The sequence below is a fragment of the Carettochelys insculpta genome, chromosome 1 (assembly GCF_033958435.1).
Source record: "Carettochelys insculpta isolate YL-2023 chromosome 1, ASM3395843v1, whole genome shotgun sequence".
NCBI lineage: Eukaryota > Metazoa > Chordata > Testudines > Carettochelyidae > Carettochelys > Carettochelys insculpta.
The window spans coordinates 310,224,520-310,512,877 of record NC_134137.1 but is presented as its reverse complement, the minus strand read 5'-3'; the positions used below and the strand labels follow the sequence as shown (position 1 = coordinate 310,512,877).

The window sequence follows — 288,358 nt, the reverse complement described above, 5'->3', positions numbered from 1 at the left end:
GCACATAATAAATAGTTTCCATCCCTACCCCAAACTTCAAAGTAGATGGAAGGATGGGAAATAGAAACTATCAGAAATCTATGGCAAACTCAGACAATGGAAGATGAACAAAGCAATGCAGGAAAAAACAAGACAATTGCCAGTGATCAATCAATATAATCTAATTAGGGCCATAATGTTGTATCTTCTCTGCCTAACAGAGAATCCTTACCCATAATATCATATAAACATCAGTGAGTGGTGGGAAAGAAGGCTCAATGGAAACTTCCATATTGTGTTTCTGCAGCACTGATTTTTACTGGGATATTCAAAAACGAATGACTCACACGTATTTTTGCCACAGATAAGTCCCTAAAGAGAATTACATTTAAATCAAGGATGTCTATGCTAAGTGACCCTGACAGTAAAATTGTTTGGGAAATATTGTCCATGTTAAATATGAAATTATTTGAGTACTTTTGGACACCACCTGATAAACACAGCCAATTTTTGAGCTTTCTGCCTAATATGTAATTCCTATTGTACCTGATGCCAGTGAACCTATTTATTCTGAAGTTAAGTCTTTGTTGTTTCTGTTTTTCATTTAAACTAAGGAGGAAACTTTTTTTCTGGAACTGGTTTCTTGGGTGGAGGGGGCAGGAAAGAGTTACTTCCTTGACCATTCATTACACTGCCAAATGTGAACTGTCTAGATCACTTTATATATTGTACCTCCACATTGTTCTGCTCAATGTCACCACACCCATCTGACCTTGTTGATGGCTATGAAAGTATACCAGAAGAATAGTACATGGTCATTAAAACTTCAATGCACACCATACTGATGGCATTTAACTCATATATATATAACTGATCCTTTCAAAATATTTCTAGTTCCTATAATTATTATTCATTAAGTTCCTATTAGTTGGGGTCAGTACTGCTTGGAGCAGGAGGGTGTGACTAGATTACCTCCTGAGGTCTCTTGTAACCCTAATCTTCTATGATTCTACTGAATATCAAACTTTTTTGAGGTTTACCGCACATAGTACTAGGCAGGTACTAATAAAAAGGGACTTGATTCTGGTTTATAATAATGTTCCTTTATAGCACTGGCCTGAAAGGGACCATAAAGTCAGTGTCTGAGAAGGAGGGCTTCAGTGTTCAGTGCCATGACTCTGATCCAGCCAGTGCTTACACATGACTGATTTCTGTACAGGTGACTAATGCATACTGTTAAATTTTTTAAAATTATCACTATGCAAAATGGAGAGGTTGCTTACTTAACAGTAGCTGGAATGCTTCAAGGTGTTTGGTCTCTGGGGATGGTGGGGGGCTCCACTTTAGCTGTGTGCGCCCATACATTTTTGATTGGAAAACTGTTGTCAGCAATATGAGTGGGTGCCTGCACAACACCCCCTCTCCTGCTCTGCACTGAGGCTGTATGGGGAAATGATGGAACCCATTGCCACTTCAGCTCCATCTCAACCATGAAGCTGAAAGACAAGGAGCGGGGAGCTGACCCTGCAAGTCACAGGGAACTCTCCATAAGGTGCAGCTTCAGTCTATCCTCCCTCAGCTTTCTGGATCTGTTCTTGAAGCCAGAGCAGACCCTGCACTTCAACAGAATGTGGGACTCTTTGAGGTACCTGGAACGAACACTGCTGAGGGAAAGGACTTGTGGAAGGTCCAGCAGGCTTTGAAACCCAAAGATTTGGGCATAAATTTCAGCAGGTTAGGAAAGGCCCAGCATAGACATGATTCTAAACCCAGCGAAGCTTTTGATACAGTCTCCCACAATATTCTTGTCAGCAAGTTAAAGGAATGTGGATTGGATAAATGGACGGTAAGATGGATAGAAAGCTGGCTAGAAGGTTGGGCCCAGCGGGTAGTGATCAACGGCTCCATGTTGGGATGGCAGTCAGTTTCTAGCGGAGTGCCCCAAGGTTCGGTTCTGGGTCCTGTTCTGTTCAACATATTTATCAATGACCTGGATGAGGGGTTGGATTGCACCCTCAGCAAGTTTGTGGATGACACTAAGCTAGGGGAAGAGGTAGATACGCTGGAGGGTAGGGACAGGGTCCAGAGTGACTTAGACAAATTGGAAGACTGGGCTGCAAGAAATCTGATGAGGTTCAATAGGGACAAGTGCAGAGTCCTGCACTTGGGCCGGAAGACTCCCAAGCGTTGTTACAGGCTGGGGTCTGACTGGCTCGGTAGTTGCTTTGCAGAAAAGGACCTGGGAGTTGTAGTGGATGAGAAGCTGGACATGAGTCAACACTGTGCCGTTGTAGCCAAGAAAGCTTAATGGCATATTAGGTTGCATCAAGAGGAGCGTTGCCAGTAGATCCAGAGAAGTGATTATTCCTCTTTATTCGGCTTTGGTAAGGCCGCATCTGGAGTACTGTGTCCAGTTCTGGGCTCCCAATTATAGGAAGGATGTGGATACACTGGAGACGGTCCAGCAGAGGGCGACCAAAATAATTAGGGGGCTGGAGCATATGACTTATGAAGAAAGGTTGAGCGAATTGAGACTGTTTAGTCTGCAGAAGAGAAGACTGTGCGGGTACCTGATAACAGCCTTCAGCTTACTGAAGGGAGGCTGCAAAGAGGCAGGAGAGAGGCTGTTCACAGTGGTTACGGATGGCAGAACACAGAACAATGGTCTCAAGTTGCGGTTGGAAAGGTCCAGGTTGAACATTAGGAAAAACTTTTTCACTAGGAGGGTGGTGAAGCATTGGAATGGTCTACCCAGGTCTCTATCCCTGGAGGTGTTTAAGTCTTGCCTTGACAAAGCCCTGGCTGGGCTGATCTGATGGGTTTGGTCCTGCTTAGAGCAGGGGGCTGGACTCAATGGCTTTTTTAGTTCTCTTTCAGCTCTATTGTTCTATGATTCTATGACCCTCTCAAAAGACAATTTGTACAGAAAGAAAAAGAACAATAAGGATTTTACCATCTAAAGCTCTCACTCAGAAGTGAGCTCATTCTTTGGACCAACGCTTTGGCCTGCAATGATGACCTCTCCTCCACTCTTCACCCACACACCTCATTTAAGAAAAATAAAAAGCACAATTTCTTTCAGTCTGCCACCTGAAAATACTTTTTCTGCCTCCTCCTAACAGTGAGGCAACTCTTCCCAAATGGAATCTAGTCAATTGATCCTGCCTCTGCCAACACTATAAATAATTCCTGTCGCCAGCTAAAGAGGTGGTCAAGAAAATTCATCGTGAACATTTTATCCCTAGTTTTTTAGTCTTAATCAAAAGTCTACCCAGGTATTTATTCTTGGTAGCTTCTTGGAATTATCTGCCTGGGTGAAATCCTGCCCCCTTTGAAGTACGTGACAAAACAATCATTGACTTCAATTGTTCCAGGATTTCCCTGCTGGATTTTACTCTATGGATAACATTTTCAAAGTATATTTTTCAATAGTATACTATTTCCTGGGAGCCCCAAGCCAGCACTACCAGTGCAGCATGCAGCAGGTTATTTTTGTACTCTATTGAGCAATCATGTTACCTCCCTTCCTGTCTGGTTTTTCTTTTTCTCCACATATGTATTTATATTGTAAACTTCTGGCAGAGGTATATAAACAAAATTCCTATCTGTAAAGCACAGACATCACTGCTGATGCAATACAAACATTAATTAAAACCACCAATATTTTCCCTGCTTGTGTTCTTTATATTACTTCTCTATAAAATTTTGGACTGTTTTAAAGTTTTCCCTGCTGCTTTTTAAAGCCCGCAATCTAGTGTGAGCCATCCTTATATTTGATTCCTCCTGAATTGTCAGTGCAACCAGGTTTTCATCGTGGAAAGAAGAGAACTAGCATATGTAAGTTGCTGTTTTCCTATCTTTGTCAGTCTGCAACCTGCAGCTTTGTAGAGCCACATGCAGCTCTTTAAGGATTTTTTTGTGGTTCCCGATGCTATAATTTCAAAGTAAAAAAAAAAAAAAACACACCTTCTGATTATTTTTGATAAATGTGAACATCTAAAAGACCAACAATGAACAACTCATATCTAAATAGCAAATTATATGTGATCTTGAAACTTTGGATAATTCCTCCTTTAATATGTGCAGTGCACTGTGAGATATGACACTGTATCTGTGTTTTGATCATGTTGCTAAAAAAAGTCCTGATTTTGGAAAGGAAAAGGAAGCTTGCAGCATTCCTGCTGTGAAGGGCAACATGCATTTTAAGAAAAAAATGAAATTAAATATGAAGTAAAATTGGCATAATTAAAGTGGGCTCAGGAGTGAAAGTCAGGAAGATAGTACAAACACACATGCAAAGTGTGAGGAAACAGAATATGTAAAAAGTTTCTGAATGTTCTTAAAACAGAGGTTACAAAAAGTATGGTTTGGCAGTATTTATTAAGGACTATCTTGTATTCATATGCATTGTGGCTGTTGATTTATTGAGGTTTTTTTACCAAATTAAAAAAAAATGGCTCTTCTAGCTATTTTGGTTGCTGACCCCAATCTATATTAATGTTAACAGGGTCTTACTTTTGCTTCTTAGGCATGGGATATTGAAAATACAATTTTAATATTATAACCAAAAATAAAATTATCCATCCTTTAAAAAAATATCTGCTACTGTATTTACATCCATGATTTCCATGAATGGGTAGCTCGGATCTTTTCCAAACTAATGTTTTTGTGGATAGCTTTACTGCATGATTTCTGATTACTCAATACCAGAAAAATATAAACCACAGTTGTTTTTACTGGGTGACTGCCCTATACCCCCTTAACCAAGCATAATGAAACACTCACATTCTGTTCTAATAAAACCCTATAACTTGAATATCACTGCAAACATGTACAGTAAATATCTTCTTACTTTAGAGATCTGTTTCCTCTGTATATTCAGAAACATATCTGCTGATCTTATTGACAAAAATAAGTTTTTACTGCAACTTGCTTCCATTAGCCCCGTAGAACCAATACTGCTAAGTGCTTGTGAACTGGTTTCTGTTTCTTCTTCTTGTGCATGAGTGATACGATTGTATACTAGTCTTTACTCAGTTAATCTTTGCAAACCCTTTGAAGAAAATATGTTGCATGGCACTCTGAAGGCCTAACTTGCATTTCTAACTCATCATAAAATATTAGGAAAGAACCTATTTTCATTGCTCATTCTCAAAGAGAGTTTTGCTGAGCTGGCAGTCAGGATACATTTTTCCCTCTTATAAACTTGCTTTTTATTCTTGAATCGTTGAGACACAGCAAATGTGGAAACCCCATTCTCCCATTTTTAGTCACTGTTCAGATTACAGCTACACTGTAAATGTTCTTGAAATGGGTAAACTCTTCCTGTCGCCATTGTTTATGAAGCACAAACCCTCACATTGTGCATGCTGCAGCCTCTTTTACACCTGACCTACTATTGTTTCCAGCCCAACCGTCACAGCTCAAAGAGAAGAACAGAAGATAAGCACAGATACAGTAGAGTGGTTAGGAGCTATTAAAAGCTACATTAACTAAATGAACTATTGTTAGCTATCAGTTGAATCAATGCCAATCAGCTAAATTACTCACTTTGAAAACCTAAACAAAAATGGAGTTTAATTTGACATGACTATTTGACTTTCCACCTTTTTGAACTTTGGCTGGTATGTCTGATTTAAATACCATAGCAGTAATAGTACAAGCACCACCCAACCGTTTGTTGCTAGCCCCTAGCTAAAGCATCAAGCCCTTCCATTTTTCACTTATACTACTTGCTATTAGAAATGTTAAGCATGGTTCCATAAATCTAGAAGAAAGCCCCTTGATAATTCTTGAATAAAAGGTCTCCAACCTCTGAAAACATGTGGCTGTTTTTCCTTGCCCTTTACGCAGTAAAAAGCCCAGAGGGATATTGAATAAAGATAGCTAAATTATTTCAGTTCATTTAGCAATTTATATGTTCCCTACAATCTCCTGGAAAAAGTGAAGAGGCAGGGAAGCAGGGTTGTGGCAGTAAAATATTTTTATAATGAATTTGGCTTCACTGTGGAAGACGTTAATGGACAAGTAAATCATTAGTCTGGAAAGTAAAGTAGGATGGTGGCTGCCTAGCCATTTACAATTTTGCATTTCTCCACTTCAGCAGGTTTTTCTTTCCTTTTGTCAAAAAAAATACATATTATAAACACTATAGGCCATACTCAGATATAGCACGCAGCTATGCTGGTATCAGCATTTGACCAGATATAACTGAGAGGAGGGATTGGCCCTTTACATTTATATTACATATTTCATCTAAGGACCTCAAAGAACTAGAGATTGATTTAAACCAAATATGCAGATCTCCCATACCCAAATTTTGAGAAGCTTCAGATCATAAGAACATAAGAACATAAGAATGGCCATACTGGGTCAGACCAAAGGTCCATCAAGCCCAGCATCCCATCTGCCGACGGTGGCCAATGCCAGGTGCCCCAGAGAAGGAGAACAGAAGACAAGTGATTTATCTCCTGCCATCCATCTCCTGCCCTTGTTATGAAGGCTAGGGCACCATACTTTATCCCTGGCTAATAGCCATTTATGGACCTGACCTGCAAAAATTTATCAAGCTCTTTTTTAAACCCTAATAGAGTCCTGGCCTTCACAGCCTCCTCGGGCAAGGAGTTCCACAGGTTGACTGTGCGCTGTGTGAAGAAAAATTTCCTTTTATTAGTTTTGAACCTACTACCCATCAATTTCATTTGGTGTCCCCTAGTTCTTGTATTATGGGAAAAGGTAAATAATTTTTCTATATTCACTTTCTCCACACCATTCATGATTTTATATACCTCTATCATATCGCCCCTCAATCGCCTTTTTTCCAAACTGAAAAGTCCCAGTCTCTCTAGCCTCTCCCCATATGGGACCCTTTCCAAGCCCCTAATCATCTTAGTCGCCCTTTTCTGAACCTTTTCTAATGCCAATATATCTTTTTTGAGGTGAGGAGACCACATCTGCACGCAGTACTCGAGATGTGGGCGTACCATAGTTTTATATAGGGGAAGTATGATATCTTTTGTCTTATTATCGATCCCTTTTTTAATAATTCCTAACATCCTATTTGCCTTACTAACTGCCGCTGCACACTGCGTGGATGTCTTCAGAGAACTATCCACTATAACTCCAAGATCCCTTTCCTGATCTGTCGTAGCTAAATTTGACCCCATCATGTAGTACGTGTAATTTGGGTTATTTTTTCCAACATGCATTACCTTACACTTACCCACATTAAATTTCATTTGCCATTTTGCTGCCCAATCACTCAGTTTGCTGAGATCCAGCTTTGCCGTTCAGCTCCATCCCTTTGTATTCAGCACCAGGAACCAAAAGGTGCAGATTTTTGAAAGCACATTTTCCTGGTCTGATTATTTGCATAGAAGGGGAACAAAAAGATTTTAAAATATTGAAAATTGTGTTGGGTTTGCTTCAAAACCTAAGTCTGATTCACTGCAGTCATATAATTCTGGCTTTGCAGTCTAAGAACCCAAACAGTTCTGAATATTCAATTAGTTTTCTACTCTACAAAAACTCAATTGCAGCATTAGTTTTTCAAGTGGAAAAAGAGCACTCAAGAACTTAAAAACTCAGTTAAAACTGCAGATCTAGGAAGATTAAAATAAAATATTACTGTGATACTGCTGTTTAGTCCATTTACTCTAATCCCTGCTATTTTTTAATTGATATATCATTCAGTTTATAGAAAGTGAAATATTTCTTGCAATATTTGTGAGAACTAAAATTGGTCATAAATAGGACAATGGGGAATAATTAAAAGTTTAGGAAAAACTTAGCACAGGCTGAATCTCTCTCATCTGGCACTCTCAGGACCTGACTGGTGCCAGACGAGAGAATTTGCCGAATGATGGGAGGTCAGTATTTTCTAGCAGCATTACCAACACTTCCACTGCTTACTGGGTTCTTAGAAGACATTTACAGGTAAATTACAGCTAAATAACAGCACAGAACACTGAGAGCCAGGACTGGTGTCTGTAAACAAACTTTAAGGGACCATGGGAAACTTGGCCACACCCATGATAAGTGGCTGTCTAGCAAGCTAAAATCATGCTGGATTATGGAGTTTGCCAGATAAGTGAGTTCTGAATTAGAGAGGTTCAACCTGTAGTGGTTATTTTCATTTAGAAAAATATCGAAAACAAAGTGCTTTATAGTATAGCTGTTTCCTTACAGAAGATTTTCCTATTATCTCAAATTCACAGTAAATAGGACATAGCAGAAGACACAATCTACTCTCAAACAGCATGGATGCAGCACAGACATTCTGGAAAACTGTTCCAGATGATTTTAAGAGCTGAAACAGCAAGGCTGTGTCTAGACTTGTATTCCTCTTTCAAAAGAAGCAAGCAAATGAGGGAAATAGAAAATGCAAATGAGGTACAGATTTACATATCCAGAGCTTCATTTGCATATATTCCTTTTGAAAGAGCTTCTTTCGAAAGAAAAAAAGCAGTGTAGTTGCAGCTTTTTTGAAAGTAAACCCCATGTTCGAAAGAACCCTTCTTCTCGAAACAAAATAGGAAGAAGTGTTCTTTTGAAGATGGAGTTTACTTTCAAAAGAGCTGCGTCTACACTGCTTTTTTCTTTCAGAAGAAGCTCTTTTGAAAGGAGAATGTGAAAATGAGGTGCCAGCTATGTAAATTAGCGTCTCATTTGCATTTTCGATTTCCTTCATTTGCATTCCTCTTTCAAAAGACGAATGAAAGTGTAGACACAGCCCTACAGTAGCTACTCTCCACAAAGGAGTTAGATTTGTGTCAGTGAAGTTCAGTAAGATTTTGTAGGTGAGCATTTACCTAAAACCACATATATTTCTGTTACTACTAATAGTACCGACTAGAAAAACAGGGAGGAAGGATGATCATAGTGTATGGAATGGTTGGGGAGAAGCAAGTCCAGAAATGATTTATTGCCTTTAGTATTCCTTTCTAGCATTTCAGAAGGACCAAGGGGAAGGGGAAAAAATAGGTTAAGGATTATAAGGTTAAGAATTTGAAATTCTCGCTTCTTACCACAGAGTGTCACACTCACCCTGCAGAGCACTGAGCTGCAAGGCACTTCTACAGGGTAGGAAAAGAGCACTTCTAAAGGAATCAGCCTCTAAGGGCACGTCTATATAGAGATTTGGTGTGCCACAAGCTACAGCACACTAGGCTGACACACACTAACTGGCCATGTTGACCCTACTACTGTGTACTAAAAGTTCCCTAGCATGGTTCTCTCTTTTCAGTGTACTCGGTGCCCACAAATATCGGCCAAACGCTAGTCAGGAATGTGGATATACTGAATTTAGGTAACCCTTCTGCAACCCAATTGCCTATTCTAAAGTAATATATATTAATTTTGACTTACTGGGATTATAAGGACAACAACTAAACATAGACCTCTAAAACTAACCTCATTTAGCTCTGTATAGCTGTGTCTACACGTGCACGCTACTTCGAAGTAGCGGCACCAACTTCGAAATAGCGCCCATCGCGTCTACACGCGTCGGGCGCTATTTCGAAGTTAACTTCGACATTAGGCGGCGAGACGTCGAAGTCGCTAACCTCATGAGGAGATAGGAATAGCGCCCTACTTCGACGTTCAACGTCGAAGTAGGGACCGTGTAGACGATCCGCGTCCCGCAACGTCGAAATTGCTGGGTCCTCCATGGCGGCCATCAGCTGGGGGGTTGAGAGATGCTCTCTCTCCAGCCCCTGCGGGGCTCTATGGTCACCGTGGGCAGCAGCCCTTAGCCCAGGGCTTCTGGCTGCTGCTGCGGCAGCTGGGGATCTATGCTGCAGGCACAGGGTCTGCAACCAGTTGTCAGCTCTGTGTATCTTGTGTTGTTTTAGTGCAACTGTGTCTGGGAGGGGCCCTTTAAGGGAGCGGCTGGCTGTTGAGTCCGCCCTGTGACCCTGTCTGCAGCTGTGCCTGGCACCCTTATTTCGATGTGTGCTACTTTGACGTGTAGACGTTCCCTCGCTGCGCCTATTTCGACGTTGGGCTGAGCAACGTCGAAGTTGAACATCGACGTTGCTGGCCCTGGAGGACGTGTAGACGTTATTCATCGAAATAGACTATTTCGATGTTGGCTGCACGTGTAGACGTAGCCGATGGGTGCTCCAAGAGCTAATCTTTGAGAAGGCAGAAGAGCGTGGTCTATTTCCCATTCAAGGAAGCTCGCCCCATGGCCCCACCCTCCCCTGCCCCTTACACACACAAACCCATCAGAGCACCATCCCACCCCCACCGCAAAGGCTGTGCTCTCCACAACTCCAGGGCACTGAGCACTCCAGACCTGGAGCACCAGGGCTCAAGCACCCTTCCCCACCCCTAGTGTTCCAGAATGCCCAGCCACTCTCCAGCCCCAGAGCATCAGGTGGATGCCCCCAGTACCACAGAGGTGGACGGAGAAGTCCCAGCAGCCACAGCCTGAGGGCCTACAGCTCTGGTATGCTATGCTAGGCAGGTGACCCAACATCAGGTGGCCCAAGGCATTGGCCCCAGCCAACCCAAGTTCTGGGCTTCATGCTGGCCTGCCCAGCCCTGTCACACATGTAGAAGAAGCCTGTTGCATTTGTGACCTCTAGGAGCCATTACTAATGCAAGTCATTTTATTTATTCAAAAGGGGAAAAAAGCTGCACATATCTTAGGGGAGGGCTTGGGAGTCTCTTATTTTTTCCTAGTACAGTCACACAGCAGCAAGTCAGAATCTAGACAGCAGCATTTTCTAGAGCTTCAGGCTTTGACCTGATCAATTGCCCAAATGTGCTATCTGGGCACAGAAGTTTATATCCTCCGATGTTAAAGACTTGACCACACTCCCACCCTTTTGTATGCCCCTGGCACATGCTACTTGTTTTTAAAGTGGAAGTAAGCAAAGGAGGACACCAACAATGCTTCCTGAGGCCTGAGCTGTACAAGACAGCTTTCACCATTTGACCCAAGGTATGATTTAAAATTATGTTTTGTTAAACCATTGCAAAAGAACTTTGTGGGCATACTGATTTAGGCTGAACCTTGACTTATTTCAAGTTCATGGAATACAAGTCTTTTAGGGGAGCCAAATTCAGCTGGACTTAATTTGAAATAAGAATGTTGACACAGGAGGTCTGTGTCAGTTTAGTTTAAATGGATTTAAAAGTTGATTTAAGTTAAACCAATGAAGCTTTCCCATGTAGACAAGGCATGGGCATTCTGTCCAGCTGTTCTATACACACAGGATGACTCAAGCATGAGCACATCTTAGCTTCTTAAACTCCCATTGTTGCACATGTGGCTCCAAAAATCCAGTATTTGGCAGCACATGTTGAGGATGAATTCTTATCAGGAGTTATGCCATAAGCTTTCAACAAATCTAGCATGTTACCCATAGATTTTTACACATATGACAGCTACATAGAAGCAAAAAGTTAAGAGAGGCTTGGGAGGGGGAAGGGAGAGCTCCCTACATCATTTTTCTTTGCAAAATCTTATTGATGTTTCAGATCTGATATTTCAGATAGTGATTACAACATCCTTTGGCTTTCACTGTACTCATTATGGAAAATAAAAAACAACAATGTATGAGTCCGATTGATGGGTATCATCTGAGCAGATATCAGATGAATTATTGAAGCGTGTTTTTAAAGATCAAACAGAAAGCTAGAGGAAAACAGAAGGGATATTTTAAAGTAGTCATTTAAAATAAGGAATTGCCTATTGCTGTTTTTATACTTAGGTTTGGATTTTTTTTACTTCAAATTAACTGAATGAAGCTGATGCAACATTTCAAAACTGTGTTTATAACTGAAGGCCAGATCCACCACCAGTAAAAGAGGACATAATGCCATTGACTTAAATGGAACTGCAATTCTTTCACTAGCAGTGAATTTGGGCTAGGAAATCTAACTGGACTATGGGTTAAATGCTATCAATCCCACTGAAATCAATAGGTTTGCACAGACATAGTATGCCAACATCTCTCTGGATAAGTCTATACTAAAGAAATAATTCTATTTTAGATATGCAATTCTAGCTACGGTATTTGTGTAACTAGAATTGATATCAAATCTACTCACTTCCCTAGTGTAGGCTGAGCCTCTTTAGTCTCTCACTTACATCCCTTACTCTAGACGATAGCATGAAGTACAGGGGTTGACAGCTGAGCTTCACCAGATGTGCAAAACTGAACTCTGAAAGATTGACTGCAGTGCATCGGTCTTCTGGTAAGTACAGACAAGCCCTCTGAAGCCTCTCATTGCCATTCTTATAGAAATATTACACAGTGCTGTATGACCACTAATTAAGATCATGTCTGCAATGGAAACACTAATTATCTTTCTTTCCCCTTATTCTGCAGGAATTTTGATTATTTAAGTGAGCCAAGGAAACAAAGCAATTTCAAGAATTCCAATAACTTTTATGAGATGACATTTAAGTTAACTTTGCACATCTGCAAAACTTTGCTAATCACCCTCAGCCCGCTGCCACACACACACAAAACTACAAAACAGACTCTTGGGCTATGGCTAAACTGCAGGCTTCTTTTGGGAGACCGGAGGTCTCTCACCAGAAGTCTGCCATATCGGGCACGTTCTGCTGACATCCCTGTCTTTCTTGTTCCATGAGGAAGAAGGGATGTCTTGGCAGAGGGGGGTTTCCCAACATTTGGCCCCCTGTGACAGGCCAAACATCAGGAAAGCCTCTCCTGATGGAACTGTTAGCAAGAGAAATGCAAACTGCGCATCACATTTGTGTATCTTTAGCTGACAGTTCTCAGCAATCTAGACACAGCCTTTGTTAGCAAAAAGCAAAATCCTCAGTCAGCACTCCTTGTATCAGAAAAGTCAGTCGGAGTTTCGCCTAGGAAGTATCTGCCCACAGATAAAGATCTAAAACCATATGTCACAGTATTCTAAAAACTGGTTTCCTAAGCATAGTTATAGCCCACAGGGCTAGCTTGTGTTTACTATAGTCACTGCCTTGCTTTCGTAATGTTCAGCAGCTTTCATTATATTCAGCTATAATGCAAAAAAACATACAGGCCTGGATCCTGTAACAAATTAGCTGAACCACAAATTAGCATAAGTGTGATTGAATAGGCTGCATCTCTTGGCATAAATTAATGGTTGCCTTTAGGTTTTGAGTACTCAGAAGAGCTTGTTCAATGGTAGGCAGTAGAATGAAGTAAGTGCTACCGCAAGGAACATGGGAGTAGTAACAACAAATCGTCTGAAACAAGGGGTGGCAGGTACAATCATGAACTGAAATGGTAGTTACACATTAGTTACACTAACGTATAGAAAAAGGACCCTTCAACATTAGTAATTAAGAAAATGCATGTAAGGAAAAAAGGGAAAAGCCCCTGCTGAATGTGCATTTGATATAGGGATGTTAGCATTACTTATTCTAAAAGCTGGGCAGCAGAGAAGAGAGCTGTAGCCCTTGGGAGGTGCTGGAAGGATGCCACTGATGATAAGAGATGGTGGCTAAGATTTCAGATTGTGCTGCAAGGGATGGTGTGAGGAAATGAATGTCCAAATGTACATGCTGTAGTTCCCTCCATCTGCCCTACCGAGTCAGTGAGAAGGAGCTTTAGAAGATAGGGGGGTCCTTTTAAAAGACCCCCAACTACATGAGAGGTGCGCAATTTGAAAGCAGCACTTTCGAATCGCCGCAGCTGCCATTATGCTAATGAGGCATTGCATATTCAAGGTAGTGCCTCATTAATATCTTCCAAACTCCCTCATTAACATGCCCCTTCCAAAAGGAGAAGGCTTGTGTAAACACACCCAATGAGTATAAGGCGCAATGTAAAAACTCCAAGAGACAGAAAGAACATAAAGATATACACAAAACTTGCCTCAAAATTATATACATGACTAAATTTTCCACCTGATACATTGTTCATGCCAACTTAAAATATATAAATGGTCCCACATAAAAGATCCACAAAAGACATGCAAACTTCAAGAGGAGGCGGTATTAGAGAAAATGTGAAACAGTCATTGCAATGCTATTGTACATGTTGAACCCCTCTAGTCCTGCACCCTCAGGACCTGACCAGTGCCGAAGGAGAGAATTTGCTGGACCATGGGGGATCAAGATTGTCTATCAGCATTACCAACACTTCCACTGCTTACTGGGCTCTTACAAGACATTGGCTGTGTCTATACTACAAAAATAACTTGGAAGTTGCTTACTTTAAAGTACAATAACTTCGAAGTTGAGCATCTACACACACCCCTCTTTGAAGTTAAACTTCGAAGTAGGGCACTACTCCATTTCCAGAAATGGAGTAAGGACTTCAAAGTTGGGCTCCCTACTTCCAAGTTAACTGCGAAGTAAGGCAGTGTCTACACGGACACAAATCTTCAAAATAGCCATATTTCGAAGATTACTAATGAAGCGCTGAATTGAATATTCAGCGCCTCATTAGCATTAGGACGTTTCCGGCCGTGACGCTTCGAGAGCCCTGCTTTCGAAAGTGCGTGGGCTGGCGCGGCTACACGGGTGTCCTTTTCTAAAGGAGCCACCCGTTTCAAAATCTCCTTATTCTGATCAGTGATCAGGATAAGGAGATTTCGAAAGGTGCGGGGTCCTTTTGAAAAGGATCCCTGTGTAGCCGCACCGAGCCGTGTGCTTTCAAAAGCGAGGCTTTTGAAGCACTGCGGCCAGAAGCGTCCTAATGCTAATGAGGCGCTGAATATTCAATTCAGCACCTCATTAGTAATCTTCGAAATGGCAATTAGAATGGCTGTTTCGAAGATTTCTGCCCGTGTAGACACACCCTAAGGGAAAAAGGTGTGTAGACTCTCTGCTGGCTACTTCGATGTAGTGCCTAACTTTGAAGTTTGGACGTAAATTACAGCTACATAGCAGCACAGAACACTGAGAGCGAGGACTGGTGGCTATAAATGAACTTTATGGGACCATGGGAAACATGGCCACACCCATGGCAAGTGGTAATCTGGCTAACTAAAATCATGCTCGATTACAGCTGTTCCCAGAAAAGAGAGTGCTGGGCGAGAGAGGTTCAGTCTGTACCATCTCGTGGGATGATACAACCTGCTCCCTTGTTATGGACTCAACCTTCTTCACATACTGGTGTGATTCTGGAGGCAGCTACAAACCCTACTCCTCCTCTTCTCTGCCTCCTTTGGGAAGAGGTGTGCTCCCAGGGGTGCAGAGACAGAGCTGTCCCATAATTGCCCCATGTGTAAAGAGGCTGATTATGACAGACCTGTGGATGTGGCAGGAGAATTTCTGGCATACTACCACACCTACTTGCAAAGGGGCCAGTAACAACATGGACTCTGTTTATCTACATGATACCCACCTATAATTTTGTACACTATTGTAACCTTGCATGCTTAGAGGCTCAACCTCTAAATTCTTATGTACACCAGCAATGCTTTCCCTTGGGAGTAGTCCCTTCCATTGATAACTCAGGTTTGAGGTAGAGCAGTGGACCACTAGTGGTCTGCGACCATCTAGCAGATGGGCCAGGGACTCGGGACATACCTTCTCACCCAGTAAGAAGCGCACCCTGGCTCTCCAGCCATCTACCATATGTTACAGTTGTGCAGCTAGGTTTTTATGTTCCAATAGACTCATATGAGTTTTAGGTATTTCAAGAAAAGGACATACATTTTGTCAACATGAGTGGTTTGCTGGTGGCCCACAAAAAGCTTTGCATGGAGTGGGATGGGGCATGGACTAAAAAGTTTGAGAACCACTAAAGCAGAGAGAATTCTATTTCCCCTATTATGCACAATACTCTATGACACCAATAATGTTCGACACATCAAGAGCTGTATAAAGTCCTTATGTAGAACAATGCTTTATGTCAGTGGTCCCCAAACTTTTGAGGATCACACCCCCTCACCTCTATTTGCACATACACACCAAGAACCAGGGTTGGGAGCAGGGCTGCGACCCAGAGGAGGGAACATGGATGGGATAGAGGGGCTGCGTCTGCAGGTGGGTCTAGGAATGGACTTGTGGCCAGGGGCTAAGGCTGAGGGGCAGGGGTGAGCTGCAAGGGAGCTGTTGTGGGGGCCAGCAAGTCAGGCTCCACTCCCAGTCCTATCCCCCTGCAGCCTCAGCCACAGCTTATAATGGAGGTGGGGGCAAGGCTGGGAGTGGAACCCCTGACTAGTGCAGAGCTGCACTGAGGCTAGGGACTGGGCCAGGTGCACAATTGGGAACCAGGGTGGTGCCTGGCAGTGGGGCAGAAGCAGAGCTGGGGGCTGGCTCCTTCCATGCCCTCATGTGGCTCTCCTGGGTCCACCACAGGCCCCTCTCCCCACTGCCATCAGGGACCTCTGCTATTGGGCTATGAAATACTGTTGATCTGGTGTAGCAATCTATTCCAGTGAACACCTGTCCATATCACAAAACTCAGAATGTTCTGGAGTACTTCAGCAAAATTGATAATTTTTGTTCACTTGCAATCCAGAAAGCAAAACACCAGGGTTACTGCGTGCTAGGAGTGGAACGCATTGACAGAGATATGTTGGAATGAGAGCGTAACAGCTCCCTGCTCCTCACACTCATGCTGTTAGCTATCAGAGCATTGAAATGAAGTCCTGATTTAAAGAAAGACAAATATTTAAGGGTAAAAATCTCATGCCTCTCTGGAGAAAAAAAATGTTAATTTATACTGTGTGTGGAGTTAGGAGACCTTTTTATAAAACCTCTTGTTTGGCCTTCGATGATTCTGAGGTATTTTTGTTGGGCACAAAACTCTATAAACCAGCCACTACTAACAGTTTCCTTCTGTGAAAGGCTCAGTTTCAGACTGCAGCACAGCTCATAGCATAAGTCCAAAATAAATAGTTCCAATAAATGAAAATTGAAAAATAGCTCCCCTATAATCACATCGTTAGTGGTACAACTTGTTAACCACTTCTGTGAAAGCAATTTGAAAATATTCACTGTTCTCATTGTCTAACATATCACTGGGTCAAATGCTCGAAACATAAGTATCAATTAAATTAATTCCGATCGGTACTGCTGTTACTGACATTGTGGGAACTTCTGCTGTTTCTCTGCAGAAATACAAGCCTCCAAAGGTGCCATAGGGAAAGTACACCTCAGCGTGTTGGCTCACTTTGCCATAACAACATTTGGAGGATGGGGCAGTGGTATTACATAGACCCAAGCCACTCTGGGCACAAACAGCAATGAAGGGTCCTGTGGCACCTTATAGACTAACAGAAAAGTTTTGTGCATGAGCTTTTGTGAGCACAGACTCACTTCATCAGATGCTGGTCTTGGAAATCTGCAGGGCCAGGTATAAATAAGCCAGAGCAAGGGTGGGGATAACAAGGTTAGCTCAGTCAGCAAGGGTGAGGCTTACTACCAGCAGTTGATCTGGAGGTGTGAACACCAAGGGAGGGGAAGCTGCTTCTGTATTTAGCCAGCCATTCGCAGTCTTTGTTTAAGCCAGAGCTGAGGGCATCGAATTTGCAGATGAATTGTAGCTCAGAAATTTCTCTTTGGAGTCCGGTCCTGAAATTTCTTTGCTGTAGGATAGCTACTTTTAAGTCTGCTACTGTGTGGCCTGGGAGATTGAAGTGCTCTCCTACAGGTTTTTGTATATTGCCATTTCTGATATCTGATTTGTGTGCATTTATTCTTTTACGTAGAGACTGTCCAGTTTGTCCGATGTATATAGCAGAGGGGCATTGCTGGCACATGATGGCATAAATTATATTGGTAGATGTGCAGCTGAATGAACCCACGATGGTGTGGCTGATCTGGTTAGGTCCTGTGCACAAAGGTCACAAAGTTTGAACTGGGCACAAAGTTATCCAACCAGACCACTTGTGAGCTGATCTGAACCCATCTGAATTGGCGTAACTACCCCTTGAAAGGAAGTCAGGGCTGTTGAGAGGTTCTGGGAAAGGAAGAGTCCTTCCTTAACTCCTAAACAACGCTCATTTACTCAAGAGGCCTGCAGGATTCAAGATGTACCCCATAATTACCTGACTGGACAAGTGGAATTCTGTAAGAAGGTGTAAAGCAGCAGGAAGATCCTGCATACTGTGCTGCACTAATTTGCATCCAGTGAGGATTAAATTCACAGCAGCAAGACTAGATGTCCAGGACACTGTCTGTGGACTGCAAACAGAACTCTGGCCTAGCCCCAGGTTGGACAAGGCAGAGGCAGGCATGTCAGAGGCAGACCAAAGAAAGACACTGGATACACACTTGCATGGACCCAGCTGCCCCAACTCTGTGCATGGCTTGTTGAGGGTCTGGTTGAGGTCCACAGCAGAGTCGTGTTTCAGCCCTGGGACCAAGCTATAATAATTTGGCAAAATGGATTCCATTTCTCCTCCTCCAAAACCAGGGTGATATTTCATACCTAAAAACTATGCATGTAGGATCCCGCTGTTCGAATCTGGGGAAGAATGGTCCCATGGCTGAGGCCCTGGCCTAGGACTCAAAAGATAAAGGGTTTGGTCCTAGCTCTACCGTAGCAGAATCACTCACAGGAGCTACGTCTACATGAGAAGCCTCTGTCAACAGAAGTCACTGTTGGAAATCATTTCCCAGCAAAACTTCTGTTGACAGACCATGTCTACACATAAAAGCAAACTGAAAAGAGTAATCCATTCTGTTGACAGAAAGCAGCCAGACTGCCCAGCCCTCTCTTGACAGACCAGCTGACAGGAAGTTCTGCAAACAGGGCTGCCTGGTGAACCAGAAGCCCCGTCTATCGACAAAAGGGCAACGAAGCATCTACATGGCTGTTTTGTCAGCAGAACACTGTCGAGAGAGGCATTATACTTGACCGGGGAGAGGTATAACACTGCTGATGGATGTGCTGGTTTTGTCAACAAAGCCCAGTTTTGCCAGGAAAAGTCTTGCATGTAGATAGAGACTGTGTGATACTGGGCCTCAGAGGTGTAGCCCTCTTAGCCTGTAGCTCACAAATAACAAGCAGTCCCATGGCACCTTAGAAACTAGCAAATGTATTAGGTCATGAGGTTTTGTGGGGAAAAACCCACTTCCTCATATGAAAAATGGAGAGGAAAAAAAAAAGCCAGGGTTTATATAGCAGTGGGGAAGGGGGAAAACAGGTTACCTGTCACTAGTAGGACTGGTTAATGAAGCAAATTAAGTCAGATGTGTCTCATTCCTGCACATATCAAAGATGGTGTGATACTGAACAAGTCTTAGATTAGCTGCACTGTGCCACAGTTTACACATCTGTAAAATGGGGATAGTAATACATATGTATTTGACAAAGATGTCACATTCATTAACATAGGCTCAGGTATTAAAATACGTAGAATTTAAGTACATCTGCTTCATTTGTGAATCTCCCCATTAAAAAAAAAACATTCACAAAGGCCTTTATAGGAAAGGATTTTTAGCTTTCCTGGGGCTCTATTTTGATTTATTAGGCACCTACTATCATATAATTTCAGCACTGGCCTTTACTCCAGCTGCAAAACCTGCAGTATTTATATAAACATAAAAGGGACCAGCATCAAAATGTATAAACATTGCAGGATGAGAGTCGTTTCCCCTGCTTCAGTGTTACCATAAGATCCTGTTTCCAAATGTGTGGGACATTCTTGCTGGAGTGGGAAGGCATGAAGGTTAGACTTCTCAATAAAATCTTAGCCTTCATTATTAAATACATGGAATCTCTAGACACTATGGATCTAGAGAAAGCATTAGGAACATGAAATAGGCATAATGGCTTGTCTACACTACAAAGCCTTTGTTGATATTCTGATGCCTGCAGGGTCTCCCAGCAGTATAAACCAACAGGAGTTATTTTGCTGCTATTGCAATAACATGTGCCTGAACATTAGGTCAGCCAACAGGAACAAGCTACTGTTGCCATAGTTGTGTCTACATTAGAGGCTTTTGCTGGCATAGTTACATTTGCTAAAGGAGTTGATTTTTTTCACGCTCCTCACCAACACAGCTATGCTGGCAAAACTTTACACTGTAGACTAAGCCCCACTGTGGGAGAGGCACCTATCTGAGTTTGCAAAAAGCCTGAAACTATCATTTGAGGTGTGAGTGAACCCCTTCATTTTAAAAGATGCTAATGATGATTCTTCAGATGGCAACCTGGTTAACTATTTCACTGCTGAAAACATGTAAGAAAGGAGAAGAAGTATGTTATTCAGACTTAAACACTTAAAATGGAGAGTGAGGAGGAAGCATGAAGGACTAGATGGAGGAAGGTGGAGAGTATGTATAAATATAAAATTTAAACAACACATTGAGGGAAAAAGGTGGGGAAAGAGGTCATGTTTGTTGGTTTCTTTTTTCTTTAGGGGACTCAGATTTCAAAAGTTGGGGAAAGACTATATTAAGAAGATACAATAATCAGTGGCCACAGAATATCTGCCTGGACTTCCTGGTAGTAAAGCAGTATGGAACCCACATCCATCAGTGCTAAAACCCAAATCCTCTGTCAGTTGTAGTAGAAAAAGAATACTTACTTGTTATGTTGGTATTGGAGTTCATATAAGAAGTTGTTCCTATGTAGTGCTTTCTTATTCCAGTAAAGCAACATATTTCATAAACATTAACTAATTAGCCTGAAATATCTGAGATGCACCCTTGCAAAAGATTAGACTGAGCACACATATCACCACTTCAGAAGTAAATCCAAAACTAATTTCTTTTGACCTAGCTTTCCCTCTTACGCTCTTTTCACAGACACACTACACAACACTCATACCTACCCTATAAACAAATTAAGCTACTTCTCCGACATTCTGGGAAGAAATAAATAGAAAGATACATGGTTGTTATTGTTTCTGGTTTGAAGCTATTTGGGAAGCTCTCAGATATTTCATAGATAGGGGTCATATAACTTCCTAGATAAATTGTACCAGCAACTTTGCAAAATAACCATATTCAGACAAATGGCTACAGGGATTAAGATCTACACGAAACAGCATTTTGGCTCACATAGCTCTTATGATGGATTTAGAGACAATCAAATCAATTTCCAAGCAAATGGCAAGCCAAACACATTAAATAATAAATGCATCTCACTGAGACCAGTCATTCAGTCTCCATTAGTTCAAATGTTCTTCCATCTTGAAATGGCTTTAGTCTACCTTGGAACCCAAATCAAATTGAACAATATGATTTGGCATCAGTGATTAACATGAAAATAAATATGGCATCTAAAAGAGCTAATGGAAATACATGATGTAGGGTAAGTATTACCATATGTTGTTTGTGGAGGAAGGTAACACATACATGCCTCCCTAGAAATACATTATTCAAGAAAATAGTTTTGAGCAATAGGCATCACAAGGGAGGTCAGAGTTTAGGCTAAAATTCCTCCACTGGAAGAGTTACTTTTAAAACGCTCTTCCTATTAATTCAGAATAGGCCTTTTTCTCCAACTTTCAGCTACCAAGGATAATGACTGTACAGAACCTGATGGCCAGCTGATAGCTTTCCCTTCAGATTTCCAATTACAGACACCATTCTTAGAAGTCCTGTGGCACCTTATAGACTAACAGATAATTTGGAGCATAAGCTTTTGTGGGCAAAGACCCGAAATGTCATCCGATGAAGCGGGTCTTTGCCCACGTCTTATGCTCCAAATTATCTGTCAGTCTATAAGGTGCCACAGGACTTCTTGTTGTTTTTGCAGATACATACTAACATGGCTACCCCCGATGCTCGTCACCATTCTTAGAGCCATGAAAAGTGCTGCTGAGCACAAATCTCAGTCAAAATCCAAGCTGAAACCAATGAATGGGCTCACTGATCACATTTCCAGGTGATGTGTTTGTTTCACACTATTGTGCTCTAGCCTGCAAATACTTGACTTGTAACTGACTTTCCTGCCAGTCTAGTAATTCTTAACTTGTAGCTTCTTTTGGAATCAGAACCCTAGAGATTGCTTCTATTTTACTATTTGTAAGTGAAATTAAAAGTTAAATCCTTCCATGAGAGGTGTCTAGAAGAGAAGAGAACTCAGGGAACAAGGGAGACAAATAGGTTGCCACTGTGTTTTTTACTACCTGTGAACTCCACTTATCACATTCAAGTGATACAAATTTTTAAACTGTACACCAGATTGAATTATGCACAAAAACAAATGTAATTTACCCAAAACTTTACCACAATGTTTTAAATCACTTTATGGTATCTGAATTATTGGGGTTTATCTATATACACAAGCTAAAATATTATTGGAAGTAGGGAAAGATGAACATTGTGCTCTTTTTTGCTCTAATACAAACCTAACTTGCATAAATTAGATGATCTGATTACTTCATATCCTTATTTCTCTGGTGTTATAAGCAAACATTTGACAACAATAAAAGAAATTTATCAGCCATGTAGAAAGTGTTTGGGATGGTCAGGGTAAAAATTTTCAAAAATTGGAGGATGTTCTTCACAAAAGATGATTTTGCATATAAATGAGAACACATATGCAACAAATTCCTATTAACCAATTTGTCCATGGAAACTGGGAGTATGAATGGAACAATGCACCTATCTACTTCTGAGCTTCCACTTGATGAAAATTTGGTTCTGAATGTTCAAAACATTCTAGAATAGAGGAATTAAAACATAGAGTGAGAGCGAAAGAAACAAGATTTGCTCTTCCATTAAAAATCTGCGCTCTGAGAAAATAAAAGCACAAGCATAGCTAAAAGCATGCAAGCATGTGGTTCTATAATTTAATGCTTGAGACTTCCCACCCACGTAGACACAGGTGTCAATGGAAAAGGAGAGCAAAAATACATCTAATACAAAAAAGGTAGATCCATTGCACTTTGGAAATTAATCAGTGGAGATTTAACACATTTTTTTCTTCACTATTTTATCTGATTTGGCAGTGGACCTACATTTTCTTTGAATTGACAGTGAATTTAGGAATGGTTTCCAAGGTGCTTAGTACAACACAATTTCAAAACATTTTTCCTAAACTTTTATAAAATGCGAATTTTGTTAAAACCAAAAAACCTTTCCTGTGAAGTGTTGGTTTATAGAAATCATTGAATTATGTATTTTACTGGAACGTGTTGACAGCTGTATTCATAGGGATTCATCAAGGCCATGGCTACATTAGCCCCCGCCTTTCAAAAGGGGTATGCTAGTGAGCCACTTTGGCAGATGCTAATGAGGCACTCCCATAAATATGCAGTGCCTCATTAGTATAATGGCAGCTGTGTATGTTTCGAAAGTGCCGCCTCAAAATTCACACTGCGTATGTAGACAGGGGCCTTTTGAAAGGATCCCTGGACTTCAAAAGCCCCTTATTTCCAAAACCAAATGGGAAGAAGGAGCTTTTGAAGTCTGGTGGGAGGGCTTTCGAAAGGCCCCTGTCTACATAAGCAGTGTGCATTTCGAAAGCGGCCCTTTTGAAACGCAAGTGGTCACAATTATGCTAATGAAGTGCTCCATATTCATGGCAGCACCTCATTAGCATCTGCCCAAGTGGCTCATTAACATACTCCTTTCGAAAGGCAGGGGCTAGTGTAGCCACAGCTCAGGGATTCATTTTCATTGTTTTCAAATTGATATTTGATAAATGTTCTGCTTTATTCAACTGTATATGTAATAATTTATATAAATTTATAACTGTAGTGATAGAAAGTCTTAAGTTGTTTAAATGTGTAAAAACAAAGGTTTTAGTTATTTAAGATAAGGTCAAAATTAGACCATATGCTCCCATTATTTCATGATATCTAATCTTTTTAGAAATATTATTTTATACTAATATCACATATGTCAATATATAGATAGATATCAATCTTCAGAGTTTAATTTTAGCGACATTTTAAATGCATCTGACCTCTGTCTTTTGAGAATCTTTTCATTTATAAAAGCTCACCAAGAGAATAAAAAAAAGGAATATAAAGAAATAAAACATTCGGTTTGAGGTTTGCAGAGAACATGTCAAGCATTTTATATTTTACAAATACTGTAAAATCCCATCTGGTGCTTGAGAAGTGTTTTACTATCTCCTGCTGGGTGAGGCAGACATTGGTTTGCATGTCTGTTTGTTCCCAAAATATTAGAAAAAATATCTGATGGATGTGGACCAAGCATAGCAAAATGATATAATGCCACATTTCCATTATTCTGTGTTCAGGAATGAAGACAAACTCCACAGCTTCAAAAATGTTGTACTTAATGGGACTTTTTGTGGAACATGTGAGGAGTAATTTTCTCCCAGTAGTACACTGCTCAAAATCTTGAGCAAGACAGATTGTTCTGAGCAATACATGATTTCTGATTGAGCTGTACACTTTGTTTTCTAGATAATTCTTTCAGAAAATGTAAAATAAATCAAGATGTTTTATTTTGCTAAACATACTTTTTCTTCTTCAAGCAGCTCACCTTACCTATTAATCACATATTAATTAATCACCCTTCCTCTATCTCTCCCAATATTCTTCTGGACTTTGGATCCAGCTTTATGTGGATTACATACAAATTACTCACAAGTAAATAAGAAAAAAATCTACTTCTGATCTTATTTACATTCAGTATATACTGGTTAACTCCATTCAAATAATTAGGTTATTACAGACATAAGAAGAGACTCAGACCTGAGTGTGGGATGGTTATATCCGACAGATATCTGAATTAGCTGCTGTGTATCACTGGTTAATAAAAAAGCCTGCTGTTCAACACTATGTGACAGTGATACTGTAGCAATTACACAAAAAGGTACTTGATTAAATTAAGACAAATGTTTAACATTCAACATGTTCAAGCCAAAAAATTCTAGTGCTTTGGTTCAGAATAACTTTGTTTTAAAAAATGACTGCCATCATTTTTTATAAAATGTAAAAGGTCAAAATCAAACTAAATGTTTCCAAGTCACAAACAAAATGTTTTGATTGACCCAAACCATTTTTTTCCAGATTGTTGACTCATAAAATGGGTATTTTTGCTTTTAGACCTGATTTGAGATGAGATCTGAAATCTAAATTTTCTCTGGGATGGAAAAACTTTTTCCTGCCCAGCTATAGTTATGAATTCAATTTAAAAAAATTATTCTCTGGAAGAAAGCCTTGTCTACATAAATAGACAGACAATGTCCTTGCAACAAACTCATTCCTTGAGATCTGAATAGTATTTTGATTTATCTGGATATTTTAAAATATTCAGTATGTTTGGACTTATCATCTCATTTATTCTACCATACCTCTCTACTTTAAGGCAGCAATACATTTCTGAATACTTTATGAAAGACTCCTCAAATTATGTGCAATTTGTTAGTCTATTTTTGTCAGCTCAAAAACATTTTCTTGGAAAATTAAAGACTTAGGGTCAATTCTATTACTAACATTGATTAACTGCAAGAAAAATGTGAACAGAACCAAGCTTTATACATGAGTTTCATTGATCCGATCAAAGCATTCGACTAAATCAACAATAGTGCCATGTGGACCATTCTTTTAAAGATTGGTTGCCCCAAAAATTCATTAGCATTTTGAGGTTGCTTCATGATAACATGACTGCCACTGTATTGAGCAACAACAGATTCCAAACTGACCCCTTTGAGGTCAAAATGAGAATCAATCAAGGCTGTGTGATATGCGTGATATTAGTATAAACTGTTCTGCATCTTCATAGCTATGACCCTTCACTTGATTCATGGCAAGGTTCCAGATGGTATGAAGATTGACTATAGAATGAACAGGAATCTTTTTAATCTCAGAAGACTGAAGGCTAAAAGCAAGACCTCCATGAGCCTGAGCTCTAGTATGTGGATGGTAACATGGTTGCTGCTCTTTGTCCCAAAGCCTTTCAGACCATCTTTAGTACCTTCACCAAAGCATACAAAAATCTTGGCCTCACACTGCACATCAAAAAGATCAACGTGCTCCACCAACTCTCACCAATGGAACAATCTACTGTACCCTCTCACTGCAAGAGACGCGACTCACAGATTTGGGATCTCTAAAGGAAAAGGATTACACCTTTTTCTGGCAGGGTAAAGCCCAAGAAGAATTCAGAGAGCATGGTGTTGGCTTTGCTGTCAGAAACACCCTTCTACAAATAGTGGAATTAGTCATGGGCGGATCAGAAAGACTTCTTCGGATCACGCTTCAAACTTGTGCCGGTCTCATCCGCCTGATCGGCACTTATGCCCCAACCCTGTATGCCACACCAGAAGTAAAAGACAAGTTCTATGATGTGCTTAGTGCTGCTGTAGCGCAAATACCTGCTCGTGAACAACTGTACATCTTGGGTGACTTCAATGCAAGAGTTGGAGCTGATTGGGCCTCATGGCCTTCCTGCTTAGGACACTTCGGTGTGGGAAAAATGAATGACAATGGACAGCGTCTCCTTGAACTGTGCACGTACCACAATCTGTGCATCACAAACACATTCTTCCAAATGAAGCCACAGCACAGAGTGTCGTGGAGACACCCACGCTCGAAGCACTGGCATCAACTAGACGTGGTCATCGCTAGGCATAATAACCTCAAAAACATTCTTCTGACATGCACCTATCATAGTGCTGACTGTGATACACATCACTCGCTAGTTTGCTCCAAGCTCAAGCTGAGACCTAAGAAGCTGTACTGCTCTAAACCTGCTGGAAGGCCCCGTATTGACACCAGAAAGACAGCAAACTCAGAGAAAGCTGAAAAGTTCAGAGAGACCCTCCAGGAAAATCTGTGCAGCGTCCCTGGGGGTGCCGATGTGACATCCAAATGACAACATCTGAGGGATACAATGTACAACACGGCCTTGTCGGTGTTTGGAAGAAGAGCTAGAAACACGAACGACTGGTTCGAAGCGAACTCCGATGAGATGATTCCAGTCATTGAAAAGAAGCGTGCTGCAATCCTGGAGTACAAACGCTCACCGAGCCAGAATACCCAGCAAGCACTTACAGCGGCCAGAAGAACAGTACAGCAGACAGCCAGGCGCTGTGCCAACAACCACTGGCTCCAGCTATGCAGCAGCATCCAGACCTGCGCTGACTTTGGTAATCTCAGAGGAATGTACGAGCCTATGAAGAAGGCATTAGGACCCACCCAAAACAAGATGGCACCTCTGAAATCCAAATCTGGTGAAGTCATCGCTGACAAAGCCAAACAGATGGAGCGCTGGGTTGAGCACTACTCTGAGCTGTACTCACACGAGAACGTTGTGGTTGACTCAGCCCTCGATGCCGTCAAGCTCCTACCCATAATGAATGAACTGGATCAGGAACTGACTGTGGATGAACTGAAGAGAGCCATCGACAGCAATGCAGCAGGAAAGGCCCCTGGCCAGGATGGTATACCACCAGAGGTAATCAAGTGTGCCGCAGACACACTCCTGGAACCCCTACATGAGCTACTGTGCCTGTGCTGGAAAGAGGGTGAGGTTCCACAGGATATGCGCAATGCTAACATTGTAACGTTGTATAAGAACAAAGGAGACAGAAGCGACTGCAACAACTACCATGGAATCTCCCTCCTAAGCGTCACTGGTAAACTGTTCACTCGTGTCATCCTTGGCAGACTCCAGAAGATTGCTGAGAGGGTGTACCCCGAATCACAGTGCAGATTCTGCGCAGAGAGGTCTACCGTTGACATGGTCTTCTCTGTAAGGCAGCTGCAGGAGAAGTGCAGGGAGCAGAGGAAGCCACTCTACATAGCCTTCATCGACCTGACCAAGGCCTTTGACTTGGTCAGCAGGGATGGTCTGTTCAAACTGCTCCACAAGATAGGCTGTCCTCCACGGTTACTCAAGATGATCCAGTCGTTCCACGAAGACATGAGAGGAACCATCCAATATGACGGCGCATTATCAGATGCTTTCAGAATCAAGAGCGGCATCAAACAAGGATGCATGCTTGCTCCAACATTGTTCGGGATCTTCTTCGCACTCCTCCTGAAGCATGCCTTTGGATCTTCAACAGAGGGCATCTTGCTGCACACAAGATCTGATGGGAAACTGTTTAATCTTGCAAGGCTGAAAGTTAAGTCTAAGGTGCGGGAAGTCCTCATCAGAGACATGCTGTTCGCAGACAATGCTGCTGTAGTGTCTCACACAGAAGACCAGCTTCAAAAACTGCTGGATCAGTTCTCCAAAGCATGCAAGGACTTTAGGCTTACCATCAGCCTGAAGAAGACAAACGTAATCGGTCAGGATGTTGCTGAATCCCCATCAATCAGCATTGACAACTGTACGTTAGAGGTCATCCACGAGTTCGTTTACCTCGGGTCCACCATCACTGATACCCTGTCGTTGGACACTGAGCTAAATAGGAGGATCGGAAAAGTGGCCACAACTCTGTCCAGACTCAGCAAGAGAGTGTGGAATAACAACAAGCTGTACACTCACACCAAAATGCAAGTCTACAGAGCCTGCATCCTCAGCACCCTCCTTTATGGCAGCGAGACTTGGACCCTGTATGCCTGCCAGGAAAAGAGGCTCAATGTCTTCCACTTGCGCTGCCTCACGCGCATCCTTGGAATATCATGGAAGGACAGAGTGACCAACACCGCTGTCCTCGAGCAAGCTGGAATCCCAACCATGCACACCCTCCTCAGGCAGCATCGGCTCCGCTGGCTTGGCCACGGTACCACAGGATGAATGATGGAAGGATTCCAAAAGACATTCTGTATGGTGAGCTAGCCTCTGGCAAAAGACCTCCCGGATGCCCCCCGTTGCGCTACAAAGATGTCTGCAAGAGAGACCTCAGAGAGGTAGACATCGAGCTGGACAACTGGGAAGAACTAGCAGATGACCGCAGCAGATGGAGGCAGGGGTTACACAAGGGCCTTCCAAAGGGCGAGATGAGGATCAGACAGCTAGCAGAGGAGAAGCGAGCGCACAGAAAGCACACTAAGGACTTGCCAGACACCCACCACATCTGCAAGAGATGCAGCAAGGACTGTCACTCTCGTGTGGGTCTTCATAGTCACAGTAGACGCTGTAAATGAAGTCCTCAATTGAAACTATAAAGGGCGCGATCCATAGTCTATGCAGACTGAAGGATGGCTACTGTACCCTCTATTAAAGTCAACATAAAATTGCTGGAAAATGTGGATCATGTCCCACACTTCGGAAGTCATTTTTCCACTAAAGTCAACATTGATGCAGAAATCCAGCATTGTCTGTGCTGTGCAAGCTCTGCCTGAGACAAAGGGTCCTAGATAACTGGGACACCTATCCCAAGACAAAGCTCCTTATATACTGCATGGTGGTTGTTCCAACGCTACTGTATGCATGTGAAACCAGGACAATATACAAGCATCATTTCAAAGCACTTCAACAATATCATTAATGCTGCCTCCAAAGAATTATAAATATTGTTTGAAAGGATAGATGCACAAACACTAACGTCCTGGAAGAGTTGAACATGACCAGCATTAGAGCTATTATCATTATCATGGTCTGGATGCCTGATCAGCACCTCCCAAAACAGATTCTGTTTTCTGAGTTGAAGGAAGGATGGAGGAGCACTGGAGACTAGAGGAAGTAATATAAGGACATGCTGAAGATGCACATAAAAAAGGGAGAACCTTGCCCAAGACTGCCCCCAGTGAAGAACAGTAATCTATGAGGGAGTGGCGCAATTCAAGAGGTCCCACTGCAGCACAGACAAAGAGAGGAGGAGAAGGAGAAAAGGGCAGCAAAAACTGTCTTGCACTATTCCAACAGCTACCAACACCTGCCCCTTCTGTGATAAGACCTGTGGCTCCAGAATTGGGCTGGTTAGCTTTCAACAAACTCACAAATAGGAGGTTTGACATGAAGATGTCCCACTCGTTATTGAGTGACCACCAAGATTAATTGGCATATGAGGTAAAATCCTCAGCCACTGGTGTGGGGAGTTTTTCTTCTGAGTTCAGAGGGGGAGCTAGGATTTTTGCATTTACTTCAATAGAGCTACACTTAATTATTTCAGCCAAAAATCTGGCTTAAGCAATACTGTGTGTGCAAAATAAAAGTGTTCATAAAGACTGAATTCAGTTTACAGAAGCATTGTGATCATTAGATTTACCATCTGACGACATTTAGTGGAGAGACAAAGTCTATATAGTTATGTTATATCTTGACCAGAATGTTATGATTTATTTTTTTGATGGAGGCAAATTATGAGTACTGTAGTATGCTTTTTCATTATTACTTTCGGACAACTGTATGATCAAAAATGCATTATGCAGTGAAGTCACAAATGAATTCTGTAGTGTCATCTTTCAATCTTCAAGATAAAAAAAATACCTTTATCACTCCTCTCTTTCTTTGCATTGGTGATCAGAATTACAAAAGAATTACAAAAGGTGAACACCAATATCCACATGCATTTTACCAGCCTAACTTTTACACCAGTAGGTACATCACCAAATAAGGTGTTGCTTAAAAACACACAATACAGAAGATGGGTATGTAGCTGATGATGGGCTTCTTACAATGCCTGCTGATATCAATGGGAGCTTTTCTATTGGCTTCAATGGTCTGTATGCAGTTGTGGAAAAAATTGCAACAGTACAAAGGCAAATGTGTCTGAATCTTTGACTTCATTTTATGAAAATCTGGTCCCATATTTAAGATATAGTAAGGAGGATATAAAGTGGTTTGTTTTATGACTTTATCTATTATTATAGCTGTTGAAATAGGAATTGTTTTATTCCTCTTTTCTATGATGTACTGATAGAGTTCCTGATGTTTTCCTGTCATCTGCAGATTGTGTTTTTGCTTAAATATTTTAAGACAATAATACTGTCAGGATAAAGATAAGTCAAAATGCATTCTACTTGTGAAACTTTTAACTTTGGTTAAGTAAAGTATATGCATCATCTACCCATTTGACTTCATCCATTTATGGACAATATCTGCCTTCACAGAAATTTATGTGCAAAAACAAGGACAAAGGTTAAAGAGCTGGATAACTCTAGTAGAGATCTTTTAATGAGGGTCTTATCATTTGAGTTCATCAGTTCCACATGTGGCACTCCTTTGAACTTAATGGGAAATTTAAAGGCAGCTTGACAGAAGACTCAGTTCTGAAATGTTCTTTAGTGAGAAAAGAGGCTTAACAAGATGCAAGAAGATAGAGCTCTGAGGAAACATGGAGTAAGACCTACTCTAAAGGGCAGTTATATTCAAAACAAAATAACTTTGGTGAGAGAAAAGGTGGGTGTCGTAATATCTTTTATTGGAGAACTTCTGTTGGTGAAGAAGAAGAAGAAACAACCTTTCCAACTTCATAGAGCTCTTTTTCAAGTCTGGAAAAAAGGCAACTAGTGTCAGAGCCAAATACAGGGTAGAAGAGGCTGTTACTATAAAGGGTTGATAAATACTGCTGGAAACCACTTAAAATGAAAACACAGAACAAAGAAGTTTGTCAATTGTTTCTATGAGTCTTAAAACGAACATCCCAGAGTCTGATTTTTTGGCATCTAGCAGAGTTATTAATTTCCCAGGTTTGTCTTTTGAAGGTGTTTTGTAGGTTTCTTTCGAGTATGAGAACTCAAAGGTCATATATGAAGTGATCAGCTTGGAGAAAGTATTCCCCACATGGGTGATAGCCTGTTTTCTTTCACCACATCACCTATTATAAAGAACTCAGAGGAGACCCTCACACCACAAAAGCGGACAGGAATAAAGATATCATCAAATCCTTCCCAAATAAGTCAAAGAAAAACTAAATGCATTCTCCACAGACATTCTACATGCTTCCAAAGATACAGAAACTAGGGAACCCAGACACACCCACGCCACAGAACTCTTACTGAAGTAATTTCAGGATTCAGAAAAATCATTCTCAGACCTTTCCCTGCACAAAGGGTCAATTTCTTCCAGAACAAAATTAGCTCTCTCCAGAAGTTCCACAATATTAACAAGCTCCATCAGCGCCATTTTTGCCACTACAGATGTTATCTCCCTGCACACCAAAATGCCTCACCATGTATGACAGCACCACTGCCTGTCTCAAATAGGTAAACAATGGACATCACCTCAAATATCCATCCCAAACACATCAGACTCATCCATTTCATCCTTGCACAAATTTACATTTTACAAACACTTTGCACAAACAAAGGGAACAGCCATGGCTATTAGGATAGATCTCCCATATGCTGACCTCTTCAGAGACCACCTTAAGAAAAAATTTCCAGAAAAATTTATGGTCAAACCCATTATACATTGATGATATTTTCTCTAGTCAGGTGACTTAAATTCCCTCAGATTTCAACAGCCACCCTTCCATCAAATTCCCTCTAGGACTCTCCCACACAGCATCAGCAACCAACTTCCAGATCAGCTTCAGCAGGAAAACTCTACAACTATATACAAGAAAGCCAAGGATACACACGTTTCCTTCCACAGATCCAGTAAGCAGCCCATATGGCCCAAGAAACCTGTTTACCACAACCAAGCACAGATACCACAGACTTTCTCCTTTCTTTGAGGAGAAAGTCTGGGACACACATCTTAACACACTTTAAACCATCTTCTCCAAACAAAGATACTCCACTAGGGAAGCAGATCACATTATGGAAGGGACTGAGAACCTGCTTCAGTATGAAAAATAAAAAACAAGGTAAACATCAAATGACTGCACCTGCCACCTGCTGGCACCTATATAGTGTATCAAACAATTACAACCCATTCTTGATGGGGACCATGTCCTGAAGCAAGTCTTTCCTGAACCCCATTTTCTGGCCTTCAAACAACCTCCCAATCTCATAAAGGTCAGCAAGCATCAGAAGCAGGCTCCTCACAGACCAAAGCTCACAACTCAAAGCAAAATCAGACCTGCAAAATCCATAGACATATTTCCTGCTTCCACAATAATCAGTACCCCACACAACAGATCTTTCAATATCCATTTGTCACACATGCCTAGCAGAACATGTGGGATACCTCATCCAGGTCAACAAATGCCCCAACAACTGTGGGGATGAAACCAGACAATCATTATGATCTTGAATGAACTCACACAGAAAAATAATTAAAAAAAAAAACTAGCACCCATGGGTGAGCAGCTCTCACAAACTGATTATTCTATATCTGACTGATCAGTCCTTGTACTAAAAAGGAAACCTGCACACTACCATCAAACAAACCAACCAACATGAGAATTTAAATTCTTAACTCTGCTGGAAATTAAAATAATGGACTCAGATACACTGGTTTTATGGCTTCATACAACTAGTAACCTACTAATCTACTTTCTCTTATGACTGCAGAGGTGTTAATTGCCCACTTAATTTTAAGTGGTCTCCTGATATGTGTTGACCATTTAATACTTAATAACCTGTCTATCTTGTATTTAACTATGATACTCTTATTTTTTCCAGACCTGAACAAGAGCTTTGTGAAGATTGAAAGCTTGTCTCTTCCACTTGCAGAGTCTAGTCCAGTAAAATATACTACTTCACCCACTTTGTCTCACTCAAATCCTGGGACCAACAAAACTACAATGAAACTGTGGCTCTTGAAATCAATCAGTTAGGTGCCTACCTGCTTTTGAGGACCGTATCTCTAAGTGACCGCATATACCTCATATCAAAATTACTCATTTTTTTCTAAAATGCCAAAGATGCAAACTCAGGCTGGACCATAAAATTGAAAATCATTCTTTCTGGTTTATACTTAACCCCATCATTAATAATAAAGACTGGGCAACTGACTTAACAAACCTATTGCATGAGCCAGACAAGAATCCAGATTACTAGTCTCCTATAGTGATGCTGGTTTTGTAACACTTGTAGGAGTGAAAAATGTAGTCTAAACTTATTGGGCCCACAGAGCAAGCAGATAGAACTCAGAAAACACAGTAGATGCAGATTTTTGATTAAGATGGTCCACCTTTTGCAATGACACTTTTCTAACAATAACTGCATTTAAGGCTAGAGTCTACACACCAGACCTAATGGAACAAAGTGCCCAACTCCCACTGAGCATCTGTGGGAGCTAGAAACCTCAGAAATGTCCAGGCTAAAGCCAGAGAGACCTCCCTGCAAGGCAGCCGTAGCTTGAAAGTGAGGTTATTTTGTAATTTCATTCTTATCTATAATTGAGATTACAGAATGTGCTCCAGTTGAAGTCAATGGGAGCTAATGGGACCCAGGTTATGCCCATATTTTATGAAGTGCACAAAATAGCTGCCCTGTGTCACATACTTGGTATTTTTTTCAGGAAACATCCATGTTAATCAGACAGTTCAGGTCCAAATACTGTTACTTTCAGGTAACATTTTTGTTAATCCTCCTGATGCTGCATGTCTTGGCACTATATCCATCTGTTATATACTCTGACTCCAACCCTCTGCAGCATTCACCTTATCTTTTTTTCCACATCTAAGCCTGAATAAGTCTTGAATTATCTCCTCATTAACAGTCCCAAATGCTAGCTGCCATTTGTGTTTCAAAACGTACATATGGAAAGAATGACACAGTCAGTTTACCAATAAGTAAATTTATCCGCACTACTACAACATGTGATTTTCTTTGTCTTCCTGTTGAAATAATTTCACCAAGAGGTCTCAGATATTGGCTGACTGTCATTGGTCTTGGCTAAAATGTAAAACTTACCCTTTCAAGCTCCAGAACTGATCCTTTATTTTTTTCTTTCAAAACAACTCTTAGAAGTGACTTAAGAAAGCCAGAGATGCTGGCCCAGCTGCAAGATTCCAGATTAACAAACTGGAATATCTATTCCAGAATACTCAGGTTTCAGTAGTTCATGAGCTAAATTAGCCATCAGTGTTACTCAAAAGTGCCACAGTAATGTAAATTCATTGTTTCATTTATAATACAAATATTCTCATGGCAAAATGTCTGCGCAGTTGTGATGAACATTCTGTATTCTTTATGGGAATGTGCTTATGAATATTGCATAACTGGAATGTGTTTATATGAGATATTATTGGAAAAGTTATGATTTAATGAATGTGCTTATCCTGTTTCTATGCATGTATTATTTCTGTATTTGATGTCAGCAATATTGACTATAGATTTATTATCAATGTATATGTTTGGAAAAGCCTATTACCAGCTTACCAGGTATGAAAACAAATAGCCAGATACAGAAGTAATGGCCATTAGCAAGAGACAATGAACTGTGGGAGAACTTGGTTTTCCTGTAAGTGTCAGGCTCAGTCTGTAACAAATGGCTACTGACTCTACAACATGTGATCATGTCACCTGATGCTGGAATCCATCTTGGATTCTGTACTTTTCTACAAGAAGAGAAGTCAGGTTTGGGAGACAAAGGCTTCCTGTGTTAGGCACATCCTATTTAAAGGTGGGAAGTGAGATAATCCAGGTTGTCAGTACTCCTTGGGACCCCACCCAAGAAGAAACATGTAAGGCAAAACAGGGGGGAAAGGCAACTTACGTGTAACTAGTTCCCTTAATGTATTAAACTTAGTTTCCATGTTCTGTTTTATTTTGCTTGGTAACCTATTTTGTTCCGTGTGTGATCTCTGATGACTGCTTAAATCTTAACTTTCCTACTCAATAAAATATTTTTATTTATTGATAAACCCAGTGTAAGTAACTTACCTGTGAAGGCAAGGATCTGTGCTATCTCTCTTTACATTAATAAAAAGGGTAAATTTTCATGAGCTTACTTTCTGCTATTCCATACAGTGTAAGACAGGTTTATCCACGGTTCAACTCCCAGAAGGGCTGTGTCGCTGTGTGCTGAGGATTTGTCTCTCACTGTAGCATCAGTATTACAAGAAGTAAGATGTATTCCTCCCCTGTGTCTACACAGGCTGGAGATGAGAGCTCAGCAAGACACTGTGCCTGAGTTATTACAGGGCAAGCAAGCCAAGGGGGTTTGGTAAGATGCAGCACAAGTTTAATTATTTTATAAGATACTATTGATTAGTAATCTGATTGGTTAATCCTAATTGATTTTAATTATTAACCATTATAAGTTATTAACTAAATAGGCTATGTTCCAAAAATTCGGAATGTATTCCTTCAAAAACCAGGCTTATTTTCGAAAGAGACACATCTACACTGCTTTTCTTTTTTGGAAAGAAGCTCTTTTGCAAGGAGACTATGCAAATGAGGTGCCCGCTATGCAAATATGTGCCTCATTTGCATTTTCAATTTCCCTCATTTGCATGCCTCTTTCAAAAGAGGAATGCTAGTGTAGACGTAGCTATAGTGTTTTAATTTGTGCTGCAAAGAGTCACATTAAAGAGTATCTTGAGCCTTTCTGAGTATCACTGATCTTCACTATGGCCATTTCGAAGTGGCAAGCTAATACAGGAAGCGAAAGGTGCTAATGAGGTGCAGATGCAAATTCCTGACGCCTCATTAGCACAACATCATGTGATCTGGAGTCCAGAAGACTGTTCTTCTGGACTCCAAAACGCTGTGTAGAAGCATGGCTCCAGGGGAGGGCTTCCAAAAAGACGTGCTTCTTCCGGAGGCCCCTTCTTCCCAAAAATTTTCTGGAAGAAGGAGCCTCTGGAAGAAGGACTTCCTTCCAGAAGCCCCCCCAAGGCCGCGCTTCTACACAGCGTTTTGGAGTGCGGAAGCACAGTCTTCCAGACTCCAAATCACGTGAAATTATGCTAATGAGGTGTGGGGAATTTGCATCCACGCCTTATTAGCATCTTTCGCTCTGTGTATTAGCAAGCCACTTCCAGGCCTGTGTAGAAACGGTCTATGGGTGCGTCTACACTTGCATTCCTCTTTCAAAAGAGGTATGCAAATGAGGTAAATCAAAAATGCAAATGATGTATAAATTTGCATATTTGGCACTGTATTTGCATATTTTGCTTTTGAAAGAGCTTCGTTCGAAAGAAGAATGCCAGTGTAGATGCTGCTCTTTCAAAAGTAAGCCCATCTTCGAAAGAATCCTTCTTCTCATTAAATAAAGGGAAGAAAGATTCTTTTGAAGATGGATTTACTTTCAAAAGAGCAGTGTCTGCACTGGCTTTCTTCTTTTGAAAGAAGCTCTTTTGAAATTAGAATAGGCAAATGAGGTGCTGCATATGCAAATTTATACCTCATTTGCATGCATACATCTTTCGAAAGAAGAATGCAAGTGTAGACGCACCCTATGGCTGTGGCCACACTTGGCCAAAATTTTGAAATGGCCATTTCAAAGATAACTAACGAGGCACTGAATTGAATATTCAGTGTCTCATTAGCATTAGGATGCTTCCAGCCGCGGTGCTTCGAAAGCACCGCTTTTGAACGCTTGCGGCTCAGTGCGGCTACACGGGGGTCCTTTTTGAAAGGATCCTGCACTTTTCAAAATCCCCTTATTCCCCTCTGCTGACAGGAATAAGAGGATTTCGAAATACGTGGGGTCCTTTCGAAGAGGACCCCCGTGTAGCCACACCGAGCCACAAGCGTTTGAAAGTGTTGCTTTCGAAGCGCCACGGCTGGAAGCATCCTAATGCTAATGAGGCACGGAATATTCAATTCAGCGCCTCATTAGTAATCTTTGTAAGGGCCATTTGCATGGCCATTTCGAAGTTTTGGCCCAGTGTGGCCACAGCCAAAGAGTGCAAGTGCACAAGTCACAGACTTCAGATACAGTATCTTTACACAGACTTTCTCCCATAATATTTACTATGAAAAACAGCTCTCCAAAATATTAGAATGTATCTAAAGCAGATATTAATAAAAGACATATGTTAGACATTTTAATTTTAATAAAATGCATAAAGAGGTTTAATAAATAATACCTGGCCCTCACAAGTTTTTCTCAGAAAGTGCACAGACAATTTAAAAGGAAAACAATTCAAATGTGCTAATACTCAGACAGCACTGGAAATCCTGTGCATATTTAAAATTCAAACACTCAGATGAGCGGAATAGTTTTCTCTGCATCGGATGGTATCAGTGCAAAGAAATAAGATGAAGAACCCATTCCTTTGTTCCTTACTAAGGTCCCAATTCTGCAAATCATCCATGTTCAGAAAATCAATTAAGCACATGCTTACATGTTTTGACAGATTAGGGATTCTATCCTTAGTCAATCAATTTTTCAATGGGTAAGGTCAGAGTAAGAACTAGAAGATCAGGCTTTAAAGTAAGTCTTTCCATCCTACGCAGTAAAAAGTCTCAGTGAGCTCCAGCAGGGACTATCCATCTGAACCCAATTCAAGTTAGTATAGTTTTAATAGGAGATAAAATTGCAGTATTTCTAGAGCTGCAGGTTCCTGAGATGTTGCAATTTAAATCTTAATATTACCCATCCTGCCCTTTAAAGGACTGTGAGAGAAGGCAATTCAAAATCTGAGCACAGGAGACAGATTTCTCTCTGTTTGCGCTTTAGATTTGAAGCTGCTCAGAAGTTTAGAAGGTTAAAGGCCATCCCGGTGGGAATGCCTTTAGAGCAGTCGCTACCCAGTTTAGGGGCATAGAAGAAACTTTGGGGTGGGAGGGATATCGCATAAAAGGGCCTGGGCCAGCTCCTCTGGGGTGGACAGGGAGCACCACCCAGCTCTACTCTGCTCCCTGAGCTGTAGTGCCATTTTGCCCTCAATCCAGCTCTAGCCTCAGCCCAACACTGCCTCTAGTCTTAATTCTTCTCCCATCCTTATCTCCACATTTAGCCCAAGCTCCTCTACTGAAGAAATCTTATCTGTGCAGTAATAGAGGGGGACAAAGACAGATTCCATTCCTGGTAAGATGAGGTATGGCAGGAAAAGTTTGCACCCTATCACTAGTGGCAAAGTACAGCAGAGTCGAGCAGAGACACACGATCAATTCATTTTTAGCAGGACTTGTGTCTTTTGCTTTTTACACGACCTATGTAGTAGGAAGGAATCTCGTGGACACAATAATGGACACATAATTATGTTTATTAAACAGGTGTCACATGAACCATCTAGCTACATATACATGTGGCTGCTTTGGCAGGATTCTAGTTTCTTCTGAAATACAGATGACAGTGAAGACCACTTTACTAAGACTTCTTTCCTCAAAAACTGCAGTCAGGAATGAAAATTTGTGGTCATTTGGCAGCAGTGGTTTTTTTTAAAAGTCCCTCTGTGGATTCACAAAAACAAGCAGTCCTGTAGCACCTTAAAGACTAACAACTTTATGTATTAGTTAAAGCTCATTAACTAATAAAAAGTTAGTCTTTAAGGTGCTACAAGACTGCTTGTTCTTGTTTTGTTTTTATGAAGCTACAGATTAACATGGCTACCCCTCTGAGACTATTTATTCTGCAGATTGGGTTTTAACAAGGCCAGATTTGACTTTAAATTACATCCCAGAAATATCTCATATGTTTGTGACACTTTTATCCTTGAATAGCTTAGCTGGATTAATCAATGGAGCCTGGTGAACTTCCTTTCAGGGCTCCTGTGGTTGGTGCCAGGGCTGCGGCTATGTAGTCCTACTAGCTTCTCAGCCCCCTGAGCTTTAGCAGATGCTGAATGGTGACCAGGCTACAGTAGATCTCTGGTGAGCCTCTGGCCTGGGTTCAAAACCCAGGATGTCACAATGAGACTATGTTTGATACCATTTCTCTTCAGTAATCATTGAAACCCTTCAGATGTGAAGTGAGTTTCACTGTTACCTAGACTCCATTCAGGTGAAACATCATTCCCAGTTCTCCCTTCCCAGAGCTGAGGGGGTGGGTGGGAGGAAGAGGTTGAGAAAAAGCCATATCAGCCCTTTGCTTGGTACAGACTACTTCCCCTTTCATGTCTACTTAGCTCTGCTGGAAAATGTCTCTCGGGACAGGGGGATTAAGTCAGGTCTCCACTCATTCCCTGCCTCTGTCCAACCATTCTCCCATCACCTGAATAGGAGGGAGAGTTGTGGCCTGTTGTAACTATGACCCACAATCTGGGAACAATGATAGTGCTTGGCTGTGTCTACACGTGCCCCAAACTTGGAAATGGCCACGCAAATGGGCATTTCGAAGTTTACTAATGAAGCGCTGAAATGCATATTCAGCGCTTCATTAGCATGCGGGCGGCAGCGGCACTTCGAAATTGACGCGCTTTGCCGCCGCGCCGCGCGTCCAGACGGGGCTCCGTTTCGAAAGGACGCCGCCTACTTCGAAGTCCCCTTATTCCCATGGGAATTCCCGAAGTAGGCGGCGTCCTTTCGAAACGGAGCCCCGTCTGGACGCGCTGCGCGGCGGCAAAGCGCGTCAATTTCGAAGTGCCGCTGCCGCCCGCATGCTAATGAAGCGCTGAATATGCATTTCAGTGCTTCATTAGTAAACTTCGAAATGCCCATTTGCGTGGCCATTTCCAAGTTTGGGGCACGTGTAGACGTAGCCCTTTACACACACACACACTTTCCTTCACTCTGTAGAGCTACGTCTACACGTGAAGCCTACATCGAAGTAGCCTATTTCGATGAATAACGTCTACACGTCCTCCAGGGCTGGCAACGTCGATGTTCAACATCGATGTTGCGCAGCACCACATCGAAATAGGCGCAGCGAGGGAACGTCTACACGCCAAAGTAGCACACATCGAAATAGGGGTGCCAGGCACAGCTGCAGACAGGGTCACAGGGTGGGCTAGCGCTTCCAGGGCAACAGCTAGCCGCTCCCTTAAAGGGCCCCTCCCAGACACACTCAGCCTGCACAGCACGCGGTCTGCAGAGCCATAGGCACGCAGACCTCGGGCAACGCAGTCATGGACCCCCAGCAGCAGCAGCAGCAGCCAGAGGTCCACCCAGCCACCCCTGCAGGAGCAGGGCTCGCCCTGCTCCATGCCATGCGGGAGGCAGCTGAGCACCTCCTTGCCACACAGGAGGAGCGGCCCGCAGGGGAGGAGGACTCAACCCCCAACCCTGCAGCACCCTGACCGCCCCCCCCCCCGCCTCACACGCCACCGCCTGTGGAGCTACCCCACCAGCACTGACTGGTGGGAGCGGCTGGTGCTTGGGGAATGGGATGACAACCGCTGGCTCAGGAACTTTAGGATGAGCCGGCAGACATTTATGGAGCTATGCCAGTGGCTCACCCCCGCACTCAGGCACCAGGACACCGCCATGCGGCGTGCCCTCCCAGTGGAGAAACGGGTCAGCATTGCTGTCTGGAAGTTGGCCACTCCAGACAGCTACCGATCCGTGGGCCAGCAGTTTGGCGTCGGCAAGGCCACCGTCGGGGCTGTCCTCATGGAGGTAAGAGGACCCACGGGGGGAGGGGGGAGGCAGCCCTGGCAGGGCAGGGGGGCCCTGGCAGGGGAGGGCCACGCACACCCTGCTGACCCCTCATTGGTGCTCTCCCATGTGCTTCCCCTGCAGGTCGTCCGCGCCATCAACGCCATGCTCCTCCACAGGCTCGTGAGGCTGGGGGACCCAGATGCACCATCACGGGCTTTGCCATCCTGGGCTTCCCCAATTGCTTCGGGGCTCTGGATGGGACTCACATCCCCATCCGCGCCCCGGTGCACAGTGGAGGACTCTACATAAACCGGAAGGGCTACCACTCAGTGGTCCTCCAGGCCTTGGTGGACAGCCGGGGCCGTTTCCAGGACATTTATGTGGGCTGGCCTGGCAGCACCCACGACGCCCGGGTTTTCCGGAACTCGGGCCTGTGCCGCCGGCTGGAGGCGGGGACCTACATCCCCCAGTGGGAGATCCCTGTGGGGGACACCACCATGCCCCTCTGCGTCATCGCAGATGCAGCATACCCCCTCTGGCCCTGGCTCATGCACCCGTACACAGGCCATCCCTCTGCCAGCCAGGAGCGCTTCAACCAGCGCCTAAACCACGCGCGCCAGGTGCTGGAGTGCTCATTTGGCCGCCTCAAAGGGCGCTGGAGATGTCTCCTCACCCGCCTGGATGCAAGCCCCACCAACATCCCCCAGATTGTGGGTGCGTGCAGCGCCCTACACAATCTGGTGGAAAGCAAGGGGGAGGCCTTCTTTCAGGGCTGGGCTGTGGAGGCCGGCAGGGCCGATGTGCAGCCACCCGCTGCCCCCAGTCGCCAGGTGGACCCCGAAGGAAGCCGGGTCCGGGAGGCCCTGCGGGCCCACTTCAATGAGGCCGCGGGGTGAACGCTGGCAGGCCCCCCACTACCTCCCCCCCATCCTCCACAACACTCCCTGCCCCTACGCCCACACCACGGAGCACCCAACAGCACAGCTCCCCCCTACTTTTCCTGGACAAATAAAAGCAGACACTTGTTTGTGAAATCAAACTTGTTTACTTTGAACTCTGTTCTAACTAATACTAACTATATACAGAAACTTCTAACTAACTTAAATATGAAAAGTGTATGTATATATTAACAAAAAAAAACAGGGATAACAAGGAAGGGGAGAACTATTTACATGGGGGGGAAGGATCAGACTGGGCAAACGGGGGGCACAAATAAATAAACACAAACTATATACAACGCAAAGAACAAAACAGTGTGGGGAATATATACAAGGGGGGGGCCACGTCCTGGGCCCCACGCCCCTATAGTCCAGCACTGGGGGTGGGCGGCCGGGAGCCCCGCCTCGGCTGCAGCCCTGTCCGGGGCTGGCTGGGGGCCGGGCGGACCGGCAGATACGGCCGGTGAGTCTCAGCTGGCCCCAGGTCTCCCTCGACGGAACGGCCCTCGGTGGCAGGTGGCGGGGCGACGGTGGACAGCGCAGCGACGACAGGAGCAGCGGGTGGCACGGCGGGTGGAGCAGTCAGGGCGGGCGCAGCGGCGGCCGGCGTGGCATGGGGAACCAGGTAGTCCGCTATGCGGTTAAAGGTCTCCATGTAGGCCCCCCATGCCTCTTGGCGCCAGGCTAGCGCCCGCTCCTGGAGATGGAGGCGGCATTGCTCCACCCACAGCCGCTGCTCCGTGACCTCCACTTGCCAGCGGTGGAGGGCCAGCAGCTGGGGGTCCGTCGCCGTCGGGTGGCGGTGCTGGGTCCGCCGTCTTGCCCGCCGTGGGGCCGGTAGGTCCTCCGCCGAGGGGCTGGCCTGGAGCGATGGCCCCGGAGGGGATTCTGGGACCACTGACGCCTCGCCGGCGCTCTCCGGTCCTTCCGATGGTGCAGCTGCGGAACACGGGTGGGGGAAGAAGAGTGGAGACAGGCGTTAGTGTGGGCCCCGAGCCGTGGCCCTTGTCCCCCCACCCCTGTGCTGCAGGTTCCCCATCCCCGTCCCCGGGAGATGCTGCTGTGATGGGGTTCAAGGGTCCCCCTGCACTGCACCCCGTCCCCCGGCAGGAGTGACTCTCACTTCACTCAGCAGGGTCTGATAGGAGAGGTTTCTTAGGCAACAGATGCCCAGTTTCTCCCAGAAGTGACAGTACAGCAGTCAGAGACAGTCCTTCCAACCCGTCCTGGGGAGAAGACCCCGAGGGGTGCCCCTCTGGGGTGTAGCTTTCCCCCTCCTCAGGCTGGCTGCCTTCCAGCTCTCCCTTCCCCTAGCCTCTAACTGCGGCCCTCAATTCAAACCCAGCTCGGCTCCTCCCTCCTCTTTGTTCAGGGCAGAGGTGTAACCTGCCAGTTGTAGCCCCAGGATCATCCTTAGCCACTGGGAGCTATTCAGCTTGTTGCTCATATCTAGCCTGAGACTCACATTTGCACTCCCCCCACTCCATCACATGCTGCTGCTGCTGCTGCGGCTACTGCTGCTGCTGCGGGGTGTCCCACCCCCTCCTCCCGGGGGACCCTAGAGGTTCCGCTCCCCCCTGCCCCAGGGATGGGGCATGGCACTGTCGTGCTGGGCGGGGGGGCAGGGGCTGATGCACTCCTGTGAGGGACATGGCACTGCTGTCCTTGGGGCCATGGCCATCTGGGCATGTGGAGGGCCCTGGCCACATATCTATTACCCCCACCCCTCAACCACGGGGGTGTACACCAGGGGGGGTACATACCTGTAGGTCCACTCCCACGGTCGGGGGACACCCAGGGGGCAGACGCCCGGCTGCTGCTCCTCGATGGCAGGAGGATGTGAAGGCCGGTGTCGGTGGAGGAGGAGTCCCCCTCCTCCTCCTCCTCCTCCTCCTCCTCCTGCTCCGGTGCCCCGGGGGTGGGTTCCAGGGGGGGACCCCGGGGTGCGGGGCTTACCTCTGGGGCGGACTCCGGCTCCGGGGCCTGCTGGGGCTCCTCAGCCGAGGTATCAAGAATGGCTGGAGGGGAGGAGGTGTGCCGGGGGCCCAGGATGTCCCTGAGCTCCCTGTAAAAGGGGCAAGTGACGGGGGTGGCCCCAGATCAGCCGGCTGCACCCCGGGCCCAGGCATAACCCTGCCGCAGCTCCTTGACTTTACTCTGGACATGGTCCGGAGTGCGGGCAGGGTGACCCCGGGCGGCCAGGCCCTTGGCCAGCCGAGCAAACGCATCCGCGTTCCGCCTCTTGCTCCCCATTACCTGGAGCACCTCCTCCTCACTCCAGAGCCCCAGCAGGTCCCGAAGCTCGGCCTCCGTCCAGGAGGGGCCCTGCTGCCGCTTGCCGCCCTGGCTGCCAGCCTGCGAGCCCTGGCTGCCCTGGCTCCCCTTGGGGGGGGTCCCCTGGGGGTGCTGGGGGTGCTGCCGGGCGGCCATCGCAGCTGGGGTGGCTGTCTGTGCTGGCTGAGGAACATGCAGGCTGGCCCCATGTCTGGGCTGCCGCCTGCACGTTCTCTCAGCTTCCTGCACAGGAAGGGAGGGGGGCGGGGACCTTTAAGGGGCCGCTCCACACGGCCACCATTGAGCTCAGGGGCTGGAGAGGGCGTCTCTCAACCCCTCAGCTGATGGCCGCCATGGAGGACCCTGCAATTTCAATGTTGCGGGACGCGCAATGACAACACGGTCCCTACTTCGACGTTGAACGTTGAAGTAGGGCGCTATTCCCATCCCCTCATGGGGTTAGCGGAGTCGACATCTCACCACCTAACGTCGATATTAACATCGAAATAGCGCCCAATACGTGTAGCTGTGATGGGCGCTATTTCGAAGTTAGTGCCGCTACTTCGAAGTAGCGTGCACATGTAGACACGGCTTAGGTGTGTAAGACATCACCAGTTGATTCTTGAGTGCTGAGGGGGATGTAACACTCTTTGTGATTTTGAAATGAGCAGTCTACAGCCAGATATTAGCCTTTAGCTGTTTCCCATTGGGGACCTGGAGCTAGCTAGTCCACAGCCTCACACTTAGCCTGTCCTATGCTTTTCTCCTTGTAAAGATCTGCTAGGTGGGGAGAAGGAAGAAAAGGATCCATGTGCCCACAGTTTTACCCATAGACATAAACAGTATCTCTGGCTATACAAGGGATGAGATGCTGAATTAAAGTGAAATCTTATTGCTGTGCATAAATTGAAACTGAGCACATTTGGGAGGTCTTGAAGAAAATTTTTCCATGAGCATTGTTCCCAGAATTCTTGGAAGAGGCCAGACTGAGGGACTCGCTTTTCTTTTGAGCTTTAAACACAAGTCATGCATTGGGATCAAGTGGTGGCATCGCTTTCCTTAAAGGTTATGTACATTGGAGGAAACTTGGTCCTGCCTAGAATCTTCCTTCCATGTGTGACCACCTCCCCACTCATGCATCTGATGAAGTGGGTCTTTGCCCACGAAAGCTTATGCTCTAAAATATCTGTTAGTCTATAAGGTGCCACAGGACGTCTTGTCGTTCTCAAAGATACAGACTAGCACGGCTATCTCTCTGATACTTGTCCTTACAATCCTCATGTAAGATGGTGCTACTTCATCTACACTATTCATAAGCAAATCAATACAGAGAAACAATATTTAAAAGTAACACTAAATCTATTTTCAAGATCCACATTACATTTGTCCCATGATATTGCCATTAAAAGCAGGCTGCAGTCCTATTTACTCAATCTTACTTTGTTTGGAGTCCCTGCTAATTCACTTGACAAAAGGGACTAAAAGCAACACCAATGGCCAGCAGAGGGAGCCCAGGCTTTTAGTTTCATCTCTTTTTCTTCCTTATTCCAATCAGTAAGATGAAAATGCAAAATACAAGATAAAAAAAATTAGTACTTAAAAAAAAAACAAACAAAAACCCCAGCAGCTTCAGTATTTACATATGCAGCTAAAAATCCCAAGGTATATTTAACACTTTACACGCATCTCAAGAACTTCTGGCAATAAAATGCATACACACCACTGATAATCAGTCAAAAGCTGGGTCTACATTACCAAGTTTTGTCTACAGAAGTCACTGTTTTGCCAACAGAACCTCTGTTTACAGAACATGTCCAAACCTAGCACAGGCTCCCCCTGTTGACACACTGTGTCAACAGAGAGACTGCCCAGACTTCTGTGGACAGAACAGCCAGCCAAGAAGCTCTGCAAACAGGGCAGCCCAGTGAACCAGAAGCCTGTTCTGTCAACAGAGTCCCCGCCTCTCTCCCCCCCGAGCATCTACACTATTTCTTGTCGACAGAATCTGTCTACAAAGGGGCTATGACTCAAATGTTCCAGGAAGAACTCTGCCAGGAGAAAGGTTGTGTTCTGCTGACAGATTCTCGACAAAACATACTTGTAGTGTGAACGCTCCCTAGTTTTGTCAACAGAAGGCCTCTTCTGTAGACAGCACTTTGTAGTGTAGACCCAGCTAAAGAGATTTGGGAATCAGTTTAACTTCTCTGATAGAGACCATCTTTTAGATACATCTTTTAGACCATCTTTTAAATTAACCTGTTGCCTCATTTTTTCTTTTGTCTGTAACCAATAAAGAATTCATAATAGTTCCTTAAGATAATAGGTGTAACTTTAGGTTCTGGTCCTACACTTACAAATGTGGTTCACTTTGCTCACATGAGCAATCCCAGGTAAGTTTAGTTGGGTAATATAAAAGTAAATATATAGGTTGTATGATTCACTGGAAAAGTCAGTGATCAGTTTTGGCAGCTTTGACCGCATAATCTGTGTGTGTTTCACATCTATTGCAAATGATTTTAATGTTTCTGAAATCACTAAAGCCAGTAGCTCTTCACTGGAAATGAATAATAAAATGTACTGAGTGCTTGACATTTAAAAAGACATAGTTACAGAATTCTCCAGATGTTTACAATTCCAGAATTGCCGGTTACTAGTCTTAGATACCAGAAGCATATATTCATTAAGGATTTGACATTTCACATCTAACAAAAGCACTGCAAAAACCCCGACTCCTTGAGCAGACAGTCCAACTTTCAATGGTGAACTATGCTTCAACAAAATCTGTTTATAGCATAAGTAGTAACAAATCTCTGTTATAACTTGTCAGACACCAATATTAAAGCTGGAAGAGCTTTGAAAACCCCATCAGGTTGAGTAGCTCTTTAAAATAAAAATTTCTCCAAACTTCTGCATCTAAAATAATGTGGTGAAAACTGAATGCACTTGATACTGCCTCACAGATGTACAATCAACATGAATTACTTCACCAGGAGTTCTGTTACCCACAAAATTCTCTCACACTCTCTAGGGGCACATACCTTCACCCAGTTCTTAGGGCTTAAGGGTTAATTTTAATACACACCCTGACCCGATGTCTAGGGCTCATGGTGTAGCTTCCTGCAGGTTTGCAGGACCTTTTATCAGTAAAAGAACCTTACACAGTAATATCCTTGCTCTCTCTTTATTAACAATTACCAAGCAAGCAGAATGGACATTCTGAGCATACAATGCCATGCTCACCAAACCTGATCAAACAGGTGAACTTTCCCTGCTAAGGTGACCATCCACCCCATTTTTGGTGGGACAGTCCCATATTTCAGGCACCAGAGAGGCATCCTGACTTATTTGAACAAAAGGACTAATTGCCCCATATTTGGCCCTCTGCTGGTGTGCAGGTGCAGCTGCTGGCCAGAGAACACATGGAGAGCACGTATTCCTATCCTCTCTGGCCACACCAGAAGGAGATAGCAAGGAGCCCTGTAGATGGAGAGGAATGTTGGGGCACAGGGAGTGGCTGCCTCCTGCTTCCTGGCTCCCCAAGGTGCGGGGAAGCCAAGAGCCAACCCCTCTGGCGGCCACCTGTTTCCCGGCTCCCCCAGGAGTGGGGAAGTCAGGAGAAACATTGGTGCTGCTGCTGCCTCCTTCCCAGCTCCATGAAGCTTAGGGAAGCCAGAAGGAGCATGGGCATGCTTCCTTCCCAGGTCCCTGAGATGTGAAGAGCTGGGAGCCTACCTGCATAGGCTGCCGCCTAGTTCCCAGCTCCCCGCACCTTGGGGGAGCCGGTAGGAGCACCGGCATGCCTGCCACCTCCTTCCCAGAGCCCCAAGGCATGGGGCAGCTGGAGAGGTCAGCTGGGGCAGCAGCCCTCGGCAGCTGCAGCCGGGGAGTACCCCCCATAGCTCCCTGTCCCATGTTTGGGATAGGGGATAAGGTCACCCTATTCCCTGTTGGCCAAGCAAGGTCAGTCTTCTCTGGATTCTGGTTGCTACACATCATGGTCATGCAGAGGATTCTTGACAGCTCTGATACTAGGCTGTGTCTTTGTCTTTCTTCTTCTTCCAGGTTTTTCCCTATTATTATTCTTATTGTTCTTACTATTCTGTTCCTTCTTTCCTGTTGGTCTCCTTCTTGGACCCCAGTTTATACAGTGAAACTTAGCTATACCACAACCTATTATTTTATTAAATGTTCACTAACCAATCCTAACATGTTGTAATATAATTCCCTAACTATTTACATCCCTCTACCTTATACCTAGAAAAATTAGTTATATAGCTGACTGAAACAATTTATAAAAACAGACCAATCATACAGACAAACAATAGGGAAGTGGGCATCATAATGCTGTGGTTTGAGCATGGACCTTGTAAATCTAGGGTTGCGAGTTCAATCCTTGAGTAGGCCATTTAATGGTCTGGGATAAACAGATTAAAAAAAATCTGTCAGGGTGTGTGCTTGGTCCTGCTGTGAGGGCAGGGGACTGGACTCTTGAGGTCCCTTCCAGTTCTATGATATATATATATAGTGTACATATATATATATATATTAAAACAATAAAGGATGGAGGATTTCACAAGCCCAACTACTGATAAGTAGTTGTTTGCGGGAGAGTATGCTAGCAAACAAGCTCTGCCTAAACTACAGTGATCTGTCAACAGAAGTCACCCTCAGACGAGATCTTCTGACAAAACTTCTGTCAACAGAGTGCGTCCACATACAAAAGCAGATCTAAAAAGCAATCCGCTCTATCAACAAAAAGTGGCCACACTGCCCAGTTGCTCTCTCAACAAAATGGTCAACAGAAAGTACAGCAGACAGGGCTGCCCGGTGATCTGGAAGCCCTGTCGGCAGAGGGCCCGCCAGAGCTATGAGATGGCTTTTTTTGTCGATAGATTGTGTCGAGAAAGGCGTTCTGCCTTGAGGAGAAGAGGCAGAGGGCTGTCAACAAAAGTGATGAGTTCTGTCAACACGGTTGAAAGAACACATTTTAGTGTGGACATGTGTTTTGTTGACAAAATGCCTGTTTTGTTGAGAAAACCCTTTAGTGTAGAGGTAGCCTATGGGTATGTCTACGTTACACTGTTTTTAGCCACATGGCTGTGTGGACACAACTGAGTTGCTGAAGGTCAGGCAGCATAAATACCATCAGCACTTTTGCTGACAAAAAAGATGCCATCCCCTATAATCAGCTGTTGGTGTTGCCAGCAGGAGAGTAGACCTGCTGACAAAGCACTGTTTACCCTAACACTTGCCCAACAAAGCTTAAGTACCTGTGAACAAGAAAAGATTTGTCAGTCAATTGTCAGTGTAGACAAAGCCTAAGTTTTCTTTAACCATCTTAATATCTGGTTCTCTGTCTGGTGATAGTGAGCACTACTAGGACAGAGTCTCCTTAACAGCCTGATGTCACATTATTTCAATGTAATTTGGATGAAATGTGAGGAGAGGATGTGACTTCCTGCTTCTCAGATAATGACTGCTCCTTTTTCAGTCTGCATGCAGACAGAGGCTGTAAGCTTTAGGCCTTGCAATATGGTTACAGAAAAAGGCCTTATCCTTACAGGCCTTTCTAAAGAAACTCTACGGACAGAAGTGAATCTCTGCAACATATTGGAGGACAGCGATCGTCACCTTGTCATGGTGAGTGGGCTTGCATGTTCCAATGAACCCAAGAGTGATGCCATAGGGACTCTAGTACTCCCAGCAGGGTCACACATGGCGGCAAGGTCAAGGGAGAGGGCCCAGATGAAGAATGATCCTAAAAGTCCTCAATGGCAGAATAAGCTGAGGATAGTAAAATCAATGCTACAACGGCTGTGAAGGCAGATGAAGAGTGTAGCAGAAAGAAGGCTCCCAATTGTTATGGATCCCATGTCATTGGACTGGGCCTTCTATCCATCAAGGATCATGCGGAGGCTGCAGTGCAACAGTCACCCCATGTTAAAAGATGTGCAGGCATCTTCCTGTCTGTACTAATCTCCAATAGGATGGTGACAGAAAGATGTCCTACTCATTCTCGAGTGACCACCAAGAGTAAAAGAGTAGTAAAATCTGAGTATTAAAGATTAGGTTAAATTAGATGAGGTATATCTTCCTCTTATTTATGCAGCATCCAATCACCACAGTAATATAGTATTACAGCCAGTATTTGCCAAAGTGGTTACTTATTTTAGGTGCACATCTTGAACTATCTTAATTTGTCTAATTAAGGAATCTGGAGTGTCCAGAATCACTTGTCATTTTGAACATTTGCCTGTGAGTGTAAATATCTAATTCTGAGACTTTCTGGGTAAAATTACCTTACAGAGAAACCTTTGATTTAATGTACTGAGTTAAATTCAGCCCTGGGTAGGATTCTCATGACATCAAAGGGTAAGTATATTTCACCACCTTAACACCCAGCATATAATTCGATACTGAGACAACACTATCCAGAGAGGGGCAGACTGTGCTCTGAGTCACAAAAGTGGAGCTCAGGGAGGAGGTAAAACATGATTTCCATATGTTCTATGACAACAGCCAACAGAAATACTCTATGGCTAAAAGAAATCTTAAGTATTGGGCCTTTACCGTCCTATAAGAGGCACATTGATTTGATTTTAATTTTTCTGCTTTGCCTATTAATCTTGTATAGCTTAAGTAAGGAGCCATGTTAGTTTAGTCAACCTAGTGGCCTCACATTTTGCACACTTAGCAGTAATGCAATAATAACTACAGGGACACCCTGCATGTAGAATAAAAGCAAGGCTAACCATTTGGTGCCAATTCTGTCCACATCTTTTACTTATCTTTCAGCTACATGGATAAATGTCTGTACAAACATACTGATGCTTCAGTCACCACCCTATGAATTGGTCAGCGTTACCTAAAGTCCAGTTAGACAGGCCAGACCTGTGGGTAACATTGACATTTCATCAATATTCTGAGAAGTTGGAGGGAAATTCCAGGAGTTAGGAGTGTACTATAGGGAGAGAACAGATAGAGTATATCTCCCTGCTGCAACTGCATGGGTGTGTTCCAGTACCATAGCCTCAGTACTTTCCTTATCTTTATGTATTGGTACCAATTCTTCATTTTCTTAAAGCCTCTTATCTCTCGCTGCTTTGCTGCAGATAGGAGTTCCCCTGGGTCCCTTCACCAAAGGAGTAGTGAGTATGATTTGTTATAAAAGCCTAGGAGATTTTTGACTTACCATAACCATTTAAGCCACTTGTGGAGAGGGGGTTTGGGATAAAGTTGTATTCAAATATCAACTGTACTTAACATCATACAGTTTATACCTGTTATTTAATGATGTCTTTTACCATCATGCTGAAAAAATAAAGAAACTGTAAGTGCTATTAAACAGTGTTGCCTGCACAATCCCTGGAAATCCCAAAATTGCCTTTCAGTTACATGTTGCACTGGGACAGGTAGGTACCTTTAATCTTTAAATTCAATCTTTAAATCCCCCTGCCTCAGCTGCCCTTCCCCCATCAAAGCTCACCCCAGCTGCCCTGGCCTTCACCCAATGGAGCTTATCCTCAGACACCCTCTTCCTCCCAGGCTGTCCCCATTCCCCCAGCCACACCCAACCCCCCTGCCCCAAGGTCCCCACAGCCAAGCCTGACTCTGCCATGGCCCCTCCCTGCCCACACCTCCTGGTGCCACTGGCCCCTACCCAGCCCCCACGGGGACCCTGAACCCGTGCGCAGGAGGAGATTCCATGGCCGGGACCACTAGGGGTCCCGCTCCTGCAGAGTACGGCCCACCACCCACTGCCTAGAGTGAGGCCTGCCCCCATTTCCATGCCCCAACCGCACTGTACATAGTTCATCCCCCACCTGCACTTTGTAAATAGTTTATGTTTCGGGGTTTTTTGCACACATGTTCATCTGTTAAAAGTCAAGGTTTATTTGTTCATAACCCCTGTGTCTCTAGTTATTGGGGAGAGGTCGTGGAGGGCTGGGGGGACAAAGTGAGGGCCCAGGGTGGGGCCAGGGTGGGTCAGCAGGCCTGAGCGCCAGAGGGGTTGGAGGGTTATTGAGGTCCCTGGGAGAATGACTCCCACAGGTCCTCCCAGATGTGCAGCCCATCTCAGTGCCATACCAGGGTTATACCAGGCTCCTCATATGCACGACAGGTGGATGGGCCTCCCAGCAGCAGCAAGACCTCCTCCTTCCCCTCCAGAAGATTGTGGATGGCACAGGAGGCCCCTACAAGTTGGGGTACATTGCCCTCCCCCGCATCCAGGTGCGTCAGTAAACACCAGAAGCGGGCTGTCAGACAGGCAAAGGCATGCTTCCCAAGCAAATGGGCCCAGTTTGGGCACGAATTAGAGAGTTCCTGAGTGGGGTCCAGGTGTCCAGTAAAGGGCTGCATGACCACATCCCCCACCATGCAGAGAGGCACGTCCATGTCCTCGAGGGCCGGCTCCTGGCGGGAGATGAAGGTGTCTCCCTCCATCTTCTGGAAAAGGATGGCGTTCTAGAACACCCTCGCGTCGTGTGCTTGACCAGCCCATCTAATGTACACATGGGTGAAGTGCCTGTGGTGGTCCACCAGGGCCTGCAGCACAATCGAGTGGTATCCCTTCCTATTGATGAACTATGCCGCTCTGTGGTCTGGGGCACAGAAGAGAATGTGAGTCCCGTCAATAACCCCGAAGAAGTTGGGGGTGAGACGGGCTAGTGAGGGGTGAGTGGGACAACCAGTGCTGGCTCCAGAATTTCCAAATGCAGGACATCTTTCTAGAGCTATGCACCTGGCTCACCCCACCCTCTGCTGGGAGGACACCCACCTGTGGCAAACACATTGGGAGTCCTGCAGTTCATGATGTGTTGGCATGGACTTTTCTCCTTGCTTGAAGCATGTGCTGAGGTGGCTCCAAGGGTTGCCATTGCCCTCTGGAAACTGGCTACCCCTGACAGCTACCAATCCATCAGCAACCACTTCGGTATGGAGAAGTACACTATTGGTGCTGTCCTCATGGAGTTAAGGCACTACCCGGCTGCAGGCCCTGCCCGGGTGGGGGACGGATCCCGGCCAAGGGAGACCTTCGGGGAGCAGGTTAAGGGGAGAATGGGAAAGGGGGGAAGCCCCATCCCTAGGGGACTGCGCTATCCCCCCCCCAGCTCTGCTGCATGGGGGATGGCCTTCCAGGAGACAGCCTGAGGGGCTTTGGGAGGCAGGAGGATGAGGAACACCCCAGTCCCTCACCTGTGTGTCCTGCCTTCTCCCCCACACAGACCATGAGGGCCATAAACTCCCTCCTGCTGCACAGGCTCATCCACCTGGATGATGCTGATGCTGCTATGTCTGGATTCAACACCATGGGGTTCCCCAACTGTTTCGAAGCCATTGACAGGACCCACATCCCCATCTGTGCCCCAGATCACAGTGTGGCACTGTTTGTCAACAGAAAGGGATTCAGCTCCAGTGTGATGCAGACCCTGGTCAATCACTGTGGACACTCCATCAATGTCTACATAGGGTGGGCCAGCCAGGCACATGATGACAGGATGTTCTGCAACTCCGGCCTCTTCCAGAGGATGGAAGCAGGCACCTTGTGCCCACTGCGAGCTGGCCATTGAGGACATGGACATGCCTCTGTGCATGGTGGAGGACACCACCTACCCCCTTATGCCCTGGCTCACGAAGCCCTATACTGAACCCCACCCAGGAACTCTTTAACGTGTGCCTGAACTAGGGCTGCATGCACATGACATGCATCTGATGAAGTGGGTCTTTGCCCATGAACACTTATGCTCCAAAATATCCGTTAGTCTATAAGGTGCCACAAGATTTCATGTTGTTCTCGAAACTACAGACTAACACGGCTACCTCTCTGATACTATTATTTTGTAGACCGAATCTGTCGACAAAGGTATTATGCCTCAAAAGGGAGCGACAGAGCTCTGCCGAGGAAACTGCTGCGTTCTCTTGACAGTTTTTCGACAAAACATATTTGTAGTGTGGATGTTCCCTTAGTTTTTTTGGCAGATGCCCCCCCCACTTTTGTCAACAAAACTCTGTAGAGTAGCCATAGCCAAACAGAAATGCAGAGTACCTTACCTGATATCCAGTAATTATTTTCTGTGGTGAGCTACTTCATGGAGCTATAGTAGATACATATATCTTATCAAAGTAACATAGCTAAATTCTCAGAGGACCAAATTGTTAACTGGTATACATTAGTGTAGCTTCATGGGCTTCCATGAAACTATTTGATTTATACCAGTTGAGAATCAGGCCTTTTGATCTGTGAAAGGTAAATATATACTAACCTATTCTGGGTTTACAGCTGTTTAACTAAGATGAGAATCTGGCCTATAAACTAGTAAATCTTCACACATATCTCTGGTTTTGTTTTTAAAAACAGATTCTATGACAGCTACATCTTTGGAAATACTTAAGTACTAATGACTGGTCTTCTCTCATGCAAACAAATGTCATGAGTTATAACAATATTATTATATGTTCAAAGAACTATACTGTGTTTTATAACCACAAAACTTTTAAATGAATTGCTGGCATTTGATGCAGATACTCCCTAGAATAGCTCTGTTGGCTCTCCAGCGCGGGAAGGGAATGAGAAATGTGATGCCACTGAAATGTTTCCTGGAGTTAGAGTAACATAATTAATCTTAGGCACTATTTTAATATCTTGCTTCAGATATCAGATCCAAAGGTGTGTGCTGTTCTATATCTTTCAAAAGTATTTCATACAAATGTTGATTCTTACATATCAGTTTATTGCATATCAGTATCAAGACCAAAGGGTGCAGTGTTTGTGCATGGTGGAGCATGTACCGTATCAGATGGCAGTTTCACCCCAGTGGGCAATCCAAGCCTCAATGAAGTCAATTGGAAAATTCTCAATAGGGACAGGATTGCACCGCCAGGTGTACTTGATTCAGTTAATTATAAATTCAGTTGTCTTACATAACAAGCTGTCGGAGTAGAATAATGTTAATATTGCACAGTGAAGTACATTTGAAAATAAGCCCATAGGTGAACTGAAAGTTCCCATAAGCATGAAGCTTGAGGGAAGAAAGTTGAAGCTGAAGGACCTCATTATCCCCAGTTGCACAAAAAATGCACAACAATGAACAGCACATGGAAAGGACACTGAAGAGGGGAGGAGGGTATTGTGTCCTTTGAAAGCACACAAATTCAGTACAGGTCGATGATGTCATTAAAGCCCATCCCCACACCGGGGGGTTACGTGGATCTTCACTATTCCAGGGAAGCATCAGAAGTAGGGTTACCATATAAAAAAAGAGGACACCCCGAGAGGGAGTGTATCTGTATCAGTATCTTCCAACTGACATTGTATTAACGTACTATGTATACACCATAACACACTAACACAATGTGAGTTGGTAGACACTGATACAGATATACTCCCTCTCCGGGGTATCCTCTTTTTTGAAAGGTCAAATATGACAACCCTAATCAGAAGACAATTCCCCCCCCCAGGAACTCTGCAGCCTGCAGGAGAAATATGTGTGCTTCTGCACCCAATCAGAGGGTCCTGTGCATTCCTCCTGTGCCTCAGGTCAGCTCCAATTACTAGAATGTGTCAGAGCATGTGTTGAAGTCCATTCCTATGTCATCTCCTTCCTGTCCATTTGGGGTGTCCTGCAGAAGTACATATAGATTTGATTCTACAGGCATTCAGATGATAGGTGACAATAGTATAGGGTGTCTACTGAAAGCACAGCACAACACTACACAATGGGGGCAAAGTATGGGTTACCAGTCCTAGTAGATAAGCCACAAAGATAGAAGATGCTACAGCAACTCCTGAGATGATAGTTAAGCAGCTAACTATGAGCTAAATTGATCACACTTACCCCATATGGGAATCCCTAAACCAGTGTTCCCTGTAAGGTGTGTACTTGTGTGGCCACTCAGGAGAGATTCAAATGCCATCCAGCTGATAGCAGAGCACCCATAGCTAGATTTTTTTTCACTGATACTGTAGATTTACACGTCTCGGTGCACATAAAAATTATTCCCCATATGGATGGAAAAGACTAGAGAAAACATTGCCCCCAAGATCCCAAATAACTCCCATACACACTAGATACAGTGTAAAACCATATCTGACACCATAAAGCATCCTCTTCTAGCACCTTGGTCAAAAAGCGCAAAATCTAATAGTAGGAGAATATCCCTCCACTACATTAGAAATGTTGAAAACTTTTAGGGTGCAATTCAACAAAGAAATGCTCTTCAGTTCCACACTTGGTGAGATAACAGAAAACAATTTTTGATGCTAGCACAAAAGAAGTTTTATTATATATAATGGGATTTAAAAGAAACCTTGGAGCCACCTCAGCACACTCTTCAAGCAAGGAGAAAAGGCCATTGCAACACATTATGAACTACAGGACTCCCAATGTGTTCCTCATACAAAGAAATCATGAGAAGGATGGAAGTAATAGATAGAATTCCTACCGGGCTGCTCAAAGTAGTGGCGATTTTTATTCTTATCTGCCCTATGTCCCAAATCCAGTCCCCATCTCATAAAGGGCAAAATTCCTCATAGCACAGAAGGCCCATGCCAGGCCCTCTAGTCTTCACAAGACCTTAACAGAAAGCTTTAAAAGGGCTGTGCAATACAGGAGTCTTGTGTGGGTTCTCTATACTGGTGCCAATTCCATCACAGTAGTGGAAGAAGTCTGCTTTTAGTGGGCCTGTTAGCACGTTTGTAGAGCCTTCTTGGGGGCCATGACCCCTATACACTACAGAGCTATACCTCATGAAGGCTCCAACATACGGTTTTGAGAGCAAGGCTCATTTATCTGCAGCTACACAGAGCTATTGCCCATCAATGCCTGCAAAGGAGAATACACAGAAGCTGCGTCTACACGTGCACGCTACTTCGAAGTAGCGGCAGTAACTTCGAAATAGCGCCCGTCACGTCTACACGTGTTGGGCGCTATTTCGAAGTTGAAATCGACGTTAGGCGGCGAGACGTCGAAGTCGCTAACCCCATGAGGGGATGGGAATAGCGCCCTACTTCGACGTTCAACATCGAAGTAGGGACGTGTAGACGATCCGCGTCCCGCAACATCGAAATAGCGGGGTCCTCCATGGCGGCCATCAGCTGGGGGGTTGAGAGATACTCTCTCTCCAGCCCTTGCGGGGCTCTGTGGTCACCGTGGGCAGCAGCCCTTAGCCCAGGGCTTCTGGCTGCTGCTGCTGCAGCTGGGGGTCCGTGCTGCATATACAGGGTCTGCAACTAGTTGTTGGCTCTGTGTATCTTGCACTGTTTAATGAAAGTGTGTCTGGGAGGGGCCCTTTAAGGGAGCGACTTGCTGTTGAGTCCGCCCCGTGACCCTGTCTGCAGCTGTGCCTGGCTCCCTTATTTCGATGTGTGCTACTTTGGCGTGTAGACGTTCCCTCGCTGTGCCTATTTCGATGTTGGGCTGAGCAACGTCGAAGTTGAACATCGACGTTGCCAGCCCTGGAGGACGTGTAGACGTTATTCATCGAAATAGCCTATTTCGATGTCGCAACATCGAAATAAGCTATTTCGAAGTTGGGTGCACGTGTAGACGTAGCCAGACTGTACAGGTCTCGGCAGCTGGTGACTGGAATGTAGCTCTGCAGAGCCTGGGACAACTGATATTCACTCGTGGCACACAGGGGCACAGCCAGGACGCACTGTGGAGAGAAAGTTACGGAGGCAATATTGACCAAGAGGTCCAGAGTGATGGCACCCTGCGAGCCTCTGATTGGCCACATGCCCTATTAACCCCGAGGTTTGCCTGAGAAAGCTGTCTGGGCAATTGCAACAGACTTGACATGATCTGTGACTCCAGCCTGACTCTGTCCCTGTTCTCTGCTCTCCAACTCCAGCCTGACTCTGACCTTGACTCTTGCTTATAGAACCCAGGTTTTGCAATTCCTCCAACTCCTGTCCAGAAACTACTGTTCTGTGGTGGGCAACTTCAGGCCAGCTGTGACCACTAGGCAGGCAATCCATGCCCTACTTGCTTACAACAGGCCCTGAAATGGCTCAAATACTTCACTCCTGCACAGACCTCCCAAATTCAGACCCTTCTCAGGTCCATTTTTCAGTCACCTCTGTGAAGAATTTGCACCAACAAACAACTGAGTTCAAGAAAAACTATCAAACCAAAAATTGGAGTGGATAATCATCTGCACATGAGTCTCAGTGCAATGCTAGGGCCCAAAACAGCTCATGAAGGTCTGCATTATACAGAAGATAATTTTAGATAATTGTGATGGTTCTTTCTGGCCTTGGAATCTATGACCTCAGGAAGTTTATGTCTATTTAATAACTAGCAAAAATAGCTCACCCACCCCTAACTTTGTCACTGTCATTCTGTGTTGTCAAAATGCAATCAAAAGCACTATGTAAATACCTAGAGAAAGACTTACAGGTAGCACGACAGCAAAGCATTTTCATCTACTCATTGTCCTTTGTAGCCCTTTGCACACTTCTCCCCAATCCATATAGCTGTGCTTGCCTGGGGTCCTTTGTACATTAGACCACATGGTCCTGGTGACAGGTATACAGCTCTAAGACAGCAGTTCCCAACCTTTTCGAAACAGGCACCCATTTTGACAATTTAGTAAGACTTTGTGACCCAAGGCAATTCAAAACCGGGGAGAGGGGAGGTTCTCCCCAGGAAAAAAAAAATTTAAATCTTGATCCTCCCCAGGTTCTCATCCCCTGGCTTAAACCCATCGCAGCCCCAAACCGGCCCCAGGCTTAAGAACCTTGGCAGCCCCATACCACCCCCTTGCAGTCCCAGACTGCCCCCCCCCACCCAGTTTAAATGCCTTGCACACTCAAACTGCCCTCTCTGCCCCCAGGTTTAAACCCCTCACAGCCCCAAACTGCCCCCTACCTAACTCACATGAGCTGACCCCTGCTGCTCCTTTGTCAGACTTCCATCACCTCCTGCACATAGCTCCCCCTCAGCTCTCCTGCTCTCTTCCCCCATTCGCAGGCAGTTCCCTGCTCTGCCACACTGAAATGGGACTCAATTTAATTGGTCTAATAGTCAGATCCCTCCTGCGGCTCATTAAACCAACTAAATTGAGTTTTACTCTTTCAGTGAGGCAGGGCAGGAACTGGAAACTGGAGAAGGTAAAAAAAAGGGAAAGAAGGTGGGGTTTACTTTTGAAAGAGCAGTGTCTACACTGGTTTTCTTCTTTTGAAAGAAGCTATTTCGAAATAAGAATATGCAAATGAAGTGTTGGATATGCAAATTTGTACCTCCTTTGCATTTTTGATTTACCTCATTTGCATACCTCTTTCAAAAGAGGAATGCAAGTGTAGACACAGCCAAAGGGAATAAGTGGCTTTTCAAAACGGGATCATTTCAAAAGACCCCCAGCTACACGGGTGGTGTGCACTTTGAATGCGTCACTTTCAAATCATGCATGGTCACCATTATATAATACTATATGGAGGTACACATCCCAAAGAGCTGGAAGAGACCTTGGGAGATCATCAAGTCCAGTCCCCTGACCTTTTGGCAGGACCAAGCACCATCTAATTTTTTTTTTTATTTTGCCCCAGGTCTCTAAATGGCCCCCTCAAGGATTTAATTTACAACCATGTAGTTTAGCAGCCTAATGCTCAAACCACTGAGCTACCCTTTCCCCAGCAGCTCATTAGCATCTGCCATACTGCTACATTGACATAGCCCCTGCAAAAGGAGGGGCTAGTGTGGCCATAGCCTAAGAGTTAAAGACGGAAAAGACTAATTAAAACACATAGTTGAGCTCTACACTAGCTCAGGGCATATTGAACAGTAGTAGACGTACCAGGCATTGCTCAGGTCCTTACCTGCACATTTTTTTATAAAAATTAAAAGGAAAATATATCTGCTTTATTTGAATAACAGGGCTCAGCGAAGAGAGTGGGGGATGCAGGAGGCAGGGCAGAAGGTTGGTTATGGAGAGCCACAGGACAGGGAGTGGAAGGTGCAGGAGTCAAGAAAGAGGGTGGGGGCCCAGGGAAGGGCATGGAGATGCCGGAATCAGGGCAGGAAGTTGGTTATGAGGGGTACTGGGCAGGGAGTTAAGTGGGTAGGCTGTGGTCGCAGCATGGGGGTGCAGGACTGAGGGTTGGGGTGGGGGCACATGGTAGGGGTGGAGGGTGCAGGGTTGGGTATGTGATGGAGCTTAGCGCAGTGGGGCAGGAGGGAGCACAGGGCTCAGGGCAGGGACCTGGGAGGTATGGGGGGCTTACCAAGGATTCCAGCAGTTGTTTCGGGGGGCAGGTTTGGGCTGCAGCTCCTGCCCCTCCACCTGTCCCTGAGGGGGGAGCAGGTCAGGCCTGAGCTTCAGGGGGGAACAGGAGACAGGGCTGGACCAGGGCTGCCAGCCCTGGCAGCAGGGGGCAGGGTCCCAGGGTGGCAGAGTGCGAGGTAGGGGTCCCACTGTCCAGAGCTGCAGCCCAAGGTCATGGGGAATTTGGGGCAGGAGGGCACTTACTACCTCTGGTGGCCAGCCACATGGACCTCTGTCTGTAGCTGGACACAGTGTTGGTTTTGGGAAGAAGGGGCTTTCATAATCTGGGGGGTCCTTTCATAAGGCCTCCATCTACACAAGCAGTGGGCATTTTGAAAGTGGCACTTCTGAAACATGCGCGGCTGCCATTTACTAATGAGGCACTGCATATTCAGCATCTGCTGAAGTGGCTCATTAGCATCCCCCTTTCAAAAGGTGGGGGCTAGTGTAGCCATGGCCTTACAAAATAATTTATTAGGTGATGAGCTTTGTTGGGGCAAACCCACTTAAACACTGTGGCCGTGTCTACACGTGCCCCAAACTTCGAAATGGCCATGCAAATGGCCATTTCGAAGTTTACTAATGAAGCGCTGAAATGCATATTCAGCGCTTCATTAGCATGCGGGCGGCAGCGGCGCTTCGAAATTGACGCTCCTTGCCGCCGCGCGGCGCGTCCAGACGGGGCTCCTTTTCGAAAGGACGCCGCCTACTTCGAAGTCCCCTTATTCCCCATGGGAATATGCATTTCAGCGCTTCATTAGTAAACTTCGAAATGGCCATTTGCATGGCCATTTCGAAGTTTGGGGCACGTGTAGACGTAGCCTGTAACTGTTATATCTCCAGAGCTGAGGAAATGGTTCTGTCTTTAATGCGCTACATGACTGTTGGTTCATTTTGTTAGTATTTAGACAGAACCCCAAGTTAGTTTTAACAAACATCACACTCTGTTACAATCTAAATTTAATATTAAATATAGGTAAACTTTACTTATAACTAAAATAGTTTTATATTATGCTCTGTACCCACATAAGAATCTAGCTAGATTACTTTTCCCTACATTCAGAAGCCTCCAGATCTCCTCACATATCTGGGATATACTTCACACAGTCTGTGGCAGGAGCCTCACCTCTCCTCATGGAGTTGTGATGTATTTCTATCATTAAACAGACTTCTTAAGATAGTAGTCCTGAGTCGTCCTCCTGACACTGATTGTAATTCAGGCAGCCGCAAGGCCTCAGCCAACTTGGCCTCCAGCTAAGCCTTCCCCTTTCATTTCCCTTGCTATAAGAGAGGATGCATAATTTATGCTACTCTACTTCCCAAACCCAATTGGCAATGAAAGGGGAAAGACTTGAGCACTTTCTGAGGCTTCTAGTCCCAAGCCCTTGAAGAAATAGTAACAGGATCTTCTTCCCAAAACCCTGCTTATTCTTTGGGGTGGATGCCTCTCTTGCACTATATCTTATTTCCTTGCATAAACTAGACCTTCCGGTATTTTAAAGGGCCATGCCACATGCACAGGCTGATCCATCCACTCCCCCTAACTTTATGGGGACAGAATAACCCATCATGTATGGTGAACCAGGATTAGAAGCATTAATTTACAATGCAATATATGAGAAAAGTGAATAGCTATTTAAACAGCATACAGTTTCAATGCGAGTTAAGTGCCTAACTGACTTTGAAGATTTGAATCTGGATCACCTAATCATCCTATACTTACATTTACATATACTGTATGCGTGTAACCCCTCTGCAAAGCGTTGATGACAGCCCAACAGACAGATTCAATTTTCTAAGGGTTTCCTTAATGATATAACTAACATCAGCCCAAAAGTTCACCTAGAAACCTGGGGCCGTGGGTGCCCCTGCTAGAAAATTCTTTTTCACAAGCACAGAGTCTTGGAGTTAAAATGAACAAAATGTCACTATGAGGAAGAGGGGAGGACCACAACAACATGAATTTGGGAAGACCAGCAGTTAATAAATTCTATAATGTCAGACCCTCTTCCCCCAATATTAGCCCCAATCTCTGTCCTCCTTTTGCTGTTGTGAGTGGCTGATGTTGTCTGGTCACTTCCCTCCTCCCCAGTTCCCTACTCACAGGTAACTAGCCCGGCTGGCAAGCTCCAAGGATTCTAGCACCTGGACTACTTTGGGGATTCTACTACTTAGCCCAAACAGAGTGAATTCAGCTTTAACCGCTGGGTAAGAAGGTGTGTATCAGAACACCTTAGTCAGGCTGCCACGTCCTCCACAGCTTCAGCTGAAGCTGCCTGCATCTGCTACCACTCTACACTATCCATTTTCACTATCCACCACTGTGCCATCCATAATCTCAGAGAAGCTGCAGCTGTCCATTCTGTGCCATCCATCACCTTGAAGCTGCTGCTTCTCTGTAGCATCCACCATCACTCTGTGCTGCCCCCTCAGCAATCTCCATTCTGCTTTTGGAAAGAGATGGATCAAATCTAGAACCCTTAAAAGAGTTGTATCACACCCACACCCCAGACAAGAACATTGTCAGCAATAAACAGAAGAGGTTTCCCCCATCTCTATTTTCCACCTAGATCAAAGCTCCAAAGCCAAACTGATCACCATCTCAGATAGGGGAAGCCCAGGTGCACTCAATATTGATGTCTTCTTGTTGTATCTCTCAACAAAGTCAATTGTACTTTATGGATCCCAAACTCAACACTGAATTGTATTTTAACCTGAACATCCGAAACCATCTTGTATCTAAGTGCAAATACCACCTTGCCCATTCAGTTAATGCCAGCCGAAAGCTGCCTCACCAGTGGAACTTCACCCCTGAGCTGTTGTTACCAGCTCTGGGCCACTCCCTTCTCATTTCACCCATAGGAGACAGCACTGAGCTCTCTTCTCTCAGACTTCAGGCCACAGGACTTGAGCGAGTATAATATGAACAGGAATGTTACTTATCTAAGTCATAAGCATGTTGTGTAGTTACATAAATTGATTAGCTGCAAAATAATTTGAGATCCTGGAACGAAAAAGATGTTATATATACCTAGAGAGTGGAAAGAGAGAGAAAGAGAAAGAGAGAGAGAGAGACAGATTTGTCTTTCTCGGGTACAGACAAAACTAAATCAACATAAAAAAAGGCAGGTCAGAGCTGGTTTGTGGGGGGATCAGAGGGACAGCAGCCATGTTGCTGTGCAGCCGCTAGGCAGCCTGAGCAGTAAGTGGAACTGCACAGTCTCATTGATTAAACCATGATGATAAGTTGGAAGAATCAGGCAGAGCTCATCTCCATGGTGGGCAAAGGATGAAGGCCCCCTGCAGTGTAACCACACAGTTTCATTGTATTCAGAGTGCTCAACACATTTGGGTGAGGAGGGAAGAAGTCTGGTTTTCTCTTAAAACACTTCAATTGCACCACAAGCATCTGACATTCCATCTCCTCCTCCATATTTTTTTAGTTTGTCAATGAACTGAAAATTCTTTATATTTAAGCAGTGGCTGGTGCTAGCGAAGGGTCTTTTGACACGTTAGTTTTGAACCATATTTTGGCTGTGGCAACTGTTGTGAAATTGTGGTGTTAGAATTTTATAAGATTAGGAGACATATTCTCATTCTGGGAGCTGTTTTCAGCCATATGTTTTATGATCTTTTCAATCACTCTGAGCTGTAGAAAAGAAATAATATTAGAAGGTTGGTGGTCTCCAATGTTCATTCATACTCCTGTATTTTAAAAAGCAGCTTCTGTGTAAAACTTGTAATTTTGCAAGCTGTTAATCCATGATGTGTCTGAAATATCTGGGTTTAATAAATTACCTCAATGGATAAATTAAGACTTGTTACCTTTTTGTGTGTGCGGGGAGAGCATGTACATCACTTAGTATTTTATACTGTTAATACACAAAATTCCATCAATATGATGTCCTCTAAGCCATAAATACAGGCACATCATTTCACATATCATTTTTAAATGAGCTAAACGTGTTTTTCTATTTGCAGATCATATTAAAGGACTCCTCAGTTAAAATACTTAACAGATAGTGTTGATTAAGCTGTGTTTATCATCTGGCTCTGCTGGTGTCAATAGGAGCTTTGCCTTTGATTTCAAGGGGGCTAAAATTTTCATGACAGAAGAATATGAGCAGATGTTAGAAACATATTTCCTCTGAAGAATCATTCCTAAGGAAACCGTAATCTCCTAACTGTAAGCATACCACTTACATCCTTTTGGACCAATAACAACCACAATTGTATGATCTCAAATGACAAACTTTGTTTTTCTTTCTTTCTTATGGGGAAACATGGGATTTTACATATCAGAAATGTTAAAATAAAATAACTGTAATGCTCTGTCTTAAATGCAGTCATATAGCATGCTCCCATCCTATCACATTCTGCTTTTAAGGTGTTTAAAAAAATCATCTTCTCTTAAAAGCGAATGTTTATATTAGGTAAAATGAAATAAAGGTAGGGTTTATTTTCAATATTTCAAAGTCACATATTAGCTGAACAAAAGTATTTGTGCAAAATAAATAATACCTAAATTAAATATATAGTTGAACCTTTCTCTACCCCACCTAACTAATTAAACTATGTTTATCTGAAGGAAGTAAAGATATCCAGTGCAATACTGATTATGTCCTCAACATAAAATGAGTAGGGTAAGCAACAGACTCTACTTTTTAGAACAAATTAAATTTGTCTATAATAGTCCACCAAGTTGGGTAAATATAATTTCACTGTATTTGTTAACTAAAGTTACTCTGCCATCTTTTGGCAAAGTATATTAAACATTCTAGTGGCATGCAATGCATGTTTTTAAAGTGATAATTGTGACATGGATGAAAATATTCACATATCTGTTTTACAAGTCCCTAAGCATGAACCTCTTCTACTATACTCAGTGAAAGGTTGCTTCAAAATCATCAGAAACAGAAGTATTGATCCTGCACAGGAATAAGCAGTACTCAAAGAAGTCAGATAGGTAAACTGCTCTCTACGGCAGGAGCCAAGGTGTCTCAGTGGCTGCACAGAGTAAACACTGTATCCTGCACAGTTTTTCTTCCCGCCCATTCATGCTTTGCATGTCCCCTGCACTTCCAGACATTGTTATCATGAGCACATGAAAGGATGTTTCCAAAGGAGAGTCTCTCGGAGCCCCAGTGGACATGGATTTACATGACAGGAAAGCAGAAGCTATTTTTAATTTATTTTAAATAAAGCACTTCTGCCCCAGTGTAAGGCTACCTATGCAGCTCATATTACATCAAATGATGGTGCGGAGATTGTACAAACTATAGCTATCCATGTATATGCTATCTTCCTGAACTTTTCATATGGCCATTATTTTGGACTATCCTCTCAGTTTTGTGGAGCTTATGAGGGCCACAACACTTTCATGAATGCTCTCCAATATCCAGATAGTCTGATCAACCAGTTAGTCACATTCAGCACTACCCTATTCCCATTGTAGAATCTGTCCCCAACAGAAACGCAGGGACCGAGTCACAGTTGGTAGAAATTAGTATCACTTCACGAAAGTCAATGGAATGATACTAATTTACACCAGATGTGAATCCAACCCTTGTTAACTTACAGTAAGTCTTCAGAGCAGGGATTTTTTGAAAAAGTCATTATTTCAAAATAACTATCCTAGTGTCTACACAATGCAACCACTATTTCAAAATTATTTCTAAACTGGCTTATTTGAAATTGGTACATCTCATTCTAGGAGAAATAGTGCCTATTTCAAAACAGCTGTTTCAAATGGGTGGTTGTTTAGACAGGAAATAGAGCCTATTTTGCAATAAGCCATAGTACCTCCAATGGCTCTATTTTGAAATAGGCTCTATTGTTTGTAGACACTGTACTGTGAAGTAGCTAAGTGCTATTTCAAAATGCGTTTCATGTGTAGAAGCATTATTTTGAAATAAAGTATTCTGGACTAGCTCTTCCAGAATAGCTTTTTTCAAAATAAGGCTGTTGTACAGATGTACCCTTAAGGATTTCTAAAGGCACAAATAGGAGTTAAGGAGACAGCTCTCTTAGAAAGACAATACAAGTTTGACCCTAATTTCTCTATGGGCTTTTGAAATGTATGTTAAAAGATAATTAAAGCACAGGATGATAACTTTATATGTTGCTCAACCCCTAAATAAAATAAATATAGCTGTCAGAACTATACAGAATCACTATGAATATCATGTCAGAGCTTGTTAATCAAAATATGAAAGCAACGAATGTTACAGGAATTTTGCACCCTTGAAAAGAATGAGCGCCGCTCCTGTATTTTACTGAAGTAAAGGGGATGCTGGTTAACAGGCTGTTGCAAAGAGCTTTTCCACCCCATGGCAACTGGAAAATGCACATCCTTCAAAGCCTGCAGCCACTCACATTAATGAGATATTAAAGTGCTGTAGACAACTGCCTACTCTGTCTCTAAGTATAGTGTTACTTCAGCTGGTCTGATGGGGCCAGACATGCCACTAAACTGTCCCTCAGAATGAAGAATGTCTTTCATTTCAAGCCCACTATGTGCCACTGTTCTACACAATCCAGATGCTGTATCATTTTTGCCTGAAAATTCCTTACCTCTGGAATGCTAACCCATGGCGAGCAAATCGGATGGTCTATATCTGTTCTGAACAACCATACAGACCGCGTGTCTGCTAAGGACACCACCTGTAGGACTGTCTGAATGCTGCCCCGCTGGGTCCCAGGGTGCGCTGCCAGAGCTGGAGGGATGCACTGGCCTTGGACTGGACACGGCTTCCGAGGCCACGCAAACTGCCCTCAGCTGGGCTTTCTGCTGACAGGCCAACTACAGACCACATGCCACCTCCCGGGACGCCTGGCCGGTGTGACCGCAGGTGGGGGCAGGAGAGCCGCGGGTGAAAACCTCCAAGGCGCCCACAGGGCTCTCGGGGAACTGGTCTCCCCTCGGCAGCCAGGGAGCTCGCAGCAGAAGTGACTCTCGGCCCCCGGCGGCGGCGCGGCGCCGCTTCGCACACAGCCCCCTGCACTACCCCCGACTCTGGCCTGAGCCGGCCCCGCACCCCGCAGCGCTCCGAGCTCCAGCCCGCCGCCCGCCTCAGGTAGCGCACGCGTCCGAGAGCGCCTTTCCCCTCCCCGCCCCCCAGCGCGCGCTTCCCCGCCCCCCGCAGGCGCTGGCGGGACGCAGGAGCGCGGCCGCGGGCGAAGCTTGGGCGGCGTCAGTGGGCGCGCGGGGCCGGCGGCGGCTCTTTAAAGCAGCGTGCGAGCTGCCATGAGCCTGCAGAGCGCCGCACGCCGGCCGCCGCTCGGGCTCCAGCAGCGCGCGCTCCGCGGGCGGCCACAGCAGCGGCGGCAGCTCCCCGCGGCGGGGGCGGGCGGCGCCCTTGCAACAGCTGCTTCCCTGGGCTGCGGCGCAGCCGGACGAGCTTGTCCGCCCTCCCTCCGCAGCCGGGCTCCAACCCGGCAGCCGCTGGCACCATGGACACCTCCTGCACGGCCCGCGCGCTGCCCCTGCTCCTGCTCCTGCTCCTGCTCTGCCTGCTCGGGCTGCCCGGGGCCGGCGGCGGGGGATCGGCCAGGCGGCAGCGGGGCTGCCCGGCGCTGTGTCGCTGTGAGCCGGACGGGATGCTGCTCCGGGCCGACTGCTCCGACCGGGGACTCACCGCCGTGCCCGCCAACCTCAGTCTCTTCACCTCCTACCTGTAAGTGGCGCCCCCACCGCCGGCGGGGCTGCTGGACGGGGGTGGGGGGCGGGCAGCCAGGGTCGCCCCGCGCCAGCTGCGGGGGAGGGGGAGCGGGAGCGGGACGAGGCAGGCTCCCGGGGGCGGCAGGCGAGGGGGCTCTCAGCCCCTCGCCCGGCCGATCGTGCACCTGGGCTGGCTCGGGAGCCAGCCGCGCTACACCGAGATGACAGCCGCCTCCCGCGGGAGCGCTCCGGATCCCTAACTTGCACCAGGGCTGGAGGGTTTGAATCCACTTCCATCCTCCGTCCCCGCTTTCGTGAGTCCCTAAGCCCCGCTCAGCGAGGGATCCGGGCTGCGAGGGCTGCTGTCCGCTGGGCCAGTTACAGTGAGACGCCGGCACAGCCTGCGGTAGCGCTACCAGTGCCCTGTTTTCCCTTTGCTGCCCGGGACAAGGCTTTGAACTGCTGCTGCGGATTTAACACTGAGCTGATCTGTCCCAGGGCTTGGGAAGGTAATACAAGGAAGCAGCCAGGGCGGGTAAAATGCAGCGCTCACATTCAAATACAGCGCGGCTGCTTTCTGGCGTTCGGGACAAGGAAATCCGTCACCCAGCACAGCAGGTCACACGTGGGCCTGATTTAACTGGCCCCGGGTGAAACAGGTGGTTGGAACCCTATGGGAGCTGTTCGGAGGTTAGATACTCGTTGCTTTCGTTGGGACCACTCGCCCTGGTCTGTCTCATGACCGAAAGATGCTGGCCTGGTATGACCATTTCAACTGAGTCTCTATTTGCTGTACGCTTCTGCTGATTGCCTTGGGCTGAAGGGGGACACAAGGGAAAACTCAGACTGAAAAATCCGCGGGTTTTGGTTTTGTCATTGGTTTGTCTTTCTTGATTTTTGTGTTTTTTGGGGCACTGACTTTACTGACATTCTAAATTGTCTTCATATCTGACTATGCACAGTTTTGCAGACCTGCCCAAGCTCTTATTAACTTTATCCCTGTTCTCTGTATCATGATATAGTATATCTGGCACTGAATGTGTTTATCCGTGGGATTTTTTTTCCTGTTGATGTACTTATTGCAACACTTACCATGAAGATTCTTTGATGGGATTATAAATCCAAATTTCAAGTGGGGAAAAAAAAAACATTCTGAAATAATTTTCCCCTTCACCTACAGGTGCGAAACTTGGCAAAAAAAACTTGGCAAAAAAACCCATAAACTTGGCAAAAAAAACCAAAAAAACCATGCTGTGTGAATAATAAACTATGACTGTCAGACATATATTAAGAGGGAGCTAAATAACACTGATAAAAGAAAAAAATGTTTACTGTATTTGGATAGAAGAATCTGAATATTAAATGTATGTTGTTCAGAGTAGTGACTAGGACTTAAATGTAGTGATTATATTCTCAGGTAATGGTAAAACGGATTTTGTTCAATTACTGTTTCCTAAATTTAACTTGATAGTACACACATTTTTAAAATTACCCTGACGTTGAAATAATTGAAAAACATGACTGTTACTATTTTCTACCAGCTGAGGTTTCCTAATCTACCAGACTGTTATCAGTTAAGTTGCCTCATAATAAGTTTCTTATTTAGTACATTTCTTACTTATTATGGCAATTTCATTTTTGTTTGTTTTATTACTTAGAGTAAATTTGGACATTTCAGAGTGAATTGCCATGTTTTAAGAAACAAGGATGGTGAATGACAGTTTATACTCTATAAAACAGAACTTTTCACATACACAGTAAAATATTGAATAAGGGTATAGTCTTGAAGCCAAATGGGAATTTTGCCATAGACTTCAAAAGGAACAGGCTGGGGCTCGAACTATGAGAGAAAAACAGCGCTTGATGCTTACTGTGTTCTTTGAAGAGTCATAATTGGAATAACTATTCTGACTGTAGTAAAGACAGAAATAAAATACTTAACTTGATGGGATAAATGCTAAAACTGGAAAGTGGCCCATTTCTTGAGGGCCTGTTTCTTAACTAATTTTTGAAAAATGAAAACATAGCCAAGCATGATGATGATAATCCTGGTACTATGGATTGCTTCTGTTTGAAAAATACATCCTTCTAGTGATCTGTTTCTCAAAGAATGGTGCTCCCGATTATGCAGTTCTAGTCTTCTAAATTCCTGTTGTCTATGAGGGTGGGGGAGTCTCTTGGGGTTTCTTCATGAATTCACGATGATTTAATAGACTATGTCCTGAAAAGTAGAAAATCCACTGCAGGAAAGGAGGAATTTTAAAGAGCCAATACTGTCTATACGTAGTATTTTAGCTGTCCTGTAGAAAGTAGAAAGTCACAGATGAGAGAGTTTTTAAAAAGCGTGATACTGTTCTTTACCATTTGCTCAGGACTATTCTCATTTGACTGATAAAGTATTGCCTAATTATGCTGTAGAGTACCTCCTATCTTGTGTAAACAAAGAACTGTCATGTCTCATTTTCTTCAGATGGATAAGAATGACAAATTTTAAAACATGCATATTTCCTACAAAAGTGTTTTCTGCGTGGTAGCTGCCAGCCAGATTTTATCTTTTATAGATCTTTTGCTGAAAACAGAGATGTTTATTCCCACTCATTACAATACATTTTTCTCCCAAAACATGAGTGTTTTGATTCAAATCCTTACACTAACTCCCCCCTTCTCTGAAACCTATCTTGCTATTAGACATGCTCCCATACACATTTGGCCTGGTAATACACATAATCATGGTATGATCTACTGTAAAATTTTATATTGTCAGACTTCCACCTACTTATATATTATTTGAACGCTTCACCTGATGGAGAAAAAAAGAAAAGAGACACCAGAGATTGTGTTAAAAATGGTGGGGGGAGGGTGGAGAAGGTTGTTCCTTGTTTATTGCGGTACAAGAGATTATTTATAGTATTATAATCTATTGTATTAACTGAAATCTATGCACACTGTGCTATGGTGGTATTGTAGTATAGCTGATAAAGTCCACAGAAGGATCCAGCTACAGAATTCAACATTTCCAACTTACATAGCAATTCTCTCCCTCCTTAGAAAAACGTTTTGGTGTTTATAGTTATCTCTTTGCTATTGCATGCTCTTTGACTTTTTAAGTTCAATTTTATATTTTTCTTAAGAAGAAATAATCTGCTAAATACATGTACTCAATTCCTGTTGATATTCATGTGAATTCCATGTGTTGATAGAGGGCAGCACAGGGACTATACTTGTAAGTAAAGAATATGTTGCTGTTTCATCAATGTACTTCAGCAAACACTAAGAGCCAAGATCTGTGAGTCCTTCACACATGGAACTCCCTTTAAGCCTGATATCAATGCTGTGACCTGGTGAAGTATAATCCTGATTTTTTACAGTGGAAAGGAAAACCTGAGGCAGAAAGCAATTTGCCAAACATCACAAGGAAAGTTTTTGTGAGACAACTAGGAACTGAAGCTAGAATTCCTGATACTCACTTCTGTGTTTTAATCATGCATTTACCATTTGTGTCCAAAATAACTGATAATCCACAGAATAAATATGGCCATATTCAAAGTTTAAGGAAAGATTTAGTAACACACTAAGGCTACAGCAACACAAGAAACATCTGTCGACAGAAGTGGCTGTCAGAAGGGATGTCCTGGCAAAACTTGTGTCAACAGACTGCATCTACACATAAAAGCAGATTGAAAAAGTGATCTGCTCTGCTGACAAACAACAGCCAAACTGCCTGTCCCTCTCTTGACAGAACAGCTGACCAGAAGCTCTGCAAACAGGGCTACCCGGTGAACCGGAAACCCTATCAGTCAACAAAAGGGCCTCAGAGTATCTCCACGGCTGTCTTGTTGGCAGGAAACTGTTGAGAAAGGTGTTATATCTGAACATGGAGAGGTATAATGCTGCCAGCAGAGGTGCCGAGTTTTGTTGACAGACTGTCAACATAGCACATTTTGCATGTAGACAGTCTATGGGTTTTTCCAAAAAAAAAAAAAAAGCCCAGTTCTGCCAGAAAAACCCTCTTGTGTAGATGTAGCGTCTAGGTATATCTATGCAGCAGCCCTATTTCGAACAGGCTACTACAGAATAGATATTTTAAAATAGCTATTTCCAGATAACACTGCTACACACAAAAATGTATTTCAATACGTCGTCAACACACAGGGAGCCTATTTCAAAATAGTGTCATTGGATGCATTACGGCTTATTTCAAAATGGGCTCTGTCCTTTGTTTTACAGCACTATTTTGAAATAACAATTTCAAAATAGGCACTTCTCCTCGTGCAATATGGGTTACCAATTTTGAAATAACTCAACCACTGTTTCAAATTTATTTCAAATTAACAGTTGCGTCATGTAGATGCTAAGATAGTTATTTCAAAATAACAGCTGTTATTTCAAAATAAATATGCTGTGTTGACATACCCCAACTGAAGAGCTTCTTTTACAACTTATCTTACACAATTTTAAATGATAACTGTAAAAAGTTACATGTTCTTGGTTATTTATTTCCACCATGGGAAAGGTGAACTTATTGCAAATGGCAGTTTTACCCCAGTAGAACAAATCTTGCATTTCGTGCACACCCAAATTGTCAGTAATTCAATGGAGACATGTGAGTGAAAGAGAAATGCAGGCATGGGCCTTCTGTTGTTTCCATAATCTTGTATTTTAGTTAGCTGTAGATAGTACGATAATTTGTTTTGTTCCTTTATGGTTTGTTTCATAAATTCTTTGGTTAAGCTTTATTTGCCTCAAATAAGATTTAATTTTGAGTAAATTATAAATTTGTCTAGTATGTCAATTAGGAGTATAAATTATAGGAGCTGGTAAAATATATGAAAAACAGATCCCAAAATGTTTTCAATTCTTACAATGTATTCTTGTTTTCACAAATTCTGATCTCCTTTCATTTTCCACAACAATATAATATATTCAATATGTGCTATTAAGCCCATGGAAAATTTTCAAGGACTGAATTAGAATATTTGAAAGTTAAAGATTTCAGTATTCTGAAAAGAACAGTAAAATTGTGTTCCCAGAAACAAAGTGAACTGCTCAGACATTTCCAAGAAAAGGGCTCAGTTATATTTATTACAAGAATACTCAAAACCTGCAACCCCCGCCCTTCTCCAACTACCATCTTTGAATAAATGGACACATTTTTCTGTTTATCTTTTCCCCGCCCTCTGAAACAAATTCAGTCCTGCATGCCTCACAGTCTGAGATAAACTGAAATCGCTTTCAGGATATCAAGGAGATCAAATAGTAGAGTAGTGTCTCAGGCAAGAGCAAGCCTTTATCAGTCTTATTGCAACCTCCAGATCAATTGTCAGTGTGCAGGTGTGTCATGGCTAGTAAAAATACCTGCCTTATCTTTAGGAAATACTTGTTTACAGATTTCAGACTTTTCAAACAATTCTTGATGTCCTCTAGCTGAAATAAAATAAATGGCTGCCATATGATTTAAACTAATATTTGGAAAATTGGCCCAGAAAAGTGGCTTAATATAATTTCACCGTTTCAACAGACAGATGGCCAAATTCTGAAGTTCCTCTGGACTTACAGTGGTGAAATCAGGATTCAATTCTAACCCTACTCTGAAAAGAAAATTGCTCAAATTCCTTTCCCCTATGTAACTTTTGCTCATGACATTTATGAGTATGTATATAAATCAGAAATATATACAAACTGGTATTTTTCACGATGCATTTTGAACCTCAAATGTTTTGCATGTTTTAATAGGAATTTTATGTAGTGTTAAAATGTAAACAGTAGATCTGAGACTGAGTTTGAAAATCAGTAAAATCCAAATTAAACCCTCTTTTTAAAAATGGCGGACCGTCACTCTTACTGGGAACATACTACTAAAGAATGGGTCTTTACACTGCTTTCTCAAGAGCCTTGTGCTATTCAAAAAAAAAAAAGGCACTCACACACACAACCTCCCTTCTTTGTAGCATAAGGAAATTATACATAAATTGACAGGAAAAAGGAAGCTCTCTTTAGGCTGATAGAATATAAGGAGCTGGCAGGGTGACGGCACCTTCAGTTTGGTTTGGTATCTGAAGTGCAAAGGACAATTGGCCTGGCAGAGGGAGCCCGACTCCAGCTGAGAACGCGTGCACTGGGCTGACCTTCCTAGTCAGAATGCCAGCTGAGATTAGACTTTCTTCAAGTGTTCTCTTGTTAACCCAGTATTTTCTCCAGTGTCATTTGTCTTTCAGATGCTTAAAACTCCTGCCCAATTTTGCAGCCAAAATGCTTTCTTTTTTACTGATCAGTTCACCAAAAAGAATTCTTCATTCACATGCATGGCTTTCTGAATTCTTTGCAGGTCATTTATGCACAATTTAATGTTGTTTCCTTCCAGTTGATCAGATTCTTCTCCATTAACGTTATTGCAAATATGGAGTTGACCCTTTCGCTTTGACTAATGTTAATGCAATCAGAATTTGGTGCAATGTCTTTGGCATATAAAATGGATTAATCATAGTTTTCAGCTATAGAATATATGCTTTAGTATCTTCAAAGTGAAGGGCCAGCTTCAAAACGTTCTTATTCCTCTTTCAGGATTAACAACTCACTGGACAAGTCCTTAGGTTAAATGTTCTGTATTTATAAGGTACGAATAATTTCTGTGTAATTCCACTGGGCGGGTGATAGGAGGATAAGGTCTGTAGGGTTAAGAACAGAAATAAATACACCCATTGCAACGTTCTTTGTTTATAGAGTCATTTTCCAGTGGTGTGCATATACAGTCATCCTTAGAAGTGTTGGTGCCTTATGCAGCCCCCCAAGTGGAGGCCCCTCCATGAAGGAGGTTGTGCTCAGGGCACTTGAAACGGGAACTGTGTAGGGCAGGAGCAGGGCAGCCTGGAAGGAAGGCATCGGAGGTTAGGCCTTCAATCACAAGCAGCAGTGAGTACCATTGCCTCCATTAAAAAAACCGAATCCTCAACCAAAGGAAGACAAAACCAGTCGCAACTTCCACTATATGTCCCAGTAGCTAATTAAGATCTCACAGCAAAGAAAAAAAAATAGAGAAAAATACACCACCATCCCTTCTTACTATCCATAAGCAATATCTCCTTTCCTGAAAGCTCTATAAAAAGAAAGGCAACAAACCTGGACAGTTTGGGTATGTTTGTACTGCAGAATTATTCTGGAATAGTTTATTCTGGAGTTATTATTCCAAAATAAACTATTGTGGAATAACACATCTACATATAGGGAATCCCCAAAAATAAACAAAATTTATTGACCACATTTATACCAGCCCCCACTTCTGGAAGAGACATGGTAATGAGTGGAGTAGAAGATGCAAATGAGGCATGGATTAAAATATCTCTTTTGTGGAAGAAGGGTCTTCTGGAAGTTGGATTTTCTTCAGAAGGACCCCTGTTCCCTTCCAAAGGAGCCCCGACTACACAGCAGCAAGGTCTCATGGAATTATGCAAATGAGGAACAAGATATTTTAACCCACAGCTCATTTGCATCTTCCACCCCATTCATTACCATGCCCCTTCCAGAAGTGGGAGCTGGTGTAGACATGGCCATTCTGAAATATTGTATCCACACACAATAGAGCCTATTTCGGATTGGAGGCCCTGGAAGCACTGGCTACGTATACACTACAGCAATCTGTCAACAGACTTACTGTCGGAAGATGTCTTCCAACAAAACTGCTGTTGACAGAGTGCATCCACACACAAAAGCGGATTGAAAAAGCAATCTGTTTTGTCGACATAGAATGTCCGGATTGCCCATCCCTCTCTTGACAGAACAGCTGACCGAAAGCACAGCAGATGAGCACAGCTGTTCAGTGACCCAGAACTCTGTCTGTTGACAGAGGGTCCCCTAAAGCAACTACACGGCTTTTTTGTTGACAGAAACTGTCAACAAAGGTGTTATTCCTCATCGAGGAGAGGCAGAATGCTGTTGGCAGAAGTGCTGAGTTTTCTTGACAGACTGTCAGCAAAATGCACTTTTTGTGTAAACGCTCTGTGACTTTTGTTGACAAAACCCTCTAGTGTAGACTTAGCCAGTGTGCTTCCAGGGCCTCTAGTATGAAATACTGGGCTCATGTACACTAGCCCCCTCCTTCAAAGGGGGCATGTAAATGAGCCCAATCAGTGAATAGCAATGAGGTGCTTTGCTGCATATGCAGCACCTCATTACCATAATTCTTGCCACATGAACTTCAATGTTGCTAACCTTGAGGCACCAGCTAGCCATCTAGCTGTGGGCTCTTCAAAGTACCCACACAGCTTTGACGTTCCCTTACTCCCAAAAGGTTTTGGAGTAGCTTATTTTGAAATAACCCATAGTCCCTGTCTACGCGGCCCCTATTCTGAAATATCTCTTTCAAAATAGGTACTATTCCTCACTGATTGAGGTTTATCAAATTCAAAATAAGGCATCCGAAATAGCGGTTGCATTATGTAGATGCTCGCAAAGTTATTTTGAATCAGGGCCGTTATTTCAAAATAACTTTGCCGTGTAGACATACCATTTTGGACCAGAGAGCAGGCAATGAGTTGCAAAGCAAGAGAATTCTGCAGGAGAACGCCCATCCAAAACACCATTGCCTTTTTATAACAAGAAAGCTTCAGGTCGAGTACCTCCACTGACTGCAGCGGTGACCACCATAGAGATAGAGGGGCAGACTCAGACAGTCAGGCTCCAAGCCAGCTAGATCTTTGTTGGTCAAAACTAGCGCTTGGAACTCCATCCAGAAATGAACAGATCAGAGTATTGGTATAATATGCACACATTTAGATACTCGTGTGAGAAGTGATTTGGCATCTTCTGCGTCAGCTTCCAAATGAATGTAAGATGCCCCAGTATGGTGGTGAGATATATATGGTGATTTGAGCATGAGACAACAAAGGCCATAATCACAGCACTGTGTTCTATATTGGAAAGAAAAGCTTTCAGTCTCCTGGCTATACATCTAGGGCTGTCCCCACCAACGCTGTGTCTACACTACAAAAACAACTTCAAAGTTGAGCATCTACACATATCCCAGTTCAAAGTTAAACTTCAAAGAAGGGCAGTACTCCATTCCCAGGAATGGAGTAAGGACTTCGAAGACTCTCTGCTGGCTACTTCAATGTAGTGCCTACCTGCGAAGTTAACTTTGAAGTTAGTTCCTAGTGTAAACGCACCCCACTGAAGAAAGTACACAGCTACATAGGACACCATGAAATTTGGGCACCAAGTTGCCCCAAATTCCATGATACCATAGGTAGCAGTGTGCAGTGTATGGTGCCGTGCTGGATCCAGTGACCACCATACACCGCAGCAAGCTCCTGCATGGGCTATGCCCAGCCAGGCCATTCTTAGTGGGCCTGGGGCACCTCCAGCTCCAACCCTACCCTGCCTCTTCCTTCCCCATTCCACCTCTGCCCTGTCCCATTCCACCCCTTCCCCCAGAGATGTGTAGGGCTGGACCTGACCCCTGCTGCCTCCCTGCCCAGATGCCCCGCTCCTGCCTACATCACATCCTGAGATTCTACCTCCATGGCTGTGAGCACAACCCCTCCGCCCACATGGAGGAGCCTCCACTCAGGGGTTGCATAAGGCACCAAAACTTCCAGGGACATTCCTGTGCAGGAAAATGAAAAGCATACTAAAAGCCAGTAAATGTAATCTCACCACTCTTAAATTGCAACTGTGAGTAACAAATGGCAAACAAACACTCTGTATCAGACTACAACAAGAAGTCTCTGACAAAGGCTCACATCCCCCTGTCTGAACTGACTTGTTTTTTCCTCTTTTGATAAGTACTGTTGATACTGGGCCATTTCCACCTTGCTGAATAGACCTTGTCAGCTCTGGCCCTCCCTCTTACTGGGAGCCCACTCTTTAAATACCCCTCTGACACCGCCGCCCAATTCATGCATCTGATGAAGAAGGTCTTTGCCCACAAAAGCTTAAGACTTCTTGTTGTTCTCGAAGCTACAGACTAACATGGCTACCTCTCTGATACTGGTATCAGAGGAGTGGATGTAACTGCCTCCAAATCTCCCAGTTGCTTTCCCCATGTTTAGCCTCCTCTCACATTTGCCTGGGAGGACCACTCTTATTTCTGCTGTAGACTGTTTAACCAAGAGATCCTTTCTTGGCCTGCGTGACTCCTTGGAAATCCCATGCCTGATTGGCAGAGAAACACTGACACTGGACTGGAGGAGAAAGCAGTCAGGGGAAACTGAGTATCTGCAGCACCTCTCTGAATGTCTCCCCTAGGGTCTGGCTTCAGTTTGTACACAATAGAAAGCCACCTCTGAAAGGAATCACCTTTATCAGGATTTGAGTAACTTCTGTAAGCAGGTGGGCTGTGGAACTCCTGATGATGATTCTGCATTTTGAAGGAATCTGGTTCTAGCCTTAGGCCCCTTTTAAGTAAAGCCTTAATGTGCAATGGAGAAGTCTGTGGGACCTGCCCCCCCATCTCTGCTCCTTTTCAGCTCCTGGCAGTGCAAAGGGGCTTAAAACCACCCACACAAAGCCAGTGGATTTAGAATCATTACAGCTAGCTCCTACACCTCCCTCCCTGCAGCCCTTGGCACTGGGAACATTTATGGGAATGGGAAGGGCATGGAGAAGGAAGACTAGCCAGAAGTAACACCAAGCAAGACCTAAGTGGCAACCTCTCTCATCTCCCTGATTTGCCAATGTTAGTAGTTAAACTAGAAAGCCATGAAGGGCACAACTAAGCAACAACCCTGCTCCCTCTGCTTCAAGCCCTCCTTGTGATAGAGCCTAGATTCTGACTTCTGATTCCAGTTTACCCTTAATTTTGCTATTTGAGGTTGTCTGTACCCCGGTGCACAACTCTGTTCTCCTGGTAACTTGGCCCTGCCTGACACATGACTCTTGGTTCACCCTCTGGCCTGCCTTGGGCTCAGCTTGATTCCCAACTCCTGCTTTGACCGCTAGGTCTAACCATCCTTGTCCTGGTTGTGGCACCACACCTCTTGTGCATCATGGAGGAACGTGCTCTGGCCCTGAAACAGTTGCAGCAGAAGGAGGATTTGGGAGAAGGCTCATGTCTTATCTCTGTAAGAGAAACATAACACATAGTAAAACAGTGCATGCCCTCAACATGCTGTTAGCGTAATCTGTTCTGATAAAAGTTTGATAACTGATTAAGAGTCAGTTTAGCTTCCAATGAAATGAAGAACAAAATTCCGTTGACTTTATTCATGAAGATCAGACCCCTGATACACCACTACTAGCTTTATTACTAAACTTGATGCTGGGCCTTTGTGTGTCTATTTTAGGGGAAATTATTAATTCTTTATCCAAACATCACCTACTGAATACACAAACAGATGTAGGAATGAATAATTGCTTAACTACATGATTACAGCAATTATAAATAATATTCATTAGCAGTTTTGCTTATTTCAGAGTATATACCCCCTGCATTAAAATTATTCAGAGTTTTAAAAAGATGACATTAAGATGCCTGTGTGTGTACCAAACATGATATATTAATATAGATTAAATCAATTAAAGTAAACATTCTGTCTGCCTCTACACTACAGTGATCTTTCAAAAGAACACATCCACACACTAAAAAGCAGATCAAAAGAGCAATCTGCTCTTTCGAAAGAGAGCATCCACACAGTATCTGCTCTTTCAAAAGAAGGGGCCAGGGATCAAAAAATCCAGTACCATGAGGACTGCTCTTTCGAACAAAGGGCCCCCTGTAACAGAGTGTTTATACATGTTTTTTTCCGAAAGAATTTTTCAGAAAAAGGCACTCTTCCTCATTTGGGAGAGTAAGAGGGTCTCTGGAAGAAGTACCGCGTTCTTTTGAAAGATTTGCTAATGTAGAGATGACCTCTCTGTGTATTATCGTGAAAATAAGACTAGAGTATCAGCTGTGCCTTTGTGTGGGCTGAGCAGTCCTGGAGAGTAGAAGGCATACTGTTCAAAGGCTATCAGAGAGCTGCTCTTTGAAGGTTTTTGCAAGACATAAAGCTACCAGAAACTCCTTGGAGGGTTTTTTAAAGCTTTAGATCTCCATACACAGTTATTTATCTTTTGGGTTTCCATCACACCCATCCCTGTAATATTAATCAGGTGCAGACAGTACTCATCCTACTGCAGACCTGGAAGAGTACGTTTATTTTCTAACCAGAACCATCTAGCTAAAATGCTTATCCCACAATCCCAAAATCTGTCCAGTGCCTTTCCAACTGATGGAAGTCCCAAATATTTTCTGCCCAGCTGCCAAAACTCAAACTTCCCCTGTTAACTTTCCTGGCACAATTTTATATTGTCAGGACAAAAATGTGATGTATAGAGACAAGTGGATTGTAAAGCATGAGCCTTTCCGTCCTGAGCAAAAAGACCTAGCTCATTCAGCTGCAGCTGTAGCAGGTTTATCAATCTCTATCCAGCCTGCTCACCATCAGAGGGAAATGGAGTGTCACACCATGCTGGCTTGAGTAACACAAAAATTTGGGGGCAGAGTAAAGTAAATTGAATTCCATATGGCAATATTTATTTTCATGTTCAGTAAAAACCTCAGTTGTTAATAATACCTGCCGCTGCCGTGCTGCAGAATTTCTAGTCTGTTGCAGCACCAAAAGGCCTTGACCATAGATGTCATGGTACATCTGATAAACATAGTGTAACGTGGCAAGTCTTCTCCCGCAGCCTGTAGGATCCCCCTTCCATACCCACAAATTCTTCTAGGCACTTTTATTTATCAGCAGAAGTAGAACAATCAACAAACAAACCAGGGGATTTTACACCTTCATTTCTAGGTTCTAACTGCGCCCCGTCCTCCACTTGAGACGACTCCAGATCTCTCCTTTTCTAGGCTCAGCTGCCATCTTTTAAAGCTCACTTGAGAATCGTGATGTGGCACAAGTGCACTGGCTGTGGTCCTTCTTAAAAGGCAGTTACCAGGTAGGATTAAACAAAGGGACTATCAATTTGACTAGATGAAATTTCCTGATGCATGGTGAGATCTCCTCCACATGACTTCCTGAGACATAAAAGACTCTTGAAATCTCCACAGCCAAGGTCTTTCAACATAAGAACAGATAGGAGCTAATTAGTTCTACTGCAGTGATGGTCATGTAAATTATTTATATTGTATTTATTAAAATTATTTCTTAGAAAAAGCAAACAGTCCTGAAGGATTTTTTTTTAGTCTTTGAATTTTTCAATATGGCTTTAAAAAAAAAAGTAAATTTTAAAGTAAGCTTATGGATATATTTTTTTTTTCTTCAGAACCCATTTGAACCAGATTTTTAAATCTATTTATATGGCTACTGTCAAAAGCAGTTAAATGTCTAGGTGCTTTTGAAAAGCTTCTGAAAATCCCAGTAGGCACCAGTCTGCATCTTTGGGCACCTGAATACATCTACGCATTTGCCCCTTCATATTTATTCTGTCCAAACAGTTAAAGCAGCCAGTAGAAACATTATGTTGGGAAACTGAAAAGTTTTCTAGACATGGCAAGTTCTGATTCAAGACTTAGGAAGAAGTTTTTCAAGTTTAAGTAAACCTTTAGAGGTATTGGCAAGATAAGGTGCTGAATTTATTTTGATATGCATCTCTCAAGGATTTTTCACAGTTCAAATCTGAATTACAAGACTCTTCCACTCTTTCTCATTATTTCCCTATTCCAAAATCATTATGTAGTCTGGTTAAATTCAGTACCATTTTAGGAGATAAGGGCTACGTCTACACGTGCCCCAAACTTCGAAATGGCCACGCAAATGGCCATTTCGAAGTTTACTAATGAAGCACTGAAATGCATATTCAGCGCTTCATTAGCATGTGGGCGGCAGCGGCGCTTCGAAATTGACGCTCCTTGCCACCGCGCGGCGCGTCCAGATGGGGCTCCTTTTCGAAAGGACCCTGCCTACTTCGAAGTCCCCTTAAAAAAGGAGCCCCGTCTGGACGCGCCGCGCGGCAGCAAGGAGCATCAATTTCGAAGCGCCGCTGCTGCCCGCATGCTAATGAAGCGCTGAATATGCATTTCAGCGCTTCATTAGTAAACTTCGAAATGGCCATTTGCGTGGCCATTTCGAAGTTTGGGGCACGTGTAGACACGGCCAAGATGAAGAATAACGATCAGAAGACCATTTCTTTTGAAAGTCACAATCTATGTGATACAGAAAATATAATTGCAAGATTGGAAAAAGATTCTGGATTTGCCTGCACCTGTGAACACTTCTTTTCTAAACATACGATATAAAATTATGATTGACAGTTACTTTTGAACTCAGAAAACCTACATTACTGCATATACTGATGACGGGCTTAAGGCCACAGGTGTGCAGTCCCCAGATGATGCAAAGGCATGGTAAGGATATCAAGTTGACTACATTTCTTGACACCTACTTGAAAGCACTGGGTGGCTCTATACTAGTGTTCCTAATTCATCACTATTCCAAAAACTCAGAGAAGGCAGAAGTGAAGATTAGGCCCTCCCATCTACTGTAATTCATAGTCTGAGCTCTGGTCAGCTGTGGTCAAGTCTTTTAAAAGGTCCATTGGGATATAACAACTTGGATATTTAATTGTAGGCTTGTTCACTCGAGCAGAAATTTGTATTGTGTTATATTTAACACAACTGTGGAAATTGTTATTCATATATGTCCAAGCCTTTTTTTTTTTTAAAAAAAAAAAAATCCTGCTGAAGTATTGACCTCAAATAGTGTCTTGTGACATTCCGGTCCACAGCTTAATTAAGCATGGAGTAAAGTGTATTTCCTTTTATCAGTCTTTAAACTGCTGATTTTAATTTCAAGGGATGTCTCCTTGTTCCAGTATTCTGAACAGGAGTAAATATGTCTGATTTAACATTCTCTATACTATTGTTTTATGGTCCTCTGGTACACCTCCACCTATTCATTGTTTTTAAATTTAACAGTCTTGATCCTCAGTCATTTCGTAAATGGTACAAAAGCTTACAATTGCTGTACTTTCAGAACTTTCATTACAACAAGTTTTAGACAGTTCCTGAGATGTCAGTTAATAAATTATGTTGAGATACAGTAGTTGTTGCTCCAATGTCCATCCCATATATATTTCCCATAGATGGTATGGAAAGTTTCTGTTAATGATGCTCCAAAAAGGTGAGTGGGGAGAAGAGTTACTAAGCAGAGAACAAAAGAATATGCAGGCACAATAAAACGATCTTGTCCATTAACTTTGAAAGAAGATGATGATGTCTGGATAAAAGTAAGAAATACTGACCAAGGAAGTAACCGTTATCGGACTCAAATCGTTTGTTTTAGGAGGTAAAAAGCAGCACAGTGGCAGTTGCTAAAAGAGCTTCCCATATAACTGAAAACTCATTTTGTTTTAGGAAATTTACAGAACTTGAGGAGGCCAAATGCTGTTCTCATTTACATAGGCATGAATTCAGAGCAATAGATTTATTACCAGAGTAAGTGAGAGCAGAATTTAACAGAGACTGATAGGACTGAAAATGTTTTTTTTCCTGTTGATACTCTTAAATTACCAGATCTTCTAAATGTTATCGGATCTAAAAAGCTTGGCAATGTTAATGGTCCTCCCAAAAGTCTCAATGAACAGTTGTAAGTTTTACTTAAATAATTACTTGTAAATATATCAGATGGGTTCATGTGTACAATGAAAATGGGAAATATCTGACCTGCTCTGTTTCCAGTAATAATTCCATTGTAATAAGATCATTGTTCAAGAGACTATACAGATTTTAAATATGCTCACTTGTTCTAGGTTAAATATTTATCTTTAACACTTTGTTGAAAAGAACGGTATATTCTGGAATTATACTGAATATTTTACCACTAAGATGATAATCACTTTAGTCTTCTGTAAGTAAACTCATGGATAAGATGTTGACTGCTCTTTGACAGGGAAGAGAGACAGATAGCAAATATCTTAGGCTACAACTACACTGTGGCCCAGTTTTGAAATAAGATATTTTGAAACAGCTACTCTAAAGATCTTATTTCAGAATAACACAACTACAGTACACACAAAATGTATTTCAAAATAGCACCCAGTTGTTTTGAAATAGCGTTTCTGGACACATAGCACTACTTTGAAACAGTGTAATTGTAGCCCATTATGGCTTATTTCGAAATAGCGCTTTTCCGTGTCTTAATATAACCTGTTTCAAAATAGGTGTTATTCCTTCTGCATTGAGGGTTACCAATTACAAAATAACTCACTCACTGTTTTGATTTTATTTTGGAATAGGCCATGTGTAGTCTAGATGCTAGCAAAGTTATTTCAAAATAACCGCTGTTATTTCAAAATAAGTCTGTAGTGTTGCCATAGCTTTGGAGTGTAGCTTCATATGGAAACGAGTTCTGCTAAAGAAATTTGGTAAGTTTAACTGTAAGTTTCTTTGTTGATTGTAGAGTCTCTTTCCTCACTGTTGCAAATATATCTGTTTGTCTTGAATGGAGATGCTTTCTATAACTGTGCAGCAATAATAGTTATCTGTGAAGATTCTGTAAAGAATAAAAGTAAATATAATTATTCATGGTAGCTACAAAAATAGTAGGCTGTGCTATATGTGCCATGCTAACACAGCGTCATATTTTAATATGCAGCTCTACCAAATCTGCTGCCTGTATGCATTTATTTATATTTACAGACTTCAGTGACAAAAAATATTATTTTTACTGCTTTTTTCTTCTGTTACTTTTACAAAAATAATACAGGGCAACTTGAATTGGAGGCAGATTCCACTCCATCAGTGAAACTGTTTATTAAAGTACAGTTGCACCTGAGCACACCTTGTTAAGTCAGTGGAGTTGCATGGGCATCACCTAGGGTATAAGCTTAACACTGTGGAGTAATGGCGATGTTACTGATAGCCCAGTTTGGTCTTGAGAAACTTTATAAAGATGCATGTGCTTGAAGAAGCAACAGAAGGAGGATGACAGGCTCATATTGGGCTCTGGTCTTTGGCACCTTTTTTGTGGATTATATGTGAAAGATAAAAAATGAAATGTGAGGTGTTAACTAGTGAGAAAATCAGTCAAGAGAGAGACTGATTCTATATTTATTTTCTGACTTGAAGAACAGTGCCCAGCACAGTTATCTCTGAATAACATATATCTAACAAAAATGCACAACCTAACATTAAATAAAAATAAAATAGAGACTGCTCTGGAACTAACAGTGTCCTATCTGTACAGGTTCTTGCATGGTCCCCTTCAACATATTACCCAACTCCATATCCACAGACAAAAACCTACAAAACCAAATGGCACTTAGACCATGTCCTGAAAGCAAACAGATTTGGAACCTGCTAGAACAAAGTGGGGGATAAACAGTTCAGAAGCAAGGGCTCACCAGTGAAAGTGCCCTGAGAGAATCCACCGTATGGTTTGGTGCCAGTGCATCCACTGAATTCAACTGCCATGTCAGAGCACAGGGAGAGTAGCAGCAATTCATGTAGCTAAGATAGTTAGCTAAAGTCCATGAGCAGGGGCTATTTGGATTACATTTGCTAGCACGGGTCCCAATTCTGCTGAATTGGAACTACATGGCTCGTTTTAGATTCAGCCAAGTGTTTATGTGGAGCTTTGGGGTTTGTCTACACTCCAATTAAATACTTTTGGCTGGCTTATTTTAGCTAACGTGGGCTTGCAGGAACCAATGCAGAAATAGGCTCAGAATGCATAAAATTATGGCATAGATGGTCACGTTTAAGATGGAGCTCGGGCCAAAGCCCAGATATCAACTCTGCAGTTTAACAACCTGGTAGCCAAACTTCCATGAGCCCAAGTCAGATGATATGGGCCACCGTGGGTGTTTGATTTCAGCATAGTCAGATCTCTGGAGATCCTGAAACCTAGGACTTGGGGTTTTCAAAAACATTCTGCTTTGTCTTAGCTCAGCTTTTGTTCAAGTTAAGGGTAAAACTCCCATTGATGTCTTTGGGAGCACAAGTAGGTCATCTCTGACCATTTTTAAACATTCCACCATTGGGTGCTTACAGCCTATGACAACAGAGTTCATAAATTGTGCCAGCTGTTGCAAGGTCAAGTTTTGATAAAATGTAAATGTAAGATTTCCACCATGGCTATAAAAATAATCCCACTCACTACTGTTTATACATCACACCACTTTTGAACTATGACTAAAGGGTATTTTCCAAAAAAGGAAAAATACTCTACCCTCCCACGTATGAAAAACACTTTGTCCATTGGCGGTCAAACTTGCACAACATTTAATTTAACCTCTGCCTGTATAGAAGAGCATTTTAAAGAGCGCTCCATCAAATTTGCATTTATGCAGCTAGTTATGGAATTATTTACATAACTATGTATATGCAATTCCAAATAAAAGGACAAAAAAATTTCATCTCCAAGAATTAAACTAATTTTATTTTACGAATGTTTTAATTCAGTAATCAATGTAGTTTTTACACATTTTTGCTTTCTTCATAGGTGTATTTTCGTTATTTTGACATTGCAACACCAAAATTATATTCTAACAGAATTAAGACATAAAAATGGCCAGACTGGGTCAGACCAAAGGTGCATCTAGCCCAGTATCCCCCACAGGGAATGAGCAGAACAGGTAATCATCAAGTGATCCACCCCCATCACCATTTTCCCTCCACAGTTCTAGTCTATCCCATGCATTTCAGTATTTCATTTTCTCTCCTTTGACGTGTCTGGTAGAAATATCAGGCTGTGAAGATATCCAACAATGGACTAGCTTGAAAACAAAATATCTAGCATGTAACTACTTCAGCCAATTTAAGACAAATTTGCCGTTTTAATCATATTCCTTGTACTAAAAAGGTTTAATCTACAGAGACAACATCCCTCTAAAGTTGGTTGGGGGGGTGGAGCGTTAAATCAAACCAAAGTCTGATCTTTGACATGCATTCCCAGCTCATAGTGAAGTCACAGGGAAACATGCAAACATATTAGAAGCCAGAGCTTGTTCCTGGTATTTCTCATAAGAGTTCATTTTTAAAAAAAGAAAAAAAAAAAAAAAAAGGAGGAAAAGGTGAAAATATACTTTAGTAGCTTTATAATAATAAAACACTTAAACATCACTACACATTACAGTTATGCATAAACAGGGCTTAAATTCAGCCATAGGTGTCCAAAGTATCATTTTGGTGAATATTTAAACACTTCTGTGGGTCTGAAGTCCTGAGCTGTGCACCCTCCACAGGGCAGAAACCTCAAACCACAGTGTCTGCCATCAGGCTGAAGCCTTGAGTATCAGGGTTTTGGGAAATAATTTATGAGAAATGTTTGATGTGATTTTTAAAGTTTAAGCCTTTCTCCATAATTCTTACTCATTTTTAGTAGTGTATGAATGTATGGTAATAATAAAGCTTTAGGCATTGAGGGAGCAAATACATGTATTACTACATCTATTTTTATGGTGCTGTGAGAGGTATAAATAGAATGCTTTCCTATGAACCATTTTGTTTTGCTTGTAGGTGCTATAAAAGCCAATAATAGATTTCACTCTTCATGAAACATAGTGCTAGCTGTAACATTAATGCTGATTTAAAAATCTAACCTCATCATAAAGGTCTGTGCTTTACATTTTCTGGAATATCAGATCTATTGCACCTAGGGTCCCAAATAACTGAACCCCACTATATCAATATTTTAATAATTTCTTTTTTTAATATAGAATTATTAGGATTTACTTACAAGTATTATGAGGTGACAGGGGTGGTTACCCATATATCTGATAGCTTCATAGGTTAGCACTTTGTTAGAAGATGAATGGAGTTATTTATGTTTCTGGACTTACTTAAAATGACTTTATTTGTTTTACAGTTTAGAAAACTCTGCAGGTAGCCTTAGAAGGCCATTCACTTCATTTACATTAAATCATCAACTAGAGCTTCTTTTTGCCTTTCTGTGGCAGGATTAATGGATTTTGGCATGATTTGTGCATCTAGCAGTAAAAGCTCTTGCTGGGAAACCTAGCAAGCTTGACTAATTCCCAGCAGTGCTAACTTCATAAACTTATTTTAAGCTTTTAACTTTGACTGAAGATTAAAGGTAATGACTTCATGCTGTTACCTTTGAATGTACAGCACTCTAAAACGGTCATGCTTAATAAATATATATAAAAATAGCAACTATACGTAGTATAGTATACATGTAATGATGAATTTATTATTAGTATTATACAACATGAAATAAATTCCTCCATCTTTCTGAATTATTATTTTTACATTCATGCAAAATATGATTCCACACAATAGTGAGCAGCTTTGTAGTTTAAATAATACTTATATTAAAATCCTGCAAATGTTTAAGTACTTAGAATATTAAATCATATAGTAAAGACACATGCAAAGTATTTTAGACTATTTTATATTTTAATGCAAAATATGGACTATAGATATGATTTTAACTAAATTGGTTTCTCAAAAAGAGTATTTTCCACCTGTAAAGCATTTCACTTTCTACCGGGTTTTTCAACTTTTCAGACAGCCTTAGACTCAGTATTCAGAAAAGCCAGCAGAAAGGAAAGGGAGGAAAAAATATTTTCAGCCTGTCTGACAAGACTGCATAAGAAGCTCGTGATCAAAGGGTCTTAAGTACACGTTACTGGTGTGACAAACAACATTTTTGTCCCTTTATTAGATTTATTTTTTTTTCTGAAAACTGCAGTGGCCAGTGTATAGCTTGTGAAAGAAAGCTGGCAGGGTTATATTCTTTGATTCCTAATTAACACCTTCAGTCTCAAAAGAGGACTGACAGAAACAGCATAAAATGTTGCAGCTGCATTGTTATTCCGCTTGGTTGGTTTGTTAAAAGTCGGCTGGGCATTGGCAGCTGCAATAAAGGAAAAGCTCAATGGATGTTTTGTATTGTGCCCACTGAAGTGAAAGAAGGCAACCATTTTATTTTCGAATGGGCAGCTGCATAGTGATGTTTAAATGGGGCTAAATGTAAGATTTACTGTTGTTTTATAGTAATTGCTTGTAAAGTAGTAGTATGATATAGCTTTAATCTGTTATAGCGGTAGGACACAAAATTTAAGGGAAGTGAATTAGGAAGAGCCAGGAGCTACTTTTGCAATGCTTAAATAATACAAAATTTTGATTGTAGAACTTAACGAGGAGCAATTTTCAGCATTAAAATCAACAGTACCTTGGATGCAAATAATCAAGTCATTCTTTAGAAAATAACGTTTATGCTTTGAGAAGTTAAGGTATATGTTCCATCCTTTCACTACGATAATGTCTCTCCTCCCCCACATTAATCAGAACCAATTGTAGTGCTGCGATCAGGATGAATAAAATTCTGTATGCATTTTTTTTTTTTTTTTTTTCAGAGCATGGACTTGTATTTTGCCTTGGGTAGTGGAATAAAGGAGGCATTTAACTCTGGTCAGATAAGTCTCACTCACATTCAAAACATGCAATTAGGAAAATATGTAAATCTAGATGTTTCATCAAATGCTAGCTAAGGGGTTACCAGTTCTTTTCCTGCACAATAGCTGAACTAAAGAACTTTAGTGGCTGTGTAAGAACCATTGTCCCAGCTTCAGTGCCTGTTGGAAACAGAGTCCAGACTGGCCGTGGGAAATACCTACATATTTGACACAGGCCCTATTTTTGAGAGAAAAGGGGTGGAATAGAAAGTATGGAGATTTTACTGTTGCATTCTAATCAGCTATGATCTGCCTAATTTGCTTTGATCAGGAAGATAAACTAATTTTGCTATGGGCTGGGTAAAGGTAATTAACAATCCAGTGCTGTCATGTTTTTGAAAAGGATAAAGAAAAGGAAAGCAGAAATCGTAATGGTGGGAGTAAAGTACTTGTTTTTGGCTCATCTGAGTGCATTGTTAGTTGAAAATAGGGTGGTGACATAGAAGAGAGGCTCTGGCTAAAGATAATTCTGTGTGTTGGGCTGCCATTGTAAGGCACAATCTATGCAACTAAAACAAAGTTTCTGAAAAGTAATTTATACTATGTTTAAGTGTATTCGTGTTCTTTTCCTGTTTATGAAAGAAGGCATACTTCAACCTTACACAGCATAACAGACAGAGGTATTTTTTGTGCTTAATTTTCCTAATGGTAGTTCAGTGTCATTCATCACACTTTCTGTTTGATATTGGTTTGTTAATTGGAATCTGCCAATAAGGCATACATACAAAAGTTGTATGTGTACATAGCCATCATTGATGGACTCTACAGACTTGTTGCACTAAAGAGCTGTGTAATGTACTGTCTGAGTAGACATTTGACTTTAAACACTCTGTTTGCACTGTGGGATGAAGCCTCAGGTATTTCAGGTATTTTTTTAATTTCTTTCTTTAACAACTTCAATTTCTTTTCTCTTTGTCCCCTCCAGTGCCCTATCCAGCTCTGAGCTTAGAGGATTGGGGTGAGGGATTTAAAAGTACAATATTTTATTTCACTGTAAACTCATTAAAATTATAGGTATATAGGAGACACACAACCTTAAGTATGCAAATAAGTCCCACACAAATCATCCAGAAGTTATGTCGCGATTGCTGGGAACCGTCAGCAAAAGATACACAAATTGAGCAATGCATTTGCATATCTTTTTCTGGCAGTTCTGTCGCGAGAGGGTTTTCCGACATCTGGCCTGTCAAAACAGGGCCAAATGTTGGAAAAAACCTTTTGTAAAGAAACCCCTTCTGCCTCTTGGAGTGGGGCGTACAGGGATGCTGACAGAACTCTCTGGACCGTCAGGTCTCTGCTGACAGATCTGCAGTCAAGAGGCCCACTCTGTTTACAACACTTCTGTTGACCAACATAGGCCAGTACGTTTGCTACTCACCACGTATGGTGAACAGGACACCACAGTGTGGCAATTCCCATTCTGGAGCCACATGCAGCTTTTGGAGCCTTTAAATGCAGCTTCTCCTAGAGCCACATGTGGAGAGATCCATCCACCCTCTCCATGCATGCACCCCACTGCTTGGTAGGAGAAGCATGTGGCAGCAGTGGTAGTGGCAGCCCCAGTGTCACCAGGGGCAGCCCCAAAGGCCCCAGCAGTGGCAGTTCTGGCCACTCTGACAGCCCCAGCTGTCAGCCCCAGCTTGGCAGCCTTGGCAGCAGCTGGCCCATAGGCTCCGGCAGCCCCGGCCACTCTGGCGGCCCCAGCAGCAGCTGCCCCAGCTGCTCCATCCACCTCAGTGGCCCCAGCAGCTCCAGCTGCTCTGATGGCCCTGGCAGCTCTGGCTGCTGAAGTAGCCCTAGCCGCTCTGGCAGTCCCAGCAACTCTGGTGGCACCAGTAGCTCCATCTGCTTTGGCTGCCCCAGAGGCTCCAGCAGATACATTGTCAGCCTCCCACAGCATCTCCAGTGGTGATGGCTCCAGTGAGTCACTGGCACTGATTTAGAATGAGGGGCTAGGGATGCTGGGCTGAGGGGGAGGGCATTTATTTGTGAGGTGGGCTGGGAGTGCCTGACTTTGGAGGATCCTGGCTTTAAGGGAGGGTGAAGACATTCATTTAGAGCAGGGGTGGGAGGCTGTGGCTAATATAGAAGAAAGACCACCACAAGTGTGGCAATCTTTGAATTCTTATTGGATGTCTCTGGTCTAGACTTAATCAGAGAGACTAGCATGAGTAAATGATGCAGGATCAGGTCTAATTTTTTAAAACTCTTTCATTTAAAACACAAATGTATTTGCAATTTATTTGACATCCTAAACAGCTTAAAATAAAGTAGCTTTTACGATTTGCTTTTTAATAGATATTTAGTCATGCAATTTTTAATGTTTGATCACAATTGACTCGTACTATGTCAATGATATGTTGACCATATGCTATGTCACTGGTTATACAACTGTTACCAAAGGCAAGCAGTCTGTAAACTGTACTTTTAGTGGAAATGCCTGGATTGGTTGGTATAACTTTTGTCATCATAGCCTTAAATGTGATTTATGAAGTCCCCTAGTAGAGAAAGTATTTCAAAGGTGAGGTACTGAGTTCTCCTGGGTGGTGCACTAGGCAGAGATTTAAAAGACTTCGTTTTTAATCTCAGCTATGCCATTGACTTCCCACGTAACTTTGGAGCGATGATTTCAATTTCCTTTGTGTGTTGATTTACCTAGTAAGATTTTGGGAGCAGGGTCTGTGTTTCACAGCTTGGTATAGCTCCTAGAGCAACGAGGTCTCAATATAATAGTCATATAATATAATATTCAATCAGGATTAGAAATAGAATGGTACCTATTTAGTAAGTGTAGCTCTCAATAGCTTTATTCTCACTATAATTAGTAAATTATTGTGAACATTTGAATCAGGGATTTGTGTTCATTTTAAACTATGCCTTAGATATCACCTTTAGTTCGGAAGAATCCCGAAGCACTTCAAAATTTAAAGTTTAAATTAAATTTTAAAGTTTAAATACTGATTTAATAATGATAAATAAAATGAATGAGATCTCATACAGACACTACACCAACAGTTTAGGACAATTCAGGAAGTCAAGAAGACTATCATAACCAACCACAGAGCATTTTTAGTAGGTATAGTATAATTAACCAAATGGAAGTGTTCCCTGGGACACAGGCTTAACGGCCCTATTTTTTTTTTTATAAATATCATGAAAACATTGAACAAAAGTTACATGACCCCGAAATAGAGTTCCAGTAGTATTTAACTGCCCACCCACTAGATCATCACCACCTTTTCCTACAGCAATAGAAGTTATTTTGGAATTCACAAGGAATTTTTATGGACTTTATTAGGGGTTTCATTAAAATTAGATAATTTTCCTCAGCTACTGAAAATGGAAACACACACTCAGGCCAATAGGTTCTGTTTAATATCAGTGGTAGTTTGGCCAGTGACTTCACCAGGAGCTACCCAAAGTGAGTATGTGTGTGTGCGTACAGATAATAACTACATCTGACCTATATATATTGAATGCAGACTAGTGTGAAACTGGTTATAAAAATATTGGCTGTGATGTATTTTGAACGTTTCTTCTTTGCCTACCTTTCAGAAATAAGACAATTAAGTTATTTAGTTGAATTCTAAACAAGCAGGTAGACATTAGGCAAGTTTTGTAATGGGCAATCAAATAAGTATAAGGGCTATGTGTATTATTTACATTTATAAGGACTGGGGTTTCATTGTGCTAGGAACTGTTAAAATTAAGAAATAGACTAGATAGAGAAGCCCCCACCACCCATGGAAAAAAGCATTCATTATAGATAGGTGAAGAAAACATTTTATGAGGTAGCTATATAGAAAGGGGCACGTGCTCTATGTCACAGACACTGCTTTTCAAAAATAAAATCTTGCGAGCACTGACAGTTTGAAGAATAAGCTCTCCTGCTAACAAGATGTTTTGGATAATATTTTGAGATGGAGAAATATGTTCCAGTGTGATTGCCTCAAACAGGATCATTTCAGTAACTCAGTTAGAGGTGAGTTAGGGGTCTATTTTTTGTGGGGGTGAGAGGGGAGTGAGGTTCTGTGACCTGCGGTGTGCAGGAGATTGGACTAAATAATCATGATGGTCCCATCTGACCTTAAGAAAGCCTAGTTTCCACCTCCTAAAATAGATATGAGTTTTTAACATCCATTTAAACACTGAGGCTGTGTCTACACTAGCTCCCTACTTCGAAGGGAGCGTGGTAAGTAGGGTGTTGGGAGATTATTAATGAAGTGCTGCACTGCATATACAGCACTTCATTCAGCCAATTCTTCCCCATGGCAACTTCAAAGTGTTAAACTTTGAAGTGCTGGTTTGCGTCTAGCCACAGCTAACCTGCCGGTACTTTGAAGTGCCTGGGCACAAAATTTTGAGGAGTAAAGGGACTTCAGAGCTGCCCAGGTCTTTGAAGTATGGGCGGGTTAGCTGCGGCTACACACAAGCTGACACTTCGAAGTTTAACACTTTGAAATTGCTGTGGGGGAGAATTAGTTTAATGAAGTGCTGCATATGCACTGCAGTACTTCATTAATAATCTCCCGACACCTACTTACCATGTTCCCTTCCAAGTAGGGAGCTAGTGTAGACACAGCCTTACACATTTAGGTTGTGGCTACACTAGAACCCACCTTTTGGAAGTGGATGTTAATGAGCCACTTTGGCAGGTGCTAATGAGGCACTTCCATGAGTATGCAGTGCCTCATTAGCATAACGGCATCCATGCGGGTTTCAAAAGTGCCGCTTTCGAAATGCATGCTGCTCCTGGAGACAGGGACCTTTCAAAAGTCCCCCCAGCCAGACTTCAAAAGCCCCTTCTTCCCAAAACCAAATGGTTAGAAGGGGCTTTTGAAATCCAGGGGGGTCCTTTCGAAAGGCCCCTGTCTACATGGGCAGCGCACATTTAGAAAGCGGCACTTTCAAAACGTGTGTGGCCACCATTATGCTAATAAGCCGCTGCATATTCATAGAAGCACTTCATTAGCATCTGCCAAAGTGGCTCATTAGCATGTCCCTTCCAAAAGATGGGGGCTAGTGTAGCCACAGCTGTACAAACAGGCTTATAGAAACACACACAGACAGACAATGGCAGCTGTCAAAACCACATTCACTTCAATATGAGAACATGGTCACAGGTGGTGAAAGCTGACTATAAAGCTGAAAAGAAAAGATGAAGTCTCCATTAGGGTGCCACAGTGATTTGTGTTAAGCCTGTTTATTTATTGTTTGAATTAATCATAAATAAGTGTAAGCTGAAAGGAAGCACTCTGAACTGGGACTGAAGATTCCTAGCGTCTGTTCCCAACACCGGCAGAGTTTTGCTGGCTGTTCCTAGGCAAGTCGTTCACCATCTATTTAATGATACTTCACTGCTTTGGAAAAGTATTCAGAGATCTTTGGGTAAAAAGCACTATAAATGGGCAAATTGTTGGTGATTGTTGTTCTTCTTATTATTATTATCGTTATTATTATTTTTATAGAAAGAAGTGTTGACTAGTCCAGTGCATTATTACTTTGTACCCAATCAAAAGCTCTGGCTGTGGAAAGAGTGGAAAGTGCCACAAGTTTCCCCTTACAGAGTTTTTCCCCTGAATTTTTTCCATTGTGGGAAGGCAGGACAGTTTCCTCATATTCCTTGAGGAAGATGTAGCTGTGCTGTGCTGCAGCTTTGAGGTACATCAGCTTTTCTCCATGTTCTCCATAGAACTGAAGAGTAGGTATAGGAGATACTTGTCCTATACATGACCTTCCAACTGCCCCACATAAAGGAAGATACTTCCATCACCTGAGGAAAGGCTTGAATAAATTATTTGGTCTTTGCAATGTGCTCTAAATGCCAGTAGACTCAGTCTAGGATGATGGGGGTGGGGGATAAGTAAGAAGCTTTTTCCTCCGTTAGTCACCACTGAAACCATCTGCCCCCTTCTTCACACCGAGTCTTACTAATATAGGGCCTGGACTGGGTAGCATAATGCCTAGTGTCATTGGCAGTGCAGCCACCTGCAGGGTGCCAGGAAATCAATTGTCAAAAAAGGGTACGATGAGAGTGGTCTCAGAATGACTCTGACTCCAAGGCTTGTCTACACTACCTCCCTACTTCGAAGGGAGGATGGTAAGTAGGGTGTTGGGAGTTTATTAATGAAGTGCTGTGGCGCATATGCAGCACTTCATTAAGTATATTTCGCCCCCTCACCCCCCCGCACAGCAACTTCAAAGTGTTAAACTTCTAAGTGCCGGCTCACGTCTAGCTGCGGCTCAGCCCTGGGCACTTTGAAGTACTGGTAGGCGAGCTGCGGCTGGACACAAGATGGCACTTCGAAGTTTAACACTTTGAAGTTGCCGTGCGGGGGGGTGGGGGGGGAAAATATGCTTAATGAAGTGCTGCACATGCACCACAGCACTTCAGTAATAAACTCCCAACACCCTACTTACCATCCTCCCTTCGAAGTAGGGAGCTAGTGTAGACAAGCCCTAAATCATGTTGGCTACATCTACACTACAGAGATCTTTTGAAAGCTTACATCCATACACAAAAAAAGCAGATCAAAACAGTGATCTGCTCTTTCGAAAGGGAGTGCCCACACAGCCCTGCTCTTACAAAAGAGTGGGCCAGGGATCAAAAATGAAGACTGATCTTTTGAAAGAAGGGCCCCGTGGAGCATCTACACGTTTTGTTTTGAAAGACACTTGAAAGGAGACGCTCTTCCTGAAACAAGAAAGGAAGAGTGATTTCGAAAGGAGCACCACATTCTTTCAATTTCCTTTCGATAGAACGCTTTTTGTGTGTAAATGGTCCATGGGCTCTTTCAAAAGGGCCGCCTTCTTTCGAAAAAAATCTTTTGAAAGAACTTGCTAGTGTAGATGCAGTCATTGAGTTTTCTAGTATGAAAATGATCCTTTTTAAAGCAATAATAAGGCCTTGCAGTACTCACAGAGAGAAAAAATTGGGTACACATTGACCATGACAGTGAAGCAAAAACAGCAAATGATTTTATAAGGGTGTGAATTTCTACCACTGAAGTCAGTAGGAGGTTGTTTGTTTTATTTTCTGTTGACTCGAGTGTGGAGTAGGAAAGGATTGTGGACTAGAATTTACATGGTTCCAGGTGTAAATATATAAATCCACTACAGGACTTCTCTCTTTTTGATGTATTATGGAGAAGAATATGTCGATAGCATGAAAGAAGGATGCACTGAAAATCTCGCTTGTCTATTTCCTACAGTGTTTCTCTGTCAATCTTTGTGAACAGACCAGCATGGAGAAAGTACAATGAACAATAACATGTGAAGATATTTGGATTTGGATTTTTTTTTAATTTTTAGTTTTATTGCACTTACAGGTAGTGCAGTTGTTCTTAATATGCAAAATAATAGTGTTTTTCCTGAGAAAAATAGTGCAAATTTCTATAAATGTCTATGTACCCAATTTTCTTCTCTTCCTCCTTGTTTTGTCCTTTTTTTCTTTTTTCTCATCTGAATAAATATTTCTAATGCACTTTTGTATTAATAATAATAATAATGATTAATTATCAACATGTTTCCATTGGGATAGCTCTGATACGACTTCATAGCTGCTTTTTTTCATATGATTGCCTCCTGCCTGGAAATCCAGTGTCCTCTGTGGGCAAGGGGAGTGGACTTGCTCACCCTCCCTTGCAGTGAAGGCAGCATGCTGTGACTGAGGCTGTCGGTAGAGGAGAATGGGTTCACAGAGCAGGAAAGGAATGGAGTTCACTAGAATAAACTGAAGGACTACCCTTTGGACTGTGGCTAGACAACATTTTGGTACAAATCAAACATGGTCAAGAAGAACCCAAGCCTGAATGCTCGAAAGGGAGATGGGAAAGAACACAAATATTAAAGGGATGTAAGAACTACCCAAATAGATACAAATATGTATGTGTGGCAGGTTGGAGGGGGAAGGGTTGATTGTTTGTTTGCTTGTATTGGGTGAATTTAAGCAAAATATAATTTCTCTGACATGTAAAAGTTGGAAAACGGAAAAATGATGCAACCTGTTATATTAAGCCTTGTAAATGTCTAAACTATACTGTGTACTTTTGCCTTTTAATAAGAAGCCAAGAAGAGAAACTGGATGAATGATTATTATTGTAAAGTTCTTTTAATTACATTCAATATAAAACTAAGAGAACAGTCTGCTGGCATCTGATCAAGGGAAATATAAGACAGTGTTTCATTATGTAAAGCAATCAAGTTGTACTTTAATCAGCATCATTGTTGCAGTAAAAGAAACGTACCTTTCTCTTAAAATAACATAATTGTAAAGTTGTCAATCTAGGGTTCCTATTTGAACTGATTATACTTGATAAAAATAACAAGCCATGACAAACAGAGGAGCTAGGTTTCAGTAATTCACTAAAGAATGTCTCTACCAAGCCTTTGTGGCAAAATGTCTTGTTTGCAGGACAAATGCAGAGTTGAAATAACAACCCATGAATACTACTGGTGAAATGGCTATGTACACAAGGTGAATGCTAAAGCTTTCCCTTCTGAATGGACCTTTTTAATCCAGGCATTATCTAGGCTCTGAAAGTCTTCAGTGGCCTTATGTACAGATTAATGGGAAAAGCTGAGACTCTGAGTTGGGCTATTTGCAGAAACAGTTTTAAAGATTTACTGATGGTTGACAAATGCCATTTAAGCTTTCAAAGCCATCAATATGCTATTGAAAAGGATTTAAAGGGGAATCCTCCCACTATTGAAGAAGGCAACTTTGAAGGATCTCCATGGTAGCCTCTGTTGTTGGTATTTTCTTTTATTTTTTAACCCCCTTCAAATCTTTCCCTGGCTTTCTGCAGCACATAGAACCCTGAAACGCGTGGCTATGGAACAGGGGAGGGTAAGGCCCCTTTAAAAGACATTTTGTATATAACTGAATGTGCCAATCTGCTTTTGTTCGGCTATCAGAACTGAATAGATCTGTTTCTAGAAAAAGTCTTTTTGCTCATGGTCAGCCTTTCAATAGCCTTCCCGCTAATAGAGGTTTAATATGGAAGCTGGAAATGGCAAAATAAAACTTTGTTGAAGATTTTATTGAATTTGAAAAATTGACCAGAAGATATTGCCTAACTTGTTTACCATTTCCTTGTTCTTCAGGCATCTGTCTTTTTTTTTTTTTTCTCTCCTACTGTGGCTTCTGTGAAAAAGTTGCTTACCCATTATGTTACATGACCAACTCAAACACCTGAAAATTCATTTGTTATTAAACATAATTTGCTGTGTCCTCCTTTCCCCACTCCCTGTTAAAATCTGTGCTCTGGCTCTTGTTCTGGCTTATTGAATTACAGCATCAAACCACAGAACTTCCTTTCAGAAATGACTGCCGTACCAGATTAAGTTAGTAAAAGTTTCAGACAAAGATTTGCTAAATTTAAGATCAGTCAGTGTTTTGATTAAAGGAATTTAGCTGGTGCAGCTTTGGGGTCAGCGGCATTAGTGGAACTATAGGTGTGTGGAGGATACCTAGACATTTCCAATTTCCTCAGTAGGTAAAGGCAAGGTGACAGGTGATCTAAAGCAAGTGAAGTTGTACTGGAATCAGGCATTAGTGTACCTATTTGTGCCACATGCCCTTCTGCACAAGAGGTAAGCCTTTCATTTGTTACCCCTACGGCACAAGTCATGCCAGAATTTAGCCTTCAGTTCAGATAGTTGCTGTTGTCAGATCCATCTGACTTCCATTCCCCAATAGACCAAAAGGAAGCTGAATTCCTTCTTTAACTCAAGTGATTTAAAAAAACAGCAAGAGCAGCTACTATGTGTCAAAAGACAATTTTGCAAAGTTCTACAGTGCTACATTAAATCATCCTCACAGAGTTATTTGCACAGTGTAAGGACACAAATTCTCAGATTATAAACTACTGGTTTTGTAGTTTGAGGAAATATAGACCAGCAGATAGCGCATGGCGCAGAGAATGAAGACTCCTGAAATCTTGGTGAAATCTAGCCCATCATGGAATTAATGGGAGCTGTACTTCAGAGGAGCCAAGATTTTACCCTCCATTCTATCCCTAGTTCTGACAGATGACACTTTTCACACAAGTCACTGGCTATAGTTACACTACAGCAGTCTGTCAACAGAAGTCACTCTCAGAAGAGATTTCCCAACAAAACTTCTGTTGACGGAGTGCAGCCACACACAAAACCCAATCAAAAGAGCTCTTGGCTCTGTCGACAGAGTGGCTAAACTGCCCAGCTGCTCTCTTGACAAAACAGGCACCCAGAAGCACAGCAGACAGGGCTGCCCATTGTGCGGGATGCCCTTCTCCGTCGAGAGAGTGCCCCCCCCCAGAGCATCTGCATGCTTCGTTTGGCCTCATGGCTGAGAGGCAGAACGCTGCTGGGTAAAATGCTGAGTTTTGTTGTCAAGTTGTTGGCAAAATGTATTTTGTGTGTGGACATTCCACCAGTTTTTTTGACAAAACCAGGGTTTTGTTGCAAAACTTGCTAGTGTAACTGTAATCTCAAAGGTTCTGTGCCTCAGTTTCCCCCCAAAACATTGTGGGTGTTGTTATTGACCTGCAGTTGTAATGCACTTTGAACAACTAAAGTGAAGAAGAAGAGCCTTGGATATTTCATTGCACTATTTGATCCAGAAAATGGAATGGATAGGTGCAGCAGGGCAGAGAGGCTTATGCGTGGGGTGATGTATTAAGTGTAGGAATAAGATGTGTCAATGACAGCTTTAATCTGCAAAATATTAGTTTGTCTTAAATACCAGACAAATGGTGTTTGTAATATTAAGGTACATGTAGCTCCAGCAGGACACAAAGCTGATATTTAAGATCCAAAGCTAAAGCATAGTGGTGAATTTGGCTGAACAGCTGCATTTTATTACCTGCCTAGAAAGATCTTCCTTTTGATCATTTTAAGAACCACACAAAAGTGGTGGCATACCATTCACAGGAATGAGGTTAATTAAAAAAAAAGTGGGTAAAATAAACTTCATGCATAAGAGGAGACAAACACAGACTGTTGACATGGAGGTATGTCTACACAGCTAAGAAAAATCCTGTGGCTAGCTGGTGCCAGCCTACTTGGGTTCACTGTACTCAGGCTGAGGGGCTATTTCCCTGCTGTTCAGATTTTTGGGCAGAAACCAGCTCAGAGCTCTCGCACACCGCAGGATCACAATGTTCAGGCTCCACTCTGAGCCCAGAAGTCTGTATAGCAATGAAACAGCCCTACAGCCTACAAAGTCCACTGGCACAGGCCAGATGCTAGTTTTCCTTTACTGTATAGACATGCCTTTAGGCTATGTCTACACTAGAGAGTTTTGTTTTGTCAGCAAAACTCGCAGAGCATCTACACACAAAATGTATTTTAACGGTGTGTCAGCAAAACTCAGCACTTCCACTGACTACGTTCTGCCTCTTCACGATGAGGAATGTGGCCTTTGTCGACCTCTTCTGTTGACAAAAAAGTCATATAGATGCTATAGGGGGCCCTTTGTTGATGGACAGGGCTTCAGGTTCACCGGACAGCCGTTTGCTGAGCTTCTGGTTGGCCATTCTGTCAAGAGAGTGGCTGGGCAGTCTGGCCCCTCTCTGTCAATGGAGCAGATCACTTTCTTGATCTGCTTTTGTGTGTGGATGTTCTGTCAACAGAAGTTTTGCCAGAAGATCTCTTCTGACAGTAACTTCTGTTGGCAGATCTCTGTAGCGTAGATGTAGCCTTAGAGTTAAATTCTGCCACCCACACTCACAGTCTACATCTACACTACAGCAATCTGTCAACAGATGTTATCATGGCTTTCAAAAGGACCATGATTTCACCCAACTTAGAATTCCTGCTCTAAAGAAGGTACAGTTTATAGATATGCTTTGAGTGTGGAAATTTGATAGTGTTACTTTAATGAAGTTTGAATGCCATTCAAATTATTTATCTTTGTAGCTTTCAAAATTGTTCTGCAATAGCAACAGGAAAACTGAATGGGTAGCATAAGATGCACAAGTTTAATTTATATTTGAAAGACAAGTTGCACAAATTCCACCCTCAGTTATACCCATGCACCCACAATAAAGTTGTTAGGGATGTGTATGTAACTGAAGCCAAAGTCTGTCTCATACTAAGCAGGTGTGTTGTGCTTCATTGGTAAGGTGATATTTGACCTAATTACCAGTATAACTGAGGACAGAGTTAATTTGGCCAATAATGTGCATTTTAGGAAACATACCATTTACAAATTTTAGGTCTTTGTTTTGATCCTTTCAGTATTTGAAGATGCATTTCGAATTCTCTTCTGAATAGTTCATGGTGTTTGTGTTCTGTGACATATTCTATCTTTACTAGATTCGCTCCACACTGCAAGCATCAGAAACTAGGGATGCATCTACACTTACCTGATAGGTCAACAGCTACTGTGAAGTTTTTGGTACGTCAATTCCATGGCTGTCTTTATGGCAGAAGGTTGATGGGAGCCCTCCTGCCATCGACCTTCCTTAATACCATGCCACTCAAAAGAAGATACAGGGTCAACATGCACCCTGGAATGCACTGTTTTGCACACACGTGAAGTGACACCCCAGAAGATCGAACATAAGCATTCAATCTTCCACAGCTAATGTAGACCCAGCCGAGGAGGAGCTCCAATTAATTCAGTGATATTAATCTACTATAAACTTCTTTTGCAAGATTTTTTTTTTTGCCAGGAGTGTAAGTGAAATGGATGTTAACAAAAACAAACAAAACAGTTTTAAACTTTCTGCAACCTGAGAAACTGAGAAGGAAAAGGAACTTTAGTTTATTGAAGTGGAAAGAGAAAGAAAATATTATCTGTGGCACTGGCACTGCTGCTTCTGGAAGAGACTATCCAGTTCTGTCACTCAGAATTCGAGAAGATTTTGGCAACTGGGAGGAGATTCAGAGAAGAGCTATGAGAATGATTAAAGGAACAGAAAAAATGTCTTACAGCAAGCGACAAAAGGATCTCAGCTTATTTCGCTTAATAAAGAGAAGGTTAATGGGTGACTTGATCACAGTTTTTAAGTACATACATGGTGACCAAATATTTGATAATGGGTTCTTCAGTCTCCAAAGGTATAACACAATCCAGTGGATGAAAGTTTAAACAGGACAAATTCATATGGGAAATAATGCATAGTTTTTTAATACTGAGGGTAATTATCATTCAAACAATTTACAGAGGGCTGTGGTTGGATTGTCCATCACTGGCAATTAGTAAATCAAGATTGGAAGGTTTTTAAAAACCACCATGCTTCAATTCAAACAAGAATTATTTTGGCAAGATTCTGTGTCCTGTATCATGCAGGAAGTTCAGACTAGATCGTCACAATAATTCTTCTGGCCTTAGACTCTATACATTTTTACTCTGTCTCTTAACTCACTAATGCCAGATATTTCTCCAGTTTTCTGTCAAAAGGTACATCTATGCTAGAGAGTTTTGTAGACAACTCACAGAGCATCTCCACACAAAATGCTTTTTGTTGACAGAAACTGTTGACAAAAAAGGCAGAGTAGACACTCCAGGGGGCTTTTTAAACTACAGAGCGGATCAAAAGATTGATCCAATTTATGCATAGATGTAATCTGTTGACAAAAGTTTTGTCCAGAGATCTCTTCTGATGTTAACTTCCGTAGGCAGATGATTCTACTGTAGACATAGCCAAGGAGCATACACACACAAAATGTGTTTTGTTGACAGAAACTGTCAACAAAAAATCCATGTAGGTGCTCTGGTGGGTGGGGAAAGTCCTTCTGTTGACTGAGCAGATCAAAAGATAAATCTACTTTTATGTGTAGATGTGGTCTGTCAACAGAAGTTTTGTTAGAACATCTCTTCCGACAGTGACTTCTGTAGACAGATGCTTCTAGTGTAGACATAGCCAAAGACATAGTATACAAGGCCAGTTATTTCTAATGTTAAAATCAGGCACAAAACAAAACACAAACAAAAAAAGTCAAGCCCTTCTTTATATAATAAAGGGTGTCTGTTTTTTCCCTTAGAAGTCACTTTATATATTTGAAAAGGAGAAATAGATACCCTGTACAACTCAAGAAGTATGTTTTAATTAAAAAGGCAGAAACACAAATTATATACATATTTTTAAAATAGTACTAAATGTATTCATTATACTTAGGGGACAAATCTCCTTCTTTTCTCATTTAATCAGCTTTGCCTGCTACTGTGTGTAACAGTATTCCACTATTTGTTTAAGCATTGTAATGTGTTAGCTAAGTACAATAAATGATTGAGACCCTGGGATATTTTTGTAACATTCCCTGATAATTATTGCTTACCAAGTTGAGTTATGAACTTCCAAGTGAACAGCTGGGTAGCAGATCTAAAAAGAAATAGATGATTTTATGAAAAGAAACAACGTGCAAAAGTAGCTAGAAAGAGCAGAGTGATAGGATCTTGGCACCTAAAATAAAATGTCAGGTACTTGTCAGATTAATTCAGCACTGTGTGTGTTTTATCTGATCTTTGATCTTTACTTTCTTTTTAACTCTAACTATTTGTTCTGCTCTGCTCCCTCTGCTGGAGTCTTGGCTAAACTGAATGGCAAAATTGTTTCCTGAAAAGATTAATCATGCATGTAGTGTTTGCTTTACAAATGTTCCACAGTTCAGATTTAAGTAAGTCTTTGATACCCATTTTTATGCAAAAAATGCCTACAATGTCTAAGATATGTGCTGTTTAAAATGACTGTGTTGCAAAGCTTCTGCAGTAAGAGTTTGCTCTTGGATGAGGAACTCTTGATGGATGTAATGGTAAGGAGAATTTGGATTCAAGTGGTTTATAATATCTCTCTTTGTGTTTGGAGTAAATTCAGTCTTGATTCAATAGGCATGCTTTGTCTTTATCTGTTATAGGGTATTCCCTGTGCCCGCCTCTGTGTGAGAGCACAAAGCAAGGGAAAGAGGGTAAACAGCCTTTACCATGTAGCTTATACTCCTCATTGGCTTCAATGGTGCTACAGTGATTTATACCACCTGAAAATCTGGCCCATGATCTACTCCTAGCAAGTGAGGCTTTTGGAACAGGCATCTCTGCAGGGAATGGAGACAAGAACAGGAGAAATGCGTACTGCTTCCAAAGGATGGTGCTAAATAGCAGCTACTAAAATTAGACCTTTATAAATCAGCAGGTCTGGATAACATGCACCCAAGAGTTTTAAAAGAGCTGGCTGATGAGGTAATGATGCTGATTTTCTGTAAGTTTTGGAAACTATAACTGGAATAATCCACACAGTTATAGGCCTGTCAATCTGACATTGATCCCAGGCTTGATAATGAAGTGGTTGGACCTCGATTCATGAATAATTAAAGAAGGATAATATAATCAATCTTAATCAAGGTTTTTTGGAGAATAGATCCTGTCAGACTTTTTTGATCTCTTGTCCTGATAAGATTACAAGTTTGTTAATAAAGGTAATATTGATGTAAAATAGTTAGACTTCTATCAGGCATTTCATTCGGTACCAGACAACATTTTAATTAAAATATTACAACAATATAAAATTAACCTGATCCTCATTAATTGGTATTAAAACTGGCAAATAGGTAGGTCTGAAAATAGAAATGTAAACCATAGAATCATAGAATGCTAGGACTGGAAGGGACCTTGAGAGGTCATCGAGTCCAGCCCCCTGCCCTCATGGCAAGACCAAGTACTGTCTAGACCATCCCTGACAGACATTTATCTAACCTGTTCTTAAATCTCTCCAGAGATGGAGATTCCACAACCTCCCTAGGCAATTTATTCCAGTGTTTGACCACCCTCACAGTTAGGAACTTCTTCCTAATGTCCAACCTAAACCTCCCTTGCTGCAGTTTAAGCCCATTGCCTCTTGTTCTATCCTCAGAGGCCAAGAAGAACAATTTTTCTCTGTCCTGCTTACAACACCCTTTTAGATACCTGAAAACCGCTATCATGTCCCCCCTTAATCTTCTTTTTTCCAAACTAAACAAGCCCAGTTCTTTCAGCCTTTCTTCATAGGTCATGTTGTCTAGACTTTTGATCATTCTTCTTGCTCACAACACGCCTGTGAATGCATCCCAGAATAACGTTTGCTTTTTCATTGCTGTGCGTGTATGTTTCTCATGGGGTTTCACAAGGATTAGTTCTTGGGTCTATGCTCTATAGCATTTTTCTAATAATCTTGGGGAAAAACAAACAAAAAAGTAATCACTAATTAAGTCTGTTGAGGACACAGAAATTTGGGGAGTGGTACATAATGAAGAGGACGAGTCTCTCTAATACAGGCATGTCCAACCCGCGGCCCTGGACAGCTAGTAATGCAGCCCCACAAGATCGTAAACTTTTAACATTATTATGTGATTTATATACATTAACTATATTATATATTTTATATGCGGCCCAAGACAATTCCTCTTCACTCAATACGGCCCAGGCAAGCCAAAAGGTTGGACACCCATGCTCTAATACATAGTGATCTGGGTCACCTAGAAAGTGAGGCCCAAGTGAACGCTGTTCATTTTAATATGGCTAAATGTAAGTGTGTACAACTAGGAACAAAAATTGTGGGCCATACTGACAGAATGGGAGGCAGTGATTCTGAAAAAAGAGTAGAAATTATGGCATATAATCAGGTAAACATGAGCTGCCAGTGTGCAATGGTGTCTCCAGACGTACTAATGTGGTCCATGGGTAGACGAAAGAGAACAGAATCTCAGGTAGGAGCAGAGAAGTTATTTTCTCTCTCTGACATTGGTGCGACTACTGTTGAAATACTTTGGGGTTGTTTACACTGGCTCCCTACTTTGGAGGGAGGATGGTAAGTAGGGTGTTGGGAATTTATTAATGAAGTGCTGCGCTGCATATGCAGCACTCAATTAAGCAAATTCCCCTCTGCGGCAACTTCGAAGTTTTAAACTTTGAAGTCCTTTTTACTCCTCAAAATTGTGAGGAGTAAAGGGACTTGGAAGTTTCCCTGGCATTTCGATGTACCAGCAGGTGAGCTGCAGCTAGATGCAAGCTGGCACTTTGAAGTTTAAAATTCCACGGGGGGTGAATTTCCACGGGGGGCAATTTGCTCAATGAAGTGCTGCATATACAGCACAGCACTTCATTAATAAACTCCCAACGCCCTACTTACCATGCTCCTTTCAAAGTAGGGAGCTAGTGTAGACAAGTCCTTTGTGTAGTTCTGATGTCCACAATTCAAGGAGGATATTGATAAACTGTAGTGAGTAAAGGATTAGAAAACAAGGACTGACTTGATCACATTGTATAATTATCTGTATGGGAAATAAGATTGATAATAGGAGCTTTAATTTAGCAGATAAAGGTATAAAATTATCAAAAAACTGGAAGTTGAAGGTAGGCATATTCAGACTAGAAATGAAGCATCATTTTTTTACATACGGGGTATTAACCATTGGAGCAATTTACCAAATGTTGTGGTCGGTAAATCAACATTAAGTGTTTTTCTGAAAAAGATTCTCTAGGAGTTATTTTGTGGATCTTCTATGGCCTGTGTTATGCAGGAGGTCAGACTATATGATTACAGTGGTTCCCTTCTGGCCAGGGAAGCTATAAATCTGTGAAAGGCTGAGATCATGCCCTCAGCTGTTAGTCAGCAGCACACACATCTCTCTCACTATGAAATCTGTCCCAATGCAACAACAGAGACTCATTTACCTTTATTAGCATATATTTTATTGCAAAGGTGTTGGGCACTTTGTGCAAACTCTACATTTTAAATACTTGAATAACAATAGCTTTCTGTTAAATACATACATAAAATCAGCTTCTTATGCTACATATCCTTGCTTTTCTTGATTTAAAAAATCCAACATAATGAACGCAGTTGTCATTCCTTGGTTCTTGTAAAATGTTGTTCCTGCAGGTATGGCTATTTCCATTTGTTTGGTTTTCTAGAAATCTCAGTAAACAAGGTATTCAAGATGCACACTGCATCTGTATCTTAAATGTTTCTTCTTAAAAAACTGTTGAATTCTAGAATAAGATTTTCACAAATACTAAGACAAGGGGTACATAAAATCTGAATCTTTGGTTGGAAATATGCATTTTCACAGTGGGTTTTCAGTGGACTCCCAGAAAAAATTGCAGATGCAGTGTGACATCAGCTGTGAGAAGAAATACTGTTATTTAATTATCAGGAAGTTCTTGCAGTACTTGCCTATATAATCAGACTTTCTTCGATGCTTCCGTGGGGTTATGAACTTGAATACATGGTAATACAATATCACTACATCATTTGCATATTTGTTTTTGAAGACACAGTAAAGTGGTCATTAAAATAAAAGTTATGTTAGCTTTATGGTGACAGACTACAAAGCTGTTACTGAATTCTCTCGTCATTTATGATGGGAGGCTGTATTCTAAATGCTTGTTGGTGATACAGGTTGAACCTTGTCCTCTTGTCTGGCAACATCTGCAATCTGGAATGATTTTAGTTAGCCAGATGACCTCTTATGGGTGTGGCCAAGTTTCCAGTAGTCCCATAATGTTTGTTAAGAGCCACAAGTCCTGGCTGTCAGTACTCTGTGCTGTGATTTAGCTCTAATTTACTCCTATATTCTTTGAAGAGCTCAGTTAGCAATGGAAGCATGGGTGGAGGTATGCATCTCATAGAGCTGGAAGGGACCTTGGGAGGTTATTGAGTCCAGTCCCCTCCCCCCCACTTTTTTTTTGGGGGGGAGCAGGGTGTGGAGTGCCTTCTGTTTGCCCTAGATGGCCCCCTCAGGTACTGAGCTCACAACGCTGGGGTGAGTAGGCCAAGGTGCAAACCACTGAGCTATCCCTCCCAAACAGTATTAACTTCCCATGGTTTGGCAAATTCTCTCATTTGGCGCTGGTCAGGTCCCAAGAGTGCCAGTCTAGAGAGTATCATAGAACAGGCAATGTGCTCCAGTAAAGTTAGTGACACAGAAGACTTAAGTTTTGTTCTGACTCTGTCTTTAACCTGCCAAATTATCTTGAGCAAATTGCCTCACCACTGTGCTTCAGTTCCTCCTCCACAAAATGATGATAATTACATTCACCTTGTCTTTTAAAGCACTGTGAGGTCTCTGGATGAAAAGTGTTGCACAAGCGTGAAGTATTATTATCATAGTGTTTGCAAACGAAATATATCTCCTTTGGACAACAATATTATTTAAAACTTACTTTTAATATGTGTGATAATAAATTTTGCATTGAAGACTAGCACACTTTGAGAAGTTAAAGTACTCCATCGTAATATGAAGTAAATTTTAAAATAGTCTGTCCATAGTAAAAGTACAGCAATACAGTGTTCAAAAAAGGGGGATATGTTGGAAACATCAATGTCATTTATAAGACAATATCCAATTTAATTGAGAGTGGATTTCCCTAGTCTGAGAATGGGGCGTAGCCTGTCTGTAGTCTGTCTTTATTGTCAGTGTTTTGGCCTGTTTTTTCTTTCAAAGATTTCTATAAAAATAATCATTAATACATCATCTTAGGTCAATGAAAGCCCAAGGAAAATGTTAACAACAAAACAGTATTTCGTCTTTACTATTTATATAAATGCAACTTCATCTTAACTTGTTAAAAAGTTTGTCAGGATATAAGTGTAAAAATTGGTAAATTGAAAAATGGATTTTCTCTGTAATACTGAGTTGCTGGTGATGGATAAAAAGAGCTTGTAATGTTGTGTATTTTAAAAATATATTGTAATGGTAGATGGACAGTTTTCCAAAAATTAGTGGAAGCCATGCATATATAACCCAGGATAGATTTTTGCCCTCATTTAATAGATGTGAATGTATTTTAGAAAACCAATTTTCAGAGCTGAATTATCTCTGGTAATATCAGCTAATAATAGATTAGTAGCTTGGTTTCCAACTAAACCCTTCTCTAGGATATATTGAATGATAGTTAAACTCCCTGACTCCATGGTAACTGGAAATTTTTCACTCTGCCTAAAGGGGAACAATAAATAAATCTGGGGGGAAAAATTATTTTTCTCAGTGCTCCTGGAGCATACCTGTTCTTTCAGTCTTTGCAGATTTGACACTATTTGGTGAACACTCAAGATCTTCAGGAATCTTTAAAGAGATGACCATTTCTGTGGTGCATTTTGAAGCACCTACTGTTTTTCAAAAACAACCTTGCACAAAAATGTCTCCTGCTTTCCACAAATGGAATTCCTTTCCCTGTAACCCTGTTTCCTAACCAGAAATGCAGAATGCATAGTATTGAGTGCTGGAGCAGTGCTGGCCTAACATAGAACAACACTGGGCCTTTCACTGCTAAAAAAAGAAACTTTGTGAGTGGAATAGGGGGGTTCTCAACTTCCCAGTGAGACACGTTGCACTTCCTTCTCTGTTTGAAAACGACAGTAAATTGTGGACCGTTGTGAGAGGTGTTCTCTAAATGAACAGTAGATTTTTCTCAGCTTTTGAACTAAGCAACTTTCATAACTCACTCATGACTTAATTATTTGTGAGTATTGTGCCCATCCCAAACCTTTTTACTGCATTGTGCACCATGTGGTCTATATTGTGTGTGTGTGTGTGTGTGTTGAATGAGCCCTGACACACCCAAAGTAGGTCTACGCTTGGAACTAGAAATTGTAATTTTCAGTTTGAGTAGATGTAGTCTAAAAAAAGAATTCAGTTGTGGCACCATGAGTGGTGGAATGATCTAGCTGTCCCAAGTGCATGCCTGGGGTTTTGGATAGTACTCCTTCGCATCAATTGCATTGCTATAGTCACCTTCTAGTTCACCTTCTAGCATATCTTCTCGAGCTAAGGATCAAACCTCCAGCTCAAAAATATAGTTATACCTGAGAGTTAGAAGGAAAGATTTACATTCCACTTTCTCTCAAGCACTTGTATGGCTATATGGAGAATGCTGGAGAGTTTTTTTATAAATGAAGGTAAATTCATAAATTTGTAAAGAAGTGAAAGTGAGGGAGTTTGCTATTGAATGGAATCACGAACTTGTGACTAAACTTTTTAAAGTTGATTGGGCTGCTGAATTACAAAGCGCATGCAAAATAATCCTGAGTCCACAGTGCAGTTACTTAGGTTGATTGTGTTTGATGGCAGGCATTTCATGTGAAAATTTGATGCTCATTTTGCGAGCTGACCATCTTCAGAAATTTAGCCCTTGGTGTCGCAAATCAGCAAAGAGGAAAATATATTCATACTTCAAATGGCCAGCTGGGAAAGCACGCAAAGTGAAAATAAGGGATCCGTGAGAAAATTCCTCTGTGGCTCCCTGCCCTGCTGCCACTGAAAGTTTAAAACTACATTTAATTGGTTCAACAGCCAGCAGGACAGCAGGAGGAAACCAGACATCAAAACAGCTGAATTTATTTTCATTATTTTGACGGCAACAGGGCAAGGAGCCACAGAGAGCCCCTGACTCACCCCACTACCTGATCAGCTACATCCCTCTGGTGGGCGTGTCTCAGTTCACCCCCACCTGCAGAACACCGCCACACCAGCCTTCCTTCTGCTGGACGCACATGGCTGCCCAGTGTAGGCTCCTCAACCAGTGCTACAGATGGGTTAGTCTATTTTGAAGTGAACTAAGGCTCAGTCTCCCTCTTTGTAGGTGCAAAGCCAGTTCATATCTAACTGCATGCTTCTCCTAGCTAAGAGGCTGTGTGCAAAGCAAGTTGTATGTTGTAAAGGTGCATGTTCAAATACCCAAACTTGCACCATTATTCAGTTCCTAGTGTTATCCTTTTGAAAATTTTAGTCCTTGATATTCAAAAGGATTTCCTATAGAAAATGTTCCTTAGTGTCTCTATGGACTCCTAGACATCAAGAAATGTTGGATGTAATTTAATTGCTATGCTGGTGGCAGACTGGCAAAGGATATAATTAAGATTGCTGTCCATGCAGTGAGTGTTGTTGCCTCCTACAATCATTCATGAAAATTTTTGCATCTTCTGCAAAGACATTGTTTCCTGACATGTCACTGTATTTAGTCAACTCTTGGATAACCGGTTGAGAATTCAGAGTGAGGGACTGCCAATGTTTTGTGTTTCTCACTATCTCTTTCAAATTACATATTGCCATTTGTAGTACTCTAACCTAATTTAGTGATGAATTAATTTGAAAATGTGTCTTCTGATCACATTGTACTTATTCAGATTACAGGCCACATACCACTGTCATCATTTATTCTCACGGCACAATTCCTATGGATGTCAGAGAGAGTTGTACATGTGTTTTAATGGTAATATATGGCATTATGTTTGCCTATATCTTAAAGGGATTGTGGGATTCTAATAATTGTAAGTTTAACTATATGGTTTAGCATGTTTTCTTTATCATTGTGGCAAACAAGAGCATACCCAATTTGAACAGAAATCCTTATGGTTTTAGTATTTTACTTCAAGGCTGTGAATTTAAAAATGCTGTAGATTTTGGCCTCATCCATCGCTTTGTTGAAGTCAGTTGAGTATATGGTCCTTTAACATGAAGTTTAATATGAAATTTTGTTACATCATTACTGTCATGAGGCGAATTAACCACCATGACAACATTCTACTCAGGAGGGTGCACCGTCTGGCCAGTGTATCATCCGCCACTGCTCCTTGCTCTATCTCATACCCTGGTCAGGATCTAACTGAATTCAGCTCTGCTGGAGCAGATGCTTATGTGCAAGGCTGCTCCAGCAAGCTGAGCTCTGATTGGCTCCCCTCAGGAGCCCTTCATCCATTGGCTGGGCTGCTGCACAGGCTCCCTCTAGCCTGACTTAACCCATTCCTTGCAGTACTGGGGCTCTCATCCAACTGCAATGACATTGAAAATACTGTTTTATAAGTATCCTCCATCCTCTTCAAGCAAGTGCCAAATCCTTCCCTGGTGCTGACAGTCTAGCATGGAGAGAGAGGGAGAAAGGGGAGACTAGAAAATGAACACTTTGAAAAAAGCACCCTGCTGGTACAGGCCAAGATTCCACTTTCCTCAACAGGAGTAACGCATAGAAGCGCTGTCCACCAGGTCACTTTTAGAGCTGTTAGCTAGCATGAATGCAGTTATCTAAGCTGATAGACATGCTCCTTGTCTTGGAGTCTCTGCTTCTGAGAATGTGATCCAAAGCCTGACAGGTTAACTGGGAGCATCCTTTATTTGTCTGTTTGGGCAAAGTCAAGAATTTCTGTTTGGATACACATAACCTATGAGTTTACTGTGCAGCCTGTAAGACCTTCTGTGGCTGACTGCCTGTATTCCCGCGACAGGCCCAGTTGTGGAGCTATTACATAATCAGTCCCATTGACTTCACTGAGACTTCTCTCTCTTTCATGAGTATCAGAGAGGTAGCCAAGTTAGTCTGTATCTTCAAAAACAACAAGAAGTCCTGTGGCATCTTATAGACTAACAGATATTTTGGAGCATGAGTTTTCATGGGCAAAGACGAAGCGGGTCTTTGCCCGTGAAAGCTTATGCTCCAAAATATCTGTCAGTCTATAAGGTGCCACAGGACTTCTTGTTCTCGTTCATAAGTGCTCCCAGGAAGAGTAAAGATTGTGCAGCCTTGCTTATAAAGTTGTGGCCTAATTAAACCACATCCACTGCCTCCCGTCTTACTTCCTGCACACCTGGACAAGTGGCATAAGTGCCCCAAAGGAGTAATTAGCTGCTAAATACAACTGCAAATGCAAATTGCTAGCTGCATATGCTAGTAGCGGCCCAGACTTACATGTGCACTAGGGCTTCCATTCTACTGAAAAGTTGGTCATGTACCTATGTAATTAATGTGTTTCCATGATATATGTGTTCCTGTTGTTCTTTTCTATGTGTAGACTTATTTTGTTATGATTTGTGGCCCTGTTACAGGAAAATAACCAAATGTTTAGTGGTATAGTATAAAAAACAAAGAAACCAAGGAAATAGGAAGGGGCAGAGTGGTGTGTACAAGGAGAGAGAGAGAGAGAATAACATGTTTATTTAACTAGTAGTTTTAAAGACATTTCTAAAAGTTTGTGTGTATTGGGAGTAATGTATTGTTCTTGTGCATGTCCATAGTTGGCAGCAGGAGCAAGGAGTAAAAGCTGTTTGCCTATATCCTGGCACTTTAAGGGCACACCTACACTAGACCTGAAAGTTAATCCTAGATACGCAATTCCAGCTATGACAATTGAGTAGCTCGAATGGACTTATCTAGGATCGACTTATCTGGCCATCCTCACTCCTGTCAACTACCCTTACTCCTCGTGAGAATGAGGAGTACAGGAGTCAACTGTCAATCCCTGATGGTCCAATTTTGTGCGTCCCCAGTAGGTGTACAAAATCAAACTCCAGAAGATTGATCTTGACCAAGAAAATCTCCTGGTAAGTGTAGAGGTACCTTAAGATATGGAACCTAGGTTATTCTGCGGCGTGTTTGCAAAAAGTTGTACCCCCTGTGCCCTAAAAGTAGATGAGATCCTTGGGGGTTATATCATACCTACTGTTCATGTTAATCCGATTATTAAGAGGAATCAGTCGAGAGAGTTAGGCTTGGTCTGAGTTGGGCAGAGCTCACACTGAAGCTGTTTTAGTAGTGTACTCCACATGTCTGCTTACTCCTGTTTTCAGGTGTTGTCAGCATGTGGCCCATTAAACCTAAAATATGAGCAAGTATATTTATTTGCAAAATCCCATTAAGACATGTAGAAAAGGCATGCATCAAATTGATTTTGCTTAACATAATGTGTATTCGTTAACCTGTAATTCACTTGATTGATAGGATTTCAGCATCTATATTTTCGTTCCTTTGCCAATATAAATCTTTTATTCCTTTGCCAGATGAAATGGTAGTCCTTTACCAATGGCATGAAAGAATTGGGTGATGAAATATTACAGTAAAAATGTGAATTAATAACTACACTGCTGCCTGATTAATTGCTTTGATTTTGAAGTGAATGCACAGAAGACTACTTCTGTTAGTGATCTGACAATGACTGTGAAATATAAACACAGTCTCTTCTTATTTTAGATTCTGTACGCTGTACTTTTCAATTGTACGTTTTCAAGGAAACATCAATACAGAAGATCAAACATGCTGAAATTAAAAGAGTGATGGCTAAAAATATGGATTTTATAATGGAAATAGGGCAGTATTAATAGGGATTTTAAATGTCCACATGCATAAATTCAGAACATTTGCTTATCTCAGGATCCTCCAGATTCTGGGGAAAATAGAATCAGTCATTGAAAAATCATGTAAAAGTAACTGGGTATGATTAGGGGCATTTTTAATAAGTTTATTAAAATGGGAGATTGATAAGTAGCATAAATACTTGCATATAATTTTCAGGTCTGAAATATGTTTTGATTTTAGCACAGCTGTTCCTGTTTTAGGATGTCATCATATCTTATATGCTGTATTTTATTATGCAGTCAATTTTTATTACATTTACTCTTGTGGTAAGCCAACTCTGATGATACTATGGGAGTATGGGAGAGACAGATAGAAACTATACAAATAACAATAGACTAAATTTTAATTACATGGAACTTAGCCTGAAATAGAAATTGACTGAGTTCTGACCAGAGCTTAGATGGCTAGTGGTTTCCTGTGCCAGGAACTACTGTGGAACCCCACCAGGAAGTGTGCTGCATAGCAGGATCACATTACACCCTTGTTTTATGGTTCATTTCACTTATTTAATGCAATTTTGAGAACCTGTAAAGGAGCATGGTAGAAAGAGGAATGCATTTTTATTCCATTTATTTTATTCAAAACATTTATTTTTGCAAGATACATAAAGTAACTTAGGACAAAATCAGTACTGTACATCAGGTTCTACACTTGATCCTATAAAAGAAGTTTATTCCGTATTCAGGAAGTATGTACAAAAATGCAAATTTCTTTTTTTCGTACAGCTCATTTGCTACATTTAGTAAACCAGGCACAGGCTACAGTCTTAAAACACATTTATTTCCTTTCCCTTTATTACCGCAAAAAAATTGTAATATGCTTTAGTGGTTCATTAAAATAACTTTGACTAAAAAGATTGTTTAGCACATCAGCTTATTTATAGAGAGAGCATGATAAAACATTCCTCAATCTTTGGAAAGCGAATGTGCTACAGCATATATTTTGTTTGACAAAGCTGTCTTCCTCAGAGGGAAAAATGTTTAAAATGCTAACTAGCTAATGATTCATCAGTCCTGGCAGAGGAACTAATTTTTTTAATGTACTACTTAAAAATGTGTGGAATGAGCACCTGGATACCAGAGTTGTAGCATACCATACTGAAGCTCTGTCTGTTTTCCCCTACAGTGATCTCAGTATGAACAACATCACTAAGCTGCCCTCGAACCCCCTGCACAATCTCCGCTTCCTGGAAGAGCTGTAAGTATCATTGTATCCTTGATGGGCATAGTCAGCACCAGACACATTCCTGTGTCTGTCTCTCATACATAATGTGGGAACCAGATAAAATAGTGCAGAAAAGCTGTCAGCTCTGACACTTTTGGCACATGCGAAAACACTTAGTTGAAAAAACCAACTGATTATGATTCTGGAAATGAACTTACAAAAAGAGTTACCATGAGGCTACAGCTTCTCTAAGCAGAGACAGAGCCAAACAAATTAAACATTTTAAACAAGGGCTGTGTAAAAGAGCTGGATAGCTTTTTGGAAATACTTAAGCAGCAGGATATTAAAAGTTTGAATGCTCGCTCATGTTTATTAAAATAGCAAGAAAACTATAATCAAAACCTGCTGCCTGTTTCTGCCTATGTCAAGGACAATTGAGTCCACATTTCCAACTATCAAGGCTCTTGTCCTAATCACTTTTAATTACTGTTTCCTTACTCTTAAATTTAGCATCCCTCAAGGCTGACTGTAAATGACCAAATCCTCCAAAGATCTTAGAGCTATACCATGCAGTACTTTGTGCAAAAGAAATAAAACAATGTGCAGTGAAAAAGCTAGCTAATCAAACACAGCTTCACAAGAGGAATGGGACTGGAAGTGATGATGACAAAGCATAAATGAAAGGCTCTCCATGTGCAGGACAACTGGCTGTGGCAGTGTCCATAGTTATAATTACCTAGGCTTAAGAGAATCTTCAGGCTCTCAGTCTACAAGGTGATGCAGAGTCAATGGCTAATGCACCATATACCATGTGGGGAAATGTTGACTCTTGCAGTTATGTGAATTCTGTACAAGATGATTAAAGGAACTGTTTAGACATGGGCCCCCAATGAAACATAGAATCGTAGGCTGTGGCTACACTAGCCCCACCTTTCAAAAGGGGTATGCTAATGAGCCACTTTGGCAGATGCTAATGAGGCACTACCATGAATATGCAGTGCCTCATTAGCATAATGTCATCCATGCACATTTCGAAAGTGCCGCTTTCGAAACGCATGCTGCCTGTGTAGACAGGGGCCTTTCGAAAGGACCCCCCAGGTTTCTAAAGACCCTTCTTCCCATTTGGTTTTGGGAAGAAGGGGCTTTCAGAGTCCAGGGGGTTCTTTTGAAAGACCCCTGTCCAGACAGGCAGCGTGCATTTTGAAAGCAGCACTTTCGAAATGTATATGGATATCATTATGCTAACGAGGCACTACACATTCATGGCAGTGCCTTATTAGCATCTGCCGAAGTTGCTCATTAGCGTACCCCTTTTGAAGGGCAGGGGCTAGTGTAGTCACAGCCTTAGATATTTAGGAATGGAAGCAACCTTGATAGGCCATCTACTCTAGTCCTCTGTGCTGAGGCAAGGCTTAATATTCTATCTTAAAAACCTCCAAAGATGGAGATTCCACAGCTTGCCTGTTCCAGTGCTTAAGTATGCTTATACCTTCCCTTTGTGAGCCCTTAAAGCCAGGACTCCATCTCTTTCACTGATGTCAGCTGCTAGTACAGCACAAAATCCAGATGGGATGTAGAAAGTTATGATGGCACCTCCACATAAAAAGTTCATTTGAAAGATAAAGAAAATCTCTAAATTATCTGTTGGTCTATAAGGTGCCACAGGACTTCTTGTTGTTTGTGAAGATACAGACTAACTCAGCTACCCCTCTGATAATAGTAACTGTGTTGTCTAACTTTATGAAGCTAGAGTGCTACTTCAGAATTAGTAATGGTCTCACTAATGGTCAGTTACATGGTGATATATCATTCTTCAGGCTGGCATTTCAAAAAGCAAAACAATGTGAACATTAGGGTGCCAATGGAATTGTCTTCTGAAAGCTCAGAAGAACAGCTAACACCTCACAAATCACTTTGATAACTATTGCAGTTACAGATAGAGGATGAAAAAGAAAACTATGGTTTTTTTGTTTTATCACTTGGAACATTTGCATGGATACAAAGTATATCTTTTAAGCTTCATCTGCTTCTTCTATTTACTGCCTGTTTTAAGTAATAATCAACTGTGATGCTATATTATAATGTGACCACAACATATGTGCTGTCACTAGCAATGTGTTTCACTGTCAAGTACATATGAGGTGGATTGTGCCACCAAGAATCTGCTTCTAGATTTTGTGTGTTGGCTATTGTTTGCCCAACTTCCTCTCAGCTGTCATAATCTTAACAGTTCCCAGCCCCTAACTCTTTCCTTTTTTCCAGACCCCTCAAAAATAAACACTTCATTTTTCCCTGCAAACACAGAAGCTGATTCTCTCTATGCTACAGAGTAGTGTGTTTGCTAGCTTATATCATCACAGACCAAGAAATAGGTGCCCATTCTCTTCTTGTTCAGAGACACTCTCTTTTACCCATTTTGATACACCCCCGCTCTTTGTACCCATTGCTGTTGTTGTTCTGTCCCAGTAATAGGAAGGCAGGACATATGGGGCATGGTTGTTACCCTGGTCTCTGAGGCCACCCACATTTCCTCGGAGATGTCTCTAGTTTTCATTAGCATTGGACATCAAAATTCGTAAGGATCCTGGTGGCCCAGACTGCCACTCAGGTTAGTCCCTGAAGCTCCCCTTAGCCAGAAATGGAAGATCATGGCCACTGGAAGTTGCATGGAGCCATACCTGAAGATTCTCAGCTAAATAAAACATCTGGCAGCCCGCCAGTAGCAAACCCGGGTGAACTGTGTCCAGCCCATGGGGTGCTTATTGCCCACCCCGCCTTTAACATGAAAAAGAAGCTGTTCTTATCTGCAGCTTGGATAGCAAATGAGATTTTCTTTGCTTAAGTGTCAGTTCAGGTCGCTGCAAGGGGCATTGGCTGGTTAGGAAAGTTAGTGTGCTGAGAATACAGGTGTCTGCATGGAGGAGGGACAGAGAAGGAGAGAAATGATGGAGCCTGTCCTGTACTGAAGAGGGGTAGGAAGCAGCAAAAGTGGTGAGGTCGTGGGGGGAGGCCTCAGCAGCATTTTGTAAGTGCCAGAGGTATGTGCAGGTGCACCTGTGTATGACAAGATGCCACAGAGGAAAAGGTTGCTGTGTGTTGTTGGATCAGAGAAGGGAACGGAGCTGCCAATTTAGATGCTAAGGTTGTAGGATGGAAGGTTTGTATTTCATGCACCAACTATACTACTCAGAGATATTTCTTGTTCTGTGCAATCCTGCCTCTCACATCATCACCCAAAATGTTGAGGTTTTTTTCAATAAGAAAATTTAACCAACTGCATGAATGAATGTACATTCTATTATTTGTTATTTACCTTGTGCCTCAGGGCTTTTTCCTGACTCTCCTCTAAAACAGAGCTTAGAAACTCCTCAGGAGCCGATGTTCTCTCAGTGCAACCCTGTAGAACATTGGTTCTCTCCTTTACCCAGACTTTTGACTAACTAAAGTATGAAAATTTGGGATTAAATGGTGCTCTGGAGGGGAAATGTTCTCCAAAAGGTTGTAAGAATAATTGTTTTTTAAAACCAATTTTGTACAATGCTATCCAGGCAGCAACGTTTTGAGTAGGTTCTTTTTTTTTTTTTTTTCACTCAGACAGACAGTAGGTTTGGACCTAAGATTTTGCTTCAGTGTATGAGGGGGACCTCTGACTAAAGTAAGTTGCCTGCACTGGTTTCACCAGCTGCCTTATTCTCAGAGGGCTGTCTTCCACTGATTTGCACCATCTTCAATCCAAATATGAGCCAGAGTCAGATGTCTGATATACCAGTGTAAATTCAGAACAACCATGTGGATTTACACCATTAGAACTGAGGCTGTGTCTACATTATGATTTGGGGAAGGGTTACTCCCAGCTTGTGGGTATATACACTTGCTAGCTTGGGTCGATGAGAACTAGTGTGAGTACAATTAGTACTGTTCTGCAGCAGTACAGACTGTGGCAAGACAGCTTAGCCATGTGATGTGCAAAAACCGACATGCTTCATCTGGTTCCTTACTCAGCACAGCTAAGCTGTACCATTGCTACTTATGCTCCCGCACCTATGCTACTATTTATAATTGCACTCACACTTACCAAGTTACCACAAGTATGCATATGCAAAGTGGGACTCGCCCCCAAGCCTGTAGCACAGACAATAGCCTGAGACCCTCTTATTGATCTCAGTGAGGGTCCACAGGATGTAAACTGAGGCAACATTTGTTCCAGAATACCTATAAGTTTAGTTTATCAATATATTACCTTATGATATAGAAAGAGATGAATATTATATTTGTTGCTAGGCCAAAAATATGAAATTTAGGTGCACCACCACCTAAGCAGGCGTCTTAAAGAGATGAGACAGGCAATTGTGTATGAGTATAGACATTGTTAGCAAAACTTAAAACACTGCCTGAAATTGTTTTGCTCGCTGAGTGAGCGTCTCTATAAACGCTGAGGAAGAAAGCCAATAGTGATGCCAGAACTCATTAGACTGCTGTTGAATGAGACATATCCAGTTTCCTTTCATATGCTGAAAAATTGTTCTTCCTAAACAAAGTAAGGTGCACACAAGCAAGTCCAAGTGATTTTTTTACTACACTGCTATTATTCAGCAACTTAAGGCAGGTGCTTTTAGCAAAACAAGAGGTGGGGAAATAAACCCCAAGAGATGTTCTATTATTATTTTTTTTTTTTTTTTTTTACAAAATGATTTTGGAGTCAGACAGTTTCAAATAACACCCGTTTTCAAAATTACATGAGAAAGGCACCTTAAATTTAATTCTAACCTGCCTGCAGGTGCCAAGCAATTTATTGAAGCCTGTATAACTCAAAACCAAAACTTGAAGAGGCTTACCAGCGTCTCTGAAGTTGGTTTTTTTTTTTTCAGGCTGCCCAATATATTATTACAGCTATTATTGAAGAATTTAGTGTGTGACTTTTCTGTGCTGTGAGACACTTTGTCTTCAGATAGTCAAAATGTACAAGGACAAGCATAAGATTTCAGGCACAAATGCCTTTAAATATTTTTTTTTTATTATAATGAAATACAAAATTACACAGGAATATATATGAACCCTGATTCTCATTTGCTTTAAGGCTCCGTCATGATGCCAGAAAGATGCAGAGACCTTCATGTAAATGAAAATTACAGTTTAAATTATCAGGACACGAACAGTCACCGCTTGTTTATCATCTTTATTGTTTCTCTTTCCCCGCTTCTCTCATTTGGTTTGGTTTGTCTTTTTCAGGAGAGATTTTCAAAGGTATAAATAGGAGTTGAATAGTCAATCCCCACTGACTCTGAATGGTAGTTGTGTACCTCACCTACCCTTATACCTTTGAAAGTCTGGATTACAAACTCTTAGGCTACATCTACATTAGCACACTACATCAAAGTAGCCTATTTTGAAGTAAGAACATCGAAATAGGCTACTTCGATGTGTACCATCTACACATCCTCTGGGGCTGGTGCTGTCGACGTTCAGTGTCGAAGTAGCAACGGGGAACATCGAAAGAAGCTGCCCTGGAAGGAAATGCGGAACGTCCACACACAAGCATTCCCCGTCGAAATAAGGGGCCACAAAGCCTGCAGACGGGGTCACAGGCTGAACTAGCCCTTCTGGGGCAAGAGCAAGTTGCTCCCTTAAAGGGCCCCTCCCAGACACACTCGGCGTGCACAGCCTGAGGTCCACAGAGCCAACAACCAGTTGCAGACCCTGTGCACGCTGCATGGACCCCCAGTTGCGGCAGCAGCAGCGGCCGCAGTAGCGGCAGCCAGAAGCCCTGGGCTAAGGGCTGCTGCATGCAGCAACCATAGAGCCCTGCAAGGGCTGGACAGAGCATCTCTCAACCCCTCAGCTGATAGCCTCCATGGAGGACCCCGCTATTTCAATTGTAGCAGGACGTGGATCGTCTACACACGCCTACATCTCTGCATAGGAATAGCAATTTCAACGTCTCACTGCCTAACATTGATTTCAATGTCGAAATAGTGCATGGCATATGTAGATGCGACGTGTGCTATTTTGACGTTGTACCAGCTACTTCCAAATAGCTGGCTAGTGTAGACACACCCCTAGTGACATGAACAGACATGCTTAATTATTCATAGTCATAGATTCCAGGACCAGAAGGAACCCAGGTGATCATCATCTGACTTCCTGCGTAACAAAGGCCATAGAACTTCCCAAAGTTAATACCTAGAGTGGGTCATTTAGGAAAAAAACATACAATCTTGACTTTAAAAGGATCAGTGATAGAACACCCACCACAACCCCTAGTAAATTGTTCAAATGGTTAATTACTCACCATTAAAATGTACACCTTATCACCAGTCTGAATTTGTATATCATTATGTCATTATTAAATATGTATTATTGTATGTCATTATTAAATATTTATTCTCCAAGTAGGTATTTGTAGACTGTAATCAAGTAGCTCCTTAACCTTCTCTTTGTTAAACAAAATAGATTGAGCTCCTTGAATTTGTCAGTATGAGGCAAGTTTTCTACTATTTTAATCAATTTCATGGCTCTCTGTAGACCCCTCTCTAATTTATCAACATTCTTTATGTAAGAAGAAGAAATCTTACTGGCAGATCTAGTAACAGAACCCCAGACTACCAGCATAGGGCCTGATCTACCATACCATGCTGCTTCCTTTCCTTGCTATTAGAATACCTAGCCCATACGGTGCATTACTTGTATTTAAGTAACTAGTAAGGAGAAAACTGCTAAGGGTCTGATCCAAAGCCCATTGAAGCCAGTAGGGGAGTCTCTTCATATACCAGGTGGGCTTTGGATAGGCCCTTATATGACAAAGAACTTTCCCATAATATGAGTCTGTGAGACTTAGCAACACTAAAGATGTGCACGTAAAAAACCTGCAACCAATATGCCAAGCAAAATGAGAGACAATGACCAAATATAGTCTACAGAACTCAGAGCATGTAGTTCTGGTTCTCCCATATGTGTCAGTTTTACACAACTAATTTCAAAGGATTTATTCATGCTTAACAGCAGCATAAATAATTTCTATCAGCTAATCTGTCTCTCAGTAATTTTCATTGCAAATAACATTTTGTCTCATACACAGTTGTAACATTGCATATATAATCACATTCACTACCCCTCTTAGTCTGGGAATTTGATTTCACTTTTAATAACCATACATAGAAAGATGCGGAGGGTTTAGAATATACCATTTTGTTTAATTTGTTATGTTTATGGGTGAGATATATCTGCCACCAGTCAGGCAAACAGCCAATGGCACATCGTTAAATCTATAGGACAGACTTTTGTTGATAATGTAGACCAATGTCTCCAGAACCTTATTTTAACATAAAGAGGCGCTAAAAGTCCTTGCCCAGGAGAGCATAACCATCGTTTTGAAATTAACCGTACTTCAGTGAAAGTAGTAGACAGTTATTGACTCAAATAAAAATGGGAGCTGATTGGCAGAAACTAAGGTGGAGTTTTTAGTTTTTATGCATACGCTGAATCTGACTAGCTAGAAATGAAAACACTAGTCATTATTCTATAAGATGAAGATTCTCACTAAGCAATCAAAGTATAATTGTGAAAGCAGCAAACACAAATATTAACTCCTATTCACATAATACATCTAGATGTCTAATGATTCTAGAACTAACCTGCTATTGTTGTAATTTCCCACTGTTTACCAAACTCTATGTCACTATGACACCACCAAAATTGAACGATAAAAATGAGATTCTTGAATACAGACATGCCAGACCAGCATCCCCTTAAACAGCCCTTTTGGCTATTCATTGACAATGACAAGCCAGGGAACAAAAAGGGAAGCAATGGAGCAAGTGCCTTACTAAATTAGAATGGCTCATACTGTACCAGGTGTAGTCTATACTGACAAGCCACTGTTTTTGGAATGTTAATTAAAACAGCATTACACCGAGTTAACTATAGGACTACTGTGCACCTGTCACATAACTAAAGAAAAGAGAACAAGAAAGTAATGGGAGACCCAAGTAAGTCAGTTGGATGTTTTAGAGTAATATCTAGTAATTCCAGGGTTGTTGTTGTGTTTGTTTGGGGGGGGGTGGTTATTTGTTTTTATTTTTGCAACTTTAGTGCTACAGCATTATTCTCCGTCAGTATGCAAAAGTTTAATTTCAAATATTTGCTTGTAAGCTGATTCTAGAACTAGGGTTATCAGCCTAGTAATTTTTACAAAATGGGTACCCCTTCCCCACCCTACCCCTTCCTTCTTGCCCACCCCAGGCCTCAGCACCATATGCATCTCTTCTCCCTCACCCCTGTCACATGCTGCCTTCCCCCTCTCCTGGCGCTGCCTTCTGCCCCAATCGGATGGGACTCACCTGCAGAGCGGGGTTGGGTGCAGCAGCTGCCTTTTGCAGGTAGAAGGCAGCTCCAGCTCACTAGAGACTGGCACAGCTCATGACCCAGCACTTGCCCACCTACTTCTCCCACAGTTACTAGACTTTGGGTGTCCAGTCAGTACGACTCATCAGACCCTGTCAGATATTCTTTTTGACCAGACTTTCTGATCAGACATCTGGGCACACTGTCTGGAATGTGTGATTTCCTTGCTGAAGGGGTGGGCAATAAGCTAAAGGCAGTTTGCCATGATTGTTTACCTATGCATCCACAGGTACAGCTGCTGGCAACTCCTGTTGGCTACAGACCATCTTTCCCAGCCAATGGGAGCTGTAAGAAGTGGCGGGAGCCAGGACGCCCAACAGTGTACAATAGCACCTACATAGCACCAGAGGAATCTAGGTCTTATACAGTCTCCATGTTTAGCATATGGCATATAAATGACAAAAACAACTACTCTACTTTTCTGCCCATCTTCATAACAGTACACCACATTTTAGAGTGTGTATGCTAATGCTGACATGATACTACCACCCAGGAGAAAGCAATAGGGCCTCAGAAAACTAAAGTACACCTTGTAGAGCTAGCCCAACAAATTATAACCAAAACTCTGGATTTGGAACAACCTGACCTAGCATTTATTGTTTCAAATACATGTAAGTGTTGAATTTAGAATAAAAATTTCCAGCAAGTCTGAGATGTTTGGCTGGCCTGGGAGTTTAATGACAGTAAAATCCAAATATAACAGTAACCTTGAATTGTTTTGTTTCCTGAGTCTGTGGGATCTTATGTAGGAGATGAGTTTAGAGCCTTGGACAGAAAGAACTATAATGCTTAGTTTGACAATACGTAACTACTCACATTGGGCTTGCTGTCTGCTCTGGAGGAAGTTCCATGGCTTGTGTTCTAGCCAAGTCCCATAGCCTAGCGTCACACTATTTGCAGAAGATCAACCTGCCCAGGGTCAATTTTCTGGAGTTTTGTTTTGCACATACACTAAATGGTGCTTTCCAGGGTCAAAGTTGACCTGAGCAGGTCAATCTTCTGTGGTAGCGTGGCTCTAGCCTTAGAGCCATCTGAAGAGAGCAGGGCTCTATAGTGTTAAAAGCAGCCTTGGTCAGCCTCGCAAAATATGAAACCATTATCTGCAGTGGTCTTATCAATGCAGGTGCAGAAAAATTCCAGCCATGCTGTAAAAGGAGGGAGTAATAGTACTTTCAGAGCTAACACCTTAACTGTAAGACTTCAATGGGGAAGGCCAAATCAAAATCAAAGATGGAGTAATGTTGTTCATAGATCCCTCCCATCCCTATTGCTTGAAGTCAGTGGATCTTCTACAATTACACCAGCTTTGAATTTGTCACATGTATTTTAAAAGCCATTTGATGCCTCAAGCCACAGTGAAAGATGCTGTATTTGAATTATAAGTGGAGCAAATAGCACGGAAGCTGTAAATAGGTGTGCAAGTAACTCTTGTCCCCATTTTTTTGCAAGGAAGGAGCATGTTTTAAACATTTTGTTCCAGGAGGTCAGAGAAAAACACCTTCTTGAAGACATAGCATTTCAGGCCATGTTGCTGTCCTTTCTTATCTTATCTGTCATTTCATAAAAATAATGTGATTAATACACAATGAGACAAAATGAAATAAAAAGAGATGATAAAAATCATTATCAACAGTTCATAATGTTTAGTCTGATAAGTCCCCAAATCATCCTGAAGAAAGCAAATTTAAGCAAATATCGGCCATATGGTTTTAATCTCACACATGAAATATTGTTACTGAAGTTGACCTAGGAATAATCATTAAACAGATATTGTATTACAGGCAGCTGTCTCAATCTAATAGTCTGTTGGATCAATATCAGACCTGTTATCCATGTCGACAGAACAATCTTTTTTACTTTAATTTACAAATCAATAAAAGATTTTGCATCATCATAGTTAAAAAGAGAAATACAATGCCTTTTGGTAATTAATTACCCTAAGGCGAGCAGGAAACTAGGCAGAAGCATTATAATAAGATCAGCAAATTCTGACTTAAGTATGAACAAAATTTTTTTCTACATCTAGAATCAGTAATTTTAGCAAAGAAATCAGAAATGTCCATTTTGCTGTTATACCTTTCATTTATACTTTAACCTCAGACGCACTGTGACATCCCTTTTTATCACAAGAGAATATAAATGTTTCAGTGTCTAGGTAAGTCAGTTTTGTTGTTTTAAAATCCTTTGCAAGCTTCTGATCCCCTTGCTTATCTATCAAAACTCTTTAGAATACTTAATAAAGGTTCAGGGTGAAATTCTGCCCCAGTGATTTCTGTGAAAAAATGCCAGTTGACTTTGATAGTTCCAGGATTTTATATTCAATATTTAAATCAATCACTTTTTAAAACTAATTCAACTGAGATATTAGCTCTGGTTACATGTTCATTGTCATTTTTATAAAGAGAAATATGGCCTATTCTATGATAGCACTAGCCTTGGTACATGTTCCCCCCACTCTCTTATCCCCTGGATGATGTCAGTAAATCAGCTAGGAGATGGACTCTAAAATTCAGGGACAGAAAGAGCTAAAGGCAGTGCTAGTAGTTCAAGGAACCCAGTTTATTGCTATCTCTTAGCATATTTGAACAGCCAAAGAAGGATTGCAAGTTACAAACACATCTTCATACCACAGTATGTTTGCAATATGATATATACAAATATCATGTGGAGTGAGTAAAGGGAGTGTAAAGTGAACGGCTAGAAATCTTTAAAGAAAATAGCTGTAGGATAGTCTGTATGAAAGAACATGCACTGGCATTTCTCTGAAGAGACACATCCAGTGTAACTGTTAATGTTTTAACAGCCAAATAATAATACAGCAGGCTTATAATGAAGTCCACGTTCACTGAGGCCAGTTGAAAGTCCAGAAAAACTTCCATGCATTTCTGTAGTCTTTCACTCCTGCAATAGGGACACTTCCTACAGTGTTTGACCCTGCAATGTGCTGAGCAGCTTCAGCAAAATCCTGTGTACTCTTAACCTCTGAGTGATTTCAGCACCTTCAGAACCTCACAATTCTTTCCAATACAAGAAAATTCCATTGTGCTAATCCTATCGAAGTGCATAGTTATCATCTACCTGATTAGTGTTGGATAAACACTCCTTTACAAGGAGATCATTACCTTCCCTTCTACTTGTGCACCCAAGGTTTGTTCCTGCATGCTGCTGAGCTCTTCCAGGAGATAATGAGTACCCTCAATTTCCACTGTCTATAATAGGAGTTGAGGATGCTCAGCATTGTTCAGGATTGTACCTTACTGGTGAAGAGAAGACAGTCTGCCACAATCCCCATTAAGGGATGGCTTGCTGACTTTGGATCTCACTTCTACAACTCCCAGCAGAAAATTATGGGGAACTAAGGTGGTCTTCCTGCTGTGAAAAGTAGCTGTTGTAACCTCCAGCTGCAAGCTGCTAGGAGTGGACACGCCGTTGCTCAGCATGCTGCAGATTCACAAGCCTGCCCAAGAGGAAAAGAGAAGGGGATGTTGATGTGAGCACCACAGCAAAATGAGGACAGACACAAGCATGGAGTTAAGTAGCCAGCCACAAAATGTTTGTGACTGTACCACAAGGGAACTGTGTTACCCATCTATGGTGCATCCTCTCCTGAACCACGCATTTAGTCGGTTCCCATGTAAGAGTTACCAGTCCCCTCGCCATATCACACAAAGCATACTCTCCTCAGCCTACTCCGAGGACCCATGTGTCTCAGAGCCATAACATCTAACCCTCTCTTCCTTTCTCCTTTCCTGCCCCCGCCCCCAGCTCATTCCCACTCTGTGAGGGAGACAGAGGTGTGCCGCACAGTGGGAACCCTGACCCCTGAGTCCACAGGGTCAGACCTTGGCCTGCAAAGGCCACATGGTTTCAGGTTCTCACATGAACCAAGGCTCATCACTAAAACTGTAGCTCTTTTACCTCTGGAAACCATTCATTTTATTCTCTTAACTGCACTGAAAACTGCCACAAGTCTCAACAAGTAAGCAACTCTACCTTGGTACCTGAGGGAAAGTCTATACTAGGGAAATAAGTCGATTTCAGATATTCTGTTCTAGCTACAGCATTTGCATAGCTAGAATCAACATATTAGAATTGACTTATTTCCCAAGTGAAGACCTAGCCTTTATAGTCTCATGTCGATGTTCCTTACTCCACACAATAGCATAGCATACAGGATTCAATGGCCAAGCCCAGAGAGCTTGATTTTGCCGTGTCTTCACCAGGCATGCAAAATTGAACTCCAGACAATTTACACACTGGCCAGTGCATTGATTGTCTGGTAAGTATAGACAGGCCCTCAGCCAGGGGCTAAGCATGTTCCTACTTAAGCCACTGTGGCTTGAAATTGCTAAAAGGAAAGGGAAGACTTCCCTTTTCCTCCACCAGTTAGCCCATGGGAGAAAGAAACAATCCATCCTGACCCCCTAACAGGCAATCAGCCAGACTCACAGCAACTTCAAGGCTAGGTTCCCGTTTCTAGTTTGGATGGATAAGGTGGGCTGCTGGATCGGATCCAAAAGAGGTTCCACATGGCTCCTGCGCTGGGCTCAATCCTCGGAGTTGAGCAATGCAAGCCAATCAGCACACCTCTCCCACAGATAGCCAATGGGTGCCAGAGACTCCTCGAGGAAGAAGGTACCTTTTGTTCCTCGATGAATGTCTCCCTCCCTTCCCACTGGAACTGCCCCCATCACCAGCACAACTGATCCCCACCACCACACTCACTGAGGCAAGTAGGTGATATTTTTCCCATCATAGTGGCGCTCCATATAAAGTGAAGACTTCGTTCAGTTATAATATAACAGCAATTACACTGAATTTTGTTTTTTTGTAAATAAAGTTCTTATTCCATCCTAGTAACCGCTGTCTCCCAGGGCCGTCTCTCTCTAGAAAGAGTAAAGTGTGCAAAAGTGTAAAGGTACAAGGAATAGTCCGAGCAGATACCAGACAAATCTTTCTGAGTAGCTGATAATAGACTTTAAACCTTTCCTGCAGTAATCTCACCCATTCCACTATAACTCCTTGCCTGAGCAGAGATTGCTAGTTGTTCAGAACTCTGCTGAAACAAGACAGAATGTACATTTCTATCAGCTTAGTGTTTATCACAGAATTTTTACTTTAAAAGAACCTGAGCGTGGTAGGGTGTATCTGCACTGCAATCTGAGGTGTGATGCAGCTTGAACAGGTCCAGCCTTAGGGCAAGGCAAGCAAGTCAGCTGCCCTCGGCACTACACATTCAAGTCCCCTCACTACAATTGACTAGTAACAGAGAGGAAGCTACAAGTCCCCAGCCCATCCACCGCCCACCAGTTGAGCCCTGCAGTCAGCAGCCACTTTGGCCAGGCCCTGCTGCGCTGGCTCTGAGTTTGAGTAGCCATACCTGCACTAGCATGGCTAAAAATAGCAGTGCACAGTCAACACACAAGTTCCAGTAATACGAGTAGGTCCCCGGTGAGCTTGTACTGTCTTCAGTGTAGCCCACGCCACCACATCTACACTGCTGTGCTTAGCCTTGCTGGTGTGGGCATTTCTACTTTGGGCAGGAATATAGGTATACCTTCACTGTACCAACTTAACCCAGGTGCCTACAAAAATTTAAGGCAATAGATAAGGTTAATTATGTGAATAGCCCCATTGAGACTACTCATGCAAGTAAAATTATGCCCCAGAAGCTAAAGTTATTGCAGTACTGGTTCTTCATTTGTAAGGCTGAAATGAATTTGAAATCAATAACCTTCACAAATAAACAAATGAAATAATTCTGTAACCCTTTTAATTGCCTTTTTATTATGGAGAAGTCATACATTTTAGTCTTTTTGTTTAATGTTGAGATTTGTGAAACAACAAATCTTGGAACTGGGGAAGCAAAAAATCAACTTTTTTGAAATTTAAATTTAAAACATATAATAGGAACACAGGCCAGATGTTTGGTTATATAAGGGCTATAAACAAATTCATTCATCCCTCCTTTCAGAAATGCACTGCTATAGAGTCAGACAATCCATCCATCCTCAGCTTTGTAGGGGAGGGAGGTATTTACCCACCCAGCCTCAAATCATTAGTCAAAGTCCATCCCAAGTACAACTGAAACTGAGCTTCCCTTGTATAATTTCGTACAATGGAAAACAAAATCCCGAAAGCAATGCATTTACTGGCTTCAGTGCTGAAGCATACAAAATACTGTAACTTCACATAGAAGTTCATTCTGGACTGCCTAAGAAAACATACCCTAAGTATGTGAATGCAGTCAATATGCTTTTTATAAGGTGACAATTGCAAAGCATGCATGCACCACTCAAAAACATAGTTCAAATTTAAACATAGGCCACATGAACAACGTGAGAAGAATAAATCCAATATCCTTGGCATTTTTAAAAGTGTCAAGAATAGAGCAATCAAATTTGCAGAGTGACCTGCAGAACTGACCAGATAACTGGCACCCAAGAGTCGTAAAAGAATTCTCCAAGGATCTCCTGAACTAGTATTGTTGATTTTAAACAAATCTTGGAACACAGGAAAAATTCCGAAGGACTGGGAAGAAGCTCATGCTTTGCAAATATTTAAAGAGGATAAATGGGGTGGCCTGGGAAACTGTAAATGAGTTACCTTGACATCAATCCCAGGCAAAATCATAGAAAGTCTGCTATAGGACACAATCGGTAAATAATTAGAAGATGACAATATAATCAATTCCTATCAACATCTTTTTTATGAAAAGTATGTTTTTCCCAACAATCTTGATACAATGTATTTTGGTGTGATCAGAGGTTTGCTTGATAAAAGTAACTGACATAAGGTACTTAAGACTTCTGTTGGTCCCATCTTACATTCTGATAAAAAATTAGCACTATACATAATCAATCTGTCCCTTATCACATGCATTTAAAACTGATAAATGTCAAAAAGTAATACTAAATTGGGAATCCTCATGCAGTCTTTCTAGTGGGCTCCTGAAGGACTCTGTTCTTGACCCAATGATTTTCTACATCTGTAACAACAATCTGGAAGAAAATATAAAATAATTGCTGGTAAAGTTTGCAGACAGCTCACAAATTAGTAGAATGGTAAATAATGGTGGGGACAGTTAAAAATTTACCTAAGGATGTTATAAATTCTCTCTCCCTTGCTGTTTTTTTAAAGCTAGATACTTTTTCTAAAAGTCATGTTCTGATGCAGAAATTACGAGGCTGAGGTTCTTTGGTCTAGAAAGTAAGACTTAAATATTCTTCCCACTGGCTGTGAAGTCTTTGCTTGTATGAAAAATGACAAATTACTCTGTACATTTTCTCCTAGAGAGAATTCTGAAAAAAAATCAAAAGAACCCCAAACTTTGAGTTGATTCTAATTAGACTAAGGTTTTATCACTCAAATACAGTCCAAAAAGCAATTAAACTCACCATTACTTTCCTTTCAAAAGGCACAGAATGTACATACAACAGAATTATAGTCTCAATCATTTTGTTCATTACACTAAATGTACAATTCACCACAGAAAGATCTAATGAGAATCTGACATTAGAAAAATATGTACCACCAACTGAAACAAAACTGTAAAGCTGCATAGTGTTCCAATGAATGAGGCATGGTCCATCTTTCACACACGGTCCCCTCCCTCCTATGAACAACCGGAGTCTTTATTCAGAAGCTGTTAAACATGTAAGAGTTTCCAGTTAAAGGTTTCCTTCAGGGAATATTCCACTTCACATACAAAATATGAACCTCAGTAGAGCGTATTTGGATAGAAGTCTTTGGTATGCAGTTTTAGTGCAATCTTGGTGAAAGGCCTTGCTACTGTGTTCTCTTTTACCAATCCCAGAGAGGAGAAGAGTGGTTCAGTGGATAAAGACTCCAGCATGAGTCTGTGAAGAGCTGTTTTCAAATCCCTGCACCAAACTCAGTGATATTACACAAGATACTTAGCCTATCTTAAGGCTCAGTTGCCCATCTGTACTTTTTACCTCTCAAGCATAAATATATTTAAAATATGAGATAATCAAATCCCATATATAAACATATCTGTGCACAGGAAAAGAATTAAGTTGAGGTTCGCGAATGATATACTTATCATTGAGGAAGATGAGGAGAAGCTGGCGAAAATGGTGCAGGTGCTAAACAAGAAAGGGAAGTGGTAAGGACTGATTATGAACATTGATAAAACAAAAACAATGGTATTTGCAGGTAAGGAAATAGGAAGGAAGATCAGTGTAGATGGGATTGAACTATTGAAGTTCACATATCTGAGGAGCAACATAACATGATCTAAACCATGGGTGTCCAACCTTTTGGCTTGCCTGGGCCACATTGAGTGAAGAGGAATTGTCTTGGGCTGCATATAAAATATATAATATAGTTAATGTATATAAATCACATAATAATGTTAAAAGTTTACGATCTTGTGGGGCCGCATTACTAGCTGTCCAGGGCCGCATGTGGCCCGCGGGCCGTGGGTTGGACACGCCTGATCTAAACTGTAAGAAGGAAATAGCAACTAGAATAGTGAAAGCAAGAGTGAGTCTGAAGGTGATGTCTAAGATCTGGAAAAAGCGAAGTGATGTGCTTAGGAATGAAGCTGAGAGTCTTGAAAACATATATGCAGCAGCATGTTGTATGGATGTGAGACATGGGTGATAACAGAAGATTTGAAGAGAAGGATATTGGCATTCGAGAGGAGTTGTTATGGAAAGATCCTGAGAACAGGATGGATGGAGGAAGTTACCAATGAGGAATTACATAGGAAGAGACAGCCAAAAGAGAACCTGCTGCAGAAGGTTATACAACAGAAGTTCCAGCTATTTGAGCATATTTGCAGAATGAATGACGAACAGAAAATCAAGATCCTGGTATTCAGCATAGTTGATGTTTCGAATAGGAGATGCAGACGCCGCAGAGAACAGGTAGATGATATAGTAGATTGGTGCAAAGCTAGTCCACAGAAACTGAGTCACTCCACACTGGACAAGGAAAGACAGAAGGATATAGTGAGAGAGGTATCGGACACCAACAGATGCTGAGCACATGGTGGTTGTTGATGGTGATGATGATATATGAACAATTGATTCCATTGTGTCACATCACATATGAGATGTCTTTCTTTACATGATTCCTGGGGAATGTGTCTCCTTTTGGAAAACTGGCAGACCTCACAAATATGTTTGTGATGTTTATTTATTTGAGTTTGCAAGACAATTGCCCTGTTCCACCTCCCAAAAGAAAGGTGCTGTAGAAATGGAACGATTTGTAAGAAAATTTAGTAGTTATACCAAAGGCCAAATTTTTACAAATGCGTGCCAGGGGAAAAGATGTGTCTCCTTACTTAATGTGTGGTCAAGGTAAATGAGTCATGGTCATTAATGTATGCATGTGCTGTTAGTGTGTGCACAATTGCATTAAAATGAATATACAAATTAGGCATGCCCATTTCTAAAAATACAAGCCAGAATGCTCCATAATACCACTGGTAGTCAGTCTATTTATATTTCAGTGTTAAACATTGTTTACTCGTTAAAAAGAACAGTATGAACAATTAGATGTGCAGTGTAAACCATAAACTGGATTTATAGTGAAAGTGCATTTGCCTCTGCGGCCCAGCTGCCAGTAAATTGGCCGCACAGTTACAGAACATTTTTTTAAACAGTATATTAATGATGACAAAACAAGGCTCCTAAACAACTGCCTTTGGCATCAGTGGTTCAAACATACTCATGTTGCTTTTTAACAACCAAATTAATTCCACATGAAGAGAAATGTATTTACTCTTTTTTTTTTTTTTAAACCCTGCAGACGTCTTGCAGGAAATGGCTTGACATGCATTCCCAAGGGAGCATTTGCCGGCCTTTTCAGTCTTAAAGTGCTGTAAGTAAACTGTGTGTTGTTTGATATATTTCTGATTTCCTAAATGCTCCAGGGAACTAATTAACATGAAAAGATATGATCAAGTAAATTGCATATTTTGATCAGTTTATGGTGAGCCATTGAGATGGAATGAAGATACATATTAATACATACATTTTTTGCTGTATTATACAGGAAATGTCCTAAGCACAAATGGGTCAAAACAACTTGCTCATCACTTAAATGTCACTATACCATGTCAAAGACAAAAATTGTCCACTAAACAGTTTCTTTATCCACAAAAGATCTGAATTCAACTCTAAAAGCTTCAGAGGTTTTTTTAATGGTTTGCTAAAACCGAGGATTATTTTCTTTTCACTTTTGGGGGAAAGCTGGGTACATTAATTATGAAAAACAAGGTATGATTTACATACAGCTTCTAAATCATATCTAAAGCTTGTATCCTCATGGATATAAATAGTGCGGGATAAGATTGGGTCTGTAAAAATAGTTAAAGGATATTCTCTGCCTTTCTTATGCTCACTTTTGATTAAAAACGTGTGCATTTGAGAAGTATAATACTGCACATAATGAACGTTGTAAAAGTAGAATTATGGGCCAAATCCCACTCATTGAATTGACTTGACTTCAGGGAAGTTTTCCTAGGTGAGGATAACAAAATTTTGCCTTTGTTGAATAGAATGCCAGCCTCCTATTCAGTATAAGTCATGTACAGAGATCCTATTCCCTTTAAGACTGAGCTCAGCCACTGCAAGACATGTAAGTGGGGAGAAAGTAAAAAGAACTCTCACTCCCCTAATTCACTCAGAAGCTGGCGCAACAGCAATGTTTGGCTCATGGAGCTCTGAGACTGCCAGTGGATAGTGCTCCTGTCAGATTTATCTCCCCTAACGGCAACTAAGACAGACCAGGGCCAAACCCCCACTAACCTTTCTTCAGTTTGCAGCTCAGCTTCTGGCTGGATGTAGAGGAGAGTGGCACCCTCTTCAGGTGGTTACACTTCACTCCACTCTGTCCATGAGTGACTGGCTGAGTCTGAACAGCACAGTAGAGTCTTCCATTTTTATTCAGGCAAAGCCCTGTTGCACATTAGGAGTTTATCCAAGCGTAGGCCTCTAGCTTTAGCACTTCTTGGGCTTTTCTGGAAGTCATCTGTTCTTCTCCTACGCCCCAATGTTTCATCAAAAAATGAAAAGTTTGTTTGAGCCCCATTAAAGAAGGCAGCAGAAGAGTGTGACAGATATAAAATGGATTATTTTTCAGGTCTGCCCCTTTTTGTGCAACAAGGAGGAACTGCCTCTATAGACTTGAGAAAAACTAATCTCACCGGGCCACATTCTATAATTTTTACTCAGGCAAAACTCTCTGTTGACCAAATTTTAAAGTCTTTACTGAGAAAAATTCCAATTAGCTGTAATGTCTGTTTTCTTGACTAAGAATCACAGGAAATTTGAATTTTTGCAATTTTGCCTTTGAAATTTTGCCCTTGAATGTTTGCAAATGCAAAAGGACTTGAGTTTTGGAAGAAGCCATGTTCATAAGCACCTGTAAAGTGTTAGGAACACAACTCCCACTGAAAGCCAGGGGTATTTGTACTCTAAACTGCCTCAGATGGTTTCAAAAATCCAACAGTTAACATGCTTCTGTTAATACAGTTAGTTCATGCTGCAGGTATTTGCTCTCCTTGAGAAGACAAGTCCACTAATGAAAGATGAAAAATGTGAGTTTTAAAAATGGATTAATAATTTTTACCCATTTGTGTAAATTACATCTTATTTTGATGCAGTTAAAATCTGTTCCCCATAATGTCCACACAGTCCCATTTCTGGAGTTTCATGAGTGCAAGAGAGCAAAATTTCCTCTAAAGTCTTAAAAGTAAAATCATTTCTTTTCTTACATGATTTCTGGACATTAATGCAGAATGCTGCAGAACAATGAGTTAAAGCAGGTTCCCACTGAAGCACTCCAGAACTTGCGCAGTCTTCAGTCTCTGTAAGTATACTTGATATACTACACTATAATATGGTGATAACATAGCTAGATTATAAGATGATGTTATCAGATAGTATATTTCGTCACCTTTTTTCCAGCTCCGTTTGAGTTCATTTTCAGCTACAATACCATATTCTTCAATTCAACATCAGAAGAAATGTCATGTGACAGCTGCTCAACAAAATTTTACCCATTTGATTTTCCCCCTTTTAAATATAAAAAAAACCCTTACTAAATCTCATTATTCTATTGATATTCTCATCTAAAACATAAGGTAAGCAAACAAGGTCTTTTTGTTGCTTTAAGAGAGACTGTGGAGTATTCAGCACAGTTTCTAAATAAAATCAAAGTATCTCTCATTCTTTATTGAGAATGTCTTTCCCTGAGGTGGAGAGGAAGAAGTTGAAGAAGAAACCCAGAGGGTTATGTTGTCTGTGTAAAAGACTGGTATCTGGTGACAGAATTAAAATAAAAAAAAGAATGACAGAGGCCAATAGGAACTTTAAACAGCTGCGTAGCAGACAGAAGATAGAGTGATAAGGGCAAGTATAGAAAAGCTACTATCAGCTGAAAGAAGATCATTGGCAAAAGTGAGCTCTTTGAGGAAAAGAAAACCATGATTCTTTTGTTTGTTCCAACTGGGTTGTGCCTGACAGATAAAGGTGTGCAGCAGAGATTCAGTTTCTTGTTTCATACAACATAGTAATTTTCTATTCATAAGGGGACTTGCTTTGATTTGTGATTTACAATAGGAATTACTTCTGCAAACCCTTGAAGTAACAGAAGTCCTATCAAATGTGTAATTAAAAGGTTAAAAGCTCTTAGAAACCTTTTACCAAAGCAAAGTTTTCTTTGGGGTAGCCAGGCTTAGCATTTATGTTTAAGTGTATAGTCTGGCATGATTTGTATAAGCCTCATTAACCCAGACTTCAGAGTAGTTGTGAACTGCTGAATGTTGGTGCCAACTTTCTCATCCTTTTTGGTTTTTAACCGTAAAAAAGATTATTGTGTTCAGGAGCGGGTAGCCAAGCTACTTCTATTGCTGCCTTAGCGGAGGCGTAGCTGATCAATGATAGATGTAGATGGCAATGATAAGTTCACTTTCTGAATACAAAAAGTGGCGACTTTTCCCTGCTCATTCATAGCACCCGTTTAGTAGTGATTATTTGATTTGTGCATAAAAATATATATTATAAGACAGTCTTATCCTCCATCCTCTGGTGCAGTGTTTCCTGATTTTATTGGGCCATGGAACCCTTTTAAACTCAAAAGAATTCTGCAGAACCCCATTCCCAGGCTCCACCTCCCTCAGCCCCTAAATCTGCCCTCCATCTCCAGGCTTTACCCACCTCAGCCCACAGATCTGTCCCTCTATCTCCAAACTTTACCACCCATCCCACAAGCTCGCCTTCCCATCCCCAGGCGTAACCTGTCTCAGCCCCAAACACACCCCCCATCCCCAGGATTAATCCACCTCAGCCTCAAACTGGTCCCCGGGGCTAACCCATCCGCGGTACTGGCTAGGGAGCCTATTCTGGGTGGCCATGTGCACCCCGTGGAAGGCAGATTGGTGTGGAGGTGTTCTGTTGGCGGGAGGTGAGCTGAGCCATGCCCACCGGAGGGGTGAGGCCGCTCCAGTAGCGGGGTGAGTGAGGGGCTCTCTGTGGTTCCCTGCCCTGCCACTGCTGAAAGAATGGAAATAAATTCACCGGGGCTTTCTGTGGCTTCCTCCCGCCACCCTGCCAGCTATTAAGCCAATTAAATTTAATTTTACTGTTTCAGCGGCGGCAGGGCGGGGAGCCTCAGAGGAGTCAGCTGTTATAATGGAATTTTCTGACAGAATGCTTGTTTTCACTTTATGGAAGCCCGCGGTTCTACAGTATACCATTTGGGAAACACTCTTGTGGTATATGTTTTAATCTCCAGAGTTGAATGGGATATATTGGAGAATCAGTTTCTTCCATGCATCAGTTTCTGATGTTTCTGGCATTCGTTGCTATTTCTACTGTGAACTGCCTCTGTTGGCTTCTGCCGGTCTTCTTTACTGTTTATGGCACTGTATCCTTCATTTACCATATACTTTTATTTAGTGAGATGGTTAAAAATATACAGTCAATGTCACTTACAAACTGTAGGAATTAATTCTTTAACTGATTCTGACTGACTTTAGCGGAAAAACAACTGCTTCCTGAGGCGGAGTCCAGTGCTTCAGTGAGGTTCCACTGAGGTATAGGAGGGTGTCCCAGGAGAGCAGCTACAGGATCAGGATCTAAATAATGGTATCCCAAACCAGCATATAGGTTTTCCTGTAGTTTTGTGGTGATTTAAATTCAGCTCTGAGTCACAGCTTTGCTGTGTTACTTGGCTTCATATTTGTTGGAAGCAACCTTAGTTCTTTTGAAATTTGAGTTAGAAATAGTCACATACTTCGCTGAGGTTCAACTCTCTCAAATGCTGTGCTGTATTTTAAAAAAATCTTTTGCAAGCATCACAAGATATTTAAAATATGCAAATCTTAGAAAATAAGATTTGGTATAGCAACACAAAAGAGTTTGCACAGATGAAAATACTAAAATACGTATGAAAATGCTTTATGTCACTTTAAACAACAAAAATCTGGGGACAAACATATGAGCCTGTTAACCTGTCATTTGACACAAATAAAGAATGCATGTGTTATTTTAGTAAAGCTAAACATGAAACTGTCTTTAAAACCAGGATATTAAAATCCTCTTCAATTTTAGGGGGAACTCTAGCCCCATTGTCATCTATGAGGATGTGCTAGTTCAACAATTCCTAAAAGGCATCAGCTGCCTAAGTTTGAGCCTAATGACTATGTGAAACTCAGGTTGTTCCTGTATCATGTGAAGATTTGAAGGAAGGAATCAGACACCTTTCATTTGGGAAGTGCCGAGTCATAATGGAACCACTTGTGAATTCTACAGAATTGTGCCTTAAGCGTATTGTAATTTTCACCTGAAGTACAAGGTGAGGGGAAATGTGAAATAGTAAGCCTAGCAATAAGATTGCCATTCATTCCTGTTAGTTACACTGAAGAAAAGAAAATCTTTCTTTAAGTATCATAGCTAAATGTAACTAACATTATCACTTGATTTGCCAGGACTAATATATTTGTCCAGAGTATTTGCCAGTATCACTGCAGGGCTCTCTACCTTGCCTTATTCATCATGGCTACATCTACGCTAGAAGCATGTCCCTACAGAAGTTATTGTTGGAAGAGATGTTCAGACAAAACTTGTCAACAGATTGTGTCTACACATAGAAGTGGATCAATCTTTTGATCCGCTGGATGGATAAAAGGGCCTCCCGGCCCGTCTACATGGCTTTTTTGTTGACAGTTTCTGTTGACAAAACACATTTTGTGTGTAGATGATCCACAAGTTTTGTCAACAAAACCACAGTTTTATCTACAAAACTCTCTAGTGTAGACATAGCCCCTGGGGTGTCTTTAGAACAGATCATCAGCTGGTGCTCTTAGTTTTTTGCCTACTGCTCATAACTCTGATACCCTAGCTGTGTCTACACGTGCACGCTACTTCGAAGTAGCGGCACTAACTTCGAAATAGCGCCCGTCGTGGCTACACGCGTCGGGCGCTATTTCGAAGTTAACTTCGACGTTAGGCGGCGAGACGTCGAAGTCCCTAACCTCATGAGGGGATCGGAATAGCGCCCTACTTCGACGTTCAACGTCGAAGTAGGGACCGTGTAGACGATCCGCGTCCCGCAACGTCGAAATTGTGGGGTCCTCCATGGCAGCCATCAGCTGGGGGGTTGAGAGACGCTGTCTCTCCAGCCCGTGTGGGGCTCTATGGTCACCGTGTGCAGCAGCCCTTAGCCCAGGGCTTCTGGCTGCTGCTGCTGCAGCAGGGGATCCATGCTGCATGCACAGGGTCTGCAACTCATTGTCGGCTCTGTGTATCTTGTGCTGTTTAGTGCAAGTGTGTCTGGGAGGGGCCCTTTAAGGGAGCGGCTGGCTGTTGAGTCCGCCCTGTGACCCTGTCTGCAGCTGTGCCTGGCACCCTTATTTCGATGTGTGCTACTGTGGCGTGTAGACGTTCCCTCGCTGCGCCTATTTCGATGTGGTGCTGCACAACGTCGATGTTGAACATTGACGTTGGCAGCCCTGGAGGACGTGTAGACGTTATTCATCGAAATAGCCTATTTCGATGTCGCCACATCGAAATAGGCTACTTTGATGTAGGCTTCACGTGTAGACGTAGCCCCTAAGTCTAGCCCTGTACCTTGATGTCAAGAAGATGTGCAACAGAGCTGAATGAGCATACCTGTTCTAGTGCCCCCAGAGGTTTGTAAATGTGGAAGTGAATTTATGTAATGGTCACAATTAAATATAACAACTGCTTTCAGCTCCCTCTCCCTAAATTTATTTCTCAGGATTAATAGTCTCTTTCTTTCTCAAATACTACTCCCCCATCACCTTTTATGACATTTTAAGGCACAGTTAATTTAAGGTATTTGACTTCCCACCAAGAAATGGACATACCTGTAGCTATCTGAATTGAAAAAAAATCAGTTTCTACAAATGTTAATGCAAAAAACAGCACAAGAGTTTACAATGCAATTAAAGAATTTCCCAACTACCTTTATATGAATGTTGTTATTTACAAGAAGATGAAGAAACTTTTTGCCATTATTAAATTTTCATTGTTTTAACACTGTATATACAAAGTACTGAAACTTTGATGAAACTTTACACTCTGTTTATTCTCATGCTTGTACACCATTGTTAATAAGTAACTTTACTGTTGCTCAGCCAATATGGACATAGCCAAAAATCGGTGATATATTAGTCAGTACTTTCCTGCCCTTAGCTCACTATTCATAAATGACATTAACAAGCAAAGAAATGCATACCCAGTAACATGGATCACATACTTCGCAAAGGTTCATTTCTCCCAAATAACAAGCAGTCCTGTCGCACCTTAAAGACTGGCAAATTTATATTTATGTAGTCTTTAAAGAGGTAAGGGACTGCTTGCTATTTGTGGAGCTACAGACAATCATGGCTACCTCTCTGAGTCTCTCCTAAATGCTATGCTCTACTTGAAAAGAAATCTTTTGAGGGCATCACAAGATATTTACAAAATACAAAATCCTAGAAAATAAAATTTGCTCTTAACTGCTCCCCTAAATTCAACAGGGGTTTATCTACACTAGTCCCCTTCTTCGAAGGGGGCATGGTAATCAGCCTGAGCAGGGAATAGCAATGAGGTGCTGCGCTGCATATACAGCACCTTATTAGGCTAATTCTCACCGCGCAAACATTGAAGTTAGCAACTTTGAAGTGCCAGCAAGCTGTGTAGTCACGGGCATTTTGGGAGTAAGGGCACTTTGAAGTTGCATGGGTACTTCAAAGTGCCCACGGCTACACGCTGTGCCAGCTCTGCGAAGTTGCTAACTTCGACGTTCGCGTGGTAAAAATTAGCCTAATGAGGTCCTGCATATGCAGCACAACACCTCATTGCTATTCCTTGCTCAGGCTGATTACCATGCCTCCCTTGAAGAAGGGGGCTAGTATAGACAAACCTCAGGAGCTTTTCCTGTTGTCTTCAGTGGGAAGAGGATCAAGACAAAAAAAGATTTTTCTGTTTAGTATGGGAACTAACTTTTTCTCTCCTGAATTTATCATTTTAAGTCATTCTGTAAAGTCAATCTGTGAAAATAGTACCAATAAGATTTCTTTTAAATTTACCCCAAGCATTTCTAAAATAAATTTTATTAGTCTTTCATCATATACAGGATACATGATTGTGTGATTTGATGTCACATAAAGGTTTGAGTGGAATTTTTCTGGAATATTTTTAGTGGCTAAAGTTGAATAAGAAATGGAATTTTCATCTCCCCCACCCCCAAAAAATTGTTTTTGACATTTCAGAATTAGTTCCCATAAAGAGAATTGGAACAAAAAATTGAAGCATAGATGGAAAAATTTCAGAGAGGTTTGAACTGTCATTTTAAAATGAAAAATAAATGAAATTTTGTTTAGAAATGTCAATTCAATTTTGTATTCTTCCAAATGGAAAAATGAAAAAAATTAGCCAAAAATCAACAGATTCTTGAGAAAATGTAGCTCCATCCGTTTTGTTTCCCTCAGGTTGGATCCCAGTCTTTTGAGGACTAAGCCTTACAAAGACGGATTGGGCACATCTACGCAGGCCCAGAGCATAACGCTGCTGCACTATGCTAATGAGGTTTCTAGAAATTGCAAATAGTTTCCCATTTGCGTACTCACATGGCTCATTAGCATAGCCGCACAAGATTTCTCTGTCAGCAGAGGGGATTGCTGGCAGTGACAAGGCCATGTTGACATACCTCTGCTGGCTCAGGCCCCCTCTATCACCAGTCGTTTATCCCTGAAGTCAGGGGGGTTTAGCCAGCAGGGGCACGTCCACACAGCCTCTGGACTGCTGGCAGCCCCCTCTGCTAAGAGCGAAATCTTGTGTGGCTATGCTAATTAGCCATGTAAGTATGCAAATGAGAAACCATTTGCAATTTCTAGAAACCTCGTTAGCATAGCACTGCCAGCAGCAGCTCTAGGCTCTGGGGCCACATAGACATGTTTTTTGTTCACCAAAGTAGTTATAATTTCATTTGTGAAATTAGGAACACATTATCAGAACTGAATGGGTCCATTAAAAGCCCACTCCTGAAGCCCAAATACAAATCCAGAGCACAAAATCACAGAAGTGCATCTGTCCAGATACCCATATAATTAAAATTGTTGAAAATGACTCCCACACCTAGATGCAGATATACATGTATTCATATATATACATCTAGCATACACTCTCTACATATACTTCCAAATTATTTGTTGTTACGCTTGTTTAATGTCCAGAGACCCCAGCTAAGATCAGGCTTCCAGGATGGTAGTGCTGGACATACACATAAAAAGAGAAAGCAGTCAAGTAGCACTTTAAAGAATAGCAAAATAGTTTATTAGGTGAGCTTTCGTGGGACATACCCACTTCTTCAGAATGCAATGCAATCTTCAGAAGTGGGTATGTCCCACAAAAGCTCACCTAATAAACTATTTTGCTAGTCTTTAGAGTGCTACTTGACTGCTTTTTGTTTTGATAGTGTATAGACTAGTAGCACGGCTTCCTCTCTGTTACATAAAAAGAGAGAGAGTCTTCATGGAAGGGTTTGTAATAGAACTAAACAAAAGTAGACCCAGGCAAAAAATTGTAACAACACAGATCCCTCCCCAGCTAGTGTATGTCTACGAGCAGCGTTTTTCAAAATAAGCTATTCCAGAAGAGATCTTTCAGAAGAGTTTATTTCAAAATAACGCTGCTACGCAAAAAATGCATTTAGAAATAGTCCTCAGGTATTTCTAAATAACGTGTCTGCACACAACAGAGCCTATTTTGAAATAGAGCCATTGGGCACACTATGGCTTATTCCAAAATAGGCTATATTCTCTGTCTACATAGCCGCTGTTTCAAAATAGCTGTTTCAAAACAGATGCCATTCCTCATGGAATACAGTTTACCTGTTTTGAAATAAGCCAACTGCTATTTCAAAATAGTGGCTGCATTGTGTAGATGCTAGCAAAGTTATTTTGAAACAACTTTTTTTTCTAAATAACATTGCTCTGTAGACCTACCTCTAGTGTCCCATCTCCAGAGATTTGCTGCTAGCAGTTGCAGATCAGCCACGTGCCATTGTAGACAGTATCAGCATCATACCATGCTCTCTTGGAAGACTGTGGCAAATTTTCACATCTCTGGTTAGAAACCTTCATCTAATTTCAAGCCTAAACTTATTACTGGCCAGTTTATAGCCATCTGCTCTTGTGGCAAGGGAAACAGAGAGAAGGTGGAGTGGGCAACCTTAATAGTATTACAGTGAACTCTTTCATATCCAGCATTCTATCATCTGGAATTCTCAAATAACCAGCATTTTAGCCATAAGTACATTTTAGTTATGTTTCCCACAAGTACAGTACAGTGAAAGCAAATGCAAATAAATGCAGCAAATACAGTGTAAGTTTACAGTGTACAATACTGCTGTTGTGGTAAATAAAGTACTCTGAATACAATTTTGTTTGTTTCTTAATATCTGATTTTGTTTTTCTTTAGTGTTACGCATTGCTAGGTGTATCTCTCTATTTTCTAGAATATTTGAATATCTGGCAACCTCCCAGTCCCGGGCATGCCAGATATGAAAGTGTTTACTGTATACAGAATTCCACAGCTCAGAGTGAATGTTTATAAAAGGAAGTGAATTGCTCATAGATTTCAGCTGTGGTGGGGTGGGCAGAGTAAAGGCATGCATTTTAACTGAGTGTAATAAGACAGCTTTGCTGACAGAGGACAGCCTTAAGTTTGGGTGCACAATCTCAGCTGTACATTTCGCAGTTTTCAGAAGTTAGAACTTTGCTTGCCTCTTCATTCTGCAAAAGAAAAACATACCGTCAATCAGCCTTAACCTTGCATTAATGTGCAAATAGTATGGGGTTCGGGAGGGGGATGTTTTGTTTGTTTGTTTGTTTGTTTGTTTTTTAAACAGGAAAGGATACATTGCTGATCAGAATTAGGAATTATTTATGGAGTGTTACGTAGGACCATTCTTACCCAGATGCAAAATATACAGCTGCTTAGGACACCAGAAAATTTGGGACAACCCTGCGTCTCAATGTCCAACCACTCACCTCTTCCTATTCCTGTTCTGTGGCTCTGCTTCCTCAGTGGAGGATCTAGTTAACTTAAAGTGGTGAAGAGGCCTGTCAGAGCTATTAGCAGAACACCAAATCTGTGCAAGAGCCTTTCCAGTGGTAATGAAGCCAGTTAACAAGCATGTAACAACACCAGGCATACACTGTTGGTTTCTGAATTTACTTTGTTAGTCTATAGGATGTTAGTTTAAAATATTTCATTAGTGTATTGCTGAATATTATAAAATCATCTCTAAAAAATTATCCCCATCACCCAGCTGCCATCAGCAATAGGGACACCAACTTAATAGTACTGGGTAGGGCCCCATAACACCCAAGGACAGCCCTGGTGGTACATATCATGTTCCACAGTTGGCACCACCAGCCAGCCAGCCCCCCTACACACACACACCCTAGCTGGGTCTACAAGCCCTGCTTTGATAGGGGCCCACAGACATGCCTCTGTCCTATTCAGCGTGTTCCCCTCCAATCTGCTCAACCCAGACCTCCCCTCCACAAGCAAGGAATGCATCTCCCCAGTGTCTTCACTCCTCCAGCATACAAAATAATTGTTCTCAATAAGCTCCCCCCCGTGTCACCATCTCTTTCTGCCATGTCTTGAGTGGGTGTCAGCATTTCCTAACTAACCCCCCCGAACCTTTAGTTTGCTTTCAGTCAGGTCAGTTCCTGGGCCCTGTCTGTCAATTAAGTCTATCAGTCAGTGACTTACTGGGCTGGCAATCACTTGGCTGTTTTGGTTCATTTTATTTTGTTTTTTTGGAGTCAGCCTATTACAAGTCTGTCACGCCTATGCTCTCCCAGGCCTTTCTGCCTCCTTTTCTTTCTCTGTGTACTCTCTGTAGTAGGCTTTGCCTCCTTGGTTGTTTGCCACTGTGGGTCCCTGCGGCCATAACTGGCAGCTCTCACAGTTGCATGGGGTTGTGATTAAGCTACTTGCATGTCAACTGGAGACAGTCTCCTCCCTCCCTCTTTCTATGCCCCATGGGGGATTTGCACACATCCCTTCTCATATAACCTAACTCACGTACAATGCCTGGTGTGAAGGACCACTGTGCTCCAGTGGCATGGCATTCCTGGTCATGTTTCAGAAGAGTTGGAGGGTGGAGTTTGTTCCACAGCCAATAAGGAAAATCACAGACAAGGTTTCTATTTCACGGTAATGACAGCTTTGTGCTTGAGAGAGAGCTCTTCTGAGCTTTGTCCAATAGTTGTACCCCTGAGAACAGCTTATAATGTTTCTGTGCCATCCGGCACACATTTTGTGATAATCCATGAATCTTCCAAGTGCCCAACTTATGTTCTTCCAACACGCATTAATAGTTTTCATATTGTCTCTGTAGCAATTCTTCAGACACTCAGCCAAAGATGAGAAAATTATCACTGCTCCTAGACACAAACATGTGCAGTAGTCCAAATCTGCCCTTGTACACTGTATGAGCTGAACATCAGGCCTAATGCCTGGCAGATCCTACCCAATGAAGTCCCTGGTTAGATGCTGCAGAATGGGCACACTCCGATGCCAACACGGGCCCCCTGTCTTCTCCCAAAGCAATCTGTAATCAGCAATCCCCATGTCATGATTTATCTGCTTGCTCTGCCACACCTTTCTGCAACTTTGTGATCCAAGAATCACACACAGTCCCTACAATTGCAATCCTGGTGGCACACAGATTTCTTTTCCCCTCAGTGACCAAGACACCCATGCTGTGAATTGTAAACCACTCTGCTGTGTGTCACTGGGAACACCATACTGACCTTCCCTGAGATCAGGAAGTAGTCACTTGCTTCCCCCACAGGCTAGTAAAATACAGATTTTCTCATCCAACAACTCCCCCCAGGTTTGTCTACCACCCATCCTAATTTTCTGCCTCCTTTCCTAGTCCCCCATCTCTACCCCCCATCCCTCACAGCACAACGTCCTCTGTCTCCATCACCTTACCACCAAATATAACCAAAATTTTCATTCAACCAGCAGCTGACTATTCTGCACACAGGAGCCTCACCACAAAATAAAGGCATGCTCTATTATAACAGGCATGACTTGAAGCAAGAAACCTGACTTATTTATTGCACAGGTGTAAAAAGCTCAGACTAGACATGTCAGTAGTAGGATGTTCACCAGAAGCAGTTTCTTTGGCATATCCCTTCAAACTACCCAGGCAAGCATAAAGCAACTGCACAGAAACCCTCTCTGAGGCATGGTGATCCTTACAGGCCCTATATTTGTGCTAGTGAAAGAAGGGTTATTTCTTAAATAACATTCAGTTTGGGTCCCCCAAAGAATTAGTGAATGCCATGCAGTACTTGGGGTAAAAATTGACTGACTGACTAACTGACTGACTGATTATGTTGACCTGAATCACAGCAATGGTTTTCTCTCAAACTCGGTGCAAAAATAGCCCACCTACAAATTGTACAAAACAGCTATTTTTCCCACAGCTTATATCCCCAGAACCCTGACTCAGGTGAATCCAAATATGGTTTACTACACTAACTCTGCCCTCCCACAGAGCATAGCAAACTTCCAAGAAAATTCATCCACACACATGGACCGTAGAGCATTTAGTGCAGTCCTTTAAACAGGGACCATGGAGGGAAAGGGCAGCTCCACAGAATGGGAGGCTCTGAGAAGTCTGAGGTAGCCCTCTCATCCCGATGTGTTGTTCGCAGCTGAATGAGGATACCCCAGTGATACGACTGCAGCCTGAAACAGTAGTCCTGCAACTTGTGAACCACGCCATTCATTTCTATGGCTGTCCCTAGTTTCTTTTATTCTTAAATATGGGATTCAGCCACTTTGTTTTGTCTACTTTTAGAATTCTGCATGAATAGTATCTTTTCATGAGCTTCAAAACATATGACTAGAGCATACATGGTATGTTACAGACAACTGTGGTGGATTGCATTCTGCATACTTTAAGCATTCACAGGCTCATGATAAGTATCATGCTGTATGTCATTTTATAGGCTGCCTTTCAGAAGAGATCAAGTAATTTTTGTATCCCTGAATTGGCTTCTTTGAAATATAATAGAACTTTTAGGCTGCCTATACTTACATTTAACTATATATTTTAAAGTGTAAGTAAAGCAATGTTTGTGAGTTAATTGGTTTAGTTTTGAAAGTGCCAAAACTTTGATCAACACAAGTAAAAAATTGGCTGAAATAATTTTGTTCAATGTTTTCTGCATTAGTATAAGATTATGTATATTATGCCATAAACAACCACTAATATTTTATTATCTGCAAGTAGGAAAATGATACACAGGATTTAAAAAAAAGTAGATAAGAAAAATGTGTTGCAATACATTTGAAGAGCACTTGTAAGCCCTGCAACTACATTACATACTGTATAGTACAAAAGATGGCAGCTTCTTACATCCCCATAAAGGTATATTGTAATAGTAATTCACATATCTTTGAATCACAGTTAAATATGACTGCATGCACACAGATAGAGGAAATGACAACATTAAAATTTGGGAATTTATGGTTTCAGTTAACTCAGGTTCTAAATTTTCTGTAAAATACATGACTGATGAAATCCTGATCCCTCTGAAATCAATGAAATATTATTATTAATTTCAACATAGCCAGGATTTCACCCATAGTTTTTGTATCATCTCAAACTACTGACTGCACCTAAAAACTTCTCTGCCTAAAACAACTTGCCTTGTCCTGTAGCCCTTTTGCATGTAGCTCTTTTGGAGTCAACCCATGAGTTGGAGCGGCAGCCAAAGACCCCACGTGAGACAAGATGTGGACTGCAATACTGTAATACATTTAAATTGTATAAAGCCTCCAGTCTTTAATCAGTGTAACTGTCAAACTAGTGCAGCTAGAACTCCTTAGTTTACATACTGACATCACGCAGACAAGAAATTTACTTCTAACCAAACACAAAGAAACATAATCTATTCACTCAAATTATACCTTATTTAAAAACATAGGCAAAGTATGTTGTTGCCTGGGGACTGGGGGGAGGTACAGCGTGAGTATTTCTAAACATTTCCAACCTCATCCGTTCTTGACAGACCCTTGAGTTATTCTGGAAGCTCTGTCTCTGCTGCTTGCCATGCCAATTATTGTGGTGAAAATTTAATTGTACTTTATAAATTTGTTCCTACTGACCTTGTCTCAGCTGTTTGCCAATTTGGCACGGAGCCTTAGAATTCATTATTGGTTATCATGCAGTAAGTAGAAGTAGTGTGGATTGCGAGAAAGAATGGAAATAGCTTTAAATAGAAAGATTAGTATGCCTTCCACATTTTCATTCCCCTTCTCTCAAATGGATCCAGTTGAGGTTGTGAAGAATTATCTCCTTACGCTCAGGGGCATCTGTTTGTTCTGTAATTTTTTCAAAACTGCTTTTGCAAATTCACTACAGTGTCCTTTTAATAACATCCTGTAAACTGGCAGCCTGAACAAAAGTGCTAAATAATTACTTTTTCAGTTCAAACAGGGGTGCAAAGTCACTAGGGTGGATTAGAAGCATGGAAGAGTTTGGATATGGAGACATATGTTCCCTGATGTTTCAGAAAATTGATATGTTCTTTCAAATGTGCTTTACCAAGTACACTAAATAAAGATCATTTTAAATCACTGATTTTAAACCAGGGCCTGATTTTTATCTCAGCTGTGTTTACGCCCTTGAACATACATTGCTTATTCCTGATTTACACATGTGTGAAATCACAATGAGGCCATAGATTCCAGAGAAAAACAAACACAGGTTGAACCTCTCCAATCTGGAACTCTCTCATCCAGCAAACTCTGTAATCCAGCATGATTTTAGTTAGCAGAGTGACCACTTGTCCTGGATGTGGCCAAGTTTCCCAGGGTCCCATAATGTTTGTTTACAGCCACTAGTCCTGGCTCTCAGTGTTCTGTGCTGTTATTTAGCTCTAATTTACCCCCAAATGTGTTCTAAGAGCCCAGTAAGCAGTGGAAGTTTTGGTAATGTGCCAAAAAATATTGACCGCCTGTCTTCCGGCAAATTCTCTCGTCTGGCACTGGTTGAGGGTGCCAGATGAGAGAGGCTCAACCTGTAGTTTATTGTGCAGTTGTTCTCCCTCTCTCAATTTTGCAGCAAACAGGCTACTTTCACTTTTCTTATAGATGAAACCAGCTCACCTGTAATGCTGGTGCAAAATAAAAGAAAGGTGTCTCTGCCCTGCAGATGACACATTAGCTTCAGTCTCAGTTAGAAGTGCGGGAACAATCAATATAAATGTACCATATGCAAAATATAAAATATACAATTGGTCAGAAATAAATTACTTTTCAGACTATTGAAAGCTGTGGCTAGGCAAACGCTTCTTGCTATAACATAGAAGCAATCCCTTGATGATCCAGAAACATAAAAATAATTGGTCTTTCTCAATAACTTTCGTACCTTGTTTTTAACACTTTAAGGGGGCTTGGAGCTAGAAGGGGAAATAAACTCATTAGTGTCCTACATCATTCAAAAGTGACCCCTTCAGTCCGTAAAGGAGTCACACTCATGGTACTAAAGAGAGTCTGGTTTGGATTTGACTAGAAGAATGTTGATCCTGGTATGGGGCCTCAAGGACCAAAACGTCAAGTAGAAGAAGGAATATGGTTATCTCCAACAGTGAGGCAATGATCCTTTCCCTTCACACCCTCCCATTTCAAGTTTAGTGTACTTGTCAATATACTTTTTGCTCTACTGTGTCAATTCATTACATTTTTCTCAGAGTCAGTGTTTCAAATTTCTGGGTTTTTCAGACGCTTGGATGCCAACCACATCAGCTACGTGCCACCCAACTGCTTCAGTGGTTTGGTTTCACTTAGACACTTGTGGCTGGATGACAACTTTTTGACAGAAATTCCTGTGCAAGCCTTTAGGAGTTTATCAGCACTTCAAGCAATGACTTTGGCACTGAACAAAATACATCACATACCAGACTACGCTTTTGGAAACCTCTCCAGTTTGGTAGTTCTGTAAGTTTTATTGATTTATTGCAAGACCTTGTCCTCTTTGCAATGAATTATTTCAAGATGCAATGTCTAAATTTAAGCTTTATAAGAGATATTTAATAACTAGATTGCCCAAAAATGTGAAGTGACCTATAAATATTCAGGTTGGTTAATATGGGCTACTACTTTATGTTAAAATTTAAGTATTAAATTGTTATTTTGAGCTATAAACATGAATTTTGCTCTGTAATAGTGGAGAGCTGCTATTTCGAAATAACTATGCAAGCAGCTACACAATGCAACCACTATTTTGAGATAATTTTGAAATAGAAGATGCCTGTTTTGAAATAGGTATTTCGCAATAGGGACTGTGTACATGGAGCATAGAGCTTATTTCAAAATAAATCATAGTGCATCTATTTCAAAATAGGCTGTAATGTGTGGAGACACTCTATTTTGAAATAGCTGAATGAAGCCTCCCCAAGTGAATCTAAGCCTTTTCCATGGTCCATTGTCTTTTTTGATGTCCCAGTTCTCATTCCAATGTCATTTCCCCACCTTCCCAGCTGAAACTACAGTAATGTTGGGACAGTTAGAAGACAAGATAAAAATAAGCTTCACTTGATGCAATAGGTGCTGCTACTTGGTGAGGTCCCCTCATTTTGCATCTCCTGTTTCTCTCCTGTTTCTGGGTGTTAGTCTTTAGAGTTATTGACAGTTAATCACCACTATCTTACGTAGACCTTGTTCCAGTTTCTCCAGAGCACTTAGTGTGGTTCTTTCCACATGGTTTGGTATCTCTGTCCAGTTCTGCAAATCTTAAGTTAGTGGGAAAACTCACATTGCCTTCAGGTTTGGACTTATGGTCATTAAAGATGCAAAGCTAAATGGGAATTCTGGGGCAAATTCTTCACACTGCCTACCACACAAAGGTCAATAAAACATTTCGGATCCAAATGATAAAGGTTTCTTCCTGGAGAAAGAAAAAAAAGGACAAGAAAAACATTCTTGGTACCATATCAGAATGTCTTTCAGTTATTTAGTTTTCAGTTAGCTGAATACAGTTTTTGTAGGTTCTGAAAATGTATCAAGAGCTTGTGATAACTAAAATACTTGTGTGTAGAGAAAGCACAAGGATGAGAACAGAGCTGGCCTCTCACTTACACAGACTTTCTTCTGTTATGTGCAACTCCCACAGTTTTTCTCATACCCTGAAGAGTAGGGAAGGTAAGATAGAAGAGAGGAGTCAGCTAGAAATGCATTCTCTTAATAAAATGCACTGGAATTACACCAAGTAACAGACATTCATTTTAATAAACTTCACAGACAAATTTATGTGTTGAGATCTAAAACTTTGGAAACAGGCTTAAGCGGCAAAACTCTAAGCCAAATTTTGTTCCGCAGGGTTGTTTCCAGCCAATCATTACCAGAAATCTTCAAACTGAAAAATCCTACAGATGACATAACATTCCATTTGAAATTAATTGCTGATTATTCTAATTTAATAGTGAAGAAGTCAAATTATAGTATCTGTAAGGTCAATTACATTTACTAACACAAAATTTCTGGTTTTTGATCATGTGAATTTATCTATTTCCTACTACACTTGCACAGTCCTTGTGTACATTTTGTCACTTCCCTGATTCCCATCCCGCCCACACCCCACTCCTATCTCACCCCGCTAAAAAAGACCCAGACAAAGCCCCACATGACACTTTTTAACGCATTATATCTAATTTAAATATATATTTTAAATCACCAGTGAGCATAGTTTTAAAGTTTCAGAACACATAATATGAAAAATTAGAACTTCAGGATAGGAACTTTTAAAACAAATAGGGGAAAATATGTCAAATGAAATTAATCATGATCTCTGCAGTTTAAAAACAAAACACTTGTGTGGAACCAAATCAAAATGGCAGGGGCGGGGGGGGTGAGGGGAGGGAGTGAGTGAGATGGGGGAAATGCCCACCTCTTGCAAAAGGCATGACTTGCATATAATCAGTGCATGCCTGAAAATAAGTCTCTTTTGATTTAACCATCAAAATGTTTTGCTGAACTCTACTGTGTGCAGTTTGCTTTCCTGACTGTGCTCTTAATGTTCCTCTGCAGACATCTCCATAACAATAGAATCCACTCCCTGGGAAAGAAATGCTTTGATGGGCTCCACAGCCTGGAGACTTTGTGAGTTGACCTCTTATTTGTTTCCCTTTTTTCCAATGTTTTCATTAATATTCCAAAAGAATAAAAATACCTTAAAAACATGCTTTTTGGCTTGCTTAATTGCTACAGGCTCTGGCTGATTGTTTGCAATGACTGTATTACACTATGATTGTGTTCAGTGACCATGTTTCAACTATGAAAATACTCTGCTTTTTAAGTAGGCAGAATATGTTAACAAACTATTTAATGACATTTTAAAACTGTACCAGCACAAAAATGACAAGTGATCATTCAGGTATTGTTATTCTTGCCTAGATAGTGCTATTTGTTTGTTTATCTTTAGTCTGCAAAGCTAATTACATAGAGGTTAAGGAAAATCATTACAACCAAATAGCTTTTAAGTTTGCAAAATGCATCTTGCTACACAGTGTGTTTGCGGAAGCATTCAAATCCTTTGGCCTCTTGAGCAAGGGAAAAGTCTAGGTAGCATCAATTACAGCTACTGTATGGAGATACACAGATCTCATAGAGCTGGAAGGAATCTCAGAAAGTCATTGAGTCTGGTCTCCTGCTCCCTTGGCAGGACCAAGCACCATCTTTTTTTTTTTTTAAATCTATTTGCTCCAGATGCCTAATGGCCCCCTCAAAGACTGAGCTCACAACCCTGGGTTTAGCAGGCTAGTGTTCAAACCATTGAGCATCCCTCTGCATGCTCTTTTCAAAATTGCTCCAATGGCTTTAATTGCTTTAAAGACTCATTTTAAAAGTTTCTCTGACAATTGACTGAAGTCATCTCAGCTCTCATAATAGTCCAGTAAAGCGCAGAAGGTGACCATAATAAAAGCAGGGCTTGACTGAATAGCATGAGAAGACAATTATAGGAAAAGATTATTAAATTGGAAAACAACTCTGAAGTTTAAAGGAACATAATTTGTTCCAGATATACCTAAATAAAGATACCACCTCCTGTATTGTGTATTGGAAACCTTTCCTGACAGAGACAATAATGAATCCTCTCTATACATCATAACCAGCTTCATTCAACCAAGGCATTTCAAGAAGCACAAAGGCTGTGTTGCTGATGCACATTTTATAGAGCTTTAGGCTGCAAAGGACTAATAGATCCTCTAGCCCAGGTGGTCTCAATCTTAATTGCAAAAAAAAAAAATTCTGAAAAAAAAATGTGCATGACACCAGAAGGGGGGACTGAAGTCTGAGTCTGTCTGAGCCCCACTGCCCCCAGTGGCAAGGCCAAAGCTCAAGGGCTTCAGCCCCACACAAGGGGCCTATATCCTGAGCTACCACTGCCATCCTGGAATGTAGCTGAAGCCCCAGGTGATGGAGCTCAGGTTTTGGCTTCAGCCCAAGGTAGTGGGGCTCAGGCTTTGTCTCCAGAACCCAGCAAAACTAGTGCCAGCCCTGGCAACTCTATTAAAAAAGGCATCACAACCCATTTGGCTGTCCTGAGCCACAGTTTGAGAACCACTGATTTGGCCGTATGTATATCACAGGCCACAGCTCAATGTCACTCAAACTTAAACACCCATCAGAATTTAATGGTTGGTTTGCGTTCTAATCCATGAGAATGTGCAATGCTCACTCCCCAGTTGCACTAGGAACAGGGATTTTCATTCTGATCACAGTAACTAATCCTGTTTACTACACCTTGAGTCCTGACCACAGAGGACTGGAGGAGCTTTGACTTTTACCCACTGCAAGTGGAGAGAAATTTCCTCAATAAAATACCAGAACAGAAGAGAAAAATTGGATGTGTTCTTTAATGAAACTCACACACAACAATAGTCACCTGTCCTGAAATGGAGCAAAAGACAAGTGATTTTAGTTATCCTCGCAGCCCTGGCAAGCTGGTGTGAATGGGAAGAAGATATAGATAACATCCATGACCCTGGAAGGAAAAGAAGGTGAAACTCTTTAGCATGACCATAAATGGGGAGGTCTGTTTTGGTATGCATCAAGATAGTCAATCAGCTGGGCTGTGTTAGGTGTGACAGAGTTAACCTCCTCCTCTCTGTCTCAGCTGCTCCAGCTCAACTAGAGGGCCAAAACAAATTACAAATGCTCATTATCTATGTAATCAAAGCACAGGGCCTGAAGAGATTTACAAACAGGAGGAAAAGCCTTATTGACTACAGACAGCAGTTTCCTGCCCATGTTGTTATAGATGATGATATTTTGTTCAAAAGTCAAATGCGAATAATTGTTTCTATTTAATTTAGTCAAATTATCCTTTATGTAAATTGTTAAAAATATATGAGCAGAAGCACTTACAGTACTTGAGAGCTCAATTGTTTGACTAAACAGACCTTTCTTTAGTTTACTTTCAACTTCATACATAGGGCCAAGTTCTTCTCTCAGATAGGCTTGCCAGCATAAAACCAGGATGGGGCCAGAAATGAGGTGGTCAGGGAATGGGAGGGGACTCTAGGCTGAGGTTGGGGGGTTCAAAGTGTAGGTACAGGGTCAGCATTGGGCAAGAGGTTGCAATATGGGCTCTAGGGTGGGGCTGGGGATCAGGGACTTGGAAGCAGGAGAGGATTCAGGTTGGGGCAGGAGGTTGGGGTATAGAAGGGCATGTTGGTACATGTGCTGAGATAGATTTAGGGTACAGGAGGGGGTTCCAACTTGGAGCAGGTAGTTGGGGTAAAGGAGGGGGTCAGGTTGTAGGCTCTGGCTAGGCAACATTTATCACAGGCAGCTGCCAGGCAGCAGCACAGCAGTGCTAGGGCAGGCTCCCTGCTTGCGCTGACTCCACGTGGCTCCCAGATGTGGCAACATGCCAGAGGGGCCAGGGGGCTCTGAATGTTACCCACACCCACAGGCAGTTCCCAGTGGCCATGGTTCCAGGCTATGGTTGCCAAGGAACTGGAATTCAAGGCATGGGCAGCACATGGAGCTGCATGACCACCCTGCACATAAAAGCCAGCCAGGCTGGCACTTCCGTGAGCCAGGAGTAGCCAGGGCACTCTTGCTGCACCACCAACTGGACTTTTAATGGCCTGGTCAGCAATGCTGACCAGAGTTGCTAGGACCCCTTTGTGACTGAATGTTCCAGCTGAAAATGGGATGCCTGGTAATCTAGCCTCTAAGATGTGCATGGCTTGCCAAGGGGCTAGTGAACTTACTGTAGTGAGGAAATGTTCTTGGAATGCATTGGAGACAATGGTTTATTTCAGAAGGTGGAGAAAGGTACGAAGGGAGAGGCTGTTCTAGATTTGATTTTAACACATAGGGAGGAACTGGTTGAGAATTTGAAAGTGGCCAGCGGCTTGGGTGGAAGTGATCGTGATTCTAAGGAATGGTAGGAGGGAGAAGAGCAAAATGAAGACAGTGGACTTCAAGATAGCAGACTTCAGTAAACACAAAGAGCTGGTAGGTAAGGTTCCATGGAAAGTAAGACTATAAGGAAAAACAGTTGAAGACAGTTTGCAATTTTTCAAAGGGACGTTACTAATGGTGTAAAAGCAAAACCATTCGTCTACATAGGGAGGATAGGAAGCATGGCAAAGACCAGCTTGGCTTAACCAGGAGATCTTGAATGACCTAAAATCAAAACAGGAGTTCTGTAAAAAGTGGAAATTAGGTCAAAGTACAAAGGAGGAATATAAAAAAATAACATAGGAATGCAATGGCAAAATTAGAAAGGCAAAAGCACAAAATGAGTCAATCTAGCTTAAGAAGTACAGGTAAACAAGAAAACATTCTACAAATACATTGGAAGCAAGAAGAAGAGCAAAGACAGAGTGGGCCCATTGCTCAATAAAGAGGGAGAAACAATAACAGAAAGCATGGAAATGGCAGAGGTATTTAATGATTTCTTTGTTTGTTTTCTTCAAGAAGGTTGATGGAAACTGAATGCCTAACACGGTGAATGCTAGTGGGAATGGAGTAGGTCAAGAAGTTAAAAGAAAGAAAGAGGTAAAAATGACTTAGAAAAGTTAGATGTCCTAAAGTCACCAGGGTCTGATGAAGTGCACCCTAGAAGACTCAAGAAGGTGATATAGGAGGTATCTGAGCCATAGCTATGGTCTTGGAAAAGTCATAAAGTCAGGAGAGATTACAGAAGACTGGAAACGGGTAAAGTGCCCATCTATAAAAATGAAAATAAGGACAACCTAGGAAATTACAAATCAGTCAGCTTAACTTCAGTGCCAGGAAAGATAATGGAGCAAATGAGATAAAAGGTAACAGTCAGCATGCATTTGTCAAGCACAAATCATGTCAAACCAACCTAATAACTTTTTTAGTTGACTAACAAGCCTTGTGGATAAAGGGGAAGTGGTGGATGTGATATATCTAGACTTTAGTAGAAAAATGATACAGTATCACATGTCCTTCTTATCAGTAAATTAGGGAAATGCAACCTAGATGGGGCTACTGTGTGGTTGTGTAACTGGTTGGATAGCCATTGATAGAGAGTAGTTATTAATGGTTCACAGTCAGGATGGAAGAAAATAACAAGTGGGGTTTTGCAGGGGTCAGTTTTTGGGACTGTGATGTTCAATACCTTCATAAATGATTTAGATATTGGCATAGAGAGTACACTTATCAAGTTTGCAGATGTTACCATGTTGGGAGGGGTGCAAGTACTTTAGAGGGCAGGGTCAGAATTCAAAAAAATCTGGACTAACTGGAGAAATAAGGTCAAATGCAAAGTACTGCACTTACTGAGGAACAATAAGTTTCACACATACAAAATGGGGAGGGACTTCCTGGGAAGGAGTATGGCAGAAAGGGAGCTAGGGCTCCTAGTGGATCACAAGCTGAGTATGAGTCTACAGTGAAACACCACTGGGGTAAAAAAAAAAAAAAAAAAAGGAAACATGATTCTGGGCTGCATCAACAGGAGTGTTGTGAGCAAGATATGAGAAGTAGTTCTTCCGCTCTATCCTACACTGATTAGGCCTCAAATGGAGTACTGTGTCCAGTTCTGGGCCCCATGTTTTAGAAAAGATGTGGAGAAACTGGAAAGGGTCCAGAGAAGAACAACTAAAATAATTAAAGGTCTAGAAAATATGACCTATGAGAGAAGATTAAAATAATTGAGCTAGTTTAGTTTGGAAAAGAGAAGGCTGAGAGGGGACATGATAGCAGCCTTAAAGTACCTAAAAGGGTGTTACAGGGAGGAGTGAGGAAAATTATTCTCCTTAGCCTCTGAAAATAGGACAAGAAGCAATGGGCTTAAACTGTAGCAAGGAAGATTTAGATAGAACATTAGGAAAAATTTTCTGACTGTCAGGGTGGTGAATTACTGAAATAAATTGCTTAGGGTGATGGTAGAATCTCCACCATTGGAGATATTTAAGAATAGGTTAGATAAATATCTAACAGGGATGATGGAGATGGTGCTTGGTCCTGAAATGAGGGAACAGAACTGGACTTGATGCTTTCTTGAGCTCCCTTCCAGTTCTAGTATTCTATAATTCTATGTTTCACTAACTAGCACTTCCTAAAATGGAATCTCATGTTGCTAACCTAAATAAAATACATTTGTGGCTTGTGTGTGTGGTGAGGAGCTGTACTGTCTCCTTTGCTCCATATTATATTGTCTAACTTACTGCAATCTTTAAACCTCAGAACGGATGAAATCCTGACCAACTGAAATCAGTGGAAATTTTTCCATTAGCTTCGTTGAGGTCAGGATTTCACCCAATGACATTTTTTTTCCATTGACATTTTTCTTTTGCTATTCCTGAATGTTTATCTGTCTAGTTTTCACATACTGTGCCAAGAAACAGGTCAGAAAAACCATTAAAGCATGTGAGTTGGAAAAGAGATAAACTGAACCTCAGAAATGACATATGAACCATGTAAGATTCAATTCACTGCATGAAGTCCAGGAATTTATTTCAAAAAATCAGTTTGAAGATAAAAAAAATTCCTGAATATTTCTTTTTAAAAGTTGCAAAACTGTCTATCAATAAGGCTAGATTTTCCTTTCCTACTTACAAATGGATGGTAAGAGGCAAGATCACAAATTACTAAATGGCATATAATAATTTATAGATTTCCATATTTTCTCATTTCCAAATTGGTAACACAAAATTAAAATAGCAGAGTGATCAAAAATAAAACTGATGAACTGCACTGGATGGCATTTATTAGAAAACATTATGTTTTGAGGATTCCCTAGCCTTTGGATGTGTTTATTTATTTAATGCATGGAAGAGGATACTTCCTTACAAATCCAAAATTTTATATTATCCCTTAAACAGTGTATAACCTAAATAATATGATCTATTGTTTTATGCAGAGATTTAAATTACAACAGTCTGGATGAGTTCCCCATTGCTATCAGGACACTCACAAACTTAAAAGAACTGTAAGTATTGATGTCTACCTTATAGACAGGATGCTTTGGAAAATGTTTTTATTTATTTAGAAAATGCGGATGGTTTTAATCTGTGCTCTTTGAAACTTTCTGTACCCTGAAAGAGTTAACAAATGTGCCAACATATGTAAAAATAAATTGTCCCTATTTCATTTAGCACATTTAAGGTTTAAAATGTTTATCTGTTACAAATGCTCTTTTGTATTGAAAAGCATTTTTGAAAAAGTATTGTTCTCTGGAATTATCTTCGAAATGCAGTATATCATAATAATAAAGGGAGATAATTTTGTTTCAGATCCAAATTTAAGACTTGTGTGAAAAGGTACAATGCTGGCTTAGTAAAAGAAGCAGGGATTCCTGCTCAATCTTAGACATTTTGTGGGACAAGTGCAGGTCATTTTTAACTTTATTTTAAACAGTTTTTTTCAGTCTAGACATTGTTCTGCAGCATTGCAAACTGGAAGTATTCTGGAAGTGTAGCTATCGTTTGTAAAACAGATTAAAAGCAATGGTGGAACTGACCAGCCTAGATGAATTGTGGAAGTTGGTTGAATTACAGCATAAGCAAACAGCTGAAAGTTACCAGTAAATTAGATTTCTTAAATTCTTTCTGTCTGAATAATCTGTGGTGTTAGTGACAGTGGGCATTTTTAAAATTATAGATGATCACAGATTAACTAGGCCTCTATGGGTGTTTCTGTACTGCAATTAAAATCTTTTGGCTTGCCCACAGCCGCTGACTCAGGCTGCTGGGGCTTAGGCTAAGAGAGACTGTCTAACTGCAGTGTAGACATTCCAGCTCGGGCTGGAGCCTGGACTCCAGGACTCTCCCATCTCATAGGTTCCTAGAGCTAGACTCCAGTCTGAGCCCTAACATGTGCACCACAATTAAACAGCCCCTGAGCCCGAGCTCCTTAGCCGAAGTCAGCTGGCACAGGCCAATCACGTGTGTCTAATTAAAGTGTAGACGTACCTTTAGAGCACCTCGTGCTGCTATTGCCAAACAAAACAGATATGAAGCCAATTTAACAAGATGCTCAGAAAATCCTTTATTATCGGGGAATCAACAGGCAAAGTAAGGTCAGCTCTACAGCTCCTATGCCAACTCTCCTGTGTTGGCACAGGGAGCAAGGCCAAGGAGAAAGCAGCAGGGCCATGAGCTTCTAATCAACCGTATTACCAGCTACCATGTTAGTACCTACAGGAGAGGGTAGCTACAAAGGTGATAAACAGATATACACTCAACGAATCCTGGCTGGTCCTGTGAATCTGGGGCACCGTTTTTACGGTGAAGGTGTCTCTATGGTGGTGTCTCTGGGCCTAAAAATGTTAATGGAAATGTTGAAATTAATAGTTTCTGAGAAAGTATTTGATGCAAACCTCAGTAAAACCTTCCTTTGTCACCACTTCTGTGGGGGACACCACTTGTCACAAGCAACTTCTTATAGAGACCGTGGAGTTCCACTGTTCTTTAGTGTGGTATTTAAAATGGGATCACCTTGTACAAAAGACCGCTTTTGCAAACTCCAAGGAGTGGTCAGTCACTCTTGGCTGGTTTCACTGTATATGTTGTACGTAGTATCTTTTTGCTTCAGATTTTTGGCCTCTTTAACATCGGATCTCCTAAATTTAGTCTCCTAAATTCAGTTCTGCCTGTTTGGAGCATGAAACTGTACAGCACCAGAACTATGATTCACTGTAAGGGGTTGAGTGCTTTGCTGAACTGGGATGCAGAAGCTCAGTAATCTATAGACTAGGGGGTTACTGAGCACCCTCAATTCCCATTGAATTAAATGGGAGCTTGGAATATTCAGTATCTCATAGAAGGCACACAGCACCTAATCAGATCAAACATTGAGACCTCAATTTTGCAAACATTTATACACACACTTAACTTTAAGCACATGAGTAGCCCATTAACATCAAAGGGACCGCTGAAAAGAGTAAAGTTAAGCATGCACATAAGTGTTTGCAGGACTGGGACTTCAAACATTGCCTTGTAGTTATCCCTGCATATTAAGGTAATGACAGAAGTATAGCTATATGTTGATGGGGAATGAGTATTTTCCCAGGCAAGCTAGTCATGCTATTTCCTTTACTACTTCTGCTACACTGGAAGCAAAGGATTGATCTGGGGAATCCTGGTGGTAGAGTCTAAATCACTGTGCTGATCTGTAGTAGTAGTAGCAGTAGTAGCTGATCTGTATATTGACTTGAATAAACGGGTTGGCCTTTTGGTTTTGTTCTTGGGATTTTTTTGTTTGTTTGACTTTTTTTTTTGTTGTTGCTTTTCTTTTTGCCTAGAACCTAATCGTGTATAGGTATATTTTTTTTTATTTTATTGGTATATAGCAATTATGCAGACAAGACTTAAATTAATAATCTGGTATTGGTACAAGTAGTGATTGGGGGTGCTTACATGTGTGAACAAATTAAGGCTTTCTAAATGCTTTAATTTAATTTGAAAGCCTTTTTCTTAGTTCATGACTGAACTAATGAAAGTTTCCCTTAAAAATCATTATTCATTTTGAAACCTTAGTTTCTTTTGTTTTTAACAATGGCAAAATTACTCATACAAGGACAACGTAGTAGTTAATCATGAGACAAAGCATTTATCTCCTTCATAGATAGCAGTAAGTACATTGTTGAGCTTGTTCTTGTAATACCCAGAATATTTCAATAAAGAAAGGGCTGTGAAAGGTTTTATGCACAGTATGTCATGACACAACATGTAAATTCATAAACACTGTAAATTCTCAGAAATCTAAATAATCTGAGAAACACAGAGGGTATGGGACAGGGTCTGCAACCAAAATACCAAGAGACATTTTTTTCAAATTTCATTACAATATCAATACTTCAAGAGACTCAATGCACGTGGCTGTGAGACGGTGCTTAATAAATAACGTCCAACTACTTTTTGTAATCCCTATTTTAAGAACAGAGCACACACAATGATTTGTACCAGAAATCTTAAGATACTTTCACCTCTGGACTGGAGAGCAAATGAAGACAAGGAAAATGCTGTGCCTGGGGATAGGCTGTTAAGCAGGAAGGAGCAATGTTCACATCAACCCTCCACGCCGAGGAGGAGGAATTGGGCATCAGGTTCCCTGCAGGTGGCACTCAGTGTCACACCTGCTGTCCCCGCCACAGCCAAAGCACCAGCCCCACTTGGCATCCAGGAACTGACACTGCTGCTGGTTCGAGGCAGCCCAAGTTCTTGCACTCTCAGGAGCAGCAGCATGCGGAGGCAGCGCCTGCTCTGTGCAAGACCTGACACAAATTCCCACTCCCTGCCCGCCCATCAGGTGGCAGAGTGTGCCCTGCCTCCTCCATGCCCCATGCTCTGCCAGCGGAGTGGGGAGTAGCCTGAAGTGAGCTCGGCAGCTGGGCCTTGCCTGGTGAGTGCCTGTCACCCATGGCAGAGGCTGGCATACAGAGGTGATAATTCCCCCTCAATCCCCCTGTGCCCATTCCACCTTCCCCTCCCCTTTCAGCCCCCAGATCTGCTGACCCGCACTGGGCATTGAGAGGGAGGGAGACAGCCAACATGAAAGACTCAGGTAGCCAGGGGGAGGGAGGACATAGGCCCACCTCCTCTAGATTCCCCACCCCACCCCCGGGGCCAGACCACTCTATCCTGGGGCGTGAATGGAGTCATTGCAGCTCTGGACACTGCCACCGCTGACTCCTCTGTGGCTTCCTGCCCTGCCGCCACTGAAATAATAGAACTAATGGCTGGATCCCACCCGCCGCCCTGCCAGCCATTAAACCATCTGAATTAAGTTCTGTTGTTTCAGCAGCAGCAGCATCCAGAGCTGCTAATGACTCCTTAAAGAGCCGCAAGCAGCTCCGGGGCTGCAGGTTGCCGACCGCTGGTGTGTGACAAGTATTGGAAATAAATGTTTTCCATTGTCAGTCCTAATCCAACTACTGTGATGTCCACATACGCTAGAAAGCTGAAGACACGGATGCTTGCAGCTGTAGAGGTTTTTGCTGAATTGCATTGACTCTTACATTACTGTGGAAAATAGCCCAAAAATAGTAAATGTCACAGGTCTTACATTCATACCCTTTTATGGTGCAAAATACTGTTTTCTTTCCAGGGGATTTCACAGTAACAACATCAAATCAATACCTGAGCAAGCTTTTGTTGGCAATCCATCACTTATTACAATGTAAGTGGCAGCAGTTTACTTTGTTTTCTTATATCAAATATAGGATTAAATACAATATTTCTATGTGGTGTCTATCCCTTGTGTCATTCTTAGTGTGCATGTACAATATATGGGAGCATAGTATGAATGGAGTAGGTCTCCTACCCTTCAGGTCATTCATTTCTCTCAGTATCCACAGACTGTTTGGAGAGAGAGAGAATAACTTTCCATAACCTTTTACTCAAGCTGTGATTTCTTGTACCTGAGTAGCTGGCTCATTAAATGAAACTCATTAAAGACTGGGGCTTGTGTTGCAGCCCAGATGTTCCCAGCAGGGCTGATTCAGATGGTGGGGCAGCACCTGGGTATGGTCAGAGACCTCATGAGAATGAGACCCAAAGTGGCAGTCAGGAGAAGGGTAGGAGATGAGAACTGGCTGAGGTAGAAGGTGGTTCCTAGAGAAGGCTGAAGGCAGGAGAGCAGCAAGAGGGCTTTGGGGGCTGGCATCTCTGGTGGGCTGAAGGCAGGAGGGGGTAGCAGCAGGAAAGGAGGATGTCTGCTGGCTGTAAGGTGAAGCTGCATGCCTGAGAAGGCTGAAGGGATGGGGAGCAGCAGAGGGCTTACCTGCTGATATCTCATTGCTGGTGCACTAAATATGAAGGAAATGTGAGTGAGCCAAGGGGAATGAGGGATACTCCTCAGTGAAAATATTCACTGCAGAGAGGCTTTGGGAATTCCTGCAGGGAAGAGCAGGGTGCCCCCCTGATAAAGGTCTGGGGTGGCCGTCCTGGCTGCTGGATAAAAGAGGACCGATTGGAAGTTTAGTTGTGATGGAAGGTACTAGGGTAGGGGGAGAACAAAGACACTCAGGTTTATGTATGTACCTGTGGACTCTAGTTAGGGATTATTTCCACTATATTATATCAAAGGCTACATCTACACGTGAAGCCTACATCAAAGTAGCTTATTTAGATGTAGCGACATCGAAATAGGCTACTTCGATGAATAACGTCTACACGTTCTCCAGGGCTGGCAACGTCGACATTCAACATCGACGTTGCGCAGCACCACATTGAAATAGGCTCTGCGAGGGAACGTCTACACGCCAAAGTAGCACACATTGAAATAAGGGTGCCAGGCACAGCTGCAGACAGGGTCACAGGGTGGACTCAACAGCAAGCCGCTCCCTTAAAGGGCCCCTCCCAGACACAGTTGCACTAAACAACACAAGATCCACAGAGCCGACAACTGGTTGCAGACCCTGTGCATGCAGCATGGATCCCCAGCTGCAGCAGTAGCAGCCAGAAGCCCTGGGCTAAGGGCTGCTGCACACAGTGACCATAGAGCCCCGCAGGGGCTGGAGAGAGAGCGTCTCTCAACCCCTCAGCTGATGGCCACCATGGCGGACCCCGCTATTTCGATGTTGCAGGACGCGGATTGTCTACACGTGCCCTACTTCAACGTTCAACTTCAAAGTAGGGCACTATTCCCATCCCCTCATGGGGTTAGCGGCTTCGACGTCTCGCTGCCTAACGTCGATGTTAACGTCGAAATAGCGCCCAACACGTGTAGCCGTGACGGGCGCTATTTCGAAGTTAGTGCCACTACTTCAAAGTAGCGTGCACGTGTAGACATGGCTAAACTGTGATTAACTGCAGGACAAGCTTCTGTGGAGTTACCGGTGATCCAAGATATGTAAATTAAAAACAGATTTTATTAGTAACCGTAGAAATAGTGAGAAGAGAAGGTGACACAAAAGTAAAATAATTACTTGGCTTGATAAATATTAATAAAAGTTCTGGAATCCCCATGCCCACTCATGCATCTGGTGAAGCGGGTCTTTGCCCACGAAAGCTTATGCTCCAAAATATCTGTTATTCTGTAAAGTGCCACAGGACTTGTTGTGCTTTATGAAAGCTCTCCTACTCAGGACCAGAAAAATACTGAGATATTACAGCATCACAGAAAGAGTCCTCTCCTCTCAGTCTGACTGCTCAGGGTACCAGGAAAGTGCCACATAACCCTGTAGTCTCTCTTTAAAGCCCCTAATCTCTGGCCTTCATTACAGAGACACTTCCCTGTTGATAAGAAGTCCTGTCATGTGCTCGCCCATATTTCATATTACATCACTTCCAAAATATGTCCATTGGTTTGGGGGTTTTGTTTGTTTTTCTTTCTGCACTAGTCCCAAAACTCATTTAAACCATTTGTTTCTAGAAACACTTCCTCTTTCTACCTGTTTAAGACAATCCTTCTGTTGGCTAATAACAGAGAGAAAGCCATGCTAGTCTATACACTATCAAAACAAAAAGCAGTCAAGTAGCACTTTAAAGACTAGCAAAATAGTTTATTAGGTGAGCTTTCGTGGGACAGACCCACTTCTTCAGACCATAGCCAGACTGAGTCTGTTCTGGTTTGGCTATGGTCTGAAGAAGTGGGTCTGTCCCACGAAAGCTCACCTAATAAACTATTTTGCTAGTCTTCTGTTAGCTAGTTGTAGGATAGCACCTTTGAAATAATTTGTATATTTTAAGACAACATTGCTAATCTTCACAACAGTAAAAGTGTCCTATGAAAACAAGATATGTAGATTGAAAATATCCAGAGTAGCTTAAGGTCATACTTACTCATAGTGAAAACATCAAGATACAGCTGTTCATCACAGGTCAAATACAAGAAGAGGTTGAGTGTTTTTAAACATAGGACAGACAAATACCTGATGGGGATGGTCTATTGGTCCTGCATCAGCATGGAGAGAAGAACGAGGTGATTTCTGAGGTCCTTTCTAGCTCTACATTTCTATGATTCTATGAAATTCTCTTCTCTAGGCTTCTAGTGCATCAAACTGATAACCGATCACTGGTCCATAACTGAATAGTGCTCATCTTGGGCCTCATGTTAGTGTGGATTTGAGTGGCAAATGCTACATTTGAGATAAAGAAGGAAATACTTTTCTGGCACATTAACTTAAAAAATTCAGAATTTCCAGATCTGAAGAAATGGGTCTGTCCCACGAAAGCTCATCACCTAATAAATCATTTTGTTAGTCTTTAAAGTGCTGCAGGACTGTTTGGTTTTGTGAAGATACAGGCTAACACAGATACCTCTCTGTGACTATTAAAAACAAGGAAATAGCAGCTGATAGAAAATACCTAGGTATTTGGAACATAGTCTTGAAGATGAGTTAGTGGGCAGAATGAAAATGAGATGTTCAAAGCTGAAGGAAGTATACAATTTTTCACATGGATCTCACAACCACATGTGTAGTGTGCTTTGTCTCTTTATAATTAGTCAAGGTATCACCTTGCATATTAAAATGCCTATTCTTTCTCTCTTTGCAGTCATTTCTATGATAACCCAATACAGCTTGTGGGACAGTCTGCTTTTCAACACTTACCAGAACTCAGAACCCTGTATGTTTTTACTTCTTTTAAAGCTCTTTCTCTTTGAATAATCCTTGCATATCTAAGATTGTCCTGTGTTTTCCTCCCAATAGTGATACTGTAGTTTTAATTCTAGGACTCTAAATGGTGCTTCACAGATAACTGAGTTTCCTGATCTGACTGGAACTACAAGTCTGGAAAGTTTGTAAGTGCTAGACAAATACCTCCACTCAATTCAGTAATATATTTTAGATCTAGATTTGTTTTAAGCATCTATCCTAACTCTCGGCCTTTTTTTTTTTTGTAAATATTAAACAAAAGAAAATAATTCCTGTACCGTTTACTTTTACAGGACGCTAACTGGAGCGCAGATCACATCTCTTCCCAAAGTAGCCTGTGATCATCTACCTAATCTCCATATGCTGTATGTGTCAGTAAGGGTACTAACACCATCTTATGGCAGGATTGCAAAGACTGAATTAAGAGATTTTTGATATTGGAGCAATTCACTTTTGATTAACTAGCAGTTATATGGTGCGACTGGTAGCACTGTTCTAACTAATGTCCAAACATATAACGGAGATGGGATTGAACAGTCTGTTTCCCAGAGAGCCCACAATCTATGGCTTGGTCTATATTAGACAGGTAAGTTGATTGCAGATACACAATTCTAGCTACAACAGTTGCATAGCTAGAATCAACTTGTCCGCAATTGACTTACCTGGCCATCCTCACTGAGGAAGGTTGACTAGAGAGTTTCGCCTGTCAACCTCCCTTACTCGTCACAATAGTGATAGCGAGGCGTAGAGAGGTCAACTGTCAACACCAGATAGTTCGGTTTTCTGCATCTCTACCAGGTGCACAAAATCAAACTCCAGAAGATCAACCCTGATGGGGTCAAACTTCCCCATACTATAGCCAAGCCACCTGTCAATCAGGATTTCCCTTACAAGAAGGAAGGAGACAAACATTTCTGATATATATATATATTTTTAGGAAAGCTCAAAACAACTCATGACACTATTTGATAACATCGGAAGTGGGGATATGAAGGACAGATGTGAGATTTGATTTGCACTTTTTGTGTCTTCTGTGATCATTTACTTTAGAATGGTCAAGTCTTGGAGTTATTATTCAAGCAGCATCCACTGAAGTCAAAGGGAGATATACAGGAATAATGACTGCAGTTATGGGTCTTTATTATGTGTACCTCTTTAGTTTATTTCTCTGTCAGACATATCTATTTGATTGAAATCTGAAGCAGTCTGTTCCTGAGCTGTTATAGTAGGGGGGGAGCATAAATTTTATACTAATAAACCATTATGTTATTTTATCATGTAAGTATACTACAGAGTAAACCTAGTCTCTAACAAAAGTTATCATTCTGTCTATTTCTTTGTGACTCAGCCAACAACACTTTACATTTAACTATTATATCATTATGAAGGTATTTGGTATAGTTCTCTTGGCCAACAGTGAAATAGCACTAATTATAACACATTATTTAAGTACCGATGTGGATGCCATGAACATTTCCAGAAAAATTATGTTCAGTTAGTGGACTATAAAATTCTTTTCCAGAACATTAAGGCCCACATAGGCTATGTCTACACGTGCATGCTACATCTAAATAGCTTATTTCGATGTAGCGACATCAAAATAGTCTATTTCGATGAATAACGTCTACACGTCCTCCAGGGCTGGCAACGTCGACGTTCAACTTCAACGTTGGGCAGCACCACATCGAAATAGGCGCTGCGAGGGAACGTCTACACGCCAAAGTAGCACACATCGAAATAAGGGTGCCAGGCACAGCTGCAGACAGGGTCACAGGGCAGACTCAACAGCAAGCTGCTCCCTTAAAGGGCCCCTCCCAGACACAGTTGCACTAAACAACACAAGATCCACGGAGCTGACAACTGGTTGCAGACCCTGTGCATGCAGCATGGATCCCCAGCTGCCGCAGCAGCAGCCAGAAACCCTGGGCTAAGGGCTGCTGCACACGATGACCATAGAGCCCCACAGGGGCTGGAGAGAGAGCGTCTCTCAACCCTTCAGCTGATGGCTGCCATGGCGGACCCCGCTATTTTGATGTTGCGGGATGCAGATCATCTACACGTGCCCTACTTCGACGTTCAACTTCGAAGTAGGGCGCTATTCCCATCCCCTCATGGGGTTAGCGACTTTGACGTCTCGCCACCTAACGTCGATTTCAACTTCGAAATAGCGCCCAACACGTGTAGTCGTGACGGGCGCTATTTCAAAGTTGGCGCCGCTACTTCGAAGTAGCGTGCACGTGTAGACGCGGCCATACAGAGTTTGCACTGATGACATTTGGAATCTTGCACATAGGCTGTGGCTACACAGCCAAATTATTTCAAGATAACAGTCGTTATTTCAAAATAAATTTGCTGTCATCTACACTACACACTCTATTTTTTGAAATGGTGGGTGTGTTATTTTGAAATTGGTAAACCTCATTGCAGGAGGAATAGAGCCTATTTTGCAATAACAATTTTGAAATAGGTGCTATTAAGAAAAGGGATAGTAAATATTTCGAAAAAGCCATTTCAAAATGGCTGTCGATGCTAGTATTGCAATTTCAAAAGAGGCATGAAAATAAGGAAATCAAAAATGAAAATAAGATGCAGATTTACATATCTGGTGCCTCATTTACATATTATTCTTTCGAAAGAGCTTCTTTCAAAAGAAGAAAAGCAGGGTAGATATGGCTCTTTTGAAAGTAATCCCTATTTTCAAAAGTAAACCCCATCTTCAAAAGAACACTTCTTCCCATAGAAGTGTTCTTTTGAAGATGGGGTTTACTTTTGAAAGAGCTGCGTCTATACTACTTTTCATCTTTTGAAAGAAAAGCATGCAAATGAGGTACCAGATATGTAAATCTGCATATCTCATTAGTATTTTCAATTTCCTCATTTTCATGCTTCTTTCAAAAGCGCAATGCTAGTGTAGACACAGCCAATAAGTCCTATTCCCTATCTTAACAGCACCTATTTCAAAATAGTTTTTTCGAAAGAAGCACTGTATAGCTACGTCTACACGAGAAGCCTACATCGAAGTAGCTTATTTCGATGAATAACGTGTACATGTCCTCCAGGGCTGGCAACGTCGACGTTCAACATCGACGTTGCGCAGCGCCACATTGAAATAGGCGCTGCGAGGGAACGTCTACATGCCAAAGTAGCACACATCGAAATAAGGGTGCCAGGCACAGCTGCAGACAGGATCACAGGGTGGACTCAACAGCAAGCCGCTCCCTTAAAGGGCCCCTTCCCAGACACATTTGCACTAAACAACACAAGATCCACATAGCCAACAACTGGTTGCAGACCCTGTGCATGCAGCATGGATCCCCAGCTGCCGCAGCAGCAGCCAGAAGCCCTGGGCTAAGGGCTGCTGCACACGATGACCATAGAGCCCCGCAGGGGCTGGAGAGAGCGTCTCTCAACCCCTCAGCTGATGGCCACCATGGCGGACCCCGCTATTTCGATGGTGCGGGACGCGGATCGTCTACACGTGCCCAACTTCGACGTTCAACTTCGAAGTAGGACGCTATTCCCATCCCCTCATGGGGTTAGCAGCTTCGACGTCTCACCACCTAACGTCGATGTTAACATCGAAATAATGCCCAACACGTGTAGCCGTGACAGGCGCTATTTCGAAGTTATTGCCGCTACTTCGAAGTAGTGTGCACGTGTAGACACGGCTTATATGCAGGCTATGTATTTCAAAATATCCAAATGCTATTTTGAAATACATTTTGTGTGTAGCAGCCATACTTTGAACTCGATATTTCAGAATAGATATTCCAGAATGGTTTATGTTGATATAAAGCTGCTGTCTAGATGTAGCCATAGATTACAGTCAACATATGGCTCATACTAGCCCATAAATAAGCTTGGAAGATTTTGGTTTAATCAATAAAGCTGTGTCTACACCAGCTCCCAACTTGGAAGGGAACCTGGTAAGTAGGGTGTCAGAGATTACTAATGAAGTACTGCAGTGCATATGCAGCACTTCATTAAGCTAATTCTCCCCCATGGCAACTTCGAAGCAACAACCTTTGAAGTGCTGGCTTGCATGTAGTCGTGGCTAACCCACGAGTGCTTCAAAGTCCCCTTACTCCTCAAAATTTTAAGGAGTAAAAGGACTTTGAAGTAGCCCAGGCACCCTACTTACCATCTCCCTTTGAAGCTGGGAGCTGGTGTAGACAAAGCCTAAATGTCAGGAAATATCAATTTCACCATGCCATAAAAAAAATGGGCAAAGTAAGAAAAATGCTGAATGAGAGCTTATTAGAGGCTGTCATTGAATGTTTGTTATCTCATAGTCCTTTAATTTCCTGTAACTATGAACATTTAAATAGATTGAAATAAAACCCAAGTTTTTGTGCAAATGTGATATTAAACTGATAAACATTGAAAAAATGCTTTGTAATTGTCTGGAAATTGTGTTGGTTTTATAGTTAGAAGTATAACGTCTGATTACTGTAACTGAAGGGTTTAAGAGGGGAAAAGCCCTCTGTTTTTTCTTGATTATTCTGCAGTCAACAGCATATTGTGTATAATCAGTATTGGACTTTTTGTGGTATATACATTTTAATTTGCCACACTGAGAGGATTGGCCTGAATAAGACTAATCACTGTGCAGAAAATTAAACATATTCCTAAGCTTGTGGAGGATCATCACCTTAATCAGTTGCTGTGTTGCTAAAAAGACCCTTATAAATACCAGCATATGAACAGAAAAATCCATATATGTATCTGAAAGGACTTTTAAGAAACAATTTTTGTGACGTTCCATCTAAAATGAGAATATTTTTAATTATTTTTAAAAATTCAAGTTGACAAGTGTCCTTTTAAAAGGAGAAAACTGAAATTAATATATGGGGCCATAGATGTAATGTTTGCATACACAAGCACAGAATATTTTTCTATACCCACATTTGTTCTTTACATTAGTTGAGCCGCTTCAGCCCACCTGAATCATCCTCTGGCATGTGTAACTAGCACAATAAAGGATCTGTTAACAGGACGTGTTCAGGCTCTCCTCCCTGCAAGAACAGAATGCATGCATTTACAGTAGCCTGTGCACAAAGAAAAAGAGTAGGGTTCTGAAGCAAAAGTATGCTGTCATATACTTAACTTGTTTTTACAGAGCAAGCATAGAACGAATAGTTGAAATGCTACCTTCAAAACAAGTACAAACAGAATTAAAATGTGTATTAAGAAAGCAAAACAGATTTGCAATCACATAGAGATAAGCCAATTTTAAAACATTAGACTCAGACATGAAAATGTGTTACTCCTTTAATTGTTAGGGTTAGAAAAAAGAGGACACATTTTATATCTACCTATAGGTCCAGTCTATACTCTTTGCACAAACAAAATTGCTACTGAGGTTGGTGTGTTTCCTCAAAGCAAAAGAGTATAAGATGGAACTGTATTACTTGTGTTTCTTTCTTCTTTTTACAATTTCTACAAATTACCATTGCTTGTTTTTGATTTGTTATATTATACTGTAAATCAGTCCAGATGTTTCAGTTATTCTGTAATTTGTTGAGTTTTGGCTCGAGTCTTTTCAGCTTTTTTTCCTTTGTAGTGATTGATTTCAAAGTTAGTTCCTTTTTTTTCTTAAAAAAAAAAAAACAGGGGAGGGGGAACCCACTTCCCTCAGCTAAAGATATAGCAGCTCTAGGGGTCAGAAGCAAGATTACTTAATTGAAAGTGTAGTCTGGAGAACTGATTGAATTTCAGTATGATTAGAAAGTTTAGGGTCTTCTCTGTTAAAATCTAAACAGTTTCATGTAGTGGATTATTTTAAGTAATTAAAATAAGAATCAACAGTTAAATTTTGGTGAACTTTTATGTCTGTGATCTAATTCCAGTAACACAGGTAGATGTATTTCCAGTATCTCTACTTTGAAAGATTCTGAAGTCTATGTTTGGGTCAGGGAATGCTCAAATGCAGCAAACATAAAAAATGCTCATTTGTATTACAGAACCATAGAGCTTTCCCTCCTTAATACCCTCTCTGTTTGCAGGGATCTGTCTTACAATCGGCTAGAAGATTTACCCTGTTTTACTGCTTGCCAAAAACTTCAAAAAATGTAAGTACGCAAACAACTGTAAAGTGCTGATAAAGGTAAATCTAGATCCACGAAGTTGCTTGGGCATTATTAATTTGGTTGCAGCAGACACGTTTGGTGGTGGCTGAGATAGACCTATAACACATACAAACACTGTCTAAAATTCTCTAAATGTTATGTTTTTTGAAGCCAATGAGAGTCTTATTTCCACTGCAGTGACTTACATCATAATGAAATCTATGAAATCAAGGCCGACACTTTTCAGCAGCTGGTTGCCCTACGTTCTCTGTAAGTACAGCCATAATAGCTATTTACTTGGTTCTCAGAAATAGGGGAGCTTGTGCTCTCTCACAGGACCTGCCCCTGTGCATTTGCTTCCATTGGTCCACTTTGATCATTCAGCTATATTTGCCAGAGTAAAATAAACATTTTGAAGTTGAGCATTTCCAGCAATGAATTGGCAGCTATAAGAGCTTCTAGTCATAAACATTCCTGAAAATGTAGGAAAGTATTGTCAGCCTGGATACCCACTTGCATGTATACACAATAGGCAACTGTAGAAAACTCTATGGGTTTTTTCTCCTGTAGAAGACAGCTTTAACAGATAGATCCCAGTCATGCAAATTCTGACTCACCTAAGTAATCTTTCACACAGCACTCCCACTAAAGTCAGTAGATGCAGGGTTCTGAGCACAGATCACTCATGTCATTGTTTGGAGGAGCAATCCCATAGATTGTTCTGGACAGTGTTTCTTAAACTATGTTCCATGAAACACTGGTATTCTGTGAACAACTTACAGGTGTGTCGTGAATGTTTGACATGTTTTTAATACCATACACTAGTGGTATGTATTTTCTGTTATTAAAACCAGATACAATGTTACTTCTTGATTGCTATGATACCTGATTAAATTACTTTATGTTGTTTTTGCTGTATATGTTACTCTTCATTTGGGTTTGTTTGTTTGTTTGTTTGTTTGTTTGTTTGAAGTCTAACAACAATTGTTTCAAGAAAATTTTCGTATGTGTTCTGCATAAAAATATTATTGTTTGGTGGTCTGTGTTCTCAAAAAATTTAAGAAACACTGGTTTAGGGTATAGCTTGCATGGAGTCCATTTTGAATCTAATGTCATTTTCATAATGAATTGATTCTACCACATTTAAAACATTGGGGCTATGTCTACACTAGTCCCCCCCCCTTCAAAAGAGGGATGCTAATGAGACATTTTGGGATATGCTAATTCATTGCAGCACCTCATTAGCATAATGGTGGCTGTGGCACTTCAAAAGTGCCGCTTTCAATCGCGTGCATCTCATCTACACGGGGTCCTTTTCGAAAGGACCCTGCACATTTCAAAATCCTCTTATTTCTATAACCAAATAGTAATAAGCTAAATAAGCTATAACCTGTAGGAATAGGAATAAGGGAATTTCGAGATTTGCAGGGTCCTTTCGAAAAGGGCCCCGTGTAGAAGAGCTGTGCATGATCAACAGCAGCACTTTCGAAGTGCCATGGCTGCCATTATGCTAATATTCATGGCAGTGCATCATTAGCATATCCCAAAGTGTCTCATTAGCATCCCGCTTTCGAAAAGGAGGGCTAATGTAGACATAGCCTGTGAAAGACTTTTTTCTGTAAGATACACATGATCTCAATAAATATAGTGGCCTATTGAAAGCATTTGGATGTAACTACAGGTTGAATCTTTTTCATCCAGCACCCTTGGGATCTGATCAGTGCCGGACAAGAGAATTTGCCAGACTATGGGATGTCGCTATTGTTTAGCAGCATTACCAACACTTCCACTGCTTACTGGGCTCTCAGAAGACATTTAGGTGTAAATTACAGCTATATAATAGCACAGAACACTGAGAGCCAGGACTGGTGGCTGTAAACAAACTTTATGGAACCACGGGAAACTTGGCCACACCATAAGTGGTCGTCTGACTAACTAAAATCATGGCAGATTATGGATGTTTCCAGACAAGAAAGTTCCAGGTTAGAGAGGTTCAGCCTGCAGTACCTTTTTGATATTTAAGCAGCCTAATCAAGCACCTGAAATCTTCCAAACACTTTCAGTGGGTAGGTAATTCTCCATTCACTTTTCTTGTAGGGATTTAGCTTGGAACAAAATTGCAGTTATTCACCCCAATGCATTCTCTTCTTTACCGTCCCTCATCAAATTGTGAGTATTTACTCATGTGGGGTGGAGGTTCATATTTTTTGTTGCAAAATCATTCAGTGTTTAATAATTTGGGAGCTTGGTCAGCAGAAATTCTGTGTTTAAAGATATTGACTGTGACTCTATGTCTCATCATACTAGATTTTTGCTTCTTCACATTTTCCCATTCCCATAACTGTACAGGAAATAACTTCCACTTATGACTATATCTGAAAACTATCAACCCCTCCTGATGCTGGGTGTCTGGAGTACATGGGAATGTCCTGCTTTTCTTTTTGTCAGCATGTTAGTGGTTTGCCCTTTTTTGCTGAGAACAGCAGCATTTTCAGGTCTTTATGGAATATTTGCAGCATCAAGAATAAGGAATTTTAATTACAATTAGACAACAGGACATTGTCTTACTAGTTTTTCCTTGTTTCAGCAATACTAATGTTATGCAAAAGCCCTGTTTTGTAGTCCTTGCTCACAACTAGTTCCAAGTTTTCATTAATGTTCACCTGCCTCCCACTGCAACTGGAAAACCTTTTTAGGAGAACCCCAATAGCAATGGGTAGCTGGGGAAGTGCTGATAATATGGTCACACTGCCCAAGAGCTGGGGTGATTGGTGCCACAGGGGTCAGAGTACTTACACCTATGTAAGGCTGCCTTGTGGTTTTTCCAGGACACAGTGATTTAACAGGACATTCCCTACCCCTCCCCATCTTTTTCTGTGGGTGGGAAAAGCTTGCTGTCTTTACAGAAAGACAAGTTTCTGGAAGGAGAATCCCACATGTATCTGTTTTGTCAGCAATTAAGTATTTCCTTGCAGGATAGAGTGAGGCCTGACAAATGGATTGGGAATCCCACCCTGTAATTTTAGCCAATACATTGCCAAACAATCAGATGGGGATGTAGAAAAATATTCTTTAACACAGTCAGTTGGAGGCCCAATAGTAGCAGAGGACTTGGACCAAAATCCCAACGCTGTGGAAATCACTGAAAATTTTGCCATTGACTTGACTAGTACCAGGATGTCACTCTTGATGTTTAATTGCATTGCTGTTGACATCTACCATACTGCTAAACGTGTACCTAGTACTTGCTTATGAGCCACATGGATGGCAACAATTACACTTAACCTCAAATGTAGCAGCAGCAGGAATTACAAGTGCTTCTGCCTCTCTCCCCGATTACTGCCTGTTGGCCAAATTAAAAAATACAGGGTATTTGTGAGGGTATGAATAAGGCTGGGGGAGAAATCAAAAGAAAAAAGAAAATCTGCTACAATGCTGGGAAGGGCTGTCACAGCCTCTCCCCCAGCTACTCACCCTCATACAGTCACACTCCCATTCCCTCCCTCACCCATAGTCAACACTGCCAACTCCAGTCATCCCCCTTCAGTTCAGCTTTAAACCCATCCTCCACCCTTGCCTTGGCTTGTCTTTAGGCCATGTCTACATTACCCAGAAGATTGACCCATTCAGGGTCGATCTCCCAGGTTCGATTTCATGCACCTGGTAAGGACATGCAAAATCAAACTCTCAGGGGTCAGCAGTCGACCCGAGTACTCCTCACTGTTGCAAGGAGTAAGGGAGGCTGGTAGGAGAAACTCTCCCATCAACCTTCCTCACTGAGGATGGCCAGGTAAGTTGCTTCTAGCTACACAATTGCCATAGCTAGAATTACGTATCTGCAATCGACTTACCTGTCTGATGTAGACCAAGCCTCAGACTCATAGATGCATACACCCCAATTTCCTTCTCACTTGGCTCCATTGTACCCTGTAAGCTCCGTGCTTGGGCGGCTGCCCAGGAGAGATTCAGGTGCTGTCTAGCTGATTAGCAGAGCCCCCACAGCCATCCACAGTGGGCAGCCTGTGTTTCTCTTAATCTTGCACATCCGCACATGCCTTGGAGCACATAGCAATGTGGATAGAAAAAATTAGAGGGAACACTGCTGAGCTTCCATTCCACTCAGTGTCTCTCAAAACCTATCTGTACCTACGGCTAGATCTCAAGAAGCAGGGGCAGAGGTAGCAGGGACAGACTGGGGCTGGTACAGGTGCAGAAAGCCACAGAACTTCCCTCCCTGAGAATAACATAAAGTAGCTGTGGAAGTCCATACAAAGATGGCTCCTTTCTGTAGCCTAAAGCCTTCCCAACAGCCATCCCACCACAGGCCATCAGGGTACTACAACCACTAAGTCCTCCAGCCACACCAAGAGTTTCTAGGTACCAGCCAGCACTGCACCGTGCAGTAGCATTATTACATGGCTGTACTACCCAGTGTCTGTAGCAGAGCTTCCAGACAGCATCTTTCATGTGACAATAGTAAATAATCACAGATCTACTTTCTAACACAGAACCAGGCCCTATTATAAGAAGGGGGCTGAAGTTCACACTCTCTGCTTCATTTGGAGCTTCTGCTCAGATTCGCCCATGGCTTGGCTTGCCACTTTAGCATTAAAGAGAAAGTAATGTGTTCTCACAAACCTTAATAACCAGCCGGTCCTGCTCAGAGGGGTTAAAAAAAGTTCCCTCCAGTCCTAGCTGGGAACTGGCTCTCACTTGGTAATGTACAGTTTCAGAGAACAGTCAATTCATTTTAAATTGATTACCTGGTCTTTAAAACTGGTGCCATGAGCACACAGTCAGGTCTTGGTAATAATTAACTCACCGGGGTACTGCTAAGCAAAATGTTGCTATGATCCGGCCACATTTTCCTTTGGGAAAAGGGGTGTTTATTGGTGAAAGATGCTGCAGATCTTCTCTGCTGACAGGGCAGCGGGGAAGGGCTATTTAGTTTAATAATCTTTGGGGAGGTTAAATAAATGTATTAAAGAAACATTTCTGGTGCTGAAAAGCCCCGTGTAACTTGATTTTTATGTGCTATTATGCAGGGATCTGTCATCCAACCTTTTGTCCTCTTTTCCTGTGACTGGGCTACATGGTTTAACTCATTTAAAATTAACAGGAAATCATGACCTACAAAGTTTGATATCATCTGAAAATTTTCCAGAACTCAAGTGAGTATGTCATTTAGACTAATAGGGTACATTTGTGTTCCTGTGCAATAGAAGGTGTGTCACTGTGTAATGTACATTGCTTCATACTAGAAGGCTTTGATCTTCAGTATTAAAACAAAAACAAATATGATAAAATATGATAGACTGTTTTTATTGCACTCACTTTTAACTGAAGGAACTACAATGGGCTTTGAAATATTAACCCCAGTAGCTGTTAAGTGTGATGCACATCTGCTTCCTGGTGATACATTTCAAAAGCTGTTAAAATGATACTACTAGCAGTTTAATGTTCGTCTTCATCTGACTCTGGTTGCATAACTCCCCTTAAATGTAGGTACCAAGGCGAAAATATGCTCTTTAATGTACCAAAATACTTGACAATACTCATTTAAAGCAGAAAGAAACAGTTTTCTCTCACATCTTTTGGCCAAATGCTAAAGTCCAAATAAGTCTTGTTATATTCATCCCCTTAATTCTGAGTGAATGTTTTTGACTGCATACTGTGTGATAAAGAAAAGAAGTGATTTTCAGTGATTATTCACAGCTCTGCCAATCAGAGGAGGACCTTGGATAAGCCACATACAACCTGATCCTGTATCTTTTGAAGTTAGTGGGAATTTTGCTGTTGAGTTTATTTTGATTAGGATTGGGCCTTCACCCATTCTGCACCTCAGTTTATGCATCCATAATAATTATGATATACACCACAGAGACCCAGGGATGTTGTAAGCCATTGGCCCAACCTTGTACACCTGCTTAACTTTACTACCATGGGTACTCATATTTGGGACCACTCAAAGACTTAAGTTATAAAGTTACGCATATGTATAAATATAGGCCAGATTGGGATCTAACTGCATCATGTTCTTCAAGTTCTTTGACATCCTCAGATGAAAAGTTCTAAATATAAATTATTATTATTATCAGCTGTTAATATTTGCAATACAGAGTCCCATTTCTGCTTTGATGAAATGATTGACTAGCATGTCACCACTATATTCACCTCTTAAGCTGTTCATCCTACAGGAGGGGGCTGTCCTGGAAAGTTGGGACGCTGGGAAGGATTTAGGGGTTATAGGGAATGAGCAGATCAAAATGAGCTTCCAGCATGGTGCTCTATTAAAAGGGGCTAATATGGCCCTTGGATATATAAACAGAGGAGAAGCGAGTACCTCTGTATATGGCACTGGTGAAACTGATACTAGAATACTGTATACAGTTCTGGTGTCCATAGCTTACAAATTGTTTACAAATTGAAGGCTGATCAGAAGAGAAACACAAGAATAACTCGAGGGCTGGAGAAAATGCCTTATGCTGGGAGACTTGAAGAGCTCAGTCTCTTCAGTTTCTCCAACAAAAAATCAGATATGACTTGATTACACAAAAGCTTATTATGTAGTCTTTAAGGTGCTACAGGACTGCTTTTTGTGCTGTGAAGATACGAACATGGCTACCTCTCTATAACTTGATTACAGTGTATAAATGAAGAAATATGGGATGCTACATGTTTTTTTAACCTAAGGGAGAAAGGCTTAACAAGAATGAATGGCTAGGGGCTGAAACCAGAGAGATTCAAATTTGAAATATCTCCATTTTATCAGTGAGGTTAGTTCAACTATTGGAATAAACCACCAGGGGAAATGACTGATTCCTCATCTCCTGAAGTCTTCAAATCAAGACTGTCTTTCTGAAAGCTATGCTGTAGTCAAACACAAGTTATGAAGCTTAATACAGGAGTAACTGGGTGAGATTTTCTGCTCTATATTAAATAGATAGTGAGAGTAGATGATCTAATGGTCCCTTCTGGTTGAAAATCCTTTGAAGCCATAAAATGATGCTGAGGGGTCTCAATATTCATTAGACAGGGTTGCACCTTGCAGGAATATTCTCAGCTCCGCAGAGGTGCTCAACATCTTGGGCTACATCTACACTAGGATATAAATTTGATTTTATTAAATTCAATTGTATAAGGTCGGGTTTTATGAATTCGATATTGATTATCCTCACATCCCCACAGTCGAGTTAGTGCTGCCACACTGAAATGCCAAACATCGACTGTTGCAGAAGTGCATTGTGGGAACCTATCCCACAGTCCCCGCAGCCCCAAAGCATTTTGGGTGCTTGGGCTGGCGCAGTGTGGGAGACAAATACCCTTGCAAGTGCTTGTGGATATGTGCTGTCATCTTCCCACATCACATTACCCTCATTCCCCTCCCTTGGAAAGCAAACAAACATTTTTTCAGAAGGAAAGGGGGAAAAGTAGAGAATCCCAGGTGAAAGAAAACCAAATAGGCTGGCTTCAGAAGGTGGCTGAACCACATAAACTGGTTGCTCAGCAGCTTTTCCCCCACAGAAAGAACACCTTTAGGTATGGCTTTTGCCTGATCAGCCAACTAGTGCACCAGGCAGGGGACTGTCTTCACAATTTATTTTTCCAGTTCACTAACCTTGACCATCTCCCAGCTTGTAATGTCAAAAGCTAGAGTTCTCCGTGCAGGACTCTCTGCTACTTAATCCACTCAGACAGAGAAAAAGAGGCTTAATGTGGGGCATAGTCCCGGTAAGCAAAATAGGCCTTGTACACAAATTCTACCTAAAGTTGTAAATTTTTAAGAATAAAATAGTTTATTTTGACAGGTAAAATTTCATCTTCACCCAGTTTTTTATCAGTGTAATCTTCAAACAGCAGCTAAATCCCAAAGGTATAAAAGAGCTGTTCTTCTTTAGGTAGCACTCAGTCATTCTCCTTTCAGGTAAAAGGAAGTGGGTGCAGGTGTTTGCTGTGAAGCATAAAATTCAATCCTGGCTGTGAGGTGATGTGCTTCAATTCCAACTCTTAAGTTAGCTTCGCATTTTTGAGTTTTCCTTGAATTTTTTAGACTGTTTTTGCAAGAAGATGCTGAGAAAGAGATTCCTGTGTGAATAGAACATGATGTCTACCAGCTCTGGAGAAACTGACCCTTGCTACGTCACAAAGTATTTTTGGATCTACTAAGTGATTATCTGGCTATATATTTTTTTCAGTTGCTTAATGGACAGGATTTTCCATTTACTGAAGGATGATCTTCATTTTTATGAGATTAAGTAATCTAAACCCATTGAAAGTCTAGAAAATAGGGTCTCGTTTAGGTTTGTCAAAGGAATTCTTGGAAGAACTACAAAGGGAATAAGAAACAGACACCATGCCATTTTAAAAGTGGTAACTGAGAAGGTTGAGGCACCTGGCCATATAATCTAGAAATAATGGAGCATTTCCATTCATGAGACCTCCCCCTCAAATGGCCATCAAAGGGGCAGGAATCCAGAAATAGCTGAAGACTTCTCACCACCGAGCCTATAAAGGAAGTGTCCTAATCAGCTAATGAGTCCATTACTATTAGTCAGCGGAGCTGACAAACTTATCTGATCTTTTCTGAAATGGGCACAACCTCTTCCAAAGCTGTACAAAGTCAGAAGAGTCACTAAAGAAAAAGCAGATGTGACTCGATTACAGTGTGTAAGTGAAGAAAATATGGGAGACTACAGGGCAAAAGGATGGACTCTTTATTTTATGTATCTGGTTTTTGTCAACTGAGGGACATTTCCTGGCTGACTCAATCATGTTGCATCTTTTTAAAGTGCATTAGGTGACAGATTGCTAGTTCAGTGTTCCTGTAAGCCGAGCACTTGGGCAGCCACCCAGGAGAGATTCAGGTGCTGCCCAGATGATGAGCAGAGTGCCCACAGCCACCCACGGTGGGCAGCCATGTGTTCCTGTGGGTGGTGCACATCCACTTAGGCGTTGGTGCAGATAACAAAAATTATTCCACCCAGGGAATGGAAAAACTAGAGGGACCACTGTGAGTGAGTGGAAGAGTGTGTGTCTGCGCATGCATGAGCCTCACAGAGGTATGCATGGTTAAAACCCAGAGTTTAGTTCAGGACAGCCCCTAACATTTAATGACTACTTTGACTTGGTGATCTTGCTTTTTTAAAAGATCACACATACTTGGAAATTTTCAAGGGCTTGAGATTTTATGTTTACCTCCTACAAAATCACTATCTTCACATAAACTTGTCAGTTAAAACTTTATTATCCTGAACTTTATAGGCGTATTTAATAATGGGGACAGGCATATGGATTGCTGTTGCTTCCACCTAACTGCAGAAAATTGAACAAGTAGCTCATTATTCAGCATTTAAATTGTAATTTAAACATTTGCTTTAGCTTTGGGTATGGTTTCTTACCCCCTTTTTGTCAAGCCTTCAGCTATAGTGCAAATTTAGCTCTGACTGGCATAAGGCCCTATGATTTGGACTGATGGCTTTATAAATAGCCGCCTCCCCAGACTTCTGCTCCGAGTTTATATATGAATTGTTTGCTCTATTGAGGCTTGTTTGATTAATCTAATAAGAAGAGTTACCTGATAAATTTGACATGAACCCATTTTATTTCCATTTAGGTTACATTAGAGTCATTTTTAGTGATGTGTTTTTGTTATTTTTAGTTATTAATTTTTGGGAGTTAACTAACAGTTACAACTGGAAAACTATGTTGGATCAAATATTCACTGGAGGTAACAGTGTACCTAGAGATAATCCATCTACTTGTAGACCATACTGTATAAGAACCCACAGTTTTTGTCAACTCATTTTGTAATTCGCCTTTATAATATCTGAACAAAATAGAATTCATTATATGCAAGAGACCTGGAATTTTTACCGTAGTATAAAGAGTGGAAACCCATTGAGTAGAACCTGGTGAAGTTTCAGGAATACCTGGGTAGTGAAAGGTATTATGAATGGCAGTGCCCCTGGATAGTATACAGATGTGCTCCTGATAACTAAGGTAGAAAGACTGTTTCTGTTTTAACAACCTATTTTCATGTATTCTTAACTTTCCAAATTATTAAATAGTCAGTTTAGAGTTTTCCATTCTAGGTATCTGCCCGAGGATGTACCCCCATCAGCTATTTTATGGTGGGGATGTGAAAGTTCGAATCTGGATACAGAACTTCCTCTTAACTTTCCCCAAATGTGTAAGGGTTATTCACTGAAATACAGGTTTTGCCTGTTATGCAGATGGGCTTCAGGTAGAACATAGGAATCTTTCTGTCTCACTGAAAGAAAAATAAAACTAAGAAATTGCCTGGGGAAAATTCATTAATTTAAGAATTAAACTCACTAAAAGTCAGGAAATTGAAATATGATTCTGACAGAAACATTCAGTCAACTGCATTGCATACCTGCTGTATTTAATGAACAGCTTAATATATTACTAAATATGTTGTGCAATCTCCATAACAAAGTATATAAAATATCTACAATGTGTCTGAATTAAAAATGGATCCGTTTACATTTTGTGTTTTTTGTAATTTTAACTGTGCGCCCAAATTCTACATTAGCAAGGGCTTTTTTAAAAAAATGTATGACTATATTCACTTTCAATTTCAATTATTTAATCTAGTTCATTTTCCTCTATATTAAAATTAGTGATGAGGTATAATACTTTCAAGTAATGTAATGAGTGTAACTGCTTTCTTTTTTTTTTTTTTTTTCCCCATGTACAGGCTCATAGAAATGCCTTATGCTTACCAGTGCTGTGCATTTGGAGCGTGTGAAAGCCACTACAAAATCTCCAGCCAGTGGGGCAAAGATGAGAACAGCAGTGTCGATGATTTTCATAAGAAAGATCCTGGAATGTTACACATTCATGGTAATGTCAGTCTTTGTCTTTGGAACTTAGTTTAAGACCCAGGCTGCCTCCTTTAACTCAATGGGAATTTTGTTACTGAATTTCATGGCAGTGAAATGTAGCTCTCAAAATGCAAATAAGAGTTTATTTACAACATTCTTTCCAAGGGAAACTAGCAAAATGGATCTTCACATTGGATGCGAAAATCATCCTCTTAACTCAAAGCATGTGACAAAGTACTGGCCTGTCATTCTATGCAATAAATATCCTGCAATTTCAACGGGAGATGTTTCAAAGGTTTGCTGTCACAAGTTGCTGCTGGTCTTAACACTAGCAACGTGCACTCTGGGCGAGCAGTCACTGTTTATAGGAGCAGTACATGCCTGGGAGAGAGACAGGGTTGCCTGCTTTCCAGTCTCATGAAACCGAGCATCTTTGTCCTGCCCCCTTGCCCAACCCCCTCTTTGAGTCTCCTCCACTTCTCTGAGACCCTGCCCCTCATTTGCTCCACCTACCTTCCCTCTATTGCTTGCTTTCCCTCACCTTCACTCACTTGCTCATTTTCACTGGACTGGGGCGAGGGTGGGGGTATAGTAGTGGGTAAGGGCTCCAATTGAGGACACAGGCTCCAGAGTAGGGCCAGAAATTAAGGGTTCAGGATGCAGGAGGGTGAGAGCGCCTCCTGGGGGTGCAGGCTGTGTGATAGTCTGGAAGGAGGGTTTCAGGAGCAGGCAGGGGCTCTAGGCTGGACCTGAGGTCTTTGGAGTGCAGGGTGTGGGTTCCCAGAAGGAATTTGGATGTGGGAGAGGCTAACAACTTGGGCAGGAGCTTCAGCTATGCGTGTGGTCTCTGGGGTAGTGCCAGGCATGGTGGGTTTGTGGTGTGGGAGAAGGCTCGGGGCTGGGGGTTGGCATGCAGGAGGAGTGCAGGCACTGTGATGGAATTGTGGATGAGGGTCATATCCAATACAACCATTTTTCACCTAAGCCTCAGAGATTAGGGCCAGCAAGGACTGCAAATGACAAGAATGGAGCCAGAACCTGGCACGATATGGTACATGTTGGGGTGATCACAACAAACACAAAACCCAGGGTTATTTGTCAGTGAATTGGCACGCCCCTGGAGATGGTATTTTAACACTCTTCTAGGCAGTCCTTATAGTGCAAGTTAGTTCAGAGTAAGTCTTTTCAAAGGAGTGGTGCTTTGATCTATCTCACCACAAGAAATTCAAAATCAAATAGGCCTACATCTGCAAGAGCAGAATAATGAAACTTACCACAGCCATTTCCCTATATTCACACTGAGGAATCTGCCATAAAACCAGAGTCTAAAGTCTCAGGGATTTTCCCCCACAGATGAACGTGACTTTGAGGATTTTCTGCTTGACTTTGAAGAAGATTTGAAAGCCCATCATTCAGTGCAGTGCTCACCCTCGCCAGGTATGGAACTGCCAGAAGATAAGGGGGAACCTCCTCACGTTTCCCTTGTTGTCTGAAACAAAGAATGGCTAAGCTCTCCCTAGAAATAACTTCAGAGCCATTTCTATGAAATTGTATTTTGCAACAATTTTGGTGGTACAGAATTGTATTAGCCCACAATATAGGATTGGAACCTATGAATCTGTGTTTTTAACTACAGTTACAGTGTCTCTACTATACATTGGATCCTGTGGCTATTTAAACCAGTGACGGGCAACTAGTGGCCCATCCGAGTAATCTGATTGCAGGCCGCAAAGCATTTTGCTCATGTTGACTGTCCACAGTTCCCAGTATCCACATTTCGCCATTTCTAGCCAATGGGAGCTATGGAGGTGGCACTTGCAGTGAAGGGACTGCAGGGACATGCTGGCCCCTGCTTCCCACAGCTCCCAGTGGCCAGGAATGGCAAACCACAGCCAATGGGAGTGGCAGAGGATGGTGTCTGTGGAGAGCTAATGTCAGCAAAATGTCTGGCCACTCATAGTCAAATTACGCTGATGGGTGCATGTGGTCCATGGGCCACAGTTTGTACATCACTGGTTTATACCAAGAGTTTCTCTCTGTATCCTCAGATAGGTGTTATTTCTTCCTTGGGTATAACAGATATGTGACCTCAAGCCATTAGTTTCAGCGTCCGTCAAGAAAAAGCTGGAATAATTCCAGTGAAGCCAGTTGCGTTACTCCAGTTTATGCTACTGTAATAGTAACAGAGAGGTAGCCGTGTTAGTCTATATTCTAACAAAGCAAAACAGCAGTCATGTAGCACTTTAAAGGCTAACAAAATGATTTACTAGCTGATGAGCTTCCGTGGGACAGACCCACTTCTTCAGATCTATATAATTTCCAGTCGAGACCCAAATACATATTACAGAGGTCCAAAAAATTGCAATAAAAACTGACAAATCAAATACATGAACTGAAGGAGGGAGGTGAGGTGTGAGGGATGTTAAGTGTCTTGCCTGAGATCATTACAAACATCAAGGAACGCAAGCAGTCTTCGTAATGCATGAGATAGTGTTGTCTTTGTTCATACCAAATGTTAATGTGTCAAATTTGAATATGAAGCCCAGTTCACAGATCTCCCGGTGTAGTTTGTTTTTAAAGTCTCTTTGTTGTAGGACACATATTCTCAGGTCTTTAACAGAACAGCCCACACCATTGAAATGCTCACTGACTGGCTTATATGTATTGAGATTCCTGATGTCTGCTCTGTGTCCATTCATTCTTTGACAAAGTGTTTGCCCAGTTTGTCCAATGTACATTATAGAGGGGCATTGCTGGAACATAATGGCATATATAATATTGTAGTTGAGGAACATGAAAATGAGCCCCGATCTTATAATTAACGTGGTTAGGTCCAGTGATGGTATCGCCAAAGTAAATATGTGGACAAAGTTGGCAATGGGGTTTGTTGCAAGGAGAAGTTGTAGGATTAATATTACTGTAATAAGGCACCATGAGCCAATATCTGGGTCAGAGGCAAATACCACTTTTACTGCCCTGAGGAAACATATTCTACCAAATGATTTTCCAGTGTTAGCAGTGGTTCTCTAGAACAGGGTTTTCTTGTAGACAGAAGGAGAGACTGAAAAAACCAGCATGATCCCACTTTCGCTGAATGCTTCCTTTGCTGTAAGGAAAAAAGTAGGTATTTCCTGGAAAGTCTCTTCCTGCTCCAGTGCCTGCACCCCCTACCCCCAGTGTATCTGGCCATGTGCACAGTTTACCTCTACATATTATGCCAAGCATGGCTCCTCTCAGAGCACCCAGTTCACTGGGAGACACGTAGTCCTAGTCAGCGTCATGGCTCCCACACCTGAGAGCTGGAAGTTGGCTCTTCAAATGAGGAAATGAGGAGAAAAATAAAAGCAAAAAAAATTGAGAAGAAAAAAAAATACACTGAGAAAACAGAACCCAGGGGCTAGAGATGGAGAGTGGGCATTTAAAAAGACAGAGTGGTACCTGTTGTGGGTCATGATGGACAGGGAGAGAATCTTTTTTGTGAGGCACTAAGAAAAGGTTGGAAGCCCTTGCGTAGCTGTGTGCTGGAGGAGGTAAATGAAGAGACATGAAAATGTTGCAAATGAATCCTTCACTCTTTCATATTTTGTTTTCTCTGTTCTGCTTATCTTTGCAGGCCCCTTCAAGCCATGTGACCATCTGTTTGGTAGCTGGGTAATCAGAATTGGAGTGTGGACCATAGTGGGTTTGGCATTTGTTTGCAACACGCTGTTAACAGCGACAGTCTTCAGATCAGCACTGTATATTTCCTCTATAAAACTTTTAATTGGGCTGATAGCCATTGTAAACATGCTAATGGGTCTGTCCAGTGGTGTACTGGCCAGCATGGATGCATTAACCTTTGGCAGCTTTGCTCAGTATGGCGCATGGTGGGAAAGCGGAGTTGGTTGCCAAGTCACTGGCCTTCTGTCCATTTTTGCCTCAGAGACTTCCATCTTCCTCCTGACCTTGGCAGCACTCGAACGGGGGTTCTCTGTGAAGTATGCTACAAAATTTGAAACAAAATCCTCTCTCACTAGCGTGAAAGTAGCCATTTTCTTTTGCTTTATGTTGGCACTGATAATTGCAATAATACCACTTCTCAGTGAGAGTAAATATGGGGTGTCTCCGCTCTGTTTACCTTTGCCATTTGGGGAACCCAGCTCGATGGGTTTCATGGTAGCATTGGTCTTACTGAACTCGCTGTGCTTTCTGGTGATGACTGTTGCCTATACAAAACTGTACTGTAGTTTAGAGAAGGGGGGGCTAGACACTATTTGGGACTGTTCTACAATCAAGCACATAGCATTGTTGCTTTTTACTAATTGCATTCTCTATTGCCCTGTGGCCTTCTTATCTTTTTCCTCCTTACTAAACCTCACTTTTATTAGTCCGGAAGTGATTAAATCCATACTTCTCGTGATTGTCCCACTGCCCGCATGTCTAAACCCACTTCTTTATATGCTTTTTAATCCACATTTTAAGGAAGATCTAGGAAGTCTCAGAAAGCAAACTTTGTTATGGAGCAGATCAAAACATATAAGTCTGATCTCTGTTAATTCAGAAGATGCAGAGAAACAGTCATGTGACTCAACACAAGCCCTGGTAACCTTTGCAAGTGCCAGCATATCGTATGACATACCTGCCAGCAGCTCGCTAATGCCATCATCTTATCAAATGACAGAAAGCTGTAATCTTTCATCAGTAGCATTTGTTCCATGTCGCTAGTTTCAGGGGCAAAAGCAAAAGTATGAATGTTTACAAATGTTTCAGTCCCAAATGTAAGAGTTGGTGTGTGTACATGTGCTGGAGCATGGGGTCAAAGGTGCTCTTGATTACTGTTACACGCATGCAAAAATTATTAATTAAGAAAACAAGCAACAGGCTGAAATCCCTGTCAGCCTGTTTAAACATCTCAAAGCCAGTCTTGTTTGGGATGAAGAGGAAGCCTGAAAGCTGCTAATCTATATGCAGTAGGCTTGGTTGTTCTCTTAGATGCCAGTCAGAAAAGGCATCTGACACTCAAGAAAAAAAACTAGTATATTGTAGAGCTACATTTTCATGGAGGCTTCACCATTGTTTTAATTAATTGATCTTATTGGGTTACAGAATTAAAATGGTAAGAAGAGATTGCTCCCAAGGTGAAATTGGTCAAATTCCCTCAGTGTTTTTCTAATGTTTGCTGGACCAGGAGAGGTTCCCTGCCTCCAGCTCCACAGGCCACAGCCCCTCCCCACTGAGGGCTTTGCTGCCAGCTCCGGCCAGCCACCCTGCTTTGGGCCTGGCTGGGCAGCTGGCCCTGGCTGGGCTTGCAGGATGCCAGCCCCCACCACTGCCAGACCCAGCTCTGCTGCCACAGACTCCAGACCCAGACCAGCTGCTGCCTGCCAGCTCTCCAGCCAGTGGACTTTCAGCCCTGGACCAGAGAGTCCCAGTTCAAGGAAGTACAACCTCTATTCAAGCATTTTCCAGGCTTAGAAAGCACATAACCAATCCCCTGAAGTCCAGGAAAGTTTATGGAAAATAGTTTATCAAACCAACTTGATATCATTTTTAATAAGTTCACAAGTTTGGTTGATAAAGACAATGGTCTTGACATACTATACTTACTCTCATAAGGCATTTGATTTTGTGCGACATATTTTGATTGTGAAACTAGAACCATACAAAAATCCATTGCCAAAAGGGTTAATGCTGTCTTTGGATGTATAAAGAAGGGACTGTCCAGGAGGAGTAGAAAGCTCTTCCTACCTCTGTACTGCCACTGTTGTGATCACTACTGCAATATTGTGTCCAGTTCAAAAAGGGTTGAAAATCTATTAAGGGTTGTGGTGGAGTCTCCATCCATGGAACTAAGATTGAAAGATGCGCTGCAAGAGATGGTTGAGTTAAATTACAGGTATTGGACTTGAAGCAGGATTCAGAATTCAGAAAGTTTTGTGACTTGTGCTACACAGGTCAGACTAGATGATCACAGTGGAGCCTTCTGGTCTTAAGTTCTGTGAATCATGATGACATCCTTGCTGCATCAAGGCCTATGAAATGGTGTATCTCACAACCATCACAAAAACAACAGGAGTCCTGTGGCACCTTACAGACTAAGATTTATTTGGACATCAGCTTTTGTGGGTAAATCCATTTCATCAAAATCATCACAATTGGAGAGGAAAGCCCCCTGATACTTTCCCCTCTCGACTTTAAAGAGTCCCAGACAATGGGCTCCCATTATTTACTTTTGAGACTAGCACTTACTTTGACTACAATATGTTTGGGGGTTCTTTCAATCTCATTTTCTCATAGATGTCACTGTTCCTTTCATGAGCAGATTAAACAGGACATTGCTGTGCATTTTTAAAAGTTCCCTCACCAGGAATTTTTAATGGTCCAGTACCTGCTTCTTAGTTTAAAGGCCACTTCACTCTCCGGGTGCATAAAACTGTATTTGGACACCACCACCTAGTTCAGATGAGTCCAAATAAGTAAGACGATCAATTACAAATGGTCTCTGGTTTTCATGTGTTACATATGTCATTCTCTGGCACCCAAAGGATGGATTTTCACAATGAAAATCTGCTGTCAGCTGTTGACATGCCTAGAAATGCCAGTGTGAATTGAGAAAAAAAATCTTTTAGTTTTGAAGTTACAGATGGCATCAGTTCACTTTGGCTGACATATGCATCCTGGAAAAAAAAATGAACAAATGCAGAAATTATGTCTGGTATAGCCGGCTGCGTGGTTATCTTAATCCTCTATCTGTTGTGGCTTTTGAAGCAGTACAGCATACAGCTGGAGAATGATTCCTGAAACCAATTTGGATTAACGAGAGTATAAGTCAACCACTGCACAATACTTATTATCATGTTTATTTAGCTTTATTTTAACTGAGGTCCATCTGTGCTGCACTGTTAAATGTCACTAAAATTTCTCTTTGGCTGGCTATATTTTAAAAAGTTTGTAAAATGATTTGAGAAGCAAAATAATGTTATAATTCAAAAGACTCGCTAAAGGAAATTGTAGAACTTGCAGAACCTCCAAAACAAAAGGCTACACTATGGGTCTTTTATTTTTATAAGTGATTTCTGAAATACTTTGATCAGATATTTTAACTTGAAATGGTTAAAATTCTCTTTTAAATAAAATTTGTAAATATAGAACTGTATTTATTGCTACAGTAAAATACAGCCACACTAAAGGGCATGAGAATAAGCCATGTACAGTTTCATACAGATATTTGCTATATTTTCTATTTTCTGCTCATATATTTTACTAAATTGACCATCTGTATATATTATATGTAAATATGTAGCAATTGTAAATAGATTATGTACTTTCTTTTCTATCAGTGTTTCAGATATATGTAATTTGTAATAAAATTTGGCTAAACAGAAAAAAAATCATTTCATCAGACTCTGCCCTTGATCACCAAAATAAGATTTCGGAAGGAAAAATCTAGACCACAATAAAACTCACACAGCTGTCTCATGCTTTTGGGGCTGGGACTGCAGGGCTATACAAAACTACAGTGTAGACATACGCTTAGTTTCTAACCAGAACTTAAATTATAGATTTTTCCTACCCAATTAGTAGTCCAAGAGAGCCCCACAAATCTAGGAGGCTACGGCTACACTAGCGAGCTTTGCCAGCAAAACTCCGGTTTTGTTGGCAAAACTGGTAGAACTTCCACACACAAACTGTTTTTTGTCGATGAGTGTGTCAACAAGTCAGCACTTCTGCTGACAGCCTTCTGCCTCGCCTAGACGAGGAAGAATGCCTTTTGTCAACAGGGCGTCCAGGACAAGGGGCAGCCCTGTCTGCTGTGTTTCCAGGTGCCTGTTTTGTCAAGAGAGTGTCTGGGCAGTCTGGCCGCTCTGTTGACAGAGCAGAGCGCTCTTCCGATTGGCTTTTGTGTGCGGCCGCACTTGGTTGACAGAAGTTTTGTTGGGAAATGTCCCGACAGTGACTTTTCAACAGAGCTCTGTAGTGTAGACGTAGCTGAATGGTATTTTACTTCAATACAAACCCAACTTCTTTACCTCATAGTCTCTGTTATCCATCAGTCTGAAGCCACCAGCCCTTTGTTACCCTCCCTGTCTTACAGCTACAGTCTCCTCTCTGTTCTACAGCCCAAAGCTACTCTGTGCAACACACACACAGCCCCTATTTCAATAAAAACTGTAGGTTTGAGCAGCCCAGGTAACTGCAGGTGACAGGCTAGAGGCCTGAGTAAGAGGGAAATAGTGACAAAGAACCAGAGCCCCTTATAGACAGCAAGTCTGAATTCATTGCCAGGCTGTTTGTGAAGGACCCTGGAAGAAGTGCCGATGGTGGGGGGGACATGCTAGTGATTGGGAACAGTGTTTGGTAATTATTTATTATCATTATTTATTATTATTAGAAAATAGTTTAGTCACCCAAAACTTCACCTGCAGTCAGTCCAAAGCTCCACACATTCATATCAAGTTTTGCCAGATAGTTTTAACCAACCTTTGACCAAACAAAGGATACGTTTTGTTTTGACCCACAGATGGATTTTTTTTTTGTTTGTTTGTGTGTTTTTTAATTTCAGGCATTTGTCAAAAGTAAAGGCGGATTCACAAAATAGCTGGGGAGAAAAGGCAGTAGCAGAGACCTCCCTAATAACCATTAACCTAATGGTTGGATCACTCATCCTTAACACAATGTCTAGTCACCATCATAGCGGCAATTCATAGTCGTTTCAGTTAAAGCTGACCCATCATTTTTTTCAGCTTCTCAGTTCATCAAAATTTTGAGAAAACTGTTTTCAGTTCACTTCCAAATTATTATTTTTTCAGACCTGCCAGCAAATGTTTTTTAAAAAAATCCCATTTATTCACCAAATTCTAACTTGGAAGCACCACTACACAAAGTAGTTTTGTGCTCTTGGCTTCTCAGCCGTATTGACATTGGGCTGGTTTCTGGCTAGCATATGAAATAAAAGTTGAATACAGACAGCAGGAAGAGACTGACAAAGAGATGGAAAGAAGAAAGATTCGATAAAATAGAAGAGTGCAATGTCCCAAAAGAGACACAACGACAAGTGAGAAAATTAGGAAATTTGAGCATAGTCTGGCAGTCTCGCAACCCAAGCGTGAGGCAGCAGCAAAGATCAGATCTTAGAATTGCAGGTGCTAGAAATAAGTGATAGAAAAGTGAAAAGTGAGGCTAGTGTTGATAATGTCAATGGGTTCAGCCAGAAAAGCTAACAAAGACGTGAAGCTTGAGGAGGTAATATGAAGGCAGAGAATGAGGTTGCGGGGGGACGCTGGATCAGGAAGGAGTGGGCCACAAGGAAAAGAGAATTGTTTGAGGGAGATGAAAGCTGAGGGCATGATAAAGTGGACTGAGGTGGCAGAGCTCAGTGTATGAATCAAGGAGGGGGGCTTTGGGGGACAAGACATAGGTTGAAGCAGAGTTGTTCAGAGCATAAAAGACAGGCAGAGGGAGTTTGAATTTCATGTAGAAGAGTGGAAGGCAGGACAGTGATTTAGGAAGGGCATGAAAATGGTCCTCTCCACACATAAGGAAGAAAGTTTTAGTTACGTTGCATTAAGAAGATCTCTGTGAGAATCATGGAAGCTAGACAGGAGGGGAAGACAGCAGTAATTGAGGCAAGAAATACTAATACATGGGTCACAATTTAGCTGTTGGGCTACAAAAGAAGGGATGGATTTTGGAGATATTGCAAAGAGAAAAGAAGTGGGGATCAAATGAAAGCCTGGGAGAGGAGGAACATAAAAAAATAAACCACTGCCAGGGTTTCTGGGAGGATGGGGGTTGTTTCAGTTCTACTTTTGTTGGGCTACCATTTAGTGGTTCCAGTCACAGATCAGAGCCTCATTGTGCTAAACACTGTGTAAACCTGTCAGAAAGATGCCCTGTGCCCTGAAGAGTTTGAATTTAAATTCAGTAAAGGTACACTCATTTACTCCAGCTGAGCAGCTGGGCCAATATCTCTTCTAGCAGCCACCACCACCTGAGTTCTCTCTGCGATACACAGGTTCAAGGAACAAATCCTCCATTTTTGAGGTATGTCTCAAAAAGCAAATAACAGATGCCTCTCTAGCTCTATATTATCTAAACAAAGCTCAAGAATTTGATCCAAAGCTATAATAGCAATGATTGATACAGTCACGAGCTGCATTCGATTAACTCTCCTTTTAAAGTAACAGAGAGGTGATCGTGTTAGTCTGTACGGCAATAAAACAAAACAGCAGAAATGTGGCACTTTGAAGACTAACAAAATGATTTATTCAGTGATGAGCTTTCATGGCAGAGACCCACTTCTTCAGATCAAGAAATGGGTCTGTCCCATGAAAGCTCATTACTGAATAGATCATTTTGTTAAAGTGCTACATCTCTGCTGTTTCAGTCTCTTTTTAAAGGAGAAGGAAAATTTATCCATGTTAAAAAATTAACAAACTGGAAGCACTCCCATGTACCAACAGATGAAAGCATACATGAGGGAAAACACAGCTTCAACATCAAGAACCGCTTGTTCACATAATGAAAATCACAGTCGTCTGCTTCAGTGGCTCCAGAGACTGAGGCAACATGAGCACTTTTCCTCCATAAAACAGTTTGTTGTGGCACTGTCAAAATAATCTATGGCTCCAATCTTGGTCACAGGAAAAAACAACCATTAAAAGTATTCCTCTGGAGAGCTGGCCTGAAGCCGGAATTGCTAAAACATCTCGGTCACAAACTGAGAATCCACTTAACAACTCTGTGTAATCATTTCACAGGTGGCAACATTTTCCATTTGTCAAGCAAAACATATGCCTCGATTAACAAAAAAAAAAATGTCCATCTGTGAATATTAAAGAGTTCCACTAAGTAATCTGGACACATGTTCTGAGGAGCTTCTCCATCCAGTTCAGAAGTTCTCAAAACGTTAATAATTGGTATGTGAAGGAAGTTTCAGACGTCTCAGTTTTCCTTTGGAGTCAGAATTTAGCTGTAATTGTTGTTTTGACAGCTGCCTATAGAGTTTTAATTGGGTCCCCTGCATCTCAGCAGCCCTCTCAAGACCAGCCATAGTAAAAGTGTGCAGAGTTTTCATGTTATTCAATGATCTTTTTCTCCAGCAAAGAAGCGCTCCTGTCTACCTAACAGAATCACTCAAAGCGAATGGGGCGGTTTCCCCAATGAAACCAGAGGTTACCCTTACTCATGCTCTTGCTGTCATTAGCAATTCTGTGTTCTCAGCTTTGCAACAGGCTGACTCCTTCCTTCCACCATTTTTGCAAAAGGAAAGCAGAAAGTTTCAGAGGGGTGAGCAATCCTTGGGTTGGAATCCATCAGCTCAATGAAGAGGTGCGCAGCCAAAGGGGGCTTCCCCCACACTTCTCCATCAGTCTGCAGGGAAACGCATAAAGGGACAAAGGCTGAGCTAGCACTCGTCCTCTAGGGTAATGGTGAGAAAAATTCTGAGGGTATTTCTACATTGCATCTACGAGGTGCAATCCCAAGCATTAGTAGCTATACACACTCTAGCCATGATTGAGCTAGTGGACTAAAAATATCAGGCATGGTGGCACAGGATAGCTACCTGAGAACAATCGCACCTAAGACCTTCAGGGCATACTCAGCAAATGCCATGTTTTTAGGACACTAGCTCAATCACAACTAGTGCATGTACATCTGTCTAGTGCTAGAATTTATCCCTCCAGCTGTGTTGGAGGTGGACTTCTAAACCACAGCAGTCCCAGCCAAACAAAGGTGCTGGGGTAGATGTATACTTATTACCCAACAAGCCCACCCGCAGCTGACTTCAACATTTTGATCTATTTGCTTGTACCAGGCCCGGTGATCCTGCTGAAGACCTCAGGAACCTACCACACCCTGCCCTAGGAAAGAGCAGTAAAGATGAAGCCTCCAAGCTGCTTCGAAAAGCTACAGGGAAACAGCCAATCAGTGACCAGCAGGCTCATATGAAAAGAAGGGACTGTTCCGAGCAGTTCAATTGGTTACTGGAGCTGGATGAACAAGGATGGTCATTTTGGGTGGCTGTAGCGCTGGACAGATTAGTGCTGGTTGGCGTCAGGCTGCAATGGAGATGCTGAAGGCATGGTCCAGGAAAATGCAGTAGCAAATAGTTAAAGGGAAGCAACGAGGGGCTGCTACTTAAAGGTTACTTGATTAGGACCTGTAGATGGCGGGGGGGACCAGGCCCACCCACTATCAGTATAATTGCTCTGGCTACAATCCCAAGCAAAGGAATAGCTTGGAGATGGGCTGGCAACTCAGTAATTGTAGGACTTTGTTAAACAGTGCCCCAGCTGGAACACCAGGTGAAGAGTCTCTAGGAAAGAAACCCTCAGGGCACTGCTGCATATCAGAGCAGGGAACAACACTTGAGTGAGGACAGGAGGGGTATGAAAGCTGACCAGGAGGGGCAATAACTAGACTACTGAGCTAGGCCTTGTTGGACTGATTGAGGACCTGAACTTAAGGATGCTGCAACTGAAAGCACTGCCAAGGGGGGAATTCAGTCATAGGCTCCATTGGACCATCTACCACAGATGGGAGTCTGTGTAGTGCTTTTTGTTGGGGGCCGGCCTTGGGGTGGAGGGGTGCAGAGGGTTCACTTATGGACTATGTGTGTCACTTGACTGGAGATCTGCATCACTGAGGGACCTGCCAGATTAGGTTTACGGAACGTAGCAATACAGAGGAAGTGCAGCTACAGAGGCTTAGCCAGCTGGCAGGGGTGACTGTGTGAGGTGCGTGCCCTCTGTCACCCTGACAGGGAATTATCCTGTGTCTTAATAAACCCGCCAAGGGTTACATCTGTGGAAGGAATGGCTTTCTCATAGGGTGTGGAGACAGAGAGGTCACTAGGACCTTGCATATCAACGGGGGGCATAACTCTGTGTCGGTTTGGGTCTCTCAACAGCAATACTTTGGGACTGATTGGATTTGGGGAGACTCCCAGATACTTAATCAGAACTATCTAGGCCCCAGACTGTACGGACAGATAACTCACTATTAAATATTCTACAAAAGCACTGCCCACTGCAAACCATGAGGATAGCTGCAGAGTTGTGGGGACCGCTGATCCCCTGTGACTCTAATGTCTGAAATGTAATAAACCCACTATGTAATGTCACGGGGGGGAAAGGGATGTGTGCAAAGAGGAGGGCAAGCCAAATAATTTCCGTAACTAGGACAACTCTGCAGAAGATTCTGTTCTTTACCTCATATCTGTGCTACAGCTGGTAAGGAAACTGACAAGCTTAACACTTCAGTGAACAGTGCCGGGGTGGGCGGGGGAAGGCTAACTTTTTCATATGACTTTTTTCCTCCCATTTTTCAACCAGTTTTAATTTCAGCTCAAGTCTGTCTCCAAACTACTGATGGCAGAAAGGGTCAGGGTGCACAGAGTGCCCCAGAAATTATCATTCTATTATCTAGCATCTAGTCATGGACCAAGACCCCATTGAGCTTGGTGCAGATGGTCCCTGCTGCCAGAGAACTGAAGTGCTAACAACAGCAGATGAACACAGACAGGCTGATGGCATATAAGGAACCATTAATATTTGTACTGTGATAGTACCTGGAGCCCTCAGACTGGTCCATTGTCTAGTGCAGGGGTCAGCAACCTTTCCAAGGCAGGGTGCCAAAATTTGACCTTTTGACCACCATGTACCTTCCGAGTGCCAATGATACTTTTTAAAGTCACTAAGAGTTCTACTTACAACTGCTTCTTTAATAAATAACTAGAGATGCAGGGCTTTACTGTTTAGGTGATGGTTGGTAGCATTAGCTGGTCTTTTGTTAATTCACAGGAGACATGGCTTTGAGCAAGCTCCCAGCTGCATGGGGGAAGAGGAGCAGGGCTTAGCTCCCACTTCACATGCTGATGAAAATCGGCTCATGTGCCACTCTCGGAACCCGTTGCTGACCCCTGGTCTAGTGCTTATCAGAAAGGGCCAGTGATAATCCCTGCCCCAAAATATGGCTAAAACCAACAGGTCAAATCAGGGTAATGTGAAAAATCCCTGACACCAACTATCATACTTCAAACTTTGCCTTGAGGGTAAAGCTAGCAAATCTGAGCCCAAACCTATCTTCTAGCTTAAGGTTATAAGGAAACAAAAATAGGGCTATGTTAATGGCAATCAGTTACAACTTTAACAGAAGGATGCCCTTTCTTACACATACATCCGTAGATTCAAAAGCCAGGTGGCAACATTTTGAGCATCCAGTGTGACTTGTATAACCCAAGCCATGGCACTTCCCCAGACTAGTTTACACACCGTAATAACTTTCTTGCTAGCCAAAACATAAAGTAAAGGTGCTGTTGCCCCTTCTGACTGCAGCAGCTAGCCAACATTCAGGTCTTGCAGGTTGTTTCCATTAGGCAGAGAAATATTGAGTGAGTTGGTTATTTCTGTGCTCCAGTCCTGCTTGTTTAGGAAGAATGTACAAAGTCCTAGTCCCCTGAACACAAAAGGAACCAAACAATAAGAGACGGTGTCTTTGCTCACAGATTCAAGCTTCTTTTTACTAGTACTCTTCCCAAAAGCTCTCTTCTCCTTTCCCCACTCCCCATCACATTATGAGTGCTTCTTTGGCTGCTTCTATTGCTTTCTTGCTGCCTTCTTTATGAGATTCTGTGGTATTTCCGCCATTTCTCTCTCCCATACATAGGGCCATCCAACATTCTCCAGTCCTCTGCATTTGCACTCAACAAAATCCCTCTGCCTACATCGCTCAAATTCCTGACTAGACTTGCACATGCTCTGTGTTTTGGGGGTGGCATCTCTTGTTCCAGCTGTCTATTTCTTAAAGGAGCTTAATTGTCTTACACTTGTCTTCAATGGAGAGCAGCTGTTACACCCACAAGTGTCAACAGGGTTTCACCAAACCCCCAGTTCAATAGTATAAATGATATCTTTGATGGCTTGGCTATTAGAAGGGCCTTGCAACTTTCATGACCCTGAAATCTGGCCTCCCCATGAAATCTGGTCTTTTGTGTACTTTTACTCTATCCATTAGAACTAGGCAGTTGGAGAGCAGTGGCTGCAAGCCAGATACCCAGCTCTGAAGCACTGCTGCCACCAGCAGCAGCCCAGAAGTATGGATGGCATGGTACAGTAGCAGCAGTATTGCCACCCTTCTGCATTGCTGCTGGTGGTGGTGCTTCTTTCAGAGCTGGAGGCCTGGCAGCTTTCACACCTCTCTGGCCGCCCAACTCTGAAGGATGTGCAGAAGTAAGGATGGCAATATTATAGCTTCCCCAACATAGATTTGCAACAACTATTAGGTTGGCCTCCTCCCAGTCTGATAGAAGCTGAGTCTGGAAGACTTTATGTGTTTGTATTTTGCTGTGGAATTCTAGATTTTTTCAGTGCCATGCTGTGACATTTACAGAAATGAACCATGAATTTAGTAGGTCTTCTAGGCTCTGATCTTGCAATTGATTTCATGCAGGCAGATCCCCTGCCCCCAAACAGAGCACTACTGCAGCCAATAGGGGTCTCTTATGCAAAGTTGATTGGATTCTTAGGGTCTGTCTACACTAGGGAAAGTAAGTTGATTGCAGATACGCTATTCTAGCTCTGGTAATTTCGTAGCTTGAATCGATGCAGCTGCAATCAGTTTACCTGGCCATCCTGCCCAAAGAAGGTTAACAGGAGGGTGTGATGGAGTGGGGGGAGTGCATGTGTGAGTCAGGCTGGATGTGAGAGGCAAGAAGAGCAGCTCCCAGTCGCTAAGGATGACCCTGGGGCTACAACTGACAGGTAACACCTCTGCCCTGAACAAAGAGGATGGAGGAGCCGAGCTGGGTTTTTGAATCGGGAGCAGCAGTTAGAGGCTGGGGGAAGAGGAGCTGGAAGGCAGCCAGCCTGAGAAGGGGGAAAGCTACACCCCAGAGGGTACCCCTCGGGGTCTTCTCCCCAGGACGGGTTGGAAGGACTGTCTCTGACTGCTGTACTGTCACTTCTGGGAGAAACTGGGCATCTGTTTCCTAATAAACCTCCTGTTGTACCTGCTGAGTGAGAGTCACTCCTGCCAGCGGATGGGGTGCAGTGCAGGGGGACCCCTGAACCCCATCACAGAGGGTTTTTTCCCATCAACCTCCCTTACACCTAGCAAGACATGAGGAGTACAGAGGTCAACTGCGAACCACTGATAGGTTGCTGTTAAACGTCCCTACCAGTGCACGAAATTGACCTCCGGAAGCAGGTCAATCTTCTGGGGTAGTGCAGACACTATGCTTCAGCGTAATTCAGTGCAACAAGTGTGATGTAACATCTGTAAACCATTTTTTATAGACTTGTTCTTTTGTTTCTGAGGGTGATGTTTTGTTTGTTTGTTTATTTTTGTTTACATCTCCAACCTCAGAGTATTGAGGTTGGGTAGCTGCACTTAATTGAATACACTTGGTTTAAGGTCTCAATGGTCGAACATTAATTTCACAAAGAACTTGAATCCCTAGGCTGTATTTGCATAACTTGATGAGAAATTAGCTATCTGTTAATCTGTGCCCTTTTGCCCTGTCAGAATAACTGGGGCTAGGGCTGGGGCTGTTGCCCCTCATATTAATCAGTATGTCAGCAAGAACAGAAGGCTGTTCAGAGGTACTTCCTCTGCCCGATGCACTTTATATTAAAGGCACCATATGCTAACAAACTATGCAACAGCCTTTAAGATTATTTACCCAAAACAGGAAAAAAACTGTTTTATTCATGTAACAAAATTCACAGGTATTTGCTTTCAGTTGTCAGTACTCAGGGATAAAGAAAGATCTTAATACCTTAATACTGCTACTGCATTTTGCCTCTGTATCTATTAAGCCAGCAAAGGAAAATGAGAGCTTTGTAAACAGGTGGGATGTACTTTGGCCATATTCACTTCACTCAAGTCTTTCTTGGCATTCGCACTTCAAATTCAGTTTGTGCTTGAAATTAACTTCTTGGGAGATAACACCTCTAGAGAGATCCAGGGTTGCTTAGTGCTATTAAAAATCATGCCACTTATTTCAATGCCTAAATACAGTTAGCAGCATAAATTGAGACACCCAGCTTTGAAAATCGTGACCCTGATATGTTAAATTATTCGGTTTACTAGTACATTTTTGAAGGCAATATAAGCAAAGGTAAATTAACCGGGGTACATCAGGTATCACACCAGAGCTGCGTCTACACGTGCACGCTACTTCGAAGTAGCAGCACTAACTTCGAAATAGCGCCCGTCACGTCTACACGTGTTGGGCGCTATTTCGAAGTTGAAATCGACGTTAGGCGGCAAGACGTCGAAGTCGCTAACCCCCATGAGGGGATGGGAATAGCGCCCTACTTCGACGTTCAACATCGAAGTAGGGACGTGTAGACGATCCGCGTCCCGCAACATCGAAATAGCGGGGTCCTCCATGGCGGCCATCAGCTGGGGGGTTGAGAAATACTCTCTCTCCAGCCCTTGCGGGGCTCTGTGGTCACCGTGGGCAGCAGCCCTTAGCCCAGGGCTTCTGGCTGCTGCTGCTGCAGCTGGGGGTCCGTGCTGCATATACAGGGTCTGCAACTAGTTGTTGGCTCTGTGTATCTTGCACTGTTTAATGAAAGTGTGTCTGGGAGGGGCCCTTTAAGGGAGCGACTTGCTGTTGAGTCCGCCCCGTGACCCTGTCTGCAGCTGTGCCTGGCTCCCTTATTTCGATGTGTGCTACTTTGGCGTGTAGACGTTCCCTCGCTGTGCCTATTTCGATGTTGGGCTGAGCAACGTCGAAGTTGAACATCGACGTTGCCAGCCCTGGAGGACGTGTAGACGTTATTCATCGAAATAGCCTATTTCGATGTCGCAACATCGAAATAAGCTATTTCGAAGTTGGGTGCACGTGTAGACGTAGCCCATATGTCATTATAGCAAGAGTAACTGGTAGATATTCTATTTTTTTTCTAATGTCACCATATAACTTTGGCAAAAAGCAGAAGAATGAGAAATTTCTTGGCTCAAATATTTAGCATATCCTTCCATCAACAATGGAAGGGGTTGTTCTGACACATACAATGAGAACAGTCTGACAATGTATGTATGGGAAACAAGCAGGACGAATGGTGGAGGCTGTGATCTAATACACACAACTGAAACCTTCTGGCTGAGGCACATAACTGGAATGTTAAGATAGATGGGTGCATTGTTTAGAACACAAACAGAAGAGGAAGTGATGTCACGTGGCAAAAGTACTACAATCGTAGGGAGTGTACCAGCAAAATGCTTTGAATTAAGGGTAAAATTAATGGGAAAACTGTAAGTGTGCATTTGTTACAGACCGCTAGGCTGAAAGAAGAGTGAGCAGGAAATATTTCTGAAGCAGCCCTTGAGGGAGCTGACCTAAAAAAGATAGGACATATACTTTAATCTCTGTTAAGGTCTCATTTCCCCTATCTTTGATGTTGTCAGGAATGGAACACATCCTACTTAACTTAATTTGCTTCATCTACTGGTCCTAATAGTGGCAGGTAACCCCCCTTTTTTCCCTCCTTCATTCACCCACCCTCCCTCCGTGCTCTAACTGTCTACTCCAATCACCTGAAGAAGTGGGTCTTACCCTCAAAAGCTCACTACCTAATCCATATGTTAGCCTTCAGGGTGCTACAAGATTGCTTATTATCTATGAAGTTACAGACTGATACGGCTACCCCTCTGAGATTATATCTATCTATTTATCTAGCTCTTAGTCTTAAAGATGTCACAGGACTCCTCATGGTTTTTGCAGATACGAACTAACATGGCTACCCCTCTAAGCCAGGCCAAAGACAATGTTTCTGCAATTGCATATTTGAGTTCCTTCAAAATTATGTGACTACCATCTGTTCCTGACCTCATTTATTGGCACCTCAATCTGGGACAGTTCCTCAGAGTCGTCACCTTAAAGAATGACTCATGTGGGAATCGCCCTCCTGTCTCATCAGCAAAGACGTATACAATGAATTCATGCAGCTTCTCCACAACAGCCTTGTCTTCTTGAGTGTTCTGTTAGCATCTTGATCAGTCAATTGCTCCACTGACTGTTTGGCAAGGTCTCCTGCTTTTACTGTGATTTAAAAAATGCTGGTTTTGTGTCTTTTGCTAATTACTCTTCACATTCTTTTCTGGCCCAGCTAATTTTATTTTTATGCTTGCCACAGTTTATGCCCCTTTCTGTTTTCCTTAGTAATATCTGACTTCCAATTTTTAAAGGACATCACATTTCCAGCACCCTGCTGTGCTAGCTGCTGTACAAATTCAGGACAAAAAGAGAGTCCTTGCCACAAGACAGCTTACAGTCTAAGTATAAATATATATATATATATATATATATATATATATAACAGATCCTATTTAAAAGACAACCAGTACAACATATACAATTCATCCAAGGTTAAATTCATCCCTCTGTGAAGGGCATCAGCAACGTCCTTCACCCTACCTCACATAGACCGTGTCTACATGTGCCCCAAACTTTGAAATGGCCACGCAAATGGCCATTTCGAAGTTTACTAATGAAGCGCTGAAATGCATATTCAGCTCTTCATTAGCGTGCGGGCGGCAGCGGCGCTTCGAAATTGACGCGCCTCGCCGCGCGCTGGCACGTCCAGACGGGGCTCCTTTTTGAAAGGACCCCGCCTACTTCGAAGTCCCCTTATTCCCATCAGCTCATTGGAATAAGGGGACTTCGAAGTAGGCGGGGTCCTTCCGAAAAGGAGCCCTGTCTGGACGCGCCAGCGCGCGGCGAGGCGCATCAATTTCGAAGCACCGCTGCCGCCCGCACGCTAATGAAGAGCTGAATATGCATTTCAGCGCTTCATTAGTAAACTTCGAAATGGCCATTTGCGTGGCCATTTCGAAGTTTGGGGCACATGTAGACGTAGCCATAAAGGATAAAATGTTACAGAGAGCTTTGCCCGGGCCTTGTGAACAGAGTGTCTTTCAGCCACTGTATTTCCATTTCAAAGATTCTTTTTTCTCCTCATAACATGTCAGATATTTCTAGATAGAAATCAACAGGGACATTTAAAATGCAGTTGCTTTGTGGAGGAATGAAGCATTTTTTTGTCAAATTCAGAACTTTGTGAAATAATACTAGAGGATTTTTAAAGGTAAGTAGGTAACCACAGATACATTGTCCACAAACTAACATATTTACACCAAGAAGCTTCCATAAAGAGAGTAGACCCATAAAACCGCTTTGTACAAAAGATCAAATGTCATTGCTTTCTGTTAACATAACTCCTTTCCCCCAGTGAAATGCAGCAAATGTCTGATAATGCAGCTTTATTAGGATAATTAGAAAAAGATCATTCAGCTCAAGTTCATCCCAGGAGCTCCCTGGCAAACTTCTGCTTTCATGTCATTCAGGTTTTCCCTCCTGAATACCTGTCGCTTAAGGAAGAAATTTAAAAGTTTCACATTTATGACTCAAGAGTTTAGCCCAGCCCATGGTGAGCCTAACCAGTAGTTTCTAAAAACTTAAATCATCACAACTTAAATAATTAATAAAGCATTTTTAACATGAAATGAGACTTGTACAAAAAGTAGTTTACAGACCCTATGATGTGGGGTTTCTTTTTCTTTTTTTTCTGTTTATGGGGCAGGGTGGGGGAAGCTGTCATTAAGGGAAAATTTGCCCAGCTGCAGCTTTTGGGGTGTAATATGACCAAAACCAGAATTTGCATGACAGATGACAGACATAAGAAGGCACTTGTGAGTGAGTAGTGCCAGATATCTGACTAGAAATGTGGAATGCTTACCTTGGCTTGATATTGCAATGGTCATGCTTTTGAAATCCATAGAGGTAATTCTAAGGTCATGGCCAATTAGGCAATCTTGAAGATGTCATTAGTTGACCAGTCATGAGCCACCATCACCGTCAGGCTCTCTGTACTTGAATTCTATTATACGCTATTTTTGATTTTTCCCTGTTGGGCCCCAACTCAGCAAACCAACCCTTTTCAACAAAGAACTGAAGCATATGTTTATAACCCATTCATGTGAATAAGATTTTAAACTTGTATTTAACTTTCAACATAGACGTGCTCTGTTGAACCTGGGCCTTGGCTAGGACCTGCTGTTTCCATCAGTTTCTCTTAGCTACATGGAACAAATAATCTACAGTTTACCAAGTAAGCATCTTCTCCCTACACAAAGCTACTCATGCATTTCCTCTTTAATCAATACAGTTCTGAAATGGATAAAGTTTAATTTGATAGCTGACATTCTAGCAAAAGAGGTGACAGTTCTTTGGAAAAGGAATCAAGAGTGTCTGGTCTCAGAAAGGCTAACATTTAATAAGAGCACAGCACTTTTCACCTGTAGATATCAAAGCATTTTGCTGTGGTGAGTACTGAGAGTCACATCCCTATGGTTCCAATGTGTTAACACAGTGAGGCTAATACCACTTGTATGAGGTCATGTAGCAAGCCACCAGCTGTGTAGGGAATAGAGTCTAGGTTTACTGACCCCCAACTCCCCTGCTCAATTGGCTACCCAAAAACTTGCGTGCAAATTCTGATCTCAATTACAGTGTTGTAAAGCAAAAAACTTTGCTTCATATTCACTAAGTTCAGCGGAATTACTTTGGATTTATACCCAGGTAGCTGAGCTCAGAGTTAGGCCCTCTCTGCACACTCCACCCCTCTTTCCAAATGATCAGTGTAGACCAAACTGAAATAAATGTAACAGAGAGGAAGCTGTGCTAGTTTATACACTATCAAAACAAAAAGCAGTCAAGTAGCACTGTAAAGACCAGCAAAATAGTTTATCAGGTGAGCAGTCGTGGGACAGACCCACTTCAGAAGTGGGTCTGTCCCACGAACGCTCACCTGATAAACTATTTTGCTGGTCTTTACAGTGCTACTTGTCTGCTTTTTGTTTTGAAATAAATGTTTCACTCTTCTAGTTCACATAGTAAAGCCTGGGGAAGACTTAATCTGTTGTGATGAAAAAATGCAAAAGATGTACAAATACAATAATCTAACCTAAACTTTGATCTCGGCTGATCTGATAAACCTTGGAACGAGGCCTTCCGAAACTACTGAACACAGTGCTCTCAGAGGAGGATCCTGAATAAGGGATGTAAACATGCGCTTTATGCGTCTGTTTGAATTTTATAGCCATTGATTCATTCCTGTGATAAATGCAAACAAATATGTTGGCTCTTTACAGTTTGGATTAATTCCATTGGTCATTTTCCACTGCTGTACAGTAATTAGAAATCCAAAGTTATGCTGTTTACAAGCATTTGTCCAAGTCCCTCACCACCATCACCAGAGAGTTTGCCAGCTTGTGCCTGGTGTTTTGCAACTACAAAAAATTGGCCCAGATCTTTTTAGTATTACTGAAAGGGTCGGTATAAGCATGCTGCGCTAACCTTTGTTACCAACTGCAACACCCTCAGACCCTTTGTCTTCTAACACAATGGAAAAATAGCCACCCCCCCTAGAACAGCAGTGCTGCTGGCCAATGTAGAATGGGCAATGGACACCTTTGCAGGACTGAGTAAATATTTGCGTACCCATAGTCAGTATTTGGTGTTGCTCCACTTCCAGAGTTTGTCCCAAAAGTTGCTGTCATTTCAGCAGAAGAGTTTACATCATTTTGTTTGAGTTGAAAGCCTTCTGTGCAGTTTAGAAGTGCTTTCAGGCTTGTGAATAGGCCTTTCTATCTGGCAGAAAGACATATGGCTAGAAGAGAGAACTATATCTCTCCTTTAGAAAGAATTTATTTTACTAAGGGCTATGTTGTATTTTATAAAGTCTCCCTTGGACCTACACAGGCCTTCATAAGAGTCCTTCTTCCTGTGGCCTGCTTAGGAATGTCCTGAAGGAATTGTATAACTCAAGGAAAGAACGTCAGCTACTGCTACACACCCATACTATAGGGAGCTCAATAACCTAACCTTAAAACTTTTGGTTTGTGTTCCCTGTTTATATAGATCAGCCACTTAAAGGTCTCACTGAAGTGGCATTTAACCAAAGATGGAGCAAGGTTACACCCAGAACCTTAAAGTTAATTAAGAAGTAGAAGGGGCTGGGGGAATGATCTTTTTTGCTGATGCAATTTTTTTGGTGTATGTATTGACACTACAGAATGGTGGGCGGACAGGAACTGAAATGTAGTGGCCTGCAAGAATTCCCTTCAAAACCCTCCTTGGCAGGCTACCAACTGGGGTGCAGGGGGGAACCACATTAGCTTGTCAACCTCAGGTCTCTACTATCCTAAAGCAGTTATGAAAAGCTTTACATAAACATATGTGTGTTGCCAAAGGCGCTAATTCATATAAAGGTGCTTAGCCCCCTACCTTTCCCCTGTTCCAGGAGCTGTTCAGACATAGAATATGCTGGCAACATCTCTTTAGCGGTTGAGTAGCTCTTTCTATCTATAGCTCCACCTCCTGCATCCAGCTATATGAGCTAGTTCAATGACCGTATCCCAACCAGATTCACGTGACTATAGCATTCTTTCTATAGTAGCACAAATTGCTGCTGCTGAGCCTTTAAAACCTTATTTCCATTTTTGTTATGGGGATTCACCTCTTCCCAGTTGCCCTGACTGGAGCCACTAAGACAAGGGGCCTCTTCCACCATACAGAGTGTCCCCTGGAGACGTAAACAATAAGGGTGCTCATGGTGGTCCTTTGCTTATGGTGCTCCTACTACAGTGCAATCACACAGGATGGTGAAGACTGTGCTAACACTTTGTCACACAAAATTCTTGCCCATAAGTTAAGGAAGTATGGATTGGATCCATGGACTACAAGATAGCTTGCGGTTGACCCCAACGGGTAGTGGTCAATGGCTCAATAGCTGGATGACAGTTGGTTCCAAGCGGAGTGCCGCAAGGCTCGGTTCTGGGGCCAGTGTTGTTCAGCATCTTTATTAATAACCTGGATGAGGGACTAGATTGCACCCTCAGCAAGTTTGCGGACAACACAAAGCTAGGGGAAGAGGTAGATACGTTGGAAAGTAGAGATAGGATACAGAGTGACCACGATAAATTAGAGGATTGGTCCAAAAGAAATATGATGCAGTTCAACAAGGAGATTTGTAGAGTCCTGCACCTGAGACAGAAGAATCCCAAGCATTGTTATAGGCTGGGGACCAACTGGCTAAGCAGTAGTACAGCAGAAAGGGACCTAGGGGTTATGGTGGATGAAAGGCTGAATATGAGTAAACAGTGTGCCTTTGTAGCCAAGAAGGCTAATGGCATACTAGGGTGCATTAGGAGGAGCATTTCGAGCAGATCTAGAGAAGTAGTTATTCCCCTCTATTTGGCACCGTTGAGGCCACATCTGGAATATTGTGTGCAGTTTTGGGGCCTCCCCAGTATAAAAAGGATGTGGATTTGTTAGAGCAGGTTCAGTGGAGGGCAACAAAAAGTGATTAAGGAGCTGGATCACATGACCTATGAGGCTAGGCTGACGGGTTTGGGCTTGTTTAGCTCACAGAAGAGAAGACTGAGGGGTAATTTAATAGCAGCCTTCAACTTCCTGAAGGGGAGCTCTAAAGAGGATGTTGAGAAACTGTTTTCAGTCGTGTCAGATAGCAGAACAAAAGGACCAATGGTCTGAAGTTACAGAAGGAAAGGTGTAGGTTGGATATTAGGAAAAACTACTTCACCAGGAGGGTGGCGAAGCATTGGAATGCGTTGCCTAGAGAGGTAGTGGATTCTTCATCCCTAGAGGTTTTTAAGTCCCAGCTTTACAAGGTCCTGGCTGGGATGACTTAGTGGGGGTTGATCCTGCTTGAAGCAGGGACTGGACTGAATGACCTCCTGAGGTCCCTTCCAGCCCTATGATCCTATGAGGAGGCAGCTCACTGGCAGCTTCCTGGGGTGGTGGGGCATGGGGAGAGGGCAGAGTAGAGGAGCCGCATTACCTTGGGATGGTGAGAGCTCACAGAAAGGGCTATATATGCTGTAAAAGGCTTCTGATGGCTAGGCCCTCTCCACAACTAACTCACTTTCTCTAAAACACCAGCATCCCACAAGCTCCTGGTCTATTCTATGGGAAGACACTGGCTAATCGCTTGCAATTCTCTTGTTCCGAGTATCCCCCCACTGAGCTGTCTCATTAGCCAAATTATGTCAACCTGGCTGCAAAAGTGATGCGGAAAGAATATGAAGGAATAACAAACTCATTACATATGTCAGAGGAAGATGATGCTACCTAAAAGCCAATAGGGAACACCATCCCAAAGCAAAGAGCCTGTCCACTTCTTAGAGCTCTACAAATTGGTGAGGGCATTCACACAGTGTATCCTTTGCAGGACAGAGCAGCAGGTAGGGAATGATGCAAAATTCACAGAACGGCCTGCTTTTTCTAAGTTTTGGAAAATATCGCAACTTGCTTTGCTTACACACCAGGAAGCTGAGTAATTCACCCAGGAAACACTGTCATGGCATTTGCTCCTCTTTGTTATCTGCTGCAGTAGGCACTCAACCTTACAGCCTTTACTGAAAAACCACATTTAGCCGGCCGATTCTTTGCCAGGGCCAGAATGAAGTGACTTCTGCCAGGCCTCCAGGTGCAGTACTGGCAACTTCATGATTAGGTTTTATGCTCCCTTTAACTGAAAGCAAACATTCTTAGAGATAATTCATTGCCAGCAACTTAACAAGGCTCATTTTCAGTTACAAGGCACATATCACTTTATTACCAGGTACTCAGGTAAGACAGTTAAAATGGCTTATAGCAGCAAAAAACTTCATTATATGAATTTATTATGCAATGTAAGGAAGAAGTAACAGTTGAAGTCTACAACCACTTATGGCCAAATTTTATCTTGGGTTCTTTGAAATCATTACTTTAGATAAGTGACTTCTAAAGATAACCTGGCTTATTTAGTCACCTGGGACAGCAGAAGTCTTCTTGCTCAGAAAATCTGAGATGATAGAATTTTTCTGCAATGTTTGTTAACTAAAATTGAAGTATTATTTAAAGAGACTTGTCAAGTCCCCCTCATTACAAAAGTAACAATGCCGGAGTACTGCTATGCCCTGCAAACTACCAAGACAAATGTCCTTACACTCAAGTGAATCATGACTTGGAAACCTAAATGGACTTCCTCCATCTAAAATGACATGCGGATTTCTGTAAATCAAAGGCAATGTACTTCCCTAGCTCTCTTAGTCAGCCATTGTGTCCAACAAAGCTGATCGGCTTACCATCTTGCCAGTCTCCAGGACTCAGAACTAAATAATCCGAAGGTCTGACCGTGCACTTTATTCTTTTCCAGTCCAGCCAATCTTGTTCCCTTCAACCAGGCCAGCTCCTTGGGTAAGGTCTTGTCCCTCTTCAGTCCGCTCCCTTTGACCAAGTTCATCTTCTAGTCCAGTTTGAGAGAGGCCAGCCAGCTCCTTGCTCCCCAGAAATCCTGCATTCCCCCCTGCAAATTTTTTAGGTTCTAACTCTGGCAATCACCCAGCTAGCCCCAGTCACCCCCAGCTCCTGCCACACAATAGAGCAGGGTAAGTTGTCCTGTCTTAAAAAGCTTCTAGGCCAGGGATGACCTTCCAGCACCAGCACAGAGGAATCCATTATGAAGTCTTTAATAGCAACAATTTCACTGTTGTATGTCACACCAGGAACTTTGATTCCATGCAGTACTCTAGTGAGACCGCACATGCTGTTCATGTTCAGGTAGACAATAATAAGGCCATATGGTTTGGTGCCCTCAGGTAGTTAAATGGAGCCTATTGGTATTTAACAAACAAAGACAGGATTTTGCTACTTAAATTATCAGCCATGCTTAGCTGAGAGTGTTAGACAATAGGGAGTACCATTCAGTCAGTTAACAAATGTCCTTTCTTGCTGAAATAATACAGTATAAACTAAACTTTAAAGTATAAACTTTAGACTAGGGATGATTGAAAAACATGGCCCACTTTATGAAAAATGCCAAGGTTTTGCCAGTTGTGTTTTGTTCTACATCAGAATGAAGTTGAGACCTTTAGTTGTTCTTTTCAGAAACACCGAATCACACCCACCCACCCCAAAATAGCCAACAGCCCAGAGTCTGGGGCTCAGATTTCTGCTGTGCCTGACCATGTCTTCCTAGTCAGTTACGTAGCTCTCATCCCCTAGCCTAGGGAGCTTTTTTGGTGTACATTGGCTACAACCTTGTATGTCCAAAGCAACTCTTGTGTTTGTGTTGTGGCACCGGGAGATGTTCCCTTGGTTGGGAACTCTGATGAACCTGTGAATACTCTGGCAGGTGATGAAAGCCCAAAGAGCAGGTGTTTTGTTTGGCAACGGATCATGTAAATATCAGTACAGGCCAAACCTCTCTAATCTGGAACGCTCTCGTCTGGCAAGATCTATAATTCAGCATGATTTTAGTTAGCTGGATGACCTTATCGTGGGTGTGGCCAAGTTTCCTGTGATGCCATAAAGTTTATTTACAATCACCAGTTCTGGCTCTCAGTATTCTGTGCTGTTATTTAGCTGTAATTTACCTGTAAATGTCTAAGAGCCCAGTAAAGCAGTGGAAGTGTTGGTAGTGCTGGTAGACAATCTCGGCCTCCTGTGGGCCGTCAAATTCTCTTGTTTGGCACTGGTCAGGTGCTGGACTAGAGAGGTTCGACCTGTACCTGATGATGATGTGTATGCATGGGAATATGTATATAAGAATCCAGTAAGCAAGGAAATCCCCTTGAGATAAGGGATGCTACCACTGTGCTAGGGTCTCCATCTGAAATCTTTTCTTCATGCATTTGTTGAAGTCCCAGATGGCTTTGATCCAGACACACGCACCACTTCCCTGGATTTCTGTACAGCGAAGCATATTGAGTTTAGTCTTAAGCTCTTTTCCTATGAGGGAATCCTTCTATTTTTGCTCTATCCAGTAAGTGTGAGATTTCAGTCAGCAACAAATTGTGATAAGGGTGCTCAAGGTAAGTGAGTGGATAAAAACAGTATGGGCAGGGAAGTAACTGAAATTCACTACTTGGGTGAAGATGACCATGAAATGATAGGTTTCATGATTCTAAGGAAAGGAAAGAGTGAAAGCAGAAGAAGAAGGATACTGGACTTCAAAAATAGCAGTGGTAATGAACTCCTAGAGGGTGTTAGTAAAGTCCCATAGGCAGGGAATCTGAAGGAAAAAGGAGTTTGGGAGACTGGTTGTTTTTCAAACAAATTATACTAAAGGCACAACAGCAAACTATCCTGATACAAAGGAAAAATAGGAAGATTAGAATGAAATCAATACGACTCGGTCAGGAGCTCTTTAGTGACCTGAAAATCAAAAGGGGAATCCTCACAAACATGTCCAAATGAAAAGAATGAGCACAAAAGAATACACAAGGAACAAAATATGTAGGGGCAAAGTCAAAAAGGCCCAGTGTGATGGGGAGGATTAATTCCAGAGGGCACCTGCTGGAGGACTCATGGCCCTGCATCAACTCACCCCAGTAAAAAGTAGAGCTGAAGCCCTCTTGGGTAGCCTAGAGTGGCTGCAGGGGAAGCAGCCTATCCAAAAGCTGCTGAGTAGCCAGTCAGGAACCAGGAGGGCTATATAAAAAGTAGCAGCAGTGAGAGAGCAGTCTATTGCTGCTTGGAGATGGAAGAGAGCAGACTGGCTTCCTGGATGGCTGACAGCAAGACCATGGACAGCTCAGTGCAGGCAGGTCTGAGTCCAGGGAAAGCTGCAGAAGACCAGGGTTGCTAAAACAGAGCTCCTAGCTGGCTGATGAGCCCAGAACCTTGCCAGACCAAGTGAGGGTACCATTATTTGGTCCCTCTTGGTCTTGTTGGTATGGCCTGGGGAGGGTGTGAAAATGACTTACCACTAGAGGGTACTGTGGCAGGCCCTATTGGACTGTTAGAGTGGGCAGTGTCTCCAGGAAAGACTATATACTAGGGGTCAACAGCCCTGGTATGTGTGCCATATTTGGCATGAGCTGCTTTTCAGTGGCATGTGGCGGGAGCTCCGCTCCACCTGTCCGCCCTGCATGTAGACTCAGGACCATCCTTTCCTGCCCCAGCTAGCTCCTCACCTTGTGGCTGCCAGTTGGGCACTCATACTTCAGCTGGGATCCCCCCAGCTGGCTTCCAGTTCTGGGGCTCCCCAGGCTGAGGTCTGTGTAACTGCAGGAAGGGCTGCCTGCCCCCCATGTGGGGCTGCCACTGCGGTATCCCTGTCCCATCCAGGGTCCCTGCAGTTGTTGGACTGCCAGTGAGACTTCCTGCCACAGGGCTGCAGGGCTCTGCTAGCTGGGGTCCCCACGATTGCTGGGCTCCCCACAGCTCTTGCCAGGGTTTCCCTAATTTGAGGGCTGATGGTGGGGCTCCATACACCAGCTGACTTCCCACTGCAGCGTTTTCTCAGCCCTGGATGGGGTCCCCACACCTTTAGAGCTGATGTTGGGGCTGTAAGCCACGGGGCTGCCAGTGGGGCTCTGTGCCCCAGTCAGCTCCTTGCCACAGGGCTGTGGGGCTCCCCTAGCCCTGAATAGGGTCCCTGGTGCTACCTGCAGGGCTTCATGGCCCAACCCACCACAGGGCTGTGGGGGATCCCTGCCCAGCTAGGATCTGCTGGAGGGACTCTGTGCAACAGCCAGGCTCCCCTGGCTCTCCACTGTGGGACTCCCAACTGCGGGGCTGGGCTCCCCAACCCTAGCCAGGATCCCTATGGTGAGATTCCCTGCCCTTGGGCTACCCCTGAGGCTCCCCTGAGCAGACTGCCAGCAGGGCTCCCTACCACTACCACTGGAGCTCTCTTGTCCAGTAGCATCCATTGTCTTGCCAGATGAGTGCCAGACAAAAGAGTTTCAACCTGTACTTTAGCAGCGTACTCTGTGTCACGCTTCCCTGCTGTTTGCAGACACAGTCCAGCTGGCAACCAGTGACAGACAGGGTGGAGGCTGACCCAAAAGAGACCCCGGCAAGGGTGTTGGGGCTGACCCAAGAAGGACCCTCAGCAGATGCACCTGGGCTCCAAGCATACATCTGACAAAGTGGGTCTTTGCCTACGAAAGGTTATGCTCCAAAAAAATCTGTTAGTCTATAAGGTGCCACAGGACTTCTTGTTGTTCTTGCAGATATGGACTAACACAGTGACCCCTCTGACTAAAATCCTAGAGACTTTTAGAGATTTAAAAAAAAACCCAGAAGGATGGAGATTTAAAGACAAACGCTAAAGCTCTGCATCTTTCTTTATTTGTTAATGAAGCTGTTATAAGTAGGACTATTAATGGCTTTAAAAAGTATCACTAGCACTTGGACCATACATAGAGGTCAAAAGGCTGAATTTTAGCACTCTGCCTCAGACAGGTTGCTGACTGCTGCTATGCGCCCCAGGAGGGAGCTGTTTGTTCAGTTCCTCCTTCAGAGATTGTATGAGACTCAGCCAGAGGGCTTGATCGTTGAACCATCATCAGGGGAGGGACAGTGCATGCGAGAAGTCTCTCGTCCCATTACCACAAACTGAGGAATGGCAGATGTACACATGTAACCAGAAAGGCGCTCATGAGAAGTGGGTCTTGACCCTCTCACACTGAAGGGATGGGGAGGGATGGCTCAGTGCTTGGAGCATTCCTCTGCCAAACCCGGGGTTAAGAGCTCAATCCCTGAGGAGGCCCTTGAGGGATTGGAGCAAATAGATGTCAGGGATGGTGCTTGGCCCTGCTGAGGGAGCAGCAGAGTGGAGTGGATGACCTCCCAAGGTCCCTTCCAGCTCTAGAAGAGGTGCACCTCCAGCTAAACCTCTTAGGTACAAAAATGAATCACACCTCCTAGTAACTTACAGGTGGCAATAAAAAAAGAATTCTGTAACTGTATGAGGAGCAAGAGAGACAAAGGCTGGTGTAGGTCCACTGCTCAGCATGGAAGAAGTAATAACAGAGAACACCAACAAGGCCTTGCTGTGGCCAGGGTGATAGTTTAATCCTACTTTGCTTTAGTCTTCACCAAAAAGAAAACAGCAGTGATGCAACACTTCAGAGACTATAAAAAAATGATTGATTAGATGAGCTTTTATGGGGCAGACCTACTTCTTCAGATCCTAAAAAGGTTAATTATGATCAGATGCTCAACACTAATAGTAACAAGAGAGGAAAACAAGAGATTAGAGTATGATAAATCCTATTTAGACCTGAATGCAGAGTGAGTCCAAGAACAAATATCTTACACGTTTAAATATTTTTTTCATTTCTTTTGTGCTTCCTGTGCCATTTTTTCCCTTTTGCTTGTTTTGCAGATCCATGAATGGCTGTGGCCAAGGTGGGAGAGTCTCTTAAAGCCCATTTATCTACAGCCTTTTGCCCTTTTTCATGAGTCTTCTGTACTCCATGGCTTTGCACACACAGAAAAAGCCATGAGGCTGTGAGCAGGTAGGGCATAGTTTACCTCCATAGAGACTCCAAACGCTCCCTTGCTTGCAGACTACTGCTTTGATTTAGCCTAGTACCTAGTGCTTGTGTGACCACCATCATTGCTTGAGGAAGGGACCAGGCAAAGGAGGCCTAGCAGTGGTGGTCTGTCTGTAAGGCAAGGGAAGGCAACTACCTGCCCACACAAGTGCCGCAGAAACTCCTGCTGGTACCTGTGCTCCCCACTGCTAGAAGTGTCAAGATCTGGGGTTTTCTTAACGGCCTTCCTGTCACAGACTTCCAGTACAATAGTGGTCCCCTCACTTAAGGCTTGATCTTAAGGGGAGATTTTCCACTGGTTTAAAAAAACCAAACCAGCAGATAGGGAACTAACATCCCATGGCTCAGTTTCTTCATCTGAAAAAAGGGACAATGTTCACCTGCATCATGGGAGTTTGCATAAATTCATTGGTTTTGGTTAAGTGCTTTGAGGTCAGAAGATGCCAAGTGTCTCTTACAATTCCAGAACCTTTCTGCTTTATTTGTGCACCAGTAGGCACAGCTCCTGGCTAACAGGAGAACTTCTGTTTGGGACTTTATGGGAAGACTCCTCCTCCCATTGTGGAAGAGACGGGTCAGAAGAGCAGGGCCCCATGCCCTCTCCCCCCTCAGCACTTTTCAGAGGGCTAGGCCAAGAGGCAGATTGGCCAGCCAGTCTCATGCTGTGCATGCATTGCAGACTGAGTTGGATCATTTGTGGCATCAGGTGCCTTGCTCTGGCCTGTCCTCAGGGACAGCCAAGTGGGACTGGGCCTGAGCAAATAAATGGCCAGGAGGAACGGCTCCCTCTGCACTTGGGCCAGTGCCCACCAGAGCATTCCCAGAGGTAAGCAGTGGACTGAGCAGGGGACAACTAGGCTTTTTCATTTTTCAAATTCCGTGATGGGCAGGCCTGGGGAAGCGCTTGGTTGAGGAGGGGGCTTGGAGGGGATTGGAGAACAGGGTGGAAGGAAGAAAGAGAGAACAGAGGGAGGAGGTACAGGGTGGCTGGGACAGATGGTATTTGTAGGGTAAGTCTCAACACTTTCCCATGGATGGGAGATGACATTTGCCTGGTGAGAATAGGTCTGTGGCTTTGGTTCTTCTATGCCTGGGGATATTGGGTCTGCCCATCTGGTTCATAAAGCTGCTTCCTTAGTGGGACATTTTGCCTTCTTGGTTCTGTGAGCTGAATGGGTGCTAGTATTAAAGCAGCAGCGTGCCTGTATTTTACTCACAAGGTCCATGTCCATCAGCAATTCTGAGTGTCTGAGGTGCTTAACGCTATCGAAACAACAAACAGAGGAAGCCTCCAACTTCTTTGCATGAAGAAGTGAAAATAAGGTGGCTACTTCTGCTGTCCGTTTCCACCCATTTTCTTTGTTGGGGCAAATGCCAGCTACCAACGAGGCCTGACATCTTATTTTATTGTGTGAAGAAAGGTTAGAAATTTCTTAATTACCATTAACTGGTGCTTGCCATTGTGTTCTCTCCAGGATCAGTAAGAGGGGTTCCTGGCATTTGCAAGCTGCCTGCCTGTCACCTACCTGAGTATATAAAAAAAACCCTGACTTACATTTTATGCCCAAATTTTGTGCTTTTTATTAGGTACCTTCTGCATGTCTTGCACATAGTACAAAAGCTCTATTTTGTTGAGAACTTACAGAAAAAATTTGCTTGGGCTCAGGGAACTGGCTGGAAGGGGATGAGCACAAAGCAAGCAGGGACATGGGATATGCTGGGAAGAGGAGAGAGACAGGGGAAGAGGGAGCTACCACCTCCCCCAGTAGAAGCTTCACCCACCACCCATGAGTTCCAGACAGGAGGAACTGCAGAGGCAGATCTTGGTGCCTAAGGCCAACGTTCTGCCAGTTACCCAATCCAGGGTGGAAGGAGAAAGGAATGTAATTTACTTGGCTACTACCCAAAATACACATGAACATTAATCTGGCACAGAAAAGGAACCAAGCACATCAACACTTACTGCTGCCAGGAGAGCAGAAGTTGAGGCAGAAAGCAAGACAAGGGAGCATATCCAGCACGGGCTATGCTACAATACCAAACCACCTCCAGAACGGCAGTGGCAAGACGGACCCATCTGTGACAGAACTGTAGGAGTTGCTGGGCTGCCAAAAAGGTAGTCTTTTTTTGTGCAGATCTGAGATTATCACCAGGAGGTGAGATAGGAAAGACCAGCAGAAGAGGCATGGGGCAATCAGGCTTCACTTGGTCCCTTTCCTTTAAGCCTCATCAAAATAAAACTCTCAGCAAGTCTCCCAAGTCTCAGCATGGGGGCTGCTAAGTGGTGGTTACCACTTCTCTCCCAGTCCATGGGCTTACTAAGGACCCGAGCTCCATAGATCCTCTCAACACAGGCGTTAAAAAGCTTGTGAGCCCCTAACTGCCATGTTTTGTCCTGTTCAGAAAGGAGGGATGAGCAGGGCCCCAGGGATTCCAGAGACAACTTCTGTCAGAGATAGTGCTTGGTCCTGCCAGGAGGGCAGGGGACAGGACTAGATGACCTCCCAAGGTCCCTTCCAAGTTCTAGGAGGTGTGTATCTCCAATTATTTTATTTTAATCAAACAGATTGTACAAAAAGGGTGTGTGTGGAGGGGGGAATAGTGTAAGATTCACAAAGTGATAAGAATGATAGTCAATGACAGGAAACAGCCATCAGCCTTTTAAGGCCTCCCATAGGGCCATAGGAGGCCCTGAGCTCTCTAATGGAACCCAAGGGGCTCATTTGTTCCAACTTTAATTATTGTAATGTTCTGCTTTCCCATCTATCCAGCTCAGCACCTCCTTCACTTCCTGCTCCTCTCTCATTCAGAAGGGTAGTTTGTGTTCCTATCTAGTTTACACTCCTCCCTCAGCTGTCACTGTTTCATCTCCTCTTTCAGCTTCCCAGCACTGCTTATACTGCTCCTTATCCCTCCTAGTCTCCCTCTTTTCTCCCCACTCCCCTTGATGCCACTAAATGCTGCACTTTTTATCTCATCTACCCTACTAACCTCTTTGACAGGGAACCTGTCTCATGGTATTTTGTACAATGCTACATAAACTGTGTGCTTTAAAAATTTGGAAGACACTCAGGACAAAGTAGGGCCCCATCCAACCTCATCTGCTTAAGAGGAAGTTGCCTTGGGTGGCTGCTAAGATCCTGGGACTGTTCCAACACAGCATGCTGGCTTGTCGCCCATGGTTTAAGGAACAGAGACAAAAAGGTGTGATATCATCTGTGGAACAGAGGCTGTGGCAGGAGCAGCTGTGTCAATATTAGTCAAAGCTCTATTCAGGAGGTAGCCTTGGACTCTTCTTCCCCTCCAAAGGCCATTGAGCAATCTACCTCTAGAGATTTAGATCATCTATCTAGACACACCTCTTCCTTTGTGTCACAAGCCTCAAATTTCACCTCCCACTACCCGGCATGAAGGAGGAGCCTACCTATCTCTTACCCAGCCTGGATGCCACCCTTGGAGGAGCCAGTAAAAGGTGTACTTGAGCCCCATATCTGGAACATACTCTCACTCTCTTCACTTAACTTTTCTAATAAAAGTGTTGGTAAGCCAGACTGATGCAAAAGGAACTTGCCTTCTGAAGATTAAGGACGCGGAGTTCAAGGTCCTCTTCTGTGGGTGGTGCACCTGCTTTTGATTGCCACTACTAGGAGAGCTGCGCTGCTAACACATTCCTTCATAGGAAAAGCTATTTTAAAACTTTCAGCCTTGGGGTAAACAGGTCATTTATTTCAGCATGACCAGCATAAGCCTCCAGTCACTTTTACACATGAACCATACAGCTGGCAGGCAAGGTCACACATCTTAAGCAATACATAAATATAAATTTCTCTAATTCATTTTACATTCATTCTAGTTATTAGATCTCACTCTAAGCTGAGCTAGTATGTATTTTAAGAGCCTAATTAGATCCTGTTTATACCAGAGATAAAACGTTAACCAAAATAACGTTTAATAGGACTTGCTGGAGAAGTCACAGTCTAGCCCAAGCTTACCCACATTATAATAAGGGGTAACCAACACTAAGTAACCATAAACCTTCTGTAATAGTGAAGTATACTGTATGCTGAGATTTCAGTGTTAGCAGTTCTCCAGTACGTGTTATTTTAACACAGCTTAACTATAATATAGTGACTCACTAGAAGACATACTGTTGTAAGAAGCAGGACATTTACCAGATTTACACAATTTAAACTGCTCCTATAAATAAAAGGTGTGTTTAAGTGGTTTGGTTTTCTCTTATGAGTCAGCAACATAAATCCATGATTTGAAATAGTTTTAGAACTATTACCTATTGTAGAGTAAGTCCCCAAGAGGAGTGAAGAGGTTGCAAAGATATCCTTTTAAGAAGTTAACCAACTCTTTCATATTTCCCTTACAGACACAGAACAGTGCATCAAAGAGGAAAAATGAAGTACTAAAAATCAGCTACTGCTAGATCTTAAATGCAATGGTTTAAATTGTACTTTTTAAGAACACTAATACACATAGAAGAATAAGACATCAGAATTTCCATTTTTAACAAAAGCACTGAACCCTTGAAGGGTGAGAGAATTTCTCTATCACTACCCTTTGCATTTCTCTTATGCCTAGCCACAGAAAATTCACATGAGCTTGTGCTGATGCTTGTCACTGCATCTCTAAAAAAGGCAATTCTCATTTAACTTAAAGTTACAAGTGTGTTCAGCCACTAGAAAAGTGGGTCAAGATGAAATTTATATACCAGCACTATAAATTGAAGCAACATGAATTACAGCTCACCAGAAGGGAGACAGTCATGCTGCTTAAAAGTATACTATCTCCAACTATATAAAAGAAACGTTGAAGACAGAGAGCATACATTTTCTGAGGAAAATTTAAAACTCAAGTTTCTTTGGAATGATGTCTTTGAGCCAAGTATCTTTCTGCTACACAGGCACAGAACAAGATCAAAAAGTTAATGAAACATTGGCTATTAGTATCCGAGAACATGAGCACCTGTACAGACAAAAAGCTGTAAATTTCAGTAATGAACACTACTTTTAATGAGATCAGAGAGTAGCATCGTCACTGTGGTGAATGATGTGGTGATACAAATGTTCTATGATTCCCTGAACTAGGCCATACATAAAATTGCAAGGGGCGCTACCATTGGTTAATGAAATTTTAAATGGATTTTGGAAAAATACTTTATGTAGCAGAGACTAAACTTTCATAATGAGGCGTTTCATATTTTGAACAGAACAAAACACTATTTTAATTTCCTACTGCATGGTCCACATGTGATTCATTCAAAACTAAACAGTTTTGAGCACTTACTTCTACCTTTGTCTAACTAAACTAGAGCTTGTATTTTCTTTTCTCCTGATGCTGTCTTGCCAGCCGGTAAGTATAATAACCAATCTTTTAGAAGGAAATGTTATTTGTTTCTACAAATCAAGGTGTAAATATATGGAAGAAGAAAACCTTCCCTGTTGTCCTGGTTTAGGACCAACTATTCTTCCACTTAAGGCAAGCTTACCTTAGTGCACCCAAAAAAATCACAAGCTTCAATTAGAAATTAGTTTTTAAAAATTATTAAATGAATTGATGCCAGGAGCCACCTTCCCTCCCTTCCAAATATGAAGACTATCTACCTTCTACTTGTGATCAAATCATCTGTGAGGCAACCGTATACATTTTTTAAATGGGAAAATAAATAGTACAGAAGTGGCCAAACACATTGACCCTCTGAGCCACATACAAGAACCCTCAGAAGTTTGAGAGCTTCAAGACACACACAACCTACCCCATGGGGTGGAACTTGCTGGGGAGTGTGGCTTCTGCCTCAAAGCACCCCCAGAAGGCCAAAGTCCTTGTACCACCACCTCTGCCACCAGGCAGAAGACCCAAGACTCCACCCCAGTTAATCTGATGGGGGAGAATGGAGAGATGAGTGGCGGTGGAGAGCTCCACAGACTGCACTTTAACTGTCAAATTGCTGCATATGGCTCACAAGCCACTGTTTGCCCACAGCTACAACAGTATTTAGTGGTGTACTTCGACAAGGGAGTGAGCTAGTAGCATGTGACCAACCCAGTTCCAGCAAATGCTTGTTGCTTCTCCGGACTGGCAGCAATATCCCATGCTGTAGTGTATGTTAGTAGGCCCTTTCTCCATGTCCCAGATCGTTAAAGAGGTAGAATTATGGCATAAAAAATGCCAGTTTCTATGATGCAGTGTCTTGTACTTGCCAGTGCTGGAGTAAGTGCTGTCAGTGGTGACTCTGAAAACGTGACAAGGTGTTTATGTCCATGGCAAAAGGAAGAAAGACCCTTTGTGGATAGAAATATTTCTGAGTCACAATAACTGTGACCTTCTCATAGGTGATTATTAACAGAGAACAAATAATAAAGACAACAGGTTTCTCAAAAGGTAACTTATATTCAAAATAGCTTTGTATAAACAATACTACAGAGTAGTATATTAATACAAAACAGTTCAATATTAACTGTTCTTTAAACTGTTAAACTTTATTATAAATTAAAATATCTTTACAAAAAAATTGCACATAATTGACCACTCTTTTTTCTGATGCACTGGCATATGTAATAGTTTCTTTAATCTTCAAGTTTAATAGTCTCTGCCGTGAGTCCAGAATGCAGAAAGGGCAGTGAACAGCCCTCTTAGAGCCTTCAAGTGCAAGAAGCACACTTGTGGCCCTGGCAGTTACGCTTTCCTTAAGAGCGGCTGCTTTTGTTTTAAATCCTGTAATGAAAAAAATCTCAAAAATGTTTAAAAAAAGGGGGAAAAAACCAAAGTGGACTGCTTGCTTTTTACTGTAAACACAGTCCAGTACTTAACCCCAAACACAGATCTCTCAGGCATCAGCGAGAGTGTCAAGTGAATCAGGAACAGCACAAGATAAAGAAAAAGGAAAATAAAAGGAAAACATAAAAAAATAATGTCTGTCATTTTGATTAACTATACTTACGTACATGATGTTATGAGATTCTGGCAGGGCCCACAGGCAGGCCAAACAGGGAGTTCAATTATCCAAAGAGAGGAGGGTCATGTTAATTGCTTCCAGGTTCAAGGAAAGCAGATTGGAGACTTGATATGCTCAGCAATGCTCATCTGCCTGACACAGAGGTTAGGCAGGGATCAGCCTGAAGAATCATTCAAATGATTTTGGCATTTAATAGAACTTAGGACTGACTGCACCCATCCTTCAGTGATTCTTGCTTTCTGTTCTGTAAGTGTTTAAATTTAAAAGCTCATCTAGGCTGACTCCAACCTCTTGGCACTTGGAAACTAGTTTTCTCAGGTTATCAGTTTTACCTCCTCCTGATGCTTCAAACAAGAGTTGCTGTAAAAGATGGGGAAGCAGATATAAGATTTAGCCAGAGTTTGAGCATCACCACATCTATGGATATGGGATATGCAGAAAATTTATATGAAACCTCAAACTGAAACATAAGGAGAAAACATTACATCTTTCCACAGTGTTGCACATAGAGGTAACTTCTGAAAGGCTCTCTGATATAAATGGTGGACCTGTAAAATAAAAACAAAATACCAAGATAATGCTATACAAGGTATTCAGAAGATACACACATTTACAACGCACAGAACTGTTGCAATAAGTGAACATCAAGGTTGCAAACTCAAGTTGCCAGAAGTTAAGAAACATCAGATTTAAGCCTGCCTGTGCTTTAACTCTGACCCTTGTGTGCACACATTAGCATGACTGATTGCATGCATATATACTGGTTTTTCCACAACCTCCCTACATCTGTCATCGCACAGGGGGCACGATGCTCAAAGAATGAAGCAGATGTTTTTCTAGAAGTATTGTTACTCACATAGCTCTTACTATATATCAAGAATCAGCAACCCCCAGCATGGGCACGCAAGTTGATTTTCATCAGCACACAAGGCAGGAGCTGATCCCTACCATCCTCCCCATACAACTGGGAACTTGCTCAAAGCCATGTGGCCTGTGGATTAACAAAAGACCAGCTAATGTTACCAACCATCACCTAAACGGTAAAGCTCTGCATCTTTATTTATTAACGTAGCTGTTGTAGGTAAGACTATTAGTGATTTGAAAAAGCATCACTGGCACTTGGACCATAGCTAGAGGTCAAAAGACCAATTTTGGCACTCTGCCTCAGAAAGGTTGCTGACCCCTGCTATATATTATCTGGAACACAACTGAAAATATACATAACACATTGTGATACAAGCACAAGTACTGCTGAAGTGCTTCATTCTTCAGGACCGACTGAAACAGATTCCTTGTATTTAAAGTGTCCATTTCGGATTTGTGCCCAGAACATTTCAACTACCCCAAAAATCTCAATTTTTTAAGATAACCTAAGCTCTGTGTGCAGCCAGGTACACGAACAAATTTAACAAAAATTTATGAAGCTATCAGTTGCAACACTGACTTACCTCTCTCTGCCCCTTTAGAAAGCATTCAGCAGCAATGGCTCTGAGAAAAAGAAACACAAAAATAATTTTTCCATGCATGGAAATAAATGCCATTATTGGCAGAATACTGATTGTGGGATGGGATCACAAACGTCCCGAAAATAACAGACTAACTTCCAATGAGGATAATCTATAGTGAAACAGAAAAAAGTAGGCATTTTATAAAACAACCTTACATGAGCAAGACATTTCAGAGGTTTCCCCATTATGAACAAACACTGAAGAAAATGATCAGTTGAGCATCACTGGATAATGGAGATTATTGCTATTGTGATATATAAAAGGGAGGGTAGAGAGGAGGAGGAGACAGAAGTCAATAATTTAATAGTTAACAGGCAGTTTGTAACACATTTTCTATATTTATCCAAACAAAAATGCTTATCTATTTTTCTGCATAAAAACTAAATGACCCACATTAAAAACTGTCAATACCTCTGCCTGTCTAAACCAACTACTGAAAGTCTAAAATAATGACAAAAGCCTACCAGAATAAATCCAATTTGAAGGACATTTCAGATTTACCTTTGTGATGCAAACCTTATAAACAAAAGTAATAGCTATGAAAACAGGTTTATGATTGTTGCATTACATTTTCCAGATGGCCAGGCATGTTGGAATATTATATGTAAACATCTTGGCCTGAAGTTTCAGTATCTGAACATTGTTCTCTTCCCAAAGTTGTTGAAGCAACCTATAAAAGCAAAAGACATTCAAAGGAAATGAGTGCAACTCTTATAATAAATAATAAAAAAAAATTACAAATTTTAAAAAGATACAACCATGGATAGGAGATGAACTTTTGTGCATAGTGACCCCACACCAATTTTGGGTCAGCTGAAAAAGTTAGTGGAAGCAAACATTTAGGGAATCACAACAAAGTGTGCTGTCAGAAACACACAAAATACATTCTTGGTGCATCATGACAGAGGTCAAAAATCTAATCTTCAGCATGAGAGAGGTAAGTATACATTTCTAAGAAGAGTGGTATGCGGAAGAGTTCCAAATGACAGCTATACGTTCATATGCCTAGGCACTAACAGCATGAAATCAGATTTCTCTATATCCATTTGGCACATAGTGACATTCCTAGCAGAGGATACAAGTTCTCCATAGGTTAGCTAACATTTCTAGTAAGTGCACCCTACGAATAGAAACAGGATTTTGTGAGGAATTTATTTCTTGGCTGAAAAAAAAAAAAAATCTAACCATTTCATCTACCATGTCATTTAAAAAACATCAGGTCCCTGATCCATAACAAGAAAAAAGGGAGAGTGCTAAGATTTTTCATTCTATAAAATAAAAAGCTGACCATTTGAGCTACACAGCTGTACATGACAAACAATGCCATCTTTAGAGCTATGCCCAGTCTTAGTAAATAAGCATTTTGAAACATTTCATGACTATGAATCATTCCCATTTGTTGGCTCAACTGAAAAAAGTCTTACAAATGGGAAAGAAGAAATAAAGAATTTTTTTTAAATAAAGACAAACTTTACAAATTTCAAGTTAAGACTCAAACTAGTCCCGTCACACTCCAACGTGAGTTTTGCTCTGTTGAAGCAACACTTTGAATAGATAGAGGGTGTAGGTCTTTAAAAACAAAATTTTCCCTAACGTTTCTCTACTCACCTCAAATTGAGAGAGTCAGGGGGTATCTAGCCTTCTGACTACATATCACATAGCACTACAGAGTTACCAGTAAGTTCCTCTCTATTTCTTCTGCAGAAGGAACAAAATGCTTTCAGGCACCAGGAAGCAACTGGCCCAAAGCCAAAATACATGGGTGTCCTTCGGCAGGATGCAGCAAAGGAGTACTCGCACAGTTTATTAACGTGTTCCCTTTTTATACTTCTCCATTCACTGGTCACCACGACACCTGTCTTTATTTTTCTGTTGTATTATATTAAAAGATGCTTACCACGCATTTGTTTTACAGGATTTTTACATGTTCTGGCAGATACATGGATATACTGAACCTGAACCTCTGCTTTTGCATTATGCCAGATTGTTATATAAAGGACTTTATACCAAGTCATGGGTGTTTTGTTTATGCACTGAATTCCCAACTGTAAGTGTGCAAACTTGTCTTAAGAGATAAATGACTTGTTAGCAATATACATCCTTAAGTTTATTTTCCTACCTCAGAGCAAGTCCGGGATTCGTAGGCATAGAAGAGCAAAACCGTTCCAAGGTTTTGGAATGTTGAGACTTTGGAACACAGCTCAAATAAAAGAAAATTACCTGTGAAATTTAAATACAAAAGGGAATCTAAATTTTAAAGGTTATCTAGTTGCCTGTAATTTTAATGAGAAAATATAATTATTGGAACATGAATCTGAAGCTTGAATCTTGATCTTACTGTTAACTGCTTCTTTGGGAGAACTCTAGAAAGCTTAAAAATTAAACTGAACAGAATCTGAAATCCATTTTAATGAAGCTTCCCCCAGCCTCCAGGAAGGGTACCATTTTCAAAAGCAGCTAAATTATTCTGGCATGAAAATTTTACCTGGTGTATTGCACTATATTTCCCACTTAAAAAGCCACTCATCCCTCCATCTTTCCGTTCAAATTTAGTATCATCTTCTGTTGCAACTGTATAAATGCAAATTTTGAACAATTTGTGCAGTGTCATTCACAGTAATGGCACGGGGACTCCACAATTAAATAAGGCCATATAATTAGCTGGTGTAATTCGCTATAGTTTTGTTGAAGCCAGTGAACTATACCAATTTACACTAGCCACAAACACATGAAATCTCTTAGGGAAAAGGGAAGGAGATGGCATCCAATTATTTAATATATTAGTATTTAGTGTTATTCATCCAAAAATTCCTTATCCTTTGACTTCACAGACACATGCCCTAATGCAGCATGCCACCAAATCACTTGTCCCATCCTGACACACTTCTGAAGGAAGCGTTTCAGATGGCAATATTATCTAAATAACTCTGAGGACTCCTGATTCTTCCACCTTACTGTTCATCCTTTGAGCATATTTCAGGGACTCTTACACTTTCCTGTCTTGTCATCAACTATTAAGATTTTGCTCTGGCTCCTTTCATATCTGGGTTTTACCCACTTGCATAAATTTTAACTACGGCCTCTCTGAAGATCATTCCCAAAACTACCTCTTCACGCTTTTTCATCTTCACAATCATTTACCTCCAACCATCTCTCAGACATCTTATCTTGGATGCCTTGTGGACACTCCACGCAGTCTCCAGAATCATCTCCTAATTCCACTGAACAACTTTCTTAAAGATACAAAGTCACAACTCCAGTCTCCTTCCCATCCTCCATTACTATAGCCACCCTCTTTGCAGGACTTTTCCCATTGCACACCATGAACTCTGTCCTTCCTCTCATGGCCAAAACAAATTAAAAACCAAACCCTCTCTCCTTCTCTGGAAACACACATCCAACCCCAATCAAATCTTGCCTTAACTAGTATAACTTTCTCTTGAGACAAGAGGATAAGACTAATCTCCCCCATGGTTGATGCGATATCATGGCCTTGATGGTTTACAGAAGGGGGTCTGCACCCAAAATAGTGAGAAGAGCCTTCCCCCCTCCCAAATTTGGTTACCAATTCAATACACAAAGCAGGTGACTATAAGACAGTCCTTAGTAATGTCAAACCGTACTTTCTGTAACCCCTACTTTAAGAATAGAGCACATGCAATGATTTGTACGAGTTAGAAAGTTTATGTTACTTTCACCCCCTGGATTGGAGAACAAATGAGGACAAAGAAAATGCTGCACTTGGGGGATAGGCTCTTAAGAAGGAAAGAGCAATGTCTGCATCAACCCTTCACACCAGTGCTTCCCGACCTTTTTTAAAATAAAGTACCCATTTTTTTAAAAAAATTATAGGCACTTCCAGTCCCCCCCCACCTACTTTAACCCAATGCCCCTTCCCCTCCTCCAGAGCCAGGCACTCCCAGTCTCCACCCCATTTTAGCTCAATCGCCCTTCCCATCCTCCAGAACCTGGCATCCCCAGCTCCCTCCCCCTTCTGTAAACTAATGCCGTGACTCACCGGAGCCGCCACTGCCACACGCTTCTCCCTTGCTCCCACGAATCTGAGCATTTTATTGCTCAAAGAACCGCGTGTGACTTGGGCATGTGTATCCCCTGGATTTCTCTTGCATCCTGCCATTGGCAACCTGCCAGCAGAGCGAGGTGCCCCCCCAAGACAGCTCTGTGGCCAGGCCTTGCCCAGAAGGTTCTTATCAAGGGGGCGCATAGAGAGCCACAGAGCAACCAGTGGTGGTAGCACCCAGATCCGCAAATGACTCCTTCAAGAGCTGCATACAGCTCCAGAGTCAGAGGTTGCTGATCCCAAATTAGAGCAATGTCCCCCTTGAATATCTTCTCTTTTTGTGTCTCATTTAATTCAATTGCAGCTCAGAATCATCTTTAAGAACACGGTCTTGTTACCAACAACATATCTGCTATAATTTCCTTCCTCTCCTGTCAGCCTTCCAAACTATTTTTTCCATTTATCTTTATGCCCTCTGTGCTCAGAGCAGTCACCTCATTCACTGGTTATTCACTCTCCTCCTCAAAGTCACAGTTTTCAGTTTCTCAAAAATGTGAAGAGAGAAATGCAGGACTGTGGTGCTCTAATGCAATAAATTAGTTAAGAGCATCGGGTAAAAGGTCATGAAAGATACACATTTTTCATACAATTGTAATATAATTGATTACTGAAAAATTCTTACCCTATTATGAAATTCATAGTTGGTCCAATAATCAGCAGTGCTAAAAGGAATAGGGTATCGGGTGGGGACTGTAACTAGACATCTGTTCACTAGATCTGTAAAAAGCTTGAATTCTTGAACTTCATGGTTGGATCCAACAACTTTGCTATTAAGAAAAACAAGATAACTGCAAAAAAAAGAAAATCACAATGACACTTCCAAAGGCCTTAATTTTACAACTGTGAAATTAGGTATCTTTCCCATAGCCAACTAAACTTACTCCATCCAAATGTTCTGCACTGTTTCCTGTTGCATCACTGCCCCTAGAGCTGCCTCATAAGCATCCAGGGCTTCACCAACACTTGCATGAAGAGACTGGCATAAGCTGTTTGTTTTAAAAGTTAAAGAACAACATTATGTCTTAGTGGGGGTTACGCTCTTGTGTATTAAATAAAGGAGAGAAGGACAGTGCAGAGTTTCACCTTTCACAAAGGCAAGCTAAAATGACCCAATTTCATCAGCCATAAATTATTAAGCGACTAATAATGAGTAATAGTTTGTGAAGTAGGTATTTATAATGCATTTAAATAAAGATTGAGGATTTTTTACCCGTATGTTTCTACTTTTGCAAAAGTAACTTTTTACCTATCCTTACCTAGGAGTGTTCTCTGACTGCTGCAGAGTGGTGATAAGTCACCAGAGCTTCCCTCTGGAAAGCTCCAAAACAATAGAATTCCAAAGACTTAACAACATGCAAACCTGGAGATATCAGGCTGTGATTGCTAGGTAAACACTTATGATTCAGAAATAATTGGTGGTGGGAGGGGGCGGGGAATGACAGTAAAAAAGAACAGGAGGATTACACTGATGGACAACTTTCCAAGGATAGAGGTTAACTGATGGGGTATTTCTGCCATGCACTCATCCACCAAGCTATACTTAGGGGTTTACCTAGTGGACTGCAAAGGAGAAGTCTTTGGCTAAGAGAAAAAAAATCCACCCAGAAACTGAAAAAAGAGCAAGACAGACAGAGTATGGAAATGAAATATAGCTAGCTAGCTAACTAAGCCCCCTGCCACAGCGTGGAGAATGATCATATCAAAGGCAGACAAGTGGACAGCCAAAGGCCCTGCATATAATACTTGGAGAAGGTGTGAACAGAGGACCACATCACTAGGCACAAGCTCATTCCAAGCAAATCATAGAACACTAGGACTGGAAGGGACCTCGACAGGCCATTGAGTCCAGCCCCCTGCCCCAATGGCAGAACCAAGTACTGTCTAAACCATCCCTGATAGACGTCTACCTAACCTGTTCTTAAATATCTCCAGCGATGGAGATTCCACAACCTCCCTTGGCAATTTACTCCACTGTTTGACCACCCTGACAGTTAGGAACTTTTTCCTAATGTCCAACCTAAACCTGCCTTACTGCAGAACTTCACCTCTTTCCCCAGGTCTTCAGACCATGATTTAAGCTCTTCTCGTTGCACATGCTTAAGAGAACTGGAGAAATACAACTGAACAGTACACACAACCTATCCAAAATGAATGGAAGTCATTCTAGATCATGAAAAGTACAGTTAATTTTAAAAAATTCAAAAAAGAGAGTTACCTTTTAGAATCATAATGATGTTTAAGAAATCCATTTCTCTACTGAACCCTAATGCCATCCTTCAACAAGAAGTCTTGTTGTTTTCAAAGCTACAGACTAACATGGCTACCTCTCCGATACTTGTGAAATTATGTTAGTTTGAAGGATGGCATTAGGGTTCAGTAGAGAAATGGATTTCTTAAACATCATTATGATTCTAAAAGGTAACTCTCTTTTATTGTTGCTCCTTCGGTCTTTCAGGTTTGGTAATTTCCATGACCGTAATCTACCTAGCAGGGTGAACTCTCAAACCATTTGTCCTTTGCACCTGAAAAGGAAGAGAGAGACCTGCTGACTTCTTAAGACCAGTCATCTCTTTGAAGATCTGTCTTCGCTACTCAGTAAGGCAATGATACGGTATAGCTCAACTTTATCAAGAAGGCTGATAAAGCTTAATGATTCTCCTTCCTGAAAGTTATCTTCAAATCCATCAGACATAGACAGGAAATAAGATACAGAATCATATGAATGGTCTATGACTACATGATGTACAAGGCTTCTAAAATGGGTGTTTCCCAATGTTGGCAGGCATGGATTCTTTTTATAATTCAAGAAGCTTAAGACATGTGAAACACAAGACTGAGCTCACTGTCGATAAGCACTGGATGAATACTCAGTAAGCTTTTTCCAGCACCAACCAGGGTGCGGTGCCCTGAATAAACTTCAAAATACAGTAAAAGCCTGGTTATCTGGTACTTGGATAACCAGCACATTCAGCTGACCAGCATGCCCAACCAGGCCATAGACAGCCAGGCCAGGGCTGGCTGCTGAAGGGCTGCTTCTGGCCCCAGTTTGAATAACTGGCACATTTTATTATTGGGCAGCCCTAGCTCTCCAGGGCTGTATATTGAATCCTGATGCATATTAGTTTTATTTTGACACCCTGTTCTTTTTTGCATGCTATTTATTATTCTATTGTGAAGGTCTCATTGTAATAGGTGCTGAAAGAGTGAAAGTTCCTTCTCCAAATAGCCTGTCATCTAATCTGAAAAAATGCAACAAATGTAGGTATGTAAAACAGCAGGTATATATTTTGAGAGGAGGGTTTTAATATCTGGTGGAAGGCTTCTTTGAGGCCAGCAAAGAAGCAAGCATTCCTTTGGAGGTTATTCCTGTCTCAGATTCTCTGTTTGAAAAGCCATACAGTCAATCATGGAGATGGACTACAAGCAGATCATGAAATAGACTTCTTAAATTGCATCTTAAGAAAATATCCCAACAGTGTTGCCTACTCTAAAAGAAGGGTCCTCTTTGGATGTCTGGGCATTAACAACTAGCATTGTCTCCAGCAAATCTTGAATATCCATACTTTCAGAAGATAAGCAAAAAACCATACAAAGCAGATCAGAAGTGCATGACTGGGCTCTGTCACCCTTACATATTGCTTTCTTCTGAGGAAAACCGTGACTGTGGCATCTTCTTTTGAGAGGAAGTCCATCTCTGGAAAGTCACAACTTTTAGAACAGGCATATCTTTACTGTAGGAAGATTGGGCCAAAGAGTTTGAGAAAAAAGAACGCCGAAGAAGTAGGCAAAGGCAAAAAGAGAAATAGGGAAAAACCTAAGTCAAGAAGTGGAGATATTGGAAAGAAAGAAATAAAGGGAAGTGGCTAGGGAGGACCCCAAGTTTAAAAAAAAAAAAAAAAGTCACTGGTCACTTAGATAGATACAAGCCACTGTCACTGACAGGACAGAAGCTCAACAGGATAAGACTGGATTTTTGCCCAAGTACGAGCCTTTGATGACATCCTTGTTTACAGCTTCGTTAAACCACCTCTCTATTGCAGCAGCCAGAGAAGTATCTAGGAGGACTGGTGGATTAATCATTCACATAGAACTCAATATAATACACACTTAAGTATACCCTCAACAAAATTAGAAAAAAAAAAGTCAACTGTTCTTTTCTTACAGAGGCTATAAAAATTCTCACCAGTATGTAAGCCACAAATATGGGATTTGCTGGTTTAAAACATCATCTGTAAGATGTCCTTTATACATAGGTGATATAAATTCAATCGGCATTGGAAAATTCAAGAGATATCTAAAAAAATATGCACATTTCAGCATGAATACTTCTCCACAAAATACAGAAATAATCCTGGCTAGACAAACATCTTCCAATATACTTTAGAAATACATTAATATTTCACATTCAAATCAGATAAACTACATTTAGCTAGCATGAGTATTTAAAAAAACATGCCCTCCCCTGTTTTCTGCAAAAAGGTATTACTAGGTTATAAAAAAATTAAAAACCCTGAGCTTCTTTACATCTGTCCTCAAAGTAAACGAGTTTCCTTTTTTCACATTATAAATACATCAAATTTCTACAGCTGAAAAACATTTAACAGATCAGTTTGTGGAAAAAATAAAGTTTCCACTGGCACCATTAAGCTGACAGTACAGAGGGTCCTCACTATAAGTCGTTTCACATATACATTGTTAGTTAATTCATGAAAGTAAATTCATTGCAAGTCGCACTGATCTGCACTTACATCATTTGGGGACCAAGGGACTAAAAGCCAGGAACATAGCTGAGTTTTGTGCTGTCTGGGCGGTGGACAAAGTAGTGCTGGGGCCCTGGAAGTGAGCCCTGAAGTCATGCAGGATGGTGGAGAGCTGCAGGAAGCTGGAAGAAGCCAGGGGGAGCCAGAGGGTAGTTGGGGGAGCATGGGGAGTCAGCAGGGACTAGCAGAGAGCCAGAGGGGAGCCGCAGGAAGCCAGGAGAAGACGGGGGCCGGGGGAATCCAGCAGGTAGTGGGGGGAACCACAGGGAGTCAGTGGAGACTTCCAGGGAGCTGAAAGGAACCTATGGGAAAGCCGGGTGTGGCTGGAGGGTCACCAGCGGGGACTTGAGCTGGCAGCTGTGAACAGCTGCAGGCTGCCTGGATCTCTGGGCAGTGGGGAGCCATGGTGCCTGGTGGCTGCTAGCACCCAGGAGCAGCCAGCAGCTGTGACCCAGCTGCCATGACCTGCGATTAGTCAGGAGCTGGCTGGGGAGCTGCGGGAAGATGACTTTCCCCACATTTGAAAAATTCTCTTATCCAGCTCAGGTCAGGTCCTGAGGGTGCCACATAAGAGAAATACAACCTGTACTTCCCTGTCCCATCTCCCTACTCCTCTGTCTAACTCCGTTTCGGTATCCCTACATCCACCATCAAGCACATCAAATCCATTACAAGGTAAAAACAACAACATACTTCTCTTGGTTCTCTTTATTATTTTTTTTGTGGATCATAGGTACATTATATGTACCACATGTGTTTTGGAAACATATCTCAAAGCTAATTGCAGTATTCCTTATGGATATTAATTCCCCTTTATAAGTTGTTTCACTATAAGTTGCATTATTTAGGACCATAACCTGGATTTATAATGAGGAACCCCTGTATACTGTATTATATTATATAAGTGAAAATGGACTTTCTTTGAGTGAAACTACTCCCATCTTTGAAGTTACATGCATAACTGGATTGGGGCCTTGTGCAAGTACCTAATCATAGATTTAGGAGTGTATTTTGGACACACAACTTTAAAAATTTAGGCCTGTATATTCAACATATTTCTATTGCACACCCCCCACTCTCCAAGGAAACATCACAGAAATGAAACTACTCCAGATGTTAAAATAACATAAAACCAATTTGACTGTAAACTGCCTAGCACTAATCAGATTAAATCAGCCTATGAAGCATGGTCATATAAGGACTGGTTGGGCAAACCACATAACAGTGCATGATCTAACAGACTGCTAAATACTGGCACAAGATAAGTTTAAAATGGAGGTTTTCACAACTCTAGATTGCCTCACTTTTGTGAGAAGGAGTCTAGTTGGTAGTTTTGCAATATAATAAAATCAGACACTTGACCATTATAATACCAAATATCAGTATGAATTAAATAATGCTTCTTCCAATCCTACCGTAACAGATCCATGGGACTGTGTTCCTGACATACATTCTCAAAGAAAGATGCGACAAATTCTTGCAACAATGGAGGAATACTGTCTGCCCTTTTCTGTTTCAAAAATAAAGTAGATATTGCACAAGACTTCTCTTAACCTACAGCACACAAGTTAAAAAACACATTTAACTACCTTCTTAAAGGAGTGCTCCCTCTTGAATTTTTCAAGGATCAATATTATATGAAAGGATGGGTAGCAGGCAGCAAGGAAACAATACACTAATGTGTTTAAATTGTGATATCCTCTACTGTTCTTGCACAAGGATGCAGTCTGGATACAGGACTAGGAACCACTTAAGTTCTGAACCCAATTCTCATATCAATTCTTCCTATTGTCTTGCACAAGTTACTGAATTTCCCTGATCCTAATTCCCTAGGTACGAAATGAGGATGACACATTACAAGTGTTTTGGAAGTATTAGCTACATTACGTTAAGTGTTTTTAATACTGAAAGAGCTACAAGAATGCTATGTATGATTGCTAATAATTCATTCCAAGGTAAAAATATATTCATTTTGCAGAATAAATAAGCCACAAAACTCACAAAGGTGTTTTTACCTGCAAGAGGAAGAATTTGCACACATGATAAAAAACCTGTGCATTTTGAGGATTTTTCTCAAATGCCGTTAGCCACACAGCACAGGCTTTGTCATTCTGTTCCATCCGCAAGTATAAAGTAACCAGTGCTTCCAGCAACTGGCAATTGACAGGGCATAACTCCAGCAATGAGGTACATAGTTCTATAGCAGCATCCCACCTTAAATAAATCAGTTAGAAGTTTTTAAAAACTAGCAAGTGCCGAACTAAACATCCTCATATAACTGTTCTGTCTGACAACCTGTTCTCACCTTCCCAATAGCTGCTGCAAAGCAATCATGTTTCTGTAGAGTGGAAGGCAGATAGCTATTCTTTCATCAGCTCCAAGATTTTCATCAGAACATGTTTGTATTGCATCTAACAGGAAACAAAAAGTTTAAAATCAAGCTTGTAAATGTAAGCTTACACCAATACTTAAATAGGTATTGCACAAATATATACAACGTCTTTATTTGCGTTTTACCCATGAATCTGGGAAATGAAACGTGAACTTCAGAAAAATTGTTCTCAGACAGTGAACAGCATATAATTCAAGAATGAAACTTTATCTAATAAATTTTCTAGTGATGCCTTTCCCCTGTGGAACTCAGATGGGTGCCACACTATTGGTGGATGCTCCAGGATTAAGTCCCTCCCTTCACTTCAGGATGTCAGAAATTCAGCAGCAGCACAAGCACGTGGTTCAATGTATCCCAACTGCTTTGTTTATAACTTTTTTCTTTAGTTAGTTTTTGTACAACAGGGACTTAGTTTCAAAATTTTAGTTTTCCTCTCTTCCCCACCTCTGTAGCTCAGGAATCACTCGCGCATTGAGGCTTGAATCCCCTGGTACAGCACCCTTCTACTTCTATCCTCCTATCCCTGCCCACACAACTGTTGAGAAGCCCTTCAAGCACCAAGTGCAAGACACATTACAGGTAGCCTTGGTAGAATGACTATTTTTACAAAAACTGTTTTGACTGAAAAATATTCAGTTATTTATTTTAAGGGGTTTTTATTTAAGTTTTCATAGTTTTGGGAAGTTACAGTTGGCAAAATTATTTAATGACAGTTGATGCTGAGATTCAAAAAAAAGTTAAAGCTTTATAATCTTTAAGCACAAATTGTCATCACACATCATGCTGTATCTGAGAGAGTGTGTTTGAGTCTGTGTGCCTGTTTGTTCAAGAACTCCTCCTAAATCGTAAGAGCTAGGACCAACAAATTCATTGTACAGCTTCCTCTTATAAGCTAAAGCAAGGTAAAGGTTTGTTTATGCCAGGATAATAGGAAGTGCCTGGAATGGGATCACACAACCATGCAGAAAACAGACAGTCACCAGGCAGGTTAAAAGGGCTGGCTGGGGGCATACCCCCCCATATCCAGGACTGCCCCAGCCCTGAGCCATTCAAACTCCCATGGTTCCCATTAGGGAGAGTGGGGGTAGACTGAAGCTCTCATCACCCTCCCCCCCGATTCGTACAGAAACATTGCTGGCTGTCCCACTTCCTCAGGGAGGAAAAGGAAAGTGCAGTTTGCTGCACTCCTAACTGGCAGGGGAGCACAAGAGCAAACAAACCCGGATCTTCCCCTGCCAAGGGACATATGCCTCTCCTCTAGCTGTGCCCACTGCAGCTTCAATGACTCCAAGAAGTTCTCAAGCAACTTTGCCCATCTGTAAATGTTTTTCTTCATCAAAAGAAACATTTTTGTGTGGCTGCGTATACACTAAAGTTCACAGATATTTACCAATAAAAAGCTAATCCTTTCAAGTTTAGCTATGGCAGCTTTTTCACAGCTCGAAGGGTGAACTATACATCCTGTTGCAAGCCACCGCCCTTGGATCTATTAATCCTCTAGACTAGTTGGACCACCATGCTGGGGCTTCACTCCTCCGTCTGAAGCCATGACTTCATCGTAGAAGGCTTAACTGGGAGCATGAGGAGAGAGGAGAATTTCTTACATATAGTAAGGGGTAAATCTTAACAATTCCAGAGGACTGGTCCCACAGAAAGACACTATTAAAACACCATTCTGAGTTCCACGCTTGAGGAGCGTTGCCCACATGAATGAAGAGCACTGTAGTATAGTAGCAAAGATACCATACTAATTTGCTGTTTTCTTTAAAAATAAAATAAAATAAAATAAAAAAACAAGCAAACATAAAACTAACCTTCAAACACAGCTAACAACATATCAGGGTTGGTCTTCACATCTTGAACTGTTTGCCATGGTATTAAAAACGGCTCTTTGTTCATTATTCTCGAAGGGTTGGCATTAGCAGGGTCATAAAACTTGACAGGGAGAATACTGAATTCAATTAGATGTATATAAGCTAACCAAGCCAAACAGCGGTCACTTATGGTAAGGCGGTCTGCAATTATCTTTTCATTAGCTGATTTTAAAGCATTCTGTAAAGGTAAAAGAAAAAAAAATTATATATTTTTGACTGATATGCTCCACCTTAGAAGAACTGTGTATTTTGAGATCTGAAAATGAGAGCACTGATGAGGAAATGGAAAGTTTCTATTTTCCCAAATGCTCTGGGGAGAATAGAAAAGTACTCCAAAGATGGACCTGGCACAAATACCTACTCTTCTTACTCATGCAAGCAACCCAAGTACACACAAGGCAAACACATGATATGGCCCTTACTCTTGGACCAATACATAGTAAGGAACAGCAAAATACTGTGGACTTAGAGGATGATACTGACAAGAATGTATCTTATGCAGAGAAGTGACCATACAAAAATAGACTGCCTCTGTTTTCCTCTATTTACTGAAGACAGGGTGGCACAGATGTCGCTGCGGCCAATAGCGCACCTTCCCGCTCTCTTATTAGCGCTATGTGCAAGAATGAAAATAATCCAGTCTGACTTGTGCATCAGAAACAACGCTTGTGACTGGCAGCTAGACAAAAATGTGCATGTGTGAATGGAGTATGTGTGCTCTGGAATCAACGGCACGCAACAAATAGAGCTCTACAATGTTACATTTAAAATAATTTTTAGGGCAGACCAGCCCTGAGGCATGAGAGATTTACCTAAATAGGTAAGTTAGGAAAAAGCATTACAAAACAAATTTGAACCACACACAACTTAAAGGATGCAGCTACTGGAGTTCCTTTTTACTAACAGCAACATCCAAGTCTCATTTCTCACTTCCAACTGCTAACATGCGATACGTAGTAATGGTGAGAATCAGTCTTTTAGGATATCTTTCTACATTTCACAGAAAAACAGTAAAGCCCTGTCAGTACTGTAATTTTTGCAGCCATGGAAAAGAACCACCAACTCCTCTATTGCTTATGAAAAATGAAAGGAAAACACAATTACATGCTGGCATAATGTTTTCCAAGCATGATGTAAAGCAGAAGAAACAAGGGACAAATGAAGAATTCCTCTGCCCCATTCCCCAACCCCCAAGTTAAAGTACCCAAAATTTTACAATGCTTCAAATATTTAAACACTGGATTCAAAATAAATTTTGTAAAAATTTATATGAAATCACTAACACGAGACTAGCTTCAAAGGGCCTTGGACTATTCCATTAGAATAATGAATAGAAATACATCACCAGCTATAATAATCTATGTTGCTGCTGTGCAATACAGGTTCCAAATTGTAACACTTCTTTTTTTTTTTTTTTTTTTTTTAAAGAAAGCCTTTTAGAAACAATTCATGCAATCAACACAGAATTCAACAGCTTTTCTGAAAATTTTAAAAATGCACCCAAATCTGCCTTATTAACAAATGCACAAAAGAATCTCTCCAACTTTATCTACATTCTGCTGATGAATGGAACAGCATATCTGTAACGAGCTGCCAGAATTTTAGGCACCACAAAGTAGTGAAGGAAAAAGCCAATTGTTTGACAACTTAAATGAACAAATATATAACTACAGATAGAATTTAAGCATCCAGTATAAGAGAGGTAAAATGTGTGTAACTTGATAGTCACCTGAAGTAGAGCAAGAGCATTTTGATGTCTTCCTGTAAACATGCTTAAGTGAACTCTGTACAGGAGGGTCTCCAGCAGCTGAAAGGACAAGAGATCAGTGTTTTCTTCATGCTCTGGAGTCTCCATTAGGAACTGCAATATTCTCCCACATACGTAGTCCTTTCCATCAAAAGAGTTTTCCAGGTTCAAAATCTAGATGGAAATATTTCAGAAAAATAATTATTTTGGGGGTGGGGGGAGAACGGGACAACACGACTTCAGCACAGTTCTTAAGGCTAAAAGCTATACAAATCACTTCTACTTTATTCACATAAACTACTACTACTTCAGGTTGTATATCTCCCTAAACCAGTGTTCTCTGATCCAGCTGGACCAGAGAGCCCAGTGGCAGCAAGTGCAATAGGAATTGGACCCTGCAAAGCACAGCCCTTAAACTTAAGTGTGAACATCCTGGTTTTTTATCATTACATTAGATCTTTTTTAAAAATTAAGGTATTAGGTTGGGGGGGGAGGAAAGGAGAAGACAAGACACTGTCATGTTGCATACATATTCATTGCTTAACTACCGTACTTGTATATTTTGCACCATATTATATATAGGTTCCTGAAGTACATTATTAATTCTGTTTCTTACCGTCCACCAAATTTGGTAAGTAGGCGCATACTCTACTGCTGTCTCACACATCTCCTGCACTTCCTCCTTGGTTCCCCTTTTTGAGAACAGCTTGAGGTAATGACACCAGATTTCAGGGTTCTCTTTATTGTTTTCTAGTGCTCGAGCCAGAACATTTAGAGCCGAATCCAAGCACTCAGAGGATGAACTGTGAAGGAATAATTGGGACAATACGTTACTCCTTAAAATGAAGAGTGGACATGGTAACTTTTAGAGTTCATTCGAGATGGAAAATGGAAATGGGTCACTTCAGAAGGAGTCATGCCAAATTACCACATTTGAAGAATAACAGACAGGTAGCTGTGTTATGTACTGTTAGAACACAGACTGCTGGTTTGTGACATCTGAAGAAGTGTTTTACACGCTTCAGAAAATGCATTAAAGCTTTTAAGTGCTTTAAGTTTCCAGGGCACATTAGAGCCTAAGATGTACTAAGTGTTGGAAGAAAACATGAACTTATTTAATTTATGGTATTTTAAATTATACTTTAAAAGCTTAAATTAACATTTTTAAAACCGTTTTAAAAAATTCTTGCCATTATAAAATTGGAAGGCCACAGAAAGATCACACTTGTTTTCATATTTACATAAACTGCATATTATCACATACTCTACAAAACAACTCAAGTAACGGCACCCTTGAAGAAAGTGCCAATTAACAGGATGTGAGGTTTTTTCAAACAGGGGTTAGCCATGACTTCAGTTCTCCAATCCTCTGACTCAAAGAAGCTGGCGGGGGTGGGGGGGGGGGGTGGTAAGAAATACCTGAAAGATTAAATAAAGAAAAAAGTTGGGATTTCACTTTCACAAAATTCTATCTATTCTATACCAGCATGTGTAGGATGTTACTCTCTACTGCAAACTATAACACGCCATATTATTTCACTTTTATACTTGCCCAGTTTTGAGCTATAATTTTTCCCCTTTTAGGGGGCAATTAACTACTCACTACATTTAAGTCGCACAAGTACCATTCTGGGCTGAGCTTCCATTCAATTGATGGACTGCACAAGTGGGTCACAGGTTGCAAACAAGTAAACTTCCATACAACTACAGAGAACGTCTCAGGCTAGACATATTTATTCCACTTGAGGGAAGGATTTGTTCAGGAATTATTTTACATAGAGCTAAAATGATTGTATTTATGTATGGAAGTCAAAATAAGACTAAAACACCCTGGCTGCATCAACATTAGCAAGTTTTTTTTGAAAGATTTTTTGAAAGATCCCATGGACTGTCCACATACCAAAAAGTGTTCTTTCAAACGTAAATCGAAAGAATACAGCACTCTTTTCAAAAGCGGTCTTCCACTCCCGTTTTAGGAAGAACACCTTCAATGTATGCAGAAACGCTCCTCAGGACCCATATCTTTTGAATGGGCAGTCCTCATGGCACCTGATTTTTCAATCCCTGCCTGTTCCTTAAAAAAGCGGGCCTGTGTGGACACACTCTTTTGAGAGAGATCTTCTGGAAGGGCTTCTTTTGAAACTTCTCTGTAGTGCAGACATCGCCCTTGTGTGTATTTTTGATTACATATGCCAACCTCTGAAACTACTAATATGCACAAAAAAAGCTCTACTGTATAACTCAACAAATCAAAAACACTGAAACTCACCCAATGGACTTGTATTCACAAGTAACAGTGGGCCAGAAAGCCTTTTAACAGCTAGATGGAGAATGGTTTCAGAGGAGGAACACTATCCTGCCCACGGTTATTTCTTGTCTTGCAGCCCTCAAAACAATTTGGGTCCATCTTTTTGAGGACTGCAGCATGCAACAGAATAGAATACTGTAGTATCCTACAATGTAACTCAAATAACAGTATAGAATACTGTAGTATTCTACAATGTAATTAAAATATTCTGATTAAAATTCCAGATATATATATAAGTTTAGTAGAGCCCTAGTAAGTTACCAGTGCATCCTTGGTAGTCGAGAACTGTGGGCCCCAAAACTTAGTACTGTGGGTCGCTTACAGATGTTTAAGAACTTGGGGGAGGTGGGGTTCCCCACAGCACAATATCCTTCTTCATAAAATAAAGTTTAAAAAAAAAAAACTTCACTCACTCACGAGGGGCACTAGAATTTGTACAGATGTTGAACTTTACTCAAGTTCATAAAGTTTAATTACCTAATAAAATCTGATCTAATTTGGGGTTTTAGAAGCATAATTTGAACATCTTAATTTTTTGCTTGTTTCCTCTCACAGCCTGAGATTTTAGTGAAGCTGTCAGACACCAGACATAAGCAGCTTTCCAAGTTAAAATAATTTCCGTTTATTTTTTGCAGTAGTCATTCCTGAAAACCCAGAATCATGAGTTTACATAGAAGTGAATGGAAGAAGCAGCACTGTCAGAAATGTTGTTAGAATACTCGACTATGAACCTTGCAATGTGCAAGTTGCTATTTCTGCTGCTTCCTTTACTCATGCTGAAACTCCATTGTTCTTTCTGGTGATAGCTGCAGATCCGTCAATGCACTGTCCCACATAGGCTGTGTCTACACTACCTCCCTACTTCGAAGGAAAGATGATAAGTAGGGTATTGGAAGATTATTAATGAAGTGCTGCGCCGCATATGCAGCACTTCATTAAGCTAATTCCCCCCCACAGCAACTTCAAAGTGTTAAATTTTGAGGAGTAAAGGGACTTTGAAGTTACCCAGGCACTGCGAAGTACCAGTGGGTTAGCTGCAGCTACACACGAACCAGCACTTCAAAGTTGCCACAGGGGACAATTAACTTAATGAAGTGCTGCTTATACAGCACAGCACTTCATTAATAATCTCCCGACACCCTATTTACCATCCTCCCTTCAAAGTAGGGAGGTAGAGTAGGCAAGCCCATATGGTCCAGTTAAGACATTCATCCATTATGAAGGTATCTAAGACTACCATTTCCTCACTGGCTATTCAGGTTGGGATTTCTTTGCAAAATAAGCTCTTAGACATATTGTACCTACTTTGGAAAATCTCAAGGAACGCAGAACTGAGACAACATAACTATATCTGTCAGTTCTTCTTCCTGCAGTGCAAAATACTGCCTCTTAAATTTGATTGATCAGATGGTACTAGGCATTTTCACGAATTCATCAACATGTCAACCAATGGCATCATGTGAAATAGTAATGGTTTTCAAGGCCATGTCTGCTTGCTCTCCAATCATCATTTGATACACATCTCTTTCTGCTGGAAATAGAAGGGTCTTGCCAGTGACACATACATGTCTGCATTTTGCAATTCACATGATCACAACAGAGAATGCTTCAAAGACTTCTGAGTAAGAGTTCCTTCTTTAGCAGCAACATTTTTTATTTTATTTTAATTTTATTTTACTTTTGCTACTTTAATTCTTCCTCTTTTCAATGGGGAAAAAAACTGCTGCTCGTGTTTGCTTTCTCTAGACTCATACTTCCATTTACTAATACTTAGCAGGTATTGTTCCATGCACTTTCCGTAGTAATACTGAGACATGTAAATCCAACCAGCGTACTTATCACATTGTCTGCTCGCCTTCCTTTTCCATTTAAATTGGTTCAAATCACCTTTCTCAGATGAAGATTTGCTGCATGTAGGCTTAGCCCTTAGTAAAAACCATTCCATTATAAAAAGATATACCACTCTCTCCTTCAAGTTCCCTTCCTTTATCTGTTAGTGCTGTTGCTGTTGGTATTGGAAGTCTCTTTGCCCTCCACCCCCCACAGGGGTTTTTATCTGAAAGTCTTTCTGCTCAATGCTTCTCCCAAGAAGGAGGGAGTGAGTCTCTCTCTCTGTCCCTCTGCAAAAGGCCCCCTTGCTGGAGCAGAAGGCACAGAGAAATTCCCAGTCCTAAAACTTTTGTGTGAAGCCCATTGGTTTTCAAACCTTTTTCCATTTTCAGGCCCCTACACATTTTCAAATGGAGGTGCAGACCCATGTGGAAATCTTCCTCACAGTCCGTGGACTCCCAGCTGTCCGTGGTTCACACACTGAAAACCACTGGCAGACATCAACAGATAAGATGAAGATGTTTTTAAGCATTGTTTAATAAACAAATTTACGAAAAAAAAAATCAGATTGAATATTTTACCATAAATTCGCATGAATCTTTCACAGTTTGGCAAGCACAGATACAGAGACCATGGGTCACTGTACTGCCTCATGTAAATCAGCTTTGAACCCAGTGTTCATTCTGCAATTACACTGAATACAAAAGCTTGCTAAAATTCTTAGCATTAACAAGGTAACAATATTCAAAGATAGGATTCCAACAGCAATCACTCCACTGGATGTACCTGGTGAGCTTTTACTGAACTCGGTTAGTTGTTTGGGCATTCAAGATCCAACACAAACCCACACAATGCAGTGGGTTGGGGTGAACTGCAGTTGTTGCCGTTATCTGAAGCTACAGATACTTGACAGCAGAAAGTCAACTTAAGTTTCGCAGCTCCAACAGTGTGAATAACGTAGCTAGAGTCAAGTTACTGCAATGTCTACACTGCAAGGTGGGGAGGAGTCTTTTGGCAGAAACTCTCCCATCCACGTCCTCTCTCACCTTGGGTCGAAAAACAGGGTCAGTGTGAGAACTATCTGTGGTCAATTTGACAGGTCTTCACTAGGCCCACTAAAAATCGATCGCCAGTGGATCAACTTCAGCGTATCAATCCCTGGAGTAGCGTAAATGTAGTCTGTTGGTTTTTGAAGATTAAACGTATTCATTTGTTTAAATTAACTTTTTTGCACTGGAGTTTCAAACGTACTTCTCGATTACAAATGCAAAAATCCAAATGTTCATGTACTTAGACTATGCATACTATATGAAACACACACACACACACACACACACACACACACACACACACACACACACGTACGGATAGGTCTGGACATATCTGTGTAACTAACCTACATACTTAGTTTGGTAAGTTACATATTACATATGAGTCTATTTCATTCCATTACAAGCCATTATTGGCTCCCAACTTGAGAAGGGGATAGTTCCTCTTTGGCGATTACACACCAAATTTGAAATTGTGGAGATATTTTCACGTGCTGATGCTAAGGAAGAAAGAGAAGTTTTGTCTCTGATTTCCAAATTAACACTTAGGCTACGTCTACACTAGCCAAAAACTTCGAAATGGCCATGCAAATGGCCATCTGGTCATAGGAATAAGGGGACTTTGAAGTAGGCGGGGTCCTTTTGAAAAGGAGCCCCATCTGGACGAGCCGCGCAGCGGCAAGATGCGTCAATTTCAAAGTGCCACAGCTGCCCACATGCTAATGAGGCACTGAATAGGTATTTCAGCACTTCATTAGTAAACTTCGAAATGGCCATTTGCATGACCATTTCGAAGTTTTTAGCTAGTGTAGACACAGCCTTAGAGAAAAAATTTCATTCTGAAGGATGTAGATTTCTGAAAAAAAAAAAAACAAACCATCACACACTTCTGAAAAGGGAGGCTTATTAAATATTTCAGTGCAGTAGCGCCCAGAGGCTCAAGTCAGGATGAGGGTCTCTTTTGCTATTGTTTACACAAACACACATGAAGAGACAATCCCATTCCAGAATAGTTTACGATTTAACAAACTCAGAATGAAACACCCTACTCAAGCAGAAGTGACCAAGTTGCTACTGAAATATTTTTGTTGATTGTCTAATTCTAATCAATGAAGGAAACACACAGTTACTAGGCATTCCAAAGGGAAGAAAATTACAATACAGAAAACACACTGTAGTTAGGTTATCATTTTCCCACATACTCAGCATAGATTAGAAAACTACAAAACACCTGGCAGTTCTTACTCTTGTGGCTCATCTAAGGCATCTTTGGTACAAGTTATTTTAGAATGCCCTCTCAAGCATGTGAAAGCAGAATCAAGAGTCAGTCTGTCTTTCACCATCGTAATTATCTTCATATAAAAATTCACAGAACTGCACATATTCATTCCACTGTAAACTTATTAACTGTGCATGTTTTAATGCAACTGTTTCTTTACTAGCTCTCATTTCACTTACTTCAACTCTGAAATAAAACCTGTTGGGAGTTAAAATGCAAACAATTTATTACTCATGCACTGGCCTGTGTACAGTGAGAAATCTAATCTTAAGTTTTTTCTAACTGCTTTTAAGCAGTAAGGTATTTGTGGCTTTGTCAAAGAAACAAAGGGTCCTTTGACACCAGGAAGGAAACCTGATTATAGCAGCACAGGTGAAAAGCCTCAAACAAAAAATATAAAAAGGCAATAGATTCGTTTACATATAGATAAGAACCTACCCTTCACTTTGATTTAAGTACTTGTATGCAAGTTTAATCCAAAGCTGTACATCACAGGGGTTTTCAAGTACACTCGCCTCCAGGTTAGAAATGTCATCAGTTTCATTTGTGAAGTATCTGACATCATCTGGAGTCACAACCGCATCCAGTGCTCGAACATTTGTTTTGTGTTCTACAGGATGGGCTACAAGAATTAAGAGTCACTGTTCAGAATAGAGATTGCCCTTGCACAGTGGAACTACTAATTAATTGGATATTTAAGATGAAGGAAAACACCATCAAACACACCTCCTAAGTGACTGTCAGGATACCTTTCAAATACAATAGCCAATACCACATGTAGTAAAAGCTACAGCAATTCTCTCTCCTTAATGCAAGAAAGAAGTATAGTATGGCACTGGTTTTATGTCAAATGTGGCAATAGGAAAAAGGAAAGTCGTAGAGTGTTGCTTTTGCAGGATTATACTGATTACAGACAAATTACAGGGCAGCGCTGAGAGTGAGGAGGAGTTCACAGGCGAAAGGTAATCACAATACAAGTCTGATTCTCTGAAGAGCCTTGTTATAGAAGTCACTCTGTAGGAGTTTGCTCTATTCATACATATTATGTAGGAAATCCCTCTAACTACTGAGATTTTTGATATCATGAGGCACTTGTAAGCTAATTCTAGAACTGTGCTTTGATAAACACGCGCCAATCTTGAAAGATCCAGAACATGCTAGCAAGTTCCTTGCAAGTGAAGAGAGTAAGAGCTCCTAGGTAAGCCTTTTATTTATTTTTCAAAGGACATACATCGCCATATAGAACAAAAAAGAGAGCGATGAAAAGCAGGTGGTCAAGAAGCTTATGCCTGGAGTAGATAAATGGGTCTTATACAGAAGCAGTCATGCTTTACGTGGTAGGTGCTTGCAACTCACACCCCATAGTCATTATTTCTAATATCGTAATTTTGCCTTACCATATTTAATAGGTCCCAGAGACTGCTCCTCCTCACTGCTACTACTATCTAAAACAGGTTTTCTCCAGTATTTAGGTCTCCATTTCCTTTTGTCTTTCCAAGTTGTAAATGGAGGTGCTGTAGCCAACCAGAAAAACAGAAATTATTTTCTTTTGCAGCCACAAACCAATGTATTTTTGCTCAAAGATTTTGTCAGAAGCAATTAAGCAACTTTGAGTTATAGAATCCACTGCCTTTCAATAAGACTTCGGCTCCTAAGTATACAAGTCACTTTTGAAATGTTTAACATATATAAAAAAGCTTAAAGACAGATGACCTTAACTCTAGGTTTCAATTTAAATGAAGTAAGTAAATCTGATTTTTACAATACTGTTGGAAGAATCTGTCAAGCTCATATGCAATGTTTAAGACCCTAGCAAAAATTCATGATCCATTTTGTCCAATTTCACACTCTCAGAATTTTTTAAAATTGTCAATTTTACAATTTCAGCTATTTAAATTTGAAATTTCAGTGTTCCAATTATAGGGATTCTAGCCCAAAAAAGTAGTTGAGGAGCGAGATGCAATGCAAGTTTATTGTAAAGGGGGTTGTAATACCACTACCCTTACCTTCTGTGCTGCTCCAGGCAGCATCATTGTCTTCACAGCAGGACAGCTGGAAAGCAGCAGCTGCGGGCCAAGAGCCATTCTTTGAAGCAGAGAAGCTATCAGCTCCAGCACAGAAGTAAGGGTGTAATGGTATGATACTGTCACTTTTACTTTTGTACTGCTGCTGCTGGCGGGGTGCTGTCTTCTGAGCAGGGCAACCAGCGAGCAGCTGTTGCTCTCTGGTTACCCAGCTCTGCAGACGGTAGAGAAGGGTGGCAAAACTGTGACCTCATAAAATAACCTTCTCCCCGCACCCTCCAGCAACTCCCTTTCGGGTCAGGACCTCCCATTTTAGAAATGCTGGGCTCCCTTGTGAAATGTGTAGCACATAATAAAAGCACTCAAGAAACCAGATATCAGTCTATGACATGTTTTTCATGGCCATAAGTTTTGTAAGTCTTAGCAATGTTATTAACACTATAATATAACAGACTTTTATTTAAAATGTCAAAAAACAAACAAAACAAACAAACAAAGGTACTTACTGTGACCTTTGCTCTCATTGACATTGCTAACAAGAAGAACGGCCATCTGATCCACTGACATTCGATCTCTGTTTACACCAAAAAGTTTTTCGACATACTTTTCTAAAACAAAACCAATAAAATAATTTAATCACATGCAGCTACAAATACATGTGTACCATATATCAGGTATTAAAACATGAGAGATCTCAACGATAATATAAATGTCACTGCTGTTATTTTAGTGCTGATTATTTCACAGTAATATACTTTTCAAGCTTGGCTGGATACAGAAGTCAGGAATCGGAAAAGATATATTAGGCCATTTTATCCACCCCAGGAGCTTATACTTGCAGCATGTTTCTGGTCCTTTGGTCTAGTCTATCGGAAAACTTCCTTAAAAAGGGGTTTATCCATATGTGATGTCTAAGCCACTGCTACAGATTAGACCTCACAAACACAAATTTCTACCTGATTTTTCCAGTCTGACTGTGTGTTATTTTCATCAAATAGGCAGAAAAGGCATCTGGGAGAAGTAAAAAGGATCACAGAATCATAGAACACTAGGACTGGAAGGGACCTCGACAGGCCATTGAGTCCACCCCCCTGCCCCAATGGCAGAACCAAGTACTGTCTAAACCATCCCTGATAGATGTCTATCTAACCTGTTCTTAAATATCTCCAACGATGGAGATTCCACAACCTCCCTTGGCAATTTACTCCACTGTTTGACCACCCTGACAGTTAGGAACCTTTTCCTAATGTCCAACCTAAACCTGCCTTACTGCAGAACTTCACCTCTTTCCCCAGGTCTTCAGACCATGATTTAAGCTCTTCTCGTTGCATTTGCTTAAGAGAACTGGAGAAATACAGCTCAACAGTATACACAACCTATCCAAAATGAATGGAAGTCATTCTAGATCATGAAAAGTACAGTTGATTTTAAAACATTCAAAAGAGAGTTACCTTTTAGAATCATAATGTTTAAGAAATCCATTTTTCTACTGAACCCTAATGCCATCCTTCAAACTAACATAATTTCACAAGTATCAGAGAGGTAGCCATGTTAGTCTGTAGCTTTGAAAACAACAAGAAGTCTTGTGGCACCTTATAGACTAACAGATATTTTGGAGCATAAGCTTTCGTGGACAAAGACCCGCTTCATCAGATGAAGCGGGTCTTTGTCCATGAAAGCTTATGCTCCAAAATATCTGTTAGTCTATAAGGTGCCATATAATTTCACAAGACATTCTCCAAAATCATTTCTGGATAAATAATGGCATGTGGCTCAATAGTTTCTTAGTAGCAGATTACTATAGATCATATTTTTTTTTAATCAACAGTTTATCTCAGACTTTTTGAGACAGCAAACCAGAAGTATCGAGAGACCGTATTACGGGAATTAACAAGAACTCTTACTTAATTTCCAATTTAGAAAATGTATACACCAATACTTCCCATTATCAAGAATAGTTGGAATATTTTAAACAAGTTGGATGGGTATGTTAGATAATCAGTCTTCTCTCTAGAGATCTGGACTTAAATTAGACTTCTCTAAAAGAGTTTGCCCATCTCTTCCTAGGACCCATGGGGGTATATATATTTTGGCACAAAATAAGTATTAAATCTACCCTTGAGAAAACATTAGAAAATAATTACATGTCTGGATTGTGGAGGAAGCTTTCCTGATGCCTATTTGCATTATGCTGGGCTCCATCTAGTTCCATTAGCAAGCCCAACACCCCACTAACTTCCTTAGTAAGCAATTAAAAAGGAAGGTTTTCTTTCTCCTCTGCTCCTCATCCCACTTCCCTCCTCTCCCCATCCATGAGATCTTGTCTGCTTTGTTTCTTGTTGGAATGAAATGCTCACTGAAATTAAGGAGTTTTCTCCTGAATAAAGCAGCTTTTCCTGAATGCAGGAGTTACTTGCTGTCTGGCTACATCTACACTACATTCCTCTTTCGAAAGAGGAATGCAAATGAGGGAAAATCAAACATGCAGCTGAAGCGCTGATTTACAAATCTTGCGCTTCATTTGCATCATCTTCTCCAATAGCTTTTTCCGAAGAGATTTTTTGGGGGTGCGAGGAAGCATCGTAGATGTGGTTCACTCGAGAAAGCCCTTTTTGAGAGAACCTTTTTCCCTGAAAACAATGAGGTTTACAGCTACCCTTTGAAAAAGCATGCCCCATTTTATATTCAGTGGAAATGGAAACTTAACCTGTTGCAATGCCGATTTCCTCATCAGTGCTTTTCTCTGAGCAGCCAATCAAAGCTAAATTGTAAGAAAGAATGTCCTGAAACAGCTGCTTTCGGTTAAGAGTGCAGTCCTTCATATGCTGCCTAAAAACAAAAACAGTTAGACTAAAAGGATTCACAGACAACAAAACATTATCAAAGATTTATCATCAAGGCCGCATTCAGTAAGAGTTACTTATTCCCATTCAACCAATAAAAGAATTAGAAGGAAAAATGTCTATGGAACACGTGTAAGATGCCCTGAAATTTCGACTATCGAACAAGTATGCGTTTAGACCTTGCTTAAACACAAACCTGCAATAACTAACTTTGGTTTTAATTCACACCTTTTGTTATTTCATACAAGTTTACATGTGGCCCATACTTGAAAGGCACAACACCACTGAGGTAACAAAAGGTGCGATTAAAACTGTACTGCTGTGCACTTTTGGGTAGACGAGTTTAGGTATCATAGGTATAGTTTCACCCACTGTACCAGGAAGAGATGTGCACGAGGGATGTAAAATATTAACTGGTAAGTATTAGTTTTACCATTAACCCACCCTATCTGTTAACCCCTTGTGCCTGGGTCTCAAGCTGTTCTCCTGCAGCAGAAACATCATTTTGAGATGGGGGCAAGAGATGTCTTGATGATCAGGGAGAGATGGACATCATGACAGGCCACTGGGAGCCAAGGCCCCTCCAGCACATTTAAGCTAGTGGAGAGGCTAAGGAGAAGCTGCAGGCCCAGAGGGCGGGGTAAAGTACTCTCTGAGGAGGCAAACAGCTTGCTGGTCAGGGATGAAAAGGTCTCTGGGGCCCTTCTCAATTCCTCAGTTAAAGCGTGTCATTTTAATAGTTTAAACTGTTAGCTTTTAAAACAATATTTACAGCCCTAATGTGTACTACTTTTAGTAAACAGTTTCAGAAGGGTAGGGTTAGTCTGTAGCTTCACAAAATAAAAAGCAGCCCTCTTGCTAATTTCCTCATTGTGTGCTAAATAGTATGTTTCCTCATCCACTGTTACGTCAGGTAATAAGAGACCCTGCAGTGGTGTTCCCACCTCACTATATAGGAGCCTAAAGGATACCCTGCAGGGTTCTGACAAATGGGGAACAAAATCCTCAGCAATCTCAAGCAATCTTTGTCCTTCCAAGTTTAAACATAAGAGTCCTCCCTCTAGGACTGGGATTGGCACAAGGATTTTCTTCTTGCCAAGTGAAATTACGCAGTCCAGCATTATTAATAGACAAAATGTAGAAAGCAAGGCCACAGCACAACATGTAGACAGACAGACCTTGTTAAAACTCAGACATGTCTATTTTAGTCTCCTGGCAGCAGTAAGCTCTGCAACAGAGATTTAGTACAAATGCACAAGGCTGAAAGCGACTCACCACTGGCAGTCATCATCATTACATGTGCCTGTTAAATCAAAACGGCAGAAACACTGTTTTGGCTCAATCATATTGCTGTACGATACTGAACTGAGATAAAGCTTTTCCTTGGTTCGAAAATAGGGGCTAAACCTAAAGAAAAAAATTACATGATGTGAATCCCTGGTAGGCAAACAGAAAAACTGTTTTTATTTTATGAACACACATATAGCTAGGAATTATATTTTGCTTCCAGTAGTATCTTGCACTTCTGAAAGGCTGACTAGAGTGGAAACATGGCCGTGTACCAAAGGCAACACAGAAGCACAGTTTTCTTTCATTCTGCGTGGATTTCTACTCCAATACCCTGCTCTCCTTTCAAGCACTGCAGCCAGTTACAGGTACATGAAGAATTAAGCAGACACTATAGGCAGAGTTACATATTACAGTTAAGATCTAATGCAACACTGTGAGACCTGTGCTCTTACACTTACTTAACTGGCATCAAGCAGCACCATTCCCAGACTGCTGGGAATTAAACTAACCTCAAAAGCCACGGTACTAAAAGCTCAATATGAAAGTGCTTCCAGAACAGATGCACTGAAACTCACTGGCCATTTACCGAAAGTGGCATTCTAATAAATGGCCCGGAAAATGCTAATGAGGAACAGATTCCAAAACAGCGAGTAGAGATGCAGCCCCCAGAAGGAAATTCTCCTTCTGGAAGCCCCTTCTTCCTAAAAATTTTCCGGAGATCCTCTACACGCTGTTTTGGAAGAGCTTCTTCCTAACTCCGACTCACGTGACCACATGCTAAATGAGGCACCTCATTAGCATTTCCCAGGCCATTTATTAGCATGCCACTTTTGGAAAAAGTGGCATGTACAGAAATGGCCACTGTGAGCCTTGCCGTATCAGACAGATGTTTTAGTGTTTTTTCTTTTCATATAAAGGAAGCTAAACTGTGATTTTAGTATTTTAGATTTGTCATTTACTAGGTTGTAAGGGAATCACCCTTTAATAGTCTGTACTATGTTAAAAGTGTACCAAAGTTTTTCTTGTAGGAATTTTATCCCTCAGCTTCTGCCTTGCAACTATATTACCAAACATATATAGAACAATGCAAATTTAGGGGTAATGTAACATAAAACAAATGCAAGGAGTGCTGCAGTGATTGCATTAACTTTTATATTTAATTCAATGCAATCCTCCATTTTTTAGAATTTGTTTAAATCTAATGCAGAAGTAATTTTATGTAACTGAAATGCCATAACCCTTGAGTCCATCTTGCTGCCCCAAATCAGGGGTCTACAGTAATGAAGGAATAATTGTGTCTCGAGTTAAGCTTTCTATATTTTAACCAGAAGTCTTCTTAAAATTTACTTTTCTGCTTCACAGCTTCAAGTGTTGTGCATTAGGTGTTGTGCTTAAAAGTTTATCATCCCATACCACTTCAAAATATCAAGTCTTCCAAAGAATGGAATCACATCTTAAGATTACAAAAGTTGTTCTGAAGCCAAACTTGCCTTTGGTTTTAAATAGAAATAAAAAGACAGCACTTCAAGCAATTAAAATATTCCAAACACAAAGAAGCCACATAGTCAGCATAGTCTTCATACCTGTAGGATTTAAAAACTAGAAGGGGACTATGATATGGCCCAAATGGAAATGGTTTCACTTCAGTTTGTTTACTTTGTGTAGTAACAATATCCATATCCACCAAAATTTCCTAGGAAACAAATGCACATTTAGAAGAACTGCACTATAGTTAAAAAAAACAAAAAACAAAAAAACTAATATTCATGAAAAGAAATGCCAATAACCACAAAGTAATTATAAGTTAAGTATTTAAAAAAAAAAAAAAAAAGGAGTCGAGGCACAAGTTTACCTGACCGTATAAAAGCTCTTCCTTAGAAATCATAACGGCATTACTTTTTATAAGTAGCTCTTTCAAGCTGTCAGCTTTAGCATAAAGTTTTTTCAGTTCATCAATATTCAACCCAAGAAAAAGTTCAGGTTCCTCCACTGCTTTTTTAGAAAGTTTGTTTACATCTTGTTTGGGGGTATCCATGTGCTTAAGATTAGGTTTAGTAAAAGAACTAGATTCTCTGAAAGATCTCCTTCGTTCTCTGTTTGAATTGGACAGAATTTCATCATCAAAATAGTTCTCTTCACTGTCTAAGGTCAGTTTGTCTTGTGTAAGGTCATGAAGTGATGGCTGAGGTAATACAAATTCAGATTCCTCTTCTGCACTCGGCGTAATAGTTAATTGTTCCCTGGTTTGAAGTGCACGGGCTTCTTTAAGTTTCTGAATCTTTAGGGCATACTCATACTCTAATTGTTGTAGTCGTTTCTTCTCCAAAGCTATCAATTCTGCTGGATGTTTTTTTGGACTTGATGCAGGGGAATGATCCAATTTCAACATTTTGTTTGGCTACAAAGAAAAAAAAAATCCCTCAATATATATCTCTTCTCATCTACTGAAATATTGATGGGGGCGGGGGAATGAAATGGTGAAACATTTGACTCAGCGTAGAAGTACATATTTTAAACTCTTGCCTGAACATTTAAACAAACAGCAGGAAAACCACAACATAATTTGCCACAATTCCACTGGAATGAATGTTCGCTGGTTTTTCTATTAAATTAGTTTCTACCACTGTATAAATCTTCAACACGCATATTTGGCTACCAAAGTTTAAATGTAAAATGCAAAACAAATGCATATTAAAGGGGAAAACAAATTTTAAAAAGTTCAAAAAACTGTCCCAGAGCCATGCTTTTCTTCCAAATTGCCTTCTTCAGCTTGTTTTCCATATTACTAAATATCAGATCCTCACTTACTCCTCTCAGGAGGACAGTTTGGGTAAAATCTTTGAAGGAGCTGAATCGTGATGTCACCCAGATGCAGGAATCCTTCCCCACACAGTTCAAGTCAGAGTCTTAGTACATCATTATTCATTTTCTCCAGCAAAAAGGCAGATGTAAAAATCCAACAGAAGAGGCTTTTTGAACAAACTTTGAGACTACAGGTGAAGCCTCCCTTGTCCAGCACCCACGGGACCTGATTGGTGCCGGACGAGAGAATTTGCCAGATGACAGATAGTATTTTCTAGCACATTACCAACACTTCCACTGCTTACTGGGCTCTTAGAAGATTTTTAGGGATAAATTACGGCTACACAACAGCACAGAACACCGAGAGCCAGGACTGGTGGCTGGAAACAAACTTTCTGGGACCACAGGAAACTTGGCCATACCCATGATAAGTGGTCATCCAGCTAATTAAAATCATGACTGATTATGGAGGAGTTCACCGTACAAGAGAGTTCCAGATTAGAGAGGTTCACCCTGTACTTATACATTACAATACAGCACACATACAGACAGAAATAGCTATAGCTGCATCGAGACAGAGAGAGGACCTTTCTTCACAGTTCACCTTTTAATATACGTCTTTTACCTGAGCTTCTGTTTGAAGATTATCGACTTTAGTTAGATAAACAAAGATATTATTGCTTTTTTATTAAAACATAGTGCAAGTTACTCTGACTGACTTACTCCAAGATGATCTTGTTCCAGTTTTCGTTTTCCAATTTCTTTACTTGCTACTGCTTTTGCTCGTGCAAGCTCTTCTCCATATTTTAACGCCAGAGCTTTCTTCACTGTAACACGTTGTTGAACCTTGTGAATCTGAAAAGAAAGACAAAAAAATATTTTAGCACTTCAAGAAAAAGTGACTCAGCACCAGTAAAGTCTGATTTGATGAAATTTAGACAGCTAAGTGAATTAATATTTTGCACAGTACAAACCAAATTGCACACGTCTAAAAGTGAATTTAAATAACCCCAAAAAATGGAAGTTCATATCATGACAGGAAAAAACCAGAACCTTTTATTTGCTGACAGAAGTTCAAACCTACTTGTTCCTGAAGCTTCTTCAAAAACACCCTATTAACATCCAGAATCTTTTCAGTTGCTTGCAGTTGCTCAGCAAGTTTAGTAATCTTATTTTCAGCAATTCGAACAGATTCTCTCTTCTTTGCTTCTTGCTGCAGGAGATGTTTCAAAACAGATTCATCCTTCATTAACAGAAGTCTAAAAATTAAAAAGTTGGTTTAATAAACACAATTTTCCACAGAATAAGATGGCAGAGAACTACAGGCTACCGCTTTGAATTCTGAACTTCTTAACCTTTTGCAACAGCCAATCACACACATTTTATAAAACTAAGTGACAACATGAGGTGGAAAGCAATGGATAATCAATCTATATTGAAGACGTCACATACGCTTGCATATTTGCATCCTAAACAAACTCAATGTTGTTTACATCATACTGAAGAACTTACTTGTGTTTCCTAAGTTTTGCTTCTGCTTCTGTAACTTGTTTTGTAACTATTGCTATTCTACCAACCCCATCGATTTCACCATCAGAATTTGCAGGAGATGAACCATTCTTCAATGGGTCAGATTTAATTAAACGCTGCTTCTCTCGACTGAAACAAATTAAAAAATGAAACACATGGAATACACAACAATTGCAACTAACTACATGTGTCTTCTACTACATATATTCCCAGAACATAAGTAACATGGCTATATTTCAGGTTAGAGTAGATTTTTGAAGCTATAACTGTTTCTAATCCATTCATATAATGGATGATCTTACTAAAAAGAATCTTAAAAAAAAAAAAAGGTCTTTTTGCAACGTAAGAAAGCATTTCACATGGATTTTTACTGATCTTTAACAGTTTTTTGTCAAAGGTAAAAGGACTGGTTACTGGTATGGTTTAAAAGCAAGATACACGTTCTCCAAAGCTATTCTGTTACACCGAAACGCCAATGCACCTGGCAATCTCTTCTTTTAAGAGTCGATATTCAATCTTCTTATCTTCTGGTAAGGCCTCTGGGGTTCTCATAGGGTCATTTTCTTTTTCTGACTTTGGAGGTACTTTGGGTTTTGAGGCCTGTCATAAAAAGAGAAATTAATCAAAAAATGCCAACACCCACACCCCCTTTTTATTTTTCAGTTAAGCATTTAGTACACCAAGTTTTATCCTGAGCTTATTTTTAACTAAAACCAAAAAGGGGGTTACATCATTCTTGCAATGTGATCAATTGCTGACCTATTTATATTACCACAGAAACACACTTTATATTTGTCTGTTTGTGACAGATGCCTATTGCTCTACATGCTTACTACAAAGTTTCCTATGAATTCCAAGATCAAAGTGCCCCAGTTAAGCTTCATAAATAAAGAGCTATATCATTTACCTCGACAGTTCTTCTTGCTTCTTTGATCATCGATTCTAGGCCTCCAAATACACTAGTAGTCGAGTTAGATGGCTCTCCATCCGATTCACTATCATCTGAATCGTTGAGTCTCACCACCACTGACTTATGCTTTGGAAGCTGCAGAGACAAAGTATTTATTTTGATAGCTAATGCCAAAAGAAATAAAGGCAGATACATTATAGCACATGCTTTTTTGAATACTTGCAATCCTGCTCCACCTATATCCTGGACCAGTCTGAGTATATACAGCTCTCATTACTAGAGTTTTTGAATGCCTCAGAAGTTTGGAAAGGATATATTCTCACACAACAGTCATGTGAAATAGGAAAGTATCTTAATTTCACGCATAGAGAAGTGAGGCAAAGAAAACAGCAAGCCACAAAGGAAGTCTGTACTAGCACTATGCAGTGACCTGTTAAGTCCCACTCTCACATATTCAAACCTGATGTTCAACACTCAACACATGCAATAAATACAGATTTTCACATGTATAGTTACAGGCAACTTCGCCCTCCATCCTCTAGATGATTCTCTCCCTACCTCTTAACAAAGCCATGATTAAATTTCAGTCAAGACTAGACAGCTAGAGTACTGTTTACCCTCTACCTTGGAATAGTGTCCCTTCAGTATGTTACAAATTTCAAATAAGAGACTTTTATTACTACACTTTCCTACATACACCCTTCTGCAATAACACCAGTTTAAAGAGCTGACAAAAGACATTAAATGTCATTTTCATTCTACTCTTCTTCTCAAAGCAAGTAGGAACATGGCCATAGAGAGGAGTGCCTAGAGAAGAGCGAATGTAGTTTTCCAGGGCAGCAGGAGGGTATAATAGATTAGCAGTTTGTCTTCTCCCTTCACCATCACTCCCAGCAGTAATGACAGCATCATACACACACTGTTCCAGCACACAGTGCAGCATTGCCAACCACAAGCATGCAAAAATTGTAAGTCAGGCACACACAAAAAAAAAAATCATGAATTAGACCAATAATAAACATTTGGCTCCTTTTCAATTTTCTCTACAGCCATGAGCGTTTGAAGCTTATTTTTAAAAAGAGAAAGGAATTTCATATAATTGCTTGATTTCAGGACTCAAGCAGGTACCTATAGCTGTGTCTACATGACAGAGCTTATCCCAGATACCCTGCATCTACGTTAGTGGGAAATGCCATACAAGCAGAACCTCCTATTGTAGATGTAGCAAATGCCAAAGTAGGACCAACTCCACCTTCCTGAATGACCTTAGCTATACCACGGTAGCAAAGCTCCAGCTCCACTTGTCAGCACAGTTGTCGCTAGGGTATGGGTTTTTTCCGTATTTTTATTTACATAGTTATGCCAGTCTCACCGCACTTCCTTTAATACACATAGGAAAATACAGGTTCAAACTCACTCATCCGGCAACATCCCTCATTCGGCAGGACAATGGAAGTTGTTGGATCAGAGAGCAGCCTCCATCAGGGAACTCTGGCATCTGGAAGTCCATGGCTGGGAGCCATGCCAGATGCGGGGAGGGCTTGGGGGGGGGAAGGAAGGGGGCCTGACCTCCCCTTGCCTGGCAAATCACCTTGTCCAGGACCACTCAGGTCCAAGGGTGCTGGATGAGGGAGATACAACCTGTACTCATATTCTGCCATATTCACAATCAGTAATGGCTTTTAGCAAGCCTGAAAACTTAGTGATTTTTCCATCACTATGTTGATTCAAAACTTCATTTTGTAGAGCTGTTCTAATCAAGTTGTTTGAAAAGTTATTAAAAGGAGGAAAAGTTAATCATATACAAACGTATCATCCATCATTTTAAATTAATGTAAAAAATAACTAACCTAATAATCATTAACTAGAATATACAGAAAAACTTATCAGTACCCAACCTTTTAAAAACTGCCCATCATCAGAGTGGATAAAAGTAATCTTGTATTAAAAAGGCTAAATACTGGCATTCATCTCCAATTAACTAACACAATTTTTCTTTGTCAAGTTTCTGTAACATAATTGTTGAATTAAATCTGACCCAGGAGAAATACAAGACAACAGGACAAAGAACTCTTTCAAAATTCTCTAACAGCTGACAAAGTGATTCAAAGTAGATTTAAAATAAAAAATTACTAGAACAGTTTACCGAACACATACAACTGCCAAATGATTAGCACAAATACAATGTGCCACAAAGACTGTGCGCCCTTTGTATCTCAAATTACTCTTATATTGTCTGAAAATAAGTTAGAAGTAGGCAGCAGACAGGAGGTGAGGAAATGGAAAGTTTGCCAGAAGGTGGGGAGGGGTGGAAATATGACCTTTCTTCCTCTAAAGTTATACATAGGGAGCACAATATCTTAAGATTTTTTAAAGTACATATGAATGACAAAGAGCAATGTACACAAGAGCTTATATCAGAAGTCTGTGAAACTCCCATAAATTCTTGTCCAAGTGTCATCACTGTAGTCAGTCCTCTTCTTTTGACTACTATCTTCCCTTTTCCTTATAAAATAGGTTGGAGGCAGTGAAACACTTCAAAAGGTGCTTCAGAGATATCACAGGACATCATAAATCAGATGAAGATTTAATCTGAACCCAGGTCTCATAACCAGTGTTCCCTCTAGTTTTTCCCACCCGTGTGCACATAAAATTAATTCCACTCGGGAGTGGGGCCAAGGGGTGCAGGGTTGGGGTGCAAGACTGTGAGGTCTCAAGCTGGAAGCGCCCTCTATGAAGTGGAGCTGGAATTGTCAATTCAGTTGGACTGGACGCCATTGCCGCCAATGGTGTCAAGTCCATCTACTCTGGGAAAGCTGGCAACCCTACCTGGATCAGCCCTACCTGGCTGCCACAGGTTCCCGTTCTGGCCTGTGTTGAGCTAAACAGAGCTGTGTGGTTTACAGGGAACTTAGCTCATAACTCTTCAAGTAGGATTCAAAAATACCAGTGTCCACACTAGATATATAATCAAATACCAGATAAACAGTCAGAACAGAAACTACCTCAACCATTTAGTGCTAGTCATCTGATGCCTCAATTCCCCTCCATCTTAAAAGTGAATCACAGAATGCTAGTCATCAAGTCCAGTCAGGCGGGTGGCAGGATCAGGCACCATCTAGATCATTCCTGTTAAGTATTTATCCAAACTGTTCTTAAATATCTCCAATAATGGCATGTCGAAAACCATCCCAGGCAAATTATTCCAGTAAATTGGAACCAACCTGACAGTTAGGAAATTCTTCCAAACGTTGAAGCTAAACCTCATTTACTGAAATTTAAGCCCATTGCTTCTTGGCCAATCATTAGACACTAAGGAGAATATTTTTTCATCACTCCTCTTTGTAATACTCTTTCAGGTACTTGAAAGCACCTATCATGTCCCCTCTCTGCCTTCTCTTTTGCAAATTAAATAAACCCAAATTCTTTTAATACTCTTTCATAAGTCATATTTTCTAGACCTTTAATCATTTTAGTTGCTCTTTGCTCAACCCTGTCCAATTTCTCCACATCTTTCCTAAAACATGGTCCTCAATACTAGACACAATATTCCAGGTGAGGCTTAACAGCAGAGTGAAAGAATAACTTCTCATGTCTTATTCACAACACTCTTGTTGCTGCATCCCTGAATCATGTTTGCTTCCCCCCGGCCCCCAACAGCATCTCACTATTGACTCAGCTTGTGCTCCACTATGACCCCTACCTCCCTTTCTGCAGTACTCCATCTTAGGGATTTTCCATGTGTGAAACTGATCCTCCCTTCGTGCAGTACTTTGCATTTGTCCTTATTGAACTTCACCTTGTCTTCCTGAGATCATTTCTCCAGTTTGTCCACATCATTTTGAATTCTGACCGTACTCTCCAAAGCACTTGCAACCCCCTCCAGCTTGGTATCATATGCAAACTTGCTAAACGCACTCTCTGGCACCATCTAAATCATTTATGAAGATATTGGACATCATAGTCCCAAAATCTGACTCCTGCAGAACACCTCATTATTCCCTTCCATCCTGTCTGTGAACCATTAATAACTACTCTATGAACGGTTATTGCACCAATTACATACCCACCTGATGGTAGTCCCATCTAGATTGCATTTCCCTAGTTTACTGATTAAAAAGGTCATATGATACTGCCTTACTAAAGTTCAAGTGTACCATGTCCACCACTTCCCCTTATCCACAAGGCTTGCTATGCTATCAAAGAAAGCTATGAGGTTGGTTTTATGTGGTTTGTTCTTCACAAATCCATAGCGATTGTTACCTATCACCTTATTATACTCCAGATGTAACAAATAATTAAGGGAGTCAATCTGCAAACATCATCTTTCCTGGCACTGAAGTTAAGATGAATGATCTGTAATTTCCTAGGTTGTCCTTATTTCTTTTTTTATAAATGGGCACTATATGTGCCCTTTTCCCAGTCTTTGCGATTTCTGACTTTCATTAATTTTCAAAGATCATAGCTAATGGCTCGGCTACACCCTCAATCAGCTCCTTGCATATTCTAGGATGCAGTTCATCAGGCTTTGGTCACCTGAATCCATCTAACTTATCTAGGTAATCTTTAACTTTTTCTTTTCCTATTTTAACATCTTGACCCATCCCATTTCCACTAGCATTCACTGTATGAGGCATCCAGTCTCCATCAACCTTCTTGGTGAAGGCTGAAACAAAGAAATCATGAAGTACCTCTGCCATTTCCATGTTTTCAGTTAGTGTTTCTCACTCACTGAGCAACATGCCAAGCCTGTCTTTGGCCTTCCTCCTACCTCTAACATACCTGTAAAATGTTTTCTTGTTTCCCTTTACATCTCAAGCTAGATTGAGTTCATTTTGTATTTTCACTTTTCTAATTTTTCCCCTGCATTCCTGTGTTATTTGTTTATACTCCTCCTCTGTTCTTTGACCTAATTTCTAGTTTTTATATAATTCCTTTTTGATTTTTAGATCATTCAAGATCTCCTGGTTAAGTCAAGCTGGCCTCTTGAAATACTTATCTTTCCTATGCAGAGGAACGGTTGCTCTTGTGCCCTTAGTAATGTCCTTTTGAAAAACTGCCAACTGTATTCAAGTGTTTCTCCTTATAGTCTTGGTTTCCATGGGACCTCACCTACAGCTCTCCAAGTTTACTCAAGTCTTTCTTCTGAAATCCACTGTCTTTCTTTTGCTGTTCTCCCATCTTCCACTCCTTAAAATCATGAGATCATTTCATGACTTCCACCCAAGCTGCCTGCTGCTTTCAAATTCTCAACCAGTTCTTTCCTATTTGTTAATTGAATTTCCCCCTGTAGCTTTCTCCACCTTTTGAACTAAAAAATTGTCTCCAATGCATTACAAGAACTTGTTGGATAATCTGTGGCTTGCTGCGTTCTTTTCCCAACAGATGGTTGGATATTCGAAGTCTGATCTCCACCAAGTTCTGTGCTTTGGATGATTTTGTTAGTTGTTTTAAAAAAGCCGCATCCACTTCTTCTTCCTGGTTAGGTGGTCTGTAGTAGAGCCCCAACATGACAACTCCCCTGTTTTCACCCCATTTAATCTTTTTAAATACCGGTTTCACTGTTTCTTTTTTTAAATTTTTTTATTCCCCAAGCATCTTTTGCCGCTAAAATCTCCCCTCACCTTCAACTTGGTATAAGATAATACCAAATCAAATTAGTGAATTGTATATAAAGTCTCTCTCTCTCAGATTCAGTGGACTTTGGACTATGCTTTAAAATGCTCATACAGTGCTTTAAATCTCTAAGGCGCTGAATACTAAAAGTGGGAAAGGGTGGTAATCTTCAGTGTCTGAAATTCCTAATGAAAGATAACCAAAGGCAATTTAAATAAGTGACAGCTACACCATTTTTCACTATACTGATACAAGAATCTCCAAATACTTTTTCTGCTTGCTTCATGTGCCTTATCTTCTCAGGATTCTCTTCTGCCCACCCCAACTGAAAAACTCATTTTACTTACTTTTTAAGTCATTTTAATAAATTACTTAAGAAAGGCCACTATATCTTCTTCAAGCTCAGGAAAGCCATACATTCTTAGGTGTACCACAGAATTAAATATGTTACTGCAAGTAAGGGAAAGAGAATGGTCCAGCATGCCAAAGATTCTTAATCACTACTCTAAAACAGTTATTTTAGAGGGAAATGACATCTTTATGCATAAGCAGGTTCTTTACTTTTAAGTAACCGTATGAATTACGACTACTTCACAAGATGATCTTATTAAAAGAAAACTGAAGTTATTTCCTTACTGTTATTACTGCTCGTGGAGGTCGCGGTACTCTAACAAACTTTGTGTTCTGTACCCGAGGCTGGGATACGGTATTAATACTGACTGCCGATAGATTGCTTCTTGGCACGGGCTGGGAATTATTAGGAACTGGAGGTGAAGGTGGACCACTATTACTTGATGTTTCCTATATACAAAAATTAAAAGCATAATCAGGAAAAAATAATATACAGTATCAACAGTGTTTCAAAGATGTAGTGCTGTATATGAAAAATAATTGAAAAATGTTAACATATTAGTGCCTATGTCATATCTCATCTTTTATCAGAGAGACTAGACCACTAGAACACATTTCAATTTTCTCATCAGGGGCATATTACTACTACCACTTCTGTAGTTACATAGTTAGGCCAAAAAAAGCACACTAGGAAAGAATGGTCGTGCTCCAGCTTAGAAGCGATTTGCAAAGGAAATACATTTGCAGCCTCTTTTACAAGGTCATATAAGCAGTTTAAATTTAATATTCATTACAATACCAGGAGGGATGGGGATAAGTTCTGTTTGGTTTTATTCCCTCCAAAATGCCATCTAATTTGCTGAAGGGCTGAAGTGAAGCAAACGCTTTCTCAGCCTCTAAATGTCAGGGTAGATGACGTTTGAATCTTTAACAAACTAACTCTTAGAAGAAAATTCTTTTTGCTAAATAGCTATTGAGCAAATAAACGTAATAGCAAATAAAATCCCTTTCAACCGTTCAAGTTTTAGTCCCTTGAAATGTCACAATCCTACTTGTCCAACCTGTTTTTGCTGGAGGACAAGATTTATAATGCAAGTCCAGCATATTTAAAAAACCAGGACTGTTTTATTCAGTCACAAACCAGTGCCAACCAAAAAAAAAAAAAAATTAAAAAGCTACAGTTGGCACAAGACCTTTAAAGTTAGCTCAAGATTGCCATCTACAGGCTATATTCACAAAGTACTGGACTACCTCTGATCTGAAAGCTCGTTTGTTTGCTAGAGACTTGAGTAGCTCTTCCCGAAGCAGCATTTCTTCTTCTTCCTCCTCATCTGCAAATGGAGGTTTGGGTGGCTGTTCGGGTTCCTCAGGAGGAAGAGGTGGAAGAGGTGGAGGAGGCTCAAGGGAAACTGAAGAAATGCCCTCCACATAAAGTTGGCTCAATGGCTGTATGGTCTGAGAAACATTTAAAAAGGAAAGATGGTTTGAAAAATCAAAGAGAATTAACTAAATCTTTCACTGAAAAATTACACAAAGGACATAAACTAAACCAATCAGTTAAGGTTTGATATAATTCAAATGGAAGTGATTTAAACAGCAATGGCTATCATTAAACTGCTCTTATTTACAAAAAAAGAAAACTGGTAAAAACAGTAAGTAACGAAGTCCTAGCCCTTTAAGGGTTTGTCCCTTCAGCTTTATTACAATGCTCTTTAAGGCTAGACATTCAGAAATTTAAGTAAGCCAAAAGAAGACTATGAAAGTTCTCAGTGTTCAACAAGAAGAGGAAGACAGAGAATAGCAGGCTGCTGGCAAATTCCTGGATGAGAAGACAACTAGCATCTACTTCAAATTGATACTGGGTAGATAACAGACCTAAAACAGAGCCAAAATAGTATCTGGTGTGGAGTACTGATGCTAGAGATGACATACATTTTGCACGTAGGGCCTGAGGACCAAAGTCCAAGAAGGAAGAGGTGATGCAAGAGGGGAAGGAACTGACTCCAGTTGCAAAAGTGGAGACAGTTGAGCCTAGAAAGGATTGAAAGAGTTGTCTGGTTTTTGTTGATGCTGGAAAGGAAGTTCTTCTGCACAGGCACTCCAACACCAGAGTTGGAACTACTGATCAGCATAAAGGTAGAAAGACAAAGGCACCACAAAAGGGCCTGGGAAAGCAAACTTGTTAGACGTTATTAAAAAATTCTCACATACACTCATCCCTCGCAATACGAGCGCAATTGGTTCCCAAATTTCTGCTCATTGGCAAAAACTTGTAAGAGGGACACTAAATTCCCATTAAAATACACGTAAAGGTCTCTGATTGGTTCCAAGTGCTCGTAACTCAGTGAAGGAGTGGCAACACAAGACACTGCTTTAGAAAGGTAAGGGAAACTTGGGTCGGGGAGGGTTAAAGGCTGGGGGCAGTTTGGGGCCATGAGCGGGACGGAGGGTTAAAACCTGGCAGTGGGTTGGGTCCGTGGGACGGGCGGGAGGGTTAAGGCTGCAGCAGGTTGGGTACGTGGGGCAGGGTTCAGGCTACAGTGGGCTGGGTCAGGTCTGTGGGGCTAGCAAGGTTTTAAGCTGCAGCGGGTTGGGTCAGGACAGTGGGGCTAGCAGGGTTTCAAGCTGCAGCGGGTTGAGTTCGCAGAGAGGGCGGGGGTTCAAGCTGCAGCAGACTGGGGCAGGTGGGGGGGGTTCAGGCAGCATCAGGTTGGGGCTGTGGGGCAGGTGGTAGGGGTCAAGCTGCTGCAGGTTGGGTCTGCAGGGAGGTGGGTACAGCTCATATTAACGGGGTGAGTTCACTCATCTAGTGAGCAAAGGTAGGTATATGTGTCCCTCATTTTAGCGAGTAAAGTACTCATTCAACAAGGCATGAGTGTATTTTGATGCAACATAGAACATAGGCTCCAAGGTAGTGTTTCTTTAGGCACAGAAATATACACTAAAAATGGGAAAAAAATTAAGACTAAATATAATTAAAATTATTTACTGTAATCTGAGGTGGCGGAGGCAAGGATATTGGTGGTGCTGGAGGAGGAAAATATCCCAATGGACACTCAAAGAAAGGAGGCTGCACCGGAGAAGAAGCTGCAACAAAGAGAGATACCATTCTTATTTCTTGCTAGTTACCAAACTGTTAAGCTTTAATTTACCTTCTAAAAATATAGACAAGCTACCAAATCTCATTGTGAATCACGGCCACACAGCAAAGTGAATCAAGGTACTAATTAATTCCCCTCTCAACTTTGGTAGGTGAAACCAGATCAGATAAGGAGTATACATCTCAGCAAAAGACACACAATATTACCCAATGCCCTGTTTCTACCCTTTTTTAAAATTAATTTTATAATTAAGTGAAACTCATCTCTGCTGTCCAGGGTGATTTAACTCACACATGTATGCTTTCTGAAAGTACATGCCCCAGTACAGAGATCCCAACTGACCTCGCAACCAATAGCAAATAGATGCAACATGCTGAAGGCTTCGGCACCAGACAGGGAAGAAATGCAGGGAGTACTGAATACTGAGACATTCGGATTGCAATCCTCAGAGTTCCCACCCCTCCAGATGAATGATACACATAGTTTGCATACTTGGAAACAGTATGTACCATGTTCCTTCTGAAAAAATCAGGCAGCAGAAAGATTAAGGAAGGCAGCTCGAGAGAAGGTTTGAGAACAGAGGCCAGGGAAGTTGACTGAGGGGTGGGAAGGGGAATAAATATGTAAAATATGAGAATAAAAATCAGATGATAAAGTGCAATGGAATAAAAGAAATAAAAACAGCTGGAAAAGCAATACGGTTATTGAAGAATTGGTAACTTTCTAAATTTTACAATATTTTCTGACCGAAAAGGAGAGCTGAAATAGTTTCACTTTAGTTTGTAAGAAAATGAGGTGCAGAATAGGCATCTAAAAAGTAGCCAACAGGGTATTTTGTAGATCATGTTTTGGGGACATCTACTTCTTCATGATTTAAAAACAAGTGTGATGATCTTAATCATATTTGGCTAAGTATAAGCCTGAACATTTTTAGGAGAATCCCTAGTGAATACAAAGCTATATAAAGAAAGAATCAAAATGTGTTAATCTTAAAACAGCATAGCTGTCAAACCCACAGTGCATTCAACTTGAGTTCTCTGAACAAAACACAGCCCTTCTAAGATGATGGAGACTGTCTACTTCATATTGCTTATAATCAGTAAAGCGATGTGCCGACCATTTTTTTTATCATTAGTCTATTCAACCATGTCAGAAATTGAAAGTGAATGATACCTGGTGAGTTAGTTTCACTGTCCGTATCCATGGCAACTTCATCATAGTTGTCATACTGATAAATCCCTCCTGCACTATCAGTAGACTGTTTATCTAAAGACCGTCTCAAGTCTGTATCTGAGGACTAAACATACAAGAAGTCCTTTAATTTAGCAAGTCTTACATTTAAAAAAAAATCGTTTTAACACTGCCACAACCTGCCCTCACTCATTTTTCAATCTAGTTCTACCCAGCAGAGAAAGAAGGCCAAGGGGTCACCAGTGGCTTCAGAAGACAAACTACAGCCACCTTCTCCATGTAACTGCAGGCAGAGATTGAGGAGATCAGCCACAGGATCCCAATGTTGTTTTCACCATAACTGCAGTTTCTACAAATGTACGAAGGAAGAGGCTATGTGCAAATATATTCAATTATCAAACCCAAAATAAACTTATAAACAGTCAAGCTCCTGACAAGAAGCCAGCATTAGAAGTGTGGGTACATCTGAATAAAGCATTCTGAACAAAATGGTGTTACAATTAACTTCTATTTCTTTATCATCATTTCCTCAAAACAAGGGAAATTCAGTGCTGGCACCCTTATTAACTAAAGTTGGCTGCATTGGCTCATGACTCACAGAACATAGAGGGAGGGGCTAAATTTAAGTTTTTGAAAACAAGAAAACGTACAATTAAGGTCATTTCACCTCCCCCATTTCCCCAACAACCTTACCAATCTGCTCCCATAAGCAAAGCCCTGCAAATCTGCAGGTATCAGTGTGGCTATCTGTGGCTCATTTTTGTGGATACAGATGCAGATATGGACACAAATTTTGTATCCACGCAGGGTTTTACCCATGAGTAATAATTCAACCTATCCCAGCCAAAAGGTCATAGAACTGTTTCTGAGCACATGGAGGACAGCAGGGATAGAAGTGAATATGAATAGCTTATTGCCGCTCTAGTATGACAGAATTAAGGATAGAAGCAAAATATTACTATTTCCTGATTTTCAAATTGAAATTTAGTGATACTCTAAGTTCTGGAAAAGCAGAATTAAGCTACCCTAACTCTAAACTAATGGCCTATTTTCCCAGTAAATAGCCTTTATTTCTTGATGGGCCATGCATATTTTGATTCACTTTTGCAGTACATCAGTCATCTTAAAACACAGATTTTTTGAGGCATCTTACTCCCCTGAATTTCATTTCCAGAATAACCACTGCAAAGCTTAGTGAAAAGCAGTTTACTGGCTTTACAACTCCTAGAACAGGACTGAATGCTCACTGGTTTATATTTATTTACAATATGTTTAACATATTTCAAGCATTTTATGCTCATAAAACTGTCATGGTAACCCTTACTGATCACTGATTTTCAGGTGGATAAATCTATGCAGGGAGAGTAAGACAGAACCAAAAATCACAGATTAAGAACACTCAGATTTGGAATTAAAAGACACAGCAGATAGCTCCAAATTCTGTTATAAACCGGGGGTGGGGGGAAATCACTCCCGGGGGCCAGATCTGGCCTGCCAAGCACTTCTGTCTGGCCAACCCAACTGATCAGCAGAGCGTGCATACTTACAGCCAGCAGCATGTTTTCAGCTGCTCCTCCCCACACCTTATTCTGTCTGCAGCCTAGCTGCTCCTACCTAGCGATGTAGAAGGGGAGAGGGAGAGGGTAGTGCTGAAGTCAGGGTGTTCCCTTACTTCTAATACCCATCTCTGCAGAGCGGGAAACAGGGAGAGGGAGAGCTGCTCCAGCCTCAAGCAAAGATGGTAAGTGACTCACTCAGGAGTATAGAGCAGGGGAGGAGAAGACGACAAAGCAGGACAGATTTTGCTTAATGAGACAGAGGGTGGCTTCTCTCAGAAACGTACCGAACAACAGCCAGAACATGCACTCGTCACTGTCACACACCCAGTGTCACTGTCACATAGACACTGCAGCATACAATCTGTCACAAAATCTGTCTCTGACACACACACACACACACACACACACAAAAACATTGCTCTTTCATGCTCACATACTGTTTCTCTTCTGCCCAAGATCCACCCCAGCCCCCCCGCCAGAAGGCTCAGAACCCACCTATGATCAGTACCAAAATTTGTGGAATGGCCACACTGCAAAAATTATTGCCCACCCCATCACTAAATTCTTCTATTTCTCTGAAATGTTTCTACATGAAAATATTCCCCAATCAAGGATCTCAAACATAAACATCTGAATACAACAACACAGCAGTGATTCTCAAACAGTGGATCAGGATAGCTTATGACTGGGGCCTGAGGCCAAAGCTGCAGCTTGGTGACAGCCCTTGAGTTAAAGGCCTCCCACCTAGGGCTGAAGCTGCTGAGCTTTGGCTTTGCCCCTCTACTCATCTCCACCCAAAGCAGCAGGGCTCAATCTTTGTCCCCCCACTCTCAGGTTGTATCGTAATTTATGTTGTCCAAATGAAGTTTGACAACCCCTGCAATACAGTACTACAAATTCATTACTTTGCTTCTTGATCGCCTCTTCCCGCCAACAAGCTTCATGAACCGGTTGTACTGCTCTTCTTGATTGGAAAGGTCCCGGATTTTTCTGATTTCCTCTTCTCTTTTTCTTCTCTCCTCTTCTTCTTCCTGTTTCCTCTGGTCCTCTTCCTTTTGACGTCTGTCTTGTTCTTTCTGCTGCTGAATTTTTTTCCATGCCTTTGTTTGTTGTTTCCTCAATGCTTGCTTAGCTTTAAATAGAAATATATACATGTAATTGCATCTCATTTCTTTAAAAGCATCCAAAGATACCCAACACAAGTTCCAAAAGGTTACATTTTAAAGAAACCTAAAGAGTTCTGAGAATGGAACATACTAGTGAGTGCATATGGTGGTGAAGATATGGGTTTCTTAAGTCAGCTTTACATAGAATACATTTTTGATTTTCCATTTGAATAATGTTACTATTACCCGTAGTGCTGGTTTTTTTGGTTGAATGTGGTTTTGTACTGGTTTTGACTTTTTGCTGAACAGTTTTCGTCTTTGTTAGTTTTTCCTTGCTTTCCTTCATCACCTGTTGTTCTTTCTGCTGCCACTTCTTACTGGCAGACTGAAGTGCAAGAAGTCTAAGCTGCAATTCGGACATCTCTTCTTCCTCATCCAGTATCTTCTTAGGAGGAAGAATACGAAAAGGAGAAAAAAAAAAAAAGAGAGAAGAACATAACTGAAAAGTCATTACATTTGTCATTAGTCAAATTCCCAAAGGATACTTTTTCACTAAAAAAACCTGAGATTGCAATTAAATTTTCATGAAGATACAAGATTAAAATCCCACTCCACAACTCATTTTGCTTTTTGGGGATTAATGCTACCTACATCTAATGTAGGACTAACTTTGCAACATGGGAAATGGAACCAGACCATGCCACAAAATATCATTTTAGCCACAACACACTTACCTTTTCAGATGCATCATCTGAAGTGCTCAACTTCCGTACTAATGTTTGTTCTTTGTCTTCTACTCCTTTAAAATAAAATGGCACATTTTTATGAACATGACATAGCCTGGGTTCACTTAAGACTACACTAAAATGAATGTACAGAACTGAACCTGAGATTTATTAATATTACTGAGGCAGAACAGTGTATTGAGATAAAATTGCTGAGGACTTGTTCTTTGAATATGTGCTTTTATATCTAGCAAGATTAATCTCTCTTTGAGAAGCAACACCCTGACTCCATAGACCAAATCATTCATCTTCCAAAAAAGTTTTCCCTCTTAATTTAGTTTTCCGCCCCCCCTTGTTTTTCTCTTTTGTTCTATGGAACAAGTCTTCCACCCGTTTATGGGATAAACTGGATGAAAGCAGCAACCACCCACCTGCCCCTGCCCCTGCCTCTGCCCCCGCCCCCACCAGAGCACAGGACTGGAATGCACCCTCGCCTCGCTGGAGGGGATAGAATGCGGGGCTGGAGCATGCCACCCCCCCAGTGGAGCACTGGCCCTTCCCCCACCCCCGCCAGAGAGCTGGCCCTTAGCCCTGCCAGAGCACTGCCCCCCCACATGCGGAAGCATGGAGCCAGAGCCCACTGCCCCGCCACCAGGGCATTGTTATCACAAGAATGCTACTTTGTCAATTGTAAGTAAGACTCTTAGGCTGTGTCTACACATGCCCCAAACTTCGAAATGGCCATGCAAATGGCCATTTCGAAGTTTACTAATGAAGCGCTGAAATGCATATTCAGCGCTTCATTAGCATGCGGGCAGCAGCCGCGCTTCGAAATTGACGCTCCTTGCCGCCGCGCGGCGCGTCCAGACGGGGCTCCTTTTCGAAAGGACCCAACCTACTTCGAAGTCCCCTTATTCCCATGAGCTCATGGGAATAAGGGGACTTCGAAGTAGGCAGCATCCTTTCAAAAAGGAGCCCCGTCTGGACGCGCCGCGCGGCGGCAAGGAGCGTCAATTTCGAAGCGCGGCTGCTGCCCGCATGCTAATGAAGCGCTGAATATGCATTTCAGCGCTTCATTAGTAAACTTCGAAATGGCCATTTGCATGGCCATTTCGAAGTTTGGGGCACGTGTAGACACAGCCTTAGTGACTTTAAAAAGTATCACTGGCAATCGGACTGTATATAGAGGTCAGAAAGTCAAATTTTGGCATGCCACCTCAGAAGGGTTGCTGACCCCTGGTTTAGAACATCCTCCCACTTTCTGTTCATTATGTTTTCATCTGGTGCTCTTTCAAACCTGCTTTTTACACAAATCTTCACTCTCTCTTTCCCATACTGACTTTTCCACTCCTTTTCCTTACCTGAGAGCTTATAAGATAAAACAGGGTATTACAACTTGAGTTCTTGTGTGGAGGAGACAGTATCATTCATGACACCAGAAATAAAACCTCTTGCCCTAGAGCAGTGTTTCTCAACCAGGGTACATGTACCCTTGGGGGCACCCCAAGGTCTTCCAAGGGGTAACATCAACTCATCTACATACTTGCCTACTTTTACAACAAGCAACATAAACACTCTACTAAAAAGTCAGTACAATCTAAAAATTCATTCAAAGAATAAATTTGTTTCTACTGTTTCGTATGCCTTATGTCAAAACGTAAGTAAAATATTTCTATTCCAAATCATTCATTTGATAATAAGAAAGTCAACAAGTTTTCAGCAGCAGTAGTCTTTTGTGATATTTTTGCATGATTTTATAAGTAATAGTCTTTTAGTGAGGTGTAACGTGGTGGTAAGCAAAACAAATCTTGACTTCTGAAAAGGATACAGTAATCTGAAAAGACTGAATAGCACTTATTTAAAGACTTCAGATTATCTTAGGACCATGTTCCTCAACCAGTAGTATGCATGCCCTTAAGGATACTCTTAAAAAAGAAAAAGGGGTACTTTATAAGAAAAAGTTAAAAAACCCTGCCCTAGAGGGTATGATCGTCACCAAATTTCAAACCTCCCCTTCCAGGTTTAATAGGCACAAACTTGCCATTGCATAGTCTACTCTCACAAGGAGAAAGACAGTTGGAAAGAAGGAAAATATATGATTGCATCCCAAGATTCCAGTTGTAAGCATGATGCCTCAGACTTCCAGTTTAGCTAAAACAACAAACTACATTTGAAAAGCACTATGTCAGCTATTGTCACAACTAGCTGTTCCACTCTCTTTTACACTATTAACTGTAATACTCCAAAAGAGATCAAGGCAGCCACAGCTCTCATTTTCAAGTTATTTTTCAAATTTAAAACACATTCAGTGTTATAATGATTAATTTTGGGCTTCTCAAAATTATCATTTTGCAGCTTAAAAAAACACCAGCAAACAGCATGTGATCACTTTAAATAGGATGTCACAACCAAGAGTCAAGTAAGACATCCATTTTTTCCTTCAGTGATGTTACTGTAATAAAATTGTATTAAAAAAGTTTCTTTATTAAAACTGAAAACATATGGATGCTAATAACCTAATTAGTTTTTGTGTGTGCAGCATATTTCCAATTTACAGTTAATTAACGTGAATGGGGAAAAAGGCTGTATAAACAATCAGTTTCACTTTGATTCTCATGCATTAATATACCTAGATTTTCAACACTGTACAACAGCAGACGGAAAATAGTCATTGTCTTCTCCTACATTACTCTGTCCACAAACAAATTTTTTACATTCAAATTAAAAATGTATTCATATATTTTATAATATATATTTTCTATATTAACTCATTCTTTAATAAAAAATGCAGTACTAAAAGTTAAAGATTATATACTTCATGAAAATTTCCAAGTTCAAAATTTAAAATACACTATTTCATGTAAATCCACTCAACCAATATAAACATGTTTCAACTGCACTTTAAAAGAAGCACAACTTTCCCAAATACCAAGCAGAATCAAAGATTCTTTTTCTAAGAGGTTAATAACGCAGGCAGGAATGTTCAATGGTTACCTTGACTAGATTCTGAGAGGTCAGATTTTTGTGACTGCTGTTTTGTTCCTTCTTTAGTTTTTTTCAATCTGTTCCTATCAGCTGGTGTAGACAGTTTTTGCCTGAGAGGTTTCAGTTCAAAAGCTTGGAAGGCTACAACCTGATTTTTCTCCTCAGGAGACACTTCTTTTATAGCTTCTTTTGTAATACTGACATTTTCCACAGCTATTTGGTCCTCAGCATTCGCCGTTTTAGCATCATCTTGGTGCACAGTTTCTTCTTTATTATTCAGAGCCAGTTTTTCATCTTTATTAATACACTCAAGCTCAAGTTGAATCTGCTTGTACTTCAGAAGAAGATCCTCAAAACTTTCTTCCACACAGTTCTCATTTTTAGATGAGTAGTTCTGTTTTCTAGATGGTGATCTTCCAAAAGTTTTGGCTGAATTATTTGTTAAGAAAACTAAATGTAATCCATTTCTGTTCTTATCAGAGATTGAATACAATCAATGAAGATTAAGCAACAATACGGAACAAATTAAGACGTGTTCTCCCACTGCCGCAGTTTTTATTATAATTTCAAATTGACCTGTCCTCCCCATTTTCAGAAACAACTTAACAATATGCATATGTTATGAATCATGTTTGACAAGTCTTAACTGAATAGAAAGGCAACATACTTACCACAATTACCCACTGTCAAGTAGCACCCTCCTATTCAAATCCCTTAATTCACATTCGTTTTCTTGGACACTTAACTATTCTCAAAATGTAGACATATCCCACCTTTTTGTTTAAACTTTAGGAGACTTCTGTTTACCCTTACAGCTCAGGGAATTACTCAGCAAGACTCCTTTCTCTCCAAACTCCTCCAACTCACTAGAACTGCAAAGGTGGAGAGAGAAGAAGCTTCACCTGCTGGTTAGACTTGCTCAAAGCAAATTAGTGAGCATCAGACTTCTGTGACAGATGTATTACTCACCCACTGACTCCTATTCTGTTTTGAATAAGTTACTTACCTTGATTTTGATACAGCTTAACCATCCATAAAATCCTGAGATTTAACAACTGCACAGTTAAAAATCTGTGGCAACCAACTGAGCTAAAGCCAGGAATAATCAACACCACCAAGAAAAATACACCACAAGGAGCCAAGGATTCCAGTACCTGGCATCAGAACAGTCATGAATATACTACCTAGGTTCAGAGCAGTGTATCCAGAATAAATATTTTGGTTTACAAGGGGCTATGCACATATTCCCAATGGATACCGGTGACTTGGCAAAAGAGGCTTGACCCACATTCCAGACACAATAAAAGGAAGATCCTGCTAATTTTTCCTGGTTCAAGACTTAAGTTCATCTACACACCTCGGTAAGGATATTTATATTTTAATATACAAATAATTCTCAAAGAAGAATTCAGAATTATTTTATCCTAAAGATTATTCTTCCTGCCATAGTAACAAATGAAAGATTGTTAATAATTACTATGAAATTAAGATTGTGAAAAAATGGGTATGGGAAACGTCCCATTGTCTCTCAGAAGTGGAAGTGGAGAGGCATTCTAAAAAAATACAAGTTAAAATGTTCTCATAAACGTCACCTAGGATTAAGTTAAAGATGGGCCAGACAGGCAGAAATGCATAGGGATTAAAAGAAAAAAAAAAAAAAAAAAAAACCCACACACACACAAACACACTCTAGAACTGTTATCCTTCAAAACATTCTCCAAAGCCAGGCAAGTTAAAGAAACCTTCAACTTAGCAACTGAAGAAAAAACAAAACAGTTTAGAACTTATTCCCCAAATAAATCCACATTTTTGGGTTCCCCATTGCAGACTCAGATCCACTTAATCTACAGATTTGAAATTTCAGCAAAAAACCTGTACAAAATAGAAGAACCACCACACTAGATAGGACCAATGGTTCATCTAGCCCAATATCATGTCTTCTGGCAGTGGGCAGAACCAGATGCTTCAGAGGGAACGAACAGAACATGGCAATTGCCACTCCTTTGGACACTACAGTGTCAGTGTCTCACAGATGGATGTTTAGGAATACCCAGAGCACAGGATTCCAACCCTAACCACTTTGACAAATACCTACTTATACCACTTCTCTCTATGAACATGTCACATTGGTTTTCAAAACGAGTTATTCTTTTGGCCTTCACAACATGACATAGCAATGAGTTACATGGGTTAACTCCTAAGTAATTTCTTTTCTTTCAAACCAGCTGCCTATTAATTTCACTGGATGATTCTAGGTCTCTATGTTATGTGAAAGGATATAATACTTCACTATATCTTTCATGATTCTTTAGACATCCATCATATCCCTCCTGAAGTAGCTTCTTTCCTAAAATGAACAATCCCAGTCTTTTTAATTCCATTGGTAGTTATTCTGTATCACCCCCACCACCATTTTTGTTGTCCCTCTGAGGCACCAGTTCCAGTTTTACATATCTTTGTTGAATAGTAACAGAGAGGTAGTCTGTATTCTAACAAAACAAAACAGCAGTCATGTAGCACCTTAAAAAGACTAACAAAATAATTTATTAGGTAATGAGATTTCATGGGACAGACCCACTTCCGCAGACCCTTGGCTGCTTCAGCCTGGCTCCCAGCTCCCTGCCACTCCCAGGAGCTGGGAAACTGACCAGCACTGCTGCACTGGTCAGTTTCACCGCTGCCCCTAGTGGCCAGCAGGCCAGAGCCAGGCACCAGCTCCCCGCCAGAGTCACACTAACCCCTTAACTTGAGTGTGTGTTTCTTGGGGTTCTACTTTACACTAGATCAACATGCTTGCTGATGTATTTTTTGGCTAATTTTTCTTAGTTTAACTTTGTTACATCAGCTATCAGAACTCTAATAGATTTGGGAAGGCATGATTTACCCTACAATGGCCATGTTTACCCTCCACCCCCATACATACACACACACACACTTCTGTACATTATAGCAGCTTCTACCAAATACGCCCGGTAGTAAAGTTAAGCTTACCAGCCTGTAATTATCAAGATCACCCCCAAAAGCCTTTCAAAAGTCAACATATTAGCTATCCTTCAATTATCTATGTCTCTCTTATTTGCATAATGGCAGCCATGGTCCTTCGAAAGTGCCACTTTCGATCATGCGTGGCTCATCTACATGGGGGCCTTTTCGAAAGGTCCCCACAGACAGATATCAAAATCCCCTTATTCCTGTAACCAAATAGGAATAAGGGGATTTCAACATCTGTAGGGTCTTTTGAAAGGGACCCCACGGTAGAGGAGCCGCGTGAGATCAAAAGCGGCACTTCTGAAGCGTCACCGGCACCATTATGCTAATGAGGCAGTGCATATTCATTACAGTGCCTCACTAGCATATCCCAACACGTCTCATTAGCATCCCTTTCGAAAGGGGGGTGCTAGTGTAGACACGGTCTCTGAGACATTTCCTCAGATTTGTCATCTAAAAAAAAATGGCTCAGCTATAGGTATCTGCCCCACATTCTCCGCAGCCAAGACTGAAGCAAAATCTTCAGCTTCGCCACAATGGCCTTGTCTTCTTTGAGTGCTTCTTTAGCAGTAGGCTTGGTGGGGGTTGTGGGGTGTCAACAGAAGAAAAGTCTCCTGTCTACTTCCTTTACTCATCTCTTTCTGCTGAAGTACCAGAGTTGACTGGAGAGTGACTGGAAGTCAATGTAGCGGGTCCTTACAGTGGATCAATTTCTGCAGCATCAATCTACCCCATAGTAAAAACAAACCCAAGGGTACTCATTTTTTTTTGGCTAATTTGTGTGTCTTTAGCTAGTTGCTCTTATAATTTTTTCTTAGTTTAACTTTGTTACATCATCGTGCTTGATAGAGGTTATACTCCTTAAGCTATGGGGCATTTTTGGACTTCTTTTTAGGCAGTTTACATTGAGTTTAAGCCTCTATTACTGTTTTTTAAACAGTCTCCATACAGTCTACAGGCATTTCACTAGGATAAGGCTAACATTCTTCAAATATTAAGCCAACTTGAAATGAGAAGGATTTCTCTTTCATCTTTAAATAGGTTTCAAGCCTTGGCTTCAGTAAGAAAACTATCTTTTACTGGTACCTAGTGTGAGTAACTGATGCAGATGAGCAAATGATATTACGTAACTTCAAGCAGACAGTGACAAACAGCTTTCAGCACCACAGCCATGGAGAACAGGTTTTAACCAGTTTCTGACAGCATACTTGATGCAATTTATCCCTAATTACACCAATAATTAAGCTACAAGGCACATCAGATGAGGCCACCCATTCCTGGTCCTCCAACAATGAATGTTTTTTCTCACCCTAGACAAGGGCACAGACCTGACCAAGACAAAATGAGAGACACTTTCTCCCTGGTTTTCCTATTTCATCTTGAGAAGCGCCATTAAGGCACTGTCTAGACTATCTGACCAGTACTATTTAACATCTCATCTACATAACTGTGTCCAACAAGAGCTGTAACTCCTACGACCTCATGTTCTAACAAACAGGACTCAAACTACAAATGACCATGTCAGAAAACACAGAGTTTGAAATGTGCTCTATGGCTACAACTTCCAGCGAAAGCAAAGTTAAAGCAATGCACAGGTACAACCGGAATTTGAAGTCCTATTGCACTGACAGTGCTGCAAGCAAACCAGGAAAGGGGTCTGAAGTCGTCACTACCCAGTAAATTAAGTTAGGAACTCAGATAATTAGTCTAAGGATGTAGGTTTAAGCTCCCTCACCCGGGGCTGAGGCACTTCCTGTCAAACTAGGGAGGCTGAGGCTGCCAAGAGCCTAACCTAGTGAGCTTTGCAACAGCGCCCATCCGGATCAGTGCCCCAGCTGGTGAACGCGGCCCTCCAGCGCAGCCCGTGGACATGGATGGGAGCGTGCTCTGGGTGTTGGCCTGTTTGAGACACCGGGCCTAAGTGCTGAGCCATTCCCTTCCCAGCGCCGTAAGGAAACGAGGGACACAGCCAACCCCCGAACACCGCTGTCCCGCACAAGGATACACTTCCGAGGGGAGGACTCCCTCCATCCCTGGCTGCAGCTGAATCCGGATCCTCCCCCGCCCCCGGGCGGCCTTCCGGGGGGGTTGCTCCCCCGATCTCCCCCGCCCCGGCTCCGGCCCCAGCGGCCCCCGCCGCGGTAGGGCCTGCCGCGGAAGCGGAACCGATCCAGCGCGTTGTGGCTGCGCTCCCAGAACGAGAGCCTAGGACCAGAGTCAGAGTGGGGGTGGGGGCCCGGCGGCATCCGCGACGGGGGCAGCGGCGGCGCGTGCGAGCGGAACGACTCTTTAGGCCGGTAGCCTCCATGGCCGTGCAGGTGGCCCAGCTCAGGGGGCGGCTGGTGCCGCGAGCGGGGGAAGCGGCGTGAAGAGGAGGTGGAAAGGGAGGCGCCGCCGCGGAGGCCGGGAGGCGGCGGCCTGCGCCTGGAGTCGGGCCTGGTGCCGAGGCCGTCGGCAGGCTCGGAGCCGTTATTGTCATCGTCGCTGATCTCGCCGTCCTCCAGTTCCCCCTCCTCCTTCGGGGATAGACCGCTAGGCTCCAGCGGCGCCGCCTCCGCAGGGGCTGCGGCGGCGGCCGCCATGGGCCCGGTCCAGGCGCTCGGCAGGGAGCGGCACGGACGGTTTCGATTCCGGAGCGGCCCAGCCCCAAACTTCCCCCCACCACGTCGGTCCTCAGGATTCCCCCCCCGCGAGCCCTCCCCCCCACATCAACTCAGCTCTCGCGAGAACTGATAGCTCGCCTCTCCCAGCCCCCCTCCGGAGAGGGGAAAGCCACGGTCGGCGGGGGGGGGGGGGTGTCGCTCTGTACCATGGGAGTTGCAGTTCTAGCTAACTGTGGCAGACCGTTACAGAGCGTACAGGAAAGGGGCGGCCGCAGCGACTAGAGCTGGGGCGTCCTGTATGGGGCGGGGATGCATAACGGCCTCCAAGGGCAGCGGTGGCGTTTCCCGCCATGTTGGTGAAGGAGCTGCATGGAGCAGCTGGGGCGCCGCCATCTTATTAAAGGGGCAAAGCGAGTCTCCCCCGTGACCCGCCCGCGAGGGGAGATGCCGACCAGCTGCGCGGCGGCGGGGTGCGCTGCTGTCTACGACAAGAGCGTCAACGTCAGCTTCCACCGGTACCGCCCGGGCTGGGGGGCGGGTCTCGGGGGTTGGGGTCACCCGCGGCTCCGGCTTTCCAGCCAGGAGCCCTAAGCTTGGAGCGGCCGCAACCCCTCAGCCGCGCGGGCGGGAGCCTTGCGCTCCCGTCGTCGAACTCCCCAGCCCGTCGCCCGTGTGGACGCGATCTAACTCCTTCCGGACCGTCGCCCGAGTCCGGCCTGCGTCCTGGAGAGCGGGCGGAGCGCCGGGCTGCCGCGCGCTCTCCTCGCTCCCAGGGAGCGCGGCTCGGCCGTGTCGGGGTACGAGGCGCAGCGCTTCGTCAAGAGCCTCCAAAGCTCTGCGGGGCTTTTGCTTCCCAGCCGCTTCCTTTCCCTGCGATTTCGGGTCAGGCCTCGGACGAGACAAAGCAGTATTGCCGTAGGACAGCCTGAGAGACCGTGTCCCTGTCCCTACATGAGTGCGTTCTACTACATCTACAATGCGCCTGGGTGGAAAGCCATACAGACACACTCCCTTGCAGGGGCGCCTCTTTTTTTGAACGGTCAAATATGGTACCCCTCAGAGGGGGAAAATATATGTTTCAGTCCGGTCCAAAGCTGCCTTCTGTTACTGCTCCCTTTGACATCTTCCAAACACTGATGTCTGTGTGACAGCTGGGAGAAGGAAGGGCTTTGTCAAATAGGCACGGATCTGGCCTCTTCAGTCAAAGGTGAACTCTGTGGAGTCCTGAGGCTCGAAAGCAGCCCTTTAAGCTGCTCTGGGGATGGTCAGATGCTATTCTGGTATTTCTATGCTATCATACACATTTAAATACTTGAGTAGTAACAGAGAAATAGCTGTGCTTGTCTATATACTATGAAAATAAAAAAGCAGTCCAGTAGCACTTCAAAGACCTAACAAAATAATTTATTTGGTGATGAGCTTTCGTGGGACAGATCCACTTCTTCAGGGTCCAAGCTCCAAAAACACAAGCATCTGAATTAAAACTTAATTATACCTGGTAAAGCTTTGTTTGCTTGCTTGCTTTAATTGAGGCTTCAGAAGTGGGTCTGTCCCAGGAAATCTCATCACCTAATACATTATTTTGTCAGTCTTTAAAGTGCTACTGGACTGCTTTTTAGGTTTCATGTAAACACTTGGCAGTTAAATCTTTTAGACTTCATACATCAAAGAAAAAAAAAAGGGGATGCACAGCCCCAGTTAAAGCAAGCAAGCAATCAAACAAAGCTTTACCAGGTATAATTAAGTTTTAATTCAGATGCTTGTTTTTGGAGGCTAACTTCTATGCACCAGCCTGCCAAGCCACACAAAAACATGACGGGGAAACACTGTCATTTTGTATTCCTTGTAAAGCTAAATTGCAAGATATTTTTAAATTAAGTTTGTGTGTTGTTCATTATTTTATATTGATTACACTAGCATTAAGAATCCACTAATTGGATTTGGTTTGTATTTTTCCCCCCTCCCCATCATGTTTTTGATTTGCAAAGGTAGAAGGAAAAAAAAAGATTGGATGGAGTCCAGAAGGGACTGATCATTGTGTGGGGTGATGTGCCATTCCTGAACTAGAGCCTCAGTAAGCCATGTGCAGTTGTGAGCCAATCCTGTGGTCAGCTCAACCGGTCTACAAGACAGGAGCTGCTCTGGTGGCTTTCAAGGCATATATCAGTCTCACAGCAGTTTGTTTGATCAGCCAAATGCAACTTTATCGCTTAGAATACCACTACCTGTTAGTGAGGACAGACTCTAGTCAACAGTCTTCAGGCTGCTCCAGCCCTGCTCTTGGCTTGTTTTCCAACCTCTTTCTTGACTCCTGGCTCTGGTTCCTGACACAGATGTTGCTGCACAAACCACTAGATCTTACTCCCATTGTACTAACTAGGTTGTGCCCTCCATGTCTCATTTTCTGACCTATTATATAACACACAGAATTTCCCCCAAAATAATTCTTATATAAATAATACTAGCAATTTGTTATCTAACTATTTCTATTGTCTGTTCTCATAGATTTCCTTTGGATCCCAAGAGAAGAAAGGAATGGATACGTCTTGTGAAACGCAATAATTTTGTGCCTGGCAAACACACTTTTCTCTGCTCTAAGCATTTTGAATCTTCCTGTTTTGACCTAACTGGACAAACTCGCCGGCTTAGAATGGATGCTGTTCCTACAATTTTTGATTTCTCTGCTCATCTGAAACTCGGGGTCAGTTACTGAAATGTATCTCTTTCGCTCTCTCTTTGAAGTCATCTACATTTTTTTCACTTGAAAGAAACAAAGGCACAATAAGGCAGGCGTACTAGCTGGTGCTGCAGCCATGTGGGTGGCACCATGGCTGGCCAACTTGCACCTCTGTGTGGGGTAAGAGAAGGAGAGACCTGGGCCTTGCAGGCCCAATCCAGGCAAACCGTGGGACAGATCCAGCCAGCGAGCTCTACCTGGCGATGTGTGTGCATGTGTCCTGAGCTACAGGCTCTGTACAGGCACCACTCCCATCGGCAGAACTGCGGCCAGTGGGAGAGGTGGAGGGCAGTGCCAGCAAGGCCACTTCCATAAAACGTGCAGAGCCCCTCCCCACCCAGACTATAAAGCTACCTTTTGTTCCTGCACCGCCTCAGTTCCATACTCCACACTCTCAGACCCCTCCTGCATCTTCCCACCTGTCTCAGTCCCTCACCTTGCTCTTGCACTCCCTTCCAGACCACACCCTCACTCCAGCCCAGACTTTTCATCTCCACCTCATCCTGTACCCTCCTTCTGACATAGATCTTCCCCCAACCCACTTCTGTACCTACCTCCAGCCCTCACCCCAAGCCCACTCCCACACCTTACCTCTTGCCCAGCCCACCCGTCTCTACACCAGCCCACTTCCCAGCATCCCCCTTCTGTGCACTGAACCCCTCATTTTTGGCCGCAACCCATAGCCTAGAGGTTCTCCTACAAAATCTACTAGCCCAGTCTCGCTAGGCTGTGGGGTGGAACTTGAGCATAATTAGATGAATGTCTGTTATTACTGCCTTTCAGTTGGCGGGGGGAGGGAGGGGGGACAGCTGTGAGGATGTTGTGTGTTTTGTTTTTACTTCTAACTTGCATATGGCCTCTTACTGGATTTTTTTTTTTTCCTGTGTGTCAGCAGCCCTGACCCAAAAAAAGAATCCCCACTCCTGTCCTATGCACTAAACTGCTTTGTAGACACAGCAGTCAGTATTCAAAGCACACTATAGGATTTTTAATACATGGAAGTGGGAGCCACACAGTTGGTCATTCAGTGCATTGTAAACTAGTGCACTGTAGATTTAAATCTCACCTTCCTGCATACTAAGTCTCCATGTGGACAAGCCCTTAGTGTCTCAAGTTTTGTGTGGTAAAAAAGGAGCACACAATTTGTGAATACTTAAAATTTTTTCATTTAAAGGGCTTCTCTCTCACTTTTATGTCTCAAAATATAAAACTGTCATCAGTTTTACATACTTACATCTCAGAACATGATTATTGTTTGTATTTAAGGAGTAAGAAAATTATCTAGAATTAATTTTTACTGAAATGTAGCATTTAGTTTGTGAGGACCCGTATAAAAATTGATGTGTGGCATTTGGTATTACAACATAACTAAATGGGAAGTCATCCATCCTTTTTTTTTTTTTCCCTCTTGTTCATTTATAAATCCCAGTAATAGCTGCTTGGTGTCCGCATAGAAAAAATTTAAAATCTAGCCAGATGAGGCATAATTTGTTTTACAGAAATCAGGACTTTATTGAATGATTTATTTACAGATTACTAGGTAGTCATTCCTACTCATTTTTCACAATCTAGATTTAAATGAGGGCGTAATCCCATGTTTGTTAGCACAGTAAAAAAAGCTACAATAAATTATGGAAAAATTACATAACTTTCATATAGTCTAAATTTTTCCATTCTACTATTTTCCACAAGAATTATTCTTCCGATTTTCACCTTGTATGTTTTGGATTCTTTGTAAATGATAAGTATCTACCTTTCCCTAACATCATGCTTTATTAAATTAGAGAGGGTAGGAAGGGAGACCTAAACATTTTTTTTTTTTAAATCAGAAATTGAATGAAAGTAGGGGTAGCACAAAAATACTTATTATGCACAAGTTACAGGTTTCTTAACATTTGAATAGAAACATAGTAATTACAGGCTAGATTAATCCAAAATTTGGCATTATATAAACTTGCATAATATGAAACATTGAGTTTGTTTCCTATTCTATCATTTTATTTACAGAAACCCATGTCAAGAAACCTTCTCAAGAAGAAAGATGCTTACAGCTTAGAAGGGGCATCTAACATTAAATCAAATATGAGCTATAGACAAGTACTACTTGAACATAGTTATGCTTTCAGAAGTCCCATAGACGCCAAGAAACGGATAATTAAGTTAGAAAAGGAGATAGCAAGGTTGAGAAGAAGAATGAAGAACTGCATTCAAAAAGAACGGAGAGCCACACAAAGATGCTTAGAAATGACTTGCCTCATAAAAAGCTTAGGAACAAATAATAGTTTGCCAGGAGTTACATTGGACCACATTTTACCAAATGCCTTAAGAAACCTTCACTTGGAAGATTTCAAAAATATTTTACAGGAGCAGCAAGACCATCTACAACAGATTTGTCAATTTTGAAACTAGACTTCAGAAATTAAATGTATACTGAATATAATGCCAAAAAGTTAATCCAGCCTAATTAATATATTTTTTAAAACATTCTTGTGGTGCTGAGCAATAAGTGTGGTTCATATGGCTGCTTAAATACTCAATTGCAAATACACATATTACTAATGAAAACTTCACCGTAAGTCTTAATTACGCTGGTAAGTTTTCAGTCAATTGATAGGAGTGCCTTATGCAAAAATTAGTTTTGTGAATCTTCTGAAGAAAGATGCTTGTACCTCATAAGGGGGAATCTTGATCTCTTCAGAGAGTCTTTTTTCATTTTTAAATAATTGAGGATTATATGGTTTGGTTGGACTATTTTTGTAGAACATCTGAGTAATTGAAATGGACTGACTTTTGACAGAACATACTCTATTCAGGTAAGTTTGAGAATAATAACCACTACTTTGTATTACTAATAAACAAATGGAATTTTCTACTAATGAACACTGGCCCACAGTCCCTCATTGTCCTGGGATTCACAGTTAAGTATCCTAGCGCCATCCCTTAAGGCTTGAGTGTGTGTCCAGAATCCACAGTAAGTCATGGTAGAGGCTGGACATGCTGGAGAAAGTGGCTTGGTTAGGCCAGAAGGGAGGAGGATGTGCTTTTTTGTGGTTCACTGGAGATTCCCAAAGAAGATAAAGCTTTTCCAATACCAGATTTATAATGCACAAAAGGTGTAATGGCACCAAGCGAACATGTGGCAGGGGCCCTTCCTGCTGGCTGGTTCTGTCCCCTTCTGCAGCAGCCCAGCAGTTGCAGCACATGCACTTCTCGGTGCTGCTGCCCCCAGGCTGGTTGAACCACGGCTTCACTCTCTTTCTGCCTTCGGCCCCCGTAGCAATTTCACTCCTCACTCCACAGCTGCCCTGCCTCCCACCCATCACCCACCCTGATGAAAGTGGAGGGGTCTAAGATGGGAGGAGCCTTCAGCCAGTGCTGCTGAAGTCCCCCTGGTGGCCTGCCTGGCTGAATTCTGGAGAGTCCATAGACGTTTCTGGAAGCACAAAGCCACAACGCAGGAGTCCTTACTGCCACTTAAGTAAGAGGCAGCAGGATGAGGCAAATGGGGCCCTGAGCCACACACTCTGGCTTCTGGTGTGAGTCAGAGAAGACTACGGAGCACCAATTTTGGGAGCCCCCACCCTGGCAGTATGCTGGGAACAAGAATCCCTGTGCTGCCATGTAGGGCCTGGGGACACTGTCAGCTGATCCCAGGTTCCAGTGGCCTGAGGACACTGTCAGCTGATCTCAGGTTCCACCCTGCTGGAGGATGGAAACTGTAGGCTGGGATCAGCTGAGTGTTCCTACCAGGGCATCGCAGGAAACGTGGCCCTGCCCACTATCTCCTCTCCACTTTCTGACCCCACCTCCCACCACTTGTTTCCCACCCCTTCTCCCCAGCCCTGCTCCCTTAAGGTTTAGCCCTCCCACTTTAAAAATTATGCCACCCCACCACCTAACCCTTGGACTTCTCTGGGTGCCCTGTTACTAGATGTTGTTTTTCTCCGAAGTTGTAAACGCTCATATGCAGCACTTCATTAAGCAAATTCCCCCCGCAGCAACTTTGTGTTAAACTTCAAAGTGCTGGCTACTGTCTAGCCACAGCTCACCCGCTGGTACTTTGAGCAAAATTTTGAGGAGTAAAGGGACTTCGAAGTTGCCCAAGCACTTTGAAGTACCGGTGGGTGAGCTGTGGCTAGATGTGAGCTGACACTTTGAAGTTTAACACTTCTAAGCTGCCGTGGGAGGGAATTTGCTTAATGAAGTGCTGCATATGCACCTCAGCACTTCATTAATAAACTCCCAACGCCCTACTTACCATCCTCCCTTCGAAGTAGGGAACTAGTGTGGACAAGCCCTTGGAGTAGTAAACAAAGCAATTCAATTTCTTTGGTTGGAAACAATATACTTAGTGACTTCAGTAGTGTCCCAGGCATGCCTCTCTGTTTGTGCTGCACAACAGAATAGTTTTGAAGAATATCACGACTCTGCAGTGTCTTTAAGTTCTATAGCTATCTTTCAGATAAAGCACCAACATCATCCAAAGAACCTGCTGTTGTGCTGGTCAGGATAGAGAAGATCAAAGCTGAATCATTCTATGCCATAACTCACTCATTTGTCAGCCATCTCAACAGAAGAATTTGTGTGTATTCAGAAATAAACAAACAACCATTTCAATTTTTTTAACAGGTGACCTTGGCAGGACTGCTGAGAGTCTCCCAGAAGATGAATTGAATTCTCTTTAGATAACCTCAATGAAGAGATTTTTTGATAAACGGGTACAGCAGTGCTCACTTGTAAAGCAGCTTTCCTCCTCCATTATCACAAGCTTTATCTACACCACTGCAAATGCTGACCATAATGAAGATGCATAATTTACAAACAGCCTTTCCAAATGTCTTCATTATACTATGCATTTACCTGGCACTATGAATGTCAAACTGCAGTGGTGAAAGGTCTTTTTCACATTTGAGAAAGATGAAACTGCTTTACATGCTACAGTCGTTCAACAAAAACTTATCTTACTCTGTTGTCCGTTGAATCTGAGAAGGTAAACTCTGTAGAGTTCTAATTTAATTGAAACATCTGTTGCAGCAAAGTCATGCAGAAAACTCTGAAGAAATTGTTCATCTCTCTAAATAGAAGTTTTAGTTGCCACTACAGTACTAAGGATGGTATCTTGAGGGCAAAAAGAATACACAAAAGTGAACATGAAAATTAAAAGAAAAATAAAGTGAAACAGAGGGTAAAAATAGCTAACACAAGCTAAAAGCGGTGGGGGGAAAAGCCCCACAGCCAAGTGCTACCTCCCAGTGAAAGGGAATCTTCACACTACCTCACATTTAATATTTCTGACATGAACTACGTGTGCTTGGATTAATTTTTTCTATGAAAGTGGGGTGGATAGAAAAATAGATAAAAAAATTTTCAAAATAAACTTGCATACTTTTTTTTTTATCTACAGCATCACTATTTACACTAATCTGTGTAATACATGGCAAGTATTAACGTGAATAATTTAATCAAATCACTATGTGTAGCTGTTGTTAATAAAATGTGTGCACCTGTGTGCTGTGTCAAACAACTTCCATGTCATTCTCTTGGTTTCCGCAATCATTCCACAGGGTTGGTGGGGGGACAAATAGGTGAGGTACTGGGACCACAAAAAGTTAATCTGGCCCTGTACTTTTCCACTCAGTCGTCTGTCTTGGTCCAGGAGCTGCCATTGCCGCCATCCAGAAAAAGGGTGATGCTGGAGACTATAGTTGCTGGGTGTTACAGGGCCTTTGCATACTTAGCTAAGATATTCTATGGATACCTTTGGTCTGCCCTTTTGGCAGCAGAACAGTACAGAGAACAATTTCCATGAGGAGTGGTTACAGAAATTTCTGTGGCACGTGGGGGGATGATGTGGGTCCTTGCTTGGAATTTAAAAAAAAAAAAAAAAAAAATCTTCAAAATATGTGAATCTGTAGTTTGATCAACATTCAGGACTTTTCAAAATCACCTAGGCATTTAAGTTCCTTTCTCAATTTGGACACAGTTACTTAAATGGACAGGTAGAATCAGGTATTTCTGTGGATTGTCATAGCAGAGTTTACAGCTGCCTACTGTAAACTGCATATCTGTGAGTTCTTGTTACCTGTGAGGAGTTGTTACAGATTGACAGTTGAATAGAAGAAATCAAAAAGATTGGACAAGCAAAAGTTCTGGAAAAAGGTATTATGAAAACAAATTATGAAAAATATATACAGAAAGAGTAAGTTATAAGGGAACACCATTAGGAGAAAAGTCCAAACTCTAAGAGAGGCGAATGCAAAAGTGGTGTTGAAATTATAGAAGTTGCATTTTGATAGAGTGCTGAAGAAAACATTCTATACATGCTAAATGAACAGAGTGTCTTGAAAAGCAGAAGAAATATCAGCACCATAACATTATCAGAAAGAGTAGTGGAAGAAGTTGAAAAATGGGAAAGCTTCAGCGATAGACCATTTAATAGCTGAGCCGCTAAAAATGGGACAAGTGCTTTCAAAGCATTAGGAAAATCCACAAGATGATATGAGAGCAAGAGGAGGTACTGGATGACTGGGAGAGATAATACCAAGCCTGAAGAAAAATGACCTTGTCAGTCTGAATAATTTCAGAGGTTAGTCTGCGTAACAGGAAAAACTAAAGCAATTATCAACCAATTAAGGGTGTGTCTATGCTTACCCAGGGTGGGGGCGCTGTGGAGGGGCTGGTGTTGGTGCACCATGGTCAATCTTTCAGGGATCTGTTTTTGCCGTGTGTGAAGACACGGCAAAAATCACTCTCTGGGCTTGGCTGTCAACCCTGGTACTCCATGCTGACGTGGAGTAAGGGGCATTGGCGTGTGCCCAAAGATCTCTTATCTACACCAGGGAAGAAAGTCAATCCTAATACATTGATTCCAGCTACGCAAATGGTGTATATAGAATTACATGTCTGTGATCGACTTTGATCCCTAGTGTACACTAAGACTGGTTTAGAGGAAGTAGTAGGCAAGGAAGTCAGACTTCTTGAAGTTGCATTGATCAGATATTTATTCCCCAGTAGCTACTTTGGGCATAGGAAGATGGAGGGGTGAAAATGGGAAGATACTTTCTGTGAAATTGATGAAAACAGCGATACTTCAGTTGCTTTGGAAGAAATGCATTGTGGAAAGATGGCCTTTCAGATAAGAT

General features: G+C 41.8%; 3 protein-coding genes across 4 annotated transcripts; 2 read left to right on the top strand and 1 right to left on the bottom strand.

Annotated features, from left to right (window-relative positions):
* The first annotated feature begins 67,669 nt into the window (after window positions 1-67,669).
* On the top strand, window positions 67,670-188,515 carry LGR5 (leucine rich repeat containing G protein-coupled receptor 5). The gene is made up of 18 exons (XM_074984036.1): window positions 67,670-68,152; window positions 115,748-115,819; window positions 133,967-134,038; window positions 135,959-136,030; window positions 150,496-150,711; window positions 152,800-152,871; window positions 159,122-159,190; window positions 163,309-163,380; window positions 166,701-166,772; window positions 166,879-166,947; window positions 167,095-167,166; window positions 172,807-172,872; window positions 173,068-173,139; window positions 174,967-175,038; window positions 177,915-178,040; window positions 183,590-183,735; window positions 185,070-185,153; window positions 187,330-188,515. The coding sequence occupies exons 1-18, from the start codon at window positions 67,929-67,931 to the stop codon at window positions 188,418-188,420; spliced, it is 2,739 nt and encodes a 912-aa protein (XP_074840137.1). The 5' UTR covers window positions 67,670-67,928; the 3' UTR covers window positions 188,421-188,515.
* A 32,927-nt stretch (window positions 188,516-221,442) lies between these two features.
* Window positions 221,443-278,831, bottom strand: ZFC3H1 (zinc finger C3H1-type containing). The gene is given in 38 exon segments (XM_075012841.1): window positions 221,443-222,387; window positions 222,513-222,575; window positions 223,476-223,515; window positions 224,104-224,205; window positions 225,655-225,755; window positions 228,239-228,404; window positions 228,498-228,602; window positions 231,800-231,910; window positions 233,792-233,886; window positions 234,392-234,590; window positions 234,682-234,787; window positions 236,583-236,820; window positions 238,372-238,563; window positions 239,006-239,192; window positions 245,294-245,477; window positions 246,253-246,369; window positions 247,386-247,487; window positions 249,587-249,708; window positions 250,998-251,129; window positions 252,596-252,705; window positions 252,865-253,410; window positions 254,538-254,669; window positions 254,899-255,073; window positions 255,327-255,473; window positions 255,826-255,944; window positions 256,252-256,389; window positions 262,507-262,671; window positions 263,473-263,676; window positions 265,211-265,308; window positions 266,496-266,619; window positions 268,978-269,204; window positions 269,425-269,623; window positions 269,913-269,977; window positions 272,898-273,317; window positions 277,882-278,584; window positions 278,586-278,643; window positions 278,645-278,777; window positions 278,780-278,831. Coding segments are annotated over 38 exon segments (6,315 nt in total). The 3' UTR covers window positions 221,443-222,249.
* Window positions 278,694-286,724, top strand: THAP2 (THAP domain containing 2). 2 transcript variants are annotated; one of them, XR_012648026.1, is made up of 4 exons: window positions 278,694-278,994; window positions 280,985-281,180; window positions 283,224-284,029; window positions 285,846-286,724. XR_012648026.1 is itself a non-coding variant. In XM_075012855.1 (3 exons), the coding sequence occupies exons 1-3, from the start codon at window positions 278,849-278,851 to the stop codon at window positions 283,617-283,619; spliced, it is 738 nt and encodes a 245-aa protein (XP_074868956.1). In that variant the 5' UTR covers window positions 278,694-278,848; the 3' UTR covers window positions 283,620-286,724. The 2 variants fall into 2 exon arrangements, 1 of the variants encoding a protein (XP_074868956.1); XM_075012855.1 differs by having other exon boundaries at window positions 283,224-286,724.
* Window positions 286,725-288,358: the final 1,634 nt, after the last annotated feature.

Bases quoted from the DNA above. Each gene is read 5' to 3' on its own strand.
- LGR5 (XM_074984036.1), top strand. From the start codon at position 67,929: ATGGACACCTCCTGCACGGCCCGCGCGCTGCCCCTGCTCCTGCTCCTG. The intron at 150,712-152,799 runs GTAAGTTTTATT...GTTCCTCTGCAG, and splicing joins CTCTCCAGTTTGGTAGTTCT to ACATCTCCATAACAATAGAA. The intron at 163,381-166,700 runs GTAAGTGGCAGC...CTCTCTTTGCAG, and splicing joins AATCCATCACTTATTACAAT to TCATTTCTATGATAACCCAA.
- THAP2 (XM_075012855.1), top strand. From the start codon at position 278,849: ATGGAGCAGCTGGGGCGCCGCCATCTTATTAAAGGGGCAAAGCGAGTC. The intron at 278,995-280,984 runs GTACCGCCCGGG...CTGTTCTCATAG, and splicing joins GTCAACGTCAGCTTCCACCG to ATTTCCTTTGGATCCCAAGA. The intron at 281,181-283,223 runs GTCAGTTACTGA...TTTTATTTACAG, and splicing joins CTGCTCATCTGAAACTCGGG to AAACCCATGTCAAGAAACCT.